Raw genomic sequence first — 286,671 nt, forward strand, 5'->3', positions numbered from 1 at the left:
CCTTCCTTCCTTCCTTCCTTCCTTCCTTCCTTCCTTCCTTCCTTCGGTGGGTGGCTGAATTTGCCCAGGCAATGAGTTTCTTTCCCCTTTCTCCTGCACTGTTGTGTTCTGGGATGTAGAAAATTGCTCTTGGCTCAGGGAGCCTGAAGGCTTGTAAATCACCCCCCTTTCATTAGACACTTTCATTTGGTAAGCAATAAAGTGCTGAGGAACAGAAAATGCTAGATAAATGAAGCTGCTAATTTACTGGGTGTCTTTTAAAGCTGGGGGGGGGACAATAAAGTTAGGTTTGTGTAAGCATTTGTTTGTGGCTCAGACTCCTGTCCTGCTTCTATCCGTAAAGCTCCACTTTCTCTCCCTCCCTCCCTCCCTCCAAATGATCCTTTCAGAAGACATGGCTCCAGGCATCTATTTGCCTTCAAGACAAAAGTATCCAGGATCCCTAACATCTTGTCCATTTCTCTCATGTAAACTTCATGGCTGAGTGGGGATTTGAACGCAGACCTCTCTCTGGTCCAAGCCCTAAGAACGTTCGGCATACTACAGGACAGCAAACCCAGGTTTACCACTAGGGGCTTAACTTTAGCTTACATTGTGTGCAAATGTGCACCAGAGCTCAAATTCCCTTTTGTTAAAAGAAGAAAAGCAGTTTGGGGAGAGTGTAATTGAGAGTCAATAAGTGGTATCTAGGGAGAGTGTAGGGGAATATTCCCCTTTTCCCACTCTAGATCTCCTCATACAGTAGGCTACAGCTATCTCTCTCTCTCTCCCCTCCTGGATTTCAAGGGCATGTTTGCCTAGTAGTAAAACAAAGGCAAAACATCAGTGAGAATTGTACCTTAAAACTGGCTTAACTATCGTGATTTCCCCCAAGGAACTCTAGGTACTGTAGTTCCATGAAGTGGTTTAGGGATTCCAAAGAGCCATTTCCCATCATGGTCCCAAAAGTACAACCCTCAGGACAGAAGCCAAGGCAGTTAACCGCATCTCAAACCAGTTCAAGTATGACATGTAGTCATGGTCTTAGTGAATTTTCATGTGGATTTTCTGTGCAACGCTGTGGCAGTAACATGTGCTGACAAATTATGAAAGCTTTCCCAATGGAAGATTTGAGAAGGGGCCGTGATGGCATACACACCATACATTTAAAGCACCCCAAAAAGAATCCTGGGAGCTGTAGCTTGTTAAGGGTACAAGGAATTATACCCTCTGTGAGGGGCAAACTAGAGTTCCCAGGATTCTTTTGCAGGGCGGAGATGCTCTTAAATGTGCTTTAAATACATGGTGTGCATGCAGCACATATTTTAAAGGCCCCATCTGCACTATACCTGGTTTTCCACTACTTTAAATGGTCATAGCTCTTCCCAAAGAACCCTGGGAACCCTAGTTTGCCCATCACAGCGCTATAATTCCCAGCACCTTTAACAAACTACAGTTTCTAAGATTATTTGGCGAGGTATGCTTTAAATTTATAGTGTGCATGGAGCACCCCCCCCGAAAATCCTGTTTTGAGTAGCCAACCAGATATTCCCGGGAAGCCCACAAACCAGTAGCATGATGGCAAGAGTCCCTCTCTCACTGTATGCCTTCAGTACCTGGTAGCCAGAAGGCACAAATTGTGTGTCTTCTTACTCCACGGTGCATGAGGAATAGCACCAGGTATCTGTGTGCCACCATTTTGTGTGAGTGAAACTCTGTGGCAACTGGGGTCTGCATGCATGTGATTATTTATTTAGTTAGTTAGTTACCCTGTTTCTCCTAAAATAAGCCATAGCCATAAAATAAGCCATAGCAGGATTTGGTATTTCAGAAAAGTTATACACTGCTTGACTGTAATAAAAAAAAAAAACCATCAAAGCAGTTTACGACAAAGTAAAACAATAAAACCGATAATAATTCACAGCAAACGTACAAAAGTTAAAAATGCTAAAACAGATTAAAATTAACTCAGCTTTCTAAGCTTCTGAGCAGACTTGTCTGAACAAGAATGTTTTTAGCAGGCGCCGAAAAGAGTACAGCAAAGCCGCCTGCTTGATCTCAATAGGCAGGGAGTTCCAAAGTTCTGCCACACTAAACAATCAAATTCTCACCACAGCTTTAATGGCTGACACAGTGAAATTATTACTGTAAGCCCACAACTAACAAAGGGGTTACGGTACATTCTCGGGATGGCGACTAAAGGCAAAATCACACCTAGTCAAGACCCACTGGGTTCAATGGTAGGCAGGATTGCCAAAGTCATTTCCCCCAGAACCCCACACCCTTTCTGCCCCTTTTAGGTTTTTTAAAATTATTTTCGCCACATACGTAAAGCTGAATGTGCACAAGTTAAATGTGTGTGAGACTTCCGGCGGCGACGCCATTACGGAGCGGTCGTGGGCTGCCTCGGCTGCGAGGCAACCCAGTCCGTCCCGGGGGTTGGAGCCCCGCTACCGCAAAGCGGGGCTCCGATGGGGTGCGGGAAGAGCGTCCCGCACCCTGGGCTCCCCGGCTATGCCCACTGTGGCTCCGAACCCTTCCCTCGCTCCCCCTGTAAAGGGGGAGTGGGGGTGAAGGGAAAACGGAGCCGGGCTTCAGGGGATATGCCCCAACCGGGACGCGGAGCGGCGGTTGCCCCCGCGATGAGCGTCAATGTTCTACCTGTCAAATCTGGAGTCTAAGAATCCCGGTGGTCGTGAGTATTGAATCAGACTTGCTTTTGCGCTTTTTTGACGACCTGGGTGATATTTGGAAAGGGAGCCTGCCTCTCTCCCTTCGGGGGATACAAAATAACCAGCTTAAGAGACTGCTATTACAGCGATGGCTACAAAGTATTTAAAGTTTGACAAGTGAGACTTTCTGGATTTCCCTTTGGGGAATAAATTGGTGGATAATATCTCTTTTTAAAATTTGTGGTTCTTGCGCCCTGGATTCAGGGAAAATGGCCGTGAAGGACTGTGACTGAATGGAAAGTTACTGGTATTAAGATGGAGAAGTCTGAAAATCGAAACTGTAATTTGACACCTATGCCCGCTTCTGCCATGCTTGGCTTTGTTTTTGACTTGGCTACGAACTGTGAAATGAGTGATGAAGAAAGGATTATGTTATTGAGACTGGAACTGCTTAACCGAAAATTGGAAATATTGAATTGTCATATGTCAGAAAAGCTATATCCCACAGAGGAGACTTCACAGGAAATGGCTGCATTGGAAGAGAACCTTGGCACGGAACTGAAGGGGTTGATTAAACAACAGGATGGAATGATATGGCGACTCCGGAGAAATGGATCGTCCTCTGGGGGTGACAGACCCAGGACGGAGAAAATTGTTATATCTAACTCTCAAGGTGAGAGCTCGGGAGCGAAGGTGAAAATTTTATGCTTATGTCTACAAATAAAAGAAGAACGTGACGATGAACTGGAGAGGCCGGAAGAAAAGGTGCATACCCGGATGTTCTGTGCAAGGATTGTTGTGGACTTAGTCTGGATCTGTGGACTTGTAAAGAAAAAGGACACTTCGAGGAGCGGCTCTGGAGCAAGACGACCAAAGAAAATGGACAGAAGGGGGATTGGGTGAGCTGTATTAAGGGTAAAAAGGAAAAAGGGATTTATTATGGTAACCTGAAACCGGTGTGTCAAGACTTTAAGTTTTAGATAAAGAAAAGAGATATTTTAATTTTTGTTATTAACAGCAGTTATAGTGAATGAAGATTTTTGTTATGATCTATATTGAAAATAATGGGTTAAGAATTAGAATCTTGTGTGGAATTAATACGAAGTTATAATATGACTCGATCTATGTTAAGATAAGAATGGGAAAATATTGTTTATTATAAAACAAGATTTGTTAAGAAGAGTGTTTTAGATTTTAATTTTTAGATTTTTGATCTACTAAGAATATGATGGTATATGATGTTATTAAAGTAATATTTAGGATTAGAACCGAAGGTGAAAAGGCAGGGGAAGTCTGTATTAAGATTCAACCAAGGAATTTTTTTTTCACAGTATAAGAAGAAGAATTATTGGCGTTTGTGTATTTGTCTATTTTTAGTTGGGTGTTGGGTCAATGTGGGTGTTATATTTGTCTGTTGTTTGTTGTAAAACCAATAAATTTTCATTAAAAAAAAAAGTTAAATGTGTGTGAGTTGTAGGTTTACTGTATTATTTTTTAATTGACCACACTGCGTATGATTCCAAGGCCGTTTCAGCACGTGTCGAAACTGCTGCCATTTTGCAGTGGATTATTTATTCATCCTGTTTGCATTCTACCTCCAACAAACTCAGGGCAGAGTATTTTTCAGCATCCCATGTTTTTCCTTTACAAAATCCTATGTGGGGGCTTAGGCTGGAAGATAGTAACTGGATCAAAACCATCCAATATGATAATCAGAGTTGAGGAAGGCTATGAACCCTTGTTTAAGGCTGTTCACCTTAACTCCACCTTCTGACACCAATGGACCAGTTGGCCACACCCCTCATTGGTCAGCATTGCGGAGGCCTGTCTGTACACAGGCCTCTTGTCAGACCAAGGCTGAATGAGTGGCTATGAGGCAGATGTGGCCTCACTGTCATCCAGTGCTGTGATTGTGGCTTGCAGCAGGTCCAATCCCCTGCCCCATATGTTTGTTGAAGGTGGGTCATCTGAAGATTTCTTCTCTCTGATCCGAATGTGAATCTTTCTCTGGGATGCATGAGACAACGTGTATGGATGACCTTGAGAAAATGGTTCCATGTGACATAAAATACAGTTCATGACACCATGTGAATGGAGTCTAGTCTGCCGCTGAGAAGGAGCAGGGACTTTTCAGTGGCAGCCTCTAAGCTCTGGGATTCCCTCCTACCCATTCTGCGGTCCTTGTTCGCACATTCCACCACCTCCTCCTTCCAGAGGACAGGAAAAAATAATATATTTCATTCTGCCTTTCCTGTTTGGTTTCATCTGATAATTATGGGATTCTGGCACCAGTGTTTCAGCAGCTGTTTCCCTTTATTCATTGTTTTAATTTTATTGTTGTTTACGTAACAATTAATTGTTTTCACACTAATATCGTTTTAAATCTTTTTATCACTATTGGACACTGCTTGGTGGTCGAAAAGCAGCATGCAGCTACTATAAATAAACACAGCAACACTCTCTACGTGTAAGACATTTTCTGCAAGCATGAAATATTGTGCATGATCTGTTATGAGTTGTGTATATGTTTGTGTGAGAGAGACTCTGTTTATGCCTGTGTGTGTGTGTGTGTGTGTGTGTGTGAGAAGGAGATTCTCCTTATGCTTATGTGTTTGTGGAATATGACGCTGAATCTGGCAGATGCTCAGCGGCGTAGCACTACTTGTATGCAAAATATCCACTCCCCTTTTGCAGCCCCCTCCGCCTCACTGCCCTGAACCCCTCCTTTAATCACTCCATCCTTTCCTGGTCCTCACCTTCTTGCTCCTGCACTCCCTACTGCTGCTGCTGCTGTTGCTGCTGCTGCTACCCAAGAGCAGGTCTCCATGGTGATAACACCCCCCTCCATCCATTCCTGCATCCTCCTCCCTTCAGCCTAAGTGACATGCCCATTGTCCAATCCACAACCCGGGTTGGATGGGAGGGCTTTGATCTCCATCAATTTCTCTGCTACCCGAAGAGCAAGGTTTCCGAAGGGGGGGGGACACCCAGCCTCCTTCCCCCCTTTTTTCTCTTCCCCTCTTTTTTTCCTCCTTCCTTCCTTCCTTCCTTCCTTCCTTCCTTCCTTCCTCCTTTCAGCTGGGATTTTAGGTTTTTCTCCTTCACCTCCTCCCCACCCCTCCCTCTTCCCCACACATCTGCTTCCTCCTGTTCCCTCCCCCTCCCCATGTGAGATCACCTATTGTTACAATGGCTTTCTTCGCCCCCCCTCCATCCTTGCCGCCACTTCTCTTCAGCCACCTTTGACTATCCTCTGCCCTCCCCTCCCTCTTTATTTATTCCATTTCCCATCTCCTCCCTTTCCTCGGGCAATGAGAGAAGATGGTGCCTGGGGATGAGATCCAGGTAGCAGCCAGCCAAGCGGTCGCACATCCTCCGAAGGATGCAGGCGACACGATCTGTTGGGTACCATTGTTCTTGGCGTCCTCTGCTCTGCTCCATCCCTTCTGATGACTGATGCCCACCGTGTCTCTGCTTTTCTGTGCATTGCTGGGTGGCGGATCTCCCTCTCTCCCTCCCTCTCTCTCCACTCCCCACCCCCCAGCCCGCACCTACGTCTTGAGACCTCTCCCCGCCTCGCCCCCCTCCTTCCTGATCCATGATCCCAGACACCCCCTAAGATGCTAAGACAAGGCCCCTTCCTTCTCCTGGCTGCGTCCATGTCGTATTTCAACCCAGAGAAAGCTTTGGCAGCGCCTTCGGAAAACGGTGAGTCTTCTTGGCAGGTTGCGAGGGCTCCCATTCATCTGTGACAGTGGCCACCCCTCCTTTGCCATTGCCTCCCTCACCTCCACCATCTGTGGCCACCTGTTTGTGCGATGGGTTACCTGCCCAAATTAGACAACCACCCCACTTTCATATGTGAGCAAAGCTGGGCACGGCGGCAGGGCTTGCGGGATTTCTCGCTTCCCAAAAAAGAGACTGGCGGTGTTTTCTGGGTTAATAAATTCCATTCCGGAGAGAAGGCTGGGATTCCTGTACAGACCAAATTAATCATTGCTGGTTTTCGTCAGATGCCTATGCCGGCGGTGTTTGCTGGTTGATTCTTGGTTTCCGACCCTGGCGAGGGAAATTGAGTAAACCTGGAGGGGCTGAAGGAGTGGCAAACAAGAATAGAAGTTATTTGGGGCATGCGAGAACAAATACGTTTTTTGTACATGGTGGGGGCCCATGATTAGAACACAGCAGCAAAGATCTGGGATTAGTGTGTGAAGAAATCAAGGAGTGTGTGTGTGTGTGTGAGAGAGAGAGAGAGAGAGAGAGAGAGAGAGGTGGGGAGGGGTGGGCGTGAGGTCTGTGGCATCTCAAATATATAGCATGAAGCCACATTTGGTCTGGCAGCCATCTGGAGAGAGCGGCGTGACTCACTATGGATGTGCCCTTGGCACAACCGTCTGGTGGTGGGAGAGTTTTGTGGGAATTGGTGTGTGCTGTGGGACTGCTAAAGTGCTGGGAGGGCCGGCATGCCTGAGATAGAGAAGGTATTTGGGGCCGGAAAATGAGCTGAAAGAGAGAGGAAGGTAGGGGTGTGTGCATAAGGGACGAAAAGGTGAAGGGAAAGGTGGGTGGATATGTACTGATGGATCGTACAGGTAAGAGTAAGTGACAGGACCTCATCCACTGGTTACCCTTCTGTAAAATGGGAGCAATAAAGATTTCCCTCATAATGTTAGCTTGTGGGGTGTTTAGTGAGAGAGAGAGAGAGAGAGAGAGAGAGAGAGGGTGGGGTGGGGGGCAGAGGTCATACCCACACCATACATTTAAAGCACATGACTCCTAACAGAGCTACAGTTCCCAGCACCTTTAACAAACTACACTTCCCATTATTCCTTTGCTCTTTAAATGTATGCTCTTTAAATGTATAGCGTGGCTGCGTTCAGAGATTAGGACAAGGGAACATTGCTTGTGGTTTTACTGGAAGTAACTGGCTGGCCTGTTGCGTTAAACAGGATGTTTGCATTGGATCAACTTTTGGTCCGATCTGATAGGGTTCTTGTTTTCTGCGAGACAGAAATAATCACAAAGATTAGTTCCTCGCAGTGAATTCTGAAACACTGTTGGATCAAAACGCCTGTCAGGAGTTTTATCTTCCTTATACCCTTAAAGGACATTCAAAACACATTCTTTTCATCAAAGAATTCTAAGCTTTGTAGTTTACCCCTCATGAGTTGCATTTCCCAGCAACCCTTAAGAAACTACACTGCCTCAAATTCCTTGAGGGGGAGGGGAATGTGCTTTTAATGTGCTTTAAAGCTATAGTGTGTACGCAGCGCATTGGACAAATTCAATGCTATTCTTCTCAAAGTAGCTAATGAGTCTTATTTCAGGATCCTGTCACCCCTACTGTTCCAACAGCTGGAAAGTTTTTTTCCTGAGTTAGAATCAAAGCGCTTTCTCTTGCAAAGTCAGTGTGTTCCCTCATGTACAATCCTTCCAATATTTTTCTCTCTCTTTCACCTCTCATTCTATACATGCTCTGGTGCCATACTGCAGGCTGGAGTGGTGGGGCTCAGGATACCATTGGCTTACTTGCCATGCAGACAAGGGCAGATAAATCCATAGGGAAACAAATGAATGTTCTAGTAACCCATTTAGGCACAGGCTAATCAAGGCCATTTGGGTGATGTCAGAAGAAGCAGTTTGGTGGGATGTCCCATGACTTCATGATGGGCTCGGGACAGAGGATGTGACATTTCTCTTTGCTTCACCAACAAAAAGTCTATGGGCTTACCACAGACTATTTGCCAGGCTTCTCTTAATGTAGGGATTCATATATTTTTCCTGGAAAATCCAGCTGGATTTCCATTCCTGGTATAACTTTTTCCATGTAACCACCCCCAAGCCTTTAGAAAAGAGACACCTCCAACTGCAGGCTTAAACTGATTCAGCGGTTATTTCCCATTCCTGCAGAACCCTGGGAAGTGTAATTATTTTGGAGGAAGGGGCTAGATGGCTCAGCATCTTCACCAAACTACAGTTTCCAGAATTCTTTTTTTGGGGAGAAGTAATGGCAGTTAGGGGATGCGGGTGGTGCTGTGGGTTAAACCACAGAGCCCAGGGCTTGCTGATCAGAAGGTCGGCGGTTCGAATCCCCGTGACAGGGTGAGCTCCCGTTGCTCGGTCCCAGCTCCTGCCAACCTAGCAGTTCGAAAGCACGTCAAAGTGCAAGTAGATAAATTGGTACCACTCCGGCGGGAAGGTGAACGCCGTTTCCGTGCGCTGCTCTGGTTTGCCAGAAGCGGCTTTGTCATGCTGGCCACATGACCCGGAAGCTGTACGCCGGCTCCCTCGGCCAGTAAAGCGAGATGAGCACCGCAACCCTAGAGTCGGACACGACTACACCTAATGGTCAGGGGTCCCTTTACCTTTAATGGCAGAGAGGTATAAAATATAGCCATGGCAGTACAGTATATTGACCGTTTTAGTTTTTTCAGTTTTAGATCTGGAAAATACACCTGCACAGTTTCAGTTTAGAGTTCTGCTTCTGAGGCACCGAATGGTCAGGCTGATGGGTGGTTGGCAGTGAATGGAAAGTGTGATGGATAAAGTAATTGACAGTGGGTTGGTAAAAAGTTTCCATTGGGGAAGACCTGGCCTCAGCACCCAGCGTGTCGGGGCAGATGTCAGGACCCTCCTGGATGGATGCCACCATCCTTTCATATAAATTTTGCCTCAGCATTTTGATAAAAAGTGCCAAGGGGAGCAGCTGCTGCCACAGCCATCTTTATCACCTAGAATGTCTCTAGGCCTCAAGTCCATGGAACCCAAAGGCATTCTGAGGGGAATGAAAGATGGGGGCATCTATAGCTGCTTTCCTCAGCTGCTGGTAACCTTCTGGGGTGTCTGAGTGAGGTTGCGGGGAGTGAGAATTGGAAGGGATGGGTGGTGGTGCTGAGCCCAACACGCAGCAGAGTAAGTGGCAAGGCGCTGGTGTCTTCATTTGTCTGGAAAGGCCCACCAGCATGGCAATGTGGAGGACTGGGGGGGAAACTTGCTGAGGACCCATTCACACTGGGCGCTGTAGGGCTAGATGTCAGGAGGTCTGCATGTGGGGAAAAGAAGAGACTGGAGTCACGTGGTTGGAAGGGTTAAGTAACAAACTACTTCTGTTACTTCTGTTAAGAGGATGAGGAGTGGAGGAATGTTTATGGTGGTGGATGGAAGGAATGGTTTCTGCCCTGGTCTAGAGAAGTGTGTAGCCAGATTTGTAGAGGAACTGGATTAAAGTCCTGAATGGATGTGTAAGGGCTGAAACCACGGAGAATTTGTTTACATTTGGGGGGTTGAAAAACACCCCCCCCTGACATCTGTCCTCCATTCTCTCTCATCAACTGCATCTCAGTCCCAAGATGTAGAATTCTGGAAGAAAATTTGAATGCTTATTTACTCTCACTCCCGGTCCTACCATTAGGCAGAGTGAGGAGGCTGCCTCAGGTGGTGGATGGTGGAGGACAGGCAATGGCAGCGAGGTGTTGGACAAAGCTGTGTGTTCCCCAGGGGCTGCTCTGCACCTCCTAAGCATATACGCTGCCCTTAAGGAAGGCGGAGGAGGCTAGCCTGTCGCCTGTCTTCAGCTCTCAGGCTGCATATGCACCATGTCTTTAAAGCACATTGAAAGTACATTGATTCCCCCAAAGAACCCTGGGAATTGTAGTTTAACCCCTCGCAGAACTATAGTTCCCAGCACCCTTAACATACTGCAGCACCCAGGATTCTACGTGGGGAAGCAATATGCTTTCAGTGTGTGATGTGTGTACAACCTAGTCTCATTTCTTCTTTACAAGTAATAGGAGGGTGCCATCTTGTATTTTGCCTCAGGCAGCGAAAAAAGTTTGAGTCAGCCCAGCTGCTTTGGCTGATTCTAATAAATGCCATATTGTGGGTTGTGGACGAACATAGCTTTTGACATTTTAAAATGTGCTTTAGAGAAAGACCCTGTCCCCTTTCTTCCTCTGTCTCTTGCCTTCCCTGCAGATGGTTTGACCCAAGGCCGGGCTCCCCTGGCCCCTCCCTATGCTGTGGTCCTGATCTCCTGCTCAGGCTTGCTGGCCTTTATCTTCCTCCTCCTCACCTGCCTGTGCTGCAAGCGGGGCGATGTGGGGTTCAAGGTGAGCCTGGTTGTGGGGATTTGAGGTGGACATGGCATGCTTTGGGGGAGGGATATTGTTGTTGTGGTGGTGGTGGTGGTTTGCAGAAAGGGATTTGTGGCTTGTATTCTGTGAAGCTGAACAGCATCATGGATTGGAGTGTACAGTTTCCTAAGCCAAGAACTCGAAACCTATGGTCCTCCCATTAGTCCAATCAGCAAGGCTAATGGTCAGGGATGATGGGCGGGTACACAAATTCCCCATCCCTCATGTTGGGGAGCAGACCTTGGTTAACTACATTGGGCCTTTCCTGTGGGCCCCAGTAATCCAAAGTGCTCCTCACCAGCCTGATCTGCTGACCACTAGCTCACCACTGGGCCCAGCTCCACCCCATAGCAGCTGGCTAGCAACCTCCATCTCCTTGCTTGGGCACTGAGAAAGGGGCCAGAGGGTCCTTCTTCTCAGATTCTGGCATTCTTGGTGAAATGGCTAGGCATTGCCTGCGCCAGTGCGGTTTGCCGTGATAGCTAAAAAGGCTTTTAAAAATCTTTAATAATAATAATAATAATAATAATAATAATAATAATAATAATAGACTTGTACAGTTGGGTCCAAGAGGGTTGTCTAGTCCAACTCTCTGCAATGCATGACTCCTTTGCCCAAAGTGGGGCTCGAACCCACAACCTTGAGATTAAGAGTCTCACACTCTATTAACTGAGCCGCAAGAGTAGAAAGGAGCGCCAGAGGTCAGCCCTCTGTGTTTAAAAAGTCTTTCGAGCCACCATGGCAAACCACAGAAGCGACGGCAGAGGCATTCTCCAGGCCACCACATCACCAAAATGCCTGTCTCTGAAAAGGATGTCTTTGGCCCTTTCTCAGAGCCCAGGTGCTGAGGGAGGTGCCAGCAAAGCTGTTATTGTAGCCGTGAAGAATGTTTTTAAACAGGATTAAGAGAGACGTCAGGGCGGAAGGGAAGAGGACGACGGCAGTGTTGTCCCACAAAGGGGAAGATCGGAAGCAGCGGGGGCAATTTTGGTGATGGTGGCCCCCATTAAACCTGGCACCGGCCCTGTTGGTGGGTTCTGATGCCTGGGGATGGCAAGGCCATGGGGAAACAGGTTGCTATTTCAGGCAACAGACTGGGAAATAATGGGAAAACCAGCAGAATTTCTTACCATCCTTACACTCACCTCTGCCCGCTTGGCAGGAATTTGAGAACCCTGATGGAGAAGAATATTCTGGAGAATACACACCACCTGCGGAAGAGACGTCCTCCTCTCAGTCTATCCCGGATGTCTACATTCTGCCTCTCTCAGAGGTCTCGCTCCCGACCTCCAACCAGCAGATGCCGAAAACAGGTAAGATGCCTTGGAGGGGGTATGCATGCGCCTGCCTGCCTCTCCATTTGCTGATTTGCTACTTGGTTAGGTTCAAAGAACTCGTGTTTATCCACAAAGTCCTAAACAACTTGGGCTCAAAGTGCCTTGGGGCCACCTGATTCCTTATGCTCCACCTTGATCACTGAGATCTTCTGATGGGGCCTGTCTGGTGGCTCCCCTTGGGCCTAAGGATCAGTTGGCCTTCTCTAGGGCCCAGGCCTTTTGTATGGCAGACCCTGCCCTGTGGAACTACCTACAAATGGAGGCTTGGCAGGAACCATCCCTCTCTTCTTTCAGACGTCTTTTGAAAACTTTTTCGTTTACAGCATTCCCCCCCTCCCCTCATAACCAGCCAGTATTTATTGATATTTATGGATGTTATTATGGATCTTGAGGTTGAATCCTGACAAGACAGAAGTACTGTTTTTGGGGGACAGGAGGCAGGCAGGTGTGCAGGACTCCCTGGTCCTGAATGGGGTAACTGTGGCCCTAAAGGAGCAAGTGTGCAGCCTGGGAGTCATTTTGGACTCACAGCTGTCCATGGAGGCGCAGGTTAGTTCTTTGTCCAGGGCAGCTTTCTACCAGCTCCATCTGGTACGCAGGCTGAGACCCTACCTGCCCGTGGACTGTCTCGCCAGAGTGGTGCATGCTCTAGTTATCTCTCGCTTGGATTACTGCAATGCGTTCTATGTGGGGCTACCTTTGAAGGTGACCCGGAAATTACAACTAATCCAGAATGCGACAGCTAGACTGGTGACTGGGAGCGGCCATCGAGACCACATAACACCAGTCTTGAAAAACCTACATTGGCTCCCAGTACGTTTGCAGGCACAATTCAAAGTGTTGGTACTGACCTTTAAAGCCCTAAACGGCCTTGGTCCAGTATACCTGAAGGAGCGTCTCCACCCCCATTATTCTGCCCGGACACTGAGATCCAGTGCTGAGGGACTTCTGGCGGTTCCCTCGCTCTGAGAAGCCAAGTTACAGGCAACCAGGCAGAGGGCCTTCTCGGTAGTGGCACCCACCCTGTGGAACACTCTCCCACCAGATATCAAAGAGAAAAACAACTACCAGACTTTTAGGAGACATCTGAAAGCAGCCCTGTTTAGGGAAGCTTTTAATGTTTAATAGATTATTGTATTTTAACATTCTTTTGGAAGCTGCCCAGAGTGGTTGGGGAAACCCAGCCAGATGGGCGGGGTATGTATGTATCTAGGTATGTATGTATAAATAAATAAATAAATAAGTAAGTAAAATTATTATTATCATCATCATCATCATCATCATCATCATCATCATCTTCTGTTGATTTTACCTTTATATGTGTACTCCGCCTTGTTCTATTTTTATGAAAGTGTGGGTTATAAATTTGTAAAAATAAACAAACAAATCGCTGACATTTCCCACACCAGCTTGGCCCCATATAGATGGCAGAAAGGCTAGAGCAGGAATGGGGAGCTTTTGGTCAACAACCTCCGCCAACCCTGGCCATTTTCTGTGTTTGCTAGAGCTGATGGGAATTGTAGTTCAGCAACATTTGGAGGGCCAAAGGTTCTCCATTCTTACCTGGAATGATAGGTGGCCTACAAAGGGAGAAGCAGCCCTCATTATATTTGCCAGGAAGGTGGTACCATCCTGCCCCATCAGCTGCTGCTGCTAATGTCCTAGCAGCTTGTCTATTAACTTTTGAACGTTTGGGGAAATAAAGATGGGAGGTTCATGCTCAAGCCATCGGGTCATGACATTGGCTTCTGTTACTGCCACGCTCTGTCCCTCTTTCAGATCTAGTTAAACACCTGGGACTCAGCAGGCAACACCTCAGTTATTTGCAGGAGATTGGAAATGGCTGGTTTGGAAAGGTGAGTAAAAGCTTCTTGTTGGGGATGGGATTTTTGTTGTGGGACCCAAGGTTCTTTCCAGCAGGCTCCAGTTTTATTCTCAGGGAATATGAAGAGCCGCTGTGAGTTTAAAAATAGGAATAATTTAAAATATTTTGCACCTTACAACAACAGCAGCAGCAGCAGCAATAACAACAACAGAATAACAGGACACATGTAATGCAGATGCACAAAATGAAACAAAAGTAAACAAAACAACAACCATGGTTACATCCACGCCATATATTTTAAAGCACATGGCTTCCGCCAAAGGATCCTGAGAAGTGTAGTTTGTTAAGGTTGAAGGGAATTGTAGCTCTGTGAGGGGTAAACTACAGTTCCCCAGATTCTTATGTCCTTTAAATGTGCGTTAAATGTTATCTAACTGTGGTGTGGGTGTGACCAGTCAATTGCACAATACAGGCAAAAACAGCAGTCAAAAATAAATCTCAATATTGGGTGGAAAGGATAAAAGAAAACCTACAGCCATTTTAGAGATAAATAACCAGGATCGAGAAGGTCCTCTCTCTCCAGTTGCCACCTGCCTAAATTCAGATTAGATGGACATAGAGAATGTCCAAAAATGAACAGAAGGTTCAGTCAGTCTTGTGTGGTAAAAGGTGATATCCGGACACAAAGCTGGGTAGGTAGGGTTTCATAGGTAATTACGAATTACCTTTGAATTGTGCCCAGAAATGAACTGGCAGTCAGTGTGGCCCTGTAAGAACTGGTGAGATGTGTTCTGTATAGTTGGTTCCAGGCTGCATACATATCCCTGGCTTAAATCGCTGCCACGTCATTCTTTTTCTGAACTCTGAAGCTAGTTTGGAAGAGGAAAAAAAAAGGATGTGCAATGTTTCATAAGAAACGACAGGATAGATATGGATTGTGGCCATTGTCGTGTAGACACCGCTTCCCTAAACCAATGGTAGGATCACACTGGATGGGAGCGTGTGTTCACAGCTCTGGTTAGTAACTGTCCTCCCCCCCCCCTGTTCCACAGGTAATCCTGGGTGAAATATTCTCAGATTTCACCCCTGCACAGGTGGTAGTGAAGGAGCTACGGGTGAATGCTGGGCCACTGGAGCAGAGGAAATTCCTGTCAGAGGCCCAACCATATCGGTAAGAAGCAGGAGAAACTGAAGTGGGAGGAAGAAACAAGGGGCAAAATATCCCCATATAAACAGCTACCTTATTTTGGGGCGGCTGCTGCAGAGCTAAAGCTGTCCATGATTCCAGTAAGTGTTATAAGTCATGCCAGTCTCCCCAGTAGCCCACCATCATGTAATAGGGAAACACTAGGCGAGACTCCAGTAACACAATTACAGTCGTACCTTGGAAGTCGGAACAGCTTAGTTCCCGAACGTTTTGGCTCCCGAACGCCGCAAACCCAGAAGTGACTGTTCCGGTTTGCGAACTATTTTTGGAAGCCGAATATCTGACGGGGCTCCTGCAGCCAATCGGAAGCTGCCCTTTGGTTTCCGAATGTTTTGGAAGTCAAACGGACTTCTGGAGTGGATTCTGTTCAGCTTCCAAGGTACGACTGTACTCCCTGCTCTAAATAAAAAAGCTTGGTGGAACATAAGAAAAGGGAAGAGCATAGGAAAGAAGGAATCTTTTTTAAAATGGATTTATACTCAACCCCCACTTTGGAATGTAGTGTCAGCTCTATTTGCTGAAATGCAGTTGGGGTACACTTTCAGCCCTCGAAAACTGAGCATAAACAGGTGCCGCCTCTTTGTGATGAATGGAGCAAAACCTTCTTTCCCCCTCCTCTTTCTGCCCTTCTCTCCATCCACCCACTTCCCCCAAGAAGCCTCCAGCATCCAAACATATTGCAATGCCTCGGCCTGTGCACAGAGACCATCCCTTTCCTGCTCATCATGGAATTCTGCCAGCTGGTAAGTATTCTTAAGCCGAGAGATGAATTTGGGTGGGAAAACACAAGAGGGATAGATTGCTCTTGCCAGGGGTCCAAACAGATCGCTGTGGGGAGCGGCTGGGAAGGTTCTCCTAACACCACTCCATCTGTTTGGCCATAGCTGCCAAGTGTCCCGGAAAAAAAGGGGACATTATGTTTTGACGTGAGGTTGGGGAATTTGCTTGGATCTGTAGGAAACTTGGTGCTAGCTTCGCTGACTTTGCTTGCCAACGCTTTTCTCGCCCTGTGTTCCTCCAGGGAGATCTGAAACGTTACCTTCGAGCTCAGCGCAAAGCAGACGGGATGACCCCTGACCTGCTGACCCGTGACCTCAGCACACTACAGCGCATGGCCTACGAGATCACTCTGGGAGTGCTACATTTGCATAAAAACAACTACATCCACAGGTAGACCAGAGACCACGATCCTTGGGTTTTTCAGGAAATATTGAGCTGTACGGAGCTGTGTATGGTTTAAGCTCTGGAACTCAAAGGGTTTTGCTGATGAATGTGAATTTTAATGATGTGAAATGTAGTGGGCTGTACTCCAGACGCGGGTGGCACTGTGGTCTAAACTACCAGGCCTCTTAGGCTTGCCAATCAGAAGGTCGACAGTCTGAATCCCTGTGACGGGATGAGCTCCTGTTGCCCTTTCCCAGCTCCTGCCAACCTAGCAGTTCAAAAGCACACCAGTGCAAGTAGATAAATAGGTACTGCTGTGGCAGGAAGGTAAATGGTGTTTCCGTGCACTCTGCCTTCCGCCATGGTGTTAGGTTGTGCCAGAAGCTGTCTGTGGACAAATGTCAGCTCCCTCGGCCTGAAAGCAAGATGAGCGCCGCAACCCCACAGTCGCCTTTGACTGGACTTAACCATCCAGGGGTTCTTTACTTTACTTTTACTTTACTTTACCTTTGAGAGGCAAATTCAATCGAGTTGAATATAACCTGAGCAGGTCAGGGGGAGAACAGATGTATGAACCTGCCTATCTGCTGAGCTCTTCTGCTGAGGCCTTTAAGATGAGGGGGGCATCTAAAACAGGACTTTTTCTCTGGTGCCACCCAAAGTTTGGAATTCTTTGTTGTCATTCAGCAAAGCAGTGGTAACTGGGGTGGGGAGTGACAGGTAAGGGCAAGTTTCATCTATCTTCATCTCAGCATATCTTGTTTTTCGTTTGTTTTTAAACCCCTCCATAGGCTGGGGGGGGAGGAGATTAACTATGCCAGCTCCAGGCTGCTGTAGCTGATTAGCTTCATTCTGGGATTTTTTTGGGGGAGATAGAGAAGCTTTGTATCCAGGGCCATTCCTGCTCTGCCCACCCCAGGCAAGAATGCATCATTTTACCCATGGAATTTCTGCTTTACACCCATGGGATTTCCCATGGGACACTGGGTTTGGCTCCCTGCACCAGAAAAACTCCTCTCCGCCCAAAGAAGGGCACTTCTGCCCCTTCCCTAGCCCCCTCCAACCAACGGATCTGGTCTTGTAATGGCGTCCATTACAAATTTTTCTACTTATTTTTCCCTCCGATTAGTTTTTTTTAACCTGATTAGTTTCTTTGGGGCCAATTGGCTGCATTAAATTAAATAAATAAAACGGGAAAGCTGGTGAAGAAAGGTGCCCTTTACTCTCTCTCTCTCTCTCTCCATCCCCTGGCCCAACCACCTCCAAGCCGCCCTTACTGGGTATTTTTCTATCCCACCCTAGTGATCTGGCCCTTCGGAACTGCTTGCTGACCTCTGACCTCACAGTGCGCGTTGGAGACTATGGCCTGTCGCACAACAACTACAAGGTGAGGGGCGGGGCCATCCATGCCACAAAGCCCCCGGCAGGTAGATTGAAATGTGTTTGCCTGTGTCTGGTGACATCAGGTTTCTTGGGGGTGGTCCTCCTGCATAATTTCCAATCAGCGCATATATAGTAACTTCCTGCTGAAATCCCTTTTGCTATCACAATGGATCTGGTTTATTTTTGTCAAGCTTTTGTTGTTCTGTAGCCCCTCTGGGCAGCAGTGAGCATGGAGGAAGCATCACTTATTATTATTATTATTATCATTAACTGTTAATAATGCAGACTAAATCCACCAGTAAATCCACCAATATTGTGTCAGGGACATTTTGTGGAATATACCTGCAGAAGGACACCTGCTTGGAAAGGCTCAACGCCCCTATTTTCATCTGTGAAACTTTGGAGAGTCTGCATCTCCAGCCCTGTTCCACCCATTCCTCATTTCTGTTCATAGGAAGACTATTACATCACTCCAGATCGGCTCTGGATCCCTTTGCGCTGGGTTGCCCCGGAACTGTTGGATGAGATGCACGGAAGCCTCATTGTGGTGGATCAAACCAAGCAGAGCAATGTCTGGTGAGTTGCAAGGAGCCACACCCCCACACACCTGCGCTTGAGGGAATTCACAGCGCAACTCTATACAGTGGTACCTTGGTTCTCGAACTTAATCCGTTCCAGGTGTCCGTTCAACTCCCCAAACCATTCAAAAACCAAGGCTGCAGGAGCTTCCCGCACTCAAGCAGAAGCTGCGGCAGACGTTTGGCTTCCAAAAAAACGTTCGCAAACCGGAACACTTACTTCCAGGTTTGTGGCATTCTGGAGCCGATTTGTTTGGCAACTAAGCCGTTTGGGAACCAAGGTTTGACTGTACAGTATGTCTATTCAGAAGCAAGCACCACCAAGTTTAACGGGGCTTACTCCCAGGTAACTGTGCGCATAGGATTGCAACCTTAGTTTGCATTTTTGCACCCCTAGATCCAATTGGTCTAGAGCTGAAACAAACTTGGTTTTAAAATCCACAAGGGAATGCTACAAATTTTGCTTACAAATATTAAAATTTATATCCACCATGTTCAGTGGTGGGGAACCACTGGCCAGTGGGCCTAATTGAGCCCAGCAGGCCTCATATGACTCATGAGTCCGTTTCTGCTGAGTCATGACCATCTGTCCTATGTCAGGTGTAAATATGTAGTAATGCAGGGTTTACAGGCACCGCACGCCAGCTGATCTGTGCTTTTGCAAAAGCTGGTCATCAGCTGATCATCAGCACTGCCTAGCTGTGTGCCTTCAAAGCACATTTACAGGCACTCTTTGGTGTCAAACCATACCTGCAAAAAAAAATTTCTCTTCATTTGCAAGTGCAGCCTGACTGCAATCCTCCCCTGTAAAGAAACTTCAAAGGGCGTTCTATGAAGACTGTACTGTCAGCCTCAAACAGCTGATTGGTGCTAACACCATGCCTTCAAAGGAGCTCACTCTCAGTACCCATCAACTTATTGGCGCTGAGAGTGAGCCTTTTCCAAGTGGTTACCTGATGTCATGACATCAGGTGATTGACAGGTGGGCACCCACTAGTTAAAAAATTGACCAGCAGGGGTTTGGGGAGATAAGGGACCCAGCTGGATCCACCTCATTTTTGACCTAGTTGATTTGAATTTTTAAAATAACATGTTTAGTTTATGGATACTCTTTTGGTTTAGGGATTTTGTGAGAGGCTGGGAGCCTTATTGCTGTTTCACGTCTGCTTTGATTTCTGGTTGTGCTATTTTGTTGGTTTGTACTGGTGTGTGATAATGTACTGTCGGCCTCTCTGTGGTCCCTCTGCGAGAAAAGGGCAGGAAACAAATACAATCTGCCACGTTAATACTTTACATTATTTCATTTAACACTCTTAGAACAATTTATTGTTAATGCCCCTCAAAAACCAACATTTGCGATCTTGAAATTTCAGACTTTTTTTTTTAATGGTTAAATTTGCATTTTCTTTTTACAGGGAACATGGTGTCTAGTGCTACCTGTACCACCATATAAGCTCTCAATATTGTTGTGTTTCTTTACATCAGGTGTGAGGAACCTCTGGACCTTCATATCTTGCTGAGCTACAGCTCCCATCACCTCTGACCATTGGCCGTGCTTGCTGGGTCTGATGGGAGTTGTAGTCCATCAGCATCAGGGAGGGAGGGCAAATATTTTTTTACCACTGCTTTTACCCCTGAGGAGTGGGAGAAAGGGGAAGGCTGTGGTGTTGCAGACATTTAGGAAACGTACTATGTGTATATGTGTATTCTCAGGGACATCTTAATCTTCAGATTGTACTTCAGTGATAGAGCCTCAGCCATAGGAACCAACTTCTAGGGGCCGAGGTCCCTTTGGCCATTCCCAAATAAATTATTTGAGGGCTCCCTCAGTTGATGGGCATTGCCATTCAAATACCAAGAACAAACTTAGTTGGTCTCTAAGGTGCTACTGGAAGGGATTTTTTTTATTTTTTATTTTGTTTTGACTATGGCAGACCAACACCTGTAACTGGAGCCATTCAAATGGTGTGTGATCAATTATGTGGGATGGGGCTTACCTGGGCCCCCAAATATGTTATTCAAGTTGGCACCCCTGGCTCTGCCTCACATGCAGAAGGTACCAGGTTTGCTCCCTGGTGTCTCCAGGTAAGCCTGGGAAAAGCTCCTCCCTGACACCCGAAGAGCTGCTGCCAATCAGACTAGAGAATACTGAGCTAGAAGGGCCAATGGTTAGACTCCGTATAAGGCAGCTCCCTGCTTTCTTGAAACAAATCCCTGGGCTGCCATTTCCTTTATTGTCTGGGCTGGGACTCTTGGTTTTGTGGGGCTAAGCAAGAAAGGGTAAAAGGGGTGAGGGTTATAAGGACTCACCTATGGCACCTGCAATGATATGGCACCTGCAATGATTTTATTTTCTGCTTGCATTTCTCTGGAATCCGTAGTTCTGGGCTTAATCTCTCTGTTCCCTTTGTTGCCAGGTCTATGGGGGTGACCATCTGGGAGCTTTTTGAGTTTGGCTCCCAGCCTTACCGCCACCTCTCTGACGAGGAAGTGCTGACCTTTGTCGTCAAGGAGCAGCAGATGAAACTGGCCAAGCCACGCCTTAAGCTTCCTTACTCTGACTATTGGTGAGTTGATTCCCCTGTTCTCCCTCCTGGAAAAAAAAAAGTATTTGTTGTCCAGGACTCTCCTCCAAAGAAAGCAAGGCCCACCAACTGGGATATCTTCTTCCTGAGTCTCCTCCATCCTTGACATCTGTTTGGTGCCTCCTGAGCAGCTAGTGACTTGGGGGTGGCTGCTGCCCTGTGCATTAAGATTGTTCTTGTCCTCCTAACGTTCTTTCATTCTTCCCTCTCTGTGTTCCTCCAACTATTCCTCCGCCTGCCTGCCCATTTCCCTCCCTGCACTGTCATTCTGCCAGGTCTCCCTCTGATTGTGATGTACCTTTTCCTTGCCTGCTCTTCCCAGACCCCTCCAGCTGCACCGGTGGTCTGTGAATCAAGTTCCCTCCTTCCAGATTTGTATTTTCAGACCATTCTTCTGGCAGCTGTTCCAGTTGGTTGTCTGTTTTTTTGGGTTGTGGATCTCCTTTTGGATGTTGTTCATATCCGTATAAGGACATATCTACACCACGGGCTTATTTGTAACTTTTATTCAATATTAAGCAAAGTTTTATATAGTGAAGAGATAGAGAGTCCCCACCATCCCAACCACAAGACGTTTGCTCGTGTGTAGGGATGGTGGGAGAAATTAGATTCAGTTCACATTTGAAGGTGAATCTATCGTGAACTGAAACGCAGGCGTCTTTTGAAGTTTGAAATTTTGCGATGCAATTCTCCAGCCAAACTATGTTTTATAAGATGCACATATTAAGAAAAGCTGTGCCTAAAAATGAATGTAATCATGAAAATAAGGCACAAAAATACATCATAACGGGGGGGGGCGGTTGGCGAAAATGTGTATATTAGGCATAAATTGCATATGAAACATGAGTGTATTAGGAGAAATTTGCACCAAAATGCTGATGAATGTTTGCGAGGATTAAAAAAAATCAAAAAAATCAAGTGATGCGGAAGTGGGGAAAACTGAAGGCTGGAAAAATGAGAAATTCCAACTGCTGCCTTTTTGTGTCTGCTTGTTCTTCTGACTGTGTCTGCTAAGGCTTCCAATTGGCTTTCTGACTGTTCTCCGCAACTCTGCCCCACAACCCATCTCCTGACAGTTTCCCCACATATCACTGCCCATTCTAGTACTCATGCCCCCTTTAGCTTCTGCCTCTTTTTTCTGTCTCCAACTCTATTCACAGTGCCTGCGACCATCTTTTCTGCAACTCTATTACTATTATTTTTTTAAAATGTTCCCATTCCCTATCCCCACCCACAACTGTTCTCTCAGGCTATCTCCCCCCCCCACACAACTGTTTCCCCCCTCCTGCTCCTATTTCTGCCTGTTTTTCCGACTGTTCCTCTATCCTTCCTCCGTCCCTGCCCCACTGCAGGTATGAGGTCATGCAGTCCTGCTGGCTCCCGGCTTCCCATCGCCCAACCATGGAAGAGCTGCACTTGCAGGTGAGCTACCTGTTGAACGAGCGCTCCAACGCTCAGGCGGAGGAGAGCTTCGAGTGGCGCTGGAGCGCCCTGAAACCCAAGCGCTCCTCTTCACCGCCCCCGGCCTCCTCTTCTTCCTCGGCATGCCACCGCCGCCCCTCGGGAGAGATCTCGGCCTACCCGTTGCTGGACGGGTTCCACGGCGGCGACATGGACGACATCCTGACGGTGACAGAGAGCAGTGGGGGGCTGAACTTTGAGTACATGTGGGAGAAGGCCCGCCTGGGGCGGTGGAAGGGCCCTGCCTCGGCACCGCCCGACTACCCCTCCAGCAACGGTGGGCTGGCTGTGCCGGGCAGCAATCCTTTCTATGAACAGGCAACGCAGCGTGGGCACAGCCTGGAGACACCCAGCGTCGTGCCCGTCATCAGTGCCCGCAGCCCCTCGGTCAGTAGCGAGTATTACATCCGCCTGGAGGACCATGGGAGCTGCGAGGAGCCCGTCTGCGCCCCCAGCCCTGGATCCCCACCCCAACCTCTCTTTCCTTCGGATTGGGACTCCCACGGCGCCCCCTACCGGCCGCAGGAGCAGCCCAGCACCAATCCCTTCTTGGCCGGGGGCGGAGGGGACAGCAACCCCTTCCGCGTTGACGGCGAGATCCAGGAGACGTCTCTGACCGAGACCCCGACGTCGGGGGGAGAGGCGTTCCTAGCAGAGTCCCTGCTCACAGTATACCGCGAGCTGGAGGACCAGCATCGCAGCTGGGATGCTGAGATGGAGGAAAGAGGGGCAGGGGAGACACTGGCCGGGGACCCCTCGGAGTTCCAGGGTTCGCCCTCGTGGGAACAGGAGCCATCGCTGATGGAGGACCAGAGCTCTGGCAGCAGCACCGACGGGGGCGGGAGTAGTATCGGGGGCGGGCGCCACAACCTCCTGCCGTGCCCGCTGTGCACCCGGGCACGTTGCACATGCGCCATCCCTCGGGGGGACATGGTAAGCGGCTGGAGCAACCACGGGCCGCCCCTGCGGCGCCCTTACCGCGACAGCTATGGCACGGAGGACGACTCCTCGCTAAAAGTGGAGCGGGGCTCCCTTTCTGACTGTCCAATGCTGCCCCCTAGGGACTGCGATGGGGATGGCGGGGAGCGCAGACAATTCTATGACCCGCTGATGGGCACGGCGGTGAAGACTTATGAGCTCCAAGACTACCCGAAGCAGAGAGGCGGGGGGAGCGTTCGCCCACCTGGGTCGCCCTTCCCGGCCCTGCCCTCTGGCTGCTGCAATGTGATTGTTCCGGTGGAGATACCACCATTGTCCACACTAGCCGAAAGCAATGACGAGGAGACCATCGCGATCCTCCCGGAAGTCATCGATGGATTCTCCACTGGCCCAGTGACCTTAAGCCTCTCCCCTGCGGTACCAGATCGGCAACGGGGAACCCTAGACTCAGTGGATTCCTTGGACATTCCTTCCAACACCAGCTCCTCGGACGTCTGCAGCCCAGCATCCCACTACTCCTCTCCGGGGCAAAAGTTTGGCGACAGCGGCTACGAAACGGAGAGCACTTTCTCACCCGAGTTCATCTTCAAAGAGGAACCGCCACCGCCACCTTCTGGAGAAGAGGAAGAAACAGAGGCAGAAGAAGATTCCGGCAAACTCCCGACAGTGTCCATTTCTCAGTCCACTAGTGATCTTACCTTGTCAGTAAGTGAAGAAGGGGCGGAGCTAGAGGAGGAAATAGGGAGGAGCCTGGGGCTAGCAACACCTCACCGGGACTCAGCCTACTTCTCTGACGGGGAGGGAGAACCGGCTGAGGCACCAGCTGCTGCTGGGCCTGAGCGCAGGAAGCCCACAGAGAAGGTGACAGTAGACAGAGGCTTTGTGGTCCAAGTGTGCAAGGAGCAGCTGTTGGTCACACTGCAAGAGAACGTCACACGCAACCTACTCTGTAGTCAGAGTAGGCTGCCGACTCTGAGGCTTTCTCCAGCGGCTCCCTTGAAGGAGCAGGCTGTTGTCCGGCTGTGGACCTTAGAGCCAGAGGAGGGGAAGGAGACGGAGGAGGAAGAGGTCAAGAAAAGCCACAATGGAGATGCTACGGACTCCCAGTGGCCAGAAGGTGTGGAAGATAAAGTGGAGGAGGAGGAGGAGGAGGAGGAGAAGCAAGAAGAGGGAAGAGGAGATTCTGAAAAGATGCCGTCAGAGCTGGAGGAGGAGGAGGAGAAAAGGAAAGAAGGGGAGATGCCAAGCCAGATGGAGATCCAAAGTGTAGCAGTGCCCATCGTGGTCGAAACACGGGATGCTGCCCAGGAAGACAGATATGTAGCAGCTGAGCAGCCCAAAAAGGATCAGGAACCTGGCGTCCCTGCAAACCAAGCCAGTGAGGATATCAAAGGTGAGGGTTCCATCTGTGATTGGTGTGGAAGTAAGAACAAAGGGTTGGGATGTTCATAGAACAAACAGGGGAAGGAGAAGCCAGCTGGGAGATGGTGGCTTAACCTATAGTCTAATTGCTGATTGGCAGTTACACTGAGTGTCTTCAACCCCATCAGCCGATCGGTGGCACTTGCAAAGCCCTGTTGTGCCTTTGTACACGCCAACAATCAGCTGATCCATGGGCCCTTGCAAGTGGTGCCCACAAGCACTGCCTTGCTATGTCTTTCCCTGCCCCACTCCTGGCACCATACTCCTTCTCAGGAGTAGAGCAGGTGGGTGTGGCTTAACAAAAAATGTCCCCATTGGCCAAATGGGAACTAATTAGACACACAGGTCAGGTTGTGTGTTATTTTGGATGCTAAGGGTATCTTTATGTGCAAAAACAATCAGTATCATAAGGTATTCATATAAATCTGTGGTGTGGCTGCATTTGGGAATGCATTTGTGTACAGTATGGGAATGCTGACAATGAGAATACTAATAGTAACAATAACAACAACAACTTTATTTATACCCCACCCATCTGGCTGGGTTTCCCCAGCTGCTCTGAGCAGCTTCTAGCAAAATATAAAAACATAAAACATTAAACATGAAAAAGTCCTGATACAGGGTTGCCCTCAGATGTCTTCTAAAAGTCGTGTAATTCTTTATCTCCCTGACATCTGATGGGAGGGCATTACACAGGGAGGGTGCCACTGCTGAGAAGGCCCTCTGCCTGGATAGATACGTTTGGGTAGAAATTCTAGGGATGTGTTCTTAATGAAGTAACCCTCTCTTTCTGTCTCTCTCATCCAAATCCTTCCATCCTCACCTTGCTTCCATATACCATTTGCTCTTCTTGACTTCTGAATCTTGGCTCTTTGACCCAATCACTCCTCCCACCTCCTGGCCACCCTTCCATTTTGATGTCCGGCTCTTCCCTCCAGCTAAGCTCTCCCGCTTATCTCTGTCGCTTCCCCCTCTGGCCTTGCAGACGTTCCCCCCGCTTGGCGGGGGAAGGAAAGGGCCATTCTGGGAAGGAGCGGCTTTTGGGGAGGGTCCAGCGCTGGGAGGGAGAGAGGCTGCCATAGCGGCAGAGGATGAGGAGGAAGATGATGCTGAAGAGGAAGAGGAAGGAGGCCTGGCTGGAGGCGGAGGGCGGGGTGTCCCCATTGTGGTGAGCGAAAGTGATGACGCCCGTAACTTGCGTGGCCTTCTCAAGTCACCACGCTCAGCTGAGGAGGCGGCGGCTGAGCTCGACCGTAAGCGGAAGATGGTCTCCTTCTTTGACGATGTCACCGTTTACCTCTTTGATCAGGTGAGCTGTCAGGAGCACCGAGGTTGATGGTGTGAAAGTTTGGCCACAGTGAGGTGAGAAGGGCTTCTTTCAGGTCCAAGCCAGTTCCCTACTCTGTCCTCCTCCCCTCAGCCATCTTGACTTTACTTCCCTCTTTCTGTTACCACTCCTATTTTGGGGCCTGTCTTTTTACTAAGCACTCCACACTTAAGCTCCCTTGTCTACCCACAGAGCATTGGACCTGGTTTAATCCAAGCCATATTGACACTTTCCCTCACACAAACTGTTAGCCAACATTCCGTAGGCATCAGATTCCTAAATAGTTCAGCGAGTTTGTGAATATTCGGTGATATCGAGCAATTGCTGAAAATATATTATGCACAGGTAGCAGGCAGCAGCCCATATTTAATTGTGGTAAGAATGTCAGAAACAAATTGAAAGTGGGAGGAGCCAGAAGTGACAGGATTGCAGTTCTACCACAATCTCTTGTCTTCTTCTGTATGCAGGAGACACCAACCAATGAGCTGAGTTCCCAGGGAGCTCCAGATGGTGATTCCCCCTCCCCTGGTTCAATGGCAGAACCAGGACTTGATGCCTTCCCTTCTGCTGATGGCTTCAGTGAGTATTGGGGTCAAGGAGGAGAGAGTAAGTGGGAAATAGTCGCCACCCCATCAGGAATCTGAAATGCAGAATGAGCCAGTCCAGATGTATAGCCAAAGAAACAGTAACCTGGTCACTTCAGTCAGTGTTTGGTGTGAAAATATGAAATGAGTTTCAGGAAAATGTCCTGGCTTCCATTGGAAAGTGGCTTCTAAGTGCGGGGGTGAGGGGTAGGTTGTGACTGGGGCATGGTCCAAAACTGACTAGTTCCAGTTCTAAAGCAAGGCCAGGATTTGAGGCATGAAGCTGAGCTCAAGAGGATGCTGGTGGAGATCAAAAGGGCCAGAACAGGGGTAGCTGGTGCAGAGGCCTTCAGAGGTGGTTGGACTCCCAACTCCCACCAACCCCAGCCAACATGGCCGATGGTCGAGGTTGGTGAGAGCCGTACTTCAACAGCATGTGGAGGGCACCACACTGGCTGTCCAACTGTGTTGTTGGGCACGCTAGTCTGCCATTGGCGGGCCGAGGGCAAGGAGGTACAGCAGAGGCAATTTGGCTGAAGGCAGGCTGGGGCCATCTTGTTATTTCGTTAATGTACTTCAGCGTTGTGGAATCTGTGGCCTTCCAGACTTTAACTCTTTTCATTGGCCATGAGGGCTGGGGCTGATGGGAATTGGAGCCTAACCCCCACATGTAGTGGGGGTTCCTCATCCTTGATGCATTTATTGTGGCATATTAGCAGCCATGTTTAGTTTTTGAATTAAGGTTTTAACAACAGCACCAAAACCACTTTGTTGTCCTTTTTAAAAATAATAATAATCAAGCGATATATAAATTTTCTGAAATAAATAAACAAAAAGAAAAGAGAAGGATTATAATTAAAATAAAAACCTACAGGATTGTGGGCTGTGGCTTTCCTCTCCCAGCCATTTCATTAGGACGTAAGTTCAACTAATGGGCTAGTATAGATTCCACCAAGTGTTTTGTAAGCAGGTGTTACCATACAGTGCAACTGCCTTGAATGATGGTGGACTTCCCTTTTTTTAGAGGCTTTTAGGCAGAAGCTGGATCAGGATGGTTGCAAAGGAGTAGTACAGTTGTGGGTTTCCCACATTGGCAGGGGGTAAAGCTAGATGGCCTTTGAGGTGCCCACCAGCTTTAGGATTCTGTTCTCTTTCCACAACCTTAAAAGTAAGCCAGCTTCAAATGTATGAGCAAAGTGTGTGCTTCCTGTACTAATTCTGATCCAGTGCAATTTGGCTAACAGATCTTTGGGAAATATTGCCAGGGTGTGTTTTGTGTTGAATTTTTTTTTAAATTGAATCCCTGAATAGTTTATTTCTGCTTGAAAGCAGTCTAAAATTGTCACACTCAAAAAGGCAGATGGTAGCACAGAGCCTTCTTGGTTATTAAAAATGGATTCAGGGCAGCTTTGTGCCGTAACACAAATGAAGTGAAGACAGAGGATGTGCAAGCGATTCCATTTATTTTTATTTTAGGACATTTCTACTCTGCTTTCTGCGGCCCCACCGCCGCTCCCTTCAAAAGGCCTCCGAGGCAGCTTCAAGACTAAAACACACATGTATATACAAACAAATAAAAACGAGGGAAAAAACAAATATAGTACATGAATCATCTCATTGAAATAGCAGAACAGGAACTTAGCAGACTGCCTTAAACCGAGTAAGGCCTTTGGTCCATCTAGCTCAGTATTGCCCTCACTGACTGGCAGCAGCTCTCCAGGGTTTCAGGCATTTCCCAGCACTGCTTGGAAGACACAGACCATAAATATTCTTAGAAGTATTGCTATGTGACCACATTTCATTGTTTCCAGGGACTGCCGGGGGCAGGGCAAAAGGGGTGTGTGTGCAGCCTCATCAAGACTGCCTTTCTGCCATGTTTTATCCCTGTGCACATCAGCACCGGAAAGCGTGTGTGTGTGAGAGAGAGATGATGCCAATCGAACCAAGGGAACAAGCTGGGAGAGGCTGTTTTCCTTATCGCTTCAATCTAGGCCTCCTTCCTACCCTCCCCATTCTTCCTTCTCCACTCAGGTGGCAGTTTTGAGTGGGATGATGACTTCCCCCTGATGGCTCAGAACCCGTCCTATGTCTCCATGGTGCCCGACCCAAACGCAGCCAAGCCCCACCCGGTTATGTCGTCACCTGTGCCCATGGCCCCTGCCTTGCTGCCAGCAACCAAGCGGGCTGAGTCTGGCCTTGTGGATGCCCTGAGGTTCTCTCGCTTCACCGTCTCTCCTGCCCTTGAACCACACCTTTCTTCATCCTGTGACACCGAATTGGGACCCACGGCTGGTAAGTGGACACATGGATGCACGTGGTTCTTATCTGTGGAGCGGGGCTAATGGGCCATGGCTGCGTATATGCCATATATCTTCTCCCAAAAGATCCTGAAAATTGTAATTTTGTAGCTGGAATTGTACCTCTGTGGTGTGGGATGTTATTGCAGTCAAACCAACAATTCATGTTTTGCCAGATAGGCACATGAAGGGGCTGAGGCTCACAGAGCTTTCCTGTAAAATTTCCTAGAGAGAACTCCGTGAGATCATTTCCTTTGTCTGCCTTGGCAGGAAGCTGTAAAGCTACACACTTCCTTCCTGCCTGGGCAGCCTGCTTTACTTCATCATGCTTCCAAGCTGGCCACACATGCATGCCTGAGCTCTGCAGCTCAGACACCATTTTTGAAGTTATATTTCGTACTTTTGTAACTTAGTAGTTATAAACCTGCCTTCATTTTGCTACTATAATTGCTGCTTCAAGACCTAGATTATGTAAGTAAATACCACTTTTATTTGTTCACAAAACAATGTGCATGTGTGATTGTTGTTGTTAAGGGGGAGAAAAGGGTATATTACCAGGGAAATCCAGTCGGCCTTAAAGCATCCTGGGTTATTGTTTCTAGGAGGTTGAATCAACCTTGTTTTAGTCTCTAAGCTTAAGCTGCAAAGGATGGCACTCATGTAAGGAAGGATAATCACAAGCATATTATCCTCTCCTAGTGTTTAAATCCATTCTTACATGTGGTGAGTAAACTACAGTCCATCCACTGGTACAGACAGTGGGTGACTTTCATATAAAACAATGTGAAAATGTAATATGAAATGCAGTAGGGTGGAGTGGGGTGACCTGGTTTTAAGTTGATAATGTGTTAAAAGAAGCTTTCCCCCCCCTTCTCCCAGATCCCATTGAGAACTGAGACCAAGTAGAAATCGGACAACTCCGCCTCTTCTTCTCTCGACATTCAGGGACGACGCCCAGTCATCCAGTTGACTTGCCCATGATGCCAAGATTTCACCCGCCAGTTCCTGTGGCGGATGGACAGACAGATGTGTTTGTGTGTGCGTGCGTTTGCGTGCATGGTGTGTTGGGGGGGGCCATTGTTGCTAACTGGAGCCTGACATCATAGGGACTGTTTTTGCCCTCCCTCTCCTGCCCAACAACTCACCCCCACTTCTGGGGAAGGGGCAGAACTTTTTGTATAAACAATCATGAGCCAATGAGTGATGAGGGGGGCATCTCCTTGATTTTAGGGGCCCCTGCCGAGCACCTGCTATTGAATGTATAACCCTTGTGCCCCCTCCTGGCTTCCCTTCAGCAATCTGATATGTCCCTTATAAGGACCCTCTGTGCCAAATTGAGAGGGTTGGGTTGGGAAACGGGGGTTTCCAGGAAGTGGCGTCTGACCTGCTCATGAGCCTTCTCCTTCAGTTCCCCGAACCTCATCAGCTGCATCTTGGAATGTGGAACATGGCTGCCAATTTAAAAGAACAACACCCTTTTTGTGCCAAATGGAACTGAATAGGGCTGGTGATCCTCCCCTTTTAACCAGCGTTATATACAAAAGAAAAGACTGTTGATTCAAACAGAGTTTTGTCGGCAAAACTTCATCACCAAGTCAGACACATGGCCTTGGAATTACCAGCGGACAATTGGACTCCACAAGGCAGGTGGATGAGATTTGGTTGGGTAGGGGCCCTTTGATCTGACACCTCTGCAAGGGCATGATCCAGAAGTATCATTTTTGAGAAGAGACGCACATTGGCTCAGCACTCATTGGGATGAACCGACATGGGAAGATGTTGACTTGGTCACAACACCTACTTAGTGGCCATATAAAGGACAGCCATGGGTTAATTTTCCCAGGCTGGTTGGTGTGTCATACATGGAAAAAAAAAAATCCATCGCTCATACTTAGCGTTGACAGAGATGGCTAGCTTTTATTGGGATTGGCCTTTTCCTGACCTTCCCAGTCCTCCACTGGTTGATATTGGGAGGTGAATAAAGGCTACTGGGCCCTACTGGGATACAGTTGAAATCACTGGAAGTTCCAGGGATTTGCGGAGCCACCATTCATTTGTGCCAAAAGCACCACGTGAAGACTGAGATTGTATTAGGAGTGGAACGGGGAGCTTGGAGGAGTAGGGAAACTTTTGGAGTTATCTATTCCGTGAGCATCTTGAGATGATGGATCTGCTCACTCCCTTCTCTGCTTGTAAGTGGCAATATTTGGATACATGAAGCATCAGTGTGGGGCAGGGATGTGGAACCTGTGGCCCTCCAGTTGTTGTTGGATTCCAGCGGCCATCCCCCCTAGGGAGCATAGTCAGAGATCATGGGGGTTGGAGTCCAGAAACATCCGGAGGGTGACACAGGTTCCTCATCTTTTGTGTGAGGCAGTATGTGGGTTGGTCTTGTGGAGTGGGCAGATATATGCATGAACCTGCCTTCCAGCTTGGGTGGGTGGGATTAGATGTCGACTTCCTCCTGAGCTCTCACAGCATTGATTTCTGAAGTAAATACTCACTGGACCACAAATGGCATATTGCTGGTTTGGGTCGGGCCTACGATAAGAGGCAGTCAGCATTTACTCGGCAGTTTGATACAAGCTAGAAGGGCAGATTTAGGGTGCTAACTCCTTCCTTCCCCCATCCTTCAGAAAGAATTTTTCTGCCCAGATAAGAGACAAGTATTTAATTCTGAACTTTGGGTGCATGTGTATGGGAGAGAGATAATAAAGGGGTGAAAGAAGGTGAACAGGAACTCAGAATTACAGATGACCAGCCAGATGCCACAGGCATGCTGGGAACATCCATTGCTGGTTTGTGGCAGAGATGCACCATCTCTGAAACCAGAGCTTGCACCTGCTGGCTTGCAAAGCTAGCAGCCACAGGGAGACCCATCCTCTACTTGCTTAACCCGAGGGGTCTGGAGAGATGGTGAAGCAAAGTCAACAAATGCACTTGACAGAGAGGAGGAGAGCCGGCATATTTCCAAGCGAGCTGGGGTGCTTATGAGCATGTGAGCTGGGAGGCAGGAAAGCAAGTAGCTGCAAAGTGGCCTTTATCCTGAAATCAAGTTGCTTTTATTTGGCCAGCCAGGCAGAAGTGTGTCCTCTGACCTGCAGTGAACTAGCAGCTGCCACAGTGCCCTCTAGCTATATCGAGTGGCTAAGGTGGCAATCCTAACGATACCTGCCTGGGAGTAAGTCCCTTTGCATTCAAGAGAGCTTACTTCTGAGCAGGCACGTATGTGTACCTAAGAGCAGGCTAGCATGTGCTTCTTTTGTCACGCTATCGCAGTGTGGCAAGGAAGGTAAGGCCCTTCAGTCTGGCTCTCATTTGAGCCTCTTGCTGCCTTAGACCAGCCAATCCCTCCCCAAAGGCATTTAAGGCACTCCGCCCTCTTGATATGTCATAGAATCCTAGAATTGACGACTTGGAAGAGACCACAAGGATCATTTAGTCCAACCTCCTGCAGTGCAGGAATCTTTTGCCTGACAATGGGTTCAAACCCATGGCCCTGAGATTAACAGTCTCATGCTCTATCAACTGAGCTACCCCATGACACCCAGCAGCGTTAAATATGTGTTAAGAAGTCCCATACCCATAGGAGGGATTGCCTGGGAGCACAAAAGCTTGCAACTCTCTTCTCTTACCTGCTCCTGCAAACCTCCAAAAGTTGCCCCAGTGATCCTCACCCCTGGCGACACTGGCGGGGCCACGCCACATCGCTTCTGGCCCTAAACTCACAAGCAGGGCTGTGTTGGTCCCCTGACTCTTTCCCCCCCCCCAGTCTTCGCACGATATATGGCCACCCTTGGTGCCCCCATCAGGAGACCTGCTTGTCCACTGTGAGAACCCCTTTGCTTAAGGCCGGGGTAGCCAACACAGCAACCTCTCTAGATGCTGTGGGGGCCCCAACTCCTATCAGCCCCAGCCATCTATGGCCAATGGTCAGGAATATGATTGGAGTTGTAGTTCAACGGCATCTGAAGGGTGCCATGGCAGCTACCCGTAGATTAAGAGATGATGCCTCTGAGCCAAGATGTTTCCCCTTCCCCCAAAATGGCCGTACCAATGGCATCGCATTCATAACCTTCAAACGTTTTCAGGCAGTGCTAGGGAGAACAGGAAGCAGAAGAATCTAGAAAAACATCCAGATTGGAAATCAGGATCCCGCTTCAGGTCTGTGTCAGGCTGGCCATCTTTGTCCTGTGTCTTGTGGGCTGATTTTGGTTTCCTCACCTGCTGAGACTAAAATGGCCACTGTGACTCAGGGTAAAAGCTCTCCCACATTAGTACCAAGTTCCCTCTTTGTATATTCTGAGGAAAGCAGGAGACGGCGGGGGCCAGATTTAAAAACAACAAGCACCACCGACCAGATTACCACATAAAGGGAGGATAACTCGTTGCCAATTCTTCTGATCTGCCAAAATGAAAGAGATGTATAAACTAAAAAGGAAGAGTAGGCGGGGGGGGGATGATCTTAAAAACGAAAACCCACCACTGCACCCAACTCTCCGTCTATGTGGATGAGTGATTCTTAGGGTGGGGGTTGAAAGTAAGCAAATAGCGGGTGGGTAGATGGATGAAAGGATAGGGAATGTGACTTCAAGGAATGGGGGTGGGAAGGGTGGCAATAGGCTGTGTAAGGATGCATTGGGGAGGATGGACTGAGGTGTCATGGACTGGGGGGGGAGTGGCTGGTCAGAGATGTTACTGTGGGCTGACTGTAAGAGGTGATACTTTAATGGAAGGGTTGTGGGAAGGAGTATGTAAAGATGGGGAGAGCATTTAAATATCAGAACTTAAAAAAAAAATATCTCCAAAATTCTGCAATGGTAATAAATTGTGCATATTTGCATACATTGAATTAATTTGCCTGATTTTGCCACTGGGTTCCTCCAGAGTCCGAAAATGGATGTGGAGAAGAGGAGAGCTGTATGAGCAACAGTAACATTGGAGTGTGGCCCAAATGGGTGTGACGGGACAACCGTCTGAAGGGAATAAAGGGGGGAATTCAATGTAGTGCTAGCCCCTTTGCAGCACACTAGTTGCACCAGCGTTATGGCTTGCGCAAGAGAGGGCACACAAAGTGAGCATGGTGCTCATGGCTAGTTGCATAAGGGATTGCTGTAGCACCGCTGCTTTTTGTTGCGCAGCAAGCACTAGAGCAACACGGTTGCATCGGAATTTGTACTGCATATCCTTAATACTTGCGCAACATGCGCTGTGAGCCAGAGAAAGGCTGAATCTGAGCTACACTTCCTCTCTGACTTTTGGCAAAGAAAGGCTATGTTGGCTGGCCATTTCAAAAGTCACATTAGTCCTAGGCACACATTGAAAGACTCTGCATGCTGCAGGGAGCTGGGGCCTATCGCAACGCTCTCTTGCTGCCTTTTCCCCCTGGTATGCACACAGCGGATGAAAGGCATGCTTCCACTTTGGACGTTGTGGGGTGGCTTGGTGGCTGTGCCCATGCTTTGATTGTAGACGGTATCGGGTTCATCTCCAGGTAAAACGATTGGATGGTAGGGAATGTGGAAGGACTTTCCTTGCCCGAGACCCTGGAGAGCTACTGCCAGATGGAACAGATATAAGCACAACTTCCTAAGTGAATAAATGCAAAATTATTTTCTTCATTTATGCATTGCATTTAGCACATGCCTGCTAGAAACGGAACAATCTAAAATTCCCATTAATGAATTCTGCTTTTCACAATTTCCCACTGCTACCCATGGATATGGAACAACTGATTGGTTCAAAATTGGGAAAGGAGTACGACAAGGCTGTATATTGTCCCCCTGCTTATTTCACTTATATGCAGAATTCATCATGCGAAAGGCTGGACTGGATGAATCCCAAACCGGAATTAAGATTGCCGGAAGAAATATCAACAACCTCAGATATGCTGATGACACAACCTTGATGGCAGAAAGTGAGGAGGAATTAAAGAACCTGACAGCCTGCTTCTTGGGAGGAAAGCAATTACAAACCTAGTTGTTGTTCAGTCGTTCAGTCGTGTCCGACTCTTCGTGACCCCATGGACCAGAGTACGCCAGGCACGCCTATCCTTCACTGCCTCTCGCAGTTTGGCCAAACTCATGTTAGTAGCTTCAAGAACACTGTCCAACCATCTCATCCTCTGTCGTCCCCTTCTCCTTGTGCCCTCCATCTTTCCCAACATCAGGGTCTTTTCTAGGGATTCTTCTCTTCTCATGAGGTGGCCAAAGTACTGGAGCCTCAACTTCAGGATCTGTCCTTCTAGTGAGTACTCAGGGCTGATTTCTTTGAGAATGGATAGGTTTGATCTTCTTGCAGTCCATGGGACTCTCAAGAGTCTCCTCCAGCACCATAATTCAAAAGCATCAATTCTACGGCGATCAGCCTTCTTTATGGTCCAGCTCTCACTTCCGTACATTACTACTGGGAAAACCATAGCTTTAACTATACGGACTTTGGTCGGCAAGGTGATGTCTTTGCTTTTTAAGATGCTGTCTAGGTTTGTCATTGCTTTTCTCCCAAGAAGCAGGCGTCTTCTGATTTCGTGACTGCTGTCACCATCTGCAGTGATCATGGAACCCAAGAAAGTGAAATCTCTCAATGCCTCCATTTCTTCCCCTTCTATTTGCCAGGAGGTGATGGGACCAGTGGCCATGATCTTAGTTTTTTTGATGTTGAGCTTCAGACCATATTTTGCGCTCTCTTCTTTCACCCTCATTAAAAGGTTCTTCAATTCTTCCTCACTTTCTGCCATCAAGGTAGTATCATCAGCATATCTGAGGTTGTTGATATTTTTTCCGGCAATCTTAATTCCGGTTGGGGATTCATCCAGTCCAGCCTTTCGCATGATGTATTCTGCATATAAGTTAAATAAGCAGGGAGACAATATACAGCCTTGTCGTACTCCTTTCCCAATTTTGAACCAATCAGTTGTTCCATATCCAGTTCTAACTGTAGCTTCTTGTCCCACATAGAGATTTCTCAGGAGGCAAATGAGGTGATCCGGCACTCCCATTTCTTTAAGAACTTGCCATAGTTTGCTGTGGTCGACACAGTCAAATGCTTTTGCATAATCAATGAAGCAGAAGTAGATGTTTTTCTGGAACTCTCTGGCTTTCTCCATAATCCAGCGCATGTTTGCAATTTGGTCTCTGGTTCCTCTACCCCTTCGAAATCCAGCTTGCACTTCTGGGAGTTCTCGGTCCACATACTGCTTAAGCCTGCCTTGTAGAATTTTAAGCATAACCTTGCTAGCGTGTGAAATGAGTGCAATTGTGCGGTAGTTGGAGCATTCTTTGGCACTGCCCTTCTTTGGGATTGGGATGTAGACTGATCTTCTCCAATCCTCTGGCCACTGCTGAGTTTTCCAAACTTGCTGGCATATTGAGTGCAGCACCTTAACAGCATCCTCTTTTAAAATTTTAAATAGTTCAGCTGGAATATCATCACTTCCACTGGCCTTGTTGTTAGCAAGGCTTTCTAAGGCCCATTTGACTTCACTCTCCAGGATGTCTGGCTCAAGGTCAGCAACCACATTTTCTGGGGTGTATGAGACCTCCATATCTTTCTGGTATAATTCCTCTGTGTATTCTTGCCACCTCTTCTTGATGTCTTCTGCTTCTGTTAGGTCCTTTCCACTTTTGTCCTTAATTGTGGTAACCTTTGTACGAAATGTTCCTTTCATATCTCCAATTTTCTTGAATAAATCTCTGGTTTTTCCCATTCTGTTATTTTCCTCTATTTCTTTGCATTGCTCGTTTAGAAAGGCCCTCTTGTCTCTCCTTGCTATTCTTTGGAAATCTGCATTCAATTTCCTGTATCTTTCACGATCTCCTTCACATTTTGCTTGTCTTCTCTCCCCCGCTATTTGTAAGGCCTCATTGGTCAGCCACTTTGCTTTCTTGCATTTCTTTTTCATTGGGATGGTTTTCGTTGCTGTCTCCTGTATAATGTTACGAGCCTCCATCCACAGTTCTTCAGGTACTCTATCCACCAAATCTAAATCCTTGAACCTGTTCTGCACTTCAACTGTGTATTCATAAGGAATTTGATTTAGATTGAATCTTACTGGCCCAGTGGTTTTTCCTACTTTCTTCAGTTTAAGCTGGAATTTTGCTATAAGAAGCTGATGATCTGAGCCACAGTCAGCTCCAGGTCTTGTTTTTGCTGAGTGTATAGAGCTTCTCCATCTTTGGCTGCAGAGAATATAATCAATCTGATTTCGATGTTGCCCATCTGGTGATGTCCATGTGTAGAGTCGTCTCTTGTGTTGTTGGAAAAGAGTGTTTGTGATGACCAGCTTGTTCTCTTGACAGAACTCTATTAGCCTTTGCCCTGCTTCATTTTGAACTCCAAGGCCAAACTTGCCAGTTGTTCCTTTTATCTCTTGACTCCCTACTTTAGCATTCCAATCCCCTATAATGAGAAGAACATCCTTCTTTGGTGTCATTTCTATAAGGTGTTGTAAGTCTTCATAGAATTGGTCAATTTCGGTTTCTTCAGCACTGGTAGTTGGTGCATAAACTTGGATTACTGTGATGTTAAAAGGACTGCCTTGGATTCGTATCGAGATCATTCTATCATTTTTGAAGTTGCATCCCAGTATAGCTTTCGCCACTCTTTTGTTGACTATGAGGGCCACTCCATTTCTTTTACGGGATTCCTGCCCACAGTAGTAGATATGATAGTCATCCGAACTGAATTCGCCCATTCCTGTCCATTTTAGTTCACTGATGCCTAGGATGTCAATGTTTATTCTTGCCATCTCATTTTTTACCACATCCAGCTTACCAAGGTTCATGGTTCTTACATTCCAGGTTCCTATGCAATACTTTTCTTTGCAGCATTGGACTTTCCTTTCGCTTCCAGGCATATCCGCAACTGAGCGTCCTTTCGGCTTTGGCCCAGCCGCTTCATCAGCTCTGGATCTACTTGTACTTGTCCTCCGCTCTTCCCCAGTAGCAAGTTGGACGCCTTCCGACCTGAGGGGCTCATCTTCCAGCGTCACATCTTTTATATGCCTGTTGTCTTTGTCCATGGAGTTTTCTTGGCAGGGATACTGGAGCGGCTTGCCAGTTCCTTCTCCAGGTGGATCACGTTTGGTCCAAACTCTCCGCTATGACCTGTCCATCTTGACCTGTCCATAGCTTGCCTGAGTAATTCAAGCCCCTTCGCCACGACAAGGCAGTGATCCATGAAGGGGCAGTGGGAAACCTAGACAGCACCTTAAAAAGCAGAGACATCACCTTGCCGACAAAGGTCCGTATAGTTAAAACTATGGTTTTCCCAGTAGTAATGTATGGAAGTGAGAGCTGGACCATAAAGAAGACTGATCGCCGAAGAATTGATGCTTTTGAATTATGGTGCTGGAGGAGACTCTTGAGAGTCCCATGGACTGCAAAAAGATCAATCTTATCCACCCTTAAAGAAATCAGCCCTGAGTGCTCACTGGAAGGACAGATCCTGAAGTTGAGACTCCAGTACTTTGGCCACCTAATGAGAAGAGAAGACTCCCTAGAAAAGACCCTGATGCTGGGAAAGATGGAGGGCACAAGGAAAAGGGAACGACAGAGGATGAGATGGTTGGACAGTATTCCCGAAGCTACTAGCTTGAGTTTGGCCAAACTGCGGTAGGCAGTGAAAGATGGGCGTGCCTGGCGTGCTCTGGTCCACGGGGTCACGAAGAGTCGGACACGACTGAACGACTGAACGACCCATGCATACCTTGACCGGCCCACTGTGAGATTTGGTTTCCAGAGAATGAGAAAACCAGAGCAGGAGTAGGTTTATATTAAACTTTATTAATATTAGAATTAGGAAGTATCGACATGGAGATATATACATAGCTAGTGAGAGACTCCCCCACACGGCCACGAATAGCTGCACACCTCATGTGTCCCTATGCAATGATGCTTCTTACACACACACACATACAAGCCAAATACCCTCAAATGAAACACATCATATCCTTTCCACACTTTGTTCAGAGCCACATCAAGCACCCAGCTATGTACACATGTACATATTTAGAGTGCATGTGTGCGCACACAAACATACTCATTAAATAAAAAGAGAAAGCTATTTATTGATGGGTAACTTGCTGTGAGGTGCACTTGCTGAACTAATGGCCTTGTATTTTCCTACCGAGAAGGGAGGAGAATTTTACTACCCAATGCTTCCCTAGATTTCTGATCTGATGCAGATGCAGCAATAAGACTCCCTCTTTTCCCACCACTCAGAAGGACAAAAAAAAATAATAATCCAGTTTACTCAGCTGTTACACGCACATCAAGGTAAGTCACCACCTTGTAACTAGTCATCAGCACTGACCCATTTTTGCCCTTGGAAATATGTCAACCGAACAAAGCAGTGGGACAGGATGGATTCTTTCCACTTGGGGGCCACAGAGCACACAAGCTGGAATGGAATTCAATTTGCTTTCCCCTCTAAAAGCAAACACCAGAACTCTGATTTTGTTTGAGTGTGTTACAATGAGTGTTCCTGCAAATCAAACGCTGCCATCTCTGCCATTCCATCAAAGCAGAATGTCCCCAAATAAAAACTGTCACATCATTTCCATGCTCAGAATTTGAAAACTTTGATCTCAGGTATGAAATCCTGCAATTTGAATTCACACTACAGGCTTTCCAAGTAGAAATATCCAGAATGCAAAATCCCCCTAGAACTGACTCTACAGAAACATGCAAAATAAGAAGCACGCATACATAAAACCAACGTGGGGATTGGGGTCATTTCTCTCTAGTGGAGGGGGTTCTGCCCCCCAACATGAAGCCTGCCACCCCTAACATAAATCCTGGCTAAGCCCATGGCTGTGAGTATGGTGAAATTAGGCATTTGCTGTTAATAAGGCACACTTCCCAGCTGCATAGGTTTTAGATAATATATCACATTCTGCGATCAACAATCTGCTACAGAAAATTCTGCAGCTGGTTATTTCATAAAGGACATTTGCAATCACATAGCCACACCAAAATGTCACATTTGATTCCTCTTCCCCCCACACCCCAAAAAAGCATTCTATATTTGGTTGTCCATAGTACAAGAAGTAGTTGTCCTGGCAAACTGGTGACAGCTATCCTACTGGGAATCTCTGTGAAGGAGAGCAGCTTCAGACATTACATGGAAATTGAGGGCAGAGGGGACACACATTCACTTTTCACACTTCTGGTGCCATGTCCCAAGGAGGAACTGCAGCACCCCCGCTTGCCTTGCACATGTGGACTTCCCCAGCATCTGGCACACACACATCTCATCTCATAGCAGAGGAGATGAGCAAGTTTCAGCTTTGGATGATACACCAGAAACATAAAAAGAGGGCACAAAACCAGTTAGCCTTCTTCACACCCTTCTGTTCAGCACCTGAAGCCACGTTCTCGTGGATACAATTTGGCCTTATCCAATGCATATGCAATTTCCCTAACCCTATCCAAGCCAAGCACTGGTCTTATATGCCAACTTTTGAAAATGTATCACACAGACGGGTAGCTACTTCTCTGTAGCTCATTTTGCTGACCTTGCCATTTTAACCACCCACTGTAAGTTTTAATGCTGCCAATTGCACCCACCCTGAATGTAAATCAACACCCGAGGACAACCAATATTGCAAAGTAAAGAAAACAAGGGGATGCGACAGAATGGCTGAGGAGGAGTCCTTGCCACCCCACACGGAACCCATTTACACAGCTGAAACATTTTATCTCCTGCGTTGACAAGCTCTGACCACATGTCCAAAGGCCCGTGGTTCTTTCAACCCTTCCTGGCCCCTGTGGCAAAGGCCATTGTTTTGCTACGGAGCTGTGAACATCGACAGAGGTAGCTACCCTGCGTATTGCTTTCGTGATTGCTCATCCCGGGTCTGAAAGAGGGATGGACCATGGACATTTCCAGAAACGGAGGAAGATGGAGGCAAGGTCAAGGACTAGGACAAAGTAACCAGGACAAGGAGTCTGCAATGGCACATCTTTCCCCACAGGGGGCAGCATGCCAGTCCTTAAAACGAGTGCCTTGCTAGTGTGGGGGGCACCGCACAGGAAATGGGACAACATGCCCTTTTCTCAAAAGAGAAATAACTGCTGCGACAAAATGTTTGCAGCTGAATTAGTCAGCTTGGGCTTTGACCAATATGCCTGCATTTTGGTTCCCCAAGACATGTATAATGCTGCAGATTGTTTTCTTCTCCCAGCAACTGAAGTTAAGAAACATCCTCAATTATTTTAACATTTCCCAGCTGCCTTTCTCTAATTGGCTACCTCTCCCAAAAAAAGTAAGGAGTCCTGACTCCTGAGTTTTCTATCTACGTCTCATTACATTACTGGTTCCCCCAAAATGTTGGGACAACGACAAAATCTATTCTCGCAGATGGCCATATATCCTAGCATGGTGAAGTTATGGTTAAATCTGCTACACAAATCAATATAAATTACACAGTGAACACGTGAGGAAAATTGGTAGCCCATGTTTCATGAAAGGGGTATTGGGGAGATGGCCGGCGTTGTTTTTCTGTGAAAGTGTTGCAACTTCTGGTTGAAGAGCAGTCAAAGCTCGCTAGCCGCGTGAACCACTTCGTTGAGGTCTGTGGACTACCCAGCCGCCCACGGAGAATAGCTCAGCAACCACTGCACTTCCAGAAAACCCAGGAAACCTAAATCCCAGTTTCTCTTTAACACACCTTGTTGCCCTGCACAAATTATAATGATGGACTAGTTGTCACATGCATACAATCACTCCGTAATGGCAAGTCTCAAGCAGCCACTGTAGATCAAATGCCAACAGTTTTCATATGCCCTGCAGTTATTGACTTGTCAGTGGAGACTGCTCATATATTCACCCTCAAGTAGCCAAGGGCTGCCAAAAGTGGGTACGTTTACCGCTTGATGAAGGCAATTACGAAGTGAGGAATTCATATGTATTAGTAGGCCAACACACACTTAATATATTGCAGAAACAACTTCCATATCTCTTCCAATTCAATGCTTTTCAATGGAGTCAGTTCACACATTCAGCTGCCAAGTGATGTATAACCACATGTTGCGTAACTGACTGGTGTACGTTGTATGTTGAAAGTGAGAATCAGCCTTGAATTCAGCCTTTCCCAAATTCCGTTTGCAACGATACCCATTTCTTCTCTCTCCCAAACTATTCTCCCCTTCTCAGTCCTGAAATCTCTGAATTCTATACTGCAGGGGTAGACCCGGGAGACTTCCTGTTAGTGGTCCCTCTGTGGGATGATCTCACCATAGGCAGCCTTTTTAACCACAAGGGATACCGGTATATCCCTTACATGATGTTTATTGCCATTAAGGGGCTAACATTTCGAAGGACCAGGCTATCACAACTGCAGCCATCAAGGGTGCCACCTGGACAGTTGAACCCATGCTCTGTACACACGAATTCCAGAGAAAGTGAGGCAAATTTAAGGCTCAAGGAAGTCAGGAATTCTTAAATCCCACTGCTTCTAATGAGATTTAACCATGCCTCACTTTCAATCTGGTCTCAAACACCTTACTTAGGAATACATGCCACTGAAATGATGGGGCCTTACTTCAAAGCATGGGGGTGCAACTTGGATACAATTTTTTAAAAAGGGGAAACTTTGCCACTGAGTTCCAAGGAACATTAATTGCATCCACATGCCCAGATCTAGTGATGTGCCTTCCTTAAATAAATTTTGCAATGTGAGAAGTGGCTCCGAGTCCCCCTCTATCCACCCTAGTCTTCTTCTCCTTCCATCTGACCTCCAGTCCCACATCCTCAATCTTTCTTCTGCCTCTGTTCCTCCAGCTATTACACCTGTGCTTGCAAACTAGTGCCTTCTTCTGTCCTGTTCTCTGTCCTTCTGCTGTTGGCTTGTGTCCCCTGCAGGAAATCGCTGCCATCGAGCGCAACATGCAACAGTCCGTGCCCAATACTCTCAATGGCAACTAGAGGGGGTGATGAGGAGGCAGGCCTGGCCTGGCCTGTGGCGCCGACTCCAAGCCAGGAATGCTTTGTTAGGTAGGAAAGGCCACACGGTGGGGTCAAAAGAGGAAGTGGGTGCAGCAATCTGGGTCCACCAATCACCACACCTCTCACTGGATGAGCGGAGCTGAGCGGTCGTTGGTCACCGTACGCTTCAGCTTGATGTGAGCAAATGGGTTGGTCCTGCAGTGGGAAAGGGTAAGTCAGAGAAGGATAAGTGTCACCGTGGCAGGAAGGAAGCACCAGATCATGAAGGATGCTTTCTGAAGCTCTGGGTAGGGAGTTGTTACTCTCAGAACCATAGAAGCACAGAATTGTAGAGCTGGAAGTGACCATGAGGGCTACCTCAATGCAGAAATCTTTCACTCAGCGTGGGGCTCAAACCCACAACCCTGAGATTAAGCATCTCGTAGGGGTTAGCTCAATGTGGCAGCAAATGAGGTGACAATGCAGAATGCAGAGAGCAGACAATGGGTGGGGAAACAACACCCTTTAATGCTCTTCCATTTTAAAACAAAGAAGCCCACTTGCAAATATAAGACTCACATTTCAGGGACAAAGGCTCTAGCCTGGCCTTTTGCCCACAGTGCTAGTTTCCTGTCTGCATGATTTATTTATTTTTAAATGTATAGGAGCATTGAAAAGTTGCAGTTTTCCCACCTGTAACCTGAAGGGCAATCCATTCTACCACTTCACTCTCCTGAATGCGTCAACTAGGCCTGAATCACAAGGCACCCCAGAAGCTTTGGGTCATGGTGCCTTGTGCCCTCTGTGACTCTTAAAGCACTATATGCAAAATTATATCAGAATTGGGGCACTGGAGGTCTCACAGGAAGAAAGACAGCTGTGGAAGCCACAGGAGGGTTTCTTACCTTGATGGGGAGCCACTTGGACTGCCAAATTCATTTGCTAGCTGGGAAGCAAAACGAGAAAGAATTGCATTCAGAGAATCCTTTCAGTTTAGGCAAAAGGCCCATAGACCCAGAGATCCAAACCCCAGAGCAGCAGATGAAGCCACAAAACTGTAAAAACTTTGCACCGCAGAATTTGCAACTTGAATTTTGAATTGTTTCTGCTAAGGAATGTTGCTTAGTGGTCTTTGACCACTGGGTGGCAGCACACGAATGTTAAGAGGACAGCCGTGGCTAGGGCCCCTCTAGCGCTCTTCAGCTCCTTCTCCACACACAGCCACCCCGCAGACTCACCTGCGACAGGTCTGGGTTCAGCATGCTGTAAGGGCGCTGGCGGGATGCAGTGGCACGCGGTGAAGGCCCGAAGCGTGGGCCGTCGCCACCGTCGGAGCCAATGGGTGGAGACCCGGCTCGGTCCAAATTTCCTGTGCTGCTACTGTTCATCTTGCTAAGTGGGAAGCTGCTCAGGAAAGGGAAAGGAGGAAGTTTTAAGGCAATTCATGCCAAACGACTTTTGCTTCCTACATCTGATCCAGGATTTCTCCCTCTCTTCTGTGCTTTTGAGGAAACCCTATATATAGCCTGGGCACCCAGCCCACCCTGCTTGATCCATCTATATCTTTACCTATATATATATAGATATTTCTGGCAGTGGGAGAGGCAGGTGAGCACAAAGCCCAGTGCAGTACAAGGATGGGAAACCCTATTCCTACATAATCCCTTGCCGACTGGCAAGTATTAAAACATGAGCAGCTCCTGCAAAGGTCAGCCGCTGGAGACCCTTAAGGCAATCAGTCTCAAAGGTTCAAATTGACCTGTCCCTCCACCATCAGCCAAATCTCCTTCTGAGGCACTGGGGCCCCCATCTCCCACCTTACCTGCTGAACGGTTTGTCAGACCCTTCGGCTAGGGGGAAGGGCCGGGTGTAGGAGAAAGGAAACCAGCCTTTCCTGTAAAAGGGGAAATGGGGAGGGAGAAGCATGGGAAGCAGACATTTAAGACCAGAAAAGAAAAGGGCCAACAACTGCTTCCTATTCTTTCTGTGTTTGAGGTTGGGGTTAAGAAGGGTCAGTGCTAAGGACAAGAAGCGGCAGAAGCAGGCATAGCCAAGGCAGAGAGGTTTGGGGAGATCACCTAGTGGGCTAAGAAATAGCAGGGGCTAGCAGCCCAGATGATCGGGGTTCTCAAGAAAGGGGAATGAGCTTGGTTTAGTCACGAAACCAAGAGGCTGATAGCCGGTGTTCTTTGCAACGGCCTCACCATCAGAGGCAGTATCCCTCGGAATGTCACTTGCTAGGAACTGCAAGTGGGGAGAGGGCTGTGAGGTCCTGCTTTCCGAATTCCCAAAGGCTCCTGGATGGCTGTTGTGAGAACAGGTTGCTGCACCAGATGGGCCACGCAATGTTCTTGAAGGACAGTGCCTCCTAGCTGGGGTTGCATCCAACCAAGAGTAGACCCACTAAAATTAATGAACCTAAATTGGTCATGTCAACGAGTCTACTCTGAGTGGGACTCCCAGACCCTTATGCAAGGGTACATAGGAAGCTAATTAACACTGAGTCAGGCCATTGGTCCATCTAGCTCAGTATTGTCTACACTGACTGGCAGCAGCTGCTCATGGTTTCAGGCAGAGGTCTCTTCCAGCCCCACGTAAAGATGAACCTGGGACCTTCTGCATGCAAAGCAGATGCTCTGCCACTGAGCAACAGCCCTTCACCTCAAGGGAGCTGAGTCGAGCGGTTGCTGGCTGTAAGGTCCATGGAGGTCTACTTAGTTCAGTATCCCTTGCTGTGGCTGGAAGTAGCTCCCCAAGGTCTCAGACCGAGGTCTTTCACATCACCTGCTCCATAAAATGTCAGAGACTGAACCTGGGACCTTCGGCTACTATTGCACTACAGCTCTTATTCAAGCTGAACAGGCCTCCCTCTCTCCCTCCCCCTGCAGAGGTTGCAAGAGGATCCTCATACCTGGTCCCTGCAAACTGCACACATAACCTGGACCCACACAGGTAAGGGTAAATTCCCACCCATCCAACAGGGAAAGCCTACCAGTTGGGTTTGTGTGGGGCAGAAGGGGGAGGATCTTGCTTACATTTTGGTTGCCTCGTTTTCCCCATAATGCCAGCCGTCCCGTGCCTCGGTCACTAATAAGAGAATGATGTCTCCCTCTTGGAAGTTGAGCAAGGTGCTGTTCTCTCCTGCCGCGTGTGAGAATATCGCCTGGACCCTCCGCCGTTCAGAACGTGGAGGCAGGACCGACAGAGGATTGATGCGGGGCAGGGTTTTGTTCTCCACTGTGGGGAGGTGGGAACAGAATTGGGATAGGGAAAAGGTGATATTGTTAGTGTATCTCTCTGTACATATGTATATTTACTTCTAAGACCAGAAGAGCTGTATATAGTTTAGCGTCTGCAGACAATAAACACTTAGAACTGTATGAGAGAGGAGTTTTCCTCTTAACTGGAGACTCTGGAAGAAGCTGTCTGATGGGAGCAGGAAATCTCTGAAGACTCTACTAGGGCTCCACATCCTCCGCTGATACATCACACAGGTGGAGGTGTGGCAAGCTACCAACTGACTTCTACAAGTCACCAACAGTTCTTACAATCAGTGCTCAAAAGGTTTTATGGCTTCTCTTTAAGTTCTGCATCTCACCCTCCATCCTGCCTAGTTCCCAAATGGTGCAATGGTGAAAAGGGGCATCGTGCAACTCCAATGTTGTTGTTTTAGGGGAATGGGCAGAATTTGTTCTGTCCTGACGCTGCACCATCTGGAGTTCTGATGAGAATTCAATATAACCATGACGGATCAGATGGCATAAATTACAGAGTGGAAGTCCCATTCCATTCATCCCGGTTTTTAACTGGTGCTGTGGCTGAACAAGGAAGATGGGCTGCAGGTCAAAACCAACCTGGGGCACTTACCCAGCGTTGCCAGGCGGGTCTCCATTGACATTTTGCGTGGCATTGGCAGGGTGCAGGAATAGCTGTCGGTGGTCTTGGTTTGTGGAGGGGCCTGAGTGGTTTGTGTGGGTGGCAGACCTGATGTGATGGTGAGGGGTTCGGTGACTGGCGGGTGCCCCAAGTCCCGTGATCCCCGCCCACGATGTGAGTCACCATTTGGTAACGGCATCACCTCCTGGACTGAGGCACGCTGTGGTGGATTGGTGGAGGGAGAAAGCAAAGAACGGATAGGGCATTATACAGGTGAACCCCAATGCATCCTATTGCCCTACCTCCCCTCCGCACAGAGAACTTACAACCTTTGGGCGAGTGTGGTTCTTCTTCACAGTTGGCTAAATGTCACATTAGTAGTTTGGGAGCTGCCATTTGAATCCTGGCAGTAAAGAGGGAGGTTGGGGCCCCCAGGATGAGCGGCCTGTTCACCAGTCCACCCCATGGACTCACGTGGTTTGGCCCCAGCTCCGAGAGCTCTTCCAGGACCTTGGAGACAGGGAGGGCATCAGTGGCTGGTATGGGAGTCCCACCAGAGAGGTTATTGGCCGTGAGCTTGACCAGGGCCAGGGCCCGCTCTGGCAAGCGGGTGGGTTGAGTGCACGATGTGTGCCAGATGGGCAACTTGGCTGCCAGCAGCTCCCGTACCTGCAAAGGGATGAAAAGAAGAACAAGGTCCATGTTGCTTGTTTTTGCTTTCTTTTAGCCAACTGGCTTCCACCCTGTCCCTCTTAAGCTACTCGCGGTTGTCTTTTAGCTCCAGACTGCAGGAGGTTGTGCTGAGTTCTCTTCCCCACCCCTAATTCTCAGATTTCACCTAGACTTGGCTGTACAGGAGCAGACAGCATGGTGGGGGGGGGGGAGACACACTTACCTGACCTTCCAACAGCTGTGTGGCTGCCGTTTACTGGAAGGGAGAGGGACAAGTTGGCAGGGAGGCTGGCACAGTCCAAAGCACTGGCAGTTCTATTATCCTAATATTCTCTAACCACAACATCACCCTGGCTCAGTGTCTCAGAATGATAAATTCCGCGCCCGTGCCAAATTCTGCTGTGCAGTCGCGGAATTGCAGAATGCAAATGGCCCTTCCTGATTCGCTCTCCTGAAGCCTACATTGGGGAGAGGGAAAGTGAAACAGGGGCTTCTAATCCCTCCTTCTGTAGTGGAGAGGGTGCAGCTCACCTTAGTGTGATAGTTGCTGAAGTGTTTGGAGACTGCACACTGGCGGTCCACCAGAAAAGAGTACCGGCGCCTCTCCTCCGTCAGGGCTGCCTTGTAGCCTTCAGCCACGAATCGATCCAGTTCGCTCTGTTTGGTGCTCATGATCTCTACATACTAAGGCAAAAACCACCATGAGAAGGGAAGGAACCATCATGTTGTAATCTGAGGCCCAACTGCTTCACAGCCAGGCCTCCATAGCAGCGCTGTACACCATTTAGTCTCTCCTATATTATGTAGCACACGTTTGTTTAATTTCATAAATGTATATCCCACCACGGAGTTTTCTTGGCAGGGATACTGGAGTGGCTTGCCAGTTCCTGCTCCAGGTGGATCACATTTAGTCTAAACTCTCCACTATGACCTGTCCATCTTGGGTGGCCTTGCACGGCATAGCTCAGTTTCTCTGAGTTATTCAAGCCCCTTCACCACGGCAAGGCAGTGATCCATGAAGGAGTCCCATGGACTGCAAGAAAATCAAACCTATCTATCCTTAAGGAAATCAGCCCTGAGTGTTCACTGGAAGGACAGATCCTGAAGCTGAGGCTCCAATACTTTGGCCACCTCATGAGAAGAGAGGACTCCCTGGAAAAGACCCTGATGTTGGGAAAGATGGAGGGCACAAGGAGAAGGGGACGACAGAGGACAAGATGGTTGGACAGTGTTCTCGAAGCTACCAACATGAGTCTGACCAAGCTGCGGGAGGCAGTGGAAGACAGGAGTGCCTGGCGTGCTCTGGTCCATGGGGTCACGAAGAGTCGGACACAACTAAACGACTAAACAACAACAACAAATCCCAACACCCTTTGACAGAAATCATTCAAGCGGCTTACAATAAAAAAGGATGTTTAAAACTGGGGTGAATTCTTTAGGAAGCCAAAAGGTGGAGAAGGGAAGGAGGTGAAATGTGCAAAATCATACTTGAAGCAAAATCGTTTTCTTATTATACTGTGTGGAAACATGTTTTGACATGTCACCTTCTTCAGGAGCAAGTGCGAGAGATGTCAACAATGATTATTGAACTGACGATAATGACCTTGCATAAAAAAATACCCTTTGCCTCAAAATCATACCAAACCAGGTATATTTAACTTCCATTCTCTCTCAAAAAAAAAAAGTGAAAAGGAACTGCTGTAGAGGAGAATTCTGAATACATTCTGTATATGTCTTCTAGTCTCTAAACTCTTTGGTTAGATTGAGTAATAAAACAGAGAAACTTAACCAGCAACAGTAAGGGCCAAATCAGGCAGGACACCACTCACGCAATTAGCAATTTCATTATTTCTTTTTTTAAAATAAAATAAAATAAAATAGCAGCAAAGGAGTCTCATTTCCAATTGAGGCCACAGCAGAAGAGGCTCCCCGCACCCATCTCTCTTGCTTCCTCTCCCTCTAAGCAGCCAGCACTAATACAGATCACCCCCCCCCACATGCCCACTATTTACTTTTTAAAAACAGAACGAAATGTGTGATTGTTCATTGGATGCGCAAACACTTCAAGTATTTTACTCAGTACTCTTTTAACACATTGCTGTTATCATCTCTCCTAGAGCCCTTGAAGAATGCAACAAGTCAAAACATGTTTGGGGAGTATCACATCATATAATAAAAATTCTTTTCACTTCAAGCATCATTTTGTGGTTTCATCCCCGCCTTCCTCCTGCCTCTTTCTTGTTGGCTTTTTGACCTTTTGATGCTCTGGGCTGTTCCCTCCCCTCTCCCCTGTTCAAGGTAATTTCTGCCCTACTCTTTGAAATGTTGCCTGTGGGGTGAGATAAAACACCCTGTTGTTTTATATTCTATATCAGACATTTGCCCAATGCAGTTTCTCCCTGGCTCACGGCTGGAACTGCTGTTCAGCGCTTAGAAAGCTGCACGGCTCACAGAGAGATATTATTACAACCAACAGATACATTAGCGTTCAAATGTACTCCTGTTCGCATGCACTAGGGAAAAACATTGGGCACCGTTTTGTTTGCGACTCTCACTCTCCTAGCAAAGGACACCTCCATTGCCTCAGGGCAGTTTCTAGAATCCTTTGGCACATTGTTCTGGATTAATTAATGCGGAGTAATTGCCACTGCCTAATTCCACACTCGCACAATTAGGATCTGAGCTCTATCCATAAGCAAGCATAGAGAGACAATTGTGGAGAGAAGTCAGTGCTTCTTTCCAATTTCAGCCCAATTTTGAGTACAAAAGGATGGCAAAGGTGCTCTGAAACAACTAATCTAAGAAACATAGGGCTTGTGCTGATTTTATATCCTGGGAAGCTAGGGGCAGGGGGCAGCCTTATAAGACCCAGGAGCTGAAGGGTTATCTCCATACCCCATTCCCTACCAGCCCCCTCCTTGCGGCCTCTAGCCTGAGCAGGCCTTGATCCTGAAGTAATGGTTGCCGCAGCAACAAGGCTGACAAAAGGGGCCTTTCCCAGAGCCAAACGCTGCTGCTAGGATTCACAGGATGGGGGTAGGTGGCGGATGGTAGATAGGGGAGACAGGGCACCAGACCAAATTGAGTCAGAGAGCGAGGAAGACGGGTGACATCTGAATCAAGGCGGGTGCACCGTTTCTGCAGCACTCCCCATGCACAGGACTCCATCCCCTCGCAGAGAAGCTTTGCCCGACCTTTCAGGTTTGTTGTGTAAGTGTGTACCGACTGTGCGTGTGAAGGCAGGTGTGCAAAAGCAGCACACTGCACTTGCGCATGCATTCTGAACAAGCAGGGTGTTTGTGTAAGGCTCTGGGTACAGGGTGTGCATGCATAAAGCACATGGCATGTATGATGTGCACACGTATGCACTTGCCTGTACGTGCGCTTACGGGCGTGCACACAATGAAGTATATACACGGGTCTGGCAGACAGACTGTGTACATTTCTCTTTGTATTACTGTCAACAACCCAGGTACCCCCTCTGTAGAGATTACCTCTCCAGGCACTAAACAGCCAAAGAATGTTAAACCCTTTTAAAGACATAAACTTCTTAGTGACCCCAATCCCAGCACCCAGATGGCATCTGTATGGAGTAGCCAGGTCCTGAGTGTAACCTGCTCCACTGAAAAACTTTAGAAAGCTGAACTTACAAACAACAATATTCCTACACCTTTTTGCATTCAGATCTGTATTTTTTCATTTACACAAACAGAACTTCCCAATATTATACACTTTCAAAATTTTGAAACACAACACATACCAGCAAGGTTGTTCTGTTGTGTGCCATTTTTTTTGTAACCTATCTGTTGCTGCTGCTGCTGTTGTTATTATTATTAATATTATTATTATTAAATAAATGTAGCTGGAATTTTAATTTTTTTTTATCTTATCCCGTTTGTGAGAATTGACCATTTTGGCCTTGCAGGACTACGCAAACACCTTAAAAGCTCAGCCCAGAATTGAGATAAGTCAAAACTAAAAACACCATTCTCTTCAGAACTTCATGGGCTTTAATATGATATGTCACGAGATGGACCGATTTTAAACTTTAAAGTTACAAGATTGATTTTTTTTTTTTAAGTGAGTGATGTGCAAGGTTGTGGGTTCAATCCCAGGCATCCTAGACTGCAGAACAGGGGAAAAGACCACTGCTTGAACAGCTGCTTCCAGCCAAGGTAGATGGTAGATGGGCTAGAGAGGTCATTTGTCTACCTCAGCATAAGGTAGCTTCACTTGTTATCTTATATCTTCTAAATAAGCTCACTGAACTTGAGGAAAAAGAGAGAGACATGAGGCTGTTCTGTCTCCTGCCCAGATAGCCTGACCTGGAATTCCACATATCCGCTCCTGGCAGGATGTGACACTGTTCCCTGAGGGAACGAGCAACATTTCCATTGTTCTCTTAAGCACTTCCCTTTATGGAATCCCTCCCTCCTCCGCTGCCAATCTTACCTGCACCTCGCGATCCCCATATTTCTGTGGGTTTTTGCTATTCTGGCACTTCTTGCGCAGTTTTTTCAGCTCCGTCTGACACTTTTCAATTGACTCTGCTTTGGCACGGTGCTCGCCTTGGTATTTCTTCAGGGTAGCCTAGGAGGTGGAGAGGGAGGGAGAGAGGGCACCAGACAGTACATAGCCAGGTCAGCCTTGAAGGAACAGGATCCTTCCTGGGTTCTCTGAGCCTCATTCCAAATATAAATACAAAGAGCAGCTCAACAAATGGGCTGTTGAGCTTTTATTCCTTTCGGATGAACAAGTAGATCAGGGGTGGGGAATCTTTTTTCAGTCTGAGGGCCACCTTTCTGCATCAGGGGGCCGCGTGCCAGAGGTGGGCAGGGCCAGAGGCAAAAATGGGGAGAGCATTGGATGTCTTGTCTCTTATCTATATAAGGTAGGCTACAGTTTCAGCTACACAAAGCTTTTACACACACTCACACCTTTCTATCCAGGCAAGCAAGAGGCATTATCTCAGTTACTGAAGGAGGAGATGGAGCAGGGTCAGAGTTCAGAGATCTGGGGAGAAGTTGTGGCATAGGGAGAATCCCAGGGGCCAAACAAAGAGCCCCAGAGGGCCGCATTCAACCTGAGCCAGAGGTTCCCCACCCCTCGACAGATGCATGTTGACAGAATGACAAGCTGGAAAACACCTCAGGTCACACCCTTCTCAGATCAATACAACACACTGAATGGATTATTGGTTTCCTTGAGTCAAACTGGGTCAGTCTTGAGAGAAATCTTGGACCTGGCAGAAACAATACTGACTGTGGACCCTTATTTCTTCACAGTCAGTCTGAGAGCTGAGCTGCACATCTTCACCTTGGGCAAGAGTAGGGAACTTGTGGCCGTCCACAAGTTCCCTGACTGAGGGCCACGCTAGATGAGGCTGATGGGAGTTGTAGTTCAACCACATCTGGAGGGCTACAAGTTCCCAGTCCTCAACCTAGAGGGCTCTCAAGAGAGTGCCCAGCCCTCAAGCTTTTCCTCACGAATAGCAAGGCCTCGTTTTGGCCTTGTCGCTGGCTAGCAAGAAGCTCTCCAGAGAAGTGAAGGCCTGTGAAGAATTGCTGACCACAGTCTCCTTTGCTTTCTCATAGACTCTGACTGTCCCTCAGTCTCATCTTCCTTGGGGAATTATTGTGAGATAAAGACAAGATGAAAGAAACATCACACCCCATGCTTAGCTGAATAAATTCCTGCCTCAATGGCACTCTCTTCTGTGGGTAAATTAGATACCTCCCTAAATGGCCAGCTGTAAGAAATGGAAATGAATATAAACAGAGATGGAACCAGTGTTCAATTTATTAAAAAAAACAAATGCAAGGCACATGCCTTTCTGGAAGCCATACACTATTTGACCTGGAGATTCTAGGAATGTTGTGACAGGCTCTGTGGTGAGGGAAAGTAATTCTGCACGAGCTCAGGGGTACTTTCCTTCATCATTATTTCAGACATCCGGGGCATAGATAGATTCTGATACTGAGCCCTAGCAAAGATTAAGCTTCGGATAGAATATTGCACAAGAAGTGATGGGCGGATGAATACCCACATGACAACAGGCCGACAAACTTGAAATGGCAGAAGAGGAGGGTTCAGGTATTAATCTTTCTCTCACCATCAGATACTTGATATCCAGTTCCAGTTTGTGTTCTAGCTGGGATAACAGCTCCGAGTGGAAAAGCTTCAGCTGGGATCAGGTGACAGAGAAGCAGGAAAGGAGAGGGTGAGAGTCAGGAAGACGAAGGTCAGTGCTACCCCCTCCTGCCCATAGATTGGAGGTCCCAAGAATGACTTTTGGACATGACAGGATACCAGGATAGGTGGGCCTGCAGTCCTGATTGGAGGCAGCAAAGGAGAGGAAGGGGAAGAGGGCAGAGGTCTAAATAGGCCCATCAGTCTGATCCAGGCAGGCCTGATGCCAGGCCAAATGGGCCCATCACATACAGATACTCACCGTTTCTTCCAGCTGCACTTGGATCTGACGGTGAACCTCAGCCATTTGGAACAACGTGTCACCTGTAGGTCAAGGTGATTGGAGGCTTAATATACCCCAGACATTCCCTGGTCTATGAAAAGGTCCTTTGTCCCCTGGACTCTGCCTGTCCCTGGATAATCTCCTTTCGGGTTAATTCCTTTCCTAGGAGTTGACCAAGGAACTCCAACCAGCTTTTAATTGGAACCAAAATGTTGATGGCAGGCATTCGTGGAAGGAGGTCTTCAACTCGGTACATACACACAAACTTGAGCACCGCTCTGCAGCTTCTGCATTGGGGGTGCATTGTGCAATTGTGCACACACCTGGCACAGAGATTAGATCAATGTGACGCAGCACACACTAGAGGACATCTAGATGGGCGCATCCCCTCCAAAAGAAAGTGTGATCTAGCACAGGAGCAGTTCATAGCCCTATTGCCTAAGTAGCTAGAAGTGATAAAAAGATGTTAAAAAGAAAAGAAAAGCAAATATGTATCCTGCCTATTGGCTACAGGAGCTCTCAAAGTCAGCTTAAAGCATTGTCAATCACAAATATCTTCCCGTATACATAATAAGCTAAGGTTGTTGTCATGCTCTGTGGTTGGGGAAGCCATGTTAGCTCCAGCATGATGAACAAAAGGCAGGAGAGTGAGGAAACGGTGATGGTGACAGGCGCTTAACCGAGGGGGGAGAGGTGCTTCACATAAGAGTTTAGCAAACTGTTTTGCGAAGCCACCCATCCCCACCCCCCGCTAAATGTCGTTGAATGGATGAAGGCAAGGCACCCCATCTTTTAAATGAGGGTGAAGGTTGGGACGAGCTGTGAGGGGATAGGTGAAAGGGTGGGCGGGGTACAAAGGGAGGTGGCCAGGGAAGCAAGCAGGTATACAACAAAATCACAAGATACAGAAGACATGAGGTGGCGGGGGGGACTGTTTTGGACTCCAGCTCCCATGAGCCCCAGCCAGCCTCCCAAAGAAGACCATTCCACAGCACAACCTGGCCCCAAACCATTTAGACAGGAAAAAAAATATGTCTGAACTATATCTGAGATTGTACATTTTTAAAAACCCATCTAAAGGTGGCATTACAGTTAGGGCTACAAGACAGGAGGAACCGTCAACAGATTTATAACTGGGATACACATGCAGCAGAATGTGGGCTGTTCCATTTCAGGCTGCAGGTATGGATGGCATGTTTGAATGCTCAGCTACATGAAAACTGCCCAATAAATAGTAACCAGGATGAAAGGGAATGGGCAGGACTCTAGAATCTCTTATACCATACTGCACCTTATGTGCAATTTGTAACTTGCAGGGAGTTGTGTTTACATGGGTCAGTGTTCAAAACTGGCATCCCTACCTCTTCTGTGAAGTGGTACAGCCCACCCTAACACCACAGTTTTCTCGCTACCTCCCTCTGCTGCATGGTGGAGTTGATTAATGGTGGGGGCCGATTTTAATCAATCGGGCCATGACTTAAGGGCGCCCTTGTTTATGCTGGAGTCTATTTTGGTTCTGGTGTTGCAACAGGGAATTGAAAAGAGGAAATATTAAAGATTGTCTTTGCTTCTAACAATGAGCAGCAGCTTTTGTTTGTGAAATCGTACCTTATCTCGTATTTCCTTCAACATCTCAAGAAAAGGCCTGCCGCACTTTTATTTACATGTAATTGATGGATCGTTTGACAGAACCACTAAAAAAATCTTTAGCCGCTTGGCAGCCCTATCTACAGTGGAGACTAGTACAAAACAGCTACTGCTAAAAACCACAAGGCCCCACAGCCGACGAGCTTTAAGACTAGTTTACACCGTCAGCAGAGCCAAGCAGCAACAATCTCCTTAGGCATGTGCAGTTTTAGGCTATGAGAAGCAATGCTGAAAAAATCACCTGGATGGCTTTGAAAGAGAATTAGACAAATTCATGGGAGATAAGGCTCTATTGGCCACAGTGGCTATGTTCTGCATCCACTGTCAGGGGCAGTGTGCTGATGGACACTCTCAGTGTGCTGAGAGTGTTGCTGTTGCCCTCAGGTCTGGCTTGTGGGCTTCCCAATGGGGCATCTGCTTGGCCATCGTGAGACTAGATGGGCCACAGGCCCGATCGAGAAGACTCTTCTTATGGGTGGATATTGAATGCTTGCTAGTGAAACAAAACAAAAACAAAACCCTTCATGCAGAAAAATAGGATGGCAGGGAGAAACTGAGGCCACACACTCCTCCCTGCCATGCCATTCAAACATTCAGTGGTACCTCGGGTTAAGAACTTAATTTGTTCTGGAAGTCCGTTCTTAACCTGAAACTGTTCTTAACCTGAGGTACCACTTTAGCTAATGGGGCCTGCCGCTGCTGCCGCACCACCACCACGCGATTTCTGTGCTCATCCTGAAGCAAAATTCTTAACCCGAGGCACTATTTCTGGGTTAGCAGAGTCTGTAACCTGAAGCGTCTGTAACCTGAAGCGTCTGTAACCCGAGGTACCACTGTACAAGGTTGGTTTTTTTAAAAAAAAATTAAGTAAGGATTCAAGCATGCAAACACAACCAACACCCTCGCCTTCAGCCTGAAACAGCACAGCACAAATGAAATTTTACCAACTGGTTTTCCTGAATGTGCAAACCGGCTCAACGTCTCGGTTCGCACAGAAGCAGAGATGTGGGGTCTCTGCTGCCTTGAGGCGCCATCCCTTGATGATTCCATGATGCTTGAAGGGCATAATTCCATGGAGTCACCAGGAACACATGGAATGCTGTCCTATTCGCCACCAATAGTCCAGATATGGGGTATGTACATGATGAGACAAGTGCAAGTGGTATCCTCATTGGAAGCGGCACGGCAGGTGGAGCAGAGTTGCAACTCAAGCCTCCCAGAAGATATTCCGCAGCCAATTACGGGAAGCGGAAGGGGTGCAGGAGTGGCTCTGCTGGTGCCCCTGCACTACACTGACCTCCTTGCAGCTTCACCCCTCCCTTCTTCCTCCTTGTAAGTGGCAGTGACTTATTTGCTGGTACTCCAGTGTTGCTGCTCTGCTCCGCCCAACAAACCACTTGCGAGCAACATGAGTGACCAAAACTACATGGTTCCAAACAGAGACTAGATGCTGTGGGTTTGCTAGGTTATGCCGACTCCAGATTTGCCTGCCTGCCCTCTTACAATGATGCTCGTCAAGTCATAATTTGCTAACACCTTTTTGCAAGCACAAAATTAGTGCGCGAGAATGCTCTAGAGAGAGTTCAGTAGTAGGAAATAAGTCTCTTCCCTCCTGAGGGGGCCGTAGGTCAAATAAAAAACCTACCTAACTCCTTGGATCCTTGGCTGTCGCTGGCCAACTCGCCGAGTTTCACTAAGGCATCAAAATAACCCTTGGCGGCCACTGTAACTCCTGCAAGGGGTGGAGGGATGGACCATTGAATCATAAACTCTCAACACAAAAGCTGCAGAGACCTTTCCCCTTTAAGGAACACCAACTCTGACCTGGCCTGAGGTCAAGGGCTGGACTGGGCATTCCATTACCTGAGAGTGCTTTCTGATAGTTCTTTCCCATAGTAACAAAATTCCTTAGACTGGGGTTGAATTGGTCCAGAATCGCCTGGTTACAAGGGAGCAGAAAACAAACAAATGATGCAAATCCTTCTGGCATGATTCAGACAAAGTTTAGGCACTTTAACTTCCCACAGAGAGGCTGAGGCGTGTGCTTCATTTCCTCGCTGAAATCCACAGTAATTAGAAGGACATAAGTGATTGGTTCGTCCCCTTAGCATCACGATTCTCTCCGTATTATCAGGAGAGAGGACGTCCTTGCAAAACAAGATAAATCACGAGAGCTTAGAAGAGACACACACTATTATTATTATTATTTATTAAATTTGTAATAAATGTAATTGATAGAGAAACTGATGGGCAACTTGGTGCAGGAGATAAGAGTCTGAATTCTGTATGGTCTGATTTTAAATTGTATTTGATGTTAACCTGTATTTTTCTTATGGTTGGAAAACTACTTTGTATAGCTTAGTGAAACTTTGGACTTTGGGGATGAAAGGGAGAGAGAAATGAGCTAAGAGGAAGACACATTTGGCAACTCCCACCTGCAAGCTTATGTCCCCACTGTGGAAGGACATATGGATCCAGAATTGGCCTCCACAGTCACATACAAACACACTGTTAAGACCATATTCATGGAAGACAATCTTACTCAGCTACGAGTGATCGCCAAAGAAGAAGAAAAGTGGTCTAAAAATCTTACAAATGAAAAAAATAAAACAAAATAACATACTCTGGGAGCAGATATATAATCTGGCACAAAGAAGGGGAGTAGTATACGCGGTGGCATGCAGGGAGTTGAATATGACAGAGGCTACCTGGGTTTACTGACCTGGTTTACATGTCACGCTAAAACAAAACAAACCATGGTTTAGTGTGAACCTGCAGCACTCTGGGAAAGTAGCTTGGGGTTGTTTTGTTTGCTCCCCAGGCATTCTGAAGCTGCACTGACCCAAGCCATCATTAAGCTTAGTGTATTGTCTGGAACTGGTCTTGTAATTTCGATCTCCCCCAGACCAATCACAAGCTGTAACTAAGGTTTGTCCTTTGTGGCTTGTTGTTTGTCCAGGAGAGCTTAGCCATAACCCCTGATGCAGAGGACAGACTAAGATAAACTGCAACTTAACTCGGCATAACACTCAGTAACCAGAGAGGAGCAATGTGGCCATGGCATCCTCTCCAGGAGCACTCATGCTAAACCACGGCTTGACTTAGTATGACATGTGAAACAGGCCACAGATAGATGAGAATTCTAGGAATGGATAAACGAAGTAGCTAGGTCAAATAGTTTAGTTATCCATGTTTTCCTCTAAGGCAGGCATGTCCAACAGGTAGAAGAAGAAGAGTTTGGATTTGATATCCCGCTTTCCACTACCCGAAGGAGTCTCAAAGCGGCTAACATTCTCCTTTCCCTTCCTCCCCCACAACAAACACTCTGTGAGGTGAGTGGGGCTGAGAGACTTCAGAGAAGTGTGACTAGCCCAAGGTCACCCAGCGGCTGCATATGGAGGAGTGGAGACACGAACCTGGTTCCCCAGTTTACGAGTCTACCGCTCTTAACCACTACACCACACTGGCTCTCCAGTGGTAGATCGCTGGACGTCTGAGGTAGATCACTGGTAGATCATTGACTCCCCCCAAAGAAGCTGAACAACTGTGGCTCCCCTTAAAAAAAGCTCAACATTTTACCTCCTCCATGAAAAAACTCAACAACTTTGACCTGAACCCCAAAAAAGGGGGTAGATCGCTGCCAGTTTTTAACTCTGTGAGTAGATCACAGTCTCTTGGGAGTTGGCCACCCCCTGCTCTAAGGAGTTCAGCTGAGCAGATATATATCCCTATATTTCTCAAAGCAACCCTATGAGGTGGGTTCAGAAGTGCTGACTGACCCATGGCAACCCAACAGTAGTCTAGCATGCTAACCCCCACAATGGCATGATCAAGAGTGAGCAGAAACCCTAAACTTTACTAAAACATTGTCCACATCTATAAAATAAAATTAACATAATTTCTGCATGAAAAATAAAACAAAACTCTACAGATTTTCTTATGACCTATATTTTGTATGTTATATTCATATGCAAAAAGTCAATTCATATATTTGGGAATCGAGAAATAATGGTTGATAAGGACTGTGACATTTTATTCATTTCATTTTAATGAAGGAATTGGTTTTAATATTATTATTTTTTACAGGTATGCATTAGCGAAATTTAGAGTTCTCCATGACTCATGTGTGCTGCTCGGTAGCTACTAGTCAGGAAGCTATTTATCTTGTTTTGACTCTGATCAAGAGTGCCCAAGGGGGGGGGAACCGGAGAGAGGGAGGGAGGATTATTTGGACAGACAGGAATGTGTGGGAGGATGGAAAGACAGACTGGAATGGGATGAAGGGAGCAGACAGAACGATGGACAGAGGGAGAGGAGAAGGGATGTCTTGTGAATGGGACAAAACAAAATAAAAAATAGTTGGCCTGGCCTAAACATTCACCAGAAATAAGTGGTGAGAAAGGGCCAGCCTTGGTCACAGAGTGTCTACACCTCTCCCTACCCCCTATCATTTGGGGCTGTGGTAATGGTAAAGGGACCCCTGACCATTAGGTCCAGTCGTGGATGACTCTAGGGTTGCAGCGCTCATCTCACTTTACTGGCCGAGGGAGCCGGTGTACAGCTTCCGGGTCATGTGGCCAGCATGACTAAGCTGCTTCTGGCAAACCAGAGCAGCGCACGGAAACGCCGTTTACCTTCCCGCTGGAGCGGTACCTATTTATCTACTTACACTTTGACGTGCTTTCGAACTGCTAGGTGGGCAGGAGCAGGGACCGAGCAACAGGAGCTCACCCTGTTGTGGGGATTTGAACCGCCGACCTTCGGATCAGCAAGCCCTAGGCTCTGTGGTTTAACCCACAGCGCCACCCGTGTCCTGATAGAGGCTGTGATAGAGGGCGCCAAACCTGAGAGAGCTGCCCTGGAAATAGGAAATCAGGTCTGCATCTAGGGTTAGTGGTTGGACCCAAGCTTGCCTGTGGACCTTGGGAAGATGCTCAGTCCCACTGATCCTTGACACTAGACCTGTGGTAGAATTGGGCATTATAATCATTTAAAACTGCACGTGTCTCACCTGGCCCTCATATGAAAGTTCCCTGCAAGTAAAAATCTAGCACAGTGAGGAGGATGTTAGCCAGCCCACTTCTTTTGATGGTATTTTTCTACTTCCAGATTAAAAATCCCTTTCCTGTAGTCAGATGCTGAATGGTCTCTTCTTCCACCTTATTCTCACCTGGTTCTTTTGCTGTTGCTTCATCACAAAAAGGCATTTTCACGCATGATGTGAAAAGGGGTATTTTGCTTTCCTGTAATAATGTGCAGGTGAACACCGCAATCACATCCTGCCCTTTCTTCCATTTTCTGTTCTAAATTTACAATATTCATATGTCCCCCTCATTAGCATGATAAGCTAATGATATGATCTTTTAGCCTGGCAGACACAAAAAATGGATCAACGACTTATTGAAAAGTAATGGTTAGAGTAATCAACTGGGCAGATCCAGACTCAAACCCCTACTCAGCCATGAAGCCCATGGGCCAAGTCCCTATCTTTCATTCTAACCTCATTTCAACAAGTCGTTGTGATGATGATCAAATGAAGGAGAGAGTCATCCTGAGCTCCTCTGAGGAAATGTGAACTAAAAATGTAATAAAAAATTAGAATAAGTGGGCACTGCAACAAAATCTTAGGAATATGCAGTCCATTTCATTCTCCCTTACCACTTGGGTTTTCCATTCCACAACAGTGAATTCTGCCTTGACTGAGCATGCTCCAGTCCTCATTTGGTGTTTTTTTTTTTTGGGAAGGAGCTCCTCATTTTCAGGTCTCTACCCTAAATATTATTTTATGCTCCTGCAAACCTTGGGATTCTCCTAAGCCTGCTGATACCTCTATCTCCGATGTCTGGGCTGTGATAACAGCACTGGCGAGTATAACGTTGCCCACACACCCAAAGAAAACTGCTCTGAAGACCCAGATTTCAGGCAATACGAGCCCCACTGCTGCCCCCACCTTCCCAACCCCCAAGGAGACAATGGCCCCTTCTCGGCATCTGCTTTAACAGCTGTCAGATGTGTCTCTGCTGAGCGAAGACAGCAAAGAAAGCACAGGAACCCCGGCTTATGTGCGTGCTTCCTTCCCGGATAAGAAGAGAATATCCCACCCAGTTGGAGTCAAGATGTTTAGGCAACACGTCTCAGGGAGAGAGGATGGGGAGCGGAAAGGGTTAAGTTTTCCCTCCTCCTGGCCAAGTACATTGAGGCTGGGATTTGGCATGGGATTTGCTTCATTTCCATATGGGAGAAGAAAACACACAGAAAGAGCAAAAGCTTCCAGCTCCATCTGAACTTAACCAGAAAAGCGGATAACCGCAGATTTCATTGAAAGAAGGGAGCCCAGATCAGAATCTGGCCCCACACATCCTTAGCAAAGTGTCTCTTTCCAAGGAAGTGAGCAAAACAAAAACACTTTATTAGCGGTAGTATTTCTATCACCATTGACGAACTACCCCCCCCAAGTTTTTTTCCATCCACATGTCCAAACGCACAGCTGAGTTTCTAATAAAGCAGTGGGACCTGATGATGATAATAATTAATAATAATAAAGTTGTCTGTAGCCACATTTCTCCTGCAAATAACAGAACAAGTCCGTTATCTGAGCAAAACTTTTTTTTTAAAAGTTCACACAACTTCTCCATCTTAATTAGGGTTTGTCTGGCTCCCCCCCTTTTTTATTTACTAGAGGGAAGGGGGAACTTCCTAGACTTGGACGTTATTATTAATGTTGCGCTACCTTCGAATCCTTTTCTCTGCATTCAAAAGGTGGGGGGCGGCGGGGGTGGGTTGGGCACAAAGTGTGTGTGTTTGTGGAAATGTGGGGTTGGGAGGGGGCCTTGCTGGAACAACTCTGCCCCACTGGCCTCTCCTCCCTTTTCACTGTCCCTTCCTTTTCCGAGGCTCTGTTTTTTCCAAAAGATTTTGGGAGGTGAACAAAAGGCTGGTTAAGAACAGCCAGAAAGCCAAAAAAGAATGGGGGGGAAGGGGGGTTGTGTGTGTGGCGGTGCTGGAAAGGGCTAGTGTGCGATGGGGTGTGGATGGAAGGACTGGGGCGGAGGAAAAGAAGGACGGAAACACAAATCAGGGAGGGAGGTGGCACGGGGGGGGGGGAGAGAGATGAAGGGGAGCCAAAGAGAGGGGCGGAGGGGGTGGGAAGAAAGGAAGAACAGGAGGAATAAACAGGGGAGATGGCTGGCTGAGGAACGGACGGGGGGGGATCTGGGAAGAGAGGAAGGGGTCAAGGGAAAGAATGGAGAGAGAGAGAGAAAGAGGGAATGGGGAAGGGATGATGAAAAGGATAGAAAGTGTCCCGCTCACTCACCCTATAGACGTTCTCCGTGAGCCGGTTTACCTCCTCCGAGCGGGACATGATGCCGGGGCAGTGAGCGCCGTGGGGTCTGGACGGGGCGTGTTAGAAAGGGGGTGGGGTTGTGTGTGTGTTCCCCCCCCCGTGGGGGCCTGAGGGGTGGGTCTTAAAATGGGGGGAAGCAGGAGGGGATTGGGAGCCGGATCAGCTGGGAAGGAAAAGGCTGGGAGAGCAGCGCCAGAAATCAAACGGGATCCTTAGCAGGCGCACCACACAGACAGACAGACAGACAGACAGACAGACAGACAGATAGATCGCGGTAGTGAGATGGGTAAAAGCGTGTCAGGTTCATATGCACTGCCATTTTTATCTTATTTTTAATAGTACACAGGGTGCTGGAGGTATATAGGCTACATACTGTTCCCAAATGTTGGAGAATTGGATCCCCAGCATCTGAAAGGCGCCGTTTGTTTTGGGTGGAGGGAGGTTTATGTTGAAATCCCTAGTCGGGAATTTTTTTATCTCCCCGTCTGGAGTTATTTTCAGTGTTTCCTGTTTAGGGAATGCTGCTGGATTTTAAGGTTATCAGGAAATAAACGCCCAGGTGTAAAAATAAATAAAAGTTAGTCAAGGTGATCGTCGTCGTCTTAAATTTTTAAGATTTTGTAAGCTTTTCTCAAGGCTATAAAAGCAAAATTCAGTGTTTGAAACCCACACACGATGTCCGAAGTCTGAAAAGTTAATTTTAGCTGTGTTCAGGATGAGGAGGCTAAACGATATTTATTAGGAAGATCAAATGAAGAAGTTGGTTATTTTATCTGCATAAATTTAAAGAGGAGGAAAAAATTGTCCCAAAAGCAGGGAAAAACTTCCTTAGATTAATATGATTGTGTATGTAGAATTGCAACAGGGATCATCTTCCTTGTTTTGATTATTCCTTGTTTTTTCTCACACAGGACTCAAGGCTGCTGAAGTTTTCGAAAGAGCTTCTGTTAAAAATAATAATTGAAAATGTTGAAATCTGCTGGCTTGATTAATCAGGAACCCTTTTTTTCAATCAGTCCAAACATTGTGAATATATTAATCTTCCTGTCTAAACCGGGGGTGTGGGGAATCTTTTCCAGCCAAAGGCTGTGTTGCCTCCTCACAGGCAAGCATGCAAAGGACACATTCCAGCGATGGGTGGGGCCTTACATATAAAGTGACTAATAAATTTAATCATCGTAGTACGATAGTAGTAAAAAAAAATATCCTATGTGGTTAGAGATGTGCCTCCCTTCACGCGCAAGTGCTAAAACTTGCATACAGGAAAATCTGCTGTGCAGTGTAAACAAACTTTCGAAGTCTGCAAAGCAGCATTTGAACTCTGATCTTGAAGGTTCAAGTCTAGGAAATAGATATCATTGACCAGTATAGGTTGGCTGGAGAATATATGAGATGTAACACAGAGGGAGACTCCAAAAATGGTTTCCAACAGCAATGGATCTGGAAGTTGGGCTATAAGCAGCCCTGGCAGAGCTCAGTGGGAGGTTTGGCTATGCCTGCTATTGTTGCTTTCCAGGGCTGGCAGGATTCCCAGCCACGCAATGCCAGTTCTGGGCGACTCGTTTTTTCCCATGAGACACTGTCCAGGCCCCCTGTAGTGAAAGTCCAAGACCTAGGACTTGCCTGCCAACCCTGCTTCTCTACAGCAGTGTGTCCTGATAAGATGGGTGCATCTTGGTTTCACGCTGCCCCCTGCTGGCTGTCTCTGGCACTTGGAGCTGGCAAGGGAAAGCAAAAGGGTTAGGAAAACAGGCTAGGCCTATTGCAGAACTTGAGGTCTTTTAATTTTTATTTTATTTTATTTTAAAATAAGCCTTTATTAAATTTGTGTTTTTTAAGAAAAAAAATTTCAAACATAAAACAAAACAAAACATTAAATCTTACACCACACAGATAATAACAGACATAAATTTACAATAGTCTCTTTCAAATTATAAATCAAATTTAAAATATGACTTCATATTGCTTCTACAACGGTTTTCTTAGTATAATACTCATTTCATTACTCTAATAATTTAATTACTCTCATTCTTAAAAACAAAAACAAAAAACAAAAACAAAATTATATATAGTTTAAATCTCCCACGTGCGTATCTTAAATCTAAGCAAATCATTAGTTCCGTTTTCAAACCTTCTTTTCTTAAATATTCTTCCACATATTTCCATTCTGCTTTTGTTTTCTGCTTTTGTATATCTCTTATTGCCGCTGTCATCCTCGCTAAATTCATATATTCTATTAGCTTAATTTGCCATTCTTGGACTGTTGGTATTTTTTTTCTCCTTTCCAGGTTTTAGCTATAAGTATCCTAGCTGCGGCACAAGCGTACAAAAGAACTTGAGGTCTTGATCTGGGCCCGGTAGGGTGAGCCATGGAACATGCTCATAGCACCCCAATTCCAATACCAGGGATCACTGCCTGAGCTGCCCCTGCCACCAGTGCTGTCAAGTATCCCGTTTTCCCCGGGATTCTCCCTTATTTTAAGCAGTTTCCTGCTGCTCTCCCTTATTTTTTATTTCCCTTAAATTTCCCGTTTTTAATGGAAGCAGCTCCTCCCCTGCTGGCCAGGGACTGGGTGGGAAGACCTCGCCTACTTGGAGAGGAAAGCCTCAGCCCTCAAAGCAAGTGGGAGCTGTTTCCCGTGCTTACAGGGGGGTGTATTCCTCCCCCTGCATCAGCCCCTATCTGTTGCCGCCGAGCCCCTCAGCCTGTCAATAGGGTTAGCTGGCGGGCGGAGCCTGGCTGCCTTTGAGCAGTTGCTGCTTCCTGTCCTGTTTTGATGGGATCAGACAAGAAGACGATGGGGCTCCATTGCGCGGAGCACATGGCTGCCCTCCTCTTTGCTCCGCTCCGAGCCCGAGCCCGTTTGGAGTTTACATTGCTGCTCCGCCCACTTTTGCTTCTGGCTCCGCCCACCACTGACATGTGACTGTCCCCGGGATAGGTGAGACTGCTGATCCCTTATTTTCAAATCCGAAACTTGACAGCTATGCCCTGCCACACCTTGCTGAGGGCTGCTGCAGTCTGCTTGCTATAATCCTGCCTGCACAGTGGTGCCCTTGGGGCAGACGTCCAAGGCCTCACTTAGCAGGAGAAGGAAGCCCCCCCCCACCAATGCAGCAGGGCCAGGTAACCATGTTTTGAAGTAAGTGAAGAAATGCACATTACCATCTAAAGAATCCAACCACATGACCGTAAGCCCAGAGTCATGAAATCATCACGGGTGGCGACAGCGCAGGGGTGGTTCCCTCGGGTGCAAAATTGTTAGGGGCGCACAATTTCAACACCTGGTGCTGCTCAATACAGCTGCACACTTCTGTTGCTGGGCTCAGTTGAAATTCCAGGGCTGTCTCTGGAAAATCAGGACACTTGGAGGGTATGGTGGTTTCCAGCACTTGGTGTTCAGAACCTTACTGTCCCACAGAGCAGAGCTTCCCAGACTTTTACGTTGGTGACACACTTTTTAGACATGCATCGTTGTGCGACACAGCAATTCAGTTTTACTAGCAAAGCAGAGGTTAAACTAACCCCTTTCCAGTCCCGGGAGGAGCACGGGGGGTGGGGGGGGGAGTGTTCGCACGACACACCTATACACTGCAGCTGACACACTATTGTGTCGCACAACATAGTTTGGAAAGACAGAGAAACCAGTAGGAGAACACTTCAGTCTCCCAGGACATTCTATACAAGATCTCAAAGTAGCTGTCTTACTACAAAGGAATTTCAAAAAAATAGACTGCAAAGAGAAGTTGCTGAATTGCAACTAATTACCAAACTTAAAACCATGGAGAGACCTGGTCTGAACAAAGACATTGGATTCTTATCTCATTATACATGACACCCCTTGCCTTTTCCTGTAAGACCAATTGCAGTCGTTAACAGGTTTTCCACACCTATCAGCCAATCACCCATTCCCACCACCCTTCTGAGTAATACCCCTCCCCACTCTCTCACTATATATAAGGGTCTGGTGACTTCTGTTTCAGTGTATCTGAAGAAGTGTGCATGCACACGAAAGCTCATACCAAGAACAAACTTAGTTGGTCTCTTAAGGTGCTACTGGAAGGAATTTTTATTATTTTGACTATAGTTTGGAAAGCTTTGCCATAGAGCGTAGGAAGAACGTGCGCATTGTGGCTAGTAGCCACTGACAGCCTGAGCCTGCACGAATTTGTCTAATTCTCCTTTTAAAGCTCACCCATGGGGAGAAAGAGAGAGAGAAAGTATCCCAGGGTTGCTCCACCTCTTCCTCTTTTCGTGTTGCACCTCCTTTTGTCGAGAAGTTTCAGTTCCCAACTGGCACACCCAGGGAGCGCGGGGGCACACATGGCTGACCACAGGATGAGGAAATAAGCTGCACTTTGACTCGAACCTCACGTACCATGGGAGAAGGGGGAAGCACACTTGAGCAGCTTCTTCAGCAGATGAGAGAAAGACCCAAGACAAAGACCCAATGCTAAAGGTGGGTCTGCCCATGGCAGGATCTTCGGGGTTTGGTGGGGGAGGTTTGCCATCAGTCACAGAGGCAGCTTGCAAAACGGAAAGAATGTAAGGGCATAGAGGAAATGATGGGGCTGGAAAAAATGGGTATTTTCCCATGCCTGTCTCGTTGCTTGTGCAATAATATGCCCATGGCAGCACTCTTGCGTTCGCCTCAAGGAGTTTCCCCGACAGGCAAAAGCCCAAGAGGGCAAGCTTTCCCCCTCTGCTGAAACTGCCTTTTAGCAGTCGGTGTTTTAAAAAGAGCGACTTGCAGACCTTACAGTATGAGGCTCTGTGAACTCTGGATTTTGGAAATGATTGCTTTCTTGCGGTTTCAGATTCCTTTCAGTCATACCGCCTTGAGCTTCCTCCCAAGTGGCATTTACAAATCGCTGACAACTTGAGGTTGCTCAAGGTCTGAAGCGGTCCTTTGTTTAGCTGCGGAGGTTTGCTGAGGCTTCTTTTGTCTCCTCGCATATTGTTATGCTGCACCTCACTTTCCTGAGATGAGAAAAGTGTGGTTTTGTGTGGTGTGTTTTGTTTCCTTTGGATGAGAGGGCACCCAGGGATGGGGGCAGGTGCTGGCAATAGGGGTTGATGTTCTGCTGGGCCAGAGCAGAAGACCCACTGCCAATCTGCGCAGCCTGCTTGCTGGTCCTCTTCCTTGTTGCCCATCCACCTGGTGTCTCTGAGGGCACAGAAACAGAGGAAGATGCCCTCTACTCTGTCAGGCCATTTCCTCCATCTGGCTCAGGACTGTCAACACTGACTGGCAGCAGTTCACCCGCGGCTCAGACAAGGAAATGTTTTCCCACCAAGAAATGGGACGCAAAGCCACTTTCCTAAATAAAATTACAGGTGTGTAAAAGCAGCAGCGGGTGGCGCTGTGGACTAAACCACTGAGCCTAGAGCTTGCCGACCGGAAGGTTGGCGGTTCGAATCCCCGCAACAGGGTGAGCTCCCGTTGCTCGGTCCCTGCTCCTGCCCACCTAGCAGTTCGAAAGCACGTCAAAGTGCAAGTAGATAAATAGGTGCCGCTCCGGCGGGAAGGTAAACGGCGTTTCCGTGCACTGCTCTGGTTTGCCAGAAGCGGCTTAGTCATGCTGGCCACATGACCCGGAAGCTGTACGCCGGCTCCCTCGGCCAGTAAAGCAAGATGAGCGCCGCAACCCCAGAGTCGTCCGCGACTGGACCTAATGGTCAGGGGTCCCTTTACCTTTAAAAGCAATTAGCCTGCCGTAACAAGCATCTGAGCAGCCTCCCCATGGGGATAGGGGCAGCAGGGGTGGGGAACCATCACCCCATTGTGATCATGATCAAAATGACACACCCCAGTTTGCTGTTAGCCGCAGCAGGAACCCATGGGAGTTTCTTTCCTTTTTTATTATTAAAATTTTTAGGGTTGGAAGGGGCCACAAGGGTAATCCAGTCCAACCCCCTGCAATGCAGGAATCTTTCACCCAATGTAGAGTTTCTTTCCTGATACAAATCAGTTTGTGTGTATGTGTGTAACCAGGATGGTGGCAGGAAGACAAGGGTTAAATTCCCTCCTCTCTGCTCACCACGATCCGGATTCTGCTTAGCTTCACATGGTGCCTGTTTATTTAATTATTCTAAAAAGTGTATACCAGTTTTTTCCAGACATCTACCTTGGCCCTGGCCCCTTGGTGAGTAAGTGGTGACAGGATGAAGGAGAAGGAACAGCTGACCTCCATTCATCTCACCTTCTTCCTCTGTGGGCAGCTGTGGGGCTGGTTTCAGAGGAAGAAGCCAAGTGCATGGTCAGGTTTGACAGTGGCAAGGAAAGAGAAAGAGAGAGAGTATGTGAGTGTCCATGCTGGCTGGGGCTGATGGGAGTTGTAGTCCAAATTATCAGGAGAGCACCAGGCTGGGGAAAGTTGACTTATACCTACAGCTCTCTTTTCTCCTGCTTCCATTTCCCCTTTGTTGCATTTTAGATGCTATTCTCCTTCATTCTAGACTAACATGTTTTGGGGAAGTCGGTAAAGGCTTGCCTGTGCAGTGTGAAAGGGACACTTTTCACCTCTTCCCAGGATCCCCTTCAGTACCATTGAGAAGATGCCCCTCCTCCTATGGCAGGCAGCTCCTTTCAATATAATATGTGGGGCATGAGCAATGGCCCCTTGCTGTGCATTAGGAATAAGGAGAGAACTCTCCTGTAGCCCCATATTGCATCCCTGAGCCTTTGAAGGGGCAGGGAACTAGTGAATTCATATCAGCACTCCTCCTCAGTAAACCTTGCAGTTTCCAGCTGCCTTCATGTCAATGCAGTGTACTAGATTGCAGCACCCTGAGTTTAACTCACTGGAAGCATGTTCATATTCTTGTTTTAGGAGCTGAACGTCTTCTGTATGAAGCTGCTGCATGACGGTTCTCTCAACCCAAATGGAGAAGAAACAACTGCCTTTGGTCCTGTGAAACCCACAGTATGACATACAGGAAGCACAAAGAGCTCACGATGCCCAATTTTAGACCTGTCTCCATGATGCTCTGCATGCTGCTAGTCTTCTTTGTGTGGCCGCATAGGGGCGTTCATTCTTTCGGGCTCGCTCACTGTATCCTTTCCCCGAACAGACCGGGCCTTGCTGCCTGCAGTGGCCAGGCCATCTCCAACTTGACTTCTGCTACCCTCCAGCTGCCCAACTCCACTCGCTGGCTCAACGCCTCCAACAACAAAGTGACACACCTGACCTCAACGACCTTTTCCCATCTTCCGCACTTGTTGGAACTTTACCTGGACCATAACAACATATCGGGCATAGAGTCTAATGTCTTCCAAAGCTTGGGGGACCTGGAGGTGCTTGATCTGAGCTGGAACCAGCTGGTGTCTGTGGAGTCCTCCATTTTGTCCAGCCTCAGGAATCTGCGTGAGCTGTTTTTGGGTCACAACAGTATTGCCACATTGCATCCCAGCTCCCTCATATCCCAGGTGGCCCTCCAGGAACTGCACCTTCCCAACAATAATCTCTCTAGTCTCCAAGAAGTGGCAACAGCTACGCAAGGCTTGGCCAACCTTACCTTCCTTGACTTGGGTTCCAATCAGATCTCTACTCCGTGTATGGGCCCCAGTTGGATTGTCTTTCCTTCCCTGAGGAACCTCAGCCTCAACAGCAATGGGATTTCCAGGCTGGACTTGTCTAACTGCTCCTTCCCTAACTTGCAACAACTCAACCTAACCCATAACAACATGTCGCAAGTGGAGGCTGGATCCTTTCGGGCCACCCCTGTTTTGGTGGAGTTGTCCTTCAACATGAACCCCCTGGATATCTCCCAGCTTATCAATGCAAGTCTCCCTAACCTAACCATGTTGCATTTCTCCAGTATGAATCCACCATTAAATGAGACCATGCCAGCAGCTTGCTCCTTTTTCAAAAGCTGCCCCTCTTTGACCTCTTTGGACATCCAACATTCTCAAATGAATGACACTCAACTGAGGCAGCTGGGTTCCTGCACTAATCTCACCTGGCTGGATCTGTCCACCACAGGGTACAAGTATCTGAAAAATGGGGTCTTCGAAACATTTCAAGGCCTGGAATTCCTCTCTTTGGAGAAGTGCAAGGTCCTGAGGCTCAGCTCTAGTGCCTGGGGGAAGCAGATGCAGATACGTACCCTGATCCTGAGGAGAAATTCTATCTCCCAGCTGGAGGATTCTGTCTTCCGTCCTTTGAACCATTTGAGCTATTTGGATCTATCGAAGAACCACCTGACCAACCTTCAGCAGAGATCCTTTTTTGGCATGGAGGCATTGCGGACCCTCATCCTGCAGGGCTGCCAGATCACAGCTGTGACCCGCAACACCTTCCATTATGCCCGTAAGATGGAATTCTTGGACTTGAGGGATAACAGCATCAAATTAATCAAGGCCCGTGCCTTTTTGCTCAAGCACGTGGGGACTCTGCTGTTGTCAGGAAACAAAATCCTCACTGTCAAAAGGAATGGCTTTTACCAGCTGAACTCCCTGAGATATCTCTACCTAGACCACAACTTGCTTTACAAGCTATCTCGGGGAATCTTTACACACCTCAAAAAACTAGAAATCTTGGACATCAGTCACAACCACCTCTTTACTTACAACAAATATGATTACCCGAGTCCTTTTGTTGGTCTCCACTCCCTTCGCAAGCTGGATCTTAGTTTTCAGAGTCCTAGACTACCCATTTGTCCCCCAGACAAACTCCTCCAAGGCCTGGGGAACCTACAGTACCTCTCTTTGAAGGGCAACCCCAGTCTCTTGTTCCTTAACATCTCGTTTGTTAACCTGACTAGCCTCAAGTCCTTAGATGTCTCTGAAATCAGTCCAGTCAATGACTCTTGGAAACCCTCATTAAATTTCTTCCAAGGCCTGGGTAACTTAAGCCAACTCTGGATAGATGACAGTGCCATCAGGGACTTGCCTGAACAAATATTTTCTGGTTTGACATCTCTAGAGCAACTCTCCCTGAGCAAGAATGATCTGAGGAACATCAGTAAAAAAACGCTTGGTGGGCTCTCCTCCTTGAAATATCTGGATGTCTCTGGGAATCCCCTGACATGCTCCTGTGATAATGCCTGGTTTCAAAACTGGTCTGTGTCTGAACCAAATATCCAGGTGTCCTTGCTAGGCTCATATCATTGCTTTGGCCCTGGCACGACTGACCGTCTCTTTGCTTATGAAGACTTCTCCTTCTGCTTTGAGACTAGGGAAATATACTTCTTCATTGCCACCACTGTGATCACCCTTGGGTTCCTGTTTACTGTTTTAGTCTATGCCAAATTTGGTTGGACCCTCAGACATGGCTACTACCTGCTGAGGGGCTGGGGCTTCAAGCCCCTGCGCCAAAAGGGACAGGAATACCAGTATGATGCCTACATTTCTTGTTGTAGTCAGGACCACGAATGGGTGGTGAACAATGTTCTGGAAAAGCTGGAAGTGCAAGGAGAACCCAGCTTGCGGCTGTGCTTCGGGCCTAGAGATTTCGCCCCTGGAGAATATTACATAGACAATGTTCAGAATGGAATAAGCCAGAGCCGCAAGACCTTGTGTGTGGTGAGCGAAAATTACTTGGAAAGTGAGTGGTGTTCACTGGAAATCCAACTTGCTTGTTCCAAGATATACTACCACAGGGAGGACCCTCTGGTTGTGGTCTTTATGGAGGAAATCCCTAACTACAGGTGAGTGAGGATAGCTCTTCAGCTGCAAAGATGAGACAGGAATATTGGGTGCCAAGGCAGGAGATCTTATTTCATTCATTCCTTCTCTTTTGAACATTTATTATCCTTTGTTTAAAATAAACCCAGGGGAGGGCACAATTCCAAAAAATCATAATAAAACCACAATTTAATATTAATCCCCATGTTCAGAAAAGCTGGTGAAGGCTACTGCTTTTGGGCCCTTGCTTGTGGGCCACCCATATGCGGCTGGAGTGAGAATGTTGTAGGTACTAGGAGAGGATATATTAATTTAACAGTATCCTTCCTAACTTACGCTTGTGAGTCAGCAGCAGAGCGACATTCCCCAATATATAGCAGGAAGCTAGTTGGTAGGTTCGTTTGAATCTCTTACCTAAGCAATCCAATCTGGCTTTGTTCAGATTGGATTTTGTTCCTGGTAAGTCCTCTTTTTATTCCTTGTAAAAAATAAAATAAAGACACAAGAAGCTTCTTTTAAAAGTAACAAGAATTTTACTCACATTCAGTTCACAGTTGGATTCCTGAAGGCAGACTTTAGCTTAGAGTTACAGAAGAGGGTTTGAGTTCATCCCATATGGGAATGAGCCCATGTCCTGGTGGCTGAGAGCCAGCAGACAGCAAAATACATCAGTATCAAGAGAGCATGGCATCAAGAGAAAGAAGATGGGAGATGGCTGCATGACCAGCCCCTTTTATGGGGTCTCCCAGGGTCACGCCCACCTACTTGGTCACATGCTGGAGGAGGAAGCTCCAGACCAGGTGTGACAGGAAGTCCTCCTAGCTGTGGAGTAACACCCCCACCCCCGCATGTCCACTCTGGGCAAACAAGAAGTGTTGTACTTGACTGCTTATGTTACACCCCACAGTTGGTTGACCACCAAGGGGAGCACAAGGTTGGCCACCAAGGGAATCAGGATGTTTTGCTTAGATTCAGCCTTTGTCTGCTCCAGTGGGCCACTTCTCGAGGACCCTGTTGAGTACGTTTGGGTGTGGAGTATGCTCAGTGTGCTAAGGAATGGGAAACCTCAGCCCTGCTTTCCTTCCTTCCTAGGTTGTCTCCCTATCATCGCCTAAGGAAACTGATGAAACAAGAAAGCTACCTCACATGGCCTGAGGACCCTGAGGCTGAGAATGTGTTCTGGACCAAACTGCACGAGGCCTTGAGCTGTGGAGAGCCAGAGCAAAACACTACGCAATTTAGCGTGACTTGTTAGGTGACGGCCGCAAAGCAAAACACTGTGACTAGCCTTCCTGGTATCAGTTAACCTACAACAGTGCTTCTCAACTGTGCGGCCTTTTAGCTAACATAAAAATCACACACACACACACCCGCCTTCAAACCTGGCTCCTCTTATAAGTTTATTTGAATTTCCCAAAATAAATTGAAATGTTGTCACTTTTAATTGTAAATAGCATTTGGCGTTTAATAATAGAAATGAACTTTTATAGATAAATAATTTTGTGTTTTTTTTTACTTAGTTTGGAATATATTTTTTAGAAATACACCCCCTCCCTTGAGATCTTTATACAAGCCTTTGGGGTGGCGGAGCCCCACTGGCTAAGAAACACTGAGAGACCCAGTGTGGTGTAGTGGTTAAGAGTGGTAGACTCGTAATCTGGGGAACCGGGTTCACGTCTCCACTTCTCCACATGCAGCTGCTGGGTGACCTTGGGCTAGTCACACTTTTCTGAAGTCTCTCAGCCCCACTCACCTCACAGAGTGCTTGTTGTGGGGGAGGAAGGAAAAGGAGAATGTTAGCCGCTTTGAGACTCCTTCGGGTAGTGATAAAGCGGGGTATCAAATCCAATCTCCTCTTCTTCTTCTTCTTCTTCTTCTTCTTCTTCTTCTTCTTCTTCTTCTTCTTCTTCTTCTCTGAGGTCTCTCAGCCCCACTCACCTCACAGAGTGTTTGTTGTGGGGGAGGAAGGGAAAGGAGAATGTTAGCCGCTTTGAGACTCCTTCGGGTAGTGAAAAGCGGGATATCAAATCCAAACTCTTCTTCTTCTTCTGACCTACAATGACATGAAGCAGAAGGAAGAACATGTACTGCGATTGCCGCCACCAACAAAGGATGCCATGGCACTTTCCATCTCTGGATGACAGAATGTTTTATAAATGATGTTGCCTGAAATGGGACAGGGTCTTGTGGGGCTCACATCAACTATCGGGGGGGGGGGAGTATAAAAATATTGAATCTAGTAAGCTGATACCTAACAGTATTGCCTTAAAATTCATTAAAAGAAAATAATTAAATTGAGTTGTTTTTTTTTTTAATCAGTTGGGGATTAATCAATTTTTTAGGGCGGTAATACATTCTGAGCATGCGTTCCAGGTTTATTGCTGCTGTACGATGACTGGGTGTTGAAGAGCTTTAGAAACATTGTTAATATCAATAACTGTGGTTATTAGGATTGTTGTCTAAAAGGCTCAAAATTCCAATGGCGAAATTATACAATTCCCTCAGGTTTGTTCGAAATGTTGTCTGTATCCTGAACGATACGCTTTTATGGGTTGCTAGTAGAAATAGCTCTTCTTGACACCTGTCTGTATGTAATTATAGATGGTTAGTACAATGACTTCGATCCCAAAAGAGTAACTGGGCTGAATCCATCGCAGACACGTAAATTAATTGCACTTAACCCCACTGAAATCAATGGGGAAAGTAAATCCTATTGATTTCAGTGTGAACTGAGTGCAACAAGCTTAGCCTTGTTAGCACAACCCAATGTGCTAAAATGCCAAATGCCTGCTACAATGAATCCAAAGTTCCCAGTTATAAATGCTGTTAGATTTGGGTGCTGTAAGGCAGTGTTTTTCAACCACTGTTCCGCGGCACACTAGTGTGCCGCGAGATGTTGCCTGGTGTGCCGTGGGAAAATTACTTTATATATAGTCAATATAGGCACAGAGTTAAATTTTTTAACATTTTCTAATGGTGGTGTGCCTCGTGATTTTTTTCATGAAACAAGTGTGCCTTTGCCCAAAAAAGGTTGAAAAACACTGCTGTAAGGGGAAAACCCAACCATGTAAAAGAAGTGTTCTGGCAAGTTCAGTTTCCCGTGTCAGATATGTGAAATCAAGACTTGTTAGAACCAACCTGTCGTGCTCTGAGGCTAGGGATGGAGGAGATGCTATTGAGATCACATTCAGGACCAAATCTATCGTATGCACATTTTTCAAAAACAACATGAGAATCAAAAGCACACCCATCCTCAAAATTGCTTGGGGGAGGGGAGGGAATGTGTTTAGGAGAAAGTTGCATGAATTTTCATGAGGATTTAATCCCCGCCCCTGCAAACTGCTGCAGAACTCAGTTTAAGACTGGGGAAAAAATGAGAAACAGAAACCCCAAATGGACATGTGTTTCCATCCCTATCTGAGCTCTGGGCCACCATTCGCTCTGCCCTTGTTTGAAGCTTACCATAATCTCAATCTGATTTTTACTTTTTAAAAAAATGCAAATCTAATAGAAAGAAAGAAGATACTACTACTACTACTACTACTACTACTACTACAGTACTACTACTAATAATAACAACAACACCATTGCCAGCTGACATTAACAATAAGACTATTCCATAATTTAAACATATAAATTAAATATAGGCAGTCCAAATATCCAAAGAGATATCTAAATGAAATGGATGATTATAAGCCATGAGTTCGAATACAGGGGGGGGGGGATACTGATTGTGCTTTTGGAATATATGTCTAATATTCCCCCCCCCCAAGTGCACTAGAAGTACTTTCACTTCTGGGAGGGGTGGGAAACATATTGAGGCTGTTCTGAAATTTCCAGTGCTTAGGGAATTGGGATCAAACGGTTAAAATGATAATTGACCCTGCCTGGTGTTTTTAATGTGGTTGTTTCGTCTCAATATTTATGCATTGCATTGCACTGAATTGTATTGTGTTTTCCCTCTCTGTTTTTGATCACTCCACTACGCCCTTGTGTGGAAAGGTAGGATGTATTGATATATCTTTCACAGATATTCCCACTGTCTTGCTATCCATCCACCCGCCATGGCCTGCTTGACACCCTGGCTCCCCCTATGTCCTCTTATTCTACCTGCGAATAATGGGCCCCATGTATGTACTTTTCATTAGATGAGAAACCAGTGAATTAGTTCAAAGCTCAGACTTAGCTTCTGTGCTTCTCACTGGTAACTTAATTCTTCTGAGTGGAGTTTTAGCTTTGCAAGTCTCTTATCTGCTTGGGGGGGGGTGTAGAGGAGGAGGAGGAGGGCAGTGGCACGAGGAGGGGCTCTATAACGGCTTCCAGGCAGGGGCCTTAGCAACAGGGGTGGGAGGAGGATGGGCAAGGGTGAAGGAAGAAGCTCTGCCGTGACACCTTAAGCCCATTAATTTCTCGGTCGCCAGGGGAGACGATGCTTCTCTACGCATCACGAACGGATTTGGCAAATTGAAAAGGAAGGAGAGGCAGGAAAAGCACAAATCCTGCCTGCCTACAGTGTTGGGATACCTGCTGGCAGCTCGGTTCTGCTGGGTAGTTAAGTGCAGGTGCCGGCAAAGGAGAAAAGGCTCTGACGGCTGAGGCAACGCTACCAGATTTCTGGGGAGGGCAAGACCAGATTCGTGTTTGGTGACTTGGCGGGCTCAACTTGACTCCCTCCATTGTACTAGCCGGTTGGAATTAACGTCCGCTTTTCCATCAAGACCTTCGGATCGCCTTCCTAACAGAGGCCTATGAGGTGGCCCCTTGGGATTTTTGGTGGCCTCCTAAAAGAGGGCCTAGATGATCGAGGTTGCATCTAAATCTGTTGCGCGGCAACGTCCATAATATCTAGACCACCACCGGCCTCTATCTAGGATCACCTCCATTCTCCTTCGTTGGCTGCAAAACCCATTCCGGACTGCTCTCCCTACCCCCCATCCCTTTCCCATCTGCCAGAGCCATCGCGGCTGTGGAGATGGCCTTGCATTGGGTGTTCCTCTGCCTCATCTTCTCCCCACTGACGCCGGCCACTGAATACGGCTTGCCCAAATTCATCTGCAGCCCTATGCCGCTGGATATGGACAACGGCTGCCAGTCAGCCAGCCAGCAGCGACACGGAGCAGGGGCGAACAGCGGGGGGAATGGGCACTGGGTAGGGACTCTTGAGGAAGCCAAGGAAACCATCCTGCACCTGCGGGAGACCGTGGTGCACCAGAAGGAGACGATCTTGGACCAGAGGGAGACGGTGCGGGAGTTGACAGCCAAGCTGAGCCGCTGTGAATCCCATTCCCGGAGACATGTTGGGGAGCACCATGGTGGTCACCATGAAGAAAACCACAGCCATGGGCATGGGCATCATGATGGAGCCCACAGAGGCCACCACGAGGGTGGGCATCGGACCCACCATGAGGATGGTCACAGGGGGCATCATGAGAATGCACACCAAGGCCATCGCGAGGATGGGCATCAGGGCCACCATGAAGAAAGTCCTAGGGGACACCTTGAGGCTGGGCACCGAGATCCCCATGAAGGCATCCATGCCCGGGAGAACGAGTACCACCATTTTGGGCAACGGGAGCACCATGAACTACAGGTGGGGCACAACAACCACGATGCCTTTCGCAAGGGGGCTGCCGCTGCCAACACCATGGAGGACCCACCCAAGGAGACTTCTGGGGTGCACCAGATGGAGAGGATGCTGGAATCCCTCAAGGAGAGACTGGAGCATATTCAGGTACCAAGTCTTGTGCATCAGCCACCTCTTCTCCAGAAAACTATCCCTTATCTTTCCCAGTTATGCTTTCTTCTCAGATTTGTCCACCTGTTCCTTGTCTACCCAAATATTCACCACCCAAGTTTGCCTCCCATCCCTCCCTCCTTTAATGTGATCACAATAAACAATGGCAGGCAATGCTCTTTATCCCTGGTTAAAAAACAACAACCCCACCTTATTTAACCTCTATAAAAACAATGTCCAAAAATATTTCCCGTCCTGCCACATACACTTTCTCGCATCAGGCTTTCCTGCTTCCTCTTCACATCTGTGAAATGCACGAATGGATTCACACGGCTAAGTTGTCTTAGCCATAAGGATGATTTTTTTTGGACATTGCATGTGAGAAGCAAAATTTAATATTTTGACAGTTTATTTTAAACACATTATTTCGCTCAAAGAATTCTAGGCACTGTAGTTTACCCCTCACAGAGCTATTCTAGACTGCCTCAACAGAGGTATAGTGTCCAGTTCAAGAGAAGTAATAGTACTTCTGCCTTGGTCAGACACCCCCCCCCCCCCTTAGAGTGCTGTGTCCAGTTCTGGGGGCCACAATTTAAGAAGGATGTTGACAAGCTGGAACATGTGCAGAGGAGGACGACCAAGATGGTTAAGGGTCTGGAAACCAAGCCTTATGAGGATGGTTGAGGGAGTTGGGTATCTTTGGCTTGGAAAAGAGGAGATTGAGAGGAGATAGGATAGCCATCTTAAAATATCTAAAGGGCTGTCACACATGGAAGATGGAGCAAGCTTGTTTTGTCCTGCTCTGGAGGGTAGGACTCAAATCAATGGCTTCAGGTTTTCTGACAGTAAGAGGTGTTCAACAGTGGAATGGACTCCCTTGGAAGGTGGTGGACTTTCCTTCCTTGGAGGTTTTTAAGCACAGGTTGAATGGCTATCTTTCATGGTTGCTTCAGTTGATACCTTACACAGAAGGGGGTTGGATTAGATGAAGCTCAAGGTCCCTTCCAACTCTACAATTCTATGATTCTATGAAATATTTTGGATCTCGTTTCTTAAGGACGCCATTGCAGACTGATCAACCTACCTACATGTCTATTCATCCATCTTCTGTAACAGAGTCCTTCATCAGGCAAGATGCTACTCAAAGCAGTGGATAAAGGAGGATATTCTCTGTCTTAAGGCAGTATATCTCCTGCTTAAGCCATATCGATCAGGTCCTGATTCTTCCCACTCTGTAAAATCTCTAGAGCTGGATCATCTGTAGCTTGGTTCTCACCACAGCTTCTATACACCTTTACGTCTGGCAGAAAAATATCTGAATTGATTCCATTGAAAAAAATTACGTTGAAAGTCATTTTTGTAGTTAAGAAAATTCTCTAGGTGGATTTATATCTCAGTCATCACTTCTTGTTGCAGCCATCAAGTGAAGAGCATGCGTTTCTGGCTTTATCACATACAGCTGGCCACCATTCTTTCAGTTAGAGAGTGATCCACCCCACACCCCATGTTCCTATCCCTTGAGGGAGCCAACATCTGGCCATTATCCCTGACCATTGGGCCGTGCTGGCTGGGGCTGATGGGAGCTCCTCTAAAACTATATGGTGTAAACCCATTGTCCCTGTCCCAGTCTCTGTTGCAAGAGAGAAAAGATTGCCTTCTGCCACCTTTGTATTAAACTCTCTAAAAATAGGCAGAGATTGCAACTGAGTCCCCTTTTAATCTTCTTTTCCCTAGTCTAAACATACACAGTTTCCTTTACCTTTCTTCATACTGACTAACACACTTTCTAAACATTTGGGTGTCGTGTTGCTTTTCTGCTCACAGGTCCACCTCCCACTTTCTCCTTCCACCCCACTTTCCACAAACACCCTGTATTCCTTTTCTCTCCCATCGACATATCTACCTCAGCTGCCGATGTATCTATCTCCTTCAGTAAGGAAGATAGTTCACATGGTTTCTTGGAACTCCCGCGACCTTTTTCCTAACTGCAGGGATAAATGTAGGTGAAATCTTTGTTAGGACTCCATAATGGTTTGGTGTCAGTGGTCTCTCTGCCCTTTGCCTCCTGAACTTAAGGTATCACAAATGACCACTCACTCACATGTACTGTACTCTTGTCTGTCTGTCTATTTCCCTCCCTCCCTATGGCCATATGTAGCCAGAGACAGAAGACCATTTTGTTTTGCTTTTACAAAAGTAAGGTTGGTGTAACAGAACCAACAGCTTGCACATGATACAGCACAAACAATAATTCCTGTTTTAGTGAGAGCCACCATCCAACGCCGCCCCCCCCCCCATTTTCTGGTTCCAGTTGAAGTCAATTCATTTCTTTTTACAAGCTCTGTCTATCCATACAGGATAGCACCCAGCTATCTCGGTACCTGCAAATGAGCAGGTCCTTTTAGAGGCATTTTGGTCTCAGAGGGAAAACGGTCTTCATGAGCCTTTATTCTCCCACACCCCAACACACAAACCTTGATTTCCCAAAGTGCATATCACACCAGCCTCCACCCCGAGGCCTACCACATCTCCCAAGAAAGGAATAACATATTGACCAAACTCCAAAATCGACAGCTGGGTGAAACCTTTATTAGGGACTTACCACAAGCCTTTAAGTTTTCCACACGTTGTAGAAAGAGAGGAGTGGAGGCATGGGAAATAGGAACTTTCTTTTTTCAGCATTTTGAAAATTGAAGACCTTGGGTGGAATTCAATGTTGCGCCATGACAAGCATGGCACCTTGCAAGGTGGAACGACCCCCTGTCCCCCATGCACTGTTCTAGGGGTTCCTTCAATCACCTTAAAACAATATTATGGGGTGTATAGGAGGAGGAGAGGGGAGAAAGTCCCATTGCACAAGCTGATGCCCTTGCACAGGGCTTCTGCTGACAGGGTTCATTAGGTGAATCCCGCTCCTAGTAACCAAATTGTGACACGGGATGAGGTTGTGTTTATTTTAAGGATAGAAATTGGCTGGATGTTGTAGCCATGAAGCCCACTTGTACCTTCATCCCAAATGCCCCCCCCCAATACTCTTTACCCTCACTCTTGCAACATGTTGCCTGCCTGATGATTTTGTAGTGTCCCCCCCCCCTTTATGGATCACCATAAGTTTTTAATGAAGATCAAATGTTTCCTTTCCCTCCCCATCCCCCCTTCTTCTGAAAAAAGCCAAAACTACTGCCAGGTGGCGACACCATTCATCTATTATTATTTTTTCAATTAATATTTATTGTATTTTCCAAAAACATCAACAAATTAAACAAACAACAACAACAAACTAAAAAAGAAAAACCAAATACAAAACAGTTAAAAGAAAAAACATCCAAAAATAACAACAAAAAACAATATGTCATTATACTAAAAAAAAAATCATTTTCTTATCATCTTTTTCTGACTTCCTCCTGTTTCCCCTAATTTACGTCCCTCGAGAATATTTCACGTAACTTCCGAATTTAACCCTTATCACATCTTTTATAAATACCATTCAATCTTTGAAATTAAAACATTTAAAATCTAAAATCATTTATATCTAAAAAATTTCTCAATCAAATTCTAAATTCTATAATCTCCTGAAATTTTCATTTGCTTCAAATTATACATGTGACAGCCTATCCTTCTTCTAGAATCAAAATTTCAAATATTACAATACTTTTTAAAATACAATTTAAAATTTCCCCATTCTTTTTCCACCGCGTCGTCTCTCAGATTACGGATTCTCCCGGTCATTTCCGCAGGCTCCATATACTTCAACATCTTCATCTGCCATTGTTCAATAGTAGGTAGCTCTTCCAGTTTCCAGTTCTTTGCTATTACAACTCTTGCTGCTGAATGGCGAAACCACTCATCTAGGCCTTAGGAATTCTTTCTGATCGTCCATTCCTCTCAAAGGCTATCCCTCACCTCACCTTCCTCGCAAGGTTGTTGAGATGAACAATAATACGTGATAAAGCTAAAGCCTGTACCGACCATGTTAAATCTCTCTCACCTCGGTCCACGTTGCACGTCCCGTACCTTAAAATTACGTCCCCTCACGTGAAGCAACTGCAAGATCTCCCAAAACGGCTGTTGGATGAGGGATAACAAATAGGAGAGAGGAAGCATGCAAATGGATTTGTGGAACGCAGAGGTGGATTGATGGATTATTAGATGCATAGGAAGGTTGGAAGGAAAGCAGGATAGGCGAGACAAAGGAGGATGGGAGAAAAGATGAGGTGGAATGAAGGACTGGCAGATGTAACACTCAGGACCCCACTGCAAAAAAGGAACTCAGTAGGTCATTTGGTGCCACAACATTTTTAGGGGCACATAAATAATAACGTTTATACAATCTGAGAGAGCACCCTCCTCCTCTTCAGGGACAGGTCAGGAGTCATTTAAGATGGCAGAATGGGTCTTGAGAACACCACAGAATGGCACTTCCATTGAAGACTATGTGCTGCCTGTTCTCTGAGTGTGCCCCTCCCTGCTTGCCTATCTGACCATCTGACCTGCCTCTCATGCTGTGCTCCACATTTTTCCAGGCCTCCTTTCTTCACCTTCATAGCTTTCCCCTCACACACCACCTGTTAATTACCCTTCGCAGGCCATTCCTGTACAGGCCATGCCTCTTTTTTCTCCTGTGCATATCCAGATTCCCACAATATGGTTCTCATTCTGTCTCGGGTTATATGTGGACACATACACACCATACATTTAAAGGACATTCCCCTCCACCCACCCAAAGAATCCCGGGAATTGTACTTTACTTATCACAGAATCTACAATTCCCAGCGCCCTTAACAAAACTATAGTTCCCAGGATTCTTTGGGGGAAGTAGTTGGCTTTAGATGTGTTTTAAATGTATGGTGTGTTTGCAGCCTAAGTGGGAAACAGGATTAATTAAGCCTTCAAGGGGAGGTGGGGGAATTGACTGGTAGGAAGTAAAATCATATGGGGGTAATTTTGATGGCAGGATTCCTTCATTTCCAGGACAGAGAGGTTTAATCAGAAAATAATACTAACAATGGAAAGTGCTAAATCTGATGAGTTTTTGGCATTTATGATCTATGTGCTGGCTCAGGCATTTGATAGTGACTAATACCAAGCTTTTGCAGATATTGTTGTATTTCACTGCATTGATTTTAATGGAGAAATGTTTTTTTTTTTAACTACCCTGAAAGAAAATTATACAAAGCCGTGTACAAAAATAGTAAAAACACAGAACAATAACAATACAGTGAGCCGCCCTGAGACCTCTGGGTATAGGGAGGTATATAAATTCAATTAATAATAATAATAATAATAACAATAATTCCACCACAATTTTTTTCTGTACAGCTGAATCTGATACGTGGTAAAAACTCTCCCTGGGACATAGCAGGATAATATAGACTATGGGTGGGGAGCCTATGGCCCTCCAGATGTTGTTCCTGGAGGATGTTGTTCCTGTCATTCCTGATCATTGGCCATGCTAGCAGGGGCTGATGGGAGTTGGAGTCCAACAATATCTATGGGCTATGGGATTCCCACCCCTGAAATAGACAATCAAGCTACTCTAGGGCCACACAGATTACACTGGGTGGGGTGGGGGTGAAGGTGGAGATAGTTTGTCTGTTATTTATCTGGACTCAGTAGGGTACAGGTGGGAGAGTCATACAAGAACTAGGGAGACAGATTGAAGTCCCTACACAGCCACAAAGCTCACTAGGTTACAGGCCAAAGGAACCGTGCCTCACCTGCAACATCAAATCCATCATGGAGGGAAAGACCAAAACTATCCCACCCTAGTTGCCCAGTAGCGTCAACTGGGTTGGGTGTCTAGGCTTACCCTGGGAGCTGAGTAGAAGTGGGCACCAAGCTTAGCTCGGTGGCTCTGTTTCTGGAGTGTATTGTCTGCTCTGCAGGGAACTAAGGTAGGAAAAAAGCAACGTGTCTCCAGTCTCTCTCTCCCCCCCCCCCCGGCCACCCCGACAAATTATGCAGGTTTCGCACAAGCTACAAAATGATTGCACAAAATGATTTGCTCTAGATAGAACAAAGCTGTACTTTGAGGTGACACTACCAAGTGGGTGAAGTGCTACAAATATTATGAACACAATAAGTATTATTATTATTATTATTATTATTATTATTATTATTATTACTGTAAGAAGTCCATTTCAAAACAGGATGATGTTTTTGTTTGGTTAGAACTTTTCTTTCTTGTTTTCAAATAAGAAAAGTACGTCCAGAATCTTTTTCCAGAACTCAAGTAGGACAGGACTGACAGGTTTGGCAGCAAGGCAGCAAATAACTGAGAGGTCGCTCCGGGCGTTTTTCATGGGCACTGCCAGCTTTGGCAACCCTTTACAACCTGAAGCTCAGTAGCAGCAGAGCACCTGCTTTGCATGGAGATGGCCCCATGCTCAATTCTTGGGCATCTGCAGGTAGGGCTAGGAATGAGGTACACACGATTACCTCTGAAGCACGTCCCATGCACATTATTTTCCCCAAAGAATTCTGGCCACTGAAGTCTACTCCTTAAAGAGTTGCCGATTCCCAGCAACGTTTAGCAAACTACAGTGCCCAGAATTATTTTTTGGGGGGGGGGCGGGGCGGGGAAATGTGCTTCTAATATGCTTTAAAAGTATAGTGTGTACACAGCCTAAGGCTTCTTTAAGTGGATGACAGCTCTAATTGCTAGTGTTGTTGTGATTATTTAAAAGATCTTTATCCTGACTTTCCAGTGTAACAAACCTCAAAGTGACTTGTCGCTCCCATTGAAACAGTGTAAAACACCCACCAGACATACATTGACAAGGGCTAACAGGACATGGGACATTTGTTTAGGGAGGTAATACTATAGGAGAGGCTTTTCCACAGTGAAGGCCCTAACCTCCAAAGGGCAGGGCTATTGGGAAGAGGGCCTCAGGTGAACGTCCAATTGATGGGCAGCTACAAATGGTAGAAAGTGGTATTTTAGATATCCTGAGCCTAGGCTGCTAGGCCAGAACTGCACTTGCAAATCGGGATACAGGCCAAAGTCCCTGAGGTATGAAAGTAGCTTCTGTTGTGTTGCTATTTGTTGCTATCAAAGTGTTGCTATCAAAGTGTTGGTGCTGACCTTTAAAGCCCTAAACAGCCTCGGTCCAGTATACCTGAAGGAGTGTCTCCACCCCCATTGTTCTGCCTGGACACTGAGGTCCAGTGCCAAGTGCCTTTTGGCAGTTCTCTTGCTGCGAAAAGCCAAGTTACAGGGAACCAGGCAGAGGGCCTTCTCGGTAGTGGCACCCGCCCTGTGGAACACCTTCCCACCAGATGTCAAAGAGAAAAACTACTACCAGACTTTTAGAAGACATCTGAAGGCAGCCCTGTTTAGGGAAGCTTTTAATGTTTGACAGACTACTGTATTTTAATATTTTGTCGGAAGCCGCCCAGAGTGGCTGGGGAAACCCAGCCAGATGGGCGGGGTATAAATAATAATAATAATAATAATAATAATAATAATAATAATAATAATAATAATATATTATTATTATTATTATTATTATTATTATTATTATTATTAGTTTTATATTTATATAAAAAAACATTTACAACTCATATTTCCAAGACCCATAATCTGGGAAACAGCTATCATAAAACCATAATAATAATAATAATAATAATAATAATAATAATAATAATAATATGGCACTCTACAAAAAAAAACACACCAAATTGCTTGATAACTAATACAAAACATGTAAGAATTTCCTACTGAAATGCATGTCAGAACAACATTGTTTTCAACTGATACTTCAGGCATAGAGAGATCTCTGTCCTGAGGCAGGTAATTTCATAGACTAAGCCTGTGCTTCTCAAACTTTTTTCTCTGGGACACATTTTCAGAATAAAAAAAAATTGCTCATTGACACACTGATTTTTTTTTAATTGATAAGAAATACACTGGAATACAAAAAGAAACAACTCCTAGCGGTGCTTGATTTATAACATAGAGAACAAAATGCAGTAGATTCTAATACGATCACGGGGCGTCCAGAAAGTATAAAACAATGCAAATATTCTGCAAATTTAAAAGTATATATTTATACTATACTATACTATACTATACTATACTATACTATACTACACTGAAATGTTTAAGCATTTCTTAGATTGCCCTTGAATCTTCCTGCCACGCTTGCCACCCTTTCCTGCCACACTCTTTGAGAACCACTGGCCTGAGCCCATTTTCTTCAACTTGGGGGCTCTACCCTGTTTCTCCTAAAATAAGACATAGCCATAAAATAAGCCATAGCAAGATTTCTATGCATTTGCGAAATATAAGCCATTCCCCAAAAATAAGCCATACCCCGAAAATAAGCCATAGTGATGTGGTACCTCCCATTAAAACAGCCTGGAGAGGCGTGGCTATGCAGCGTACCGATGCGACGCGGTTAAAATAAGACATCCCCTGAAAATAAGCCATACTGTGTTTTGTTGAGCGAAAAAAAATATAAGACGGTGTCTTATTTTAGGAGAAACACGGTAGGTGTCCTTGGACTATAGCTGACCATTGGCTAAGCTGGCTGGGGATGATGAGAGTTGTGGTCCCAACTGATCTGGGAACCCAAGGTTGAGAAACATTGATCATGGGGCCACCACTGAGGAGGCCCCTTCCCACGCATCCATCTATTGGGCAGTTTTTTTTGTGGAGTGAAGGGAGGAATGCGAAACAGGATTCCTGTGTTTTCTCTTAAAATGTTAGGTTTTTCTTGTGGAGCTGGAGTTCCCAGAAGCTACGAAATCCAAGATATTTTGTTTCTCAAAAAGAGCAGAGGCCTTCAAAATATGTTATGAATAGCACCTTTGTATGTGGTTTTATGATTCTGCTTCGTACGTGATGGCTTTTACAGAAGAAGCCTTGAAAGGAGGGACAGGACACTGCTGCCGCCATCACTGTGGGTGGGAATAGAGATTACTAGAGCATCTGAGGTGTTAACCTGAGTGCAGTGACTAAAAATAATTCTGCTGCCCTTTCCCCTCGCTTTCCCCCTTCTTAATACGCAAGCAAGAATTAGATATCCAGGAACACACCAAACTGGAAGTGGGGGTGCAGTATCAAAGTTGGTGGGTCTCCCAGTTCGGGCCTGTGGTCAGGGAAGGGACTCTGGAAATTGGCAGTAGTGGCTCAAGGTATTTTGCTTCCAGAAACAGAACCCAAATGTCCCCCTCCCGGCCCCTGGCCCCACTAGAGAAAACACTTGAGAAAGTCTTGCTGCATCAGTCAGACACCACTTCTTGTGGTGTCTTGGTGTCACCTGAAGCAGTTTGTCACACTTGCTGTGTGGCAGGGCTAGCTGCGGGTAGCCAGTGCCACAGATCTGTTGACCCGTACCTGGGAATAAGTTCCATTGAACTCAATAAGGCTTACTTTTGAGTAGATACATGCAGGATTGTACAGTCAACCACTGTTTGTTTTATATGTAGGCTGCGTCCTAGACAAGACCTACATTATTATTATTATTATTATTATTATTATTATTATGCCACTAGAGTGTATGGTTGCGTACACAACATACATTTAAAGCACAAATGTACACAAGAATCCTGGGAACTGTATTTTACCCCCTACAGAGCTGTAAGTCCCAACACCCTTAACCAACTACAGTTCCCAGAATCTTTTTTGGGGAAAGAATGTTATTTAAGTGTGCTTTAAAATTTAAAGCTTAAATGTACCATGTGTATGCAGCCAAAGTCATTTAAAGAACAATGAACAAGCAACACAGGTTCCTTCTCTGTGGCACTTAACAATCTAAAATTCAGCACAAAGAAGATGGAGGCGAAAGTCACAGGAAGGCCATGTGTTAATTTGGTTATACGTTCAGCAGGGGATGAGAACTAATAGATTGTGAAGAAGGTGTCACACAAAAAGTAGCTTTCAGGAGAAGAAAGGTGAGTGAGGCAAACGGAAGTGTCCTGGTAGGAAGTTCTGGGGTTCTGAGGCAGCAAGAGAGAAGCGGCAGAGTTATAGAATTAATGGTTGACATGTGTGCCCGTCTTGCCTTCACCAGCACAATCGGAACAGCTCTGTCTTCTCCACGTCCCTGCGCGATGCTCTCCAGAAAAAGATAAGCATCTTGGAGCATCAGATCCACGAGAAATCAAACACCTCTGAGCATCACACGGCGGGTGTGCCAACAGCAGCAGGGCTCAGGCACAAGCACGTCTCTCATGGGCACAGTGCTGAGAAAGGTGAGTGGCAGTCACACACCAGGTGTTGCCAGGGTCAGGTGAGGAGAGGTAGTTTGGTCTTGAGACAATGGGGTGGAGATGGATGGATGGAAGGAAGTCATCTTCAAGTATCTGAAAGGTTGTCATAGAATAAATTTGTTTTCTGTTGCTCCAGAGAAAGGGTAGTCAATGTGGTGCCCTCCTGACTGGGAACTGGAATCTAAAAACGTGGAGTCACCACTGCACTGGCTAACCCTGCTGGCTCTGAATCAAGTGTGTGTGAGCGGGCAACCTTTGGCCCTCCAGATGTTGCTGAACTTCAACTCCCCATCATCATCTTTGCTCACTGACCATGTTTGCTGGGGGGAGGGGTGATGGGAGGTGTAGTTCAGCGACATCTGGAGGGCCAAATGTTCCTGCTCTAAAATTAATTTCTTAGGCAAATAAATTTATCAGCATGTGGACAGTGGAATAAGTGGATGTCATTATTTAGTGGGATGAATCATGATCCAGTCAGAAAAGAGATGGGGGGGAAGGATGTGTGGAAGGAATGACGACACAGTGGATTTGCAGATCGATAGATCCACAGGAAGGCAGAATGAAAGATGTGGGGATGGATGGCTCAGTGACAGAACATTGAAAACATGGCTTGGTAGATAAAAGCAGTCATGTGTGGCTCATTGTTTGGTTTATTGGTTGTGGGATAGAAGGAAACCTTATTTAAAAAACAACAACAACATAACTTGCAAATACAACAAAAAGAAACAGATTTTTTTTTAAATGCCAGCTGACATTGTCAATAATATAGTCCATTAATCCTAAATTAAATGTGTGGATCAATATAAGTAGTCCATATGTACAGATAGATACCTAAAATGAGACTGACGATTATAAGCCATTCTTTCAAACATAGAAATGACAATAAGATCTTCAAACCACCGAGTAATATCTGCTGGAGGCTTGTCCTTTGAACCTTATAGTATAAGGCTGTGCCCATAGCATGCATTTAAGGCACACCCCCCCGCAAAGAATCCTGGGATCTGTAGTTTTAGCCTTGCAGAGCTACAATTCTCAGCACTCTTAAGAAATGACAGCTTCTCAGGAGAGGGGTTGTGTGCTTTAAATGTTTGGTGTGTATGCCCATTTTAAGGACTCTCATATTCCACTTGCTGTCCATCTGCTGTATAGGTGGAAACTTTAGCAGCCGTGTGAACAGATATGACTGGATAGACCATGATGAATGGAGATGGACAGCTAAGCAGACAGACAGCAGAGTGTGATGGATGAAAGCTGTTGTTGTCCATTAATATTATTTCAGTTGTAGCATCAGTGTGCATGGGGCTTTACAAAGAAGGGGTACCTGCCCCTAGGAGTGTACAGTGTAAAAACACAGTACAAGGAAGTCCACAGAGAAAGTGGAGGGAGGAGTCAACTAGGAAAATGTGCACGATATTTTAACGACTGGTGATCAGGCTTAGTTACAGTGGGTGGGGGGGGGGAGATGGGAATGGATAAAAAGAGGGCAGCATTTGGAGGGGGCGGGTGCTTGGTAGATAAACAGGGCAGTTGGCAGCAGATGGATGGACAAACCCAATTCCCCTCCATTTCTCTGTGTTGGCAGCTCAGTCCCACATCTCTGATCCCCTCTGTCCTCCAGGAAACAAGGTGGAGAAGCATTCTGAGGACTTCCGGGTGGGCTTCCCTCTCCGCACTAACTACATGTACGTCAAGGTGAAGCGTACGCTCCATCACGAGATCTTTGCCTTCTCCATCTGCCTCTGGCTCAAATCCAGTTCAGCACCGGGAATGGGCACCCCTTTCTCGTACTCTGTGCCAGGCCAGGCCAACGAAGTGGTGCTCATTGAGTGGGGAAATAACCCCATGGAACTGCTGATCAATGACAAGGTACGAGAGCAAGGCCAATCTGGTAGCCTCTTGAACTTGATGGAGGTGGTCAGATATGTTGTGAGACTCACTGTGAGACTTTTGTGGGTGAGCTAAGAGTTTGGACCCTGGAGGCAGAGAGGGAGGATGTGTCAGAAGGAAAATGAACTGCTATTGAGTTACATATATTAGTAGCTTTGTATTAATGTAACATTTTTATAGGTAACGGTGTATTTTTGTAATATTTTGTCTAAGCTTTCTTTTGTTGTTTCAGTTTTCTGTACAGTGTGGTGCAGTGGTTAAGAGTGGTAGACTCGTAATCTGGGGAACCGGGTTCGTGTCTCCGCTCCTCCACATGCAGCTGCTGGGTGACCTTGGGCTAGTCACACTTCTCTGAAGCCTCTCAGCCCCACTCGCCTCACAGAGTGATTGTTGTGGGGGAGGAAGGGAAAGGAGAATGTTAGCCGCTTTGAGACTCCTTCGGGTAGTGATAAAGCGGGATATCAAATCCAAACTTTTCTTCTTCTCCAACACCGCTTAGAGATATTTTATAAATATATGAAGCGGTCTTGAAATCAAATAATCAATTATGTTTGAAGAATGGTCACCATGTTCATGTTTTTCTCTGTCTCGTCTGCCTTTTGGGTTACAATAAATAAAAAACAACAGTTTTTTATGATCACTTGGGCTGGAACAATTCAGTGATGTCCTGCCAAATCTGAAGAGGTCCCAACAATAAATTAAAGAGACAGAAGCCCGCCTTGTTTGCCATTTAAAGCCCCCTGGACTGGGGTTCTGGGATATCTAGCATCTGAAGAAGTGTGCATGCACACGAAAGCTCATACCAAGAACAAACTTAGTTGGTCTCTAAGTTGCTACTGGAAGGAATTTTTTATTTTATTTTGTTTTGACTATGGCAGACCAACACGGCTACCTACCTGTAACAAAATGAATTGTTCACAAGGTAGTCAAGAGGGGACACAGACAGGGAATTAAGAAATCTTGACCAAAGGTTTGCTGTAAATGAGAGAGATGGAGCCATAGATATCTTGACTTTTGCATTAGAACATTCTGTGAGCTACATCCTCCCATACCCAATTCTGGTTTTGGAATAAATTGTGTCAATTGAACAAACCTTGATCAACAAACTTCCATTCATTCACAACTCTAAAGTCCACAGCTGCATCATGTCTTTATTGGGACCAGCCAAAAGGCCCCAGACATTTGGCAATGTTTTGAGTTTCTCCATAGCTCTTCACCAGATGGGATATCACACAAAGAGACAGACAAGGAAAAGTTTGAAAGAAAAAGTACACAACTGGATGTTGTAGCCACGAGGTTGCCATTTCCAAGATGCAGATTGCAAGCTACACAGCTAGCTTAGTTTTTGTACTTAAAAATAAAAATCTTCACCCCACCATCCTACATTGCCTGATGAAGTGTTCTGGAGAACTCAGAAGTTGCCACATTGCTGTGACTTTTTGGTTGGCTCTATTAAGAGTATTACCCCATTATGGACTTGGTTTCTTTCTGACAACCTTTGCCTTTTACGTGTCTTGAAGTTCAGCTTGCCCTTTGGCCACAGCCTTCAGCAAAGACCTCAAAAGGGATATTGAGGCATGCCTCAGGATTCCGTTGAAGCTGGATCGGCAAAATATAATGTGCTCCATTCTGCCTATCCTCTCCCAGTGTATTGATCTGCCTCCCAGAAACGTTGGAAGTGAGGCACAGAGAGATATTCCCAAGGCTTTATAGCTATAACCTGCTTCTTCTCAGTCCAAGGTTCAACATAGCTGGTGCCATTCAGATCATAATATACTTATTGCAGTAATATACTTAGGGCTCCCTGATGTTGGGAAAGATGGAGGGCACAAGGAGAAGGGGACGACAGAGGATGAGATGGTTGGACAGTGTTCTCGAAGCTACTAACATGAGTTTGGCCAAACTGCGGGAGGCAGTGAAGGATAGGCGTGCCTGGCGTGCTCTGGTCCATGGGGTCACGAAGAGTCGGACACGACTGAACGACTGAACAACAACAACAAAATACTTAGGGCTCAGCGTGCTTGCTCACCCCACCTTAACCTTTTTCTCTGCAGGCCGCCACATTACCACTGGCCATTAATGATGCTAAGTGGCACCACATCTGTGTGACATGGTCAACCCGGGATGGCATTTGGGAGTCTTACCAGGATGGAGTCCGGAGAGGGAGCGGAGAGAACCTGGCTCCCTGGCATCCGGTGAAACCTGGGGGTGTTTTCATACTGGGCCAGGAGCAGGTAAATACCCCTCAATTATTGCTTATAGAGAGCCATTTCTGGTTCCTCTAAATCTGGGATGGGGAACACGTAGCCCTCTAAGTGTTGCTGAATTACACGGTGCCCCAAAGTATGCATTTTGGGGTTCTGTGCAAGCATGGTTCAGAAAAAAGTGTCTATTCTGGGTTGTCTGATCTCACACGAGTCATGTGATCTCGCGCAGGTCATGTGACTCATGCAGGAGCACAAGCAGAAAGACGTGCATCCTGGTTTGGGGTCTCGAGATGTGGGAAGGTTTGTTGTCATCCTTGACTGATGGCCATGCTGGCTGGGGCTAAGCAGGCTCTACTTATGGAGTCCAGCATCACATGGAGGGCCACAGATTCTCTTGCCCTGCTGTGTGTTCACTCTCTTTCCCCACTCCTCTTCCTACAGGACACTCTGGGTGGCCGCTTTGATGCCACTCAAGCCTTCATTGGGGAAATCTCGGATTTCAACATGTGGGGCCACATCCTGACACCAGGCGAGGTTTACAAGATGGCTACCTGCACCAGCTATGCTGGTGGTGACCTCATCAACTGGGCCGAAGCCTCCATGGAGCTTCACGGAGGAGTAGTCAAGCTACCATTTAATGCCTGCCACTGAGAGGCTACGAAGGAAGAGGGACTTCTGGGTTCTCTGAGAGGAGAGTGAAATCTAGAGGGTGGGGCTGGGCACAAGCACCCCATGATTTTCTGGAGAGACAAAGATACCTAGTGGGTTTTTTTGTTTTTGTGTTTTTTAAAAGAGGGTAGGGTTTGGAAAATAATGGGGATCTTTCCATTTGGGACAAGGGTATTCCTGGATCTCTTAGGAGAGGGTGGGATGTATGTAGCCAAGTTTTGTGCAGGGAGATCTTCGGATCTGGAATCTAGCATGCCTGGATTTTCAACAAGGGTGCCTGATCAAAATTTTAACTTTAAAAAGTAAGCAAACATTTGGAGCATTGATGTCTGTTCTGTCAAGGTGAGGGACTTCTGTCCCAACTGTAAAATGGCGACGTTATGTTTTGGAATGGAGCACTTCCTTAATAGGTGAGGTAAATGGAAACGGCATTCTCATGGTGGAACATAAAGGAGGATGCATGTAAAATAGAGGAGAGTGCTTATATAGGTCTTTTGTAAGGCCTTAATAGCACAGCATTGGTTCATTGGGAAGGTGATTGGAAATGGTCAGATTATCCAATCTCTGGCAAACGGAGTTTCCCAACCATCTCTAAATCTGTTTTTAAATAGTAGCTTTCTTCTGTTGCCTTTGTGAAATATGCTTGGCAGGAATTGGAGGGAAAGTTAGGTACTTTCCCCTCCTTGGAGATCTCTAACACTCCCTCCTCAGTTCAGAAGACAAGATCCTGTGTTGTTTTTTTACTAAAGTAAATAGCCATTTGTGAACTCAAACCTCAGCTTATCTGCTTCCTCTAAACAGGAAGACCTCCGTCCTTCATCCCAAACATACTGACCAATTAAATACACCCTACACATCCTATTAGGAGAGTTAAAGTTCTATGTGTCAATCTTAGCCCTTCCAGCAGTTATCCCAAAACTTGGTGGAGCCCGCTTCTGGAACCATTGTTGATTTTAACATCTCCTTTCCGCTCCTTGGGAACAACTTGCAGGATCTAGGCCTTCCTATAAGATTTGGGGAGGACCTGTAGGAATATTTTGCTCTCTTTTGTCAATATGTATAAAACGTGTGCCTCTACACTGATGCTTCTCTCCTTAGGTGGATTCACATGACCATTTTTCTAAAGGTTTTTAACCCAGTTCCACTAGTTTGCGTATGTTAGGCTAATTTGTAAATATTTCAAGATATGTTCACCAATATCAAGAAAATCAACTGTTTGGGGGAAATTATTCCAAATGTGCAACGTCGACATGGGCTGAATGAAACACAAAAACCATGGGCCAAAGTCTAGAAGCAAGCTGATATGTGGGTTGATGGGATTCGGTCAGATTCTGGAAACACCATAAATCCATAATGCACATCACCATAAAAGCATATTTTGTTTTGGGTGGCAGCTCAGATTTTGATGTGCTGCGACAACGGGAATGCCTGGTTGCTACATTTGCTCATATATACAAACCCCAGTTCAGTGCTTCACATTCTCAACCCTCATTACAGTTGACATTCGCAACATGCACATTAGAACACAGGATGATGGAAGACACAGACCAGGTAGAAAGTAAGTGCTTGGTCACACGGAGAATGCCACAAACTAGTCTCATACACACATTCGACGCAGATTAACTGCAAAAACACAGTATGTGCTGGAGAAAAACAATGGCAAAATGGTTGTACGGATCTGCATTGATTGTCATTTTAGTAAATGTAGGGCAATATATTGGACCCCTCCATTATAAATAGAAAGAGGAATACAAATACGTTGTGGGTAAGAGTATAAAAGTGAGGTCCAGTGCAAGAGAGCAGGTGTGCCTAGAAGCAAGGATGTCCAAACTCTCTGGAGGAGACATTGGGTGACTGCCTACACCAGGGGTGGGGGGCCTTTGGCTGCCCACCCCAATATTGGTGAACTACGACTCCCATCACCCCTGGCCATTGACCATGCTTGCTGGGGCTGATGGGAGTTGTAGTTCAGTAGAATCAGGAGCGGCAAAGATTCCCAACACCTGATTGGGACTGCATGGGAGAAAGGGCTGAAACAGATGGGATGCTGGAGCTAAATCATTTTGAAGCAGCTAGCAGCTATGGAGCCAGGGGAGGGGTAGTATGATTTTGATCAGGCTAGTAGCAATACTCTTGAATGCTTCCCCATCCCATGCTTCCCCAGCCTGCTGTAAGACCTATATACTGGGAAAAAGACAGGCGTGATACAAGTCCCTTTCTTTTATCCATTGCAGATCTAATAGCAGATCAGAGATCTCTCACATCACATCTGTTTTGGCTTTCAAAGCCAGAAATCCTAGGTTTGTTGGAATCAGTGAAGGATGCAGACCAGAGTTTTAATGTTTGCTCCAAATAAACACCAAATGTCTTCTCTTGTGTATGTGTGTACATATATATATAAACTTCTTAGCATAGGTTTTTCTATCACACACACTCTCTCTTTGTAAATACTGTTTTTTTTCCTGGGCTTTGATAGCGTTCATTTGTGGAATGGGTGTAGCTACATGATGTTAATTGTCTTGAATTTTCATACTTCAAACTGAAAGCAATAAACCTGCCAAAGAAACTGCAACCCTTTCCCACATGCTTTTTGGTCTTTGCTTTTAAGACTCCAAATGTTTCTTTCATAACACACATTGCATCTAGATAGCACTTGTCCAAGACCCCAGCATGTTTTGGAGATATTAGCTCATGATCAAACTAGAACTTGACTTTCCTCCACATTTCTTTTAAGTACAGTGGTACTTTGGTTCTCAAACTTAATCTGTTCCGGAAGTCCGTTCCAAAACCAAGGCGCGCTTTCCCATAGAAAGCAATGCAAAATGGATTAATCCATTCCAGACTTTTAAAAACAACCCCTGAAACAGCAATTTAACATGAATTTTTCTATCTAATGAGACCATTGATCCATGAAATGAAAGCAATAAACAATGTACTGCAGTCACACAATCAATCAATCAGTCAATCAGTAGCTGAACTGGGTTCCACAGTCACAAAAACAAAACAAAAAAGCCACAAAAACAAAAACGCAAAATAAATAGCAGAAACAGACAGACCTCAGCGTAACACTCAAAGCGGAAGCGTAACACTCAAAACGGAGCACGTTCGGCTTCTGAAAAAAGTTCACAAACCGGAACACATACTTCTGGGTTTGCGGTGTTTGGGTTCCAAGTTGTTTGAGTACTAAGGCGTTTGAGAACCAAGGTATCACTGTACAAGCAGTTTTAGCAGGGCTGCTAGGCTGAGTGGAAGAAGGGTGAGGTGGGGGAGACGCTGCGTTTTTTTTTTCTCCAGGAATTATTTTCCAACCTCAAAATACCCCTCCCCAATATGGTGCTCTTAAAATAGTTCTTAAGAGTGAAGGGAAACCTCTGGTTTTTATCTTGTTAATGGAAAATCAGGTGGAGTAGGTGGGCAGGGATTGACCAGAAAACCAGCTTGGAAAGGGTTAAGCAACCCCCCCCCCAATTCTGCTGTTCTGTTGCAGTCTCTGAGGCTTCTTCTTTTACTTTTCAACTTTTGCTGCCTCCAAGGCTTATTTTTAAGTTTTTTTAAATGACAAAATCATTTGGGGGAATATGTTATCCCTATATTGTGGGTATGGAGGCTGCAAAGTAAGAACTGGAAACGGACACACAAGTAAGATTATGACCAAGGGGAGATTTGAGCTCCCACCCAGATTTACAGCTCATGCTTTTAACTACTGAATGTCATTTATGGAGTTTGACAGTTGACTACCTTTCAGGGAGAGAGGAGTGTATGCAGCCCTACCTAATTGCATTTCAGCTATCAAATACTGAATACCATCCCTAATATACCTGTACCATCAGCTAAGATGTATTGAACAGAGATATGAAATATTCAGTCGTTTGGCAACGCAATGCAGAGAGCCTAGCAGTTTTTGACCTCGTCAGCTGAGCAGATGGGAGATGTTCCAGGAACATGTGTGAATTGCTATGGAGGGAAGAATAAGGGTATTATAAGCAATTGCTAATAATGTTCAGAGAATATCCAGTGGATATCTTGCACCAAAATTCTCAATGGGAGAACCTGATAATTTCATTTGGAGCAAAGTGATTTCAGCATTGCTTTGGCTCATGTCCAGGCAGGTCACTCACTCGTTCTTGAGCTCATTAGCAGTGGCTCAGGCCAGATCTGGCCCCTCAGCTGTGGGATGGACATGCAAGGTCAGCAGAGCAGCAAAGTATTAATAGCCTCAGGAAGGATGCATTAGTGACCCCGAGGCCAATAGAGAGATCTAGTCTGGCTCCAGGAAGCAGGGCAGGGGGTTGGGGAGAAAGGCAGTATCTTGCTTCCGCTTCTCCACAGCAGGCTGGTCTCAGGAGCTGTAGTTGATGCCCACCCCTGATATTATCTGACATTTCCCCCTTTTGCTTTCCCCAAAAAATACAATGCCTGGACCCCAAAGGCTCAGCTCAAATACAAAGTGAGCAGTACACATGGTTCTTCTCCGGCCCAGATTTTCATCTGAGCTGGAGAAAATTCAATCTGATCCCGAGAGGCATCCCTGTCCCCCCTCATGGGCCACACCCTTGAACCATATTGCACAGAGCTGCTGCTCTGTGAAAGTCCCCCATCCTTTTGCCTGATGCGTTGCTATGCAGAGGGCCAGCACCTGGCTGAAAGTACAGCCTGGAATGGCTGTTTCTCAGAGGCTGCTTCACAGCAGGGAGGTAGGAGAGATCTTCTTCCTTTCTCCCTGTTTGCTGCTACTGGAGTACTTTGAAGCACTAGTCTTCATAAGAGAGGATGGAGGGAAGAGATCAGTGGATGGGTGCGATGGAAATAAGATGAGCTATTCCCCATTTTTTTTTGGAATGGGGAAGAGAGTGGAGCTCACCCATCACTACGTCAGAGAGGGGGTGAGGTTGTACATTTGCTGGGCCCCCAAAACCAGCTTACTTTCTCGGTTAGATCCCAATGGAAGAGCTTGTTCTCTCAACCTTTGATTCAAGGGTGGGAAGCCTTGATGTTGCTGGACTTCCAACCCCCGTCATCTCCACACCACTGGGAATGCTGGCAGAGGCTGATGAGAGGGCGAAAGGTCTCCCAGTCCAGCCCACGTTTAGCTGCACTCACTGTTCCCCAGATTGGGAAAAATGATTCAGTTTTCCCCCCAACTGTGTGCAATTGCTCCATCTTGGCTCTTTCAGGTTCAATTAATATTTATAATAAAGACTCCTATAACACATAGACAAGTCTGCAGTGTTTACATATCATCCAACGATGCATACATTAAAATTTAAATAATAATTAACATTTTTTTTCTTTTTTAAAAAAGAGACATCGTCATCATAAAAGGAAATGGATTTAAAAACAAGAAAAAAAAATGCCCACTTTTCTTTCTTTCTTGTTCTGGAACAGGTGGGGGCTGTTATAATGCCCCCACTCCAGCAACACAGGTATACAAATCCACAATGAGAAGTTTTCCATGGGAGGGGTGGTAAGAGTAAAATTTTACCATTGATATTGCTGTAGAACTTAGTCCTCATTTTTTCAATTGCACCAATTCTGGGCGTTGCCAGAGCTACCATGTGAATAGCTTCTTGTAAAAGTCAAAAAATGAGATGATTTGGAGGCAGGATGAAAGTGGGGAAGAGAGAGAAGCTGTTTGCACGGGATGCTAGAGAGAAAACTAGTCACAAATGGCCAGAGAGAAAAACTGGGACTCGGAGCCAAACTATCAGTGACATTAAATGCACCTTTATAATTAATATGCACACTTAAAAAAATGCAAACAGCCATGGTGATTGTGGTGAATAATTATTAAGATCGCAGTAGGGCAGGAGGAGGAATTGATTGCCATCCCAATGCAAACAGCAGCTTGGGAGGCACAATTTTTTGCCAGGTGATGTGTCAAACTCCCCCTCCCTGCCTGCTGCAATCCTGATTATCAGCACCCCACTCCAGAGTAGCTGATATTTGCATTTAGAAAAATGTGCCTGTTCAATGCAGGCACATTTAAAGTCAGGAGTTTTCCTCAGAACTAAAAGGGGACTATGGCAAAGGCAGTGAGATCTAACAGGAAAAGGGCTGTAAACTTGGAATTTCCTAGAACTGGGTCTAGTAGTACAGAATACAGGTTTCTAGGATTTCGGGGAAGAGTGGGTGAGTGATGACAGCTGCTAGGATCAAAATTTCCAGGCACTTCGGGAGCAATGAAATAATTTAATTGGGCAAGGGGAATGGCCTGTTCAGTAGAATAATTGTAAATATATACTTCCCATAAATTTGGAAAAGTTGAATTGAGAGAATAAAGACGGCTGGTTTGCCATCTTTAATATCAAGTGACCCTATTCAGACAGTCAATGACACATATTTTCTATAAGTTCTAATTAAACTTGGCCCTTACCATGTCAGTTACACCCAAACGGAATAGCTCTCTCTCTCACACCCATATTAAATGAAAATTAATACCAAACTGTTTTCTTTTCCTTGTCCTGCCTCAAATCCTTTTGCCTTTCTTCCATATGGAAGGAGTGGCTCTCACTGAGACTGAGACCAAACTACACCCCTTTTAAATCCAGGATGCCTCAAACCAGATCTACCTATGTTTCAAGTTTCAACTAGACAGGATTTAAAATGGCCGCTGTCCTAAAAAAAAATGCACTTCATCCCTGGCTTGTGGGTAATGGAAAGTTTAAAATGCTCACAGCAGAAAAAGACAAGGCCACACTCCTGTTGCAGCCAAAGACCATTGCAGGCTCACAAGCACTTTGCAGCAAATCTCACCAGGTCTTCGCAAAGGAGTTTATAAACTCTTGTTGAAAAGCGCTTCACGTGGCTCTAGCAATCGCACCTCAGGACCGTAAAAACTCCTGCAGGACCCCAGTTGCCATACCGAAGGGTTTGCCTGAGGCAAGCTAAGTGGCGGAAGACGAGATTTCCAGTTAGAGAGCTGTGGGACATGGAGGTACAATGTCCCACCCAATCATTTAGAGCTTTATCTGGTTGGAAGCTGTAGAAGCTAGATCTTCAGCACATTCAAAAGCTCGCTCTCTTTTACTCTGGGTTAATTTATATGGAAACATCACATCCTGGCCTCTGGCCTCATCAACCACTTATTTGGGTTTGACTTCCTGCTGCAGGCATCGGGGAAGGTGGGGGAATATCCAACCTTGAACCATCCCGGTTTTTCAGCCATGAGGTCAAAGTGTGTTCAGGGAATGCTCATCTGTTTTGCGTTATGGAAGAGCCTTTTGGTTTTAGACAGGAGTCCTAACCTCAAAGTAAACTGTTTGGGAAGGGATGGGAGATGGGGAGAGAGAGAGAGAGAGAGAGAGAGAGAGAGAGAGAGAGAGAGAGAGAGAGAAGGGTGTTGCTTCAAATTTCAGTTCATTCCAGGCAGAACTTTGGCATCAACCACTTCCACCGTGTTGTCTCAGCACAGGAGATGCCTTCTTACAGAGATCGCTGGTCCGAAGCCAAAGTTCCCTATCAGATTCCTCTTTCAAAGTTATGGAGACATTTGGGACAAAACTCCAGAGGGAAGCCCCAGATCTCTTGATGGTAGTCTCTGAGCAGAACTGATTTAGCAGATAATGGTCCGGTTGCATCTGCAAAGGTTTGTTGAGTAGCAGCTCAATGGCAGTGACGGCAGTAAAGAGGGACTGGAGGTTTCTTCCGACCCCGCCCCCTGGCTGTGAAGAATCAAGAGCTGTCAAGTTACACAAATGTGCTGGCTATTCCTGCTGTAGAGGAACTGGGTAGTGTTTCGAAATTGTGTCAGTGTGCGCATTGCTTTGTCTGGCTCTCTGCTTCCCCCTCCTGGCTGTCAGTTATGCTCACTTCCTTTCGCAGAGCAAATGCCAACTTAACCGGGTGTAGCAGTACAGCCCTTGGTACTTAACTAGAGGCTCAGAGCCGGAATACTGGGAGACACAGTGTAGCTGGTTTGGCAACAGACTCTAAAGGGGTGGCCTACACCTTCAAGGAAATGGGTGTGGAACAGCTCTCCCGGGACTGTACCAGCACTAGAATGCAGGTGGGGGAAATCAGGGGACTGAATATTTCCCTGCAGTAAAAACAAAAACGAACCCCCCCCCCCCCAGAGAAAACTAGCATATCAGAGAGACACACTAGCTTACTCTTGCACAGGCTTTGCTTAGGTGTGCAGGGTGCCGTTTTTATGCAGTTGGCCAGGGGAAATGTGCAATTTCCCGCCTGCATTCTGAAGTGGTGCAGTCCTGAGATAGCTTTCCCATCTCCTTTTTCTTCTGAGCATGTAGACTGGCTCTAAATTGGGGAAGCATAAACAGGTATAATCGGAAGGCGGGGAACCTTCCCTTAATGTAGTCCCAGCGTGTCGCCCTCTCAGTCCAGGTGGGGTCAAGCGGCTGAGGGGGCTTCAAAGGCATCTGCCAGAGTCTGCTGGGGGCCTAAGACAAGAAACCGCTCAGAGAGGGAGAAGCTGCCCCCAAAACAGGAAGGCCCTCTTCAGACTCTTGCTGTCCCCGGCGCAGACAGTTCCAAAGTTCATGCCTCTCCCGCAGGCAAATCCCAGAAGGCCAAGTGGAAGCTCTGGAGACGTGAACTAGGGGGAGGCGGGCAGAGGGCGTCGGGTGTGCTGGCATGCCATCAGGCTGGCGGATTTTGCGTGGTGGTCCAACGATCCAAAGGAAAAGGGGGCAGGGGGTTGGCTGGTTGGTTTCATGGAGCTCAACGCAGGTGGGTTTGTCGGCAGGTCCTAGAGGGGATGCAGGAAGGTACAGCGAAGGGAGGGAGGAGGAGGGGCGGGAGGATCCTCGCTTCATGCCTGCTCCTGCTTCTGCTTCACCGAGATCCGTTTCTTGCGGGCGGCCAGCATCTCGTAAAATGGATCCACGCTCACAGCAGCCCTGGGAGGGGCAAAGGGAGGAACGGGGACAGGTAAGCCACCAATCAGGGAGTTGCCAGGTCATGCGTGGGGGAAAAGCCTCTGGCATTGCACAGCACTCCGCTCTGTCCCAGCTTGAAGCTGGTGTGGCACAGCACACCCGTGCTTTGGATGGGTCAAGGAGTGATGGGATTGGCGGAGTCTGGTCCGTCAGGAAGAACAGAGCACTGGCCCAACCTTGGTCTGCTGCCAGCAACCTGTCTGTCTCCCTGCTTGCATTCCATGCAGCCCATAAGGAACAAAATTAGGTAGCATATGGATCTTTGACAAAGTAAGCATGAATAACACTGGGGGGTGGGGCAGACCGCCTGCTCCCGATGATAGGAATGCTCCCTGCCACAGCTAGAAAGCAAGACTTCTGGTCTATTCCCTTCTTGGGAGAGGACTGTGATTCAACAGAGGAAATAAGGAAGTCCGGGGAGCCAGGATTCCTGGATTCTCTAGGCTAGGCCTGACAAACCTTTGACTCTCTAGATGTTGCTGAAATTGCAACTCCATCAACGCCGGCCACTTGCCCTGCTTGCTGTGGCTGATGGGAACTGCAGTTCAGCAACTTCTGGAGGGCCAGAGTCACTGTATCTGCTCCAGGTCAGTGGTCTGTAACTAGTAGCATGGGATTGACCCAAGTTACGTAGTAAGAGTAGTATAGAAATATTTGCTTGAAAGGGAGTAGAAAGCTGGGGCGGGGGAAGGAAAAAAAAAAGAGAGAGGGTGCAATTATGTTTGTTGTGGTCAGAGCAAAAGAGGAACATTTTGAGAAATCTGCTGCGTACCTCTGATTTTAGTGTAATGAGAAAGGGAGTCTGTGAAGTTGGGGGTTTTCCAAGTAAGGGTTAGAATGGGTGACTCACAATCTGTGTCGCTATTTCCAAAACAGCAAATGCATCACACCTAAGCTCCGCAGCAGCATCACGCTCTGACCGCAGCTGTTACACCACCCACCCTCTTAAGAAAGGAGGTGTCATGGCTACACTCTTAACACAACCCTTCTCAAATTGACACATTCTACTTAATTCTCATCTGATCAACCCCAAGTTTTCCTGCAATGCTGCTGCAGGTCAGATTTCTGAGGGAAATGCTTTAATTTCATTTTCATCTGAGAAAAAAAAATTAAGTTTAACCATCATTTAAAAGCTTTGTCCGATTCCTGATCTTAATGGCTGGGGGGAAATGAGCAAAGGGAATTTAAATGAATGTGCCAGCCTAGGGAGCAGGTCTCGGTTTGTAGCCCTAGGGTCTCTATGGCTATGTACCAGTTCTAACTTGCTCAGCTGCGATGGCTTTCTCCCTCCCTGCCCATCAACTCCTAGGAATCCTTGTAGAAGGACCACAGCTCGGTGGCAGAGCCTCTGCTTTGCATGCAGAAGGTGCGGAGTTCCATTCCTGGCAACTTCAGACAGGGCTGGGAGAGACTCCCTGCCTGAAACCCTGGAGAGTCGCTGCCAGTCAGTGTAGGCAGTACAGAGCTAGATAGGGCAATGGTCTGGTTCTGTATAAGGCAGCTTCCTACGCTCCCTGGGAATGTTAGATCTCCAGCAGCTTTGCCTCCCCTGAACACCATATCCCAAGCATTCTTTGGGAAAAGGCATCTCGTAAACCAGCATGTCCGCGATGCCAGATGTGCCCTGAAAAAGCTGGAGAGAGAAAACCAAAAACTGAATGAGGAAGACATGTATTGAAATGCTGGTCTTTTAATAAGTGGCTTGGGACCCACGTTGCAGCCTGGTCTAAGGTGGGCTGCGGCAGCATATAAATACCAGGGAGATTCGCCCGGCACCTTCATTATATATCTTTAGGCACTCGGCGAAAACGTTCCTCTTCAACCAGGCCTTTGGCCGATTCATATTTACAGCCTTTTAAATTTGTTTATTTGTGTGTGTGTGTGTGGGGGGGTATTCTTGGGTTGTTTCTGTTTCAATTATTTATGCTTTTAACTTATATTTTTACCATGTGAACCGCCCTGAGATCTTATGATGAAGGGAGAGAGATGAGTCTAATAAAGAAATAAATAAAAACAAATAATTTAAAAAAAAAGAAATTTTGGGGGGGAAATGGTCCCCGAATGCATTTTAAAATTAAAGCAGCTCCCCAAAAGGCTGAATTTAAAAAATCAAGGTATATTTCAGGTTGAGGTTAAGGGTGGGCCTGGGGAGCCTAAAGAGAGATGCCCTAGGGTAAGTGAGGTCTAGAAATCTGAATGAGGTGTGTCAAATTCTCCGGAAGTGAGTGTGGTATCTAAGGTTTTAAGAAGGGCTGCAGAACCGATGGCCCCCTCCAGGTATCTCTGGATGCTCAGCTCTCATCAGCCCCAGCCAGCACAGCCAATGACCAGGAGTGACGGCAGTTGCATGTCCAGCAACCTCCAGAGGACCACAGGTTCTCCATTCCCTGGCTAGAGATGCAGGAAGAAAATGCTGTTGATGGGGGTAGGATTCCCAGGACTCCCCCCCCCCCCCGAATGGAATGGTGCCTTATCCTCACTTGATGGATTTGATCCATTCATCCTTCTCCTCCTGTGTTGGCGCCGAAATGCGATAGACCATGTGGTTCCCCTCGACCACGCGCCCGTCTGCCTCCGTCTTGCAGGCTTTGATAAGCTGGCCCTTGTTGTTGGGAATGTAGAGCTCAAAGCAATTCTAAGAACAAAGAAAAGGGAGGAGAGAGAGAGAGAGAAGTCCCTGAGAATGGCAGGTGTCTGTGAGCAGCCTCACCCCCCGCGCCTCTCCAGCGGTTCAGAAAGGGGGCTGGGCAGGACACAGGAGGAAGGCGGCAGGTGGGGAGGCTGACCGCACGGGATCTCGCAACCCAGCAAGTGGACAGGAAAACACCATGGGATTAACGTTTTGTGTTTTCAAAAACTGCTGCTGTTACTATTAAGAGCTCCTCGCCGTTTTCTGTGACAGCAGAAAGGCGGAATGGAAGTTCCTCCCCCACCAAACAAAGGAAAAGTTAAAGCAGCAATTTGGTAACATCGTTAAATTGACGAGAGAGTTAAAATAATAATAACGAAAATAGGATTCTTAAATAACTGGAACTTGAGTGTCATATAAAAGGAGCTTTGGGAATTTCTACGAATGTATTTGGCTATATCTTAGTGTAGTTCCTGGGGAAATTCCTAACGTAGCTTAAATGCATGAAATTTAAAGGAATCTTTTGGATTTTTTTTTAAAAAAAGACAGAAGAGGAACGAGTAACAATTGCAATGCTGCAACCCAGTACAGTGGTGCCCCGCAAGACGAATGCCTCGCTAGACGAAAAACTCGCTAGACAAAGGCATTCGTCTAGCGGAAGGCTGCCCCGCAAGACGAATTTGTCTATGGGGCTGCCTCGCAAGACGAATTTTCTTTTCGTCTAGCGAAAACCGCGGTTTGCATTGGTGCTTCGCTAGATGAAAAAATCGCTAGATGAAAATACTCGCAGAACGAATTATTTTCGTCTAGCGAGGCACCACTGTAGTTATGCTGATTTTCATGGGGCATCAAATAAAAAAAACCACAGCCAAGATGCAAAAACAGCATACGGCAGTGCTAACTCACTGGTTTCCGAGGGTCTTCCACTTCCCGAATGCTCAAGTTCTCCAGAGGGATAATTCCTCTTGGTTCCTTGTCCTGTCAGCAGATTAAAGAGAGAGAGAGAGAGAGAGAGAGAGAGAGAGAGAGAGAGAGAGAGAGATGGAGCTGAAATGGAAGGTGTCTGAAACCTGAGCTGGGAAGGGAATGGAGGAGGAGGACAAGGGCCTGATCCAAGAAGATTTGGGGGAAGGGTGCAGCTCAGACCTCGGGGCTCCTCCAGCTTCAGCCCTCTGCCACTGCTGCAAACAAGCAGTTCTGGCACCTTCTTCAAGCATTGTAGCACTTAGTCTTGGCATGCCAGATGGCACTCCCGTTCTTTTATTTGTGGCTGAGCTTTTTTTTTGGGGGGGGTGGTGGGGGATGTGAAGGGTGGTGTGTTTGTTGCTAGTTCTGCTGACCCAGACAGGGCTGAACTTGCAAGAACAGGCTTCCTCAAACTCGGCCCTCCAGATGTTTTTGGCCTACAACTCCCATGATCCCTAGCTAGCAGGACCAGTGGTCAGGGGTGATGGGAATTGCAGTCTCAAAACACCTGGAGGGCCGAGTTTGAGGAAGCTTGTGCAAGACTATTCCCCGTGTCCTGCCCTCTCTCTGCCCGCATCTGTCCCAAGCAAAGAACTCTGGAGGAGCTGCTGTGCTCCAGGTTTGGGAATGGCCAAAGTTCAGCCGCAGAGCATTATCTGCTTTGCAGGCAGAAGGTCTCAGGTTCATTCCCTGGTTATCTCCAGGGCAGGGCTGGGAATGAGACCCCAGAGAGCCCCTGCCAGTCACTGTAGACAACAGTGAACTAGGTGGACCCACAAGGTCCGATTCAGTATAAGGCAGCTTCCTCCAGTGCCCTCGGTCGCTGTTCCTCCCGACCCAGGCCATTTGGCACTCTTGGGCTGGGGCTCTTGGGTGTCAGGTTGCTGGTTAAGGGTGGGAGCATGGGATGGGAGCAGGCGGGGAGAGAAACCATACTAACTGTTGTGTATTCAAAGTAATAGAGGCAGTTGTCAGTCAAGATGAACCAGCGTCTCTTCCACGTCTTCACTCGCCCTCCTGAAAGCAAAAGAGGGAGGGAGGGGGGAGGGATTTGTGCTCGCATTGATGCCTTTTCTTTCCGCCGCGAACCCTTCCCCACCCGTGGAGCCTCGGGGGCAGGAAGCCATGCTTACGGACAGAGCCAACGCAACGAAAAAGATTCAGCAGAAGTGTGAAAAGAGAAGGAAGCAAAACAAACAAACAAACAAACAAACCAAAAGCTGACAAGGGGAGGCAAACGACAAAGGGGAATCTGAAAATGGTACCCCAGCAAACACTCAAAGTAACCACAAAGCACAACTGCAAGTGTGGGGGGAAGTTCCTGTAGATTAGGAGTCTGTGGGATATATTCTTTCTTTCGTTCTTGTGTGGGCTTTGCTTTGCAAGCACTGGGTATCCCAGCAGGCGACTTTTGAGACGAAAGTGAGCAGTGGAGGGCTTGTGCCTCATTTAGCATCCTCTAAGGCAGCCTCCCAGCAAGTTATGTCCTGCTGTTTTGCAACTGGGGCAGGGGGCAGGGCTAGCCTTGTGGTGAGCCCTCCCACCCCCACCCCCTTTAAAAAGAAAACAGAGCTGCAATTTGAAATAGGCATTTCTGCCTCTAGGCAAGGTTCTTCCGGAAGAGGTGGGGGAAGACCTGCCGGCTTAGGATGCTTCCAATGCGTTTTCAACCTCTACAGGAGGCAGATTTTGCTGATGAACTGGGTTTTCCTGAATAAACACTTTGCATATCCAGTAAAAGGACTCCCGATGATATGGAGCTCCAGGGAACCGCCACCAGTTTCAGCATGCAAGGCAAGCGGTTGCTACAGGCTTGAAGGCCAACTACTTCTACAAAGCTCAGACATATCCCCAAATTCTTACTCCCAGATGCTTCCACAAAGCCAACAGACATTCCTGGCTTCAGGCAAGGTGTGTGAACGTCTAGCTGGAGGTGTCTCATATATGCCACTGGGAAAATGTTTCAGCACTTGGGGGATGCTGATTTTGGAAAAAATGCAGTTCATCCTGGACACCCCCCCTCTCTTTTAAGCTCCCCATTTCGATCCAAAACAAACACACACTTCCCTTCATTCAGCTCCTCCCACCTTACCCATTAAGATAGTAGACCTCTGTCTTTTGGATTCAGGGCCCCCCATTAACATGGGCCCCACTCTCCATTGTTTTCTTCTTTTTCTTTTTAATAAACACCTCCCACTTTCCTGCTTCTCTCTAGGGTGACCAGATGCAAGAGTGGGGAGGGCTCCTCTGCTTTTAAGAGTTACGAAGAGGGTATTTCAGCTAGGGATGCGAAGGCCTGTAAAAAAAACCTGGGAAAATTGCCCTTCCATTTCCCCACCCCTATTTGTTTCTGAAAAAAACTGTGCGTGAAATTTCTCAGTTTCCCTTGCTTTCTCCCATGCCTTCGCGGGTTAGGCTATGGGTTGCAGATATTCCTTCCCTCTTAGGGACCCCCAGAAGAGTGCTGTTGGAGCCCATTCACCATGGCCAATCAGATGCCTCTGGGGAGCCCTAAAGCAGGGCTTGAAAGCCACAGCCCTCTCTTGCTCTTGCTGTGGGCAGGTTGCACATAGTCATTTTCTGCAACAAGTAAGTACATAACAAGAGTTCTGCTGTTATCAGGCCTTTGGGATAGCCCAGCATTCTGCTTCCACAGGTAGGACATGAGCACAATAGTTCTTGAAAATTAGAGCTGCCCTTTCTCAGCACCATAATATACTTTCTGAGGTGCAGCGACTTGAATTACACCCAGCCTTCCAAGGGCAGTCGATTTATATGAAGGCTTTATGATATTGGCAGCTTTATTTCCAGTTTATTACCTAAGATCCTCAGCTAACGGTGTTTCTCAGACTTAAGTCCCCGGCTGTTGTTGGACTACAACTTCCGCCATCCCTAGCTAGCAGGACCAGTAGCCAGGGATGATGGGTGTTGTAGTCCATCAATAGCCGGAAACCCAAGTTTGAGAAACTCTGTATTAAAAGGTATGGTATACCTGTCCTCCAATGCATCTGGTCACCCTCTCTCAGATTTTCTCTCTGTCAGGATGCCACTACTGAATCCCGCTGAATTCCAACCCCCTCCCCCCCGCCTCCCCTCCAAAGAGCACCAGGCAAACCAGCTCTCGGCGGCAAAGCAAACATGCCCCCCTCTTCTCACCTACCTCCTGGGTTGGGGGGCAGAATTCAGACAGTGGAACAAATGTAGTCCGCGCCGTGGGACGGTGGAGGAGAGAGGGGGGTCAGGGCAGCAGTGGTGGGGAAAGAGGGGAGAAAGAGAGGTGGGGGGCCGGGGAGTCAGGATAGAGAGAATGGGGGTGAGAAAGAGAGTGAGAGAAAGAGAGAGAGAGAGAGAAAGAGAGAGGAAGAGAAGGAGAGAGAAAGAGAGAAAGGAGAACAAGTTACATCAACATAAGGTAGAAGTACATGGTCAAATCAAAAATCCTCCGACACAGACACAGGCATTTGGGGGCATCAGGAGTGGGGTGGGAGGGGCAGGCACAGGGGGGAAGGGCTTAAAATTTTATTGGGGTGGATGTAAGGTGATGGGCATCACTTGCCTAAATAACGTAGACCCCTAAACTCCAGCACGTCACAAGAAAACCTATTGCTAAAAGTGTAGATGAGGTTGGCATTAGTGATTGTAGGAATGGTTTTCCAAAACATCAGCCTCCGCAGGGAGCTGTGGTGGATCTTGACATCTTAACCAGGCCAGGGATCAGGGTTCCAAGTCCACTTCCTCCTCCTCCTTTTTTTTTTTTTTTTAAAAAAAGGTGTGTACATTATGCTCCCCACTTTTGTGTGGGGAGAAAGGGGGTTCCAAAAAATAACACTGCTTTCTTCAGACGCCTCCATCTTGAAGCCGTGCTGATTCGGCCTCCTAACACTTCCCCTCTTTGCTCTTGATTGGCTGGTCTCTAAGCCAAGGGCAGCCAATGGGCAACTGTGCTGTACTGGGGACCCCTCCCCATCAAGGGCGGAATACAGGAAAGGAGGATGTGGAGGTAATGAAACTTAAGGGCTTCCATGTTGCCCTCTGCTCTGAACAGGAGGCGTCTGAGGTGGAAGGCCTGCCCTCACTGAAGTGCTCTAAGTTTAGAAGAGCAGGGTCAAGCACGGCCACCCTCACGCCAATCCCCCTGTGGAGGACAGTGGATGGAGGTCTTGAATAGGGGCTCCCACAAGTCAGGACCCAGTAACTCACCTCCTATGCCTTGCCACCGCAAAGCTGCCACATTCTGCTTCTGGACAGCAGCAGCAGCCTATTTTGCACACCTAAATCGCCTCAAGGACAAATTGCAGCCCCGCCAGGCCGTATAAGGCCCTGGGCCTTGGAGTCTTCCATCTGAGTTACTTGTTTCTGGTGGGAGGATATGGCGTACGTTCCTCCCCCCCTCCCTTAGATAAAGAACCCCATTTCTGACCCATCTGGCCACCGCCTGCTGCTCTGAAACACAATCCTTGCCCACTTGTGGCTGTGTATCTATTACAGGGCTGCTTGGACAGCGGCACCCATGTTCTACAATTCAAGCTCGGCAGTGGCATCGCCGTTTTGGACGCACCTCACCCACAGACAGCTCAGTACTTGGGAAGCTGCCCGAGGCAACAGATCCAGCAAACAGTGTGTCTTGGGACTACAGAGATGTGAATGTTTTCTGGCAGAAGTTATTCGGGTGGGAATTTTACCAGTAACCCCTAACTCAATTCTGGGAACTTATTATGATTAAGGAGCAGATGAACGTCAGACACTGAACATGGGACCAGATTTAGGCTTCAGCATTCTGTAAATTCCATAGTGGCGGTGTTGGTGGTTTTTTCTTTTCTTTAAGAAGGCCACTTTCAAGCGCTTCAGGTTGGCTTGAAAACTTATCCACAGCCGCTGGTGAAATATTAAGGTGCCAGAGAGGAGGTTTAAGAGACATCTCAGACGCTGACTTCTCCCTACTTTTAGAGGGATTCCGAAATCCCAGCAGACCCCTCTCATCATCCTTCAGAGGAGATCCACCTCAATGAGGAGCTGGGGAGGGGGAAGGGAAGAGGAGGGAGGATCCCGGTTTCTGCCCGATCCTTGCAATCCGATGAGCAGTGGGTCCAAACGGGTCGTTATGTATTTGCTGGTGGGTGGGGGAGGGCTATTGGGGTGGGTTTCAGGAGGATCCCTTTGATCTGATGAAGAGAGAGGTCATGCTTTAAATGACACAACAGGCGGGTGGGGGGGAAGAGAGGAGAGCGCAGAGACGTGCAAAGATCGCGGGGGGAGCGGGTAGCGGTGGTGGTAGGGGGAGGGCAAGGGGAAGGGTAGCGGGGAACGGAAGGGGGGAGGAAAGAGACCACAGTATTTAAAGGGAGGTGTGGTGGTGGGGGGCACCTCTCACCCAGCTTGAGGAGCCAGCCCTCGCGGTCAGGGTTAAAGAACGTGTGGGTCAGGTCGTTCCCATCGTCCTCGGGGATCTTGAAGGGCTCGTTGCGGATGCTGTCGTACAGATTCTGGGGGGCGGGAGGGGAGGAAGGGGAGGAGTTACAGGCAGGATACAGCCCTTCCCAAGGCAGAGAGAAAGGGTGTGTGTGTTCGTGTGTGTTTTCAGTACAGCACCAAGACCACCAAAGATACAGCAGAGAAGACAAAATACCAGGTAGAAAAAGTGCTCATGACGAAGGGCATTTTTTTTGAAATCAAGAAGGTCAATGCGTCTCACGAGCAGGTGGAGGATTCCTGAGTAGTGAAGACGGTGGCGGCGGCCTCCCCCTCTCCCAGAAAAACACCCGAAGAACAAAACAGCAGGTCCATTGAGCCTCACCCCCCTCAGGCCTCCCCTCCCCCTCCGGCAGGCCTCTCACCCGCAGCAGCTCCTCAGGCAGGTCCCCTCCGTCGTTGATGCCGCGGTTCATGGTGATGAACCTCTCAACGGTGGGCTTGTCGCGGACGTTGGGATTGTGGAGGCTTGTGTTGAGCATGATCACTGCGAAGGAGAGGACGTAGCAGGTATCTGCGGCAGGGAGGGGAAAGAACAGAGGAAAAGAACTCAGTATCTGCCTCGGCACATCCATCTTGTGCAGCTAATTCTGCTTTGTGGCGGGGGGGGGGGGGCCCTAGCAGCCAGGCTGTCTTGCTCCCCCGCCAAGGCCCTGCTGATTTAGGTTGAAGCGGCAAAATATACAGATAAATAAAACGGCGCAAGCAACTATTTGTACTGATTTTTAATTGTACTGTATGTTTGTTGCTTCCTTCATTTCTTGTATACCGCATTTCATCAATCTGAGCAAAATAGAAGATGATAGAACAGAACACGAAATAAATGAAGCAGTAAGAATTAAGAATTAAAAACTGTGCAGCATCTAGGACATCTCATTACAATTGCTACCACAGGCAGAAAAAATCTTTTAGGTGGTCTGCCAAGACTCTCTCGATTTTTGCAGTGGTGCCTAGCATAATAAAACCTTTAATTCTATGAAATATTTGTGAGCGGTGTCAATTAAAGCCGATTGTTCTGCAGCTCTAACAGTTTTCTGACTGATTTCTGTGCTGATCCTACATAATACAGAGGAAGCAGTGCAACTGTGAATGGTTCTACTTCCGTCCTCAGCCAGAGTTTCCTTTGTTTGGCTTGTTTCCCAGCTTGTGCAAAGAGAGCACAAAGCAGCAGCAGGCAGATAGGTGAAGGAGGCTCGTTCCTCTCTTGCCTTATTAAGCCAATATAGGATTGCCTGAATGTGATCAATGGAACTGAATTTATCTTCCATCCCGGAGAACATAGGAGCCCCACAGCTCCTAGCACCAGATAAAGTCGCATCCCCTTTCCCAGAGAACCCAGTACCTGTGGACTGAAAGACTCCCGGGTTGCACAGGCAATACCGCTGGGCAAAGGCCTCCATCATACGGTCAATTTTCTGGGCTTCTCCTGGCAGTCGGAAACTCCACAGGAACTGCCTGGATTGGGTTTGGGGGGGGGGGAAGACGATGAACAGACAAAAGAATGATTTCAAGGTTGTGGGTTTGAGCTCCATGTTGAGCAAAAAAGATTCCAGCATTGCAGGAGGTCGGACTCGACGACCCTCGTGGTCCCTTCCAACTCTACAATTCTAAGCTTCTATGCCTACTCTGTAAATACTGTGCCTATACAGTGGTGCCTCGCAAGACGAAATTAATTCGTTCCGCGAGTCGTTTCGTATTGCGAAAAATTCGTTTTGCGAAGCACGACCATAGGAATGCATAGGAATTTAATTCCCATAGGAATGCATTGAAATTTTCGTCTTGCGAAGCACGACCATAGAAAAATTTGTCTTGCGAGTCACCTAAAAATTGCAAAACCCTTTCGTCTAGTGAGTTTTTCGTTGTGCGAGGCATTTGTCTTGCGAGGTACCATTGTACTTATTCTCAGTATGTAATACTCTGCAATCTTGTTTATGCAAGTTAATGCAAATACAGTGGTACCTCGGGTTACAAACACTTCGGGTTACAGACTCCGCTAACCCGGAAGTAGTGCCTTGGGTTAAGAACTTTGCCCCAGGATGAGAACAGAAATCGCGCACTGGTGGCGCGGCGGCAGCAGGAGGCCCCATTAGCTAAAGCGATACCTCAGGTTAAGAACTGTTTCAGGTTCAGAACAGACCTCCAGAATGAATTAAGTTCGTAACCAGAGGTGCCACTGTATAACAGAATGGACCTCCAGGACACTGTTGTAATTGATGACTTTCTAGCCCCCTTTTTAGCTCTACTACTCTGATTTTTTTTTTTGCGTGTGGAAGGAAACATTGCTGTTGAAAAGAAATGCCCGAAAGCCTCATTACGGTGCCATTCATTGCTGCTTTCCTGTGGTGAAGCAGCTTTCCAATGAAGGTGCCCGATATAGTCACATTTACAAAAGAACTATGCACGTGCAGCTAACAGAATTCTGTGTACCGGGTATAAAAAAAGCTGCGCTCAAGGAGAACGGGAGGGACACGTGACTGCACAGGAGGTTTCTCTCTCTCATAGATAAGGCTGCACACCCAGCATGCATTTAAAGCACATGACTTCCCTCAAGGGATGCTGGGAACTGTAGTTTGTTAAGGGTGCCTGGAATCGTAGCTCTGTGAGGGGTAAGCTGCAGTCCCCAAGAATTCTTGAGGGAAGTCGTGTGCTTTAAATGTATGGTGTGTACAAAGCCTGAGCGTACAAGGACGCCGCCATGTCTTCTTTGCTTGTGGCCACGTGGTGTGTCTGTGGGAAGGCAACTGCTACACTTCAAGACTGGGATTTATTTTTGAGGCAGAGGAACAGAGGGTTGAGGAAAACGCCACTTTGCTGGTCCCATTCCCGCCTCCTCCCCTCCCCCCCCCCCAGCACAGGAAGGGGGAAGGCGAGAGCCTGCAGCTAAAAGGCTGGGAAAACCTACTCCAGCAGGCCAGGGCTCCCTACTCTAGAGGAGGGCTGAGGATTCCCACTCACCTGAGCGCCTGCACAAGGTTGAGGTCAGTAAATTCATGCAAATCGACAAAGGCGTGGAGTACTGCGATGTTAAACTCCTCCCTGAATAAAAGGTGGAGAGAGCTACAGTTAAGACCTCCCCTTTCACCTGTATTCAAAAGTAGCAAAAGCCGCACCTCCACCCTTCTCCTCCTGACTCTCCCTTTGAACCCACCTCACTCGGCAAGGCCCACACCCTTGTTTCTCTCCTGCTGACTACACTCCCTCTGCTAGGTGAAGCTACTTCTCATCCCATCCCTATGATCCTTTCCCAGGTCCGGGAGACTCCAAAGCTCCACCACCACGGGGGGTTATTAAATGGTCACTTCTTTGAGGCTATTCCTCCCACATTCCCCGTCCCTTCTCACCGCTCGCCCAGGTAGTCGCCAATGGCCGTCTTGTTGAGTCCTTCCCCTTTGTAGAGGAAGCGGGCAATGTCCTCGGGGGTGGAGCGCAGCAGTTCATTTTCCACCAGGAACTGGATTCCCTGCAAAAACAAAACAAAACAGAGAAGCTTAGAAATGTAGGACTCGGAACTCAAGCATGCCCCCAACCTAACAAAACATTTAAGTCATAGAGATACTTCCCAGAGAGTACTTGGGAGGACTGGCTCCCTAACCCACTATATTGCAATTCTGAGGCAATAGCAGAGAACTCAGGATTCACAATTCTCCTGTCCAGCAAAAAAGAAACGAAGTTTTTGCTACCTTTGCACAGGGGTGGGAACAGCGGGCCTTTCAGATGCTGTTGGACTCCAACTCCCATCAGTCCCTGCAAGCATGGCCAATGGCCAGGGATGATGAGAACTGTAGTTTAGCAACATACAAAGGGCCACCATGTTTCCTATGCTACAAACCCCAGAACAGAAGCAGACAACCTGCACCCCTTGGCCTAATTTCAAAAGCGGTCATTTCTGACCTCTGTCAAGTGTCCATTTCCTGTCAATCCACTGAGGGAGGGAGGAAAAGCCAGGAGAGGGGGAAAGAAAGGGAGGGGGCAGAAAGATAGCCGAGGTGGCGGCAGAGAGCGGGGGGAGGGACTCCATCCCACTTGTGACTCTAGCCCTGCCCTCACTTATCATGCAGTTCTTGAGAGATTAGCCCCCACCCAACCACCTGCCAATCACATGCCATTTATGATTCATCATTTCCTGAGGCGACTCTACGAGGCATTTCCGAACACAATTCAAAGTGTTAGTGCTGACCTTTAAAGCCCTAAATGGCCTTGGTCCAGTATACCTGAAGAAGCATCTCCACCCCCATCGTTCAGCCCGGACACTGAGGTCCAGCTCTGAGGGCCTTCTGGCGGTTCCCTCCCTGTGAGAAGTGAGGTTACAGGGAACCAGGCAGAGGGCCTTCTCAGTAGTGGCGCCCGCCCTGTGGAATGCCCTCCCACCACATGCCAAAGAGAAAAACAATTACCAGACTTTTAGAAGACATCTGAAGGCATCTGAAGTTTAGGAAAGCTTTTAATGTTTGACAGACTACTGTATTTTAATATTCTGTTGGAAGCCGCCCAGAGTGGCTGGGGAAACCCAGCCAGATGGGCGGGGTATGTATAAGTAAGCAAGTAAGTAAGTAAATATGCCTGATCGATGTCAGAATCCAGCTGCTGCATGAGAACAATAACCATCACCACAGCCGGGGGACGGCGACTGTGTTCTGCCTGTTCCAGGTGGATGGCTGAAGGTGATACATATATTTGGGACCAGAAACAGTCACTGCATGCACCCCCCCACCCCCAGCCACCTACTTTTTTGGGATCCATGTTGAATTTCTTGCGGCCCATCCCCATCTTCCGGTTTCTCTGGAGTGTTTTACTGTACAAGACAAGGAAGTGCACCCATCATTCCTTTGGCCCTTGAAAGAACAAAGGGGCTGCAAACCTCTAGAATCAAATGGAAACTCTGGGGAAGTGTACATGCTACACGTCCTTCTGAGACTCTGCACCATCGCGGACTGCAGGTGTACGGTGGGCTTGCAGGTCTGAATGTTTCCCCTGGAGAGCAATGTTTCAGGGAGACAGCTGGGCCAGAACCTTATTCTGTCCTGGTGGAATTGTCCAAACATGCCACTTCCCACCTGCACTCCAAAAGTGGTACTGCCAGTCTCAGAAGGACTGTGTCACATGCTTACCCTAAGCGTCCAACCTGGCTCTAAACGATGGATTATCAGAGGTGACACTCTGTCAGGGGACCACCAGGGGTCAGCAGAGAGCACAATGAGGGGGTGAGAGGGGTCTCGGATGCTGAGGTTTCCGAGCAACACCTGGAGAGTTTGAGCACATTATGCAACAGGGAACAGGGTGGAGTGGTGGAGGGGCTGTCAGATTCTAGAGAGCCTGAATGCCACCTGAGCAGCTCGGGAACAGAGGGGGAGGTGGCAGGCCTGTCGCCTCAACAAGGTAGGGTAATCAAACGGAAGGAAAAGAGGAGATTTGGGGTTCCCCAACTACTGTGTTGGAGGTGTTCCCGGTGAGCGCCATTTCCGGAATCTGAAAGTGACTGAATGGACGTGAGAACTTTAGCTCTGACTTGTACATATTTGTATAATAAAGCAATGTAAATATACAGAACAGGGAGTCGAGAGCCGTTACTCGTGGGAAGCACCACTAAGCCCTGACACGCTCTTTACCGTGACAGGCACAGTAGCAGACACTGAACCATCTCTCGAAAAATGAAATAAGGTGGTAAGAACTGCCTTGTGCCACAGCCAACCAAAGAGCCATTATGGCCGGTGCCTGGTTTCCAACACTGCCTGCCTGGCAGTTCACAAGCCCTTGTAAAAGTGGTGAAGTTCACAAGCACTTGTAAACGGCAAAATGGAGCCAGAGAACTCATTTGCTTACCCTCTGTTACTCATTAAGCAGGTAAGGGAAGTTCTAACTTGAGGCTGGCATTGAATCAGGATGTGTTCACAGCATGGTCACCATGAGGTTCTATGGGACCCTCTACAAGGAGGTACATTTTCCCCAGCATGTACCTTGCATAGAAAGGGTACTGTAGCCTAAGGTTTCTGGGATATTTCTCTGATAGTTTAACATGGTCTCTAGCAGCTGTTGGAAGAGAGGAAACCTCCTACACAAACAAGTATTTTTATTGAGGCTAGTGTTTTGAATGAATAGCAACCCCTTTTCAATATAATATAAACATGCATTTATGTTTGTGGAGCTCAGTAAGTGTATTTCCGCACACCTGGAGGCATCTCCACTCCTGGCTTCAATTAGGGCTGCAACCTAATCAAAGTCATTTTAATCCATTAATCACCTGAGTTTTAGCTGATTAATTGACTAAGCTTTTAATTACATTTGCATATGGGGGAAACAATTATTTCTGAGGCAAAGACGTACGTGTGAGCAGAGGAAAGCTTTCTTTAAAGATGGTTGCTTGCCATTTGCAGTTTTTTTTTAAAAAACCTCTTGTATTCACACACACAAACACACACATTTAAATATATGCTGCCCGATTCCTAAGGGACATCCTTTTGGTCAACTGACAGTTTGTTTCCCCCCCCCCCAACATGGAGTAATCTAACTGATTAATGGATTAAATGTTGCAAGAAAATCCCAGGCAATCAAAGAATGGCAGGCAAGGAGGTACTGGGATTAGCACATTCTGAGCTTGAATGCAGATGCTGCAGGAATGAGGTTAGTTGCTGCCAGAAAGGCTTGTCCTGGCACCATGATATAAACAACATTCTGGAAGCGGCCACTCTCTTTACTGCAGCCCTCCAGATGTTATTGCACTCCAACTCCCATCAGCTTCGGTCAGTGTTGCCGATGGTCAGGGATGATGCAAGTTGTAGTCCTGCAGGATCTGGAGTGCCGCAGGTTCCCCACGCATATTGTTAAGGAACCTCTGACCAGTGGCCAAGGCAGGGCCATGTCCAAGTACACAGGAGACTGTTTCATACACCCAGACCATTGATCCATCTTGCTCAGTACTGTCTACACTGACTGGCAGCAGCTCTCCAGGGCTTCAGGCAGCAAGTCTTTCTCAGCCCTATCTGGAGACACTGGGGACGGAGCAAGCAAGGGACCTTTAGCACAAAAGTGAGATGCTCTACCAGCAAGCTGCTGCCTGTAAAAGGAGGGAATCTCTCACCTTCCCTCGTTGGCTTCCAGCCCCTCCACCTCATTCATGGCTTCGCTGAGCTCATCTCGCAGCCGCTGGATTTCCACCAGGAGCTCCTGCTTCCGCCGGCGGATGTTGTCCAACTCTAGCCTCTCCTCCGGCGTCAGGTCTGGAGGCACTGGGGCAGGGGGGGAGAAGATGGGAAGAAGTGTAATATTCTAGCCATTTTGATCACACACCCTGCTGGTGGCAATGGAAGCTGCAGCATGGAGGTGGGCACCAAGTCAGAGGATACAGTGGGCACGGAGTCAGCTTTGCACCCTGGAAGACCAGTGTTATAAGTCAAGCAAGGAGCCTATGCTAGTCGAGAAAGGCTCCCCACTCCTCTCTCCAACTCACAGAGGGTGATGGGGTGCAGAGCCAGTGTATTCCTCCCCCACCGCTATCCCTCATTGTGGGAGGGATCAGAATGCCTAGATAGGGTCGGAGGCAGATAAGCATGGTAAAGAAATAGAAAAAGCATAGAAAGGGGGTTCCATATGGCAGGTTAGGGGTAACTAATACTTTAGATGGTTCATGGGATTGGCGAAGAAGGAAGAACTGCTCCAGAACCGGGTGGGAATTCCATTTCTATGTCTGCTGTACAATCCCATCCTACAGAAACCACTTTGACATATAAGCAGCACATAAATAAATAAACCTTACTTGGAAGTGCCAGTGAGTTCACTGGTAAATTAACTTCCAGATAGAACTGCAGCCTTCCAGATAGGACTCCCAGTCCAAAGGATGGCTTTTCCCCATTTGAACCTGCCCAGATCCTTCTTTGCATGCCACTTCCAGGGGAGGTCTAGAGGATGGTGACAAGAAAATGGGCCTTTTCTGCAGCAGCCCCCCCCCCCATTTATGAAATGCTTTCCCCAGGGAGACCTGCCTGGAGCCAACCTTGTTATTGTTTCAGCACCAGGCAGCGGACAGCACCAACGAGATGATATTTTACTGTTACATCTTTTAAAAATAACGCTGATGCAATTTTATCATTGTATTTTTTACTTTGGCTGTAAAATTCTTTGGGATTTCTTCAGTAAGAAGAGATGTATGGATTTAATAATCCCAAACCTCCAAGTTTATTCTCTGGATCGGATAAAGCTTGTACACTGGAGAACACACATTCAATTAACTTATTACCACCCCAATCACATTAATAATCATCCCCATTCAGTGAGGACTGAGGAGCAAAGTGTGATCTGAGTTAGTGGCCGCAAACGTCTGGATGTGGAAGGTGATAGTGCTTCCAGTTTCATAATGTGGTGTAGCAATCAAGAGATGGACTTGTGAATCTCCCGCAGCCTCCAGTCTTCAATATAAGGACAGCAATACTAGACCACATACCACACAAGACAGTTGCATGGCCTGTTGCTGCCTGTAGGCCCAAAGTATCAAACCACAAAAGGAGCTGGCCATTGCATGATTCATCTCTCTGGGCCTGTCTCCTTCCTAATCAGCCTCTGGTGGTAATCAGGGAAAGAAGTTAGTAATTCTTCCCATTCTCGGAGCTGGGTGTGACTGGATCATCCAAACACTCCCAATACCCAGATGTGACAAAATTACCTGTCCTCAGATGAGACAGCGTGGTGTTGCAGTTAACGCGCCACACTAGGACTAAGAGATCTAGGTCACCCCCTGGGTGACTTTGGGCCACTTACTATCTCTCAGTGAAAATAGGTGCATGTGAAAAAGAACTAGGTAGGCTGCCTCAAGCCCCTTGACGGGAAGATAGGATATTAAACAAATAAATAAATGAGCTTTGCATGAGCTGCTTCCTCCAAGATGGCTTCCTTTGAAACATTTACTTATTTATCTTATTTATACTGGCTGCCCAATAACGTAGTTCTCTGGGTATCTCACAAATATAAAAATGAAACTATCATAAAAAAAACTGCTGCAGCGTAAACATTTCCAGCAGAGAAAGACCTAAAAGCAAAGCTGCGGCATGACACACCGTGAAAGCAGTGGGATAAAGCAAGACCGCAGGTTCAAAAAGCCTGGTTTTAAAAGTCCTTCACCTAGTTCTGAAGAAACCATAAGGAAGGTGCCAGGCGGGCTTCTCTCTAGAGGCTACCCCACAACCAGGGCGCCATCACCAGGGAGACGGGCTCTCCTGAGTAGCCTCACTTAACCTGAGTCACATTCACACCACTCATGTAAAGTAAAGCAATGTGATGCTACTTTAACCTGCCATGGCCTCCCACAAACAACCCTGGGAAGTGTAGTTTATTAAGGGTTGCTGAGAGTTGTCCAGAGATCTCCATATTCTCCTTGCTGAGTGACAATGACCAGAGTTCCCTGTGAAGAGGGAATGAGTTGCTGGGAACTGTTGCTTTGTGAGGGGATTATGGGAGATTTCCTAACAACTCCCAGCGCCATCAGCAAACTACACTTCCCAAGATTCCTTGCAGGAGGCCATGACTGTTTAAAGTGGCATCACAGCGCTCTAAATGTGTGGTGGGGATGTGGGCCCTGGTGAGGACCTTCAGAGCAAGGGAGCTACACTTGGCACAGTAGCTCTTGCAGAATAACGGTGTATATGCCACAGATAGCCTTTTGAGATAGGGTTGTTCTTATTCTTAAATGCAGTAAAACTAAGCTGCTTTTTTTACCTCTGTGTTTGTAATGCAAATTATGTCTTGATTTTTAAATTAAATTCATTTCAATTAAAAGCAGTGGGGGGAGGAGGAGGAGGGAGGAATATGTTCCTTATCTCTCAGGAGCTGCTGGGGGCAGGGGAAGAAATGCACTGTAAGGGAACCTGAGGTGACACAAGTTCAGAAGCACTTACATAAACTCCCGAGCGCAATTAATCAGCGGCACTAATAATTAATTGTGCTCACACTGAGCTTTCATCCAACACTGGGTTCACAAAAGAACTTCAAAATAATAAAATAATATATATATATATATAAAGAATCAATTTATTGTTCTTGGTAATAATGATGGCTGACCTTCCTGTGGACTGCAAATAAAAGGCAGCCCCTCCAAGAGATAAGATCCTCTCTGACTCATTTTGCAAATATTCCTCCACCCCCGCAGAATGTTTAGCCCCGGGACACAGACACCCCTCCCCCCCAAAGAGAAATGGTACAGACCATTATTTAAATTATTGTAACTTTTCTTTTTTTTAAGTCTTCCCTCCTCCTCCAACTGAAATGGCTCTGCCGGTTAACGCCACCCCCCCACTCAGCTAAGTGGTACGACCCACACGCCCCCTCCTTTCATTGTAATAGGCACTCCCAGCTGCTCACGGCAATGGTACATCCCAATTTCCCCCCACCACTACAATGGTACAGCCTTAAAAAAACAAAAAACCACCGCCCTGACAATCGAATACTGCACATCGGGTATGGGTCACGTCACCAGATCCATACAATTTTCATGTCTCCCCCTTAAATAAAATGAGACGGCCCACTCGCACATCTCCCCCTGTCACTGGAATGGTTCAGCCCAGCCCCACCCCTCTTTGTAAGGGATCGGCCCCGCCCCCTAGTCTTCTTGCTCAGAATGGCTCGGCCCGCCTACCCGCTTTTCCCATTGTAGTTACTGGACGGGTCTCACAATGCTACCTTCCGCCTGCCTCGCCCTTGTTTAAGCTTCCCCGTGGCCGGGTCTCAGGGGTCCCTACCATAGATGCCGTCCTCCATGGTGACCAGAGTGCCCCTAAAGGGGAGAAATGAGAGCTCCTCACTTTCTCCGTGTCTCCTTTCTTCGGGGCTCTCAACGGCTGCGCCTTCCTCCCGCAGCAGCCTGCTCCTGCACTGAAAGGAACGTTCCGCCCCGTGCGAAGGGCGTAGCCAATAGGAAAACAGAGATCCCGCGGAACGCCAGTTGACAGCTCGGAGAGGGAGCCAATAGAAATGGCGTGCTTTTTCTCAGAATTGGGATGTACGTCCATTTCAACCAATGGGTACCCCCATGATGATATTGACAGGGGAGTTATTCAATGAAATCTGGGACTTCTCCTAACAGCCCGCCCGATATCCTTCTGTGGATATGCAGTCGACGCTATAGACTTTCAGCTGTCCCACCCTGTACACTACCTAGAAAGCAGAGTGATAACTCAAAATGTGTGAGAGGGCGCTTCTTGGTTCCTTTCCACGCTATTTCCTTCCGTGGGAAACAACGAAGAACGTGAGCCTTTTCGTGGACCATTGATTATGCAGTAGGACAGCCAAACAAAAGGCAGCGCCAGATAGAGGAGTCCGTCATGTCCTTTATATCTCAGGCCTTATTTCACGCGATAAAGATAACTCGTGTGTAGCTTTTAAACGTTTTGAAACACAAAATCCACACTGGCAGCAGCGCAAATGCAGCCCATTCCCACATCGCTGGTTGGTTTGATTAAGTATAGGTGGCCGCGGGGTGGGGAGCGGTTTACTACAGCCCAGCAATATAGCCTGCTGTATTAGTTATAGGCCGGGGTGGTTTGCATTTGCAGCCCCAAATTCCCCATGCAAAACGCTTGATCGTCGAATTTCCCCTTAAGCCTTCGTGCCAAAATCCAGTTCTCGGTTGCATAACTGCAACGACGCCCCACTGGCTTCCATGCAGCACTGCTACGGCTTTATGTAAAAATCCCTACCCACACCCACCCTGCCAACGATCAGGGTTAAAAAAAAGAAAGCACGACATTCTTCTCTCGTGGGAGGACACGCCCAGTCTCAGGTATGCTAGTATCCTCGATTTCTCCGTTTGTTTCTTCTTGGCAGCTCTCACTTCTGCCCGAGGGTAGGAAGAATATTATTCCAGTTTTAAACCCGGAAATCCGATATCCGTTTGAGAATCTATACGGCACAAGTCTATGCACTCCAAAAGATACCCTTGGTGTCCCGCCCTCGTTGCTTTATTGTCAGTCATGGCGAGTGATGTGCAAAGAAGCCAATAAGAGAGTGATAGAAGGCTCTGCCTTGACGCATGGCCAACGGAGCGGACTAGAAAGGAAACACGCTGTTGCTAAGAGGGGCCTAGACCTCAGCATGCTGCCTTACCTAGTAATTCAGTTGGATAAAGCCTCTTTATGAATATTAAAAATACAAAAAAGTCGTGCTGTACCTTAAAGACCAACACACATATTTAGGCATGAGCTTTTGTGGACCACAAAGTCCACTGCATCAGAGTCAAGAAGTCAATATCCTCAGTTGCTGGTGATGTGGGAAAACTCTTGAGGCCCATTGTACAGCCAAATCCCTTTTATTCACCAGCAATGACAAGTGACACCTGAAAATTCTCCAAGAAGCAACGTTTTATTTCTTACTTGTGTAGAAAAGGTTACAGCAAACAATCAAGAAACCTATCAAAGGCTACAACCTCAGTCTTTTTTACACACAGTTTATATAGCAATACAGGCTAGACACCCTAACCACACATACAGGTGTTTCCACACTTGAACTATCTAGGCATTTTCATGTTTATACATCTAAAGGTCAAGCCTTTGCACATGTCTATAGCTTTCATTTACACACTTCTCTGTTCTTTCTTGGTTCCTCTCTTAAAACTTGCATGATGGCAACAAAAAAATAAAAATAAAAAAATCTACTGGTAAATCAAAACGGTGTCTGCCTGGTTCAAGATGGCATTAATCTGGCTTTCAGTTACAACATGTTCACTGTATATTAAAGTGTCACAGATTTAATAGGTGCCAGTCTTCATAAGATTTACAGTTAAAGACAAATTTTCCATCACCTCTTACAAGAAAATTACTCTCTCCAGACAGACTCTTATAATATCTCATAAAGCTGGGCACTGAGAGAGAAATTTTGTTTGCAAATATTTGTGGAAGCAACATTCTCTCCCAAACAACAATTTGGAAAATGATTTCACCACTAGCACTGTTGTAACATGGGGATCGTGATTCAGCAAATGATTTCAGCTCTGACAGAGCAGGCAGGAGACAGCTTCTTCATGTATCACTCTTTATTCAGACAAACAAGACTGGGGAACTCAGGAGAGGGAGATACATTTATAGGGACAGTAGAGGATACATTTTGGAGGGAACAATCTCAAGCAATCACAAAGCTGCCTTTTGGTGGGACCCAATAAGACTGAGGATCCAAATGCAGCAACTTGAATGAACCAATAGTAACTGTTCCTTCTGGAACAGGAAGGCAGTTACTTTCCCCTAATGTGAATACAGACAATAGTAATCAGATATGATAACGCTTGAATCAATATACAACAAGCACCGTTACTATGATCTCATAACTCTAATGGCTTATCATGTTCATTTTTGTACGAGGGCATACACTCTCCCATCTAAGAACCCCTGTTTACCGTGGACAAATGTATTTCTGTTATGCTCTCTCCCAGATTTGTGAATACCTTCAAAAATATTGTTAGGATTGTAGGCAAGTGTGCTAGAGTTGTCTTTCTTCATATTCCAGCTTCCTTTCTCCTGGCTCTCAAAACTTAATGGGTGTGGCGGCGGAGACACACACACACACACACACACGGTGTGATTCTAAACTACCGGTAGCACACATATTACTAATATGTGAATGTGTAAAAATATGCACACAGTTGTCACCCCTATTTTCATACCAAGGATCTCTGAGTCCTGCCTCAACACTCCTATTATTCCGCATAGGAACATAGGAAGCTGCCTTTTACTGAGTCAGATTGTTGGTCCACCTAGCTAAGCATTATCTAAACTGATTGACTGAGACACTCCAGAGTTTCAAACAGAAGACATTCCTAATCCTACTTGGAGATGGTGAGGATTAAAGCTGGGACTTTCTGCATGCAAGCAGGTGCCCTACCACTGAGCAAAGTTGAACACTTTGCTCTGCCAAGTGTATAGATTTGTTCTCCAATAGTCCTGTTCTATCCTGCTTGAAAATAACTAATGGAATCTCATACAGGTTCAGAAGTAAATTCCCTTACGTTCAGTGGGACTTACTGCTAAGTAAGTGAGCATAGGAATGTGCAGCCTTATGTAGTGTTTGCTGCTTTGGTTAAATATATGTTGGAGAAACACAGTTGCCCTAAAATCTGTTATCAGTGGTTCAAAATGTGATTTCCCTGTGTGGGGAATGGCACTCTCTGTACCCAATATGGTGCCTTATTGCCCATGCACATGCAGAAACCTGAAGAATGGACAGATCTAGCGACTCCAATTAACAATGTTTTAACAAGGCACCCTCAAAGGGTAAAAAGTAGGAACAATGCAGGGACCATGATTTATCGGGGCAGACATCGTCCAGAAAATAGGGGTATGTATCCTTAATAATGTAGTCCATGCATTGGTGACCTTCAGCCTGCATTTCTGCAATGTGCTCTATGTGTGACTGCCCTTAGGCCTGATCTGGAAGTTTAGCCAGTGCAAATTGCAGCAGCTGGACTGCTGATGGGAGTGGACAGCTGACAGCATGTGGTGTCTCTGCTAAAATATCTGCATGGGCTCCTGATGTGCTCCTGGGCTATGTTCAGGGTTCTCATATTAACATACAAAGCCCTTAAAGGCTGCCTGAGCACTTATATCCCGGCTTGATTACTATCACCTGGAGGAGTGCTATTAGTTGTCCTCCATGTCTTAGGAGACCAAGTAGACTAACCAGAATTCAGTTAATGAATTTCAGATTCAGGAAACACAAGAAGTATCTTTGTAAAAGTACTGCCCACTCACACCACGCAGTACCACACACACATACCGTATATAATATTCTTTCTAGTAGCACCTTAGAGACCAACTGAGTTTGTTCCTGGTATGAGCTTTCGTGTGCATGCGAAAGCTCATACCAGGAACAAACTCAGTTGGTCTCTAAGGTGCTACTAGAAAGAATTTTCGATTTTGTTTTGACTATGGCAGACCAACACGGCTACCCACCTGTAACTCGTATATAATATGATCTTGCTATTCTGCAGATCTTGCTATTCCAGCTGTGGACACCAGAGGGGGTGCTAAGATAATCTATTCTAAACCCTACACTTCTGGCATGTTTGAGCCCCCAAACAGAGGGATGGAGAATAAATGCAGGTGATCAGCAGCAGGCTGCTATGGGTTACTCTCATGGGGGTGCTGACAGGTTTGAAGGGGAACTGACTGACTGAGATATCCTGTGTGTGAGTCTTGACTCTTTGAGGCTGAGGCTCAAGTGTCATAGGGGCAGCTGGCAGGTCAGGACGAAGAGTCATTTGTGAGCCATCTGTCTTTAATAAGTTGCTCGGTGGATGCTGATTAGTTGGATGGGGGCCAAGCAAGTTTACCAGCAATGGATTTAGTGCTAACACAGGGTGGAGATGGAGCAAATCCACACCCTTCCCCCCCAGGCCTTAATTTTCTTCCTTGCCTCACATGTATCTCCATATCCTCCAAAAGCAATTCTTTAGGGCGGGGATACAGTTTGCTGTGCCTGTTCTTGAGCATCTGTATTTCTGATCCTCCTTCCACAAGTACTCTTAACCTTCAGGCTGAGTTGGAATGAGAGAATTAAAGAGGGGGGGGCTCTTAAGCTTTGCTTCTCTGTGGCATCCAGGACTGAATTTAGGTTTTGGAAGGGCCTTGGATAGAGGGCCTGAGCCGTTCTCCACCTTGCGACTCTTCCTTTGCAAGACAGAGGTGGTTCAGCTGCCCATTAATGTGACACAACACCAACGTGCTTAGGCTGGGGAGGAGAATAAAGGAGCTTGGCATCACCAAAGCTATTGGAGTTGATGGAGGAGCAGGGATGCTGAAAAACTAACTACTCACAAGCCGCTCTATGGCTAAAGTTACCAGGTCTCAGGGTTTGACTTGTTCCAGTGCTTTTTCTAAGGGTCTCCAGAGTATGTGAAGGTCCTGAACACAGGGAAGAAGTTATTTTCTGCTTGGCTTGAGAGGTTTTGCCATCTCCCCTCTTCGTGATGCAGGCATTTTGCCTGGTGGCTAGGTACCCCCAGGTGCCTCAAGGCTCCACCCCTTTGCTCCTAGACTCCACCCCTTCCTCTCGATTCTGATGAGCGTCAGGAGACCTGGCAACCCTCTGCCCAGTTACGTGTCCCGTCTCTTCAACAGTTGAGCTGACTTTGCATCTGTGCTTGTTTTCACACATGTGACCTCCAGGGGTGAAGTCAAAACCGCTGTGTTAGCAGCGTCCAAGTGCCCTCCCTGCAGCACAAGGCTGGGTGGTGTGTATGGAGGTCCTGGGCTGCACAGATGACAAGACACCCCGCCCCCCCCCCTCGGCCTTGCTGATGTGGTCCAAAGGAAAGCAGAGCAACACATTTGGTGCCAGCTTGGTTGCAGGAGTTGCCAAAAGTTGGTGTACAACAAGCACCACCCAACTGTCACAAGGACTCCGCTCTGAGTTTGTGTTGGTTTTACTCCTTAGGCTTTTCTTTTCCTGCGGGTATTCCTCAAGGCAGTGGAGGTTAGGACCAGAGTTTTCCTTCTCCTAGATGGGCTTTCTTCCCAGGTCGAGGAGCCCCATCTGCCCCTCACTTCACTCTACAGCGCATGTAGAAACTGCCTTCTTGATTGTTGGAGTCAAACTGGCCTAACGTGGATGTAAAGTGTGCATTGGCTGCAGAGCAGGATTGGGGAGGGTGGCAGCAGCTTGAGCAAGAGACGGTTGAGGCATCTCCTTTTCCCAGCTGGGGGCAGAGGTAACTAGAACATTCCCTTGTCACACCACTCCCTACCCTGCATCTCCATACTGGGGAATGCTTTAACTGTTGAATTTCTGCCCATTTGGCAGCTGTTAAAGGCACTGGAGCCATGTCAAGAAAACAAAAGATGTGGTCAAATTCTGCGATTCACCTGCTGAAATTGGTTCGTTGCTCTTCACTCAGGTTCCCTTTTTATGAAACGAAGTTATAAAGGCCTCCCTTGAAATATTATTGGGCGTGTGTGGGGTTGAAATAAGGATCTGAAAACTTCATATACTAGAATTAGTTCAGACTAGGACCCAGGAGACCCATTTTCAATTCCCCACACTCGGTCATGAAGCTTACTGAGTTTAACCCGCCTCACAAGGTTGTTGTGATGATAAGGGAGAGCGAAGGGCGTTTGGTAATATAGGGGTGGCCCCGCATGGGTGTCAGGTCACCCACTGGCTGCCCTGAGGTAAGAGCTTGCGGTTGACCTCTGTCCCAACCTCTGGCGACTTTCACATCCCAGTCTGATAGATGCCCTAGGCTTGGAGATTAGGGACTCATGTGAGGTTATTTTTGGCTCAAGGAGAATGCCTTTCCACTTGATCTTGTCACCTGCTCCACGGTGACCGGCGAGGAGTTCCTGACATCCCATCACCTCTGCAGTGCCAGTGTGAAGAGTGGGTGCCAGCACCTAAGAGGCACGGGGTGATGGGACAGGGCAGAGGAGCAGAAAGTGGCAGGCGTGCAGAGGGAGCACACCCCAAAGCGCCCGCCCCCCTCCACCAGTGCTGGCGCAAAGCAGTCAGGATTAGCGATGGAACTGTGTCATATTAATCTGGGCTCCCAGCTGCGAGTCCAATCTGAGCTCTCACCGATCTGACCTTCAGCCTACGCTGCTGTCACCCAACCGGCTTGGACAGCAGCTGTTTATAGTGGGATCACTCGTACGGCTCTGAGATGTCTCCTGCCTCCGGGTTGGAAGCAGAGGTTAAGACAGGGATCTTTTATCTGGTGCTGGGATTATTTCCCTACTCCCCCCCCCCCCTCCAAAAAGCGGCCAGCAAGGTGGGAGACAGACGGATCTGACCCCTGGGCCCGCAGTCCTCAGTCAGGTTCTCTTGTGCTTCATTGGAATGAATGAAAGTATATCAATGGGAAGGGGGCAGCACTTCGGGAAGGGGTCATAGGTCAGTGGGAGAGCACATGCACTGTATACAGAAGATCCCGTTAAGATAATCGGGTAGCATATAACAGGAAGGCTTCTCCCCTACGATCCTGGAGAACTGCTGCCTGTCAGAGTAGACATTACTAAGCAAGTAGTATGACCTGATAAAAGGCAGCTTCGCCTTCAGTCATAGCTATCACTAGCATGGAGTGTGGTGGTATGGTCAGGGTGCAGCAGTCGTGGCTCCCCATCTCCACTGGTGTTTCTTCCTTTCCTCCCTTCTTTTTTGTTTATAGAGTAAGGTAAATTCCATACATTTGACTTTAAAGCAAGTGTGTGTGTGTGTGTGTGTGTGAGAGAGAGAGAGAGAGAGAGAGAGAGACAGAGCGAGACAGAGAGACAGAGAAACCTGGGGTATAACAGTGACACCCATATTTTGGCCTTTTCCCAAATATTTAATGGGGGTGGTGGTGATGACCATACATTATTTGTTTTAAGGGGCATTTCTTTCCCTTGTTTCTGCTACAGGACTTAAAACAACAACAACACAGGGGACCATCAGAGGTTGGATTTCAGTTTTTCTTTTTAATGACAACCCTTGTTTTTGTGGTGTGATTACATTTTATACGCCTTAACTGTCTCCTAAAGAAAAACTTATTTGAAATATTGCCAGCCCATAATATACTTGCCAGTTACTCTTTTTTTTTTTTTTTTTAAACACACACACATGAAAACTTCCAGTTACTTCCGCTGGAATTTTAGACGGGGCTTACTGATTTGGGCTTGGCAAACCAGTTTTAGGGGTGCTAAGACCACGTGCGTGTAGTTTTGCACCCTGTAGGTGTGTAATTCCTGGCCATTAGATCTGAAAAGAAACACACATTTCTGAAACAAGCCGCCCTCCTGCCTTTTCATAGATCCTATAAGGCCAGATCCCTTCCAGCAGATCCCCTGAAAAGTCGCCTCCAGAGCTCAATGAACCTCTTCTTCCCTCTATATATCATAGAGCCTGATAGATTAGACACCCACGGCTCAAATCCACAAGGGGCAGGTCTTCATTTGAGCAACATTAAGTATCCCCCTTATAAGTCCTTGGAACTCAGTACAATAAACACTTTTAGCTAGCTCCCACAAGCCACATCCATAATGTTATGAACATGAGGTGAGTATTTCTCCTCCTGTCAGAAGTTTACCAGCTGTGTTTAACTTTGCTTTCTCCCCCTTCCCTTTTTAGCATCAGTAACCTTTTTAACCTCCTTCAGCAGTTCCAACTATCACGGGGAAACTCTCAGTTTGTCCAAGGGCTAAAATGTCAGAAAAATGGCCTTTCTTTCTCCCAACAGTTAGAGACACAGACACCACAGCCTGTTCTAGAAAGCCAAGACCTTGCTAGATGTGGTTTTTTTTTGGGGGGGGGGTCAGGAACGGTGAAGCATGAAAGTGTTATCCTTTTGCTGTGTGAAGAGGCGGTGTTGGTGCTACAGCAGATGCTTTTTCTCCCCACCTCCCCTCGGCCCTCCTCAGTCTAAGGACACTGGTGGTGTCACGTGGTGGCGGCGGCTGCCTCATTCTCCAGGCTCACCCTCCGGCTTCCCTGCCTTTCCTCTTCCTCCTCTTCCTCACGGCAGCAGCTGAGCGCCACCTCGTTCTCGTAGCAGAAGGAGGCGCGAGCCGCGGTGGCTCCTGCGGGGGGCGCCCTGTATTTGCGATGGCTCAGCTCCTTGGCGCTGCAGGTCGGGGTTCCAGGCACCTCATAGGTACGGTGGAAGTGCTGGTAGTCAACCTCATAGTGGCCGCGCCGCTCAAAGAGCACAGGCTCAAAGCGGTGTCCCCAGCGCAGCTCGCCGGGCAGGTAGGAACTGCGGCACTGGGTGGTCATTGCCGTGGCTTCCACCATGCCTTCTAGGATGACCACCAGCTCAAAGTCAGCCTCGGCCAGGTCTGCGGGGCCGTACTCATAGAGGGGGCTCTCGGCGTCGATCTCGTGCACAATCGTCACAGGCGACACCAGGAAAATGCGGTCGGTGCCGCTGTCGAAACCCACATTGACATCGTTGTGGTCCAGAGGGATGTACTCGCCTTCGGGGGTCACACGAGGCTGTGGGGGAGAGAAGGCAAAGGACGGAGGGCATTATGTACGGAACAGGACTCGATGAATGTGTATTCGGGGTATGACTCACAGTGCCCGGCAGCAAAGGGGGCCAAATGGAATAAAATTAAGGGGGCGGGGCTCCAGGTAAGCCCCGCCCTGCATAACTGATCACATGATACGGCACACACACACACCATCTGAATGGCAATGCCCATCAATTTTGGGAGGCCCCCCCCAAATATTAGGGGCTGAAGACTCCTCGGCCCCTAGGAGTTGGCTCCTATGACCAGCAACCATTTCCAAAGTTGATTGGGAAAACTGCCACTGCAATTGCCGAAATGGCTGCTGGCCGCTGAAGACCACCCTTTTCTAAAACACAATTCCTACGGAGGATTCTGCTACAGGATGTGGAGGAAATAAGCAGCCGACTTGCATATGTCAGCTGGCCTCCTGTCCCTTCGAGAAGCACCACCCTCATGTCTATCTTTCCTTCCAGTCCCTTCACAGTTCCCCCTCTCTTACCTCAGACTCATTCATCTATTTATCAGTCTTGCCTTCTATCCCTTAATACCAATGAGCTAAGTACTTGTTTTTCAAAAGCCAAGCCATGGACATTTTGATATCTCTATGGTATGCGAATGGTGCCCTGGACCCCCTTGGTGGGTGGCCACCAACTAGGAGTTGCTGCAGTGGCACCTTGGTTCTCGAACCTAATCTGTTCCGGGAGTCTGTTCGACTCCTGAAACGGTTCAAAAACCAAGGCGCAGTTTCCAATTGGCTCCAGGAGCTTCCTGCACTCAATCGGAAGCCGTGGAAGCTGCGTCGGATGTTTGGCTTCCAAACAGTCACTTCCGGGTTTACGGTGTCTGGGAGCCTGTTTGTTTGGGAGCCAAGCTCTTTGAGTACCAAGATACCACTGTACTTCTCATAATAAAGAGCAGCTACAACATCCTCTTTCTAGCAACAGTCCGAAGAATATTCTCCACATCTGTTCACCTGCCTCCCACAAACTTCTTTCCTTCTCTATCTAAAGTTCTTCATATAGCTTTGCTGCCTTTTATCTACTCATCCATTTCCCACCTTCTGATTCAATCACCCCAGAAGAATCATTCAAAGGACTTCCAAAAACCATCTTGCCGCCGCCCAACTCCTGCCTTGCTCCTATACCGCCGTCCTTACCTGCAGCAGCTGTGCCCGAACGTGGGCCTCCACCAGGTGGCTCTTGCGCAAGTTGGCCACACGCCACATGAGGCAGAGCTTCCCATCGCGCATGGCCACCACGGCTGTCTCGCTGAAGACCAAGGTCTCGTTGCGCTTCTTGGGTTTGGCGATCTTGACCATGATGGCCCCAATGATGAAGGCGTCAATGATGCAACCCAGGATGCACTGCAGCACCACAGCCAGGACGGCGCATGGGCACTCCTCCGTCACGCTGCGGAAGCCGTACCCGATGGAAGTCTGGGTCTCCAGGGAGAAGAGGAAGGCGGCCATGAAGCTGGTGACCTCGGAGAAACAGGGCTTTGAGTTGGGAGGCTGCTCGGGCGCAAGGTCCCCGTTCAAGGCGGCGATGAGCCAGAAGGTGAAGCCAAAGACCAGCCAGGAGAGCACAAACGAGAGGCAGAAGATGAGGAACATCCAGCGCCAGCGGATGTCCACGCAAGTGGTGAAGATGTCGGTCAGGTACCGCTGGCCCTTCTCGCTCATGTTGACGAACTGCACGTTGCAGTGGCCGTCCTTCCTCACGAAGCGGCTGCGCTGCCGGACGGGGGCGGGCCTGCCATTGTGGCAGCTGGTGGGGGACTCCACTGACTCCTCTTCCCGCAGCTCCCCCACCCCGCCACCCCCGCTGAAACGACGGATGGCTTTGGCCACCCCCATGTCGGAGGGATTGGCCTTTGTCCCGGCCAAGGCTAGGCCGGGCTTGGGGGATTGGTGGCCCAGCCTGTGTGTTGTGCAGGGAAAAAAAGCTGGTTTCAGGGAGGTGTTAGCAGGTGACAGTGTGGCGCTGCGCTGAATTGCCACTTCCGAGTAACCTGAAAGAGGAAAGAGGAGAGAGTTGGCAAAGACCGCCATTGACTCACGTCCATTAGCACATCCCCTTAACTCACTCTAAACTCCTATTTCCCCCCCGCAAAAGGATGATAAGAAGCCAAAGGGAATTTAAAACAAGGATTTGCGATTCGCTTCTGCTTCATTTTACGCCTGTTTCCTACCTTCTGATGTCACTTCACAACCAAGATGCACATGGAGCCCGTTCTTGTGAATGTGTGGGCCACCCATTCTGCTAACAGGGCATCTTGTGCCTTAGAGGGTTTAAAAGCCATCTTAACTGGTGTGCACCACATTCCTCTCAAGTCATATTTACTTTATCCTACAGAGCAGAAGGTTGGCGGTTCGAATCCCCACGATGGGGTGAGCTTCCGTTGCTCGGTCCCTGCTCCTGCCAACTTAGCAGTTCGAAAGCACGTCAAAGTGCAAGTAGATAAATAGGTACCCCTCCAGCGGGAAGGTAAACGGCATTTACATGCACTGCTCTGGTTCGCCAGAAGCGGCTTAGTCATGCTGGCCACATGACCCGGAAGCTGTATGCCTGCTCCCTCGGCCAATTAAGTGAGATGAGCACCGCAACTCCAGAGTCGTCCGCGACTGGACCTAATGGTCAGGGATCCCTTTACCTTTACCTTTACAAAGTAGCTCAGGTCTTGCAAGGTGCTCTCCTTCCAGCTAGGTTCTTGTGAAAGTTGTTGAAACACCTCAACATTTGCAAAGCTTTATTATTGTTTATCTTTGCAATATGGTTTTTGCTTGTCAATTCATTTTTTTTTAAAGGAGGGGTTGGAATTGAGATTTATATGGAAATCCGGAAGCTGTTATCTGGGGTGTGTGTGGATATGGTTCTTAGGCATTGAGAACAATACACATTATACTTTTTACATGTTTCAGATTTGAGCAGCGGCATTGAAAAGAGATTGCAGGCTGAGACCTGGCTCGAACTAAGCCACTGTTTAATTTGATCCAATAATAATAATAATAATAATAATATTTCTTAAACGTGTATTCTTATTGGCAATAATTGTGCACCTCCTTCACTCCATCTTAAGGCTATTACTAACTTTCAGGCTTTATTGCGCCCAACAACTCTCTTCCTGATTTGCTTTCTTGTTTCTTTGCTTAACATCCACCTGCTGAAGAGTTTTGTTGAACCTGAAGGCTTGCTTGCCAGTAATTTCTAACTGCTACTCTTCCAACATCTTTTGTAAAAATAATAATTAAAAAGTTGAAAATTCACCATCGCTGACACAATAGTGTCTTCTGATTGAGAAACCAATCAGAAGGAAAAGCTGGCAATCTTAACAGTAGCATTCTGGCTTATAACATTTAAAGAAGAAGAAGAAGGAGGAGGAGGAGGAGGAGGAGGAGGAGGAGAAGAAGAGTTTGGATTCATGCCTTTTCTCTACTCCTCACCATCTTGCTTGGTTGATCTCCCTTCCCAGAGAAAGTGGGATTGCCAACTTTTGTTCCTGTTAAGGTTTCTCCATCTTTAGCTTCTGTTTCAGTGTATCTGAAGTAGTGTGCATGCACACGGAAGCTTATACCCAGAACAAACTTACCGTAGTTGGTCTCTAAGGTGCTACTGGACAATTTTTAAAACAATTTTAAAATTTATTTTGACTCCATCTTTAACAGTTACATGACAGAGAGAAATTCAGGGACTTATGCTTTTTTCTGCCATGCAGGGATACAAAGAGTTTGCCTTGCAGAAATTGCTACAATTCTTAAGTGCAGAGGTGTGTGTATATCTCCTACCATACAGCACAATTTACTCCAATAGACCTTTCGTTTCTTCCAGAGGTCCAAGCTAATCTGAAGCTCTATATTGCCACAGGGAAAGTTCAGTGGAAGAGCCCACACTCTGCATGCAAAAGTTCCCAAGGTTCAGTCACTGGCATCTCCAGGTAAGAAAGACCCCTGTCTGAAACCTGGGACAGCAACTGCCAGTCAACAGGTAATACTGAGGCAGCTTTTAATGTGACCCCCCTTCCCAGAACTGTCCTGATTCCTCGCTTCGTCCCATGCAAAGGCAGACAGTTGTACAGAGAGTATTGTGGCAGGAGTACCTTTCCCTGACCCTACAGCACCATGGTGCATCCTGCAATTCTCTGTTGTGCACAGAAGCCTTGTTCTCTGCTGCAGCTGGCCATCCTAGAAAACCCCACTCACCTTCAAGCGGATCTTGCTTCACCTGCACAAAGCTCTCAAGCCAATGGAGGGACTTTGATCTGGCTCCTGTGGAAGCCTTGCCTTTTGCCTGGCGTGCCTAGAAAGCGTGGTGTCTAAGGGGAAATCTTGCCTATTTATCTGGAAGCAAAGGGTGTGTGGCATGACACGCCAGGAGGCCGGGCCTCTTCCTCAAGAGTGAGGCCCCCTCAGGCCCTCTTCCAAGATGGCTTGCAAAAGGCAACTCCAGCCCTCCGGGGCAAAGGAACCAGGCAAGTCGTCATCCAGGATCCGTAAGGGGGAAGAAAGGATACAGAAGGAAGAAGCGAAGGCCAAAACTATTTCCGTCAGAAGAAGAGAAGATTTATGGATAGGGGATCAGGGAAAGCCCAGGTCCTTTTCGAAGCACCTGCTTCGTCATCCACACGTCATTCCACTTCTGAGGTGAGTCATTGCCAGAGTTCCAGCGTTTAGGTTATGAATTGTTTAGGTTAATCAGTGCAAAATCTTTTGATGGATTCAAAAGACATCTCCCAACAAAATGGAAATTGTAGACATACAGTATCTTAATTCAATAAGTTTTAACCTTCTGCCTGAGGTAAATTATGCTACATTTTCAAGCACGAGATTTGATGTAGTGGCAAAGAAACAGAGGAGAATATGTAAGCTCATTCGCCATCAGCTGTCAAAAGGAATATACTGTACCTCTATGTACATATGATCTTGCTTGTGTTTGCTTGTGTTTAATTTGGGTGCAGTATTATAATTTATTCTTGATTTTATTGCCCCGTGGTCAAGTTAATATTATGTTATTCACTCAAACTGGTTGAACTATACATCTTTTGACTACAACAACGTATTGGGTGGCCAGCCCAATATTAGAAAAAGCACTCCCACTTCCCCCACCCACAAGCCTCTCCCAAGAGATGCAACATACATGCATCATTTAAAAACAAGGAAAGTAGGTAGGTTTAATTCATTAGGGCTGCAATCCTATACCTGATATCTTGGGAATAAGTCTCACTGAATGCAGGAGAACTTACTTCTGAGTAGACACACACACACACACACAATTTTTTAAAAATATCTGTATATACCGCCTTGTTAAAATAATACCAAGAAACTGTACAATAAAACAATTAAGCATGATCCAATTCAATTTACGTATTGCTTCATACTGCAAGAAGGGGTCATGAAGCGATTGACAGGTGCAGAAGCATCCAAAACATGCAATAAAAAAAATCCATTGCAACAAAACAAATATACTAAAAGTGTTCATCCACAAAAATGAACCGACAACAGAAAATGACCACTGCAGCCCCATAAAGCACGGACACCAAAAAGAACAATCCGAAACGAGACCACGAGCACTGTCTACATGCACCAGGCAAACCTCCTCGACGAGAGCCTTCCACAACTGAGGGGCCACCACAGAAAAGGCCCCTTGAATTGAATTAAAAAACAATTCAATATACCGTAAAACAATCAAATGAAAAGAATTTGTCATAATTACAGTAATCAGATATCATTCAACTGGTATCAAAGGTCAGGGGAAATGTGAGTGAGCAAATGCTTTAAATAGCTGCTGGAAGCTCACCACATATCTCAATGGGGAGCTCATTCCACTGGCTAGGGGCCACCTTCCTTCAAGTTGTTGTGATATGAAATTCTCTAAAATGGGGCATAATTATTAGAGCCGACTCACCAATTCTTACTGAATAGGAAGGTCTATTTGGCAGAAGGCATTCTTTCAGCCATCTCCGTCCTAAGTTGCTCAAATTTGGTTTGCTACTGCAGATACTATAATGGCACAGTGTTCCATTATCAGTCTGGTCATAACATTTTGCTACAGTTTCCGCACCGGCCTTGAGGGCAGCCCCACATAGAGTGCATTTGCAATAGACCAGACCTGAGGCTACAGATGCTTGGATCACTGTGGCTTTGCAATCATGGTCCAGGAAGGGTTGTAACTGGTGCACCAGCCAAAGCAAGAAAAAAAGATGCCACTGTTCACCCACCCAGGTCTCAGTAATACACACTGAGTTAGCTACATCATCCATGATGAGATTGTGTATAAATGAGATCTTATTATGAACTGATCTGGCATTAAATACCAGCACCACCACACTGGAAGGCCCAGCAACCCAGTAGCCTGCCTGAGACATGGAGAAAGTGTCAGAACAGATGGCCTGAGCACGTTTCTATTCCCTTCTGATTGATGACTTCCTCCCCACCCCACCTTCTTCCCTGGCCATAACCACAGTGATTAGGGCATCTTGCCATTCTTCCCTCTGCCAAGCACATTCTTCATGAGCCAACATATTTCAACCAGCACACCATCCACACTTATGGAGTTGTTCAGCCAACAACATAGAACACCACCAGGCACACACATCAACACCCATCCACCTTCACCCTGACCTCTACTAACCAACTCCAAGCTCATCACAACACATACAGATATTAGGATCCCATCTACCACTTTGCCAGTGGCCACAACAACACACTGAGCAGGACAATGTACAGGGTTCTGTCAACACCCAAGGCCCACAAAAACATATACCCCTTGTCTACTCATCACTTGCTCCATGATTCACAGTCTACAGAGTCACTAGCCAGGGGACACAGCCAAATATCCCAGTTCCTACCCAAGGCATTAGTGTAGTTCTCATTCCAACAACTGTGGGGCGCTCTCTACTTTCACCAAGGAGCAACTAGCATAGCACTCAAGTCAACTCAAACCTACACGCAAGTAACCACAAAAACTAAAAGGGGTGGCAGTGACAACACCCCCACACCCCCAGCCTTATCCTCCCTTGCCCCTGAGTCAAGAAGCTCATGGGATCGTAGAGACAGAGGGTATCAATGAAGTGGCCAGTTTTTCTGAATGCTCCTTCCTTAGCAGCACAGTAGACCATTTACTGTACAAGAAAGCAGTGTCTCCTATGGGGAAAATGGGGCCTGGTGTTTTGAGCCACCTCTCCTTACTCCTGACGGTCTGGCTGCAGTCACCCACATGCAACTGTATAGGTTTGCACGGTAAGCAATGGATTAACTACAACTCATGTGATCGGTGGAGGCTTCTTTAGTTCAGTTATGATGACATGAGATTATAAAACACCAACCCTGTTGCTAGCTTTGCCCCCGTTTTGGGCTCACAACAAGGTGGTGGTGGTGAATAGAGCAGGTTCCTCCCACCCAGACTTACACTTGATGCTTGTAGCAGGAATGTTGTTCTACTACAGATGGATCATGACTGTATGTGTGGAACTCGGGACTGCTTTATCTCATGGAAGGGGAACCTGTTGCCCTCTATCAGTGGCTCTCCATTATTCTTGGCCACTGCTCATACTGCCTGAGTCTGATGGGCGTTGGAGTCCAACAACATTCAAAGGGCCATAGGTTCCCTACCCCTGCTTTAGATTAAGGAATTTTTTAAAAAAATTGGTTGATTTTCATTCTTGTAGATGCATCTTTAGACGCTCAGCGTTTCCTGGTGTCTAGCTCTTCCCTTGTATTTATCTGCCATTATATATGGATACATACCTGCCTGTGTGACTTTTGCTTCTCCAGCTCTATCCTTTCCTACAAAGGACTTCTGTTGCACCATTCCTTCCCACTGTGCATGGAACTACAGTACCTCACAAACAATCTACACTTTCTTCGGCCTTTGCCACAACCAACCTAGTCCTCTCCTGAAACCATAGCTGTCAACTTTCCCTTTTTTGCAATGGGAAACAGAGCTGGAATAAGGGGATTTCCCGCAAAAAAGGGAAAGTTGACAGCTATGCCTGAAACTAAGCTTGCATATGTATTACAGCATGGCTCTAACCTGTCTCACAGAGTTGTGATAGTGAAAAGATGGAGACACCATGTACAGTGGTTCCTCGACTTACGAATTTAATCCGTTCCGAATGCACATTCGTAGGTCAAAAAATTCGTAAGTTGAAAAGAGCGATTTCCCCATAGGAATGCATTGGAAACGAAAAATTCGAAAAAATTCGTAAGTCGAGTAAACCGCATCTACAATTCATAAGTCGAGTAAACACCATCTAAAACCGCCAACGGATGTCCTTCGGATGTCGAAAAATTTGCAGGCGTGCGGGCACTTTTTTCATTCGTAAGTCGAAAAATTCGTATGTCGAGTAATTCGTAAGTTGAGGTACCACTGTATACAGTCCTGGACTCCGCAGAGGAATCTGTAAATTTAATTAGCAGCAACTCAGCTGAAAGCATATTCCTTCTCTGTTTATCCTTGCTTTCATCTCCCACCCTTCCTTCTGCTGCATTCCCTGCTTCAAGTTGCAGATTGTAGCTCCTTGAGGCAGGCACCTGCCTTCTTCCTTTTTATAAAATGCAATGCAGGTTGACAGCGCTATGCATATACAAATAAAAATGCCTACTTCCCAAGGAAAAGCAACATTATATGCTCCGCCTTCCTTTGGGAGAGCTCTGGAGACTTGAGGCACCTGTGTTATATTTGCTTTATTTACCCATATAAAAGCAGAACATAATTGAAGGCAAGGAGGCCAGGCGAAAGGTCCCCAGATGAGCAACTTGCCCCAAGACTGCCTTTGCTAGTTTCGACTAGCTCCAGCTAGAAACTCTATCTGTCTCTGTCTTAAAAGCTGCCAACTGCTGTTTCTCACACATGCACCCCCCCCCGGCACTTAGACATGGCCCCAGGGTGTGGTTTGAAGACATACAGAGCAGCAACCTTGCTGAACTTGGAGGGTCCAGTCACAGCCTCAGTGGGAAACAAATTGGAAATCCTAAGCACATCGCCTATATATATATATATATATATATATATATATATATATATATATATATATATATATATGAGGTAGGCTATTATCATGGATCTGGGGTACCAAGGTCTGCTATTGAATGGCAGAAATTAATAAATGGTAGTACTGAGATGATATTCGGGATATGAAGGGAAAATACAAGCTGCAGAACTTGTGCCGGACAAGAAATTCCTGGGTTAGCTTATGCAAACCAGCCTGACTGCTCTAGCTAAGTGCAAAGCCATTGAGAAATAATGGGATGCTGGGTATTGGGCCTTTAAAGGCCATTGGCAATGCGAAAAGCTATCTTTCCCCCCTGCTCAGAGGTGTGGACAGAGCCAGGAGATTTGGCAGGCTGCCAAGGTGATTGGGGGGGAGGGACATGATGTCACAGAAAAATGTGCCCTCTTTGAAATCTGAAGGTGTTCTGAGAACAAAAAGGAGGAAGTAGTCAGAACCCACCTTGGCACTGGCTGGAGGAGGCTGCACCGAGAGACCAGAAGCTATGACTGACTGCTGTTATGGGCGCAAGCTTGCTAAAGCTATGAGAGGGGCAATGAGAGACATCCTTGCACCCCCTCTGTTGAAGACTTAGGTGTAAACGTGTAAAATAAACCATATTTCTTAAAGACACCAGTCTCCACTGTGCCTCGATTTTCCCAACAGAAACACAACCCTGGGTGAGTGCCTGGAACCCCCTGGAATCTTGCTACTGCTTGGCAGAGATGAGAAGTGGCACACAACCTCCGTAACAATATAAACGTAAGGGGGCAGGGGGAACCCTCCCTGTCCTCAGGTGGGGAAGTGCCAGCTTCTCTAAACTCTGCTGGGTGCAGAAACACAGGGAGTATCAGAAAACCGCCTGCTAACTATATACCTCCGTTGGTAAAGTGTCAACCAACAAACCTGGACTGTTATTAGGCTGCGAAAACACCATGCATTTAACAAACACCCCCATCCCCAATCATCATTGGAACGATAGAATACCCATGTCACAACGACAATTTCCAGCACCCTTAACAAACTATAGTTCCCAGAATTCTTGGGGTAGGGTGTGGGGGCACGCAGTTTAACTTATATGGCGAGCATGCAGCCTTACAGCAATCCAGCTAATGCAGGAATAGCCTGCCAGAAGGGTATAGCGATACCCTTGAGAGCCAGTATGGTGTAGTGGTTAAGAGCGGTAGAGACTCGTAATCTGGTGAACCGGGTTCGCGTCTCCGCTCCTTCACAAGCAGCTGCTGGGTGACCTTGGGCTAGTCACACTTCTCTGAAGCCTCTCAGCCCCACTCACCCCACAGAGTGTTTGTTGTGGGGGAGGAAGGGGAAGGAGAATGTTAGCCATTTTGAGACTCCTTCGGGTAGTGATAAAGCGGGATATCAAATCCAAACTCCTCCTCCTCCTTTCAGGGTTTGAATAATGCTGTGTCTGAGCGTACGAGCCTCGTAATACACATTGAGCCTCGAGAAATACATATCGCTAGGTGGCAACTGCTTTATCAGAGAGTGAGCTTATCTTGCAAAATACGCTTCTGTCAATACAGTGCCCACCACTGTTTGGAGAAAGGGAACGGGGTCCCTGAAGCTGATTTTCCTGGGACCTGCCAAGGAACCAGGATTCCTGAATTCTGCTCTGTTGTAGCAGCTCTAAGCCTTTGCTCAGCAGAGCACCCAGTCCCTGTGCTTGCAGTGACACGCGCATGGGAAGCTTATGCTTCCAAATAAAGCCGGCGCTGGGCTTAGCGCTTGGATAAGTGGAATTTCATGACAAATCAGTACCTAATCTCAGACAAGATTTCTGGCCCAAAACACACTTCTCCCTCCCTCCCTCCCTCCCTCCCTCCCTCCCTCCCTCCGCTGTTCACTGGCTGGACATAAACAGGAACCTGCCAGAAGAAAAGGCTTCCTATGCAAGGCTGCATTTTATTTTATTTTTGCAAGTTTGGAGAAAGTGCAGGATTTGGGAGCAGGGTCAGAAATCAGCACTCTGAGATCTCACCTTTCATTTGCGGGGGGGGGGAGAGAAAGACAAATGAGTTTCAAGTGTTCCCCCCAAGACAATCGTGGCCTTTTGGCCTGAAACTCGGGGAATTACTTAATGGGGCAAATTTCACCTTTTGATCTGGACACGTAAAGCTAGACCTGTGTTACAAGAGGCGGTAAAAATATCTAGCAGGAACTGAAGAACCTGCCTGGTTGTGTTAATGACGATAGCTGAGATACACCACTGAAGATTAAGAGATATATGCAGCTATCTAGTGGGGCCATATTTCACTGTAGCACTGACAAGCACTCATTTGGTTTTAGCACAATTCTAACCTTGAAATGAAAAGCTATTTTTAAGTGCTGGTGGAACCCGAATTAATTCCTGAAGACCTCCAATGCACTAATTTAAAAAAAACAACAATAATAGTAAAAAAAAAAAGTTATTGAAACAGGCATGCAATTTATAGCACAATTCAGAAGGAAAGCTTCTCTTGCAGAGTAGCACTGTTCAGACGCTTTCTGAATGTGTGCACAGGTGGGGAGTGGGATTGTGACAACTCATGGTCACTAGCCTTGCTTCCATCCTGTACACACACATTGTCCTCAGCAGGAAAGAGCATGCATGTGCACCGGTTGCATAGAAATATGCTATGGGAACCTCTCAATGATCAGTATATTGCAGGAGGGAATCCAGCACACACCGGAACTTCATTATTAAAGGGATTAAAGGGCTATGTCACTCTAGTGCAACAAATCCACTTGGATTTTTTCGAGGTTTGGAAAGTGACGAGGATCAGCGCTGAAAAGTGTGGGGGGTGAACAAATGACTAGCAGGAAGATGTGTATACAAATCGGGATGGATTCAGAATGAAAGCTTGTTCCTGTCTAATTGCCCTGCAAACAAATGAGAATGGATGCTCATATACCCTCCAACATAGAGGCATTTTCATCAGGGGAATGTTGGAGGTAACCAACTCCCCTCTTTCCCCTCTCCCCTTGGCTCAGCGGCCTGTGTCGTGTTGCTGATGTCATGGCTGGTGTTGCTGCCCTGTGAGTAGTTCTTCAGCTTCCTGCCGGTCAGGCTGAGGACACCACTGGCTGCCTCCAACTCCCGCTCCTGTTCTGTTCCAAGGATTGCGTTCAAGACCTGCCCAAGAGGCAGTGCCACTGCCACCAGGGCGTCTGCTTCCTCCTCCTGCTCTTCCTCCTCTGCCACTGCCAGCACTTCGGTCGCCATTTTCCCCACCTCCCATTCTTTCCTCCCTCAGGAGCCCTGCCGTGCTGTGCATGCTCCATGGCAGCCAGCAGCAGGGGAAATGGGATGGGAGCCTGTGCCAGTCGGGGGGGGGGGCAGAAGTGTCCAGGGCAACACGGAGGAGGAAACGGAAGTTCCTTTCTTGCCAGCCTTCCCTTCCACTCTAGGAATGGCAGCTCTGTTGCTGCTGTTAAGCACTGTGGAGCCAAGCTCTCAGCTGCTCTGGGGGTATTGTTGGGAGCTTTCCATGAGAGCGTGAGAAGCCATGATGGCTAGTGGGTTCTGGGGACAGTCCTGGCAAAATCGGGGCAGTTGGAGGATATGTGCTCAATAAAGACAGGATATATAATCTCACTTCTATGTAGAAGAAGAAGAGTTTGGATTTGATATCCCGCTTTTCACTACCCGAAGGAGTCTCAAAGCGGCTCACATTCTCCTTTCCCTTCCTCCCCCACAACAAACACTCTGTGAGGTGAGTGGGGCTGAGACTTCAAAGAAGTGTGACTGGCCCAAGGTCACCCAGCAGCTGCATGTGGAGGAGCGGAGACGCGAACCCGGTTCCCCAGATTACGAGTCCACAGCTCTTAACCACTACACCACACTGGCTCTATGTAAGCTTTGTGCAAGCAATCTGGGATGAAGGCTCAATGAACAGGTTGTCTGGAGAGGTCCTCTGTCTGTGTGATCACATCTTGGTGTGTATCTGAAGAAGTGTGCATGCACACGAAAGCTCATACCAAGAACAAACTCAGTTGGTCTCTAAGGTGCTACTGGAAAGAATTTTCTATTTTGTTTCGACTATGGCAGACCAACACGGCTACCCACCTGTAACCACATCTTGGATAGACAGGGCTTATGATCACATGTTGTGTGAGATTTTGCTTCTGCATCTGTGGGAAGGAGTAAGCTGCATAACAACGGACCGTTCAAAGAGCCAAAGTAGCCATCACAAAATTAGCAATCAGGCCATGTGGGTTTTGTTTTTTTAATTATTTAAAAATAGGCATTCCCTCTGTTGTTATGACGAGGTTATCCAATGAAAATCCTTCTCCCTGCATGACAGTTAGGATTGGTATAATGCAGCTCCCCACTTCTCATGCAGTGGCCCTGATAAAAACTGGCCTTCTCTATACTTTGTATTTTTTAAAGATTCCGTGCCATCATTAAAGTAAAATATAGCTGGCCTTATGGAGCAACATTTGGAAAGATTGCTTGTGTGCGTCGGTATCTTTACCATCAGCTAGAATGTCAGCTCCAGCTGCGGCTCAATCTACTTCTTTCCTAGGGAGACAAAAGCCTGTAACAAGGACCCCCAGGGCCCAGAAGGAATTGCCATATAAACTACTCCCCACCCCCCACCTGTCCCATTCCCACTACCTGTAACATTCTGTAATTGTGGGTGGGTTTTAATGGTAAGCTGCTTTGGGTGCCAGCCTTGGTTGAAAAGAGAAGTATAATAAATTTTTTTACAAACTAACGAACCAAATGCGTAAATAGAGACACGCTATAATCTTTTCATGGAGTGGAGAGGCAGTCTCCTTGGAGAACAGCTCCAAGGTTGTCCTGGCTTTGGGCAGTTATTTGTGAAATACATTCCCTGTGTCCAGTTTGGAGTGGGCCAGAGCATGCCAGGAGGAGCCATTAAAACAGGGAAAGACCTGTGGTTTTCCAGATGTTGCACCCATCTTCCCAGACGGCTGCCCATCCCAGGGGTTGGAGTCCAATAACATCTGGGAGGGTGCACAGGTATCCCAATCCTGCATGAAAAGAGAGCAGGGGCTACCTGTAGGCCAAGTTTGCCCTCAGTAGCACTTTCGCACCACCTTTCACAGGATTCACCCCAAGGCCTTAAATCAGGTCACCTTCCATTTCAGCCCCTTTGTTGCCTGAAATCTTCCTTTTTCTCTTGATTCCAGTTTACTGCCCTGCTCTCAGATCTGACCAGCAGGCTGGGATTGGCTAATGTTCAGAGCCTTAGGGCAGAATAAAGGAACTCCTACATTTTTTCTTCATTGTTCGGTCTGAAGGAGATAAGAAGCACATCTATTTCTGTCAGGGAGTTCTGATGGAGCCCTGAGCTGGCTACTATTTTGCCTCAGGTGTACCTACGTGCAAAACTGTGAGAGAAAAAGCTGAAGAGATGCCCTTATCTCGGCCTCTTTGGCTGCAGATGGCAAGAGTTCTTCCCCAGATATGTTGGGTATTTGAGGCTGTCTGAGGTAATTTTTTTACCGTGACCATCTAGTGTCTCTGCAAGGAGAATCTCCGTACACCCCAGGAGATATACAGTACACACACACACACACACACACACACACACCATCCCATATTGTTTCATTAGCATATCTAAATGTTTGGATACTGCAGAAATGCCTGAAATGGTGGCAAATTATTGTGCCAACAAGGAAACGAATTAAGAGCACCTGAAGAATTTCTGGATTGCTGGGACTATCCATATATGCCTTGTCATACAATTGCATAATCTCTGAGTGTGTGGCATCATTTTGGGGACACACACACACACATGAAAAGAGATGGCACACGGCCTTTGTAAGATATCATTATTCCTGGAATTCCTCTGGGCAAAAGAAGGATAAAAGGTCCTTCTAATGGTGTGTTGCGAAAGCCTAAGACTCAAATCTACAAAGAACTGGTTGGATCCAGCTGACCAACTCATTCTTCAAAGCACCCAAAACCTTGCCCCTCTCCCCCCTGCCTTCCTGCTATTCTGCCATTTATGTTGTTTTATGGCTGTGGTGGAGGAGGAATGTAGTAACGATATTCCATTTACAATACCTACCGCTATAGATAGATAGCAGAATTAGATTTATTTATCTTTTAAAAAAAATGAAACCTAAGTTCATCTGCCACCCGCCTGGAAAAGCTGAACATTGCTGTGTTTTAACATATTCTGGGGACTTGCCCTATGCCCAGTATCCACGGGAAATAGATTATTTAGTGGTGAGGAGAAGAGCCCTCTCTGGGGTGATACCAGAATTGTGGAAAAGCTTTCCACATGCTGTCAAACCTTTTCTATCACATCCATTTTTGTGTGTGTATGTGTGGAAAGCGCTTATTCCTGGATTTTTGCCTCTAAGATTCTAAGCCAGGGGTCAGCAAACTTTTTCAGCAGGGTGAACTTTTTCAGCCCACTGTCCCTCAGACCTTGTGGGGGGGGGACTATATTTTTGGGGAAAAAATGAACGAATTCCTATGCCCCACAAATAATCCAGAGATGCAATTTAAATAAAAGCACACATTCTACTCATGTAAAAACACGCTGATTCCTGGACCGTCCGCAGGCCGCATTTAGAAGGCGATTGGGCCAGATCTGGCCCCCGGGCCTTAGTTTGCCTACCCATTTTCTAAGCCATGAGTTTTCTGGCATTGCTCTCCTCCGGTTTGTGGCTTTGGCCTTGTCGATAGAGACCTTTAAGGTTCTCTTTGCTCCTGAGATTGCTTGTACAGGCCGCATACACTTTGAGATCCAGGCAAACTGAGGCACATTTAAGTCATTGATTCCAGTTGTTGGTGGGGAGATTTAAGGATAAAAGGTTCAGGGTTTGGCAGGATGGTTGGTGCCTTTTGTTTTTGTGGATGTTATTGTTTAACTCGGGTTCTTTGAGGCAATTGAAACAGAAAACTGTTTAGGTACGCAACTGTTGCAGCAAGAGTTTTACTTGCACAGAGATGGAAACAACAAGACTTACCAACGATCCAGGACTGGCAGACAAAGATGGTGGAATATGCTGAGTTGGCGAAATTGACTGGGAAAATCCGAAACCAGTGGGACCAAATGTTTTGTAAAGACTGGAATAAGTTTATAGAGTATTTGAAAGATAATTGTAAACATTTAACAACACTGACAGGACTGATTTAAAGCTTGATAGTTTATAGAAAGCACCGATTTACAATTAGCATAATTCTGTGATGGTCAGAATTGAATAGAGAGTAAAGAGGGGAAATATGAAATGCAATTTAAAAAGATATAATTTAAGGTAATCACGGGCTGGGAGGGAGGGGAGTCGAGTGCTCGCGAGAGCGGAATATGATGTGAAAAAATTGAGTATGTTATATTTATATAAAATGGAAACTTAATAAAATGATTTTAAAAAATGAAACAGAAAGTTTTAGAAACTAATGGCATATAGATACTTATAAGTATATAAGTTTTTATTGTAATATTTCTGTGTTTTCAACAGATTTTATATATGTATACAGTTTTAATTCTATTAATGTTTAAATGTTTTTAATTATTGTTTTTTCTACTTTTTTAGCAATTTTTGTTTTTATCTGTAAGCTGCCTCGAGTCCCATCAGAGGAAAATGCAGGGTATAAATAAATAAATGACAGTGATAATAATATAACTCTCCCTTTATTGTCCCTTTTGTCACCCTTCTCCAGCTGTTTTGAGTGCCACCTCTAACTGAGGTATCAATTGCAGCACTGAGAAGCAGGGCCTTTACATTGGTTGCCCCAAAGTGGTATAATAGATGGAGTTTCATCTTTCCTACTCTCACTATTTGCATTCTGGAGGCTGCAAAAACCCACTCACCCCCCCTTTTTGGGTCTTTCATTTGGTACTTTTTAAATAATTGTGTGCCCCCCCCCCCGTAATACACTCTTGAGCATACGGAGAGATGGTTATCAAGGGATTTTAATAAATAAATCATAATAAATCCACACATCTCTCTGTACACATTGCTCTCGTTTTCATAAAGGGATTCCAGTTATAAAATCTGGGGACAGGGGAGGTGTTACAAACTATGGGATTTCTCCAGCTATATAATACAAGCGGATGGAATTGCATCTGTCTGCTTGGTGTGTGTGTGTGTGTGTCCCCATCTCCTAAAGCCATGCTCCTGGTCTGATTAATTATCAGGGCCGGAAAGCCAGAGTAAAACCTTGTTGCTGGTGCCAGAAGTCAGCTGCCCTTGATCGGCTACCCAGAGGACACCACATGCTAAACTGTTCTGGTCCCTGCCGGATTTAGGATTCGGGCAGAGAAGGAGAATGTGGGCCCCAGACAAGATGCAAGGGAGACCATCTTAGGCACCGGGAGGCTCAGCATGAGTTACAGCCAGCACATGAATAACACAAGGCTGTTCCTCCCTCACATATTCTATCCAATTGCTCACTAAGAACTAATGTTAAAAGAAATACATTTTAATAAATGAGGCCATCTGTATTTTATGTTCTGGCTGCCCTGCGGAGATCTCCTACCCCCACTGCAAAAATTATGCTGACAAAACTGGAACAGAGTCCAAGGGAGCATTAGGAACGAAAATTCGTATCCCTGGGTTCTCCTTCGTTCCACGTCGAACACACACACACGCACGCACACACACACCCTGTTCAAGCGGGTATATATCTCTGCCATCCCCATTTAACGGAAGTTACATTTAATAATTCCATTTCTAAATGTAGTAAGTTAGACCAAGGAAGGGAAATCGGGGATTCCTGGGTTATCATAGAATTTAGTGGATTAGATTGTGAGGGGGAGGTTTACTTAATTAATGCATGGATTTATTTTTTTATTTTTTAAAAATTTGTGCCAGGGCAGATTAATAAACACAGGTGGAATGATCCCAAGTATCCTAATGAGTCCATCGGTGCTTACTTCCTAGGAATTGTGCTTAGGGTTGAAGCCTTTAAAAGTACCGCAACTTTAAAAGAGCATTGCTCTGATTTAGGAGTGGTTTCCGCATTCAGATATATCACTTTATTCCTCTCAGCAACCTCTTTGTTAAGAGGTTCTGAGCTATTCCACAGCAGGGCTGGGCTGATTTCAGGCTTGACGAGGTTGCTTTCTTTTTTTGTTATACCAGAACCACAAGATCTACCCAAGGTAACCAGGTGCAAAGGACATACAGTTAGAACGAAACAACTGGGTGCCTCCCTGAGCACATTTTCTGAACATAGGGACTTGTTTTTAGTACCGGGACTGAGCTCGCAGTCCTTTCACACAGAAACCCACTCCTTGTTAGCACTCTTCATTTCAACAGCCTGATTTTGATGGGAAATGTTGTTTCATTGCTGGTATTTTCTTTGGGGGGAAACAAACGGAGTCAAAACCCCTTCCCGATCTACTGCAACTCATCAAGAGATGTACTAGTAGATCCTTATCTACCTTCTGCCTACCTCTTATAGCAGCACGAAAGCAGACCTGTAGTATTTGATCCACAATTCCGGTCACAGGATGCAAATTATTGCTTTAGGTCGCAGCAATCAAATGGAACATAGCAGACCTAATACCTTCTGCTGTCTTCCAGTTAAAGAAATCTTACTTGAATGAGTGCTCCTTGATTGACTGATACAGATTGACTCAGTATGAGGGTAAAGTGTTGGATTGTGACCGGAAAGGCCCCAGAATCAAAAGCTTGCCCAGCTATGAATTCTTCCCCAGCACAGCCTACATCACACGGAAGTCGTGAGGATTAAAGCGGGGGAAAGACTCTAGGGCAGGGGTCCGCAAACTTTTTCAGCAGGGGGCTGGTCCACTGTCCCTCAGACCTTGTGGGGGGCCCCGGACTATATTTTGAGAAAAAAATAAATAAATGAACGAATTCCTATGGCCCACAAATAACCCAGAGATGCATTTTAAATAAAAGGACACATTCTACTCATGTAAAAACACGCTGATTCCCAGACCATCCGCGGGCCGGATTTAGAAGGCGATTGGGCCGGATCTGGCCCCCGGGCCTTAGTTTGCCTACCCATGCTCTAGGGTCTAACCTGAACCTTTGGGAGCACTGGCAGGATACAAATGAGGTAAACAAAGTAAGCAAGGCAGGGCTGCGATCTTATACCTCGGAGTAAGCGCCATTGAACTCATGTTTTTCAGTGGAATCAGCTCATGCACTCAACTACAAATCTGTACCATAAGCCATTGCAGAAGGTTGATATGCATGCCAGTGTGAACTGACAGAAATCAAAGACTTGACTGGCATGGGGGGCCTGCGACTTAATCAGGAATGTGTCTCCTGCCCCTCTACGAACAAGTGGCACAAACAAGCCACAGAATAGCGTGTTGTACTGAGATAATGGTTTGTTTGTTTCACGAGCTTGCATGAGGCAACAAGTCATATTATGATCTGGTTGCGTTGTTGTGGCAGCCACAAGAATGGGGGGAAGAGACATAGGAGTGGGAGGCACATTCTCAACTCAGCCAAGCTTTGAAAGAAATGATGGTTTAGCATGATGTGCAAACCAGCTCACCATCTTCCTTTCCTTGAAGCTATTCAAGGCAGCATAACAGCACTTGAATCCAAAGGATCTTTTGTGGGTGGGTGGGTGTGTGCACGCGCACGTGGTAGCACACATAATTTTACAATTTCAATGTAAGTATGGGGTTTAGTCCCTACCACAAATCCTCACCCAAATTAATACAGATTAAGCTCACTTCCCCATGTAGACAAACCCTGAGTTGAACTTTAAAGCCACTTTTTAATCTGTAATTAATCCAGGGGAGCGGAAAGCAAACACACAACCCTGTTTTGCTGAAAGTTTTAAGTTGCCTCTGGATACATTATTAATGCTTTGGGAAGCCGCTCATTTCAAGGTCAGAATAGGATGAAGGAGCCGTCTTCCGGCAACTAGAAAAAGATTTGGGCTGTGGTGGCTTCTCCTCTATAGGGTAAACCTAGAAGGGAGCCAATTTCACACTCCCGTGCAGGATCGGGACCCCTACACTGCAATTTAGAGAAAAATACTGAGGACTAGAAAAGAAAAATCACAATGGACTACACCCACATTTGGGAATGGGAGAAAGGGCTTCAGTTTAGAGGGCATGGGTTCTGGATTGAAGGGGGAGATTTAAACCAGAATGCATGGCTTCCAGATCAGAAGGAGGGTCTTCAGGACAGAGGGCAAGGTTTCTAGATTAGGAGGCAGAGCTTTAAACTAGAGGACCCACTTTACAAATTAGGCAAGCGTATTTAGGACAGAAGTTATGGCACCCACATTAGGAGGCAGGCCTTGAAACTGGAGGCAGGGCCATCTTACCCATAGGCGCTAAGGGCGCGGGGCACTTGGGCGCCAGGCTCTCAGGGGTGCCAGGCCGAGAGTCCGGGGAAGAGCCTGCCCATTGGTCAGAGTGCTGCGGTGGCTGCTTCTGCTGTGGGTGGCTCTGCACTGCGTGAATTCGGGGGCGACTGAGCCAACGAGACGCTGAGGCGGCCGGCCGGCCGGCTCTGCCCTCCTGCACGCCTGGGACTGGGCAAACGGGGAGGGGGGCGGGGGCAGCGCTGGGCAGATCTTTGCACCCCCGCGCCACATATGCTTAAGAGACAGCCCTGACTGGAGGCAGTTTCTTGCAGATGAGGCGGCAGGGCTTCTTGACATATTTGACACCCAACGCCTCTCTTTTTCAGAATCAAATCACTACTTTTGAGACGGGGTGCCAACTTGAATAAAATATTGGGGGGGGGCAGGGAAGCCCCGCTCCACATACTAAATCACATGGCACGGCACCTCCCCCCTCCCGCTTTGAATGGCAATGCTCATCAACTTTGGTGGGGCCTGGCAGGGCCGTTTTAAGCATATCCGGCGCCGTGGTGCAAAGATCCCCCCGGTGCCCTACCCCCCATTTCCCAGAGTTGTCGACCTTTTCCCAACCCTCTGCAGGGATCGCTCTCCTGCGGGGGCTTGGGAAGGAAGCTGCACGTCTGCCGGCCATATAGTTGGCTGGGTGCAGCTGGTGGGCATGCAGGGAAAGGGGAGGCCACCGGCAAAGCCATGCAGCTCCCCCAATTGCTGGGGCGCCCCTGAGAGGCTGGCGCCCTGGCGCAACGAGCCAGTAAACCCAAAGGGAAAGACGGCTCTGGGGCCTGGCCCCCTCAAATATTTTTTGGGGGAGCCAAAGACATCTCAACCCCAAGGAGTTGGCTCCTATGCTTTGAGATATGGTCCTTGGGCAGTTTAAGAAAGTGAATAAAAAGCTGGTGGTAGCTGTTTTTACAGAGTGGCTTGGGAGACGACACATGTCTTCTTGTATTGTAGTGCGCAACATACACATATTTCATATGTCCTACTACTGGGTCCAGTCAGACTGTCATGCTATACAAATCTGCAAAACCAGTGAACAGACAGGGATGACAGCAGAATAAATGAACACAACCATTTGCAACAATACCTTACCATATTTAACCATGTGAAGGTTAAGTTTCTCATGGAGGGAGTTTCTCAGGTGAGTATACCACTGGGGAACTAAAGAATCCACATATAACAAATACGCTGAAGACACACCTACTCTTTCTGTTCCCCAAAGGACAGACATTTTCTTAATGGGAAAAAAACATTGATTGACATTGAGGGTGTTGGGTGGCCCTTGAGCCTGCCCTTTGCTTCACACACCATCTGAGAGACCCATCAAGTGTTGAGCCTCGTGCTGAACTGCTGATATCCATGGAGCTGCCAGTCAGCTAAGAGTTTCTCATGCGCTGTGATTGTCAGTCACTAGTCACAGCAAGGAAACCAGAAGCTCTCTGCTTCCGGCAAAGGAGTTGCTCAGAACTGAACTGGTTCTCTCCCCCCCTTACCCTCCAAAATTTTACAGGGCACACTTGTAACACCCCGATTCTTAACTACCCTCTGCTCCTCTGCATTCTCTCCCTTGCCCAATCACACTTTGCTGAAGCAAGAGGGTGCTTGTCCTGGTTAAAGATATGCCAGGAAAACACACAACTGATTTGCAGTGTGTTACCAGGGATGCGGGTGGCACTGTGGGTTTAAACCTCAGAGCCTAGAGCTTGCTGATCAGAAGGTTGGCGGTTCGAATCCCCGCGACGGGGTGAGCTCCCGTTGCTCGGTCCCAGCTCCTGCCCACTGTATACAAGTAAAAATAATCCTTCTGGTACAGAAAGGATACTTGCTTTGATTTTTGATCGCATTGCATGGCGTATAGATTGTGTAAAAGGCATCTTCTTAGATTCTTGAAGATTAGAAGATGCGATATGCAAGTGGGGGTGTGTGTGCTTCTTTTTACAATAGTGTTTGCCATCTATAATTTCGATAACGACTTGGTTTTAAAATAGTACATACTTTAAAAACTGCAGCCTGGTGAATTGGGCAACTTTTTAGTCAATTAAAATTGTAACTTCATGTAACTCCATTACATGTTGCGGGTGCTAATTATTACCTTTCAGGGCAGCAGGGTCAGGAGCTGTAGAAACTGGATATACACCTGCATGTGTTTTATTTTAAGGACTTGCGCCTTGCACAATTTTCAAACGAAATGCACAGCAGCCGATGAATCAAACGCAATCCGCGACAAGACCCACAGACACGAAACTATAAATGCACTTCAAATAATGAACATTAAAAAAAAATCCTTAGCTAACAAATCAAAACGTCACGACAATATTTAAAATGTACGGCACAGTCCCTGCTCCTAACATAAAACCAGAGCACCACTTTAATAAACTGATGACAAGCTGGGTTTTTGTGTTTCTGTTGTTTTCAGCAACGGCATGACTTTGTTGGGTCTTATTGGTTTGAAAGATATCTCAGCTGGTAAGGTAACATTTTGTTAAGTCAGTCAATAAAACGTTGCTCCACGTGGTGCCCTGATGTAAGTCCAACCGCTCTTGCGTAGACACAGGTAATGTGAGCTGGACAATAACATATGCAGACAACAGGAATTTCCAGGATTGTGGCAGCAATTTGCAAATTTCTGGCTGTAGAATCCACTATTGGTCAATGGTCACTGGTGGTGTTTTTTTTAAAAACAATATTATGTTTTTAAATGTTTAAAAATCTTCTGGAAAGCGTAGGCTAAAGAATAAATATATAACAATGCCAATGCATTTATGGAACTGGTTCAGTTCAAAACTTGCCTCATGACTTGCCTCATTACAGATGAGTGGGGTACAGGGCCAGATTTAGGTATGATGAGGCCCTAAGCTACTGAAGGTAATGGGGTCCTTTATATGTCTAGCTGTCCATTGTCAACAACAAATTTTCGCTTTTTGTGTGTGTTGAATATATGCTATATGGTAATTTATGGACCCATTACTTACATCATCTGCATGAGTGACCACAGCACTAGAAAACATAATTTCTCTTAAGGAGAGGGACAACATTGTACTCCCTTTAAGAACCAAAAAGGTTGCAACTAACCGAAAAGGTGGAGAACTTCACGCCTTTTAAAAATTACATGAAGGAACCAAGCAGTGATTGTTACTTTTAGGTCCCGTGCTATTTATTAGTCTGTTCTGAGTTATATTTATTTAACACCTGATTGGAAATAATAAATCATATAATTATATTTGTATTTTTTGCAAGCTTCACTTTCCTTTTGTTAAAACCAGTGATCAATACAAATAAATATGTACAGTGTATTATTGCAATCTAATAACACCCTTCTGTCGCGGTCACTCTCTCAGACCTGAGCAGCACCCCCAGACGTTTAACGGTCTATTGGTAACTGCCCCAACGACATATGGTATATCCACTGCCACCAGCCAGTATTCACTCTGGCAATGAATAACTCACTTCAGATTCGGATTGTGGTAAAAATAAACATAAGTTTCTATATTGTTTGTACAAAGCGTAACGGTTTCAAGTGACTTGGTAAAACGTTTAATATAACTGTATGGTTATTCAGATAAGTATATTTCAACTCTCTACCTAGTATTCCAATAACTATCCCTTTTGCCTCCTGTTAATTATTCAATCTGCTCTAGCTCTGCTCATTGGCTCTATCTCCCTCTCTCTATCCCTCTATCCCTCTTTAACTCAACTCAACTGCCTCACTTCCAACCTCTAACTGCCTTTTCTATCCTCTCTAACTGCCATCCTTCCACACTCTAATTGCCTGGAGAACTCCCATTGGTCAATCTCCTCCCTGCCAAGTTAACCCTTGGAGAACCTTTAGGGGTGAAACGCCACACCTTCCACCAAGGAGCTTAGCGTGGCATATATGGCTTTACTGGTGAGAATATAAAATGAGCCAAGGATTGCTCTAGTCCAGCACTTGGTTTCTCACTGTGACCAATCAGATGCTTCCAGGAAAGCCACAAGCAGGATATAATTCCAATAGACCCTCCCCCTGAAGTTGTCACCCAGAAATTGGTATTCTTTGAACCTTGAGTTTCCATATATCTGTCATGATTCTCACTTTATGATCGCAGTAACCCTGTGAGGGGTATGTTGAGCAATTGTCCCAGTGATCATTCCTTTTTATTTGTGTGAGTGTCTGGAGGTGGATGGAGGATGGATGGCGGCTAACAGATTGAGGTTGAATCCTGACAAGACAGACGTACGGTTTTCGGGGGACAGGGGGCGGGCAGGTGTGGAGGACTCCCTGGTCCTGAATGGGGTAATTGTGCCCCTGAAGGACCAGATGCGCAGCCTGGGAGCGTCTCCACCCCCATTGTTCTGCCTGGACACTGAGGTCCAGTGCCGAGGGCCTTCTGGCGGTTCCCTTACTGCGAGAAGCCAAGTGACAGGGAACCAGGCAGAGGGCCTTCTCGGTAGTGGCACCCACCCTGTGGAATGCCCTCCCACCAGATGTCAAAGAGAAAAACAACTACCAGACTTTTAGAAGACATCTGAAGGCAGCCCTGTTTAGGGAAGCTGTTAATGTTTGACAGACTACTGTATTTTAATCTTCTGTTGGAAGCCACCCAGAGTGGCTGGGGAAACCCAGCCAGATGGGCAGGGTATAAACAATAAATTATTATTATTATTATTATTATTATTATTATTATTATTATTATTATTACTCAGGTCACTCTGGTCCTAGTCCAATACACCTAGCAACTAAACCACACTGGTATTGGGGTTTTGTATGTCTATTGTCTGTGACTACTTCTGTGTAGACAAAATATATATTGGGTGACGAAGATCATAAGAATCAGATGGTTGGAAGCAGACACCAACCTCTTGAATTCTGCTGAATAATCTACCCATTGGTTTCCAACTGTGAAGTCTGACTTCTGTTGAAACACCAAGAAGTCTTATGGATTGCCATACTGTCCAACTTTTTCACATCCAAAACGGGGGCATCTTCCAGGATGTGCTCCTGGGCGAGTCACTTGACCCATGCTACGATGTCACCCCCCAAAAATGCCTTTTTTTTGGGGGGGGTGAGATTGTGACATGCGAGCTTGCAAGATCACAGCACCCAAAATGGCTGCCATGATCTTGTGCAAAAATAAAATAAAATTAGGATGTCCTGTTTCTTCCAGGACACTTGGTGGGTATGGATTCCTAATGAATCAATTGATTACCGGGAAGCCAGGCAGGCCCAAGACATTTTGCTGCCTGTGGTGAAGTACAAGATGGTGGTTCACATTCCATACACAGAAGCCAGCTGGATTAGCTCTTGAATCTTACTTCAACACTGGTAACAGGAGAGCACACCTGAGGGCAGTAAGCTCACCTAGAGGATGTAGGGCAGGCTACACGGCGTGCACAGTTCTAGCCACCAATACCTTGCTGCCGCTTTCCAGCATCTGCTACCTGAAGCAGCTGCTTCACTCTGCCTAATGGTAGTGGAAGGGGTTAATTAGCTAACCCAGGGGTCTGCAACCTTTAAGACCAAAAGAGCCACTTGGACCCGTTTCCGAAGGGGAAAAAAAATCTGGGAGCCGCAAAACCATTGCGACATTTAAAACAAATATAACACTGCATTTTATTTTTAAAAATCCGATTTAAATTTTAAAAAATCCGATTTAAATAAAAAAAAATCCGATTTAAATTTTAAAAATCCAATTAAAAAAAAATCATTCATTTTTATCCACCCTGGGGACCACTACCAGGTCACAGCCTGATCCAAGGTGGGTTGCAACAGCATACAAATATTTGATTCGTTGTTTTTTTTTAAAAAAATGAGTCCTCAACTGCACACTTGTGTTAAATGTTTGTCCCATGTCTTATTGAAGACTGCTGGCTTTTACGATAATCTTAGTGTCTTTTACCCTTAATATTCCAGACCAGAGGCTATGTTCACCTCTTCCAACCTCCTCTCTTGCTAAATAAAGCACAGAATTGCACCAGAGAAGCCTGTGATGTTTGTGCTGACTTGCATACAGGTGGCTGTAGTAGGTCGTAGTGTTCAAACCTTTTTAGGGGAGTTCCCTGCCCCCTTAATGACAATGGCGATAGATTTTGCACATGAACACAGATCCAAGTTAGGACTCCTCTCTTCCACACCAACAGGTGCTTTGTCAAGGCTCCCCTAACACACACTCAGGACAGAGGAAAAACTGCAAAACGTCCCGGCCTAGCTCCGGGGCGGAGAGAGACGCGCGCCCGCAAGAGCGCGGTCTGAGGCTGCGAGCGGAACCAGGAGCGAAGGAGGCAGCGGCAGGGAAACAGGCGCCGCTTCCTCGACCATTTTTAAAAAGAGGGCTTCCCCCCTCGCCCGCACCCTCCGCCCCTGGCCCAGCCCGCAGCTGCCTACCTCGTCGTCGCCTCGACGCAGCAGCCAGCAGCCTTCCGAGAGGAACCGCGGCCAGCCCTCCCCCGCGGTCCCACGACCCAGCCGAGGAGTCCTGGCCTCCAGTGCCCGTGCGGGGACGCGTCTGAAGGCCCCCTTCCTGCCCCCATGCCGTCCCGCCTCCCAGCTGCCTCTGGATGCCGCGGGGTCCCACATACCCGCCGACCCCGGAGCTCCCCTGTCCACCCCAAGGCCGCCTCCCACGCTAGGAAGACTCCCGGAGCTGGGCAGGGTTGGTCCCGCCAGGCAGGCTCGGGGGGGGGGGCGGCCTCTCCCATGGGCGCCTGCTTCGGAGGTGGAGGCGGGGTCTTCAAAGTTCCCCCTCCCGCTAGCCCAGCTCCATCTCTTCCCGAAGGAGCGTGCGCGCCTCAGGCGTGCTCCCCACCAGAGACCTCGGCTGAGCTGCGCCACCTCTACTGCGTCCCCACCGCCTCCGAGCCCCGCTGCCCCGCTGTTCAAGGCCAGGTGATCCTGGGTACGCCCCTGAGCAGCGCCCTCAGCCTCCGGAGGGCGGGCCGCCGGCCAGCTGGAGGGCGGTTGCTGCCAGCTGGAGAAGTGGGCGGGCGTATCCGCCCCGGAGCTCCGGAGCCGCGGCAGCCGTGTAAAAGAGCCGCATGCGGCTCCGGAGCCGCAGGTTGCTGACCCCCGAGCTAACCTATATATATTCACCTAAATGTATTGTTAGTCCAGTGAATGTATTAAGTATAAAAGAACTTCTTAAGCTTTTCTGTATGAAATTGCTCTGTAAAGCTGTGAACTCTGATCTACATTGCACTGGCAAATGATGACTAAAGTGTCTGGAGATAACAGTAGACCTTACACAGAGAGTAGAACTGTCCTTGCAGAGAGGAACTGTTGCCTAGGTCAAGAGATAGGGTGGCCTTGCTGGAGTGCGCATGAACCAACTCTGGCTAAATGTCATTTGCCTTATATGTACAACAGGAAATATATATGGACAAGAGGAAGTTTTCTGGGGTAGGAAGAGAGCCAAAGAACTGTCTATAAGAACTGTCTGAAAATTGGCTAGTTTTGTACTTGCTTGGATGTCTGAACACCGCAAGTACCTCTGCATGCAGAATAATAAATCTTTCTCTCTCTGAAGCCAGAAGCCTCAGGTGTTTTCTGCTTCCATGTTTTCTCACCGGGCGCAACAATGGGAACCCGTAGGGGCAAATAAGGCTCCAGTAGGGCTGGGCCCGAGGGAAGCAATGCAGTCCCCAAACCTATCCTCAGAGGGTCTGGGATGAAGGCCTATTTTATAAACTTTAGGCTGAGCAATCATAGGCTCAAATGTTCCTCTTTCTGTGGCATCCCTTGGAGAACCTCATTGGAAGCACCAAAATGTCACTCAGTACAGGGCAATCCAATCTCTTAACCAAAGGAATTAATATCTACCTTCCAGCACTTCACAGACCAAACCTTCACAACCAAACCAAAGTGTACAAGAAAAGAAAACACGCTTGAGCAGGCATTTAGCATGCAAATAAATTCAGAGGAATAAACAAGTAAACCAAACCACTTGGAGAGGGAAGGTTCAAAAAACCCCTCCAACCCTCCAGGAGCTCCATCCCATTCGATTTTGGGGAATAAATTCCCCTTGACTTCTGATATGACAATCAAACCTCCCACAGGAGCTAAATTCCTCCGCCCCACGTCTTCCTTCCATAGCTGGGTTGCAGACCAATATCGTATGGATTCACCAGAAACTGTTGACCTGAAGCAGTGACAAACCCAATTAAAATTGAAGTCCACCATCTAAAAGCCACATAGCAGCCACGTAACATTTTACCTCTATTAGCCCGACAGGGAAGTGGCTGTCCTGCCCCTAGCCCCTAGCCACAGGAATAAATCCAGCACGATTTCCCCTCAGATCTCAGCCCTTTTCTCTGTACTCATAGACAGAGGTCAGAATCAAGGTCATTGGTCTGCGTCTGAATAAGGTAGAGATAAGGTCAGGGTATAAATGCTGACTCCCAGTGTCCATTTAAACTTTGATTTATTGCAATCGTCTGTTACTCCACTCAGATAACATCATAAATATGTTTTACAACTGGAGCCCCAGAATCATCTCAATAAACACAGATTTTTTTTTAAAAAAAAAACAAAAACTAACAGGTAACTAAATAAGAGTTCAGTTCACAGAAGAAGAAAAACAGATGCCAGTGTCATAGTGAGAACATTTCATAGCTGGGGTATCACAACAGAAAAAGCCCTTTCTATGAGCATCACCTCAGAAATTGTGGGAATTTGGCCAAGGGTGTCTGTGGATGGTCTTAATAGTCAGACAGGTTCCTGAAGAAGGCAGTATTTTGGATACCAAGGCTAAGCTGGTGAGGACCTTGAAGGAAAGAAGCAAGACTCAGAAACAGACCAGTAGGCAGACTGGCAAGGAGTCAAGTCTGGCAAAATGCCATCCATTTGTTTGCTAGATTTTGTACTAATTGAAATTCCCAAGCAGTCTAGTCTGTAAGAGCATCTCCAAGAGGGCATTTCAATAGTCCTTTTTAATAAGATTCTGTATCTCTCTCATTCGTCAACGGAAGAGACGATTATTCCCATTTTACAGAGCAAAATGCTGAGCTGGCAGGTTGTCAACTGTCCTGACTGAGTAGGTATTTGCAATCTGGATTTGACCGCAGCATATTGTCTTTTAAACAGCACTGTCTACGTATAGCCGTTGGCCACCTTGTCTGCCTTCTCTTTGTACCACCTCTGTCAATCTATATCCAGACACTGATCCATCCCTCCACATCCCTCCAAGCCACCCATCTCTAAACTTCATTTCCCCATTCTGCCTCCTTCTTTCCCCCATGCATCTCTCTAGCCTCCCGTGTTCTCTGTCTTCCGGGGTTGAAACCAGAATATTATACTGATACCAGAAGTATGGTAGCAAATCTGAGGCGGTTGTTTTTCCTGCTTGTACATATCGATTCACTCCCTTTCTGTTCCTTCTATCCACTTTGATTGGCGCTGTCTCTCCATTTCTCTCACATTCTATTGACAAACTGTTTTATAACTTATTTTCTTCTGAAGGTGACTGGGCATCTGTAGGGTCCATTAGGGCAAAGGACGACTGACTGCAACCTGCTGTAAACCCTTTTGTAATCACCCATTGCCTTTGAGTTCCCACCCTGGGCATCTGTTGAAAAGAAACCACTTACCCCATGACATTTGGACATCCCTGCATCTTTTCTCAGAAGTGTTGTTCCAGGTCACTCTTTCTCTTCTTGAGTCATGTTGTATCTTCTCTCTCTCTCTCTTCCTTCTCTCTCATCACCTCTTTTCTCTTCCTTAATTCTCGTCTCCTGGCCGTCAAGGATGCCTCTCACTCACTTTTACTCTCCTCTGCTCCCTCAGACCAACTGTTGGGAACGTAGATCCCAGCTAATCCCTGGAGCATCTGTAATTTGCCTTGAGTTGAAAGGGAGGCAAGCACAAGCCCCTCCCCCTGGCCCTTTGGGATTGGCTGCTTTTGGGTGTCCCTCTCCAGCTGTTTATGGACAGCTGGATAGAGAGAGAGCCAGAATGGGAAAGGGGAAGGACTGAAAAATGAGGAGGGATAGGGTCCAGGCCTGCCTTTCAACTTCTTATATCTTTATGTTTTCCTTTCTTTTGTATTTATCGGTTCATTCATTTTATTTTATTTTTCATTCTCTCTTTGTTAAGCTCCCTCCAACCACTCTATTTTCTCTCTCTACACTCAGCGATAAAGTGCAGAGGCCTGCAAATCAATGCATGGAAAATGCTCCCAGGGGATCAGAAACGTCCTGGTGGAAACCATTAATGGTTTAAGCTTTGGACAGTCAGGACTCATAAACTGCAGAACGTGCCTTTCTTTTCCATATCTACCCTACCTGGGGACACTCACTCACACACACACACACACACACACACACACACACACACACACACACAGAGGCATAATTTAAAAAGAGTAATTAAAATGCCTCCTTCATGGCTTCCTTCATTTTCACAATTTACTGTCAGGTGTCATAATTTGCCAAATTATGTTAGAAAATATCTGAAGCAAACGTGATGTTTGGAGTTCTGACATTTTCTGGTAATAGCCAAAATCCAGTTTCAGCAACTCACAGAAATTGCATCATTTTCTCAAGATATGGCCACTTAACAAAGAAATCCTGAAAATGTGTATAAGGGGATAGGCAGAATTCAGCTTCATCTGAGCACTTAGCAACTTGCCTTGGAAAATGTCGACATTTACCAATAGACAATAAAAATGTGGATGAGAATTGACTATCAGTCAATTTGTTTTCCTGAACTTTGCTGTCAAATGTCAGTGATTTCTCATGGGTTTTCTAAAACGTTAAAGAAGTATTGTATATTAAGATGGTTGGCATCTCTCTGTCTTGGGAGACATAGGAAGTGTGGGTTTTCAGTGGTGAAGTCAAGCCGTTGGAGAGTTACAGAGATCAATACAGCTGGGGCAGCTGAAGGCGTCCGATTGTGCTGATGCAGGTATACCATGGCTTTTCTTCTTTCTGCGTATTAATAATATTCACAGAGCTTTGGCATTTACTGTCGCTTAAGGGTGAGCTGAAATAACTTGCTGTTCTTTTGTATATTTGTTCAGCAGGGCAAAAAACTTTTAAAAATATTTTTTTCTGACATTTTTTGAACATTCACAGAGCTTTGGCATCTACTGTCGCTAAGGGTGAGCTAAAATAACTTGCTGTTCTTTTGTATATTTGTTCAGCAGGGCAAAAAACTTTTTTAAAAATATTTTTTTCTGACATTTTTTGAGGCACTGTGTAGAAGAACTGACTTCGTCCTCAGTGGTGTCTTTCAGTTGCCCTCAGTGATTTCATCACACAGCCAAATCTGATTGGTTGTGTAGCATCACACAACCAATTTAATAAGTGATGCCAAATTGAGTGGAATTACCTGTGTGACTAATCCAGGAAGAAGATTCAGTGTGTTGGGGGGGGGGGACAGGACGGGACATAAGTAGCAGCAGCACTGTAAACAGTGGCACCTTACAAAGTAAAGAAGAAGAAGAAGAAGAGTTTGGATTTGATATCCCGCTTTTCACTACCCGAAGGAGTCTCAAAGCGGCTAACATTCTCCTTTCCCTTCCTCCCCCACAACAAGGACTCTGTGAGGTGAGTGGGGCTGAGAGACTTCAGAGAAGTGTGACTAGCCCAAGGTCACCCAGCAGCTGCATGTGGAGGAGTGGAGACAAGAACCCGGTTCCCCAGATAACGAGTCTACCGCTCTTAACCACTACACCGAGCGACTTTTTAGTTTTACAGGAGATATTTCTGCGCCACCAAAATGGTAAATTTTGTCTTGAAAGCAGAGAATCTTCATCGCAACACTGATCAGAGATATATTCCGCTCATATGTAATAGCTTGTTTAAAAGGCACTGGGGCTATTTATATTTTACACAGGACAATAAAAAAGGCCTTTGAACCTTTCTCGCTCTGCTTTTGCCCTGCCTGAGTGTTATTTGTTAATGCAGGACAGGCTGTGCAGGAAGAGAAAGCAAATGTCAAGCATTTTAAAAGTCTTACACGATAGTCCTATTTAATCACAAATCGATGTAAGTCTCCCACTTGTGCAACCAGTGAATTATGCAGCACAGCTATATTTCAGTGAGGGAACAGTGCTTTCTTTACATCAAACCCCTTTCTTAACAAAAGGTTGCATTCTTAAAGCAGCAGCACACTTAACGCAGAGGCTACATCTGTGCTCTTGCACTTTTCCTTTCGTAAGGAGCACTTACCTAGCAAAATGAATGGGGATATTGAGAGTTCACCTCTATATTGAAAAGGAAATTGCCTTTTAAGAGCAGTAGTCTCGTTTCTAGGCCAACATCTCCACCTTGTGGAGAGATTGGAGGCTTCCACCAGCTTACTGTAGTTACCATTTTCGGAAATATGAGTTGGGAATTCTATTTCATTCCTGCTGAGCACCCAGCCTTCAAATCTATATCTAACTTTATGGGAACACTTTGACCTCTGTCTAACTTTATGGAACACCACAACCACTTTGACCTGCCTGCCGTGGAACAGCTGCAAAACGTATGATATTTTAGTAAATGTTCCAGGAGGACACAGATTTGGTCCATTGCAGGGAATGGGCCAGCTTTGGGGTTATCCACACTTGTTCTTGTCCCACAGTCCACTTTCTCCTCCTCCTCTGAAGTGAATTTGAGTATACCGTGGAATTTCTAAAGGCCCATAAGAACACAGAACAATATTGTACTGTACATCCCTGGCATGTTTCCTTTTTATGTGAATCAATACCTAACCACCAAAGATCTTTTCTGCCAATTGAGAGCCTCAGAGAGTCTCTGACTTCTTGGGCCCACTGGAGGTGATGTTATCATCCATTTCCTGTAGCTTCAGATGCAACTGTGGGCCCACAGAAAACATCAACATCTTGAGGGTTGAGGACGGCGGAGGTGAAATGAGATATTATGGGCACTAATAGCGATCTGCTACAATGCTTGCATTTATTCGTTCTCTTCTATTGGTGAGAATCAGAGAGGCCAAAACAGTTGACTCAAGGGAGTTAGAAACAAGGGCATTTACCAACACAACTGTGTGGGTATGTGTGTGTGAGAGGCAGGGTTATTATCTGAAATGAAGGGTTGTGGCTATAAATTATGCCATTTGCCCTGTTGTTGTTGTTGTTCAGTCGTTCAGTCGTGTCTGACTCTTCGTGACCCCATGGATCAGAGCACGCCAGGCACGCCTATCCTCCACTGCCTCCCGCAGTTTGGCCAAACTCATGCCAGTCGCTTCGAGAACACTGTCCAACCATCTCATCCTCTGTCGTCCCCTTCTCCTTGTGCCCGCCATCTTCCCCAACATCAGGGTCTTTTCTAGGGAGTCTTCTCTTCTCATGAGGTGGCCAAAGTACTGGAGCCTCAACTTCAGGATCTGTCCTTCTAGTGAGCACTCAGGGCTGATTTCTTTGAGAATGGATAGGTTTGATCTTCTTGCAGTCCATGGAACGCTCAAGAGTCTCCTCCAGCACCATAATTCAAAAGCATCAATTCTTTGGCGATCAGCCATTTACCCTGCAAATCCTCAACTCTATATTAATCCAATTTGGATGGACTATATAGGCTATTGCTTATTGATGAAGAGAACAGGACTGCGGACTCTGCACATGCATCAAATGTTCGGCTTCCAAAAAAGTGTTCAAGACCGGAACACTCACTTCTGGGTTTCAATAATCCGGGAGCCAAAATGTATGAGTACCAAGGTGTTCGACAACCAAGGTACAACTGTATTGAGGTCTCACTGGGTGGCAGATACAGACAGAAAGTAATTATGTTGGGGATCAGACTTGTGTCCATCATGCATCTGGCATGATGCAACCATTTGTCAGGGATTGTCCCAGTAACAAATGCTGTGCTGGCCTTTTTAAAACATAGGATAACTGCTTTTGCAAGCCACATCATTACATATATTTTTAATTCAGCTTTTCAGCCAAAGTTCAGAGTGAACCGGGTGGTGGCAGGACAGCAGGCAATGTAAGGTTGGCAGCAATTTCTTTGGAAGAAGAGATTCAAGATCAGGCTGCGTATGTGAACTTACCCACTGATACTGATTATCAAAATGATATGCAGCATATCCACATCTGCAGCAGGACAAAGACCAGCTGTTACAAGAAATCAAGCAAGCAAGCAAGCAAGCAAGCAAGCAAGCAAGCAAGCAAGCGTGTCTCTTGGGAAAAGATCCTCTCAACAATTGCACACCCCAGGAAATCAACCACAGATGACATCAAGTCAGAGGTGACACTGCCTTCCTTGCCAGTTCATGAGTAAGTTCATTGCCCTCGGTCCATATAAATTGGTTTCAAGATGGAATGGAAATGCTGGAATTTGATAAAAAAAGAAAAGAAAACTCATTAGAATATTATCTGACCCTCAGTAACGTGTCTCTGACTTTTTGGGCACACACTGGGCTATCTCTATTAGTTTCCTTCCCAGAACTTAGCTGTGCATCCAATTCCAGCAGAAAATAATAAAAAAGTTAGTTTTTGGGTTTGTTTGTTTTTAATACTGTAAAGATTTTTGTTTAAATGTTTAACCCACTTGGGTCTTTCCCCTGCAAATTTCATCCACTTATGTGAAATGGAAACAAGTTGTCATTTTTAGATTCCTCATTATTATCAACGAGGGGGGGGGGAGTTTTAAATTTAGTAGATCAGATTTGAGCTCAAATAACAAATTGAATCAGAATGAGAAAGAGCATATCCAAAACAGACCAGCCAGTTTTCTAAGCACTGCCTGCTACCATTTTATTTTCCTACAGTGCTTGCAGAATGATGTTGTGTGGGTGGAATAGTGGAAAATCAAAGTAGCAGCTAGAGAGAGATTCTGATAGCTGCTTGGTGCACCAAACCTGAATTTTGAAAAGGGTGTTCCTAGGGTAGGTATTCTAAAGGGACGCTGTGAGTGCCTCTTCCAATATGTGCCTATTTGTGCCCTATGATCATTTCCTGAGGTCGTTTATCGAAGGCCTTCCTCCTGGTACTGCTTCCTTATGAAGGACAAATGGTGCCGAGGAGAGAGAGAGCCTTTTGGTGGTGGCCCCCATTTTTGGAATTTCCTCTTCAAAGAGGTTCACCAATCACCTGCTTTTAATGTCTTTATTGTGTCTTTTAATTATTCACGGCATCTTCTAACATTTTAATTCTATGCAATATTATGTATGCTTGTTTCTGTTTATGTCTGATGAGGATAGCTTTTTTTTTGCTATCACAGGATAGGTTCTGTAGCTATGATACAATTGCACTGGGGTTAAAGCATTCTTGTTACTGTTTGCTTTGTTATGTCCATTAATCGTATGTATTGGTTGTGCTGGATATCTTAATTTGTTGGATGAAGCTTCTAGATGAGGTGACAAACGTGTGAATCAAGAAATGAATGAATCTTTGTGGCACACGAGGCATTTTGAGAGATCAACCTTTCAGCAGGCTTGGCCCCCTGATAATTGACCAGAAGACAGGCTGGTTATACCCAGTGCCAAGCCAAACCTCACTTACATCTGTAATCAATAAGGATGTGGCCTAACTGAACCCAGTAATCTTGTCTGTGCTCCTTTAATTGTTTGTTTGCATTGCATTCTAAGGGTGGTGGGTCACATCATCTGGGCACATAACTGGAAAATTTGGCCTTGTGGTGATATGTCCTCTCTACTTGTTTATAAGCTTCCCCAGAGCAGAAAGACAGGATTGGGCAGGGGAGTTGAGGGAAACCTTTCCCCCCTTTTCTTCTTCTTCTTCTTCTTCTTCTTCTTCTTCTTCTTCTTCTTCTTCTTCTTCTTCTTCTTCTTCTTCTTCTTCTTCTTCTTCTTCCTCCTCCTCTTTTTGACTAGAGCACAAACACATAGAAAAATACACAAAGCATAATGAAAGGGGGGGCAGGCCTTGACATGTGGAATCAAGTAGATTTGCTTTGACCTGAAGCAGGAAACAAACTGGAACATTGGCAGGAAGGGAAGGGTGAAATTATCAGCTGAAGCTTTAGTGTTTTCTTCCTTCGAGCTGCAGGGGGAGCTGCTAAACCTGCTTGGAGGCCTCTTAATCTGGGAGAGAAACCTCAGTTCAAACTCTTAGAAGAGAGGTAGGTAGCCGTGTTGGTCTGCCATAGTCAAAACAAAACAAAATAAAAAATTCAATAAAAAATTCAATTTAAAAAGTGTGCATGCACACGAAAGCTCATACCAAGAACTAACTTAGTTGGTCTCTAAGGTGCTTGAGTTTGGCCAAACTGCGAGAGGCAGTGAAGGATAGGCGTGCCTGGCGTGCTCTGGTCCATGGGGTCACGAAGAGTCGGACACGACTGAACGACTGAACAACAACAACAAAAGGTGCTACTAGAAGGAATTTTTTATTTTATTTTCTTAGAAGAGAGAGAGAATTGCTTTTTTAAAAAAAGTGTGAATAATTATGTGGAAAAATAAATGGACATGATTTCCCCCGATGAAATGGGAAATAAACAGTATTTCCCATAAGATATACACCACCAATATTCCCTAAGGGCTAGGGTTTTTTTTTTTTTTTTAAAGAAAACACTGAAACTACTGTGATGGGAAAAAAATATTCTAAGCACGTGTTTTTTTAAAGTCAGTTTCCAGCTCTTAAGGTTGGGGACATGCTTAACTGATACGAACAATGTCAACTCATGTCTCAGAAGCAAGAGTGGTTGGGGGCGGGGGGGCCTGCATTTCGATTGTCCAAAATTTCAGCGCCATGAACACCAGTTTCTCCCACCTCATTACAAAGAGAAACAGGATAAATTATGCACAGCAAGCAAATATATACTAATTTGCAAATATATATCGGTTTGCAATTGTGGGCATCCCTTAGTCACTGTTGTCAGGCATGGTTTGCTGCCTGGGGGTGGGGTGGGGTGGAGGAAGCCCTTTGGTCTGACAAATACATTGGGGTGAATGTTGGCCAACAGGGACACTGTGTGCCTGTCAGACTCCTACAACCAAAGTCCATGCAGTGAGGAGGGAGGAATCTTAGCAAACCCTGCGGTGTGCGGCTGTTAACTTGCCCAGGTGATGTGGATAGAAATTACCTTCCTCTATTAATGAACATCTGCCCAGACCTAATTTGATTTGGTTACATTGGTTGAATCTGACTAGTCACTTTGTTTTGCAGATCCACATTTGGTAGCCTTGACTCTTCTTCCTGGTGTGCTGGCAAATGGAAACACACCTCTTTAAATGAAAATAGGTGACAAAACGAATTGGAAGTTATTTCCCTCCACTCCCTTTGTGATTTATTTTTGCAACCGATAAAAATCCCTTTGATTCCCGCAGCTACGCTGTAACCCAGGAATATGTATTTGAAACTGTGTTGGTAAAGAAATGGAAAAGAATCACAAATGTAACTTACAGTGTCTTTTAGTTTTAAAAGTAACAGATGCAAATCACAGGTGTAACTTTATTTGCCAAGCTGATAGGCACTGTAAACCCTTCTGGGAAACATTGAAACATTTCTTTCTCTTGCTCGACCTCTGGAATCATGAACTGCCGGACTCCTAATCTGCCTTCAGAAAACTTGTATTTCACTTGTGAAATCTTCCCTGAGACCCGTGAATGTTACAAAGCTCAATGTCAACAGATTCTGGACAATGCATTGTATTTGACTGTCATGCTCTCTGCATCCCCATGTAATCTCTCTGAGTACAGTTACCAAGGTATTGCTCCAACCATCAAGCTACCACCTCAAATAGATTTGTCAAAAATAAATGTATTTGCACCTATCACCAAAGTGTCCGTTTATATTCCTATATCTATCTGTCCCCACCCCCAGTGTACCTGAGCTGCCCACTTCCATTTCAGTGGTCGGGTGATTTTGGGGTGGAAACCTTACCAAGGAATCACACAAAACCAAGGTTATATAATGTCATACATGCTTTCGTTTGGGGTTCTCTACTGGGTGGGGACCTGGTTGCCACTGAATCTTAATAAATAGATCCAAGCTCATCCAGCAGCAATTGCTCTGATATACCTGGCTGCATCATCTTCTTTTCTCTGACTGTCCAGTGATCTCTCTTGTGGGTCCTGCTTCCTCAAAAATGGGTGCGGATCCTCCAAAGGCCCTCTCCGTGGGTTTTTCATTGCCTGCCTAGGTGTTGCCTGAAATTTGTGGACTTATTAGTAGGCAGGGCTTTTAACTTCCTTCAGAAGTACCCAAGTTCTATTGGCTTGCTGTGGTGCCTGGCTCCCTCCTCCACTCCTGGCCAGCCTCCACGTTTGAAATATACTCGGAGTCGAGTGTGAATTTCATGCTCTTTATTCAGCTCATAGTAGTGAGGAATGTAGTTCCCCCAAAACGTTTGCTTTATGTACACTATTTACACAATGGGCCCCACGTGATTGGCTAATTCTGGGATACTCCTGTATGCCAATTGGAGTGCAGATTCACTTCCACCTGGAGCTGGATTGGGTGGCTCCTGCGAACCAGTCAGACTGCTGCAATCTCAATCCTATTGTTCTAGGACCAATCAGACTGCTGCAGTTTGGATCCTATTCAACTCAGTACATAACACCGTTGCTCGATATTACTGCATAATACTCTGTTTATTTAAAAACAATAAACAACAAATCCAAAGAAAGTGAACTTAAACTAAAGGAACTACTTTGCCCCTGACGTATGAATTCAAAATGACTAAACTGTAGTTAGGGAACATTCCAAAACACTCAGATTCCAAGAAGAAATTATATATATTCCATAATTGATCCATAATCGGAAGCCCCATAGAGCTGAGTGAGATTTACTTCAGAGTAGTCAATAAGGGAGCAGTCTGTTTCTGGTCTATGTAAGTTTCAGATATGTTCATTCGAGAGAGAAAAATAGAGAAGTGCTTCGGTGCTTTGAAGACTTTCCCCCGGATAATGCTTTACTAAGGTTTTCTTTTTAATCTGATGTGAGTATTCCCTTAGTATGTGAAGCAGTATTTGACCACCAGAGAGCTTTTCAGCGGATTGAGAGCCTCTGAGATGTACAGGATCCGGGGCGGGTCAGAGACGATGCTGTTGTCAGCTTCCTGTAGCTTCAGATGTAATCTGGCGGTTGACAGCAAACATCACCATCACGGGGGCTGAGGACCATAGAGCTGGAATTGGATCTTGTGGGTTCTTATTGTGGTCTCTCGTGATGCCCGCGCTCTCCATTCTCTTATTTTGGTGAGAATCACAAGGGCCAAACTGTTGGCTCCGGGGAGTTAGAAACAACAACATTTGCCAGTATGTGTGTTTGGTATGTGGGTGAATGTTACTATCCGAAATGAAGGACTGTTTGCCATGTGATTCCTCAACTCTACTGTAATCCAATATGGATGCACTATACAGGAGATTCTTGATTGATGAAGAGAATGGGACTGTAGACTCAGCATATACTCAGTGGCTCCTGGATTTTACTTCACGTGAATGCATGAGAGAGGTGTAAGAAGAACACAGACAATGAAAAGATCTTCCACAGTCCGTTCTCAGAGTCTAGCCCTGATTGTTTGCATATCTGAGGCATATTTTTTGGGGGGGGGGGGGGGACAAGTGGGAGCTGTGCTCCAGCATGAATCTTCTTGTTGTTAGTCCTGTTTTCTAACAGTCTCTTAATTTTTTTCAGGCTGCTTCCTGCTTCAGGAGGAAATGGATATTTAAAAGACAGCGAAAGGTAAGAATATGTCAAGAGGGACAGTGCCTGTCTAATATTTAATGGGAGTGCCTCACCAGTAAAAACCCAAACCTTTATTTTGTGGAAGAGACCACCCAATAGGTTGGTACCTGCAGGAAGCTTTCTCCTGCAGAGCGCAGTGATCACTTTAGAATATAAGAGGTGAGATGATACTTCAATGCATTTTTGAATTTTATTTTCATTAATATGGGTGTTAGGAGAGGGGTACATGTGTGGGGCATATTGTTCTCCTTATGGGGTAGTTGGTCCACATTTTGTCCCCCACCCTGCACTCAGCTCTCACCTGCAGCTCCCAGAAGCTTTCAGCATGTGACAGCAGCCACACTCCAGGAATAGCTTCGACTGGCTGGCTAAACCAGGTGCCAGGTAGCCAGTGGATCTCAAACCCTCAGTGAGTTAGGAACTTCCCCTGCGTGCAAAGACAGGCTCTTATGGATGGAGCGGATGAGAGCAATAGTGGGTCCCATGGTCAAGAAGGTGGCTTCTGCACATGCCGTCTCCTCCTCCTAAAGATGTCCTGCAAAGCAGCAGAAGTTTAGAACCAGAGTTTTCCTTCTCCTAGATGGGCTACCTTCCCAGGTTGATGAGCCCCACCTGCCTCTCACTTCCCTCCTGACCATTGGAAGCACTATTGGTCTTGTCCACTCCATCTGCTGGAGTCTTTCTCTGCATACAGAGGAAGTCCCTAACTTACCAAGGGTTTGAGACCCATTGGTTATCCCCACCTGGTTTAGCTGGCCAGTCAAAGATGCACCAGAGGGGGTAGCCCCTGTCACATCCTGTGACAGCTTCTAGGAGCCACAGGTGATTTCTGAGTGCAGGGTGGGGACCGAATGTGGATAAGCTATCCCAGGAAGAGTGTACCGGTAGATACTACCCCTCGACTAATATCTTTTCATTTCAATAAATTTCTAATCTGTTTACATCTCAACAAAAAGCGATAAAACATAAAGATATGAATTCCACACTCCATGCAACTGCTAGCAATAATAAAATTCCACATTTTAAATAATATAGGTAAGCAATAAATGCCTCTTCACAACATACATAGGGACATAAATAAAATAAAAAAGAATCACATTTTGAAAAAGCAAAATTAATCAAGATGCAACTTCAGAATACAATGTAGTTACAATATGTGTCTTTTCTAAAAAAAACACCATCATAAATATTACAAAACAAAAAAAGAGTCCTTGCATGTAATAATAAAGATCAGGAATGCAGCAGCTAAACTGTTGTAGCAAGTCAGTCAGCAATCACACTCTCCATGCACCCAAAATATCACCCCATCCACTCAGTCCTCACTAAACATTCACAGGCAATACCAGGCATCTCCAAACTCAGCCCTCCAGATGTTTTGGGACTATAATTGCCATCATCCCTGACCACTGGTCCTGTTAGCTAGGGATGATGGGAGTTGTAGTCCCAGAACATCTGGAGGGCCTGGGTAATACTCACTTAAAAATCGCACAGTAGAGGAAGAGCCTGAAACAACAGAACTCTCCTAATCCTTTCCATTCCATCTCTCACGTAAAGAGATTAAGCCCTCCTCCACCTTTGCCTCTCATCCTTCCATGCCACCAATGCACCCGATACTCATTATTTCACAGGGTGCATCCAAATCAATAAAGGAAAATAGGACAAATATCCCTTAAAGAACAGATTGAAAAAGGATAAATCCTAGCAGTACTTATCTGCTGCCCATTTGGCTTGTCATTAGATGCCAGCAACAGTGATATCTCGTGCAATGTCTTTCTCCGCTTGTCTACACATGATTTTCTTCTTGTTTCTTTGTTAATCCACTGTGATCCATCCTGATTCCTTACAGCTCTGCGTATTCTACGTACGTAACCTCATTTGGAGAAAATGTCGCCATCACATGCAACATACATCATTTGGCAACATATGTCTTTTTGGAGAAAGATGGAAGGGTCATACAATCCTCCACAGGTCGTTTTGGACATGTTATTTTCCACATCACTATTTGGAACAGAATGGATGGAGGGATCTACAAATGCTTGTACCATTCTGATGGGATCAGGAGACTCGCAGATTCAGTAGAGCTGCTGATAAGAGGTAAGAGACTCTGTTCAAAATCTCAGAAGAGCATCCTGAGGCCGTTCACTAGTTCCTGACCCTGCTTTGATGGGTTCCACAAAGGGGACAATGGATTATATAGCATTAGGTTCAGGTGTTACTGTACCATTACAACATCTCAAATTGTGGTGTTGCAAAAGTGCATCCATCCCGCTCCTGCTCCAATAATGATGATCCTGTATAGATGAGAACAACCAAACCCAATAATGCAGGATTGAATGACATGGGAGCTTCACCATGAATAGTGTTCAGATGAGTGATGTCTATTTTTTAGACTTCTTGAGTTCACCCAATGGAATAGGTATGAATAATTTTATTATTTTTAATAAGAATAGCAGGCAAGTTACCTGTACATCACTGGTTTTCATCTTATGGATTTTGTTCCAAAAATTGATCATGGCAACTATTATCTGTAGAAGCTGGATATGGGACATTCTATGCTAAAGAAAAGCAGAAGGGGTACTGAATGAGTAGCTGTGATTTTGCCTCAACATAAATTATTATTATTATTAATCTATTCAATTTATATCCCACCAATCTTCCCAAAGGAACCCAGGGCAAATTCTGAATGTGTCTGGAAGCAATACCATTATGGTTGCAAACCTTCCTTCTTAAGAACCTTCAGTGTACCTTTCCTTCCTTTGCTCAGATCCCAGCTTCTCCAAACCAGTCCTCTCTCTGGAACCTATGGAAGAAATCACCATCGGACAGAGAGTCACTATGTATTGTGAAACTCAAGGAGAAGTGAAAAGGTTTTATCTGCAAAAGGATGACTCTCAGGATTGGTCAATACACAGTGACATGAACGTGTTCACCATCAGTTATGTGAGCAAGAAGGATGCAGGGAGATACAGCTGCAGTTACACCTCAGTGAGGCAACCATATCTCCTGTCTGAGCCAAGTAACCCTGTGGAGTTGTTGTTAACAGGTAAAGGGACTAACTCCACATGGACTCATCTCAACCACAAGCCTTAAGTTTTGGAGTTTAGCTGGAGAGTCTGCTTGGTTTTTAGAATATAACTAAGAACCTCTTTGGAGAGGACAACTGTAGGGAGCGATCAGTAGGTGGTGTCTCTTTGAGGAACCAGTTCCTACATTGGAGGAAATGGGGAATAATGAAAAATTTCCCGGCTTGTTATTTGTGAGAGAGGGGTAAGGGTGGAGAGGAAGAGAGAGAGTGGAACCTCATGAGCTTCAACAGGGTCAGGTTGCATAACCTGAGTGTTCTGGGGTCGAAGTACAGTAGGAAAAGGGTGGGAAATGAAAAGCTTCCACCCAAAGATGGGCAGTTGGAGACTATGTATCTGGAGGGCCTCTGAGATGTGTATGAGGACAAGACCCATTCCTGAAGTGGTTAGCATCTCACCTTTTGTGTTGGGAGAGATGTCACGATCGTGTGTGAAATTGCAGAGGGACCTGCCATAGTCTATCTCCATAAGGCTGGAGAGTTTAAAAAAAGGGCCCGGGATTCTTATGCACGTGTGACTGCATTTTACCTTAGGAAAATTACCATGGAGGACAAAGGGAACTATAGTTGCAGCTGGGCAAAATTAATAAGCCCATTTCTGGTGTCAAATCACAGCCATCACTTGGAGCTTTTGGTATCAGGTGCAGTATCTGTTTTATTTTTCTTCCCCCACCCCCACAATCCCACTGCTTTGTTTACTTGTTTTTTTGGTTGTTGTTTTTTAAACAAATAGAGGTCACGGTCTGCACTATGTCTTGGCCCAGTTATGAGTTAAGGCAGCCCCATGCCGCCAGAGGCCTTCCAATCAACCTTCCCCAACTAAAATTCTTATCACCCCTGACAATTGGTTATGGCAATGCAGGCCAACAAACTTTCCTCTCTGGACTTCCTGTTTTGCAGTGAACCTGGCAAGTCACCCTCTTGGCTGCTCCGGTGCCCAGGAGGGGTTCCAGATTAATGGGGGGGGGGGTAAGGGGCATGCTTCCCCATATCTTTCAAGGGTGTTGAAAGGGCACAACCTGTGGTTGTCTGTTGCTGCCTTTTTTGTTTGTTTGTTTGTGGGAGGGGGTGGAAATCCCCTTGGCACCTGCTGAGGCCCACACCCCTGCAGAGGACCCATTGACAACCCCTGAAGCCTCTTGTCCTGGCTGCTCTTTCTTGTCACTGTATGGTTCACCTTCCTTCTCTGAGCATGCAAGAAGTGGCAAGAGTGGTTAGAGGGAGCGGCAGCTTCAACCTGCCTCTGGGTGTCTGTGTCAACTGGGTCAAGAGTGTAAGGGTATGTGAATGGACAGAGGGGCTGCAAGCAAGGAGAAGGTCAATCCCTTCTGCAAGTGATCTCACTGATAGAATCTTGTTCAAGGGTTCTCCAAAAGCCCATAACAATTACTGAATTTGGTGGTGGTGATGGCTTGAGTGGGAGGTTCTCAAGGGAGCAGCCTCTTCCCTCTCCTCTAACTGCTCCCCCCCCCTTTCTTCAGATGATGCTTCAATGAAACAAATAAGCGATTATGCTCAAATCAATCAAAGTCTTGTTGTAGCCTCAGGAATACTTGTGGTTCTGGTCTTCCTTCTTCTGTCAGCTGGGGCCTTTATTTGGTTCAAGGGAAAAAGCAACTGTACGTATGTCCTCCTGGTGAGAAGGTTCATAAGGCTTGTGTGGGAGGTCAAGGGGGTCTTAGTAAAATCTCTCATGGATTTGTTTCCCTTGCAGCAGGCGTACTGAAGCCTACGGTCCCAAATTCTAGCACACTGTCCTAATTTCCTGCAGGTGGCCAGGAGGGAGGAAAACAGGGGCGGGGGGTGGAAAAAAGAGAAGGGAAAGGGAGTGACTTCACCAAAAACTTCTGGCTCTGGACCCACTCACTGATGGTATGTGGTTCTCATAGATTATTCCTGAGGCAATGTGGCCCTTAAGTAGGAAATTGTGGGGGAATGGAGGGAAAGCTAATACAGTGGTACCTCGGGTTACAAATGCTTCGGGTTACAAACACTTCAGGTTACAGACTCCGCTAACCCGGAAGTAGTACCTCGGGTTACGAACTTTACCTCAGGATGAGAACAGAAATTGTGTGGCGGCAGCAGGAGCCCCCATTAGCTAAAGTGGTACCTCAGGTTAAGAACAGTTTCAGGTTAAGAACGAATTAAGTTCTTAATATGAAGCACCACTGTAGGTGAGAAGGTTTGTCATGGGAGGAGAGGTCCCCAGAACGGGATTTTTCCCAAGTCAAATCTGTACCCCGTGAATTTTGCAAAAGCAAAACACCCCTATATTCTGAACTGAGAGAAGTTGGTTTTGCTCATCACTTGTACATTTATGGGCTTGGGAGAGGCCTTTCTTCCGACTGATTCTCATTTTGGTTGTTTTTTTTAAAAGCAATACGACAAGCAACACAAAGCAGGTAAGAGATCCCAGCTCTTCACTTCACACTGCACTTGAAGCTGAAGAAATGATACTGACCTTGAAGTGAAGAAGGTTTTTCTGTAGATTAGGCCAGGTTGCAGAGCAACCAAGGATTGGTGAATCTGTCCTTTTTTGTTTCTCTCCTTTTTCCAATTCAATTCTTCACATTTCCACATTGGCTTGTGATTGTCCTCACAAAAATTCACTAGCATTTAACCTGCCTGTGTTTGTCTGCAATTTTGCCTAATAACAAAGTTTATGCAAACCGTCCCCCCCCCCCAACACAATTCATTATTTGCTTATATTTATTTAGTTAATTCATACCCACCCTTCCTCCCAAAGGAGCCCAGGGCGGTAGATACAAAAGCAATTAAAACAGGAAACCTCTCCTGCAGAGTGCAGTGATAAATTTAGAATATAAGAGGTGAGAAGATACCATAATGCATTTTTGTATGCTATTTTCATTAATATATACATTTTAATGCATAGTTCATCGTAGCACATGCATTTTTAAGTACATTACTCTCCTGGAGCACTGTATTGCAGAATTTGGGGAAAACTGTGAATCTAGAAGAATAGTTGTGTTTCTGTTCTTGCATTGTTTTGGCAAATGGATTAGGGAAGTTCACCTTTACATGCAAACGGAATGAAATTTATTTCTTGTCTCTAAGAGCAACCTTTCAGAGGAAGAATAGTCAGAAGTGAGGTGCAGTGCCAGGGAGCAGAATTTTCATCCTAAGGTCTTGGTAGAGACTGGCTGGAGAGCCCAGGGCACCTAAGTTCCTTTACAACTGCATCTCATTCTAAGTATGGTTTGTGACATCTGAGCAAAGGACTCTTGTATTCTCTGGGAGAAAAGTGATGTGAAGTGGTTTTTTTAAAAGTCACACAAAGAACTCTTTATTTTCACAGTCTTTTTAAATTTTAGATGATTTGTGTGTGCATGAAATTTTGTCCAGTTTGGCTTTTTAATTGTTTGTAACAACAACAACAACAACAACAACAACAACAATTTATTTCTACCTCGCCTATCTGGCTGTGTTTCCCCAGCCACTCAAGTTTGGCTTTATAGTTGACTCTCTTCTTATTGTGTTGACAGTGTATGCTGAGAGCAAGCATTACTGACTTTTCTTGGAAAAGGGACAATGGCTTTTGACCTTCAGTGTAGGGCAGATTTAGTGGGAAAAGACTGTAGGGGCTGGGGATTTAAACAATATTTCATAGTAAGTTTTTTTCTTTCCTCCCTTCGTTAGTGATGAACCATCCTTCAGAGTAATGAAGAAGCGCTGGGTAGCAACTCCTGCCAGTAAGTAACTGTATAGAAAATTCTTTCCAGTAGCACCTTAGAGACCAACTGAGTTTGTTCTTGGCATGAGCTTTCGTGTGCATGCACACTTCTTCAGATACCAAAAATGTCGTGTGCATGCACACTTCTTCCGGTAAGTAACTGTGTGTGAGTCGCCTGAAAAAAGGGGGGGGGTTGCTGTGGGTAGTAGATACAATCTGGTAAGCAAATGACATTTTTGGAGCATGGGTTTTATTTAGAAGTGAAGTATCTTCCATTTCACACTGTCAGTGCAAAATATACCGCTCCCTGTGTGTTTGAATGTTACATTTGTTCACAGCCTTGAGTTTTTATGAAAGGGGGCATAAGCACATTTTAAGTTAAGCCAGCCATTCAGTCCAGATGTTTCAACCTCCTCACACTTATTAATATGGGATGCACATCACTACAGTATTGAAGGGTTTAATTTGCTTTCCCCAGCAATTATGATGTTTAAGTTCAAAGGCTCAAAGAGTAAAAAATCACATGTAAAAGAATGAACTTGAAATGAACTAGAAAAGTTTTCAAAGTTCTAGTCTAAAATGAACTTAGTTCACATTCAATTTACCTGGCTATTACGGGGAACTACTTTCAGGTGAGGAGGGACGCAGGTGGCGCTGTGGTCTAAACCACTGAGCCTCTTGGGCTTGCCGATCAGAAGGTCGGTGGTTCGAATCCCTGTGACGGGGTGAGCTGCAATTGCTCAGTCCCAGTTCCTGCCAACCTGGCAGTTTGAAAGCATGCCAAAAATGCAAGTAGATAAATATGTACCACTCCAGCGGCAAGATAAATGGCATTTCCGTGCAATGCTCTGGCACCCTGTCAGTGCTGCTTTACAGACGGGGCAGCCCCACAAGCCGCCGCTTGTGCATGCACACGCTTGTGCATGCACACGAAAGCTCATACCAATAACAAACTTAGTTGGTCTCTAAGGTGCTACTGGAAGGAATTTTTTATTTTATTTTGTTCATTTCAAGCTGTGGACTGGGCTAGCTTAATGTTTTGAAAACTCACACTGAATATCTTTCATCCTCAGGCACCTTAGCAGTTGGACGAACCCAGATACATAAGCCAGTGAGTTTTTTTTTACTGAAGATTAGTGATTTTAAAAGTCCTAATGCATGTGCTATCAAACTAGAGTTGCCAATGCAGTTCAAGCAGGAGCTGAACATATGAACTTCTCAGCTCAAAAAGGAGCGAACTCCTCTGCCACACTTGAATTGGGGCTTGACTCAGACCCAGTTGAATCTGGACACACAGCTAAAAATGGAAATTGCTCACTAGCAGCCCAATCTGTTGCTAACCCTCCCTTCCCCCCTTCACATGTAAGAAACACAACACAACCCTTCAAATGTGGAGGCAGAATGAATAAACAATAACAAGCAGGGCTCAACGTGGCTGCCCAAGTCCAGAACTTGACATAATGTGTCATTTCCCACTGGAATCATGGGAGTTGTAGTGTTCCGTAATCAGAGAAACTACAAAGTACAAATCTCACAATAATCTCAGGAAATGATGCTCCCAAATTAAACAAACCCCAATGGAACCAAGAACCAACCTTCTCCGTTGGTAACACTGAGGCTCTGGAATTGCTTCCTGAAGGAAACGCATCACACCCATTTAGTGCTGGCTTTCCAGAGGACAACAGATACTATTTTATCTCAGAGAGCTTGCAGGGGGTGGGGAGGGAGGGGGCTTTCTGAGCTGCTGTATCGAGAATTCGTCACTCCTCACCGTTGATTGTATTGTGGTTTAACTTTTTAAGAATTGTGTATGTTTCTGGTTTGTATGTTATGAGACACATTGCAGTAGTTAGGTTTGGTGCTAAACAAATTCTGTTATAAAGATGGGATATGAGTGTTTTATAAATATGAAGTAGACTTAAATAATTGCAATTATAAATAAATAAATAAATAAATAAATAAATAAATAAATAAATGTAAGTATGTGTGAGTGCATGCATGTGTGTATAATTAAGTTGTCAAGCCAGGGATATTCATGAAAAAATGGACGCATTTGAGATGGTTTGGCTCCCAAACAAATCAGCTCCCAAACACCACAAACCCGGAAGTAAGTGTTCCGGTTTGTGAGTGTTTTTCGGAAGCTGAACGTCTGACATGGCTTCCGGTGCTTCCCATTAAGTGCAGGAAGCTCCTGCAGCCAATCGGAAGACACGCCTTGGTTTTTGAACCATTTTGGGAGTTGAACGGACTCCCGGAACTGATTAAATTCGAGAACCAAGGTGCCACTGTACTACTCTGCCACCGTGATGAATGCTTTTCATTTCCCTACAGCTTCCAAAGCACAATGCCCCAAGTGAGACTGAAGACATCATCTATGCTGATCTGAAGAGGGTAGCCCAACATACTGAAGAGGAAGCCCAATCTTATGATGGCTCTGATGACTTAGTCTATACTGCAGTTTTCCAGCATAACTCAAAGGGAGTCCAGGCTCAGATGGAAGATGAATAACATGGATTTTGAATAATAAGGAGGATTATTTGAAGGCTGAGAGCTAGATTTCCAGGACTCCCTTGATTGGATTGGCCAGTGAATGTCCCTGCATTCATTTCTAGCTTTGCTGGCTTTGGAATATGGGTATAGTCAGCCTACATGTCTAAATGCTTTTTTCGGAGGAGCCATTATGCCATACTAAAAGAGAATGCCCTACAGGTTTCTCAGTGTGGTGCAAGAGTGACTTTATATTGGAGTGAGATTTTAAATTACAAACAAGGAATACAAGCAAATTTGGTAAAAGGTACATTTTTTTTATACCTTTACTAGCAAATTTAGTGCTGGTTCAGCTGTCAGATCTGCCCTTACCTATTTTTTTCTTTTTAAGGATTGTATCATATAATTTAGCGATTTAAACTTGCATTTACTGCTGCTTCCTTCTTTAAAAGAAGCCGCTGGTTGTTCCAAAACTGTTCTGGGATTGAGAAATGAGGCAGCTTTGTGACATCATGGGTACCAGCCAACAACACCATTCATAGCTGGTATTGGCTGAAATTGTGCTTAGATGTTTTTGTTGTTGTTCTTCTCTTCTGCTGAATGGAAATCTACATCTTTATTAAAAAAAAATATTACAGCCATGACAGAAAGTTCCCTTTGCGTTCTTCCTTGATACATTACCCTCTTGATGGAGGCTACAAAAATAACAGACCAGCTATTTCACTTTCAGGAACGGCACATGCTTATGCTTCGTTCAACACATACAACAGGAACAGAAGAAACGGAGCTTGAAAACTTCCACTTCTGTTATGTACTGAGTTGAATAGGATCCAAAATGCAGCAGTCTGACTGGTCCCAGAACAATAGGATTGAGATTGCAGCAGTCTGATTGGTCCCAGAACAATAGGATTGAGATTGCAGCAGTCTGATTGGTCTGCAGGAGCCACCCAATCCAGCTCCAGGTGGAAGTGAATCCGCATTCCGATTGGCATACAGGAGTATCCCGGAATTAGCCAATCACGTCGGGCCCATTGTGTAAATAGTGTATATAATGCAAACGTTTTGGGGGAACTGCATTCCTCACTACTATGAGCTGAATAAAGAGCATGAAAGTCACACTGGACTCTGAGTATATTTCAACTTCCTTAATAAATACCATGACCTTCTTGTCATGGTATACAGCTGGCAGCTGCTTCTTTCTTTCTTTCTTTCTTTCTTTCTTTCTTTCTTTCTTTCTTTCTGTAATTCTATCACTGCCTGGTACGGTACAGCCTCTAAGCTGGATAAGAAGAGGCTCCAACGAGCAGTAAGAATGGCAGAGAGGGTAATTGGTGTCAGTTTGCCTCCAATAGAGACACTTTATGCTGCTCGAGCCAGGAAGACAGCAGAGAGAATTGTCGCAGACTCTTCGCATCCTGGTCATTACCTGTTTGATTTACTCCCATCCGGACGTCGTTACAGGACTCTATACACAAAAACATCTAGGCACAGAAATAGCTTTTTTCCTTGTGCCACCAAACTGTTGAAAACCCAGGTTCAGGTCCAGATTCATCTGGACTAACTTTAGAAATGAGAACCCTACTTAAAACTCAGGAGAGTTACTGCAGGCAATACAGAACTAGATTGCCCGAAGGTCCGCCATATATTTTAATTTGTATACCATTTAATCATGGTCATCTCTAAGTGTTCTATAAAGCAGATTCCTGTGTTTCTAACCCAGCTTTGTTAGCTAGGACTTACTATGGGGGAAGAAATCTGATTCACTTCTCATATATAGGCAAACCTTCCAGATTCATGCTTTCCAAAACGATATGTAAACCAAATCACAGCCATTTTTTGAAATTCACACTTCTCAAGCTATTTCAATGCAGTGCAATGGGTACAAGAATAATTTTGCAAGGGTAAAGTTTGCATAACATTAAAAAAATTATATACAAAAAATTGCATTGCAGAAAATATGCCTGTTAAGCAAAATTGCCTACAAAGATAAAAATGAGGAATTTGTACAAACTGATGAATTTTCAAGAGGACTTGTTTTTGAAAAAAGTTCTCCGACTGATGTGGGACCCTGGAGAGCTGTTACAAATGGGAAAATGAGAAAGAGGGACTAGCCAAAGCTGACAGAGTCACTGATTGCTAGCTAAGACAGCCTTCCTGGCTTCCTACATTATTGGTGAACATTCTGTAAGCAGTTCTGGTCTCTTCTTGGTACAATAATCAGCATGAAAGTAAGGGGTGCAGTGGCTAAAAATATGTGGTATCAGATAATATGCGGTATGCAGATTGAGAGGCTTAAGGCAAAGGATGGTGTGGGTGATAAAATGATATTGCACATTTCCCATGCCCTGCAAAAGTTATCTGCAAACTTACTGAGAACATCAGTCTAAATAGACTTGGAGACTGTGACATTGGAATCAAGACTTAAAGGCTTCTGCTTTGCTTCATCATGAGACTTGTCCTCTTCATCCTCTTTTTTGGTGAGCAAAAAAGCCAAGGATTTGCACCAACTGGGAAGTGTGTGTGTGTGCGTGAGAGAGAGAGAGAGAGAGGATTTCAGCATGACAATAGTTGTCCGATCTCAAGCTTTGGCCTTCTTTCTCTTCAGGGCCTTCATCTCAAAGCTAGCCAACTAACATTCCTGCACATTTTGAATTCCTCTTGAGCCCATCTTTCCAGCAGGAGATTGGGGAAGATGCATCACCATGCATTGCAGATGCACTTGTTTTTTAAGGGGGAGGAGAGGAGGCAACAGTGGCAAAGCATGTACCACTTTTCATATTGGGCCAGCTCTGCCCATGGTGCTGCTGAGCATATGGTGGTGGCAGGAACAGCTCATCCTGGCCAGTGCTGCTGAATGGAGAGGAAGAGACAGACTGAGCCACAATCACAGGAGCAGTATAGTTGGAAACAGGCTTGGGACTCTTTTGTTTGTGGCCAAAACAGAAGAGAGATTGGAATTGGAGTTCCTGCTGCTGAAGTTATTTATTTAGAAAAGCACTTCTTCTCTTTAATTTGTTTCTCCAATCTAAACCTCTCTACCGGTTGCTAGATGTCCCACTCAGGAAGCTGGGCATTTGCAAGCCTGAGTGGTCCCACTCCAACTGCTTTTATCTAAAAAATGAAATGTTGTGCAATCCATTGGACCTCTTTCACCTTCTCTATTTTAGCATCAAGTATGGGATGAAAGGGATTGGAGGGGAGAGGATGGTTGAAGTGTGAGATTATGCAACAGGGGAATACGTACGTATGCATGTGGTATATGCATGTAAGAAAGAGCTAGATTTCTCCTTTCTTTGCATGAGCATTGAGTTCACTGTTGTGGGCTCACAATCTGAAACCTGTAGTTAGGGGACTGAGGAAACCTTTGGCCTACAGGCTATTTTCTCCAAGCTCCACCCACCTACACTACACCTGATGTCATATGTGAGACAGGTACAAATATGACAACAGTAGAACAATCAGAAGCCTACAGGAGCTCCTGCTTGTTCCCTTGTGAGCAGGGCTGCCTTAAAGTGCTGAGAAGTTGACTAGACAGGGAGACCTACAAGAATTAACTGCACCATTTTGAAGTAGTTTGCATTGAAAGCACTTCCGAAAACAGAGCTTTTTTTCCTCTGCAAGAAAGAAAACCCTCCATTTCAGCAAGCAGCTCATTGCAAACCATTGTCTATATAGCTCTTAAATAAAGCACTGCCTATATGTGTTTACTATTGGGGATGGAAGGATATGGTGATAATCATACTGCTGTTATTCATTTATTCTTTCCAGGCTACCCTATAACTAAAGAGGAAAACGTTCCAGAAGGTAAGGACCTGACAAGGCTGGAAGGAGTGGGGAAATGACTCCAGTAGCCTCAAACCTTTTAGATATCACATGCCTTCAGCATCTTTGACTTTCATTCTTTGGGGTTCTTCCAGTCTTCAAGGTCCTGATCGAGCATTGCATGCAGATGCCTGTCATTCAGTCCTGTTGGCCACTCATGAAGTTTTGGGATTTCGAATGGGGAGGGCATGTTCTTCAAAGGCACTCTACATAGGGCATGCTATGTGATTTCTAGAATCACATAATCGATAGCATAATCACTGTCATTTTAAACTAAAAAATGGAAGAGCACACACACCATTCTCAGCTGGTTTTTTAAAATATATAAGAAGGCAATCTTGGCCACTACAGCCACATCCAGGGGCAGTGTCAGATCCTAAAGCCTATCCAAGCTTCAAACTTGATTCCTCAGGGTGAGTGCAAGCCCACCTAAAACTATACATCTACCCTAGACTCCGTAAGCATGTTCATCTTGTTTTAATATCAAAATTTTCATTCAGTTCATGCCACCCCCACCCCACCTAGATACCCTCTAAGAACTTCCACTACTTCTCTAGGAGCAGATGGAAGAGTGAGAGGATGAGGTGGGTGTCATCCACACCCTGGCAACACTTGAGGCCAAATATCTGGACAATCTCACTCACACAGAAAGTAATAAGCACAGGAAGCAAGAAAGAACCTTGCCAATATACTCTGAGAACCACCTTCTGGGACTTGTTCTCCAGGAAGGACCAGAACCACTGCAATACATATTGTATTGTTTTTATGAAGTTTTTTTTTTAAAAAAAAGATTTTTTATTATTTTACAATATAACAAAACAGAAACAACATTAAACATACATTAACACAATGAAAACATAATACACAATCAACAATATCAAACACAACAATAACATACAAAAAAGAAAACTTATACAAACCTTACCAAATACCTATCTTTGTTTCTCAACTTGTTTTTTACTTTTTAGGGGGACTTCCCCTGGTCCCTCCACTGTCTTCAAAAACATATATACTCTTTAGATAGCTTCATTTCTTTTCCCATTAACTTATACTCAATTTCCTAATGCTCTTTAAGTTTACTTTAACCAATATACATCTTAACTTATACTCTATATCTTAAAACCTTCTTGCACAAGTAAATCTATCACATCAAAAATTTCTTCTAAACCATTATAACTAACCTTAAACTTCTAAAGCCGGTTCTTCTATATATTTCTGCTCAAATATTCAAACATTCAGTTTAACATACTTAACTAAATAATCCTTAAATTTCTTCCAATCTTGCGACACCTTCTCCTCCTTCTGGTCTCGGATTCTAGCGGTCAGGTCTGCGAGCTCCATATACTCCATCAGCTTCATCTGCCATTCTTCAATTGTCGGTGTCTCTTCACCCTTCCAAGTTCTTGCCAATAAAATTCTAGCCGCTGTCGTGGCATACATAAAAAATACTCTATCCTGACTGGGTATCTCTTCATTGGTCATGCTCAAAAGAAATGCCTCTGGTTTCTTACAAAAGGTAATTTTCATTACCTTTTTAAGCTCATTATAAATCTTATCCCAGAAGGCCTTTACCCCTGAACACGACCACCACATATGATAAAAGGTACCTTTCAACGATTTACATTTCCAACACACATCCGACATTTTAGAATTCATTCTAGCTATCTTAACTGGTGTCAGATACCATCTATATATCATTTTCATTACATTTTCTCTTAAACTATTGCATGCAGTAAAATTGATACCTTTCTGCCACAATCTCTCCCAGTCATCCATCATAATATTATGACCCACATCTTTTGCCCAATCTATCATTGTTGATTTAACCAGTTCATCTTTCGTATGCCACTCTAGCAACAGATTATACATCTTGGAAAGGTTTTTAGAGTTCGATTCGATCAGTTCTGTTTCCAGTTTTGATTTTTCCACTTGAAAACCAATTTTTTTGTCTAATTTAAATGTTTCATATACCTGGTGGTATTGCAGCCAGTCGGGGACTTGGCTTTTGACTTGATCATAGCTTTTCAGCTTAAATGAGTCCCCTTCCTGCTGCAATATGTCCATATATCGTAACCATCTTGCAGACATATTCGGTCTCTTATAGGCCTTAGCCTCCACTGGTGAAATCCATCTAGGAGTCTTTCTCTCCAGTAAGTCTTTATACCTAATCCAGACCTGATACAAAGATTTCCTAACTATGTGACTCTTAAAAGTTCTGTGGATTTTAACTTTGTCATACCAAAGGTATGCATGCCAACCAAACATGTTATCGTGTCCTTCCAAGTCCAACACATCTACATTCTCTAATTTGAACCAGTCTTTCAACCAGCAAAAGGCCGCTGCTTCAAAATAAAGTCTTAAATCCGGCAGGGCAAAGCCTCCTCTCTCTTTGGAGTCTGTCAGAATCTTAAACTTAATTCTAGGCTTTTTGCCCTGCCATATAAACTTCGATAGGTCCTTTTGCCATGTCTTAAAACAGTCCATTTTATCCAAAATTGGTATGGCTTGGAATAAAAACAGCATCCTTGGTAGGACATTCATTTTAATCACTGCTATTCTTCCCATTAACGACAATTTCAATCTTGTCCATATCTCCAGATCTTTCTTTATCTCTGTCCACAATTTTTCGTAGTTGTCTTTGTACAGGTTCACGTTTTTTGCTGTGAGATTGATACCTAGATATTTTACAGATTTAACAAAGTTGAGGCCTGTGCCATCTTGTAGTCTTCGTATCTGTTCTGCACTCATATTTTTACTTAAAACTTTGGTTTTCTGTTTATTTAATTTGAAGCCAGCTACACGTCCAAATTGTTCAATTAGTTCCAAGGCTTTGGGGACACTGCTTTTGTTTTTATGAAGTTTTATCACACTTATATTGCTATACACTGCCTCAATACTTCACATGAGATACAATTTATAAGTGCACTATATGTGTGTGTGTGTGTGTCTGTGTTATACGTGATGCAAGAGAACCAATAAAGACACATTCTCACTTCCAATGCTTGGCATAGGTTGGAACTGTTGGATTGTGTTCGCTTTCTTCATACAGCAATTTGCTTGGCTCCTAGGAATGAAATACCCCCAGAGATAGGTTATCTCTTGCAGAATCTCTCCCCACCATCCAGCATACTTTTTTCCCTTTTTGTCGTCATTCCAGAGAGAATTTTCCATCCTCCCCATATCCACATGAGCCCTAGCTGGATAGTCTCGCTGGGAGAAAATGTCACCATCTCTTGCTGGGTTCATTTAGACTGCTGGCTGGATTTCTTTCTGCATAAAGATGGTGTGAAAATAAACACCACCAGTGGTGGATATAAAAGAAAGGCACTGTTTCACATCAGTGATGTCACAAGAAAGGATGGAGGGACATACAGCTGTCACTACAGAATGCCACTCAAAATATACTGGTCAGAACACAGCAACTCTGTGGAGTTGTTTGTATTAGGTAAGAAGTTCAGCAATTGGCTAAGGGTGGTGGGGATTGTAACTTTGTGAGGGGTAAACTACACTTCCTAGGATCCTCTGAGGGAAGCCATGACTGTTAACGTGGTATAAATATGATTTAGATGTGTGGAGTGAATGTGACCAAAGTCCTGCTCAACTTTATAGAAGATAATCCTGCTTTGTTAGTTCTAAACCTGATTCTACAGAATAGTGTTCCTTCTTTTCTGGGGCAACCCAGTCAGATGGACAGCATATAAATAATAAAATTATTATTATTATTTTCTCCTACCAAGAAACCTGTGTATTTTGCCTAAGGGCGGAGACAGACCTAAGTAACATCTGGATTATGAGCCCTTCAGACTGGCAATTTATTGCAGGTGTATTTGTGACACTATAGTAACATTCTAGTGATGGTTTTATTCTCTTTTATTCTGCGATGCATCTCAAATACTACTGGACATTATTGCTGTCCAGACTGGCTATAGTGCCATGAAAGCAGGACAAAAGACAAAAAAACAAACAAACCCAGAACATTTGTAGTGTTTTCTGTGTTAACTGTGGTCAGAATGCTACCAGGGTCATAGATGATCTTGCTTTCAATACTGTTTGTGCCTGCAGAAGTTTTGAGACAGTCAAACTGTTCTGCCCTCAGAAGGGTCAGTTAAGTTGCAGAAAGACATTCTGGAGACTGATATTGTAACACTCCTTGAGGATATCTATCACCAAAGGACATCTTACACAGATCGCCTCACCACCATTACAGTGATACCTCTGGTTAAGAACTTAATTCATTCTGGAGGTCCGTTCTTAACCTGAAACTGTTCTTAACCTGAGGTACCACTTTAGCTAATGGGGCCTCCCACTGCAGATGTGCCGCCGCTGTGGAATTTCTGTTCTCATCCTGAAGTAAAGTTCTTAACCCGAGGTACTACTTCCGGGTAAGCAGAGTCTGTAACCTGAAGTGTCTGTAACCTGAAGCATCTGTAACCTGAGGTACTACTGTACTGCGTAACCAAGATTAATAACTGACCCTTGTGGGGGCAGAACACACACTGCTTCATTTTCCAGTCAGTGCATATCCTGTAACTGCCTGCTGAAATCCCTGGTTTATTTTTGTCCCACTTTGGTTGTGCTATAGCCCCTCTGGACAGCAATCATTCAGTGGAATTGGGGAAGCATCACAGAACAAACAATAAAGCAGACTAAATTCACAATTAAAGCAGAATTTTGGGTCATGAACGTGTCACAAAATATAGCTGCAAAGAAACATCAGTTTGGAGAGCCCCCCCCCCCCAAGCAAAATTTCAGCAAGTTACAGAACATGCACTGATTGGAAATGAAGCAGTATGGCCACCCTAAAACTTTTGCAGCTGCAAACAGTATTGAAAATGGGCTCACGTATTACCAACCCAATAACACCATGAACGCAAATGATCATGGCTATTCAAGAAAGAAAAGGATGTCTGGAGGGGCCTAAGGAGTGAATGAACATGGAAATGGCCTAAGATTAGATCCAGGAGAAACTGACTCCTGAATTATTGGATTTGGGGAGTAGAGAATCCAGGAAAGGTCTCTGTGTGAGATTATCAAAGATTAAAAGGTCAAAAATTATATGCCCTTCTTCCCAGAGGCATTTGGTGGTACAAACTGAAATCTGCATAGCATATGAATGTCTGCTACCTCCTCCCATATTCTATGTGACCTAGAGAAGATTCCATCTACCAGCCAACTTTTCTTCTCTGCCCCCATATCCTCGCCATTGCTTTGGTTACTGGATGTGTCCCCCCCTCCACTTTATGGACCAACATATAGGCGTTTCTATTTTGGCAGCCTATGTTCGTTTGCTTCCTGGACTTCAAAACTATTTTAAACCAGCAGATCCTTGCGTCCGCTTGGGTGGATACCTGTGAAACTCAGGGACATTAAAATGGTGTTGCCCTCTTTTTCACTCCAATGACAGAAAGTGCAGAATCGGGAGGGGGATGACCACAGCCCTGTCTCTTCCTTTCCACAGATCCTAGCCTACCCAAACCCACAATAAGCCCCATTGGGATGAGCACCATTGGAGAAAATGCAACTATCCAATGCCAGTCCCAAAGTCCAATTGCAGGTTTCTATCTCCAAAAGGATGAAGACCAGTTGGATCATAAGCACATGGAGACCAATGGGATTTGGGGCAGCTACACAATCAGTAACATTAGCCGGGCAAATGGAGGAAGTTACAGGTGCCGTTACAGCTCTGAATCAGAACCTTTTGTTATCTCAGAGCCTAGTGATCCTGTGAAGTTGCTGCTAGAAGGTAAGGACTCTCTCTCTCTCTCTCTCTCTCTCTCTCTCTCTCTCTCTCTCTCTCTCTCCTTCTCACCATATGGATCCATTTCAATTTTTTTATTTAACATTGGCAGAATGTCTAGTAGCCAAGCACTGGGAGGCTATCCATTCAGGACAGCTGGGAGGATAAACCAGCAGTAGCATTTCTCGAGGGTCTAGTTATTTCATCAGAAAAAGCAAGAAAGAAGTTTCTCAAAATATTTCCATTACGATGAAGTTGAAACTACAGTACTTTGGCAAAGTTCTAGGCTACACCCTGACACTCCAAGTGTCACTTTTAAAAAAACATTTGGGCCTTGATAGTTTGGGAGTCCTGAGAGTGGAATGTGCTGGGCAAACGGATGGGAAAGGAGGGATAGCAATTAATTAGATTTATTTGGTTGGAGCTGTGGGTTTGTGCAGTGACAGGTGATTTTGGCTAAAGTGCATCATTGGAAATGTTGTTGAAACACATTTTATTCCCCAATATTTCCAACGCAAAACCAGCATTTCAGGGTCTAGTGATGCCTCTAACTTACCCAATTAAGATTAATTGAAGAAGATGACAAGGAGTTGTTGAAACCAAATGCTTACACTTTCAAAAAAGGCAAATTTCTACCCATTACAGCAGGGATGTGAAATCTTTTGTTTTAAATGTTTTCTTTCTTTTCTTTCTTTCTTTCTTTCTTTCCTTTCTTTCTTTCTTTCTTTCTTTCTTTCTTTCTTTCTTTCTGCATGCCCTTGATAGTTTGGGCTAAAATTAATATGAATTAATGATTCCTGTATGTTTTCTGAGCAAAGTTATAACTGTACAACAGAGGGAAGTGCAGTGTCACAAATGCACCTCTCTGGCCTGCAACTGAGGACAGGAACCATCTTAAGATGGTTGTGATCTCATTTCTGCTTTCCTTCTGTACACAGATCCCAATTTACCCATACCTGTCATCTCCATCTACCCCAGTTCGTTTGTTTCCCTGGGCCACTCAGTCACCATCCAGTGTAAAACTGAAGAAGGGTCTGAAAAGTTTCTTCTCCATAAAGCTGGGGACCCCAAACCAAGGTTTCTCACAAGCCCAAAGTCAAACGAGGGAGAGCTTGCCCTGAACATCAGCTGGGAGGACAAAGGGAGCTACAGGTGCAGCTATAGACCTCAATCAAATCTTTTCTTGCACTCACGCCACAGTTCCCCCTTGCAACTTCCAGCAACAGGTGTGTAATATCTAACTTGCCATTTTCTGGCTCCCTGTAGCTTCTCGTTGTCCTTGATTTGTCAGTTAATTAATTAATTAATTAATTAATTACTTGAAGTCAGGTATAAGCAGCTGGAAGGGGGAGGAGAGGACAGAGAGTGAATAAAGGGCTGTGAATGGATGGGGGCACTCTATTTCCATCCTTTGGACCCCCTGGGAAAACTCAACAAACCTGCCGTACCTGGAACTGGGTGAAGAAAGTGCAGCTGAGTGGGACACAGCTGTGGGCAGCCTGAGGAAGTACCTGCCCATAAAAAAGCAAGTCTAGAGTGAGGAACTAGGGCGATGCCCTCTGTTTCCAGCAACTCTTCTCATTGTGAGATCTTTGTGGGTGAGCTGAGAGTTTCTTGGACCCTGGATGAGAACCCAGAGCCTGAGAGGGAGGTTGTTTTAGAAGGAAAACTAATTGATATTGATTTATATATATTGGTAACTTTGTATTAATCGAACACTTTTACATGTAACTGTATTTTTGTAATGTTTTGTTTTGTTTGTTGTTGCTTCAGTTTTCTGTGCACCGTTTACAGATATTTTAAATGTATTAATTGGTCATTCTACAAACCACATTTCTGTGCCGCCAAATCCAAATTGTGCCTAGTCCAGGATGGTGAAGGAAATACTCCACACCCAGGCACACTTGCATGGGCCAAGCCATCCTCCCCTGAGAACCCACATACTCCCCCCCCCGCATGCATTCTGCCTGGTACCCCTGACCATTAGGTCCAGTCGCGAACTACTCTGTGGTTCCGGTGCTCACCTCACTCTATAGGCCGAGGGAGCCAGTGTTTGTCCGCAGACAGCTTCCGAGTCACGTGGCCAGCATGACTAAGCCACTTCTGGTGAACCAGAGCAGTACACGGAAATGCCGTTTACCTTCCCGCCAGAGCGGTACCTATTTATCTACTTGCACTTTGACGTGCTTTCGAATGCCAAAGTCAGGTTTGGGGAATCTCTTTGTCTCCAAAAGTTGTTGGACTCCAACTCACATCAGCATGGCCAAAGGTCAGGGATGATGGGAAGTAGAGTCCAGTAGCATCTGAAGGGCCGCAGGTCCCCAAGCTTCCACTTTAAAGCAGAGGCGTAGCATGAGGGGCTATTGGGGTGGGTGATCGTCCTGGGTGCAAATCTTTTTAGGGGTGTACCTCTATAGCTGCTGCTCCGACTAAAGGCTCTCCCCATCCTGCTCGCCTGCCTCACCTGACCAGTATGCCAAGCAGGAGCTGGGAGAGGATGGGCCCTTGGTCATCCCTCAGCTGCACAGTGTCCCTGGCAGGGGAGGTCGGTGGATGGCAAGACTCGCAATGGTGGTGGTGACGGCACCCCAGCCTGAGGAGGAGCGCAGGCGTATCTGGCTGTTGCTCCACAGCTTTGTCCAGCAGCAGCAGCAGCAGCACCGCATGGTTAGGGAGCGCAATACTTTCCTTTCCCTGGGTGCTGGCAACCCACGCTATGCCACTGCTTTAAAGGCTGACTGAAGCCCATGTTATCTATCGATTCGCTGCTTGCCAGTGCAGAGAGGAACAGTCACCCATGTTTTCCTGGGTGGGTACATTTGTAGATGGCTGCTTAGTTAAGACTCAATGCACCACTGACTGCCAAAACCTCTCACAGCGTTAAGGATGGAAGAATTGACTTTTTTTCTTGAAAGATGAGTGCACTCCTTTGTGGATCCTTGGCCAGATGGGCGGGGTATTAATAATAATAATAATAATAATAATAATAATAATAATAATAGTTGTTGTTGTTGTTATTTATTTGGGTGAAGCTGGGTGGATGCCTCTGTGGGCTAAGCAGTAAGCACAATTTCCCTGTACTTATTAATCCCTGTGACTGAGAAAAGGACAAAACATTGACAGTCCTGCCAATGCAGAAGTATGTGTGTGTGGGGGGGACTCCAACATCTCATCTCTTCACTTACCTAGATCACAGCTTACCCAAACCCAACATCACCCTGAGCCATGACACAGAGGTCATCCTAGGAAGTAATGTGACAATCAATTGCAGAAGCAATGTCACTGCTGTGAGGTTCTATTTCCAAAAGTATGGAGTCGCAAAGCCTGTTCAGCTCATCCAAAACAATGGAACTCTTGCCAAGTTCTCCATCAGCAACGCAAGCAGGGAGCACTTGGGAAGTTACAGCTGCACATACAGCACCCTGCCAGATTGGTTTGCCATCTCAGAATCCAGCAATAAGGTGGAGTTGCAGCTAACAGGTAAAAAAATATATCTGGTTTTGCATGCATCTGCTTCCCAACCCAAGGTCCCATTCATCTTTGGTTGGTTTCTTTTTGTAAAGATGGTGTGTCCCCTTCACAGTAACACTCTGGCACAATCAACGTGATATTTACAGTCTTTATTACATATATACAAGAACAGCTACAGTTCAGAATTACGCGTCCGAACCCATTGAGTTAGATTCAGGGAGTGGCTTCCTACGATTCCCGCGCCAACAAAATAGGCGTGGGAATTCTGCGAGACGTCTTTGATCCATATGTTTCATTTCCCTCCTTGTCTGTGCTGATTTGAAAGCCCCCTCCCCTCCAGAGTCTGAGCTCCCTTCCCGAACCTCTGGGCAGTTGAAGGGCTCTGCAGCATCCCTGAGCCCCTGCTCTCCCTGACTGCTCTCCGCCCCCTGTTCTGCCTCTTCTGTCCATGGCTCCTCCGAATCCTCCCTGACACTTAAAAAAAAAAAAATTAATTGAAGTTTAGCTGCAGCTTTGACTGCTGGGTGTTAGTTGTGGCAAACCATGAGGAGGCTATTTGTACAGGGCAGCTATAGAACCATGGGAATCCTTTACTTCAGGGTATATGAGAACATTAGAAATTGTTGTTGTTGTTGTTACTTATTTTATTACCACCACCACTACTACTTCTTTGTCGCTTGTTACCTGAAGGTCTCCAGGCAACTTACAACACACCTAAAACAGTAATATAAATATAACATAAGATACAACAGGAAGTTGGCAACACAACAGATTGAAAAGCTGAAAAGGCCTGCTGGATCAGGCCAGTGGCCCATCTAGTGCAGCATCCTGTTTTCATAATTGCCACCAGATGACTGTGGGAAGCCCAAAAGAAGGAGCTGAGTGCAGCAGCAGCAGCTTTCACCACTGGTTCTCCAAGATATACTGTCTCTAATAGTGGAGGTTCTCCAGTGGGGAAAGCATTTAGGAACACAATGAGGTATTCATTTTAAAACAAAAAACCCTCATTGTTCACACACACACACACACACACACACACACACATGTAATTTTGTTGTAACTTGCCCTGGATCTTAAAATGAAGTGTGGGTCAGCAATTATTATTATTATTATTATTATTATTATTATTATTATTATTATTAAGATTTCCAACCTGCTGAACTTGAGGCATCTTTGGCAAAACCCTAGGCTAAGTTCCAGTGTACACACAGGTAATTTAGGGGTCCTGAGGCTGGTGTATACAAAGAAATGGGGGCAAAAAAGCAATCTCAGTAGAGTTAAGGTGAATCAGATGGGAAAAAACTTGATATATGTTAATGGTGGATTATTTGAGATGATGTGTGAACTGTTTGCTACTTCACAAACTAACATCTGTTTGGAAAAAAGGCTAGTTGCAGCTCCAGCATCCCACTCATAACCTTTTCTCATTTGCAGATCCAGGCCTAGCCAAACCCACCATCTCCCTGAATCCTAGATGGCCACTTCCTCTGGGGGGAAATGTGACCCTCAATTGTCAAGGCCGAGGTGTCCAATTCAAATTTTATAAGCATATAGAGAATTTTGTACCACAGTTGTTGGAGAACAATTTGGATGCTGCCCACCTTGTCATCAGCAACTTGAGCAAAGATGATGCAAGAGGATACAGCTGTAAATACAGTAGTATATCAGAAGTCTTTTCAGTCTCTAGTGAAATAGTGAAACTGCTGATCTTAGGTAACACAAAGAGTATTCTCATGTTATGCTATCTCTGGGGGGAAGTCAACTGTACCTGGGTTTAGTTACCTGTGTTAAACAGTCTACTGGGGGAGAATGTAAAAGCCAACATGTGTAACTATGTATCTTCTGAATAACCCGGAGTTCTATTCACATGCTCATACATTCTCTCTACGTGGTTTTGAATGTGTGTGGTTTTCTGTCTCGAACATTTTCCTCCCTGAGCACAGTCCTTTTAAAGAGCTTTCCTTCCTCTTCCAGGGACTGCTATCAACTGGAAGTGAGGTTAATGGGAAGTGTAAGAGGAGGCAGGGAAGTTGTGTGGAGGAAAGGGACAGGAGGGAAACTGAGTCTGAGTGAAGCTGGTGTGTGCTAGCACCACAGAGGAGAACAAGAGGCAGGAGGCGAGAAAATGAGCTGAGAGAATACGAAGAAGGAAGGGGAAAGGGAAGTAGAAAGTGAGCTGTTAAGCAGAAGGCATGGAGAGGGTGAGAAAGGGCTGAAACAGCAGAGGAGTACCAGCAACAACCACCTCAAAGTCTGCCAGTACAAGCCCATGCACATTTACTGAGAAGTAAGTCCTATTTTTGCTGACAGGCAGACCTCATAGGAACTAACCTTACACTGAAAAATAGTTTTGTCTGTTAAACATATTGTATTTTCCTGTGTATAACACGACTCCATGTACAAGATGACCCCTGTATTTGGAAGCCCTCAACAGTTGCTGAGCTTCTTTTGCCGAGCTGTTGAGCAGCTTTTCGGCAATCCCCCGCTCTGGCTGACGGAACTGGTGCCATAATACGCCGCATACTGGCACTCACCAAATACTCTTCCTAAGCCGGGAAGAGCGGGTAAGCAGCCTCCTCTCTGACATTTCCCTGCTACTGCCGCAGCACCAGCCCTTGCTTACTTAGCATATTAACTCGTGTATAAGACGACCCTCAATTTATTCAGAAAAAAAGCTTGTCTTATACATGGAAAAATACGTTATGTCTTTCCAGTCATGTTTCCAAAGGACTAGATCATGCTGCCACTCAATAACAACTTAATCATATGTGCACATGAAGTTGTGGTCCTGTATTTTAGATTGGATTGGATGCCCAGTTGGCATTAGTGGAACCTGTGGTGTCAAACATAATAATAATAATAATATTTATTATTTGTACCCCGCCCATCTGGCTGGATTTCCCCAACCACTCTGGGCGGCTTCCAACAAAATCAAATACAAAAATGTCACACATTAAAAGCTTCCCTAAACAGGGCTGCCTTCCGATGTCCTCTAAATGTCTGGTAGTTGTTTTTCTCTTTGACATCTGAAGGGAGGGAGTTCCACAGGGCGGGCGCCACTACCGAGAAGGCCCTCTGCCTGGTTCCCTGTAGCTTTGCTTCTCGCAGTGAGGGAACCGCCAGAAGGCCCTTGGCGCTGGATCTCAGTGTGGAACATATGGAATTCTCACTTCAGAATTGCTTGCCTGTGGCCCATCTTGCTGTATTTTTTTAGCACCAAACAAAGACCTCTTTATTCTCCCTGGCTCTTCATTTAAATCTATACTCTGTGATGAAAACATGCTGCTGTTACACACACACACACACACACACACACACTTATATTGAAGCATACAAACGTATTATATGAATATGAAGAGGACAATGCCTCCTGATGGCTGAGAAGTGGACCTAATCGTTTGGTGGTTGACATCTCACTTCCTGTTTCCTTTTATGCACAGATTCCCCAATGTTTGCACCTGTCATTTCCACCCAACATGGAGGATGTGTTGCACTTGGAGGGCAGGTCAAGATCAAGTGTGAATCTCAATCTGAAGGTGTGAACTTCTCTCTTCACAAGACTGGAGACACAAAAGAAGAGTGGCTCATGAATGGTCACTTTTATGTGGGTGAATTTACCATCAGCAATTTTACACGGGAGCATGAAGGCAACTATAGCTGCATCTATGAATGTACGGAAGAGCCTTTTATGATTTCAGCACCCAGTGATTCCCTGGAGATTCTGATATCAGGTATCGTATCAGGCTTCGGTTTAGGAGGTCTTTGAAGCTTAATTGAAAATGCCAGTAAGCTTCAAAACATGCAAGTCTCAGTCACATTAGGCCAGGCGTCGGCAAGGTTATCCAGTCATGGGCCGGATCAAGCCCACGAAAAGCATCCGTGGGCCAGACATCTACAGCACGATGCCGGAAATCGCTTCTGCGCATGCTCAGATGCCGAAAACCACGCCTGCACAGAAGTGATTTTCAGTGTCTGGACATGCGCAGATGCGATTTTCGGCATCTGGACATGCGCAGACGTGGTTTCCAGTATGTGCATGCACAGACGCTATTTCTGGTGCCACTCGGCAAGTCCCCACGCTGCGCCAGTTTAGCATAGTGCGCGGGAGGTTTGCCGAGCGGCCTGCTTGGTTGGCGGGTGGCTCATGGGCTGGTAAAACAGCCTTTGTGGGCCACATCTGGCCCACGGGCCAGAGGTTGCTGACCTCTGCATTAGGTTTAGTATGGTGGAGCGAGGCATTTCTATGTGCATTTAACATCAGGCTGACATGTGTTCATTTAGCAGATAAAGGTTTTTCTAACAGGAAGATAGATTGTTGAGGAAAACAGCACCTATTGGGGGATTGTGCACATTGGCCAGAGAATATACAAATTCAGTTGACAGATGCAGATTCCCCAAGGTCTTTTGGAGACTTACCATAATGACCAGAGAGTGTACAAAATTCAGACACTATATGCACATTCCCCAAGGACTGTTGGAGATATATTGATTGGGAAATGTGCTCAATTCCCTCTTCATGGACAGATTACATGCACATTCTTCATGAAGCCTGGTAAATATATTTGGTTGTTATGCACATTAAACTGCTCAACTTACCGTAGATTATATTTGTTAACCAATTAGAAAGTTTGGGGTTATTTTTTTTTTTTGCAATCAAGCGGTATACAAATTCTGCTAAATAAAATAAAATAACAATGTACCCTCAACATACCATCTCATAATCCAGACCTTGATTTCTCATCTCGTTCCAGATACCTATGACTGCACCCAAGTCAACATTATCCGCTTTGCCATAGGAGTTCTGGTTCTTCTTTTGCTTACATGTATCATTCTCAGTAATCAGCACTTCAGAGGGAACATGATAAATATCTCCTGATATGTTTCCGTTACCTTTACCAACAATTGCATCCCAAAAGACAAGAGGAGTGCAATTCAGTGGCACAGCATACGGATTGCTTGTACAATATCCTAGGTCTCCATTATCCTCAACTCCATCTGGTATGCATCATTCTTTGTTTTGGGCAAAAGGATGTTGTCAAACTTCTGGTTCATAATCCATTAGGTTCAAACTGACCAGCCCTGCATCTTAATGCTAAGAGTACCTTTGTGTTCTTTTCATTCAGTTAAGCAGCCACATTGCCAGGTTTCACTGTTTATGGAAATGTGTTTATTTTTGTGTTTCTTGTTCTGTTGCTTTTAGCAGTTTTCTGTCATTTTAATGGAAAAATGTGCATGAAGATTATAATAAAGATAAGCTTTCCTTTTACCAGTGGGTAGTATAGCCTCTTTGTTGAATTGTGGGTTATTTTTGGTGATATGAAATGGCCACCAGTAGGGCCTTTTCCACACAACCTCCCTCAGAGTGATGCTACATCATGACATAACAACATTGCAGAGCATTGTGGGGATTTCAAAATGGTGGCTGACTGGTTGGAAGCACTGTGGGGGATGTTGGTAAGTTTCATGCTCCTGTCCATGAAATCCTCCCCGTGGGGTAGTGTATTGCTGGAGGCAGGGGCTATTCTACCTCCACATTTCCAGGAAGAGTGTGATTTTCCAGTTCTATCATCACATTGCGTGCCCAGGCGGAGACTCCCGACCCCAAGAGCCACCTGGAAGAAATGAATGACTCATGACAACGTGTTATGGGATTAAACTGGCCACAACTTTATTTAAACTTTCAGATGTAGGGAGACCTTGGCTTAGGCATTGGGCGGTTTAGTCATGCTGGTCACATGAGCTGGAAAGCTGTCTGTGGACAACCGTCGGTTCCCTCAGCCTGAAAGCAAGATGAGCGCCACAACCCCATAGTCACCTTTGACTGGACTTAACTGTCCAAGGGTCCTTTACCTTTACCTATACAACTTTAACAGTCACAGAGAGTCCTGGGAGCTGTCATTTGTTAATGGTGCAGGGATTTGTAAGTTTGTGAGGACAATACCCTTAAAAAATGGCAGTTCTTGGCATTCTTTGGGGGAACCCATGACTGCTAAAAGTATTATAAGAGTGCTTTAAATGTACAGATGCAGAAGAGACCTGCCAACATGTCTGCTCAACCCAATGGCAACACATACATGTTCTTCATATCCTGAGCACAATCACCAGGACATGTTATCAACCTTCCTCACCACACCATCCTGTTATGCAACCAGTGTTCCCCGAATCTGCTATCGGTATCTCTTACGGCAGGAACCAAGATTACTTTCAGTGTTTTGCCATGGTAGGCTGTTTGCTTTCTATTTATAGGTGGGAAAGAATCTGCTTCTAAACATTCTCTGCAAAGCTTTTCACTTTGGCATTGAACACTCCTCGGATTATTTCCCATGTGCCCAAATACTTACTGCCCATTCGCCATCTTTATTTATTTGATAACTAACAGAACAATATCGCAACGGCAAGAATACCCTCATACTTTCTATTTGCCCACATGAGCAGGAGATACCAACGCATTTCTGAAGCATGTGACTTCCATGGTAAAATGGTCACATTTTAGATACAAAATTTCGTATTCAAAACTGGAAAAAAATCAGCCAGATTTTATGGAACGATACATTTGATCTATAATGCTTTAAGGTATTTTTTTATTGTGCAGAGGCCTAGAAAAGGGGTGGGTGTTTTTTCTTTTTTTAATCCAAAGGTCTACATTCCCATAGTCTCCACTAGGAGAAGTAGAAAGTTGCAAATGATATCATGCTTCCCTGCCTCTGGAGCTGTAAATAGAAGATGATGGGGTAAGCAGATGTGATGCCTTGTCTCCAGGGATAGGCAAATCTGCGATAGAATCATCGTTGGAGGGAGACCCAAGGGTCATGTTTTCCAACCCCCTGCAATGCAGGAATCACAACCAGAGCATTGCTGGCAGATGGTTATCAACCTCTGTTTAAAACCTCCAGTGAGGATATTCTACCAGCTTCCAAGGTAGCCAGTCCAGAAATGTGCATTTTATTATGTATATTTTCCATAAGAGCAGTTCTATGGCAATTCAAAACCCTGCTTGTGCTTGATTTATTTGCATGCAATCTGATATAGGGCTGCAGGAGATTGTTCAGATTGAAGGAGACTCTGAGAAGCTCAAGGTCTAGGGTGGGGTAGTAAATGTGGCCACTGTCAGCTTCCTGCAATTCAGATGCAATCTGGGGCCTCACGGAAAACATCACGCTAAACAGAGCTGGGGACAGCAGCTCTGGAACTGGCTGAAAGACCCTGACATCATGATACCTGCTCTCCCATGGTGTTCTTTTGGTGAGATTTTTATACGGCAAAACAAAAACCAACTTCACAGTTGTTGACTGGGGGGTGGGGGTGGGGAGGGAGGCAGAGGTTAGAGTGGTTTGTAAGGGAGGAGGCAAAAATCAGCAAAAGATTCATGGTCATAGGGTTTAGCCTTGCCAGTAGGCCTTTCCCCTGTTTTCAAAGCTGTGCTACTACAGGGAAGGGGCAAAGCCCATCTCAGCAGACACTGAGTGGCGGCCACCATTTTCTTCCCCAGGGCACTGGAGTAAAATTGTGATTATTTAGCATGTACTCTTCACATGGTCAGATGTATTCTGTGTGGGGTTTTTAAAAAGAAAAAAAAAAGTTAATTGTGTGTTTGATAGGTGAAAGCCTTGTAACATGGGGCATGTTGTTGTTCAGTCGTTCAGTCGTGTCCGACTCTTCGTGACCCCATGGACCAGAGCACGCCAGGCACGCCTATCCTTCACTGCCTCTCGCAGTTTGGCCAAACTCATGTTAGTAGCTTCGAGAACACTGTCCAACATCTCATCCTCTGTCGTCCCCTTCTCCTTGTGCCCTCCATCTTTCCCAACATCAGGGTCTTTTCCAGGGAGTCTTCTCTTCTCATGAGGTGGCCAAAGTACTGGAGCCTCAACTTCAGGATCTGTCCTTCTAGTGAGCACTCAGGGCTGATTTCTTGAGAATGGATAGGTTTGATCTTCTTGCAGTCCATGGGACTCTCAAGAGTCTCCTCCAGCACATAATTCAAAAGCATCAATTCTACGGCGATCAGCCTTCTTTATGGTCCAGCTCTCACTTCCGTACATTACTACTGGAAAACCATAGCTTTAACTATACGGACCTTTGTCGGCAAGGTGATGTCTTTGCTTTTTAAGATGCTGTCTAGTTTGTCATTGCTTTTTCTCCCAAGAAGCAGGCGTCTTCTAATTTCGTGACTGCTGTCACCATCTGCAGTGATCGTGGAACCCAAAAAGTGAAATCTCTCACTGCCTCCATTTCTTCCCCTTCTATTTGCCAGGAGATGATGGGACCAGTGGCCATGATCTTAGTTTTTTTGATGTTGAGCTTCAGACCATATTTTGCGCTCTCCTCTTTCACCTCATTAAAAGGTTCTTTAATTCCTCCTCACTTCTGCCATCAAGGTAGTGTCATCAGCATATCTGAGGTTGTTGATATTTTTTCCGGCAATCTTATTCCGGTCTGGGATTCATCCAGTCCAGCCTTTCGCATGATGAATTCTGCATATAAGTTAAATAAGCAGGGAGACAATATACAGCCTTGTCGTACACCTTTCCCAATTTGAACCAATCAGTTGCTCCCATATCCAGTTCTAACTGTAGCTTCTTGTCCCACATAGAGATTTCTCAGGAGGCAAATGAGGTGATCCGGCACTCCCATTTCTTTAAGAACTTGCCATAGTTTGTTGTGGTCGACACAGTCAAATGCATGGGGGCATGGGGCATGGGGCAAGGTAAAAATTAGGCATGAAATAACATAATTGAAATGACATAAACATGAAATAAACATGGGGCCATGGGGCAAGGTAAATGACATAAACATGGGGCATGGGGCAAGGTAAAAATTTAGGCATGAAATGACATAATTTCTGGATTATTGGCACCACTGGTGGCTTCCATCTGTGAATAATTAGCAGCTTGCTGGGGATGAAGGAAGTTGTCTTATGCCGAGTCAGAACTTTGGCCCATCTAGTTTAGCATTGTTGACACTGACTGGCCGTTTCAGGCAAGAGTCTTTCCAGAGCTGGGGACTGAACCTGGGAGCTCCTGCATCCAAAACAGATGCTCTATCTCTTTTCTAAAGGAGGGAGGGGGCTAATTTGTGTTGGTGAAGGGGGAGAAGAATTAAACTATCTCCACCCACTAAATGTATGGTTCTTTCCTCTTCCCAGGCTCCTTTCTGGCATAAGAGGAGGTGTTCAAAGGTAAGACTACATTGAAGCTGAATGTGGCAGGAATGTAAGTTGTTCCAGTAACTCTGATCTGTGGGGAGCTTTTAAATGGGCTCTCTGTATCTGTGTGTGAGAAAGTGAATGAGTGAGTGATAGAGAGTCTCCTCAGGGCGAACAAGAGCTGTAGTGGTTGGGGGGCTTAGGAACTGTTTCTGTTTCTGCAGCAGGGTCCTAGTGTCTTGGAGCCATTCAATCAGCATGAAAGGGGAGCTTTTTAGCCACTGAGAAGGATACTTCACACTCTTTGTTCTGACTGGAGCCCATCAGAGAGAAAGGAGGTAAATCAGCCAATGAGGATTGGCTCCTAGGGTCACTCTGGAGAGGCATACAGGAAGAACACCAAGGCATGGCTATTCTGTATGCTCCAAAACTACGCATTCGGGAGCACTGAAAACACAAAGTGCTTCCGTTTCAAGAAAATGGTGTGCAAAGTTCTGTTACAGGCAATGGAAAAATAAAGCTGAGTCACTCTTAGAGGGATGTTTCCTACTATATAAATGAGAGGGTTGCCAAATCAATGCAGATGAGGAGAAATTTTCTGCTGCCTTCTAAATTTGAAATTGCTGCAGAAATGTGGAGAGTTGAATTCAGGATTGGAAAAAATGAGAAACTTAGAGAAGCATAATTGACAGGTATTTCCATCCCTACCCACAATGCACTGGAAGAAGAAGAAGAAGAAGAAGAGAAGAAAAGAGAAGAAGAAGAAGAAGAAGAAGTTTGGATTTGATATCCCGCTGTATTACTACCCTAAGGAGTCTCAAAGCGACTAACATTCTCCTTTCCTTTCCTTTCCTCCCCCCACAATAAACACTCTGTGAGGTGAGTAGGGCAGAGAGACTTCAGAGAAGTGTGACTAGTCCAAGTTCACCCAGCAGCTGCATGTGGAGGAGCGGAGACGCGAACCCGGTTCACCAGATTACAAGACTACCGCTCTTAACCACTACACCACACTGGCTCTGATGTAGGATCACTGAGGATCATTGTGGATAATTAAAATGGTGGCTATACTCAGCTCCTTCATTGCTCAGAGTCCTTTGCCTGCCACTCTCTGGTAGGCCCAAGGGGGTTCCATGACAGAGAAGGATGCCTCTGAGTCACTTTTCCTGGGGCTACCACAAACTTGAAGGCAACCATATAGGCCTCCCCTCTCACTTCCACTTCCACTTCTGCTTCTACTTATTATTATTATATATTATATTATTATTATTATTATTATTTATTTTATTATCATTTTCTTTCCTTCTTAACCCAGTGAGATCCTTTGTGCTCCCAATATCACGTTGGAACCTAGCCTGGGAATCTTAGAGAGAGGAAATGCCACCATCAAATGCTGGAGTCCTTTGAACTTATTCATGAATTTTTCTCTGGAGATGCACAACCACGACATAAGCCACGACATAACCATTGCCACCCAAATAGCCAGAGGAATGGCTGCATTTTACATCACTAACGTAAGCCGTCAACATGGAGGATTATACAGCTGTTACTATTACAGCAACCTATTTCGGTCAAACCACAGTGAACAAGTCAAGCTAATGATAATAGGTAAGACATCCACAGCAAAATCCTTCTCAGCATCCCAGCGAGGCCAGGTAAGGTAAAAGCCACGTAGTTCATTGGTCCAGGCTAGATGTTTTGGTCTGCTAACATGCTTAGGATGCTCCTTCAGAGATTCACACTGAATGCTTTAAGCCCCCTTTAAGCCCCCACACACTTGCCCAAAATGCCTGATTGAAGACTTGGAACTTGTAATATTTGGGCTGCAATCCTAATGCTGCTAACCTCAGAGTAAGCCCAGCTGAACTAAACAGAAGTTACTTTTTAGGATTGTGAAGTTAGCCATAGGAGGTGTGCCTGATTTTAATCCTAAATAACACCCAGGAAATGTCCTTTAACTGGGAACAGTGTCCACAATGCTATGGTGTTCAGCACTGGCTTCCTTATTTATTTTATTTTATTTTATTTTATTTTATTTTATTTATTTTATTTTATTTTATTTATCAGATTAGATTAGATTGGATTAGATTTATTACTCACCCTTCACTAGTAGGTCCCAGGCAGGTTACAATAATTAAAATTCAGAATGAAAAACAGTTAAAACAGATACCTTCATAAGAGTAGGTATCCTGTTGTTGTTCAGTCGTTCAGTCGTGTCCGACTCTTCGTGACCCCATGGACCAGAGTCCACACTCTTGCATGAGTCAGCTGGCTGGGAAACCCAGCCAGATGGGCAGGGTATTATTATTATTATTATTATTATTTATTATTATTATTAATTAATAATAATATTAACTCCTGCAAGAGCTTGGAAGCCAAATTGGTTTTGCACCCAAACCATTTTTTTAAAAAAGGATTCTGGGCATGTGCGGGGGGTTGGGGGAACCAGGAGGTGTGTCTGCACTGTCTTTTGCAAAGACTGAATTCCTCAAGCATCTTTGTCTTTGCACAGATCAAATGTTAGGAAAGCCTAATATCTCCTTCAGTTCTGTGGATCAGATCACACTGGGAAGTAATTTCACCATCCGTTGCCAAAGCCCACATGAGGACGTGGAGTTCTATTTCCAAAATGCTAATACCCAGGTGATGCATCAGACCACGGCAAACCATTTCATTATCGGCCGTGCAGATCCGAGGCATGGAGGGAACTACCAGTGCAGCTACCACACGTCATTCAGAACCCTTTATCAGCTCAGAGCCCAGCAACTCTCTGTTGCTGCTGCTGACGGGTAAGTAGTTCAGCATCTTGCATCAAGCATCATTCTTACAAATATTGTAATAGGTTAAGATCTGGTAAAGTACAATAACACCCTTGTAAAGTATACACTTTTGGTTTTTCCTCCCCCCTTTATTTTCTTCTTCTACACAGGTTCTGTTTCTCTTTCTCTCTTTCTCTTATTTACATCTCACAACGTTTAGTGCACATAAAAATTATGTACTTTTGAACTTTCAATAAAGATGTTTAAAAAAAGAAAAGAAAAGAAAAAGAAAGCATATTTGCATGCACATCCCTAACCTCATCTCTGGATTTTTTCATTTTAGCTTATTCTAGCTATGGCATATTCCAAATATTTAGTAGCAAAATATCAGGAGGCTGTATATACAATGAGAGATCTCTCCGGGGGGGGGGGTTGTCCAATGGAGGTTTTTAATGTTTGATGTTTTATTGTGCTTTTAAATCTGTTGGGAGCCGCCCAGAGTGGCTGGGGAAACCCAGGCAGATGGGCGGTGTATAAATAATAAATTATTATTATTATTATTATTATTATTATTATTATTATTATTAGTGAAGGCAGCAAAGAAATTCACTTAGCCATTAGCTGAGAGCTGACAAATATGAGTTTCACATACAGCACCAGCAACATGTTCATTTGGGAGGCACGAGGCTGGAGTATGCTAAGGGTTCAGGGGAAGGAAGTTGAGGAACTGCAGCAAGTCTCAGAAGATGCTGCAAAACCCAGAGTTTCCTCTGAAGAGGAAATGGTTGCTAAACTACTCTGTTGAAGCTGAGGTTTAAAGGCAATATTGTGGAAGGAGGAAAGGATGTAATCAGCTCCACTTACAGGCAGCAAATGGGATATATCAGGCATGTCCAACAGGTAGGTCGTGATCTACTGGTAGATCACTGGATGTCTGTGGTAGATCACTAGTAGATCAGTGGCTCCCCCCCCCCCAGGAAGCTAAAAAACTTTGGTTCCCCTAAAAAAAAACTCAACATCTTTGCTCTCCACCCCTAAAATGACCCGACCCACCAAAAACAGGGCTTTCCTTCCTGACACAAGCTCATTGTTGCTTTCCTCCTCCCTAAAGAAGCTCAACAACTTTGACCTGAACCCCCCAAAAGGGGGTAGATCACTGCCAGTTTTAACTCTGTGAGTAGATCGCAGTCTCTTGGAAGTTGGTCACCCCTGGGATATAGATTTGTGAGTTTATGGCAAAAGGTTGAAGCTCACTGAAAAAGCAGAAGGTTCGAATCACTGGCACCTTCAGGTAGGGCTGGGAGAGAAACCTTGGAGAACCACGCCCAGCCAATGTAGACAATGGTCTGACTTTGTGTAAGGCAGTTTCCTATGTTCCTGTGCCCACACACAATGCTGTTGAATGCTAAGGTGGAGACACCTGCCTCTTTCCACTCTTTACAAGCATGCCATGGCAGCCCACTTCACATCTCTCTTTCTTCTGCATGCAGATCTCAGCTTAAGCAGACCCAACATCTCCCGAAGACCCAGTGATTCAATTGCCCTGGGGGGACATGTGAAGATACAGTGTGAACCTAAAGATGGAGCCACCTCGTTTTATTTTTACAAGGCTGGAGGCTCAAAAGTGGAAGGGCCCGTGCCTTTTCCCTCAGGCGAACTTTCCATTAGTAATGTCAGCTTGGAACACAAAGGGAATTTTAGCTGCATCTATGCACGGAAACCTTTCCTCGTCTCAAAACTGAGTACATCCCTGGAGCTTCTAGTATCAGGTATAGTATCTCATTTGGTGTGTCCTGAACTTACCACATCATTTAATTTGCAGTGCCTTTGAAACTTAAATCACTCATTGCTTTTAGCCTCTTTCCATATGAGCCTACCCGGACCCTGAGATCATCTTCTGAGGTCTTTCTTCATGTGCCTCCACCTCGAGAGGTCCAAATGGTGGCAACACGAGAAGAGCCTTTTCTGCAGTAGCTTCCTGTCTGTGGCATGCTCTCCCCAGGGAAGTTCACCTGGCGCCTTCATTATACACCTTTAGGCGCCAGGCAAAAACTTTCCTTTTTAACCAGGCCTTTGGTTGACGTGTTTGATATCCTATACCCTTTTAAAATGTGGGGATTTTGGGGGGGGGCATTGGGTTGTTGTCTTTATTTTGATGATATTATGTGGTTTTATATTCTGGTTTTGTTTTGTGATCTGCCCTGAGAACTCCGGGTATAGGGTGGTATATAAATTCAATTAATATTAATACTAATACTAATATAAGACATGACAGTCTCACAGGGTGATGTCCAACTAAGCTTGAGTATCAATGGCCTTTGTTTATTTTTATGTTAATATTTCATTATAAACATACAAACAAACAAACAAACATAGTATTATTACTACTATCAAACATTCACTCATTTACCATTTATTTCTAAAGCATTCTACATTAAAATGGTGTCTTTAATGTTCTATAGTACACATATAATATTGTAGGGTTTTCTAAAATTTCAAGCATTTACATTTCTATTGTGTGTGTGTGTGTGTGTGTGTGTGAATTTTAACTTTGTTTGCTTGCTCTTTTGGATACATAGACAAAAATACCGTGATAGATTTTTAAATGTTTTATTTTGATTATTTGAGACGTTAAGGGAGAAATACAATCTGCAGAGGAACTCTTGGGCTAGCCTATGCAAAATGACCTGGCCAAGCTAGGGCCATTAAGAAACAATACAGGGTCATTGAGATCCATTTACAATGCAAGAGAACTGTCCTCCCCTTGCCCTGAGGTGTGAACAGAGACTGGGACTGGAATGTTTGCAAGGGTAACTGGGTGAGGTGACAGGAAAAGAAGGATTTTTTGAGCAAGGGTTGCTGGGAAAAAATAAGAAGGAAGAAAGTCTGGGACCCATCTTGGGAACGCTGGCTGGGAGATGCACTGCTATGGGGATCAGCCCCTCTTGAAATGACCAGGCTGTAAGATCTGGACTACCTGCATACAGACTGAAGGTGTAAATAGGTGAATAAACCATATTTCTTAAAGCTATGACAGTCTCCAAAGGACCACAGACCCTGGGTGAGTGCCTGGAACCCCATGGACTTCTTGCACAGAGGGGGAGACACCCAACTTCTGTAGCCATGCAGTCACAAAATAAAAATAATCCACAAACCAAGAAAACAATAATTTCATAAAACAGAAGCAGCCACTAGCACCATTTACACAGAGGACAGCTATAAACCTTAGCGTCCTCAATTTTAAAAACAGTCAAAATAGGCATTTTAAAACTTATTTATTTAACCCAGAGGCCCTTGTGTCCTCCGTAACAGGGTGTGCCTAAATAAATAAATATTATTTATACTCAGCCAACCCGGCTGGGTTTTCCCCAGCCACTCTGGGCAGCTCCAATATTAAATATTAAAAGCACAATAAAGAGTCAAACATTAAAATCTTTTCTTAAACAGGGCTGCCTTCAGGTGTCTTCTAAAAGTCAGATAGTTGTTTATTTCCTTGACATCTGATGGGAGGGCGTTCCACAGGGCAGGCAGCACTACTGAGAAGGCCTTCTGACTTGTTCAACTGGTTCGCCAGCTATAGCCATTCCTGAACAGAGATAGCCTGATCACTGTAGCCCATTCATTTCATAACCTCAAGGCTGGATTACTGCCAGTGCCACATACTGTACTCTAGGAGCGGCTGTCCTTGGTGCTGATTGGGAAGCTCCAGCTGGTGAGCAATGCAATGGCCAGGCTGCTTATGGGGGCACATAGCTGGCAACATATAACACCCTTCAAGGTCCTTGTGTTAATCCCCAAAATCCTGGGTAGCTTAAGGACCACCTGAACCTTTATATCCAGCTTCATCACTGAGGTCATCTGCTTGAGCACCACTGCTAGTCCCCAAAATTAGCAAGCTCGCCTGACAGCAATATGAAGCTGAGCATTTAGTGGCCATCAGCCGAGTCCTGTGAAATGCCAATAGAGATTCAGTGGGTGCCTTTAAATGCCGGCCAAAAGTATGCAGGCAGGTAAGAAAATGTATTCTGTAACAGCTAATTGATGATCTCTGGTTTAAAAATTTACCCAGTTCTTGTTCCATATGGGTATTATTGTTGTGAAGTGCTATAATTTTTTAATAAATAATTTTTAAATAAATAAATAAATAAATTGCTTTTTAACAAATAAATGCTCCCTCCTGAATTTTCTTTTGCCCAAGCTGAGTTGTTAGGTGGATGTCTATGATCAAAACAGCAAGTGGTTGTCACCAGCCCCTCATTCATCACTATGGCAGAGAAAAGTTCAGTATGTTAACAGGACTTGGCAACTGGGGAGGAATCCCCCCCCTTTATATTTCTTTTGCACAGATCCCAAATTATCCAGACCCAGGATCTTCCTGACACCCACTGAGCCTGTTTACCCAGGAACAAAAGTCACTATCCATTGCCAAAGCCAAGACATTGCAGCAGCATTCTATTTTAAAAAGGATACAGACCAAATGGTCCCCTACGGCCATCAATACAACGGGGCCACGGCAATTTTCGACTCGGTAATATAAAGCTGACACATGCTGGAACTATATCTGCACTTATCGCCCCAAGCTAGAACTTTTTGTCACCTCACCATCCAGTGATCCTGTGGAGCTGCTTTTCAGAGGTATGTTCTGAGCGTGTAGGTGGAACCAGAAATAATTCAAGAGTGAAGTTAAGTAAGCTGACGGTAGTATAAGGGTAAGCCTCGATTCCTAGAGTCTGATTGGACCCCTTAGAGCAGGGGTCCCCAAACTAAGGCCCACGGGCCACATACAGCCCATGCGAGCCAATTATCCGGCCCCTGCCATCCCCCGCCGCCCGCTCTTACCGTGCAGGGCGTGGCTGCCCATCTCCAGGTCGGCGCAGCACCAGAAATAGCTTGTGCACATGTGCAAAGCGTCATTTCTGGTGCACTTCCGGGTCTGCGGAGGCCCGGGTGCCATGCACACAAGCTATTTCCGGTTGCTGCGCCATGCCAGAAAAACCAAGTGCGTGTGCGTATGGGCGCGTGCTCCCCCGCTCTACGGCCCGCTGCGCAATCAGTGCCAGAGGAACCGGCCCCAAGGCCAGGTAAATTTGGTGACTCCCTGCCTTAGAGCATGGGTAGGCAAACTAAGGCCTGGGGTCCGGATCCGGCCCCAATCACCTTCAAAATCTGGCCCACATGTTTTTACATGAGTAGAATGTGTGCTTTTATTTAAAAAAGCATCTCTGGCTTATTTGTGGGGCATAGGAATTCGTTTATTTCCCCTCCCAAAAAATATATTCTGGCCCACCACATGGTCTGAGGGACGGTGGACCGGGCTCCCCCGCTGAAAAAGTTTGTGACCCCTGCCTAAGAGTTTGATTGATAATATCACATGATACCCCATGCCATAAGTCCCCGCCATGTACGTCCACCATGACATGTATTTCAGGATCATGCGACCCCTCTACAATGAAGGCAGGCCTTTGTGGACTAATAGGCAGAGGTTTTAAAACCCCTTGAGTCACAATAGGGTATCTGATTGGCTTGACGGGGCTATGTGACCCCTTACAATGATGTCACATCACTGTGGACTAATCAGAGGTTTTAAGTCCCCAACCAATCTGCTACTTAATCTGCTAGAACTTCTAGAAGTGCTGGGGCAGAACGCAGTGTGTTCACTCTTAAGAATGTGTCTGGGCATGTAAAGGAGGCCATCCTACATCAAGCCCCAAGTCCCCCTTCCCCTGATTGTATGGGGTTGAATATCTCTGCCTATTGCCCACATACCGTGACATCATTGTGGAGAGGTCACATGACCTCTCCAAAGGCATGGCATGGTGGTCTTCAAGGGTGGTACTCCTGAGGCAGGGCTTCTGGGATGGCAATGTCATGTGATCAATCAAGCTGGGGGGGGGACAACGACGACTATGGGGTGAGGCTTAAGCATTTGACAGGCAGTAGGACTTTGGCCACTTCATGAGAAGAGAAGACTGCCTAGAAAAGACCCTGATGTTGGGAAAGATGGAGAGCACAAGGAAAGGGGATGACAGAGGATGAGATGGGTGGACATGTGTTCTCGAAGCGACTAGCATGAGTTTTGGCCAAACTGTGGGAGGCAGTGGAGGATAGGGGTGCCTGGCGTGCTCTGCTCCATGGGGTCACGAAGAGTCGGACACGACTGAACAACTGAACAAAACAAGGACTTTTCTACTACTGCCAGCAACCAGAAATAGCTGTGGATATATGAGTGGGAAAGGTATTCTGTTTTATAGTACACTGGTCACCTCCATTATTGTTTTGCTAAATATCAATGCTAGGGAAAGTTCTTGATCACCCTCATTGACACATCCCAAAACCATATGAGAAACCAAAACAGAGCCCTCCATTGAAACCCACAATTTGATCAATTTTGCTGTGCAGTTTTGCAATCACAATGTGCACAAAAAATGCACATATTAGGGTAAATGTGCCTTAAAGTGCATATATTATTGAAAACAACATACAAAATGCATGATTGTAGGGGAAATCGCTTTGCAAAAATGTGCATATTAGGTAAGATTTGTGTTCAGTGCTGATAAATTTTCATGACGGTTTTTTAAAAAACACACACAGCAGATACAAAAATTGTAATGTAATGAACTTAAGAATGGAAAATGAGAAAAGAGGAAACCAAAATCGACAAAATCTCCCAGCCCCAGACATGCCCCTGTCACATGGTGAAAGTCAGCATCTAAATTCCTTTTTCCTTCTGTGCATAGATGACAGCTTAATAAAACCTTCAATCTCCATCAACACCAGTAAGGTTAGTTGCCCTTGGAGGAGAAGTCAATATTGTGTGCAAAATTGCATATGGATCTGCACAGTTCTATCTCCATAAGACTGGAGTTCCAACACCAAAGTATTCCAGGATGGGTAATTCAAGCACCCCACTTTTCCATTACCAATATCAGCTTGGAGGACAAAGGGCATTATAGTTGCAGCTACATATGTTTAGGAAATTCCTTTTTCATCTCAAAACACAGTGACCTCCCTGGAGCTTCTGGTAACAGGTAAGGCTGGTCCTCCAGCAATCTGCAATATTTGTTTTAGAATGGCCTTTGAAGCTTATTCATTTATTTATCTAGCACTTCTGGTTGTTTATGTCATAAATGCTTAATGGGTATTTGCTCAGGTGAGCTTGAGAGGTAGCAGTGTTCTCCTGCTCCTGTGTTTTTAACATCACCATGATATGAGGAAATTAAGCAAGGTGAATCTTTCCTCCTAGCTATGGGATGACACAATGGCGAGGGAAGGAACAAACTACAACTGTTTGTTTTCCAGGCTGCTGGTCAGGTCACTGGGTTGAAGCCAGTAAGAATAGTTGGCTGGCAACTCAACAGAAATGCAGGATTCTTCTCCCATGCCCTTCTAGAGTATTTGGCTAAGTTGGATTTGCCTGGGATAAGTTCATCACAAAGAGGTCTAAATGTTCTTTCACGTTGAAGACTTGCTAGACTTAGGTCCATTTAAATAGTATCAAACCACTTTCAGCAACCATGTCTTTCACCAAAGACTCAAAAGGAAGTGTAGTTTGTTAAGGGGGGCTGACCGTTGCTAAGAGAACCCTTATTCCCACCACAAAGGTACAATTTCCAGAGTGGTTTAACAACCAATGCCTTAGAAATCAATGTATCTTCACAGAGAACTCTGGAAATTGTAGTTCTGTTAGGAGAATAGGTGTCTCCTAACAACTCTCAGGAATCATAGCTGTCAACTTTCCCTTTTTTGCAGGAAATCCCTATTCCGGCGCCGTTTCCCATTGCAAAAAAAGGGAAAGTTGACAACTCTGCTCAGGATCCTTAACAAACTACACTTCCCGAGATTCCCAAGCTGCAACTATTTAAAGTGGTGCATACTCCTTTAAACGTATAGTGCACGTGAGCCCTTAATATGTCTGCACAAAAAATTGCAGCAAGGCATACCTGGTCAAAGAAGCAATGGATGTCCTTTCTCTGGAAATAATATAAACCAGCAGTTATAAATCAGATCTCTCCGTAGTGCTGAAGGGACAACAAGAGATCAAGAAATATGCAGGGTGATGATAAATGGAGTGGGAATCCTCACCATCCAATCTCTCCCTTTCCACAGATCCCAGTTTACCAAGACCCAGTCTTTCCCTGAGTTCTGTCGTTGTCAGTGTGGGAGAAACTGTCTCCCTCCAGTGCCAAGCCAAGACAGGGCCGTGACATTCTATCTCCAAAAGTCTGGAGAAACAAAGCCTCTGCAGTTCCTTGCGACCAACAAGAACACAGCCAGCTTCACCATCACTGCAGAGCAGGACCACAATCAAAGCTTTGCCTGTAGTTACTGCCCTTCGTCGGATCTTTTTTGTCATCTCAGAGCCCAGTACACCTGTGGAGTTTCTAGTTATAGGTAGGGAGTTGTCATGGCAAGCACCTTCTCTATCCCCTTGCTTCAGCTTTCATTTCTGGTTTGAGCTTGAGCATCAAGCTGGGTGTTTACTAGCACGACACCAGAAGGCTATCTGGAGAAAGCACATAACATGGATTTAAACCAGGGGTCAGCAAGGTTTACCTCACCGGAGCATGCGATTTTACTATCAGAAATGTGTACTGTTGCTCAGGAGAGGGTTTCCCAGAAAATGAAAGGGCTTTAAGTTATCTGCTTTTCTATGCTTCACGCTTTATATGCTTGTCTAACAAATACAACTTGTTTAAAGTTCATTCTGAGTGTTCCTTTTATTGCCAGCCTGCATCCAAAAGAATATTTGATAAAACGCCATTCACTTATTACTGGTATATTCCACCAGCAAGTGAAAGTTTATCTGTTTGACAAGTATTTGGCTGGCTTTCTCTTTTATGATTTATTTCATTTTACTTTTTTTTAAGTATTCTCTGCTTTGTCTTATGATAGTTTTGATCTGCTGTCGTTTAGCTTGTTTTGAAATATCGCATGGCTTTCCATTAAAGAGAAAAGCATAATCCCTAATGTAGCTTCCTATCCTGTGGCTGAAGACAGAGCCCTGGCTCATGGTTGTCAACATCTCAATTCCTGTTTCCTCTGTGCACAGATCGCAGGTTACACACACCAACCATCTCCATTGTTACCAGTCAGCTGATTGCCCCCGGAGCACAAGTCAACATCACGTGTACAACGAATGGTGGACCTGCAAATTTCTATCTCCACAAGGCTGGAGATCCAGTGCCAAAACAGTTGATGAAGGCTCACAATCATGTGGGTATTTTTTCCATTGGCAATATCAGCAGGGAGGATGAAGGGAACTACAGTTGTAGCTATGCATGTTTAGATCGTCTGCTGTTAGTCTCACAACCAAGTAACTTCCTGGAGCTTCTTATATCAGGTATGTTGTTGTTGTTTTAAAAAGTGGGGGGACAGACGACAACTATCAGTGCACAATACATAAAATGTTCAGCAAACAACATCTTTGGAAGTCTGACTCAATCCATTAGAATAGTGGTTCGCAAATAGGGGTCCGGGGACCCCTGGGGATCCGCAGAACACACCCAGGGGGTCCACGGAACCAATCCCCTGCCAGGGACTCACTTATCTTGTTAATGGCACAGTGAACTCTGTCTGTATGTTTCCTTGTTCCTTCAGCTCCGTGACTTACCATACATTTTGGTTTCGGAGGTTATTTAACTTTAATTAAGTCATTATCTCCAGTTGGGTACAAAAACATGAACGTCTCATTTCGGCTGAATCTGGAACAGCAAAGCTTTCCTGCTCTCGTGTGCCTTTTATATTTATTTCTTTCAGACACTTCTAAAAGCCCAGCCAGCACTGTTCTTTGAATGGTTCACAATTTAAAACCAATTCAATACAAATACAACCTACAGCTATATTTATATCTATCTATATCTATCTATGGTGTGCCTGGCGTGCTCTGGTCCATGGGGTCACGAAGAGTCGGACACGACTGAACGACTGAACAACAACAAATATCTATCTATCTATTATCTATCTATCTTTATATGCACCACCAAGCACAAATTTTTATAAAACATAGCATTAAAATTGTACAAATCATTAAGCAGCATGTTCAAATCAGCAAGAGGAAGATAAATACAGTAGTTCTAAGTACTAACATAATAGTATTTCAAAAGCACTTAAAAACATATTGACATGAAAAATTAAGAAGGTGAACCCTTTATTTGCTTGAGTATAATTGATAGAATAAAAATTTACCTTTTAAATTTCTGGATAGCTGTCAAGGGGCACAGAGGAGAGCCAGTAGGAAGTTTGGCCGCTCTACCTAAAAGAGGTGCAGGCAGATCACACATACTGTTATCTGATCCCCTCTCTTTCCATGTGTGCGCATGTGTGTTTGTGCTTACAACTGACACTTAACATTCCCTGGCTACACTCAGTCCTCAGAGCTGTAGTTTGTTGATGATGCTGGGAGGGAATTATAGTGCTCTGAGAAGTGAACTACGGGTCCCAGAATTCTTTGGAGTAAGCCATGTGCTTTAAATGCATATTCGAAATGCTTTCAATGTGTGGTGTGGATGTAAACATTTAAGTATTGCATCTGGGAGTGGGTAATGGGAAGCAGCTCCCAAACTTCCCACTACCAAAGCAGTGTAGACGTTCTTCCCTTTCCCTGATAATGTATGGACCTTTTGGCTCAGTTTTAACAAATATACGCCTTTCTGCATCCCCTTTGGGTTGCGTTGTGGTTTTGGACTGTTATGAGTGCGAATACTAAGAGTCTTCTTGTGCATATTCTCTGAGTCAGCTGAGCATAGCTGGAATTCAATAATATACAGCTGGAAATCAGGGCCACAGAATCACTGGACATGCTGCTGACTATGGCCTTGTGGGGATTGTTGCAACCGACGCCCCTCGTCTATCTGTACACGGGGCACCGGTTGTTTGGGCAGCCTGCGGACGGGACGGCCAGTAATCCTGGAGCCTGCTCCCACCACGCCGTGAACAAACGGATGCGCTGGCTTCAATCTGAGGGTTGAGTTCTGTGAGTCCGTGAAGATTTTGCTTCGTAAATGGTTGCAAGCGTCTGTCTGGTCCAAAAAGCTCTGAAGAGGAAAAGAAAGCTAAAGGTGGCCAAAACTAAACGGCCAAATAAAAGGTTTTTAAAGCAAAAGTGAAAATAAAACAACTGAGACTGCAGTCTGGAGGAAAATGGCTTTGGCTGCCCTGCGTGGATGGTTTCGCTTTCGCTTTGCCTAGGCTTGTCACGCAACGTTCTTCTCACAGGGCTTCTCCACGCATTCTCCACACCACAAAGAGGGAGTGGCAACTATTTATTGAGGTGAATAACCAACGTCATAATCAATACATGAACCAATCACAACTCTGTTGCTGCCCTAAATTGGGCGGGAAGCAGACTAACTGACCGTTGCCTAATTCAAAGTTTGGAGCCACTAATTGCCCCGTGGAGGGATCCCAGCAGTGAATCGCCTGCCGTATCCTGCTGCTACCTTTCCTTCCAGCTGGAAGGATACAGTAAAATTAAGCACAAATAATAACAAATAAACACAAATAACCACTATTTGATTTAAATTTATTTTCCACCACAAACAGTGATGAAGGTATGTCACATGGGACTTCCGGTTAGGTGCCGGTCAATGGCGGACGGGAGTCCGACGGCTCCGTCCTCCGCCAGGCTTTAGGGACTTCTGTGCCTGCGCCACGGGTCCCTTAAAGCCACGGGAAGAGCGTCCCGTGGACCTGAGCTTCGTGGGTCCCAGACGTGCCGTCTCCGTTCCCGATTGACCCTCGTAAGGGGGAAAAATCGGGCGAGCGGAGCGCCGGCACGGGACTGAAGAAGCGTCTGCCTGCGGAGGATCAAAGCAGCGATCCCGCCAGACTCGAGCACCCGGCACTTCCTGCATAGAAATCTCCAAAGAAACTCTGTAAGTTAAAGAATTGGATTATTTTTACAAGATTTAAGAGCACTGCTTACAGAGGAACTGCAAAAGGAAGCCTGTTCCCTTTAAACTGTTTGCGCGAGCTTGGTAGCGCTAAAAGATCAAAGCCGCGACTAACGGAAAAGTTTTGCGAACTTTTTAAAAGTTGATTAAAAGTTGTTTAAAGGATGTTTAAAGACTTAAAAACAGTTGATATGGCAAAAGAAGACGCCCCTCACCCTCTGGATTAGGATTCCGGGTCAGTAGCGGGCTGTGATATATTGTTGCCATTTTTTTCCTTTGTTGGTGTTTCAGTGACTGTTTACCAGTGGAGACATTCTGACTTCTTTGTAACCAGATACAAGTTATTTTGTGGACTTTGGTGGTAACACTGCAAGTTAGGAACTGTGACTGACTTGGGCTACCTGAAAATGGGCCCTTCTTGGCTTTAAGGAACTTATATTTTGGAAAATTAAAACCCTTTGCCTAAAAGTTGGATTTTCGGGACTGGTGTGGGCTCCTGGCTCAGCAGCCTCTTTGTTCTCAGGACTGAGCTGCTGGCCACCTGGTGTTTACTTTTGGGACTGTTGGCCTTCTGCTGTGAATGTCTGAGATTGTTACTACAGAAACTGGAGTGACCTTGAGATTACAGTTACAGAGCCCACAAGGAATGGAACTTAGATCAAAAGGAACTGGCTCTGAAAAAAGAAAAGGCTCTGTTTCCCTAACTCTACAGGAACAAATGGAGAAATTAGTTGTTAGTGTTGCAGAAATTGCAGCAGGACTGAAAAGCGTGACTGACGGGTTGAAGCAACACAAGATCAAGTTTCATCAGGAAATACAGCAGTGAATTCAGCAATAGAAAAATTACAAGCTGATATAAAAGCTGACATTAAAATTCTACGCAGACCCTAGAAAAATCCATTGGACAAATTGAGGAGAACGTAAGGAAGAACAGAGAAGAGATTAATAGGATTGGGCAAGAGGTGACCACCTTGAAAAAGGACTCAGAGGAAATTAAAGTGGTCAAGGAAAAAATAAAAAAGGTAGAGGAAAAATTGGATAATTTAGATTTGGAACAGATAGAGAGTATTGGATCACGACAGAGGTCTGTTGAAGAGTCCCTCGCGTTTCTGCAACTACATCAAAGAGAGGGCAACATCCGCCTAAGAAATCTTCCAGAACTGGAAGGGGAAGACCTAAAAGACTACATAGTGAAGTTATTCTCAGGATTTTGGGAGATAGAAGAAATCAACGTCTCAGCACGCATAGTGAAGGCCTTCAGATTTGGTCCAAGAGGCTCCAGAGGAAAGAAAAGCAGTAAAACAGTCAGTGACTGTTTGATTGTGCTACACGATCGACACGACAGAGACTACTTTCTGGACTTGCATTATAGAAACAACCTGGTGGTTGAGCAGAATAAAGTAATTTTTATAAGGACATCCCCAGATTTTTCCTTGACAAAAGAGTTCCCTACAACGATTTGGCAACTGAGCTTAGAAAAAGGAAAATCCCCTTCAGTTGGGAATTTCCAGAAGGCCTGGCATTTACGTTTGAAGGAAAAAAGATAAGAATAAGGTCCCTGGCGGAGAAGCAGAAGTTTTTGGACAAGCACCTGGAACAATTTAAAGGCACACCACTCGACCCAGCACAATTCTACAGGTTTCCAGAGGTATTTCCACCACCGCCGGGACCACCACCAAGCCTACCCAGCCCAGGCAAGGACCCAGAGGAAGACAAGATAGGAGAAGCAACTGGAGGAGAAGACTAGAGAAAGGAAAATGGCGCTCAAGTTAATGACATGGAATGTCCGGGGATTGAATCAGAGACCAAAGAGACGCAGAGTGTTTTATAGCATAGAAAAGAAGAATTTGGATATAATATGCTTACAGGAAACCCACATAGCCCGACGCCATAGAAGATTACTACAGAACAAAAAATTAGGCCAAGAGTTTATATCATCGGATAAGGCCAAGAAGAGAGGAGTAGTGATATACGCAAAGGAGAAATATAGCCCAAGACAGCTTTTTAAAGATGAGGAAGGGAGATACATCGCAATTGAAATTAACATACAAGGCGAAAAATTCTTGATTCTGGGACTTTATGCACCAAATGATGGAAAGTCAATTTTTTATAAGAAAATACATGATCTGCTGTTGGACTATTTGGATTACAAATTAGTTTGCCTTGGAGACTTTAATGGTGCAGTTTCCACACTAATGGATAGATCTCAAAGAACCAAATTAACGAATGATGGGAAACTCCCAAAGACTTTTTTCGAAATGGTGGATAATTTGAATTTGGTGGACTCTTGGAGATTAAAAAATCCCACAGATACAGAGGCAACATATTTCAGCGAACCTCAGCAGTCATGGTCGAGGATAGACTATATTTGGATTTCGAATGAATTGGCTCCAAAAATACAAAAGGCAGAAATTGGCCCTAAAACTCTTTCAGACCATAACCCTGTACAGTTAAATTTAAAAATGATCTCCAAGGACTCTTTTAGATGGAGAATGGATGACGCTTTGATGAGAGACACCAAGCTAGTGGAAAGAGCGGCGAAAAAGATGAAAGAATATTTTCAGATAAATTGGAGCTCCGAAGTGGAGAAAAGAATTGCTTGGGATGCAAGTAAAGCTGTAATGAGAGGATTTCTCATTAGTGAAAAAGCAAAAAAGAAGAGACAACAAAATGCAGAGATGGAGAGATTGTTGAAATTAATCAAAGAAAAGGAAAAAGAATTAAGAGGACATCCCAGATGTGTCAAAATCCAAAAAGAAATTAAATACTTGCAATCCCAATATGCCAACATAATGAATCAGGACATCGAATGGAAAGTGAAAATGATGAAGCAAAGAACATTTGAATCGGCTAATAAATGTGGAAAATTACTAGCTTGGCAATTGAAGAAAAGACAAAAGGCAAATGTCATCAATACCTTGGTAGTAAACGGAAAAAACGTGGAGAAACCTGAGGAAATCAGATGGTGTTTTCAAAGATTTTACAAGCAACTGTACAAGGAGGAGAAGATAGATGAAGCAGAAATTGACCGATTTCTGGAAAAGAATGGATTGCAAAAGGTCCCAGAGGAAAAACTAGTTACTCTCAACCACCCAATAACGACACAGGAGATAGAAGATGCGATAAATAACATGCAATTGGGGAAGGCTCCAGGACCGGACGGTTTAACAGCAAAATATTATAAGACATTGAAAGACTGGCTATCGCAGCCACTAAGAGAAGTATGCAACAAGATACTAGAAGGAGATAGGGCACCAGAGACGTGGAAGGAAGCCTTTATCACACTGATTCCAAAACCAGATACTGATAAGACTCAAATGAAAAACTATCGCCCAATATCCCTTTTGAATGTGGATTACAAAATTTTTGCAAATATATTGGCTACAAGATTGAAAAGAGTGTTGAAAGATTATATACATAGAGACCAAGCAGGTTTCTTGCCAGGAAGACAAATTAGTAATAACACGAGAATTATTGTGGACATTTTAGAAAAACTGGAGAGAAACATAAACACAGATGCGGCACTATTGTTTGTTGATGCAGAGAAAGCATTTGATAAAGTCTCTTGGACATTTATGAAAAAGAATTTGGAAAGGATGGGAGTTGGAGAAAAATTTTTGAATGGCATTAATGCCATCTATACAGAGCAAAGAGCTAAAGTAATAGTAAACAGTGTGATATCGGAGGAGTTTGAAGTTGAAAAGGGAACAAGACAAGGGTGCCCTATCTCCCCTTTACTTTTCATTACGGTCCTGGAAGTCCTCCTAAATATGATACGAAAGGACAAACAGATAAAAGGAATTCGTGTGGGAGAGAAGGAATACAAACTACGCGCCTTCGCAGACGATTTGATGTTATCCCTGCAAGAACCGGAAAGCAGTGTCCCCAGAGCTTTGGGAATAATCGAACAATTTGGACTTGTAGCTGGTTTCAAGTTAAACAAGCAGAAAACCAAAGTTTTAGGAAAAAATATGAGTGCAGAACAAATTCAAAGAATACAGGAAGGCACTGGCCTCAATTTTGTTAAAACAGTAAAATATCTAGGTATCAATCTCACAACCAAGAATTTGAACCTGTATAAGGACAACTACGAAAAACTGTGGATGGAAATAAAGAAAGACATGGAAATATGGACAAGATTGAAACTGTCGTTAATGGGAAGAATTGCAGTGATAAAAATGAATGTCCTACCAAGGATGCTGTTTTTATTCCAAGCCATACCAATTTTGGACAAACTGGATTGTTTTAAGAAATGGCAAAAGGACTTATCAAAGTTTATATGGCAGGGCAAAAAGCCAAGAATTAAGTTTAAGATTTTAACAGACTCTAAAGAGAGAGGAGGCTTTGCCCTGCCGGACTTAAGACTCTACTTCGAAGCAGCGGCCTTTTGCTGGTTAAAGGACTGGTTCAAACTAGAAAATGTTGATGTATTGGACTTGGAAGGGTATGATAATATGTTCGGTTGGCATGCATACCTTTGGTATGACAAGGCTAAGATCCACAGAACTTTTAAGTCTCATATAGTTAGAAAATCCTTATACCAGGTTTGGTCTAGATATAAAGACTTGTTAGAGAGAAAGACCCCTAGATGGATCTCTCCAGTGGAGGCCAAGGCCTACAAGAGACCGAACATGTCTGCAAATTGGTTAAGATATATGGACATACTGCAGCAGGAAGGGGACTCTTTTAAGCTAAAAAGCTACGATCAAGTGAAAAGTCAGGTCCCCGACTGGCTGCATTATCATCAGGTATATGAAACATTCAAAATGGACAAAAAAGTTGGTTTTCAAGTAGAAAAATCAAAACTGGAAACAGAACTGATAGAATCGAACTTTAAAAACCTTTCCAAAATGTATAATCTTTTGCTAGAGTGGCATACGAAAGATGAATTGGTTAAATCGTCAATGATAAATTGGGCGAAAGATATAGGACACAATATTATGATGGATGACTGGGAGGGATTGTGGCAAAAAGGTATTAAATTTACTGCTTGTCATAGTTTAAGAGAAAACATAATGAAAATGGTTTATAGATGGTATTTGACACCAGTTAAGATAGCCAGGATGAATACCAAAATGTCAGATGTATGTTGGAAATGTAAACATGCGAAAGGTACCTTTTTTCATATGTGGTGGTTGTGCCCAGCGGTAAATGCTTTCTGGGATAAGATTTATAACGAACTCAAGAAGGTAATGAAGGTTACCTTTTGTAAGAAACCAGAGGCATTTCTCCTGAGCATAACCAATGAAGAGATACCCAGTCAGGATAGAGTGTTTTTTATGTATGCCACAACAGCAGCTAGAATCTTACTGGCAAGAACATGGAAAGGCGAAGAGATACCAACGGTGGAAGAATGGCAGATGAAGATGATGGAATATATGGAACTCGCAGAGCTGACCGCCAGAATCCGGGACCAGAGGGAGGAGAAGGTGTCAAGGGAATGGAAGAAATTTAAGGATTATTTAGTCAAAACAGTAAAATTGAATATCTGAGCAGAATTAAATAGAATAGCGGCTTTAATAGATATATGTTAGATAAAATTGTTGGTAAGATATCTTTGTGTGAAAAATTTAATTGTTAGGAATTGTGTTAAGATTTGGTGTTAAAGTTAAGATATGATTAAGCAAAGTAAAGTGTATTAGAAATTGAGTTAATGTGAATAGAACAAGATACAAAGCTACCTTGAAGATATATATGATTTTGAAGACAGTGGAGGGAATGGGGGAAGTCCCTCAAAATAGAGAAGTTAGTAACAAGAAAAGTAAGAGGATAAATGTTAGTTTAAAGGTTTGTATATGTTTCTTTTTATTGTGATTGTTTGATTATGTTTTTGTGTTGTGTTTATGTATTGTATTTTGTATTTTTATATTGTGAATGTTGTTGTTTATGCTATGTTTTCCCTTTGTCTTAATAGAAAATAATAAAATCTTATAAAAAAAAAAAAAAGAAGGTATGTCACATACTGTATAATCCCAGTTAATGTATTTCAGAGGACAGTCAGGAAGTCTGGGTTGCATGGATGTAAAAGCTATTGCACAAACTAACTCTGTATGCAGATGTATTTGCCTCTGCATTCACATCCAAAGCAATGCACCCTGAACATCGTGGTCTGTTGGAAGAGGCAGTTGGTGGGATCAGTGGTTTAAAGTCTCCCTGTTCATTGTGCACAGGTCCTCACACCCCCAATCTGGGGATTTCTGAGCCTCCAGATTATACCCTGATCAACATAATTAGATTTGCCATAGGAAGTCTGATCCTCTTCCTCCTCACATATGTCATAATCAGAGACCAGCAGCTCCAAAGGAAACATGGCCTTAAGGTGAGATGACTCCCGTTCTGGAGGAAAAGTGGATTTAAGGTGAGATTACTCTTCTACTTCCTGGTTCCACACTGGTTCCTTTGGTTTTCCAAACTCGGTCTGAACCTAATCTCAGACCCTCCAAGTGTCCCTATTTTCCAGGGAAAGTAATGTATTTACAGAAACCATCTCGGTTTCCGATTTGATCATGGAATATCCTGCTTTTCCTTAGCATGTCCCTATTTTCATCGGGGAAATGTTGGAGGATATGGAGTTAGGCAACCCCCGAATCAAGGAGATAAGTAACTATACAACCTTTAGAAGACACCTGAAGGAAGTTTTATTTAATGTTTAATGTTTTATTATGTTTTATTATGTTTTTATCTGTTGAAAGTCACTCAGAGGGGCTGGGGCAACCCAGTCAGGTGGGCAGGGTGCAAATAATAAAATTATTATTATTATGGAATAGGGCGTCCCTGTTTTCATCAATGTTACAGGGTATGTAATCTTCAAGGGACTTTTTGCATTTGCCCACTGTTCATTTTGAAAGAAAGATCCAGGTTTAGTCACATCTCTTAGCTTCTCTGCTGAAATGATCACTGGTGAAAATCTCTCAGGATCTGAATCATAGGTGCAAATCAGAGAAGATAATTGAGAAGAGGGAGGTAGATCAAAGGTCTGATATAGCAGAAGGCTGATCCTTATTTTGGTTGGTATACGTTCAAAGAAACATACAAATAATTCCATGCATTCAATAATTCCATGCATTCAAGGGAGCTGTGGGCTAGCTTGTGTTTTTCGTATCACATCGGCCGCCGCTCAATACCGCGACCATGTGACAATCACCCTCCAAAGCCAAAGGACTTTCAAACACAATTTTTGATATTACATTGGCATCACATGTTCAAAGAAAGAAAAACACCAACCTGTTGACTTCCAGAGGCCCATGGACACTACTTACAAGCCTCTTTGTATCCCATCTATTATGGGATGCCTCTAGCCCTTTCTGTGCTCAGGAAGTCCCCAGGTGTGGATGGGGTAGGGATAACAATGATACCACCTGTGCAGTGTTGATTTTAGGCAAACTTCCCAATAAACAGCAGCTAAGCCCCCTCTCGTGCCCCCTCAAGTTATGTACACAGCTCAGCCTCTAATGCCAGTGTCTAGTTAATCCAGATTGCAAACCCCCCCCCAATGTATTGTTATTATTGGGACGCAAGTGGCGCTGTGGTCTGAACCACTGAGCCTCTTGGACTTGCCAATCAGAAGGTTGGTGGTTCGAATCCGCTTGATGGGGTGAGCTCCCATTGCTCTGTCCCAGCTCCTGCCAACCTAGCAGTTTGAAAGCACACCAGTGCAAGTAGATAAATAGGTACCGCTGCGGCAGGAAGGCAAACAGTGTTTCCATGTGCTTCGGTTTCCGTTACAGTCTTCTGCTGCTCCAGACTTAACCGTCCAGGGGTCCTTTACCTTTACCTTTACCTATTGTTATCTCATGCCTTTTCCACTATATTTACAGGATACTTACTGTATATTGCCCTTAGATTTTGATGTGCAAAAGTACAAGAGATGTTGAAACCATTGGCCAAGAAACCAAGCAGAGATAGCTCCGCGAGTCCACCATGATGACAAGATAATTTTCTCAAGACATACAGCAATATGAGATAATTATTTTTTCAACACTCAGGCATCCCAGATGCATCACTGATAAGCAAGCTACTTTTTATCACTGGCTACAAACTATGAATTGGAGGGTTTTCCCCAATTCTTTCTTATTTCCTTGCAAAAACATGCCAGGTAATTTTTGGTGCATCCATTTTTAAACAAGTCTTTAACTGATCTATTACAAGAAGCACGTTTAAATTACTGGGGCTGCTCTTCAAGGCACCATGTGTTTATTCTCTTTGGTTTAATTTATATTTTGTAAAGTTTTTTCTTTTTACCGGTATTTGATGTTATTGTGTTTTAGATGTGTTACTCTTAAACTGTATTTAAAAATAATAATAAAGATGGGGGTTTTCTTTTCAGTTTGTGTTCTTTTGTCCATTACATTGTATAATATTTTACATTGTTTCAGAATCTCAAAAAAGTAGATAGTCTGAGAAACTGTGGCTTCGGGACTGTTGTAGGCCTTAGTTTTGTCATATATATGGCTGGAATCTTTTGATTTCTTTGTTGCTGCCTGCATGCCCAATACAGGGCAGCTAATATTTCAGTTTACAAGGCTACATGTCCTTTTGAATCAAGCTAGAATGAATAAGACACTGAGGAGCTCACTTGGTTAGAGTCTCACATAATCCTCTAGGACCACTCTTTCTAACTTTCTATGGGTGAGAGTTACCTATGGAAAATAACTGAGAAATACCTGGTTGGGGAACAGGTATTCACGCCACGCCCCCCCCTCCCACCAAGCAGGACAACAGCAGGATCTTGAGATAATACTCTTCGTAACTCAGTTTTTGTTTCACATGAGAAATGTTGGTTTTTTAATGTTTCTAAACATTTAACAGCATGAAGCATTTATAGGGAGCCCAAGCCATCTGCATGTCACCGAGTGCTGCCTTTAGACTGGATGGAGCAATTTAAGCAGCCTAGACTTTCCTATGACATGGGAGGTGTTTCTGTGCTTTACAATCGCAGTTTCCAGGCCTCCAGCCCTCAAGTGAAGCTGCCACAGTTTGAAAGGGCACAGTGCTCTGATTTGGAGTCATCATAACCTCAATGGCCTCAAGGGATTCCCACCTTCTTTGTTGGGGACCTATGCAAGCATTGGCAAGTAGAGGGGTCGCTGTGTTAATTCAGACAACTCACCCAAAAGATCTGGTGCTACTGGGTTTAGAGTCTAGTAGTTCCTGCTCAGAGAACTTTGTGGGAGTTTGCATTGCAACTATATGCTCGGATTTAGGGGATGTGAGACCCTATGACAAGTGATCCTGACTCAAGGACATTCTTTAAGAGGTCACTATGAGAAAGACCTGTAGGTTTGGGGTAATCCAGGTGTTACCAGCTGGGGACTGCAATGCTGAAAGGAAAACAATAATCAAAATGGCAACTTGGATGGGGGACTGTTTGTGAGCAATTGAATCTCCTACCAATGAAAGTGAGAACTGTGATGTCCCTGCTGCCTATTAAAACTATAACCAGTCACTGCTAGCTGACCATAAAACAATGTCTCAAATTCATTCATTTTCCTTTTCACACAAACAGTCATAGAATCATAGAGTTGGAAGAGACCACAAGGGCCATCCAGTCCAACCCCCTGCCAAGCAGGAAACACCATCAAAGCATTCCTGACAGATGGCTGTCAAGCCTCTGCTTAAAGACCTCCAAAGAAGGAGACTCCACCACACTCCTTGGCAGCAAATTCCAAAAGTGGTTCCCTAATTAGAATAATTCATAATAAATGTCAGCCATGAAGTAATGCCTCTGGTGTATGTTTCAGTTTTCTGATCTCCACGACACATTTCAAGGATATAGTTATCAAATTGTAATTTTTTGTTTGTTTCGGCAAGTCTGGGCAGAATTGATGTAGTTAATCAGTTAAAAGTAGAAGAGGAAGTTGAAGGGTGAAGCAGCTGTTCTTGCTCCTGTATCTCTCAAATCTGTTGCCATTGCTTAGCAGCCTTCTCAGGTCACTAGCTAGCTGATCATAAAACAATGTTTGCACACTAACACCTGGGAGAGTCTGCCTGGTTAAATGGGAAATGAGCCTTTAAATTTGAATGTTACAAAGCAGTAAAATCCAACTGCTGTTCCCAGTTTATCAGTAGGGATGGGCAAATATGGAAATTTTGGGTTCTCACATTTCCAGTCTTAGTTTGGTTCTCCAAATGTCTGTATGTGGTTTTTTGTTGTTGTTTTTTTAAAGGCAACAGGCAGATGGCTTGTGATACAAAGGGCTGTTCAAGATGGTGAGATGAGAGTAAGTGGCAATGGAAAAAAGGCTGAGAAAGCAGAAGGAGGAAGTAAGGATGAAGGACAAAAGAATTGCAGGAAGGGGGTTGGAGAAAAAAGCTCCAGCAGGTGACAAAGATAGAAAGGAGGTGCTGAAAAATTATGGAAAGTGAGAAAATGACAGAAAGACATTTTTAGATAAGAAATGCAAACCTAATGGTGATAGTCACTTGCCCTCACCAAAGAAATGGTCCCAGAAATCAAAGAGAGGATGCTACCATCGAAAGGGTTCAAAAGTTTGACCAATAATACATGAAATATTGGTTCACTTGTATTGAAAAAAAAATGCCAATATCCCTGTGTGTGATATGAGGTACATCCTAGTGGTATTAATTTTAAATTAAAAGTGAAAATGTAGAAGTGAGTCCCTTGTTCGGGGTCTGGACTGGTTGAAGACCACTATTCTAGAGACTATCGTCTCTTTGACAACCCCTCAAGTAGAGTTGTGTGCCTGGTGGTGGTGGTGGTTTTATCTTATAACTTGCTGCTACCGTGTTTCTCCTAAAATAAGACACCGTTTCTCCTAAAATAAGACACCTGGACCCAGGTGGCGCTGTGGGTTAAACCACAGAGTCTAGGACTTGCTGATCAGAAGGTCGGCGGTTCGAATCCCTGCCACGGGGTGAGCTCCCGTTGCTCGGTCCCAGCTCCTGCCCACCTAGCAGTTCGAAAGCACATTAAAGTGCAAGTAGATAAATAGGGACCGCTCCAGCGGGAAGGTAAACGGCGTTTCCGTGCGCTGCTCTGGTTCGCCAGAAGCGGCTTTGTCATGCTGGCCACATGACCCGGAAGCTGTCTGCGGACAAACGCCGGCTCCCTTGGCCTATAGAGCGAGATGAGCGCCGCAACCCCAGAGTCGGACACGACTGGACCTGATGGTCAGGGGTCCCTTTACCTTTACCTTTACCTTATATTTTTTTTCGCTCAACAAAACACAGTATGGCTTATTTTCAAGGGATGTCTTATTTTAACTGTGTCGCATCGGTACGCTGCATAGCCACGCCTCTCCAGGCTGTTTTAATGGGAGGTACCACGTCACTATGGCTTATTTTCGGGGTATGGCTTATTTTTGGGGAACGGCTTATATTTCACAAATGCATAGAAATCCTGCTATGGCTTATTTTATGGCTATGTCTTATTTTAGGAGAAACAGGGTACTTCTTCATAATAAAACTCTGAATTTTAATATAATTTTAAAAGGGCTTGCATAACTTCCCGTGGAACTCTTCAGCAGGGCTGGATTTAGGTTTGATGAGGCCCTAAGCTACTGAAGGTAAAGGGGCCCTTTATATGTCCAGCTGTCCTTTGTCAACAACAAATTGTTGCTGTTTTTTGTGTTGAATATATGGTATATGGTAATTTATGGACCTAATAGGTATCTAAAGCCATTTGCACATAACAAATAGGAGCCTACACAATACAAACTGTTGCCGTATGTAGGTTTTATTTTATTTGTATTTTATCTTATATTTTGGAAATGTACCTCCAGGTTTTTTTTCAAATTTTTTGGGAGGGGGGGCAAGAGAGTGGGGTCTTAAGCTATAGCTTGTGTAGCTTATACGTAAATCCAGCACTGCTCTTCAGTATTCGCCTACAGTATTTGGCCAAATGCCTGAACACAGAATATCTAATTAGACATGAATCAGCAGCTATCTGCTCAAGCTTCTGGCTTCTGGACTTGGGAAGTTTTCTTGGACAGCAGAGGGGACAGGTCTGCTGGAATCCCAATCCAATTGGGCAAAAACACTGCTGAGGGCTTGAAGCGCTTGCGGACGGGAGAGTCTGGGAGGGTGTAGTTGGCCAAGTAGACGGTCTCCCCACCAGCCAGGTAGCTGGCCCAGAGTCCAAAAGTGCCTATCGTCATTATTGTGTGGTTGCAATGAGCAAGGAGAGCAAAATCCCTCCCTGGAGAGGACTCCCGCCCATCCCCAGAAAAATAAACATCCCCTCTGGAGGCATTAATGTTTTTCTTACACCACTCCATCCCATTGCTGGTCACCACAAAGATGGGATTGCGGTACTTCTCTCTGAAATAGTTCATGGCTTTCTCCAAATATCCTCTGTCAGCCACCACACCTTTCCAGCTGGGCATCACATAGACATAATCCCCTCTGCGGACATGCACTCCAACATATGTCACCACCTGGCGCTGCCCCCTTAGCTCCTGAAGATATTGATTGGCTTCTTCCTTGATGTGGTCATGGAAGGAGAACTGCTGAAGTATCTCTTGGCGGATATGCTGATAAAAGGTGTAAGACCATGGGTAGCCCGTCAGCCGGACGTACTTGCCTTCGATGTGTTTATAATCCTCTGACATCCAATTATGCAGAGGAAAGTTCCTCCAGCGGATCTTTTTGGCCACTTCAGCATTGATCACTGGTAAAGTGATTCGGAACATTGGTGACAGGTACTGGTGCATGGCGGGATAAATATAGGCTCGATGTCCATTCATCTTGGCTAAGGCATAGAGGGTGGCATATTGCCCCATCTGGTTCCCAAAACGGCCAGCAGAGTTCACTGTCCACATGCCACTGTCTATGATCTTAGAGGAAGAGCTGGAAGAATTACAGGTGGTGTTAGAGGATGGCCTGGACGAAGTGGTAGTAATGAGATAAGCAGGATGCCCCATCCCTGGGAAATTGGATACATTCTTGAAGCTGATCCTCCACCGCTGATATGGCATCTTGTCATACAGGTGCAAGAATGAAGAGAGGGACAGGAGGCCGAAAATACAGAGGAAGAATGAGAGGGCAGGTTGGCTGAAGGAACATCTTTGTGGGAGATCCATAGCTGCACAATAGGAACACCTAAAGGAAGTGCAAGTTGGAGTGAAAAGACAGGTAGGATCTACACAGAGATCACAACCACTGATATATGTCAGTGGTGACTGGGACTGTGCTGTCACATTTCATATGATCCATGTTTATGTGGAAGCTGTGGGAATGTTCAGGGATGCAGGAGAGGATATATTGTTTGATTAAATCCTTTCCAACTTGTGTTAACAAGTTCTACAATTTAGCAGAGTAACATTCCCCCTTTTAAACTTACACAGAGGATGCATTTGCTCAGGCTTCTAAAGCCTCTAAAATAAGTTACCTCTAAAATAATTTCACCTTTAGTCCCTCATAAAAAGATAGACACGACACAGTCGTCTATAAAAGTAAAAAAAGAGTTTACTCACACATTCTGTTCACAAATGGACCCCAGAAGGCAGACTTAAGTTACAAAAGTAATATACACCTGGAAACTGTCCCATAAGGAGATAGATCCTTTGTCTTCTCTTGGCTGGAAGCATGCTGGAAGCCAAGAGAGCATCTTAGGCTAAGCAGATGTTGCTTCTTCGACGAATGTGGTCAGAGAGAGGGGGGTATTTTGTTACCTGCACAGGTGAGGCCATGCCCACCTCTGGCACATGTAGAGGAAGTCTGTCCCAGCCTAGGAGGAAACAGGAAGTACTGACTGGCTGGTCCAGACATCCCCTTCTATGTCCACTCTAGGGATGTTGTACTTGACTGCTCTGTGTTTCACATCCCACAGAAGGAAATCTTATTGACTTCAATGAAGCTTACATCTTTGTTCTATTTGAAGACAAAGTTTCTTTATAGGGAAAGTGATAACAATACCCTTTCTGGCAACTACACCATTTTACTCACCTGACCCCCTCTGCATCTATTAGAGGCAGGACAGGGGCGCCGACTTGTCCCCCCCCAAGGAGGGCGCCACCATTCCCCGCCGCCCCCAGGTGAGCGCTGGCATGCTGGGTGGGGGTGGGACATGCAGAGGGTGATTTTCATCCTCTGTGCTCCCTGTTACTGATAGGCGAGCACTGGCCCACTGGGTCGGAGGCGTGGAGGGTGAAGATTACCCCCCACCCTCACCAGCCCCCCACCACCGCAGGGAGAGCATTGGCATGCCAGGGTGGGTCAGGTGATGCCGGGCCTCCTCAATGCGGGGATAAGTCGGCACCCCTGTCTTGCCTCTAACAGATGCAGAGAAGGTCAGATCAGTAAAATGGTGTAGTCATCATGGCATGCATGTACCAGAGAACAAGTAGTAAAATAATTTAGACTGAGATCTGCACATTCCCTTTTTCTTCCTAGTCATTTAGCCATCCTACTCACAGAGCACCTGAAGAACTGTGGATGGAGGCTCGTAACATTATACAGGAGACAGCAACGAAAACCATCCCAATGAAAAAGAAATGCAAGAAAGCAAAGTGGCTGACCAATGAGGCCTTACAAATAGCGGGGGAGAGAAGACAAGCAAAATGTGAAGGAGATCGTGAAAGATACAGGAAATTGAATGCAGATTTCCAAAGAATAGCAAGGAGAGACAAGAGGGCCTTTCTAAACGAGCAATGCAAAGAAATAGAGGAAAATAACAGAATGGGAAAAACCAGAGATTTATTCAAGAAAATTGGAGATATGAAAGGAACATTTCGTACAAAGGTAACCACAATTAAGGACAAAAGTGGAAAGGACCTAACAGAAGCAGAAGACATCAAGAAGAGGTGGCAAGAATACACAGAGGAATTATACCAGAAAGATATGGAGGTCTCATACACCCCAGAAAATGTGGTTGCTGACCTTGAGCCAGACATCCTGGAGAGTGAAGTCAAATGGGCCTTAGAAAGCCTTGCTAACAACAAGGCCAGTGGAAGTGATGATATTCCAGCTGAACTATTTAAAATTTTAAAAGAGGATGCTGTTAAGGTGCTGCACTCAATATGCCAGCAAGTTTGGAAAACTCAGCAGTGGCCAGAGGATTGGAGAAGATCAGTCTACATCCCAATCCCAAAGAAGGGCAGTGCCAAAGAATGCTCCAACTACCGCACAATTGCACTCATTTCACACGCTAGCAAGGTTATGCTTAAAATTCTACAAGGCAGGCTTAAGCAGTATGTGGACCGAGAACTCCCAGAAGTGCAAGCTGGATTTCGAAGGGGTAGAGGAACCAGAGACCAAATTGCAAACATGCGCTGGATTATGGAGAAAGCCAGAGAGTTCCAGAAAAACATCTACTTCTGCTTCATTGATTATGCAAAAGCATTTGACTGTGTCGACCACAGCAAACTATGGCAAGTTCTTAAAGAAATGGGAGTGCCGGATCACCTCATTTGCCTCCTGAGAAATCTCTATGTGGGACAAGAAGCTACAGTTAGAACTGGATATGGAACAACTGATTGGTTCAAAATTGGGAAAGGAGTACGACAAGGCTGTATATTGTCTCCCTGCTTATTTAACTTATATGCAGAATACATCATGCGAAAGGCTGGACTGGATGAATCCCCAACCGGAATTAAGATTGCCGGAAAAAATATCAACAACCTCAGATATGCTGATGATACTACCTTGATGGCAGAAAGTGAGGAAGAATTGAAGAACCTTTTAATGAGGGTGAAAGAAGAGAGCGCAAAATATGGTCTGAAGCTCAACATCAAAAAAACTAAGATCATGGCCACTGGTCCCATCACCTCCTGGCAAATAGAAGGGGAAGAAATGGAGGCAGTGAGAGATTTCACTTTCTTGGGTTCCATGATCACTGCAGATGGTGACAGCAGCCACGAAATCAGAAGACGCCTGCTTCTTGGGAGAAAAGCAATGACAAACCTAGACAGCATCTTAAAAAGCAAAGACATCACCTTGCCGACCAAAGTCCGTATAGTTAAAGCTATGGTTTTCCCAGTAGTAATGTACGGAAGTGAGAGCTGGACCATAAAGAAGGCTGATCGCCGTAGAATTGATGCTTTTGAATTATGGTGCTGGAGGAGACTCTTGAGAGTCCCTTGGACTGCAAGAAGATCAAACCTATCCATTCTCAAAGAAATCAGCCCTGAGTACTCACTAGAAGGACAGATCCTGAAGTTGAGGCTCCAGTACTTTGGCCACCTCATGAGAAGAGAAGAATCCCTAGAAAAGACCCTGATGTTGGGAAAGATGGAGGGCACAAGGAGAAGGGGACGACAGAGGATGAGATGGTTGGACAGTGTTCTTGAAGCTACTAACATGAGTTTGGCCAAACTGCGAGAGGCAGTGAAGGATAGGCGTGCCTGGCGTACTCTGGTCCATGGGGTCACGAAGAGTCGGACACGACTGAACGACTGAACAACAACAACAACTCACAGAGCAGTTGTTGTTGTTGTTGTTGTTGTTGTTGTATTTTTAAAAAAATTACAGAGAAAGCATGAATTAAACATTGCATCCAAATAAAGGTAAAGGTAAAGGGACCCCTGACCGTTAGGTCCAGTTGTGGACGACTCTGGGTTTGCGGTGCTCATCTCGCTTTACTGGCTGAGGAAGCCGGCGTACAGCTTGCACTTTGACGTGCTTTCAAACTGCTAGGTTGGCAGGATCAGAGACTGAGCAACGGGAGCTCACCCCATCATGGGGATTCGAACTGCCAACCTTCTGATCGGCAAGACCTAGGCTCTGTGGTTTAGACCACAGTGCCACCCACGTCCCTTGTATCCAAATATTCAAAAAGAAAAGAAAAAAATACAAAAATGTAAAAATGTAAAAAGAAAATAAAAATAAAACAAAGAAAATAAAAATGATAAATAATAAAAGAACGAAAAAGAATTAGTCAAGTACACAAATTTGTTCAAAGGATACAAACAGTAAATTGAATATTCTATACGCCAGGTTCTCAGAAAGAAATTACATTTGTAATCCTTCTTTTCTTTCTTTCTTTCTTTCTTTCTTTCTTTCTTTCTTTCTTTCTTTCTTTCTTTCTTTCTCTCTTTCCTTCCTTCCAGTCACATTCTTTCTGTTCTGGAAAACTACAGTGGCACCTACGGTTACAAACGCTTCAGGTTACAAATGCTTCAGGTTACAAACTCTACTAACCCGGAAGTAGTTGCTCCGGGTTGTGAACATTGCCCCAGGATGAGAACAGAAATTGAGCAGCGGCAGCAGGAGGCCCCATTAGCGAAAGCACGCCTCAGGTTAAGAACGGTTTTGGGTTAAGAACGGACCTCTGGAACGAATTAAGTTCGTAACCCAAGGTACCACTGTAGTTTGAATCCCTGCAATTTTAATTGACTTCCCTCTATCTCTTTGCAGTTTCAACACTTCTCTTAAGTGAGAAATATTCTGTATTCATTTGTTAAAATCAGTTTTTTCCATTATTATATCTGTGAGATTAAACTAAGCACAACCAAGTATTGTTTTTGGAACCATATTTTGTCAGGTAGTTTTTAAAGCAATCCCATTCCTTCTATATCTTGTCACCTGAGTGATCTCTTATTAGTTTTGTCATTTTGGCTAGTTCGAGGTACTCACACAACTTTAATTACCACTCGTCTTTTGTTGGTATTAACTCACTTTCCCAGTATTTTGCAATTAGCATTCTAGCCACTGTTGTTGCATAAAGAAACACTCTTTTATTTTCATGTGGGAGGCTTCTTGTTAGAATGCCAAATAGGAAAGCTTCGGGTTCTTTAAAAATGTATGTTTTAGCATTCTTTTTAGTTCCTCGTAGATCATGTCCCTATTTTTATTTATTTATTTGGGGACATGTATACCACATGTGGAATAAGGTTCCTTCATTTTGTTTACATCTCCAACACATATTGCTGTTATTTTTATTTATTTTTGCTAATTTGGATGGGGTCAGGTACTATCTGTAAATCATTTTCATAAAGTTTTCTTTTATCAGATAGCGTGCGGTGAATTTTAAGTCTTTTTTCAATATTTTTTCCCATCTCAATTGGATGGTCAAAATCAGGTGCCCACTTCACCATCACTTCCTTCACCTCCTTGTTCTTAAGGTTCCAATCCAATAATAATCAGTATGTTTTTGATAATATCATTTTATTATTTAATAATAGTTCTTTTTCTAAATCCATTATTTTTGTGTCCAATCCAATTATTTTTTTGTCTGATTTAAATTTTTTATTTAACTGGTAATATTGTAGCCAGTTCACATGTGCTTGCTTTAGTGCTTCATATTTTTTAATTTTTAATTGGTTATTTTCTTCTTCTAATATTTCCTTGTATGTTAGCCATTTAATGTCCATGTTTTTCTTTTTCACTGCACCAAGGGGTTTTGGGTTCCAGTAATTTTTTATTTCTTTCCCATACAGTAAATAGAGATTTCCTTATTATGTAATTGAGGAATCCTCTATGGATTTTATGGATTTTAACTTTATTATACTCCAGAAAACTGTGCCACCCAAACCTATTGTCCCAGCTTTCGATGTCTAATATATATGCAGTACATATATTATATATCTAGCCAAGTTTTCTTGAAACTTTTGTTTTGATCCATCTCTCTGCCATTCCTTAAAGCAATTTAGTCCGCTTATTATTGGGATTGTTTGAAAAAGAAATAATATTTTCGGTAGCACAGTCATCTTTATTGTAGCTATCCTTCCCCATACTGACAAATTTAGCCTACACCAAATTTCCAGGTCTTTTTTTATTTCTTTCCATATTTGGGTATAGTTATCATTAGATAAATATATGCTTTTTTGCCGTAATCCATATTCCAAAATATTTAACTTTGTATGTAATTGTTAGCCGCATCTTATTTACTAGCTCTATTCCTTCTTGTTTTTTCATATTTTTCACTAATAATACTGTTTTATTTTTATTTAATTTAAAACCCAAAACCTGTACAAATTTATTCATTTTTGCCATTGCTTCAGTTATACTTTCTGTTGGGTTTTCTGTCATAATGATGAGGCCGTCGGCAAATGCTTTTAATTTGTAAGATCTATTTCTCAATTTGATGCCTTTTATTCTTGGTTCTTCCCTAATTTCCTTTAATAATGTTTCCAATATTGTTATAAATAAAAGTGGTGATAGCAGACAGCCTTGTCTGGTGCCTTTAGAAATATTAATTTGGCTTTTTGATTTTTATATATCGCTGTTATACCGCATGCAATTTTCTCTCTTATTCCATTACATCGATAATTTTCTCCATAAATTCTCAAGACACATTATCAAAAGCCTTTTCGGCATCCACCAGCATCAATGCAGATTTTTTTTATCAGGCCTCATGTCCAAATATTCTAATAAATTAATCACCATTCTTGTGTTGTTATACATTTTCCTCCCTGGAAAGAAGCCCGCTTGATTGCTGTTGAGAATTCTCTTCAAAATCATTTTTTATCTATTAGCCAATATCCCTGCAAATAATTTATAAATTGAATTTAGTAAAGAAATTGGTCTTACAAAGTGATTTCAATTCATATCTTTTTAATATGTAGACCCCTAGAATGATACGTTTTTAGAGGAGGCTAGGAGGAACAACTGCCGTACCTGATGTTTGGGGGTGCAATTTATTGGTTGGAAATGTGATGACTCTGTCTCTCAGCTTAACCTGCCAAACAACACTCCATTCTCTCCACCATTCAACTTCTCTCGCACCTAGACTTTCCTTTGTTTTGTTCCTCTTTCTCTCTCACACACACAGACATGCAGACACAGATGCACACACATACAGCAAAGAGATTACCTAGCACTATCCCTCAGCTGCTGACATCAAAGGATTAAATTGGAGAACTAACCTTGCAGTGACTCTCCAAAGATGTTCTATCTGGTCAGTATTCAGGAAAAGTCAAGCTTTGATTCTCTGCCTGTATGTGGGATTGGGAGTAGCGCTCCCCGGATACTGCAATAGCATAAGGAAGGGTCGTGGGTAACTGCTTTACACTGACTGATGTTAACACAATTTTTACAAGTGAGTTTGACTTCTGTACAGACCCATCATGAAACCTATGCAGGTCATAATGTGACATAAAAAAGGATTGGACTTCAGACCTCCTTATGACTCACTGCTCAGGTTTTTTTCTGTATGCACTTTAAGCAAAAAAGGAGAAAGAAGTCCATATATTCACTCATCTATACACACACACAAACAAACAAACACACACACACAGAGAGAGAGAGAGACACACACCTACACTATCCTGCTTCAATACACCGTAGCACAGTTTAAAGCATAGAACATAATAAACAATATATGTCAACATATAATAGTCATTCAATTCAAAAAATTAAGAGAGTTACAGAAATATAATTTATAATAAATGCATAGTGCATAGTGCATAATAGTACATAATCCATACTAAACAGCAATGTTGAATTATATACTATGTCATCCCAGCAACTAATTCTTTAACTCATGCAAATATTATTTATTATTTATTAAATGTATTCATAACTTTTTCTTGCCAGAACAACTCAAAGGGCTTACAAAGAAAACAAAAACCCAAGACAGCTCAGGTGCAATTATAAAACATGGTTAATAACAGCGTCCGGAAAAATTAATGGGAGGGAAACCTGCAGCAGCATATCTAAAGTGCAGAAACAATGTACAAGTCTCTTTATCCAAAACTAGCTTTCTGCTTCTTCTGAAGATTTTATTGAAACTTTTTTCATAATACAATAAGATAAAAGAAATTAATCTAGATAAAAACAAAAACGGGGAAAAGAAAAGGAAACGCAGAGTCCTCTCTCAAAGGTAGCTTTTAACCCTTGTCACACACAGAAAGTGGTGGGCTCTCCTAGCTCTCAGCTGAGAGTTTTCCCTTCTTTTCCCAGTCTCTCATCCTGGGAGATTTCCCTTCCCTACCTCTCCCTCAAGGTCCTTCCACCAACCATGTGTGTCTAATACTTGGACCCCAATAATGGCCCAGAGCAGAGGACACCAAGGGGGCGGGGAGAGAAAGAGAAGAAAAGGGGAAAGGCAAGAAAAGGAGAAGAAAGGGGGATATCTGATTTTCCGTCTGTCAGTTACATAAAAGAAATTATTCAAAACATTTCTGCTAGGGTGATATCCAACTGCTCTGCTTTTTGTTAAGTAATGTTTTCCCAATCTTCAGACACAGAGGTCTCAAATCTTCCTTTTCCTTTTCACACAAACAGTCCAAAAGGGGTTCCCTAATTAGAATAATTCATAATAAATGTCAGCCCTGAAGTAATGCCTCTGGTGTATGTTTCAGTTTTCTGATCTGCAAGACACAGCTGAAAATTTCAAGGATATAGTTATCAAATTGTAATTTTTTGTTTGTTTCGGCAAGTCTGGGCAGAATTGATGTACCGGTAGTTAATCAGTTAAATGTAGAAGAGGAAGTTGAAGGGTGAAGCAGCTGTTCTTGCTCCTGTATCTCCCAAATCTGTTGCCCTTGCTTAACAGCCTTATCAGGGCACTCACTTATCATGTTCACATTGCACTATGGTCTAAACCACTGAGCCTCTTGGGCTTGCTGATCAGAAGGTCAGCGGTTCGAATCTGCTTGATGGGGTGAGCTCCTGTTGCTCTGTCCCAGCTCCTGCCAACCTAGCAGTTCGAAAGCATACCAGTGCAAGTAGATAAATGGGTACTGCTGTGGCGGGAAGGTAAATGGTGTTTCCATGCGCTCTGGTTTCCATCACTGTGTCCCGTTGTGACAAAAGCGGTTTAGTCATTCTGGCCACATGACCTGGAAAGCTGTCTGTGGACAAACACCGTCTTCCTTGGCCTGAAATCGAGATGAGTGCCGGAAACCCATAGTCGCCTTTGACTGGACTTAATTGTCCAGGGTTCCTTTACCTTTACCTGCTAAGTCAAGTTTGGGCTTGGCATGTTCTTCTCCTCCTTCCAAGACCTGGGGACAGGGGCGTTTCTAGCCCCTTGGCTGCCCGGGGCGGGAAGCCAAGAGGCACCCCTGGGGGCGGGTCATGACGTCATGACACATGTGACACCCAGCCCCCGGGGGTGCCGGGTGGCGGCTTTGGGACATTCCCGAAGCCACCACCCGGCGGCGGCACCCCTTCGTGCGCTCTATGTGGGGCTACCTTTGAAGGTGACCCGGAAACTGCAATTAATCCAGAATGCGGCAGCTAGACTGGTGACTGGGAGGGGCCGCCGGGACCACATAACACCGGTCCTGAGAGATCTACATTGGCTCCCAGTACGTTTCCGAGCACAATTCAAAGTGTTGGTGCTGACCTTTAAAGCCCTAAACGGCCTCGGTCCTGTATACCTGAAGGAGCGTCTCCAGCCCCATCATTCAGCCCGGACACTGAGATCCAGCGCCGAGGGCCTTCTGTCGGTTCCCTCACTGCGAGAAGCAAAACTACAGGGAACCAGGCAGAGGGCCTTCTCGGTAGTGGCGCCCGCCCTGTGGAACGCCCTCCCATCAGAAGTCAAGGGAATAAACAACTACCTGACATTCAGAAAATTCCTGAAGGCAGCCCTGTTTAGGGAAGTTTTTAAACTGTGATATTTTAAATGTATTTTAATGTTTGGTGGAAGCCGCCCAGAGTGACTGGGGAGATCCAGCCAGATGGGCGGGGTACAAATAATAAATTATTATTATTATTATTATTCGTGCCACGGATGCTCGTGCCTGCATGAGCAGCCGCCACACGAAGGGGTGCCGGGTGGTGGATTCGGGAGTCTCTGCAGCCTGCAGAGACACCCTAAGCCGCCGCCCAGGCTCCCTTGGTGTCACCCCTCCTCACTGGCCCGCCCCTCTCCATGCCCCGGCTCCGCAAGCCAGCCAGCGGCACGGCAAGGAGCGGGGCAGCGAGGAGGGGGTGGCACCCCTCCTCCCTGGCCCGCCCCTTGCTTCCATGCCACGGAGAAAAAAGCTGCTGGAAGGGGGGGGACTATTTTCGGCGCTGCCGGGGCGGAGTCGTAGGGGCGGCCAGCGAGGGGGGGGTTGCTCTGTTTCTTGTTAGTTAGGATGAAGCCTCAAACTAACTAATTTGGTTCTGGCAATTCATTAATTGTTTGTATCTTAATTGATATTTGTTATGAATATGTGTTCAAAGGAATGTGGCAAAAAAAAACCTTGGTGTTTTTTTTAAAAAAAGGTCTCTAACAAAAGCTTGCTGGAAGCAGAGAAAAAGGGGAAGTTGAAGGAAAACGAGGGGGAGCGGGAGAACAGAAAAGCCTCATTTTAAAGAGCACAGAAATTTCCCCCCCTTCGGAGCAGCCTTTCCCCTTTCTCTACCTTGGAAAGGGGGGGGGGGGAAGAGCTGGAACTGTGTCAGGCTCTTGGGCGTTCCACCCAGCTGGGGAAAAGGTGCTATGTCTTTCAAGCCAGCTGGTAAGTGACTGCATTCAATTTCCTGGTTTTCATCCAATAATTGGTTTTAAATTGAAATTTTACTGTTTTAAAGAAACTTGTTTTTTTTAAAGACATGTTTAGGCCTGCAGTGGCTATTGTTGTTTGCTTGCTTTTGCTTTTCCCTCCAATAGGCCATAGTTGTCATTCATTGCCAGTTTGTTAACAAAGCAGCATCAAAGAAAAAGGGAGGATTGGGTAATGATCCTCTGGACTGAGTTTATCTGAAAATAAATATGTCTTGCTGTATGGCACTTTGAGTTGAGGATGGTGGATGCCAGAATGGGACGAAAATTTAGGTACTCTGTATGGTGCAATTGCATATCAAGTCATTTCTATTATATAATTCCATTCACCTATCTTCTGTCCCCTGTATGGAAGTATAGAAGTTTTAGTGTTATGTGTTGTTCAATATGTTTATGAAAAATGATGTCAGAAGAGGGAGATTGCCTCCCAGCACCACATCATTGAATGAGTGATTGAGTATAGAAAATTGGGTGTATTGCTTTCCCCCCCCTGTCCACTAGGATACCCAATAATGGTCACTGATTACATTAATTAGGCATTCCTTTGATGCAAAATGCTTGGCTCTTGAATCCAGGTCACAGGCTTGTCTCATTCATACATATACCCCTAAAATGGGATTTGTGAACGAAGGAATAATGGAGAGAGCAATGGAAAGTGTTATCTGAGGCTATATCTGTTGTAGCTGCACAGCCTTTTGAGTTACAAGTGTCTGCACATTAGGAGGTGGCTGCTTGGAGTTTGTGGCAACAGGGAAAAGAGTGCCTCTGCAATTTTGATTCACTGATGGGTCTGCCCGATACTAAAGAAATGAAAGGGTGTGGCAGGCAGTAGCCACCAAATCCAAAGACTCTGGCTCGAGCTAGAAAGGATAAGTCTAGCCAGTGTGCAAGCTAGCAGCAGCATTTATTGAACATGCTGTGAAACAGAAATCAGATGCTGTGTACACATACACTGATTCTCAGGCAGTGCGTACGGGTTTGGTGGTGTGGCTTTCCCAATGGAAGTGAAATGACTTTTGTATACAACCGCCCTCTGTGGGGGCAGGAGGTACCAACAGTGGCTGCCAATTGTGAATTGTGCTAGCAGCCCAAGCATTTGCCCCTATCTAAGAATCCCATGGGCAACTGCACACACAGGAACAGGACCCGGGGAAGTATGGCAGATAGACTATGTGAGTCCTCTGCTTCAGTTTGGAAGGTGCCAATGTGTGCCACCTGTTGAAGGTTAACACCTTTGTAACGTACAACAGGAATGAAAGCACCCGAAACCTTAAAGGTATGGAAAGCTCAGCCATATGGTAAAACACCGAACAGTGCAGGAGTTGACCCCCTAGCACCAGAGGAGGTGTTGCTGCCTGCTGAAGGGCGGGTGACAAAACCTCTGGGTGTGGGAGTTGCAGTTCCTCATTGCACATATAGGCGGATTGTACCAAGATCCAGCCTGGGCATAGGAACCATAGATGCTTATTTCCAGGGTGAAATAAAGGTGCTAATGCGTAACAGCAGTGCAGAAGATGTTATGCTTCCAGCTGGCTGCTGCATAATCTATCTGATTTGTGAACAACTGGGTATACCTGTTATCCAAGAAGCGGAAGAGGTTTGTGTCCTCAGACTGTAAGTTAATTATTGGACAAAAGGGTTTTGTTCCTTTATACAAGCCATCATGACAGGCCTGGTGAGGTGGTGAGTAGAGAACCAGGTACCGGGCATTAATAGCTGACACAGACTCTCCGGTCTGTCTGGGTGCAGGCAAACTACAAAGGAAAGGAACTAATCTATGATATTGCTATTGGATTTGATATAACATATCTCTTGTCTGTTCTGTTTCATGTCAGCCTAAGGAAGGGGGAAACATGCTGATGTTATTGTTACTGCAGATGATGGTGTTATGGATGCCCTGCCAACCAGCTGTTGACGAACACAACACGACAACCCAGTCTCTATGTGAATAGGAAGTTCTGTCTCAAAACAGTGGCTCCCAGGTCTGATGGGGGGAGTGCAGGGCAGTTGTGTAATCCATCAAGACTGGAACATGAGATTCAAGTTCAGAGTGCTGAAGACACTAGCAGTCGGATACTATTATAAATCAGAAATGGCTCAAAGTATATGGTATTGTGCATTTACTTATATTTATGTGTATTGCATGTTAGGGTTAAATGTTGTATGGAAAGGGTTTTTATTACTCAGAGTGGGAAGGTTAACCAAATTATTGCCTAGGCCGAAGAGCAGACCCTGTGAGATCGGGGGGTGGAGTGTATGGGGTAATCATTGCAGAAGATTTTTGTACTTCGAGGAGACAGTGATCGGGCATGGTCAGCTTTCCCGTCTCTGGTTATCTCTTCCTGACCAGTTCCTCTTTTTTTGGTTTCAAAATCCTTGGTGAAGGGGCCCTTGATGGGTTGATGATTCATGGGTATACTGATTGTTATTATTTTCCTTGTTATAGCATGTTTGCTGCCATGCCTTATCCAGATGGTACGCCTCATGATCACTCGCTCGGTGGGTGCTGCAACAAGAACCCATGTACTAGCTCTGTATGAAGAAAGATTAGTGGGTCAATCTGAGGAGGAGCAGAACAAGCTACTCCTCTCGATTGAAAGGGGGGGATGAGGCAGCCTAGCCATGTGTGGACAGAATGGACAGGGTATGACCAGAAGATAGGATTAAAAGGAACCAGGCAAAGGCCATTTTAGATGCAGCTTCGCTTCTCTAGCTAGAGAGCAATATTATAGGCCTTTTTAGTCAGATACAGGAAACTAGCAGCTAGCAAGCTCAGCAAGACATCTAACCACAAACGCCTGTTGGGACAACTGTCAAGAACATTTCTTCACACCTAGAGCAGCTAAGCGACATAGTTAACCACAGACTTGCAAGAGGAAACGGCTAGCTCACCGCATGTCTGTTATATCCTGTCAGAGCGAGTGATTACTAAGAATTGGCCTACCACAGAGGGAAATTGTGTCATATATGGAAAGTACCAAGGGATAGTTAGATAATAGCTATGCAGCACCCACTAGCGGCTAGTAAAACATTTCTAATTAGAAGCCAAAGGCTGCGTGTATGGTTGATTGATCTAATAAATTGGACATTATGCTATGTACTGCTGCTTGTGGGGTGGAGGGTACTGTGCATATGTATGGATTAACACCATTGATTGCATTCCCCCCCCCCCCTTGGTTGTGTGGCTAGGATGAACTCCTGCATTTCAGGACCAAACTGGGCTTTGCCCAATTCTGATTCGCTAAGGGAATACTGCAAGAAGGTTGGGCTTAGCGATGACGTCAAGTGTCTGTAAAGAGTATAAAACACCCCAGCATGTGCTTGAGGGTGTGCAGATTTTGGGCACTAGCCAGCTGCACCAATTGCTTTGTCATGACAAATCAATAAAAGAATCTTTTATCTGAAAAGGTGCTTGGAGTCTTTCCTTTTGGTCAATAATAGTCATGGGTGCAACAGTATCTTTAGAGATTTGCCCAATAAAAGGTTCCAAATCAAAGGTATCGAGACCTGAACCCACCCACCATTTGGATTTGGTCAAGGCATCCCAGTTGGCAGCAGTTTGCGTGTTAAAGTCCCCTCCGATTAATGATTGAGCCGTGGGATACTTAGCTCGACATGATATTAAATGGTCTTCAAGGATTTCCCATCTAGATCGAAGTTCAAGGGATGTACCACCTGGTGGGAGGTATACATTTGAGATAAGCAGGGATACCCTTTCACCAGAAACCAAACCAGAAAGAACAAAAGGGGGGAGAAGTTTGAACTAATGTAAGTTTGGCATGTAAATCCAGAGAGATACCTATTACAAGGCCGCCTTTAGGACGGCCACCCTTCGTAGAAGAGCAGGCAGGTAGAGTTATTAATTCAAACCCACTTATAGCAATATCCCCAACCTCCCAGGTTTCCTGTAATAAGATAATATGGAACGCACTAATATACTACTGGAATTCTTGGTCAAGTTTTTTCTTCCACCAGCCTGCTATATTCCAACATAGGACTGACAGGGGAGGATTTCTGCAACGACCATTTAACTGTCACTTAGCCGGTTGAGCATTGCACTTAGGGGCATGAGAGAACCAAGAAAAACATTCAGTTAATTTACTTTGTTGAAGTGGCATATTCGAAGTCCGCAGAGACTTGGCGTTCTGAGATAAATGGCCGGATGGCATCGAAGGATGCCCTTCAGTACACCTGAGGTTTTCAGGCAAAGCCGGCACACTCACCTCCCTGATGCTAGAGGTTAGTGATAAAACGGTCTCCTGATGATTAGATGGATTCAATGATACAAACACCCGCCACCTACCTTCGGCCAGGGCTGTGGAGGCACTCACAAAACCAGAAGGGGCTACCCCCTTTGGGGGCTTGGTGGATAAGGTTGATATAATTTGGTTTATATGACCAGCTAGATCCTCGATCAAATCTGGACAGACTCTTCGCACTGAGGCTTCCTTCTCAAGTACTGGTTGACAAGAGGAAATTTTCGGTGTATGAAATTCAGACATAATAGCATGGGAGACAGAAGGTAGCTGATCAGCGCTATGAGAAGACTCCAAGTCTGGCATGGAAAAGTAAGACAGCGAGAGCTTATTGGAACAGGTAGTATTTTTCACATCGCTCTTTGGAGTAGTAATCAGAATAGAAGACTGCAGATCTATTAAAGGCAAAAAAGAGGTTCTGTCGCGCAGAGGAGAGCTGGAAATTCTTTCCTGGGAATCGTCCCTGTTGTCTGATGTTTGAGCTTCTCTAGGGGGCAAGGAAGTTTTTTGGGGGGGCAACACCTTCAAGTCCATGAACCTTGAACTGGGGAGATTACCGTGATCAGTTGCCAAAGGAACTCTTTTACGCCGTGCGGATGCCAGTCGTTGTTTAAGTGCGTCAAGCCTATCTATTATTTCCTGTTGTTCGGATGATGGTAACCCGCTGAATGAAGAGATGAGATTCCTCTCCTCCTCAGATCCCGAGAAGCAGTCCATATAATCCCACAGTTCAGTTGTTGGAGTGGGTAAGCTGTGAATCATAGCCTGGGGAGGAGTATGTTCATCCAAGGGAGATGAATTGGTGTTCAGGACAGTGTCAAACCTGGCTGTTATGGGAGACGGAGGGGCGGAAAAAAGGCGGCTGCGCGCAGGCACCATGTTTTAGTTTTTGGTTGGTTTTGCACTTGGCAATGTAGTTGGGATGTATCTGGCCCAGAACTATGATGTTCCGAACATTTCGAAGAAGATTCAAGACATCAAGAGAGACGTGGAAGCTAGAAAGAAGCCTCCAAACGACAAATGAGGTTTACCTAGCCATCTCTGTATTAAATGCAGATCATGTAGTTTTGCCACTAGGAGGCGGATGACAAACCTTCATGTGGCTTTTTTGGATTTCCTCCAGATGTGTAGTCTTGAAAAACCAAGCTGTCCTCAGGCTGAAGTGTCACCACATCCAAGGGACCTTCTAGCACTTTCTGGATATTTGACTTATTTTTCTTTCTTTTTTTCTTTCTTTTTACCCCATATGTAATGAGAAAAACCATGCAGGGAGAGACTAAGAAATTGGACTATTGTTCTCAGTGTTTGTTTTCAATAATATTTTCTATTCAGTATTAATTTGATTTCGGAGTACAGTAATGAAATTAATTATTCCAGTGTGACAATCAGTAATGGTCTGGGTGTAGCAGTGACTCATGAAAGAAATTAAAATGCATCAGGAATTAGCATCCAAAAAAAACAAAACAAAACCTGGCTGTTATACAGTCTGTTGGGCTTTTGGTTTTAACTGGAAAAGCCTCAAAACCAGTTTAGCACTTGGAGTGGTGTCCAGCTACGCTTCCTTCTGCGTTTCCCTGCTTCTCCAGTGCTTTAGCAGAGTTGTTCAAACTTCTTACTTCTTCTTGCGCAACGGTATGTGTGCCTTGTGCCAGCAATAAATTCCACAAAGTCTGGCTTGTTTAAAGCAAAGCAAGCTTTAATTTACAGGCAGATAAATCACGGACACTCCCGGGCTTACGGGAGACATGTCCGCTCCGGTTCGCTCAAAAGAGAAAGTAGGACTGACAATAAACAGTGCGTCACAAATCACATAGACATCACATACAGCAGATGCCCTGGATGTTGTGACACATCCTCCCTATGGGAGGGGTGTACTGTTGAGCTTATTTAACCTTGAAAGCTCCAAACCTCACACAGTCGCCTTTGGGTGATCTGCTGGTTAAAAGGGGTTTAATCATGGTGTTGATAAAGACTCTTGTTGGAATAATACCCCATCTAGCCAGGAGTGTTTTCCTCCTGACAAGAGTAGAGGGGATTTTTGGAGACTGGAAGGCAAGCAGTACTTTTGGGGACCTGTAAGAGAGGTTTAAAGTATGCACTGCACTGAGGTCAATTTGTGGAACCCACATATGAAGGAGCTCACTTAAGTATTCTTTGACAACTCTCATGCTATTCCACTTTGGATGCCAGCCACATATGGATAAGTAAATTTTGTTTGGTTGCAGGATCAGGGATTGGTAGTTCAACCGGGGTTTTGAAAAATAGTTCTAAGTATCACTTCTTTGCCTGTTAGAAGAGATGATCCACAGACTCTTCAATTCGCTCACTGTCTCAGCGTACTTTGCCTGCATCTTGGGGATAACGAGATTTTGCTGAAACTTGTTCCGCTGACTCTTTAATCCACTCACTGCCACATTATGAGCTGATTGCAGCTCTGGAGTAATGAGCTTTTGTTGGATCTTGTCCAACTGCGAGGTCAACTCCTTTATGCTTTTAAAAATACAGTGTAGGGTTCTAATTATTAGGTGCAGTTGTTCAAGACCCATATCATCACCCGAGTCAACCCCGGGCACCTTCATCAAGGTGGGTCCTCCCTCTGAATCATTGTCAATAACGATGTCATAAGCATTTCTCTTCCTGGACGAGTTCGTCCCCTCCGTTTCTAATGCGGTTGCCAAATCAGCCAGTGATTTAAAACGATTGTCAGTTCCGACCATATACCTGGCATCCTCTTGACAACTACCACAATTAAGAAGGTACAAATCAGGCTTAGATTGTTTAGCCCTTGGGGAAGGTATTGCCTCATCTGGCTCTCTTGGCCGTTTGCCATGGCCCAAGGCCAGAGTTTAGCTAAATTTAAACAGATTGCTTAAAAACCAATTAGAGTCCAGATAAAACTTAATGTACCGTATTTTTTGCTCCATAAGACACACTTTTTTCCTCCTAAAAATTAAGGGGAAATATCTGTGCATCTTATGGAGCGAATGGTGTTCCCTGGAGCCGAATTGCCCAGGGGCCAAAAGCAGATAGTGCTTTTTATTTTACAAAGAGAAAAGGGGGTGTTGAAAGGACCCCGCTCAGCAGCTGATCAGCAAGAGATAGGGAGAGAGATAAAAGTCCCAGGCTCCCTTTCAGCCCCGCCATCCATTGTTGAATGTGCTGCAGAGGGAGGCTGTTTGTTTCCCCAGCGACATGTGACTGGCTGATTAGATTATCTGTCTGGAAACTGTAGAAATGGCTCCCTTTCCTTCAGAAGCTGCAGAAATGTGAGTTGAACCCCATAAAAATGGGGCTTTTCCTCTTTGCTTTTCCCCCTTTGCAAAAGGAGCTTTGCTTTTCTCCCTTTGCAAAAAAGCTGCAAAACTTTTAGCTGATCCTCAAAAAACCCAGGGCTTTTCCCTTTGCCAAAAAAGCTGCAAAACTTTTAGCTGATCCTCAAAAAAAAAAAAAAAAAACCCAGGGCTTTTCCCTTTGCAAAAAAGCTGCAAAACTTTTAGCTGAAACTCAAAAAAACAGGGCTTTTAGAGGAGGAAAACCAGAAAAATATGAGGTGTGCCCTATGGAGCGAAAAATACGGTGCTCTGAGGGGGGCACAGTAGTAGAGAATATGAATAAAATGAGTAAAAACAGTGAAAAATTAAGACTTTTATCTTATCTTAACACTGAGAGTATTTGGCGCTTCCTCCTTCCTCCGCCATCTTGAACTCTTGAAGCCTCATCACAACGTTGTTGGGACCAAGATCCAGTAGGGGGCTTAGACCTTTGAGATCACTGAAGTTAGGATCAGATTCTTGGTTTATTACTAGCATCTTAAAAGTGCATATTTTAAGTCTGGGGACACTAAGGGGGGGGGGGTTATTGTTTTGTTTCTTATTCTCTTGTCTATTTTTGTGTGTTTATACTATAAACCACCCTCTGATCCTTGGATGAAAGGTGGCATGGAAATTCAATAAATAATGCATACATAAATGCAAACTGATGGTCTATTCCATTCCTCAGCAGGAAAACCATGCTGTGCGCAAGATTCCCATGGAGGGCCCTGGGGACACCATTCTTTCTTCCTCCTGCTCCATGTTAAGTTGCTGGGTAGGAGGCGGGGCGAGCACAGGAAAGTGCCTTAGACAGGTTGAGACCAGTGGGCCATCTAGCTCAGTAGCATCTACACTAACTGGCCATACTGTAGCTCTTCAAGATTTCGCGAAAGGTTCTCTCCCCCATTTTACCTGCAGAGGCCAGGGATTTAACCTGTGAGCTTCTGCATGCAAAGCAGATGCTCTACCCCTAAGCTATGTCCCTTCCCCCAAACAAGGGGAGCCATGGAAGCAGTTAACAGGATCAGGGTAAACAGAGCCAAGCAAGTCCCACTGAGAGCAGGGCTGTGTTTCCTTGGGACATGACTAGTTAGGAAAGCAAGGCTGTGCACCAGGTTAACTCAAATTCTGCAATAAACACCTTCCAAGACAACAATGCCCATGTACACCACAAAGAACTCATAACCCATCTACTCTCAGCAGCCAGAAACATCATAACCAGACACTGGAAAGACCTGTCGGGAATAAGCATGGACCAATGGTACCAAGTAGTATGGGAAACAGCCCTACTAGAAAAACTAACCAGTAAGCTAAAACTGACAAGGGGACAAACGGAAGAAGACACTTTCACCCTGGTACGGTCCCCCTTCATCACACACACAGCCCAACAAGACAATGACAAAAATCTACCAACAGCATACAAATCAATATGGCTAACCTGACCAAAAACACCCACCCACCCCACTCACACAGGAGACCAAAGAACACCACAGCCAACCGCAAAAGAACAATCACGCCCCATGCCAACCCCGACCTCTCTCACCACTAAAGGAGCACAAGCGAGCAACAGAGAACCTGCACAGACAGCGCTGACACCAAACCCTACACATATTAAGTAAAACAGAAACATCGTCACCCTACCCCACCCATCCCACCCACCTCTCTCCCTAATGTCTCAACAACAACAACCGATTTGTAAAAATGTTATATGGAAAAATACGAGAGAGACATTGCATTACTGCTGTAAATCAAGAAAATCTTTAATAAAAAAAATATTTAAAAAAAATAGTTATCCCAAACTGCACCTGCAATTCTCTGCTAAGTGGCAAGGCCAAATAGGTCCTCCTGGGTGTACTGTATTGGCCCGAATATAAGCCACACCTGAATATAAGCAGCACCTTTAAAATTCAAAGGGGGGGGGAGAGAAAAGACAATATCCGCATATAAGCCACCACCTTAAAATTCCGCAGGCACTTAACCCGTTCCGTTTTACCCTATGTCTGTTTCAGCAGCGATATCGTAAAAGTCAATTTTTTGCAAGGTCGCAAATTTAAGCCACACTTAAATTAAATTTTCAGAGTCAGAATTTTTTTTGGGGGGTGAGGCTTATATTCAGGCCAATATGGTATATTCCAGAGAGAAATAACCAAGAACATGTTCACTCTTCACTAGAAAAGCAAAGTTCTGCATTTACCATAAACAGGATAAGCGCTTTCATCCCCAGGGAGCAGAGCTGATTGAAGTCTGTGGTGGACCCTAGTCAGGTCTGCCCCACAGAATGAGACCACCATTGGCATTGCAGGCAGGCTATTTCAAATTATCCCTTTGAAAAGAGCAAGTCCCAGGTGCTCGGGACATGTTTCTTTACCGTGTAGCTTGTGAAATGCCCAGTGTTTTACAAAATTTGTGCCCGCTAGTTCTTGTAATTAATACCTTATGGGAAATACTGCCTACAAATATAATGTCTCTCTATTGTTCACTTCATTCATAATTATTGATGTGGTATTTATAAAGCAATTTATTTATTTTTTTGAGTTTGAACTGAGATCTTCATCAGAGGCAGACTAATAATGGCACCCCACGTGAGACAAAAATTTGGCACCCCAAAATGGATTTTCTCAATTATGGATCTTCTCCATTTTACACCCCCCTTGGCTCAGCACCCTGTGAAGGGGGAGCTGCCCACATCGCCCTAAAACTGGTGCTGTCTCCCCAAATCTCTGACATTTGCATACCCCACTCCCTGCAGAATCTTGGATAAGTAGAAAGGGGTGGAGACTTCCGGCGGCGACGCCATTGCGGGTGGTCGTGGGCTGCTTCGGCTGCGAAGCGCCCAGTCCATCCCGGGGGTTTGGAGCCCCGCTACCGCAAAGCGGGGCTCCGGTGGGGTGCGGGAAGAGCGTCCCGCACCCTGGGCTCCCCGGCTGTGCCCGTTGTGGCTCCGAACCCTTCCCTCGCTCCCCCTGTAAAGGGGGAGTGGGGGTGAAGGGACGACGGAGCCGGGCTATAGGGGACATGCCCCAACCGGGATGTAAATGCGGCGGCAAAGCCTGTGAAGAGCGTCTAAGTTCTACCTGTCTTTAGCGAATTGAAAGAACCCGGTGGTTGTGAGTATTTGACTGACTTTGATTGACTCTTATATTTTTGAAACGATCCGGGGGGAAGAGGAAAGGGAGCCTGCCTCCCTCCCTTCGGGAGAGAAAGAAAATAACCAGTTTGAGTGACTGCTGCTACAATAATGGATACAAAGTGTTTGGAATTTGAAAACTGAGACTGCTGAGATTTCCCCTTGGGGATTAAGTGGGCAGAAAATATCTCCTTTTAAAGTTTTGATCTTTACACTCTGGCTTCAGAAAAAATGGCGATGGGAAATTTGGACTGATGTGGGAAACAATTGAAACAAAGGAAGGAAGAGACAGGAACTGAAATTTGACACTCACCCTCTCCTCCAAAATGCTGGACTTCGTGTTTGAACTTGTTTTGAACTCTGGTCTAAAGGAGGAAGAAATGTTTGCTGTCTTGAAGCTGGAATTGCTTAATCGGAAATTGCAAGTCTTGAGTGGGATTATAAATAAAAAGAACTTACTTCCCACAGAGGAGGCTTTTCAAAAGTTTTACACAATGGAAGCAAATCTTGGCAAAGAGTTAGAAGGGGTACTTGAAGGATGGTCTGAAATGGCTGGGCGACCCCGGGAAAAGGAACCGTTTTCTGGGGGTGGCAGCCCCGGAACGGGAAAATTTACAATATCCAGACCCCGAGGTGGGAGCTCGGGGGCAAGGGACATGGAATTAAGATATCTACAAGAAGAAGAAGTATGGTATAAAGAAACGGAGGAGCCTAGAAAAGATGGGATGTGTACCCTGAAACTCGATGCAAGGTCTGCTGTGAATACTGCCTGGATCTGTGGACACTTGGTAAAAGAAGACATCTTGAGGATTGGTTCCGGCGAAAGACAGAGAAAGACAATGGATAGAGGGGGGGTGGGATGAACTACTAAATGTAAAACCCAAATGGTTTGTTATGGTATCTGAAACCGGAGAGTGAAGCTTGTTAATTATAAGTTTATTTTGAATAAGTAAGGGGATATTGGATTTTAAGTTAAAGCAGCATGATAATGGACAGAAGAAATAAGTTTAGTTTTTATAAGAATATTCTGTTAAGATTTATGACACAATAGGACGATGAAGATAATTGTGTTATCTCTAATTTAAGTTAAAAAAATTTTTATAGAGAAAAGGTGTTAAGAAAGTAAAATATGGATTTAAAACCGAAGGTGAAAAGGCAGGGGGAGTCAAACGTCAAGATTCGGAAATAGAAATTTTTTTTTGTTAGGTATATAAACAAGAAGAAGAATCCTGGCATTATATGTATTTGTAATTGTTTTGTATTTGTAGGTGTGGGTCTGGGTTTGTGTTGTATTATGAAAATGCTAATAAATTCTTCTAAAAAAAAAAGTAGAAAGGGGTGTTCTGGGTCCATTGATTAGGTTATTTCAGAAGATTATGTAGGTTCAAAACTGCACTATCCAGGACAAGCCAGGTGTGCGTTCTCTCTCAGGCTACCAGAGGGAGCAGCACAGTTAACTGTGCACTATTTTAAGTAAACATATGAAGATGGAATAAAGAAGTTATTGTTACCAAGACAAGATGGTGTTGGTGTGCTTGTAAAAGAAAGGGGATATAACAAGGCACAAGAAGCTGAAGAGGCCACCACAAAAAGACTGGTGTGACTTCCTGCACCAGTTTGTGGGCATATTAGAGGAAAACAAAATAATGCAAGAGTGACATGTGAGCAGTTTGCAGGAGCCTCATCTTTTTATTTGCAATGAATAAGTGACAGAGTCTTCCTTCTCCAGCTTTTACAGGGGATGCATCTGTCGAGGGCAACATCCGCCTGGGAGTGTCTGGCTTGGTTTTGCTTGTCTTGGTGCTGATTGTGGCTGAGGCTGTGTACAGCTGGAGGAGAGGGCAGCTTTAAGTAGCCCTGACTGAACCATTTCAATGGCCAAGACCCTAACCTGATGCACGCAAGGACGCTCCAAGCAAAATCAGAAGAACCAGCTCTGTTTGCATAGAATGCCAAGGCTTTCTGTTTTTGCTCACCTCTTCTCAATTTTATTCCATGTGAGAAACTGGTAATCTTTGTGTGGAGAGAAATGTCTTCATGTGACGGCTCCCTGCCTAACCCTTCAGATCTGCAACTGGAAGAAAATGCAAATAGTCAAAGACATCCTGGTTGTAGGTTCTCCTAATTGTCTCATTTGACACCTGCTCAGTGCCGGATTTACGTATAAACCTGAAGAAGTGTGCATGCACACGAAAGCTCATACCAAGAACAAACTTAGTTGGTCTCTAAGGTGCTACTGGAAGGATTTTTTTTATTTTTTATTTTGCTTTGCATATAGCATATATTCAACTCAAAAAAACAGTGACAATTTGTTGTTGACAAACGACAGCTGGACATATAAAGGGCCCCATTACCTTCAGTAGCTTAAGGCCTCATCAAACCTAAATCCGGCCCTGCTCCTGCTGGTTTCTATGTTTTTCCATCATGTCATCCTGGCCTTCATCCTGTCTAGCCACGTGGCGTGGTGAAACATTTTATTCATGTGTATTAAATGCCTTTTCTTTTGCCTGCTGTTTACACACCAGAGACTTCTCTCCTGATTGTCCCTTTGATTTCTGGAAGTCACGTCACCTGAGTCCTCTGTTCTTAATATTCTTGATAACACTGATTGTCTCGTGTTCATATTTAGTACTCTACCATTTATGAAAGCTGCTTGGTATTATTCTATATGGTTAAAATGACTTTATTTGGTAAGAATAGATGTTAATATTTTATAATATACAGTCAATAATGAGCTTACTTCTGTATTTTTCCTTTGCTTTTTTGAGCATTAAAATTTCTTTCCCAACTGCCCATTCATTTAGGTGCTTTGTTAGTGGTTCACCCAGCTTGTCTGCACAAGTTTCATAATATTCAGTAATCACATAATATTTAGATCAAGGTGCTCTTGGAGAAAACAGTTTTTTCTGGAGAAGTTGACCTTGGAGGTTTAAGGTGAGGCAAGAACCAGACACTCCCTGGCTCTATGCATCTAATATTTATAATGAGACTCAATCTCATTCACCCAAACAGTGCTCCTAAGGATCCAACTTCCATTCACAAAATGTATGCCAACATAGTCCAGGCTAAATAGTCACATCATTAAAAATATGCTCCTTTGTGGGCTCCAATTGTATGCTGATGTGGAATCAGTGCCCAGACAAGTCCTTCCAGCAGTATCTAATTTGACCTGAATCAGCAACTATCTGCTCAAGCTTCTGGCTTCTGGACTTGGACAGGTTTCTTGGCCATTTTCCACACCAGATACATGCATCAGATGTCAGAACTGCCCTAGGCTTTCTGTCCACTTGTTTTCCAGCTGCACTTGAAGCAACACTAACAATAAAAGCCCACCTGCTAAAGCAGTGTATCTTACTAACTGAATGCAGGATTTCTGTAATTGCTTAGAATCGTCCCTTAAGGTGTCCATGGCCTTAATACAGCGCTTTGAGTCTTCTGCAATTCCATGCAAGCTTAGAATGTGGTAACGGCTGAAGAATTCTGGGAAACTCCCATTTTGTTTTGAAAAATAGCTCAAGTCTTAAGCTCGTGGTTTGGGAGAATGAAAATTTACAATGCATGGAATATATCTAGTGACATCTCCAGAAGCCAGAGACAGGGACCTGACGAAAGGGAGCATCCATCTCCTCTGCAGAGGGTAGATCATGACCCACCTGTTTGGCAAGATGTAAGTGAGGGCCCTGATAAGGCTGCTAAGCAGCGGCAATGCGATATAGGAGGAAATGCATGGCGTTACTCAGAAAGAACAACGACTGCACCACTGCACCAGTTCACTTCCTCTTTTGCTTTTAACTAATTAACTAAATTCAAATGACTCGATTGCATTTCTGGCTAGACTTGTTGAAATAAACAAAGAATTACTGTGTAACCAAGACAACAAGATTATCTTCTGAAACACGGGTCAGTGGCATCACTTCATTTTATGTGATGTGCATATCAGGAGGGTCATCTGCTGATTGTGAAACATGGTGTGCAAAACATAGTACAACTTGTAAGGACATGTTTGCATTAGTTGAAGCTCAACAAGCACACAGATTACTTCCTCAAATATACTGAAAAATTCCAAGAAGAGTTCTGCAGGTTTCTAAAATTCAGTTTGCCCTTTTATAATCAATTTGTCTAGCACTTGTTTTGCTTACTGGCAGCTTGTGGTTATGTGCCAAAAAATAAAATAAAATAAATGCCAGTCTGCAGCATGTCCAAATTTCCCCTCCACTGACTGGCTAGGGCTTTCTAAACCTCATGCTCTTGATCCATGATGACCTTCTGTCTATTGGCAGAGGAAGAGGAGTACGGGAGGAACACACCGCCCCCGGCAGCACAATCCTGGTGGGGTGCCATCATGGCAGCCACCATGCCCGCACTGGGCGCCACGCACCCAGGACATGCACCACACCACCGGGACGCACACCAGCCCCAGCCCTGACTACTCTCCACCCCCCAGTGCCAGAGCATGAAGCTCTGCTACTGCTTCTGTCATCATAGAGCGGTTGCATCGGATATCCCATTTTGACTCATGTAGTTTCCTCTTTCGCTGATGTGCTAGGTAGTTAAATACCTCTGCCTATTGGTCCATGGTGGCCTACAATCATCATAGGAGGGTCACATGATCCCCAGTGTCATGGCAATCCACCAGATTGAGACTCCCAAGGCATGATATTATGTGATGTCTTCAATCAAACTCGGAGGTGGGGGTTAAGAATTTGACAGGAGGTAGTACCTTATACTACTCTGTATTTCCCAAAGTGGGGAAGCAATGGGTTTACATAGGGGGCACTAAGAAGCAAGGCAGCAGTCGGGGGTGCTGGAGGTAGGCCTCTCCAAGAGCATTATTTATGATTGACCAGCCTAGAGACCAAAGCAAAACACCATCCTTGCTTTGTATTGAAAGTTTTGCTGCTCTTATTTCTTCCAAAGCCTATTATTAGAGAGCAAATTATTAGTAATAGATATTGGTTTTCTTATAACTTAGTGCAGGGGTCAGCAACCTTTTTCAGCTGTGGGCCGGTCCACCGTCCCTCAGACCATGTGGTGGGCCAGACTATATTTTTTTGGGGGGGGGGTGAACGAATTCCTATGCCCCACAAATAACCCAGAGATGCATTTTAAATAAAAGCACACATTCTACTCATGTAAAAACACGCTGATTCCCAGACCGTCCGTGGGCTGGATTGAGAAGGCGATTAGGCTGCATCCGGCCCATGGGCCTTAGGTTGCCTACCCCTGACTTAGTGGCCATACACCTGTGGTAGGTAAAGGTTTGGGCAAGCAGGGCAGCTGGCCCAAGACATTTTGGCACCTGAGATGAACCACAAAATGGTGCCTGGTAAGAAAGGCTGAGTGCAGATCTACATCTGGAATAGGGGGGCAAGAAAAAGTTCTGCAATGGAACCAGGGAGGGGGGAAATAATGCCTGTGTACATATTGCTGCAAATGCTTGGTGGTTGAAGGGCTTAGAAATGGTTATGTCCCAACCTCTTCACCTTACTGCAAAGTGAGGTCTAAAAAAGGAATGAATGAGTTTGGCCAGCTAGGTCTTTGAGCCTCTGTCAGGAGTACTGGTGACCACTCTCACATACATGCTTTGTGGAATCAGTGCCCAGACAAGTCCTTGCAACAGTAACATTAGACATGATTCAACAAGTGTCTGCTCACGTTTCTGGCTCCTGGACTTGGCTTGTTTCTGGTAACCACTCCCACATACATGCTTTGTGGAATCAGTGCCCTTGCAACAGTAACCTTGGACATGATTCAACAAATGTCTGCTCAATTTTCTGGCTTCTGGACTTGGCTGGTTTCTTGGACAGCAGATTGGTAAGGTCCGCTGGGATTCCAATCCATTCGGGCAAAAACGCTGCCGAGGGCTTGAAGACCTCAAGGAAGGGAGAGTCTGGGAGGGTGTAGTTGGCCAAGTAGACGGTCTCCCCACCAGCCAGGTAGCCGGCCCAGAAGCCAAAAGTGCCAATTGTCATTATTGTGTGGTTGCAATGAGCAAGGAGAGCAAAATCCCTCCCTGGAGAGGACTCCCGCCCATCCCCAGAAAAATAAACATCCCCGCTGGAGGAATTGATGTTTTTCTTGCACCACTCCATCCCATTGCTGGTCACCACAAAGATGGGGTTGCGGTACTTCTCTCTGAAATAGTTCATGGCTTTCTCCAAATAGCCTCTGTCAGCCACCACACCTTTCCAGATCTTGGGCATCACATGGACATAATCCCCTCTGCGGACATGCACTCCAACATATGTCACCTCCTGGCGCTGCCCCCTTAGCTCCTGAAGATATTGATTGGCTTCTTCCTTGATGTGGTCAAGGAAGGAGAACTGCTGGAGTATCTCTTGACGGATATGGTGATAAAAAGTGTAAGAACATCGGTAGCCGGACGTACTTGCCTTTGATATGTTTATAGTTCTCTGACATCCAGTCGTGCAGACCAAAGTTCTTCCAGCGGATTTCTTCGGCCAAATCAGCATTGATCACAGTGCATGGCGGGATAGATGTAGGCTTGATGTCCATTCATCTTGGCTAAGGCATATAGAGTGCGCAAAAAACAACAGACAATCACGGTAGTAATACCCCAATATAAAATACACAAAACCGTGAACGACTCTGAAATATGAATTATGAAGATATATTATACCAACAAAAAGGGTATCTGGCTCCTTACAAATCTCACATTGATTCAGTGACCAAAGAAGAGGACTTTAACTTAGATGGTCACCTAGGAAATTTTGACTCCTGGGAATTGAACTGTGTTGCCATATGCCTGAATGTGTTCAAAAGTGGCAGAATACTACCTTAAGAACAAAGAAGTGAGAAGACAGATCTGGTTTCCCAAACGGCCAGCTAAGTTCACCGTCCATATACCACTATCCTTTATCTTAGAGGATGACCGAGAAGAAGTAGCGCTGGCGGTGAGGGAATCAGGATGCCCCATCCCTGGGAAACTAGATACATTATTGAAGTTGACCCCCCACCACTGGTATGGCATCTTGTCACACAAGTACAAGAATGTAGAGAGGGACAGGAGGCCAAAGAAGTACAGGAAAAATAAGAGGGCAGGTTGGCTGAAGAAACATCTTTGTGGGAGATCCAAAGCTGCACAATAGAAACACCTAAAGGAAGAGCAAAGTGGGGTGAAAAGACAGGTAAGATCAACATGCAGAACACAACCACTGTCGTACATAAGTCGTGACTTAGATGGCACTGTGACCCTTTATGCTATACATGTCCATAATTAAAATAAATTTAAATGACTTGATTACATTTCTGCCTAGTCTTGTTGAAGTAAACAAAGAATTGCTGTGTAACCAGACAACAACATTATCTTCTGAAACACAGGTCATCGGCATCACTTCATTTTATGTGATATGCATATCAGGAGAGTCATCCTGCTCACCCGTAGGGTGTGTGAAACATGGTACAACTAGTAAGGACATTTATACATTAGTTGAAGCACAATAAGCACACAGATCACTTCCTCAAATATAGTGGGAAATTACAAAAGTTTCAAGGAGAGTTCTGCAGCTTTCTAAAATCAGTTTGCCCTTTTAAAATCAACTTGTCTAGCACTTCTTTTGCTTACTGGCAGCTTGTGGTTACACACATTAGAACATTTCTACCCAATTTGTTCTTGCAGCTAGAGCAAATCATGAACCAAACATATGCCAGACTCACCTTCCCATCCTTTGTTTTGTACACACCTTGACTGTGGACCAGAGCAAAACGCATACATGTTTGTTTCGCTGAAAGTTGCTCCAAGTTGCCTTGGACAAGAAAAAGAAACGAATAAAATTTATTCATCAAATCCCATGTGTGGCTGTCTCCTGGGACAAGCTTGCTGGAACAGAGTTTGCAGGCAGAGGGCGATCTATGCTCCTTTATGACATATAGTCTCTACACACTGACTTCTATCAGAACTATCCGTTAAACCATCCTACTTTGTGTAATAACTTTTCAGATTTGTCAGAGTGTTTTATACTATTAAATATTCAAAGGCACCCTGATGTGATGGGAACGCCCTCCCATCAGATGTCAACGAAATAAACACCTGTCTGACTTATAGAAGACATCTGAAGGCAGCCCTGTTTCGGGAAGTTACAGGTGGGTAGCCGTGTTGGTCTGCCATAGTCAAAACAAAATAAAAAATAAAATAAATTCCTTCCAGTAGCACCTTAGAGAACAAACTCAGTTGGTCTCCAAGGTGCTACTGGAAGGAATTTTTTATTTTTTATTTTGTTTTGACTACTTAGGGGAGTTTTAAATGTTTGATGTTTTATCGTATTTTTAATATTCTGTTGTGAGCCGCACAGAGAAGACTCAAAGCGCTGTATTAAGGCATGGACACCTTAAGGGACAATTCTAAGCAATTACAGAAATCCTGCATTCAGTTAGTAAGACACACTGCTTTAGCAGATGGACCATTATTGTTAGTGTTGCTTCAAGTGCAGGCAGGAAACAAACGGCCAGAAAGCCTCGGGCAGTTCTGACATCTGATGCATGTATCTGGTGTGGAAATTAGCCATTTATGATTGCCGTGTTATTATCTGAAAATGATTCTGCATGGGTTTTATGACCGGTCTGCAGAAAAGCAGTAACTTCCTTGTAAAAAATATGGTTAGCATGTCAGCCTTTTGGTATCTATGGCTCTTCTTTATTCTATTATTATTATTATTATTATTATTATTATTATTATTATTATTAATAAACATTTTATTGCTTTTACAAGATTTTATACATTTTAACTTTGACCATTTCTTGAAAGACTGGAGAAAATTCTTAATTTATTTAGAAGATCATTGTAAACAGTAAAAATCATTGGCAGGAATGTAATGACACTTTTAATGTGCAATTAAGTACGGTAACTATAGATATTTAATAGATGGATAAAGGCTGTTCCTTATTCTTACTCAGGCAGGGCAAGTCCCACAGGAGGGATGCAATGCTACTGGGAGGCAGATAAAACGAGGTGTACTTTTTCTGGAGTCCTGCCCACATTTCTCAGACCACCCCTGGAGACTGGCTGCAACATAGAGCTCCAGCTTAATTCTTCCCTGAAACCAGGATTACCTTCAGACAGCTGAGTGGTCAGATAACTCCATACGCTCCAACATTTCTCCAGTGAAAATAGAGACGTCCAGCAGGAGGGGTGCAATGCTACAGGGAGGCAGATAAAACGAGGTGTACTTTTTCTGGAGTCCTGCCTACATTTCTCATAAAACCTCTGGAGACTGACTGAAACTTCAAGCACCAAGTTAATTTTTTCCTATGACCAGGTGAGAAACAATGCCGGGGGAACTCTTTGCTGACTCTGTGTGTGTGTGCATGAGAGGAAGGGGGCAAAACACATGCAAGAAGGAAGACTAGGTGGTGGAGAGATGGAACAGTGGAGGGAATGGAGAAGCAAAGGTCACTCACCTCTCCCCACCATGGGCAACAGAAGATGGGAAAGGTGGATTCTTTGCTGGGAACTGGATGGACAGATAGAATAGAACCTGATATCAAGGTGCTATGAAACATATAAACTTTTGCGGATTAGTCAGCAGTTCCTACAGAAACAGAGAGGATCTCTTCATTTATTTCTAGGAACTGCCAACATCACAAAAGTTGAAATGACCATTATGGAGAAAGAAACAGGGGAAATGATTGCTCACAGAACAATGGCAGTGTTACATCCTGGGATAATCATAAAGGGTATCTGGCTCCTTATAAATCTCACATTGATTCAGTGACCAAAGAAGAGGACTGTAACTTATATGGACAACTAGGAAATTGTGACTCCTGGGGATTGAACTGTGTTGCCATATGCCTGAATGTGTTCAAAAGTGGCAGAATACTACCTTAAGAAGAAAGAAGTGAGAAGACAGGAGGCCTCCCATCTTGGCATTTCAGTTAATTATGTATTTCGTTATGCAAATACATTAGAAATCTTAGGCAGAAATTTAATTTCAATGCTAATTGAAATGCTAATTTCAAGTAATTAATTTAGAGATTGAGTTGATATAAAAATGCACACAATTCCAAAAACAAGGTTAGATTACATATGTAAGGAAATGGGAGAAGGATTTGCATAGTGCAAAAGGTAGGTTTACTTTAGGTATTCTTCTAGGCGAGGCTTCCTCAAACGTGGCCCTCCAGGTGTTTTGAGACTACAGTTCCCATCATCCCTGACCACTGGTCCTGCTAGCTAGGGATCATGGGAGTTGTAGGCCAAAAACATCTGGAGGGCCGAGGTTGAGAAAGCCTGTTCTAGGCATTTGCGTAGTGCCTTTCAGGCTTGTTAATTTAATCTGGAACTTGATACACACTTACCTGGGAGTAAGTTCCACTGAAGTTATGGACATGTATAGCATAAAGGGTCACAGTGCCATCTAAGTCACGACTGACGTACAACAGTGGTTGTGTTCTGCATGTTGATCTTACCTGTCTTTTCACCCCACTTTGCTCTTCCTTTAGGTGTTTCTATTGTGCAGCTATGGATCTCCCACAAAGATGTTCCTTCAGCCAACCTGCCCTCTTATTCTACCTCTACTTCTTTGGCCTCCTGTCCCTCTCTACATTCTTGTACTTGTGTGAAAAAATGCCATATCAGCAGTGGAGGATCAGCTTCAAGAATGAATCCAAGGATAGTGGTATATGGACGGTGAACTCTGCTGGCCGTTTGGGAAACCAGATGGGGGAATATGCCACCCTCTATGCCTTAGCCAAGATGAATGGACATCAAGCCTACATCTATCCCGACATGCACCAGTACCTCTCACCAATATTCCAGATCACCTTGCCTGTGATCAATGCTGATTTGGACGAAGAAATCCGCTGGAAGAACTTTGGTCTGCACGATTGGATGTCAGAGGATTATAAACACATCAAAGGCAAGTACGTCCGGCTGACGGGCTTCCCATGTTCTTACACTTTTTATCACCATATCCGTCAAGAGATACTTCAGCAGTTCTCCTTCCATGACCACATCAAGGAAGAAGCCAATCAATATCTTCAGGAGCTAAGAGGGCAGCGCCAGGAGGTGACATATGTTGGCGTGCATGTCCGCAGAGGGGATTATGTCCATTTCATGCCTGAGGAATTGAAAGGTGTGGTGGCTGACAGAGGCTATTTGGAGAAAGCCATGAACTATTTCAGAGAGAAGTACCGCAACCCCATCTTTGTGGTGACCAGCAATGGGATGGAGTGGTGCAAGAAAAACATCAATGCCTCCAGCGGGGATGTTTATTTTTCTGGGGATGGGCAGGAGTCCTCTCCAGGGAGGGATTTTGCTCTCCTTGCTCATTGCAACCACACAATAATGACAATTGGCACTTTTGGCTTCTGGGCCGGCTACCTGGCTGGTGGGGAGACCGTCTACTTGGCCAACTACACCCTCCCAGACTCTCCCTTCCTTAAGGTCTTCAAGCCCTCGGCAGCATTTTTGCCTGAATGGATTGGGATTGCAGCGGACCTTTCCCCTCTGCCGTCCAAGAAACCTTCCCAAGGGTGGCGCTTCTGGTTTACACAGGGTTAACAGTCCACCGGATATGCGTTCTGACACTGGGTGCTCCACCCACCTTTGGGTGTTACTTTGTCTGTATAGTTTCTGTATTTTTTGCTGGCCGGAGAGAAAGCAGCCATGGAAGGGCTTGCCTTGCTTCTGAAATAAACTGCTAGTTGTTAGAAGCAGCTGTGTCCAGCAGATTAATTGAGACTGTATCTACTCACTTCAGACATAAATCACACTGCGCATTTTCTCTGTTAATTAGCCGATTGGAGCAAAGACTGGGAAGCATGCCATGCTGGAAAATTTATGACTTTTGTCTGCAGTCTTGGCAGGGGAGAAGACGTTACGACCCTCTGAGCCTTTAAAACTTTCTCAGACTATGGCGACCCCCGCTTTGATGTTCTGAAGTGATTAATGGGCAGGATGGAAGGTCAGTGTTTGCTGCAGCCAGCAGCAACAAGTCCAGCTGGAGCCCTGCATTGTGCACAGAGCAGCGAAACTCGCCGGTGAAAGCCATTTTTCTGGAGCTGAGGGCTGAGAGTTGGGAGCTGGAAGCAACAGCCATGTAAGTAAACATAACAGCCCCAGGGGGGACAGGAAAAAATGGCGGAGGCACAGGCACAGGAAAGCTTCCAAGTGCCTTTCCCAAGGCTCAATGGGCGAAATTGGGCTGATTGGGCGAAGCGGGTGCAAGTTTGGCTTGCTGCAAAAGGCCTTTGGACTTGCATACATAATCCCCTGGTACCAGCTGCTGCCAGAGCAGCTGATGCGGCTATTGCAGCTGCTGCAGCAGAGCTGAGGAGAGACCAGAGGGCAGTTGATGAAGCACATATGGCGCATGTAGACATCACCCAGAACACCCACAACATTTTGGAGCCCCTTAAACACTTGATTGATGAACAGAATCGCAAGCTCAGAGAGAAAGGACATGTTGCGAAGGGGGACTGTCCTATGCCCAGGAGTGGGGTTGCAGGCATTGAGAGCATCATGAATGCCTTTGCAGCCAGGTGCTGTTTTCACTGTGGGTCTGAGCAGCATCTACACAGAGAGTGTCCACAGGAAGCTTCCAAGGTCATCTCCCATGGCACCCAGCAGATAAGGGCCAGAGGACAGTGTGGAGGAAGAGGCCCTCCTCAGGGGGGCAGAGGAGGCGAGGCGAGAACTCACCACTTGGCAGCTGCATTTGCTCTGGTGGGAAAGACAACAGCCAAAGGTAAACAGCGCTGGGTCATGGACAGTGGAGCCAGCCACCATCTTACAGCTCCATCTGGTGTCTAGTTGTGGAACTGCTGGGAGATTCAAGATGGAAAGACTGTGACAATGGCTGATTCAAGCAAGAGGACAATAACAACAGCTGGTGTTGCTTTTATGCCCTGTTTAAATGCTGAGATTGATGTGTATTTGTTGTCTGGCATGAAAAGTGGTTTACTTTCTGTTTCTGCCCTTGACAAAGCAGGTTTTAAGGTCGGTTTTGAAAACCAGGTTTGCACCATTTCTAAAGGTGGGAAGCAGTTGGTCCAGGTACCGGGCCAGGATGAGCTGTACATGCTGGAAACAGGTAATGACACCTCTGAGGAGGCACAGGTTCCTGAAACAGGTAATGTTGCTTCTGAAGAAGCACGGGCACAGTGTGCTAATGTTCCCACTCATGAGCAGTGCCTACACTTATGGCACAGAAGGTTGTCACATGCCTACTGGAGATACATTCGCAAACAGGTTGAGTGTGCTGAAGGGTGCAAAATGAAAGAATGTTCTAAGTTCCTAGACTGCAATGCTTGTAAGAAGGCCAAGGTACACACATGCAGTTACCCACGGTCCAAGAGAGTGACCAAACAAGCCTTTGAGCTGATTCATGTGGATCTCTGTGGTCCGATGCCGATCACAAGCATGGGTGGCTCGCGTTGGGCTCTTTGTCTCATTGATGATTTCATGAGAATGGGGTGGTGTTTCATGCTCAAAGATAAGGGGCAGACAGCTGATGTGATTAAAGAATGGGTGGTGGCAGTTGAGCTTGAATTTGCCACCAGGGTAAAAGCCTTTCAGACTGACAGAGGGGCTGAGTTTTTAGTTTGCAGAGCTTCTTTCATGCAAAAGGTATAAAGCACAGATGCAGCGCTCCTTATTCTCCATAATGTAATGGGGTCGCAGAGCGCAGGAATGGCACCCTGCAAGAGGCAGTGGAGGCTCTTCTTTTTGACTCAGGCTTGCCCCGGTACTATTGGGCTGAAGCATGGCGTTGTTGTAACTTCACCCAGAACAGGATGTTCAGTTCTGTAGTAGGGAATACACCCTATTTCCTGCTGTATGGCAAAAAGCCCAAAGTGCATTATTTTCACTTTTGGATCGCAGACTTGGGTCTCGATCCCAAAGCAGAAATGCAGGAAAGGTGGTCCCAGATCCCAGAAGATGATTTTCTGTGGGTATGAGCCAGGATCCAAGGCGTGGAGGTTTGCTTACCCACAAGGCAACAGGTCACGTGTAGTGGTAAGAAGTGCTGAGTTTTGTGAGCAGGAGGGATGGAAAAGGATCCTTGGAAACACTGAAGTGCTTACAGAGAGGTTTTAGTGAACTGGATGCAGATGAACAGCCAGTTGCACCAGGAGATGCTGTTGGTGGTGCACCTGCTGGTGGTCAGGGCCAAGCTCCCGACCACGACCAGGATGCAGCTTCAGAGGGGGCAACTCCAAGGAGAGCGGTGAAGCTAGAGACCAGGAGTACACCCTCACCATCTATAATGTCTCTGGGAAAACCCTGGACCTTGGCAATGAGGAAACAACGCTGCCAAAGCAGTCCTTACTAAGCTGCAGCCATAGTTGATTAAAGAATCATACACAGCGACGATAACTGCCCCCCCCCCCCCGCAAGGAGGGAGGAAAACAACTGAATGAATGAATGGGAGGGGAACAGATTACAACTAAAATACCTGTATCCGAGCTAATAGGATTCAGGTGTACACAATGAGATTCCACACTTAAAGACACATACATCACACCACCAAAGGCCAGGCCTAGTTGGCAGCACAAGCGCAGTAAGTTGCTTGGTGGTTCTCCAGGTGCCAGGGACTCACAGGCAGAGTCCAGCACGTCTGGGTCAGAGGCAGAGTCTGGCATGGTGCCACGACGTTCCAAGCGCACCACGAAAGGCAAACCTCCTAACAGGTTCACAGACTCAAACGTGTGGGCTGGTTTTGCTCAGTGCAAACCAGAGAGTTTTGCTGAGGTTCAGCAGTTACCTGAGGCAGAGGCTAACAAATGGAAGCATGCTATGAAGAAGGAGTTAGATGCTATGAAGTCTCTAGGAGTCTTCACACCCACAACTCTGCCAGCTGACCAGCAGGCAGTGAGTTGTCACTGGGTTTACAGGCTGAAGCCCACTGCTAGCGGAGAGCCGCAGTACAAGGCTAGGTTAGTAGCTAGAGGTTTCGCACAGAGGCCAGGGGTGCATTACTCACAGGTGTATTCACCTACTGCCAGGTGTGGAACTCTGCACATGTTGTTAGCTATTACTGCACAGAGAGGTCTTGAGGTGAACCATTTTGATATCGATGTTGCTTATTTGAACGCGTTGTTGCAGGAAGAGATTTACATGGCCCCTTCTCCAGGATTTGAGGGCAATTGGCCAGGTCTGGTATGGAGGTTGCATAGATCCATTTATGGCTTGAAACAGTCAGCCAAAAACTGGAATTCGTGTCTTGATGCAGCTTTCGGGAAGCTAGGGTTCAAGAGAAATTATGCTGATAGCTGCCTGTACATGAAGGGGTCAGGTGTGCATCAGGAATTGGCCCTGATTTTCATCAATGACATCATTATGGCAGCTAAGACAGGTGAACAGGTGCAAAAGTTTGCCAAGGAGCTAGGTCAGTATTTTAAGCTTAAGGATCTAGGCTCTAGAAGGATGTTATAGTCAATGGTGTCAAAGGCCGCTGAGAGATCCAGCAGAACTAGGAAACAGCTCTCACCTCTGTCCCTAGCCCACCAAAGATCATCGACCAGCACAAATGGGAGGCCGCAGTACAGTCACCATGGGGGGCAGCTGCTGAAGAGGCTACAAATCCGGCCTCCAAGGAGGGTGCCAAAGCCGTTCCTGTCTCTGTGATGGCAGCAGCAGGAGGTGATGCATTTCTTGTAGGCTGGATCTGCTGCCCCCTGTGTATCCTGCCACACAAGGTGGCCACCTCTCCTTGCCTCATGGGTGGTTCAGCTCTGTGCGCATGTTTCATAAGTAGATATATAGAAATGTATATGAATTTCCTTCACCCTTATTGTTTCATTAATATGAATGCATAAAAGTACTTTTCATGCAATATCTGGTTTCAGTTAATGAAATCCACCAGTTTTATTGAATTAATTAAACTAAAGAGTTTCCATTTGATTGTGAGTAAATTTTGTTTTGAAAAATATTTACTCACAATCAAATAGAAACTCTTTAGTTTATTTTTTTTAAGAATTTATTGGATTTTAATAATAAACATACACAAAATGCAAACACTACAAAAACTACAAAACAAAATACACACAAACAAAAACACGTATTTATCCATCCTTATCCTCTTTATAATCCTTAGTTTGGGACTTCCTCACGTCCTCTCTTCTGCGTTCATTTCTAATCTTCTTTAGTAACTTTGTAACATTATAAAATCTTATTTCTCAAACCTAATCTTAATCTTACAGCCATAAACCTCATATCTCAAATCTTATTCTTATCAAACTAAACATTACATTACATAACTCAACCTCTTATATCCTCTCTTAACTTAACTTCTAATACTGTAGCCTATATATCAACTTATTCCAATTTCACCGATTAATAAATCACATCTTTAACAAAACCTAAGTATTTCTTCCAGTTCTCATACACCGTTTCCCCTCTGGTTTCGGAGTTCCGTGGTCAGCCTTTTTTCCATATCCCCTTTAAAAAGTTCATCCTTTATCCCACACCCCTCCTGTCCATCTCAACCCTTGCCTTTTCCCTTCCCCTCCCCCACAAGTTCCCCCCCCAAAATCAATCCTTCCCAGCTTCTTCTTGTAATTCTGTTATTTCCATCATGTCGAGCTTTGAACTTAATATTCTTCATTGTAACTTCTTCTTTTCCAGATTGTAACTTTCTTCTTGGTAAATAGCTACACTAGCAACATCCTCTTCGTTCTCGGCAACATATTGCATTTTCCTTAGTTGTTGATCTTGAGCACTAGGGCTCCCACCCCTAGGGAGCACTCTCTATTCTGTCCAGTCTGTAGGCTCCCAGCCTCTCACGCCTAGGGAGCTTTCCTTGTTTTTCAGCTTGCAAGTCCTCTTCTTCAAGGGTTTCCTCTGAATCTTCATTTTTCCATCTTTACCATCCAATGGGTTCAAAAAACAGCTAAAACAGTTCCAATCTGGGAAAACTTGTCTATAACTCTCTGCTGAAGTAGTTGAAGCTCTAACAATAGTCTTTGCTGGAGTGATGTTGTGTCTTCCATTCTTTAAGTTTCAAGGACACCGTGGGATTTAAGTAAACAGGAAGTGATGGGGTCTCAGTAATTTTCCAACTGCGCAATCCAGTCCATCCCAGTATCCGCCATTTCCAGCCTGACCCAGACTCCTTGGGCAGGGGGTTAACAGAGTTGTAAATCCACAGGAAAGCTATAAAATGTCTCAGTCTTACCCCAAACCGGGGTTTCAGCAATCTCTAAAATCAACTCTAAACTTTAAAGCAAGTCTTAAGCGGCTCCAGCTCCTTTGACGTTACTTTGATTTTGCCGCTGTCAGAGAGAGAAGGACTTCCTCATTTTAAATCTCTCTCCGCAAGCCAAATTTCCACACTTTAAGTTCAAATTAGGCTCCGTACTTACAGAGTCCTTGTTTTAGATCCAAATTGAAGAAAAGCAGAGCGCTCAAAATCCGGCAGTACCCGCTGCTTCGGGACTTCGGTTAGCGATGGCTCTTCAGCCCCGTACAGGAGCCCCGCTCGCTCAAGCCTCCCTTTTACAAGGGTTGCTCGAGAGCAAGGTCGGCACGTCTGGCGCCCGCTAGAACCCAAGCCCTCGGGACGCCCCTCCCAAGGTTTAACGGAACCCGCAGCACGGTTGCGGTCACTCGAATCCCCAAAAACACTGGAGCTGTCTCGGAACCGAAACAGCTCCCGACTGCACAGAATGGTGCTCCACTGGAAGTCCGGAAACTCTTTAGTTTAATCCACAAATGTTTATTTGCTTCATAGCACCTTGGTATCAGGTTCTATTCTACTGGTCCATTCAGTTCCCAGCAAAGAATCCACCTTTCCCATGTTCTGTTGCCCATGGTGGGGAGAGGTAAGTGACCTTTGCTTCTCCATTCCCTCCACTGTTCCATCTCTCCACCACCTAATCTTGCTTCTTGCATGTGTTTTGCCCCCTCCCCCCCTCTCTCTCTCTCTCTCACACACACACACACACACACACACAGAGTCAGCAAAGAGATCCTCCAGCACTGCTTCTCACCTGGTCACAGGGAAGAATTAATCTGGAGTTCTAAGTTGCAGCCAGTCTCCAGGAGTGTTCTGAAAAATGAGAGCAGAACTCCAGAAAAAAAAGAGTATGGTTTAATCTGTTTCCATGTAGCATTGCACCCCTCCTGTGGGACTTGCCCTGCCTGAGTAAGAATTAGGAAGAGTCTTTTGTTGTTGTTGTTATTGTTGTTCAGTCGTTCAGTCGTGTCCGACTCTTCGTGACCCCATGGACCAGAGCATGCCAGGCACGCCTATCCTTCACTGCCTCTCGCAGTTTGGCCAAACTCATGTTAGTAGCTTCGAGAACACTGTCCAACCATCTCATCCTCTGTCGTCCCCTTCTCCTTGTGCCCTCCATCTTTCCCAACATCAGGGTCTTTTCTAGGGAGTCTTCTCTTCTCATGAGGTTGCCAAAGTACTGGAGCCTCAACTTCAGGATGTGTCCTTCTAGTGAGCACTCAGGGCTGATTTCTTTGAGAATGGATAGGTTTGATCTTCTTGCAGTCCATGGGACTCTCAAGAGTCTCCTCCAGCACCATAATTGAAAAGCATCAATTCTTCGGCGATCAGCCTTCTTTATGGTCCAGCTCTCACTTCCGTACATTACTACTGGGAAAACGTGGCGAAGGGGCTTGAATTACTCAGGGAAGCTATGGACAGGTCAAGATGGACAGGTCATAGTGGAGAGTTTGGACCAAATGTGATCCACCTGGAGTAGGAACTGGCAAGCCACTCCAGTATCCCTGCCAAGAAAACTCCATGGACAAAGACAACAGGAAGAGTCTTTACCCCTCTATTAAATACTTATAGTTACCATACTTAATTCCACATTACAAGTGTCATTACATCCCTGCCAATGATTTTGACTGTTTACAATGATGTTTTAAATAAATTAAGAATTTTCTCCAGTCTTTTAAGAAATGGTTAAAGTTAAAATGTATAAAATCTTGTAAAACCAATAAAATGTTTAATAATGATGATAATAATAGTAATAATAATAATAATAATAATAATAGATACCAAAAGGCTGACATGCTAACCATATTTTTTACAAGGAAGTTACTGCTTTTCTGCAGACCGGTCATAAAACCCATGCAGAAACACTTTCAGATCCTAATACGGCAATCATAAATGGCCAATTTCCACACCATATACATGTGTCAGATGTCAGTACTGCCCGAGGCGTTCTGGCCACTTGTTTTCCACCTGCACTTGAAGCAACACTAACAATAAAAGTCCACCTGCTAAAGCAGTGTATCTTACTAACTGAATGCAGGATTTCTGTAATTGCTTAGAATCGTCCTGTCAGGGAAAGAGGGGCTACTCAGGAGGAACAGGGAGAGAGAGAGGAGCAGGATAGTGCTTCCTCCAGAGAAGGGGGGTCACTGGGTTACAGAGAGCAGCCACCGATAATTTCCACTGATTCGTCTTCCAGCTCAAGCCCCCGTCAGAAATTGTCACCGGAAGAGGGAGAGGTGCCAGGCTATAGGAGGGCAGGGCAAAGACCAAGAGCAGTCAGTCTCAGACAGGAGGAGGAGACAATGGGGGGGGGGAGACGACGCAGACGCCGTTTCAAAGTTCCCAGCCGTTGGCTGTGTTGGCGGGCAAGACAGAGCCCGCCACTCCGAGAAACTGAAAAGTAACTGACCAGACATATTTCAGAGATTCTGTAACTACATTATGAAAATAAATAGTTTTAGCTTACCGGAGAGCCTGTCGTTTCTCATGAGCAACATCTAAAGGGGGGAGTAAATTACAAAAGTTGCAAGGAGAGCTCTGCAGGTTTCTAAAATCAGTTTGCCCTTTTAAAATCAACTTGTCTAGCACTTCTTTTGCTTACTGGCAGCTTGTGGTTACACACATTAGAACATTTCTACACAACTTTGTTCTTGCAGCTACAGCAGATCATGAACCAACCATATGCCAGACTCACCTTCCCATCCTTTGTTTCATACACACCTTGACTGTGGACCAGAGCAAAACTCATACATGTTTGTTTCGCTGAAAGTTGCTCCAAGTTGCCTTGGACAAGAAAATGAAACGAATAAAATTTATTCATCAAATCCCATGTGTGGCTGTCTCCTGGGACAAGCTTGCTGGAACAGAGTTTGCAGGCAGAGGGCGATCTATGCTCCTTTATGACATATAGTCTCTACACACTGACTTCTATCAGAACTATCCGTTAAACCATCCTACTTTGTGTAATAACTTTTCAGATTTGTCAAAGTGTTTTATACTATTTCATATTCAAAGGCACCCTGATGTGATGGGAACGCCCTCCCATCAGATGTCAACGAAATAAACACCTTATAGAAGACATCTGAAGGCAGCCCTATTTAGGGAAGTTTTTAATGTTTGATGTTTTATCGGATATTTAATAGTCTGTTGTGAGCCACTCAGAGTGGCTGGGGAAACCCAGCCAGATGAGTGGGGTATAATGTATACTAATGTATAAATGTCCTTACTAGTTGTAGCTCCTTGCAACTTTTGTAATTTCCCACTATATTTGAGGAAGCGATCTGTGTGCTTATTGTGCTTCAACTAATGTATAAATGTCCTTACTGGTTGTACCATTTTTCGCACACCACGATCTGCACAGGTGAGCAGGATGACTCTCATGATATGCACATCACATAAAATGAAGTGATGCAACTGACCCGTGTTTCAGAAGATAATCTTGTTGTCTGGTTACACAGCAGTTTCTTTGTTTATTTCAACAAGGCTAGCAAGAAATGTGATTGAGTCATTTGAATTTAGTTAATTAGTTAAAAGCAGAAGAGGAAGTGGACTGGTGCAGTGGTGCAGTAGTTGTTCTTTCTGAGTAACGCCATGCATTTCCTCCTGTATCGCATTGCCGCTGCTTAGCAGCCTTATCAGGGCCCTCACTTACATCTTGCCAAACAGGTGGGTCATGATCTACCCTCTGTAGAGGAGATGGATGCTCCCTTTCGTCAGGTCCCTGTCTCTGGCTTCTGGAGATGTCACTAGATATATTCCATGCACTGTAAAGCTTCGTTCTCCCAAACCACGAACTTAAGACTTGAGCTATTTTTCAAAACAAAATGGGTGTTTCCCAGAATTCTTCAGGCGTTTTTGTTGTTGTTCAGTCGTTCAGTCGTGTCCGACTCTTCATGACCCCATGGACCACAGCAGGCCAGGCACGCCTCTCCTTCACTGCCTCCCGCAGTTTGGCCAAACTCATGTTAGTAGCTTCGAGAACACTGTGCAACCATCACATCCTCTGTCGTCCCCTTCTCCTTGTGCCCTCCATCTTTCCCAACATCAGGGTCTTTTCCAGGGAGTCTTCTCTTCTCATGAGGTGGCCAAAGTACTGGAGCCTCAACTTCAGGATCTGTCCTTCTAGTCTTTAGGCGTTACCACATTCTAAGCTTGCATGGAATTGCAGAAGACTCAAAGCGCTGTATTAAGGCCATGGACACCTTAAGGGACAATTCTAAGAAATTACAGAAATCCTGCATTCAGTTAGTAAGATACAATGCTTTAGCAGATGGACCATTATTGTTAGTGTTGCTTCAAGTGCAGGCAGGAAACAAATGGCCAGAAAGCCTCGGGCAGTTCTGACATCTGATGCATGTATTTGGTGTGGAAATTAGCCATTTATGATTGCCGTGTTATTATCTGAAAATGATTCTGCATGGGTTTTATGACCGGTCTGCAGAAAAGCAGTAACTTCCTTGTAAAAAATATGGTTAGCATGTCAGCCTTTTGGTATCTATGGCTCTTCTTTATTCTATTATTATTATTATTATTATTATTATTATTATTATTATTATTATTATTATTATTAAAAAACATTTTATTGGTTTTACAAGATTTTATACATTTTAACTTTAAACATTTCTTAAAAGACTGGAGAAAATAATTAATTTATTTTAAAAAATAATTGTAAACTGTTAAAATCATTGGCAGGGATGTAATGACACTTGTAATGTGGAATTAAGTACGGTAACTATAGATATTTAATAGATGGATAAAGGCTGTTCCTTATTCTTACTCAGGCAGGGCAAGTCCCACAGGAGAGATACAATGCTACTGGGAGGCAGATAAAACGAGGTGTACTTTTTCTGGAGTCCTGCCCACATTTCTCAGACCACCCCTGGAGACTGGCTGCAACATAGAGCTCCAGCTTAATTCTTCCCTGAAACCAGGATTGCCTTCAGAACGCTCGGTGGTCAGATAACTCCATACGTTCCAACATTTCTCCAATGAAAATAGAGACGTCCTACCAGGAGGGGTGCAATGCTACAGGGAGGCAGATAAAACAAGGTGTGATTTTTCTGGAGTCCTGCCTACATTTCTCATAAAACCTCTGGAGACTGACTGAAACTTCAAGCACCAAGTTAATTTTTTCCTATGACCAGGTGAGAAACAATGCCGGGGGAACTCTTTGCTGACTCTGTGTGTGTGTGCATGAGAGGAAGGGGGCAAAACACATGCAAGAAGGAAGACTAGGTGGTGGAGAGATGGAACAGTGGAGGGAATGGAGAAGCAAAGGTCACTCACCTCTCCCCACCATGGGCAACAGAACATGGGAAAGGTGGATTCTTTGCTGGGAACTGGATGGACAGATAGAATAGAACCTGATATCAAGGTGCTATGAGCATATAAACTTTTGTGGATTGATTAGTCAGCACAGAGAGGATCTCTTCGTTTATTTCCAGGAGCTGCCAACATCACAAAAGTAGAAATGACCATTATGGAGAAAGAAACAGGGGAAATGATTGCTCACAGAACAATGGCAGTGTTACATCCTGGGATAATCATAAAGGGTATCTGGCTCCTTATAAATCTCCCGTTGATTCAGTGACCCTAGAAGAGGACTTTAAATTAGATGGACACCTAGGAAATTTTGACTCCTGGGAATTAAACTGTGTTGCCATATGCCTGAATGTGGTCAAAAGTTGCAGAATACTACCTTAAGAACAAAGAAGTGAGAAGACAGGAGGCCTCCCTTTTTGCCATTTACATTTAAGAATGTCTTTGGTTATGCAAATACATTAGAAATCTTAGGCAGAAATTTAATTTCAATGCTAATTTCAAATAATTAATTTAGAGATTGAGTTGATATAAAAATGCACACCTTTCCAAAAACAAGGTTAGATTACATATGTAAGGAAATGGGAGAAGGATTCGCATAGTGCAAATGGTGGGTTTACTTTAGGGATCCTTCTAGGCAAGGCTTCCTCAAACGTGGCCCTCCAGATGTTTTGAGACTACAATTCCCATCATCCCTGACCACTGCTCATGCTAGCTAGGGATCATGGGAGTTGTAAGCCAAAAACATCTGGAGGGCAGAGGTTGAGAAAGCCTGTTCTAGGCATTTGCGTAGTGGCTTTCAGGCTTGTTAATTCAGTCTGGAACTTGATACACATTTACCTGGGAGTAAGTTCCACTGAAGTTATGGACATGTATAGCATAAAGGGTCACAGTGCCATCTAAGTCACGACTGACGTACAACAGTGGTTGTCTTCTGCTTGTTGATCTTACCTGTCTTTTCACCCCACTTTGCTCTTCCTTTAGGTGTTTCTATTGTGCAGCTATGGATCTCCCACAAAGATGTTCCTTCAGCCAACCTGCCCTCTTATTCTACCTCTACTTCTTTGGCCTCCTGTCCCTCTCTACATTCTTGTATTTGTGTGAAAAAATGCCATATCAGCAGTGGAGGATCAGCTTCAATAATGAATCCAGTTTCCCAGGGATGGGACATCCTGCTTCCCTCACCGCCACCACCTCTTCTTCTCGGTCATACTATAACATAACCACGACTTCTTCCAGCTCTTCCTCTAAGATCATGGATAGTGGTATATGGACAGTGAACTCAATTGGCCGTTTGGGAAACCAGATGGGGGAATATGCCACCCTCTATGCCTTAGCCAAGATGAATGGACATCAAGCCTACATCTATCCCGACATGCACCAGTACCTCTCACCAATATTCCGGATCACTTTGCCTGTGATCAATGCTGAAGTGGAGAAAAAGATCTCCTGGAAGAACTTTGGTCTGCAGGATTGGATGTCAGAGGACTATAAACACATCAAAGGCAAGTACGTCCGGCTGACGGGCTACCCATGTTCTTACACTTTTTATCACCATATCCGCCAAGAGATACTTCAGCAGTTCTCCTTCCATGACCACATCAAGGAAGAAGCTAATCAATATCTTCAGGAGCTAAGGGGGCAGCGCCAGGAGGTGACATATGTTGGAGTACATGTCCGCAGAGGGGATTATGTGTATGTAATGTCCAAGATCTGGAAAGGTGTGGTGGCTGACAGAGGCTATTTGGAGAAAGCCATGAACTATTTCAGAGAGAAGTACCGCAACCCCATCTTTGTGGTGACCAGCAATGGGTTGGAGTGGTGCAAGAAAAACATCAATTCCTCCAGGGGGGATGTTTATTTTTCTGGGGATGGGCGGGAGTCCTCTCCAGGGAGGGATTTTGCTCTCCTTGCTCATTGCAACCACACAATAATGACAATTGGCACTTTTGGCTTCTGGGCCGGCTACCTGGCTGGTGGGGAGACCGTCTACTTGGCCAACTACACCCTCCCAGACTCTCCCTTCCTTGAGGTCTTCAAGCCCTCGGCAGCGTTTTTGCCCGAATGGATTGGGATCCCAGCGGACCTTTCCCCTCTGCTGTCCAAGAAACCTGTCAAAGTCCAGAAACCAGAAGCTTGAGCAGATAGTTGCTGATTCGGGTTCAATTAGATACTGTTGGAAGGACTTGTCTAGGCACTGATTCCACAAAGCATGTATGTGAGAGTGGTCACCAGCACTCCTGACAGGGGGCTCAAAGACCTAGCTTGGTCAAACACATTGATTCCTCCTCTTTTAGTCCTCACATTGCAGTAAGGCGATGTGGTTGGGACATAACCATATTCTAAGCCCTTCCACCACCAAGCACTTAGCAGCAACATGGACACAGGCACCATTTATTCCCTCCCTGGTTCCACTGCAGAACTTTATCTCGCCCCTTATTGGCTCTCTATTTATAGGCTTTGGGAGTAGTAAGAGCAGAAAAACATTCAATACAAAGCAAGGAAGATGCTTTCCTTTGGTTCCCCCAAATTCTTAACCCCCTGCCTTCGAGTTTGATTTAAGACATCACACAATATCATGCCTTGGGAGTCTCCATCTGGTGGATTGCCATGACCCTGGGGGTCATGTGATCCTCCTATTATGATTGTAGGCCACCATGGGCCAATAGGCAGAGGAAACTGGACATGAGTCAAAATGGGATATCCGATGCGGCCGCTCTATGAGACAGTAGGTCATCATGGATCAAGAGCATGAGGTTTCGAAAGCCCTAGCCAGTCAGGGGAGGGGGAATCTGCACATGTTGCAGACTGGCTTTTTTTGGCATGCATGCATGCATAGTCATGCTATGAGGACTGGAGGTGGCAGCAAAACCAGTCATGCTTCCCGTGGGTTTTACCTACTTTCCTCCCGATAGGAAAAAAGCTTCAGTATTGTAGCAAGAAAGTCATCAATACTAAGGAGCTTATCCCATGAAAATTAAGCCTAAAGGGGGAGAGTCAGGGAAGTTTTAGACCATCTGTTAAAAGCTTAACAAAACAAGTATTTCTGATTACTTAAGACTCCTCATTTGGTCCCATGGAGCAGTTCTGGCCAAGACTACCTGTCTTCCACTTGACTGTCAGGTGCAGGAGCGGTAAAGCTGCAGCACAGCCAAATTCAAAAGGAGGAATCTGGGGCGTGCTCTTAACTGTGCATGCACACTATGCCTTGGAAGGACGTTGGAAATACTTTCCCCACTTGAGGCCATCATTCTTGTTGCCTTCTTGGTGTACCGGGTAGAGCTTAGAAATCAGTTCATCAGCTTTAACTCCAGAATTTTCAGCCAGGGCTCAGAATATGGCTTCAAACACCTCAGCATATTTTTGGATGTCATACGGATCAGGACCTCGCCAAGTCTAAAGAGAGATTTGAATTGTTTTTAAGTTGCGTTGTATGGAAACCTAAATTGAGTGAAGCAGGGGTGCCAACTTGAATAAAATATTGTGGGGGCCCAGGTAAGTCCTGCCCCACACAATTGATCACATGATGAAGTGAACACACTCCGTTTGAATGGCAATGCCCACCAACTTTGTGGGGGCTCAACAACCTCAAGTATTTCATTGTGGGGGCCAAAGCTCCTGGGAGTTGGCTCCTGTGTAATGGAGCCAGGAAGTTTGCAGCTAACCTTGGCATATGAAGTGATCTGCTTAGCCAACTCTCTCTGTTGCACCACCACAAGAAAATCTGGAGGCAATTGAAAGCTCTTCCTCTCCGCTCATTGTATCGTATTGGGTACATTATCTTTGTTACATTTTCAGTGAATGATACCAATCTTGACATAATAATAAAAATAATTTATTATTTATACCCCGCCCATCTGGCTGGGTTTCCCCAGCCGCCCTGGGCGGCTCACAACAGAATATTAAAAAGACGGTAAAACACCAAACGTTAAAAACTTCCCTAAACAGGGCTGCCTTCAGATGTCTTCTAAAAGTCAGACAGGTGTTTATTTCCTTGACATCCGATGGGAGGGCGTTCCCATCACATCAGGGTGCCTGTGGATATGAAATAGTGTAAAACACGTTGGCAAATCTGAAAAGTTATTACACAAAGTAGGATGGTGTAACAGATAGTTCTGATAGAAGTCAGTGTGTAGAGACAATATGTCATAAAGGAGCAGATATCGCCCTCTGCCTGCAAACCCTGTTCCAGCAAGCTTGTCCCAGGAGACAGCCACACGTGGGATTTGAAGATGAGCTGCATGTGAAGTCCAATGATCTGGACATCCTGGTGGCTCCACAGATTCTTTCTTCTTTGGTTTTTAGACCAGGCTCCCTTCCCTCCACGATTCCAAACACATGCTTTCCGAAATTCAAAATCAGGTTCAGGCTATCTGAGATAGCCTTTTGTTACTAATATTCTTGATCAGTAACCAGACCAGCCAAAGACATTTTCGCACTTCAGGCAAACCACAAAACGGCATCTCCCCTGCCAGGGGGGAAAGGAATGATCAAAGATCTACATTGGGAACAAGGGAGGAGTGAATATCTATTATCAGAAACAAGGTGATGGATCAAATCAACTTTATGCAATGGTTGAAATGGAAATCAAAATCAAGGTGTGTGGGGGGGATGGCATACCCTCCAACATTTCTCTGAGGAAAACAGGGCTGTCCCATTCCACAATGATAATGTTACTATTTATACCCCACACATCTTACTGGGTTGCCCCAGCCACTCTGGGCAGCTTCCAACATACGTAAAAACAGAATAAAACGTTTAAAAACTTCCCTATACAGGATTGCCTTCAGACGACTCAGGGGTTGGATAACTCCATACCCTCCAATGTTTACCCAGTGAAAACAGGGACATCCTAAGGAAAAGTGGGACATTCCGGGATCAAATCAGAAACCGGGATGGCTTCTCTAAATTAGGGGTGTCCCTGGAAAATAGGGACACTTGGAGGGTTTGGGGTGGGCTACTCTGAATCATGTCAGGGAGGTGCAGACTCCAGAAGACCCCAGAGAACAGCTTTGCTGATAATAATAATAATAATAATAATAATAATAATAATAATAATAATAATAATAATAATAATTTATTATTTGTACCCCAGCCACCCCGGGCGGCTTCCAACAAATGTTAAAATACATTAAAATATCACAAATTAAAAACTTCCCTAAACAGGGCTGCCTTCAGGTATTTTCTAAATGTCAGGTAGTTGTTTATCTCTTTGACCTCTGATGGGAGGGCGTTCCACAGGGCAGGCACTACTACCGAGAAGGCCCTCTGCCTGATTCCCTGTAGCTTTGCTTCTCGCAGTGAGGGAACTGCCAGAAGGCCCTCAGCATTGGATCTCAGTGTCCGGGCTGAATGATGGGGGTGGAGACGCTCCTTCAGGTATACAGGACCAAGGCCGTTTAGGGCTTTAAAGGTCAGCACCAACACTTTGAATTGTGCTCTGAAACGTACTGGGAGCCAATGTAGATCTCTGAGGACCGGTGTTATGTGGTCCCGGCGGCCACTCCCAGTCACCAGTCTAGCTGCCGCATTCTGGATTACTTGCAGTTTCTTGGTCACCTTCAAAGGTAGCCCCACGTAGAGTGCATTGCAGTAGTAGTCCAAGCTGGAGATAACTAGAGCATGCACCACACCACTCTGGCGAGACAGTCCGCGGGCAGGTAGGGTCTCAGCTTGCGTACCAGATGGAGCTGGTAGACAGCCGCCCTGGACACAGAATTAACCTGTGCCTCCATGGACAGCTGTGAGTCCAAAATGACTCCCAGGCTGTGCACCTGGTCCTTCAGGGGCACAGTTATCCCATTCAGGACCAGGAAGTCCCCCACACCCACCCGCCCCGTCCCCCAAAAACAGTACTTCTGTCTTGTCAGAATTCAACCTCAATCTGTTAGCCGCCATCCATCCTCCAAGCGCCTCCAGGCACACACACAAAACATTCACCGCCAAACCCCCTGATGATCTCTCCCAGCGGCTTCATATAGATATTAAAAAGCATGGGGGAGAGGACGGAACCCTGAGGCACCCCACAAGTGAGAGCCCAGGGGTCTGAACACTCATCCCCCAACACCACTTTCTGGACACGGCCCAGGAGAAAGGAGCGGAACCACTGTATAACAGTGCCCCCAGCTCCCAACCCCTCTAGCCGGTCCAGAAGGATGTTATGGTCGATGGTGTCAAAGGCCGCTGAGAGATCCAGCAGAACTAGGAAACAGCTCTCACCTTTGTCCCTAGCCCGCCAAAGATCATCGACCAGCACAAATGGGAGGCCGCAGTACAGTCGCCATGGGGGGCGGCTGCTGAAGAGGCTACAAATCCGGCCTCCAAGGAGGGTGCCAAAGCCGTTCCTGTCTCTGCGATGGCAGCAGCAGGAGGTGATGCATTTCTTGTAGGCCGGATCTGCTGCCCCCTGTGTATCCTGCCACACAAGGTGGCCACCTCTCCTTGCCCCGTGGGTGGTTCAGCTCTGAGCGCATGTTTCGTAAGTAGATATATAGAAATGTATCGTGCTATGAATTTCCTTCACCCTTATTGTTTCATTAATATGAATGCATAAAAGTACTTTTCATGCAATGTCTGGTTTCAGTGAATGAAATCCACCAGTTTTATTGAATTAATTAAACTGAATAGTTTGCATTTGATTGTGAGTAAATGTGCAATTACTGCTTCTTTAAAAGTTTTATTGTGTTGTTATCTTCCTGGGGAAACCCAGCCAGATAGGCAGGGTATAAATAAATTATTATTATTATTATTATTATTATTATTATTATTATTATTATTATTATTCCTTTGCAGGTTGTGCAAACCACTATTCTAAATCATGATTTTTCAAGGACAGGGTGGGGGGCACTGGGGGTGAGAGGTGGGGCATGTGGGGCCTGAAAGATTTGGGAAACATTGATATATACCAGGGGTACCCAGACTAAGGCCCGCGGGCTGGATGTGACCCGAGGGGCTCATTTATCCGCCCCCCCGAAACCCCCGTCGCCCACTGCCGCCGCATCATTTCCAGCGCAAGCATCATTTCCAGCGCACTTTCGGGTCAGCGGAGCAATGGAAATAGCTTGTGCACATGCGCAAGAGTCATTTCCGGCACACTTCTGGGTCTGCGGAGGCCCCTGCACATGCGCACAAGCTACTTCCGATGTTGCACCGACCCGAAAGTGTGCCGGAAATTACGCATGCGCACAAGCTATTTTTGGCACTCCGCTGACCCGAAAGTACGCCGGAAATAGCGTGTGGACACGCACTCCCCCACCCTCCAGCCCGCCGCGTGATCGGCGCTGGAGGAAGCGGCCTGAAGTCCGGTAAGTCTGGGGACACCTGATATATACTATGGCTCAATTGCATTAAAAAAAAAAAACAGTGGGGAGGAGCAACATGCACAACCAAGTCAGTTGGGCAGCAGCTCCGGGAAAATACAAATATATGTATCAAAAGGTATTTTTGTCAGGAGAGAGTTGGGAGGGAACACCTGCCCATAGTGATATATTTGGATTGAGTGTGAGTGGTGCTAAATGACAATACACCCTTTAAAAAATAAATAAATGGGGAAAGTGGTTCTGTGCCTTTAACAACTAAGGACATGCTGCTTTTTAAGGGACCAAGTGGCAGTGAGTTGAAGATGGTGAAAGCAGCTGAAGGTGGGATGCAGGAATGTCTAGAGCAGGGGTTGCCAACATTCCAACTCCCATCAGCTCTGACCAGCGTAGCCAATGGCCAAGGATGATGGGACTTGCAGTCCGAGAACATCTGGAAGCCAACATATTGGCTAGCCCTGTTCTGTACCTTGGGGTATCATGGTGAGAGGAAAGAGTTCACATGGGGGGAGGCGGGACCCGAGCTACACTTGTGTTTCCCACCCTGCCTTTTCCACAGAGCCCCATCCCTGTCCATCATCCTCAATACTAGAGCAAATATATTGCATGAAGAAATTCCAACATTCAATCCATTGCATTCCAGTTAAAACACATCTGGGATTAAGGCTAAGGCAGACTTTTCTCTGACCTGAAACGTTGCAGACCCACTGGCAGTCAGAGTAGATGCTCCAGGGCTCAATATGCCCACTTACAGAGTTATAAAGTTCCCACTGTTCTTCACTAAGAGAGGAAGCCTCTTGAAAGTGCAGTTATGTCCATTGTGCCTGTGTACATATTGCTAATAAGCAGTGGACGGTGGAAGGGCTTAGGATATGGTTATGTCCCAACCTCTTCACCTTACCGCAAAGTGAGGTTTAAAAGAGGAGGGATCGATGTGTTTGACAAAGCTAGGTCTTTGAGCCCCCTGTCAGGAGTGCTGGTGACCACTCTCACAGCTTCTGGCTTCTGGACTTGGGGAGGTTCCTTGGGCAGCAGAGGGGAAAGGTCCGCTGCGATCCCAATCCATTCGGGCAAAAACGCTGCCGAGGGCTTGAAGACCTTAAGGAAGGGAGAGTCTGGGAGGGTGTAGTTGGCCAAGTAGACGGTCTCCCCACCAGCCAGGTAACCGGCCCAGATGCCAAAAGTGCCTATGGTCATTATTGTGTGGTTGCAATGAGCAAGGAGAGCAAAATCCCTCCCTGGAGAGGACTCCCGCCCATCCCCAGAAAAATAAACATCCCCCCTGGAGGCATTGATGTTTTTCTTGCACCACTCCATCCCATTGCTGGTCACCACAAAGATGGGATTGTGGTACTTCTCTCTGAAATAGTTCATGGCTTTCTCCAAATATCCTCTGTCAGCCACCACACCTTTCCAGATCTTGGGCATCACATGGACATAATCCCCTCTGCGGACATGCACTCCAACATATGTCACCTCCTGGCGCTGCCCCCTTAGCTCCTGAAGATATTGATTGGCTTCTTCCTTGATGTGGTCATGGAAGGAGAACTGCTGAAGTATCTCTTGACGGATATGGTGATAAAAAGTGTAAGAACATGGGTAGCCCGTCAGCCGGACGTACTTGCCTTTGATGTGTTTATAGTCCTCTGACATCCAATCATGAAGACCAAAGTTCCTCCAGCGGATCTTTTTCTCCACTTCAGCATTGATCACAGGCAAAGTGATCCGGAATATTGGTGAAAGGTACTGGTGCATGGCTGGATAGATGTAGGCTTGATGTCCATTCATCTTGGCTAAGGCATAGAGGGTGGCATATTCCCCCATCTGGTTTCCCAAACGGCCAATGGAGTTCACTGTCCATATACCACTATCCATGATCTTAGAGGAAGAGCTGGAAGAAGTCGTGGTTATATTATAGTATGACTGAGAAGAAGAGGTGGTGGCATTGAGGGAAGCAGGATGTCCCATCCCTGGGAAATTGAATTCATTCTCGAAGCTGATCCTCCACCGCTGATATGGCATCTTGTCATATAGGTGCAAGAATGTAGAGAGGGACAGGAGGCCAAATATGTAGAGGAATATTAAGAGGGCAGGTTGGCTGAAGGAACATCTTTGTGGGAGATCCATAGCTGCACAATAGAAACACCTAAAGGAAGAGCAAAGTGGGGTGAAAAGACAGGTAAGATCAACATGCAGAACACAACCACTGTTGTATTGTACGTCAGTCGTGACTTAGATGGCACTGTGACCCTTTATGCTATACACGTCCATAACTTCAGTGGATCTTACTCCCAGGTAAATGTGTATCAAGTTCCGGACTGAATTAACAAGCCTGAAAGCCACTACACAAATGCCTACAAGGATACTTAAAGTAAACCCACCCTTTGCACTATGCAAATACTTCTCCCATTTCTTCACATATGTAGTCTAACCTTGTTTTTGGAAATTTTGCATTTTTACATCAACTTAGTCTCTAAATTAATTGCATGGCAATGTCCCTCCCTCCCCGAAGGAAATAATGACGCTTGAGACGTGATATAGGTTTAATGGGCGTAAAGGCCACAACTTTATTGGTTACGGATGTTGAGCGGTACTGGCTTAGGCATTGGACCCTGACCGACTATATCTGACCCCAACCTGTGTGTTGGAAGTCTGGGAAGAGTTAACCACCAGGAGGAGCCCCAATGATGCGTATCTAGTGGAAACCCCCCCCCCTGTGATCACCGTTAGGGGCGTGCCTTGGGCCCTAACCTCCCTAGGCCTGGACAGGGCCATGCCCCTGAAACCTTTAATGGAATACCCTTCAGATGAGGGGCAGGTGATGGCGCTACCTCCCCTTCTCACCTCTATTGATGTTTTCCAATGCCTAACCGCCAATCGAGCCTAAAGGGCTCACCGCCAATACCCTCACACCCACAACCAATACTTAATGCCCCTAATTATGTCAGCCAACCAAATATCGTTCCCTGCATTTGATAGATGCACGCCATCGTCGCGGTAAAGGGACGCCTCGCAGCGTTTTATGTCGGAGTGCCGGATAACCTGACCCTTCAGGGTTATCACCCTACGCGCAACCGAACTGTCCAATAGTCTCCTAGCTTTGTTTAAGGCGAGGGGGCAATGCCCATCGCGCCAATGTCGTCTCTGGAGCAGTGATGACCATAGCAGCATAAGGTTTGGGAAAACGGCAAGCAGATCATCCAAGTCACTGAACACTGTCCACTTTAAATGGACAGATTTTTGGTAGGCTAGATCATTCTCCCCGAGCTGAATGAGCAAAACATCAGGGGAACCCTGCAAAGCGGCCCTGGATTTAACTATTGGCAAGAGTTCATCCCAATGCATTCCCCTCCTTGCAATCCAGGACACACTGACTTTTCCTGGAAGGCCAAGACCACTGCCGAGACCAGAATTGATCGCCCTCTCATGGGCCCAGTGGACTATGCTGTGGCCACATTGGTCGGCCTTCGGGCGATGCAGCGGGAATCCAGGCAATCACACAGGGGCTGAGCTCACAGCCCCTGTACGCGTGATCGGGTCGTGACGCCCGCAACACCACCTCCTGCGGATGCGCGGAAGTGGTTTTGTTGCTAATTACTTGAAATTAGTCTTTCTCTCTAATTTTTTTTAAATGTATTTGCATAACCAAAGACATTATTAACTGCAAATGCCAAAAAGGGAGGCCTCCTGTCTTCTCACTTCTTTGTTCTTAAGGTAGTATTCTGCCACTTTTGACCACATTCAGGTATATGGCAATACAGTTCCATTATCAGGAGTCAAAATTTCCTAGGTGTCCATCTAAGTTACAGTCCTCTTCTTTGGTCACTGAATCAATGTGAGATTTATAAGGAGCCAGATACCCTTTATGATTATCCCAGGATGTAACACTGTCATTGTTCTGTGAGCAATCATTTCCCCTGTTTCTTTTTCTTTTTTTACCAAGAATTTTTATTTCGTTTTTAAAACAATACAAACACCAACCTTCAAACAATAACAAAAAAATACAAAAACACAATACGAAAAAACAGAGAAAAAATACAAAGATGATATTAAACATCAAATTTCCTTAACATCATTTGTTGACTTCCTCACATCCTCACCTTCTGCGTTCACTGAATATCATCCTTAGTAAGTTCTTAACATTTTAAGCTCATCTTCACTAACTAATCTATATCTAACTCTATTTTCCTTATCACAACTTCTATCTGCTTCTATACCTTATCTTAATTTCAAATCTGTACCCTATCTAGTCTGCCTGCTCTCTTCTTAAATGCTGATCTTAACATGAATTTTTAAATATTCTTTAAATTTCTTCCAGTCTTTCTCCACCGCGTCGTCCCTCTGGTCTCGGAGCTTGCCGGTCAGTTCTGCGAGCTCGATATAGTCCATCATTTTCATCTGCCATTCTTCTACTGTCGGTATCATTTCAGTTTTCCAGTTCTTTGCTAATACAATCCTTGCAGCTGTTGTGGCATACATAAAGATTATCCTGTCCTTTAAAGGGATTTCATGATTTACAATGCCCAGTAAGAAGGCCTCTGGTTTCTTAGTAAATGTGTTTTTCAACACCTTTTTTAGTTCATTATATATTTTATCCCAGAATTCTCTTACTTTCGGGGATGTCCACCACATATGGAAAAAGGTTCCTTCTGTTTGCTTACATTTCCAACATTTATTGCATGTACCATGATACTTTTTTGCTAACTTTACCGGAGTTAAATACCATCTATACATCATTTTCATAATATTCTCTCTCAACGTATTACATGCTGAGAAGAAGAGAAGAAGAAGAGTTTGGATTTGATATCCCGCTTTTCACTACCCGAAGGAGTCTCAAAGCGGCTAACATTCTCCTTTCCCTTCCTCCCCCACAACAAACACTCTGTGAGGTGAGTGGGGCTGAGAGACTTCAGAGAAGTGTGACTAGCCCAAGGTCACCCAGCAGCTGCATGTGGAGGAGTGCAGACACGAACCCGGTTCCCCAGATTACGAGTCTGCTGCTCTTAACCACTACACCAAACTGGCTCTGAGAATTTTATACGTATTTTCCACAGCTTCTCCCAATCTTCTAACATAATATTATGTCCAATATCTTTAGCCCAATCAATCATTGTCGATTTTACCATTTCATCTTTTGTATGCCACTCTAGCAATAGCTTGTACATTCTGGAAAGATTATTAGTTGTTGATTCTATCAATTCCGTTTCTAGCTTGGATTTCTCTGACTGAAAGCCATATTTCTTATCGAGCTTATACAGTTCATTTATCTGATGATATTGCAACCAGTCTGATACTTTCCCTTTCAGTTGTTCATAACTTTTCAATCTGTAAGTATCTCCTTCTTGAACTAAAATGTCCTCGTATTTTAGCCAGTTATTTTCCATATTTATCCTTTTGTGGGCTTTCGCTTCTAGAGGTGACAACCACCTAGGGGTTTTCCTTTCTAGCAAATCTTTATTTCTCATCCAGACCTGAAACAAGGCATTCCTCACAATATGGGATTAAAAACCTTTATGGGCCTTAATCTTGTCGTACCAAAGATAAGCATGCCAGCTGAATACATTATCATGTCCTTCCAAGTCTAACACATCTGTGTCTTTTAACATAAACCAATCTTTCAACCAGCAAAAAGCTGCAGCTTCAAAGTAAATCTTTAAATCTGGTAGGGAAAATCCCCCTCTGTCTTTAGAATCCGTCAAAATCTTATATTTAATCCTGGGTTTTCTCCCCTGCCAGATAAATTTCGACAAATCTTTTTGCCATCTCTTAAAACAATCCATTCTATCGATAATCAGTAAGACTTGGAATAAAA

The 286,671-nt window shown here is 45.4% G+C and overlaps 12 protein-coding genes and 2 pseudogenes across 16 annotated transcripts; 8 read left to right on the forward strand and 6 right to left on the reverse strand.

Moving 5' to 3' along the window:
* The first annotated feature begins 6,177 nt into the window (after positions 1–6,177).
* LMTK3 (lemur tyrosine kinase 3) lies at positions 6,178–30,898 on the forward strand. Its single transcript, XM_033169292.1, has 15 exons — positions 6,178–6,359; positions 10,626–10,759; positions 11,946–12,096; positions 13,900–13,976; positions 14,998–15,116; positions 15,808–15,895; positions 16,174–16,322; positions 17,619–17,703; positions 18,154–18,275; positions 20,695–20,844; positions 22,215–24,655; positions 25,623–25,993; positions 26,479–26,590; positions 28,627–28,887; positions 29,772–30,898. The coding sequence occupies exons 1-15, from the start codon at positions 6,272–6,274 to the stop codon at positions 29,786–29,788; spliced, it is 4,365 nt and encodes a 1,454-aa protein (XP_033025183.1). The 5' UTR covers positions 6,178–6,271; the 3' UTR covers positions 29,789–30,898.
* Positions 30,899–38,654: 7,756 nt separating this feature from the next.
* LOC117058217 (brain-specific angiogenesis inhibitor 1-associated protein 2-like) lies at positions 38,655–62,906 on the reverse strand. Of its 2 annotated transcripts, XM_033169234.1 has the most exons (14): positions 62,801–62,906; positions 57,349–57,424; positions 57,131–57,217; positions 53,818–53,879; positions 53,479–53,550; positions 51,819–51,956; positions 47,898–48,050; positions 47,169–47,363; positions 46,686–46,914; positions 45,854–46,055; positions 44,641–44,712; positions 44,057–44,222; positions 43,724–43,764; positions 38,655–43,034 (listed from the first exon to the last, which is right to left on the reverse strand). In XM_033169234.1, the coding sequence occupies exons 1-14, from the start codon at positions 62,846–62,848 to the stop codon at positions 42,962–42,964; spliced, it is 1,614 nt and encodes a 537-aa protein (XP_033025125.1). In that variant the 5' UTR covers positions 62,849–62,906; the 3' UTR covers positions 38,655–42,961. The 2 variants fall into 2 exon arrangements, with proteins under 2 accessions (XP_033025125.1, XP_033025126.1); XM_033169235.1 differs by lacking the exons at positions 57,131–57,217; positions 57,349–57,424 and having other exon boundaries at positions 62,801–62,846.
* A 4,251-nt stretch (positions 62,907–67,157) lies between these two features.
* Positions 67,158–73,813, forward strand: LOC117059089 (toll-like receptor 13). Its single transcript, XM_033170599.1, has 3 exons — positions 67,158–67,290; positions 69,665–72,482; positions 73,552–73,813. Exons 2-3 carry the CDS (start codon positions 69,760–69,762, stop codon positions 73,712–73,714), a joined length of 2,886 nt encoding a protein of 961 aa, XP_033026490.1. The 5' UTR covers positions 67,158–67,290; positions 69,665–69,759; the 3' UTR covers positions 73,715–73,813.
* Positions 73,814–76,815: 3,002 nt separating this feature from the next.
* Positions 76,816–93,275, forward strand: LOC117059151 (neuronal pentraxin-1-like). The gene is made up of 5 exons (XM_033170698.1): positions 76,816–78,190; positions 88,210–88,390; positions 90,027–90,274; positions 92,350–92,529; positions 92,944–93,275. Exons 1-5 carry the CDS (start codon positions 77,432–77,434, stop codon positions 93,151–93,153), a joined length of 1,578 nt encoding a protein of 525 aa, XP_033026589.1. The 5' UTR covers positions 76,816–77,431; the 3' UTR covers positions 93,154–93,275.
* An 8,378-nt stretch (positions 93,276–101,653) lies between these two features.
* Positions 101,654–122,096, reverse strand: CYTH2 (cytohesin 2). Of its 4 annotated transcripts, none has more exons than XM_033169640.1 (12): positions 121,917–122,096; positions 118,208–118,355; positions 115,858–115,924; positions 114,474–114,592; positions 114,088–114,168; positions 112,475–112,587; positions 111,498–111,646; positions 111,034–111,146; positions 106,604–106,682; positions 105,604–105,675; positions 104,549–104,703; positions 101,654–102,029 (listed from the first exon to the last, which is right to left on the reverse strand). In XM_033169640.1, coding segments are annotated over exons 1-12 (1,185 nt in total). In that variant the 5' UTR covers positions 121,918–122,096; the 3' UTR covers positions 101,654–101,941. The 4 variants fall into 4 exon arrangements, with proteins under 4 accessions (XP_033025531.1, XP_033025532.1, XP_033025530.1 ...); XM_033169639.1 differs by lacking the exon at positions 121,917–122,096 and adding an exon at positions 121,751–121,778 and having other exon boundaries at positions 101,656–102,029; XM_033169638.1 differs by having other exon boundaries at positions 101,657–102,029; positions 106,604–106,680; positions 111,035–111,146; positions 121,854–122,011.
* An 8,275-nt stretch (positions 122,097–130,371) lies between these two features.
* KCNJ14 (potassium inwardly rectifying channel subfamily J member 14) lies at positions 130,372–133,067 on the reverse strand. Its single transcript, XM_033170629.1, has 2 exons — positions 132,235–133,067; positions 130,372–131,061 (listed from the first exon to the last, which is right to left on the reverse strand). The coding sequence occupies exons 1-2, from the start codon at positions 132,931–132,933 to the stop codon at positions 130,507–130,509; spliced, it is 1,254 nt and encodes a 417-aa protein (XP_033026520.1). The 5' UTR covers positions 132,934–133,067; the 3' UTR covers positions 130,372–130,506.
* A 39,863-nt stretch (positions 133,068–172,930) lies between these two features.
* Positions 172,931–195,205, forward strand: LOC117057533 (immunoglobulin superfamily member 1-like). Its single transcript, XM_033168384.1, has 10 exons — positions 172,931–173,012; positions 173,683–174,001; positions 177,658–177,710; positions 183,902–183,982; positions 187,158–187,445; positions 189,459–189,743; positions 190,676–190,963; positions 192,927–193,217; positions 194,643–194,855; positions 195,183–195,205. The coding sequence occupies exons 1-10, from the start codon at positions 172,931–172,933 to the stop codon at positions 195,203–195,205; spliced, it is 1,923 nt and encodes a 640-aa protein (XP_033024275.1).
* An 8,578-nt stretch (positions 195,206–203,783) lies between these two features.
* Positions 203,784–225,301, forward strand: LOC117057534 (leukocyte immunoglobulin-like receptor subfamily A member 2). Its single transcript, XM_033168385.1, is given in 8 exon segments — positions 203,784–203,958; positions 204,863–205,074; positions 205,076–205,139; positions 213,216–213,309; positions 213,373–213,500; positions 214,159–214,449; positions 223,171–223,358; positions 224,843–225,301. Coding segments are annotated over 7 exon segments (1,122 nt in total). The 3' UTR covers positions 223,329–223,358; positions 224,843–225,301.
* Positions 225,302–228,909: 3,608 nt separating this feature from the next.
* LOC117057535 (galactoside 2-alpha-L-fucosyltransferase 2-like) lies at positions 228,910–230,040 on the reverse strand. Its single transcript, XM_033168386.1, has one exon. The coding sequence runs from the start codon at positions 230,038–230,040 to the stop codon at positions 228,910–228,912; it is 1,131 nt and encodes a 376-aa protein (XP_033024277.1).
* A 15,395-nt stretch (positions 230,041–245,435) lies between these two features.
* Positions 245,436–246,042, forward strand: LOC117058413 (annotated as a pseudogene).
* A 10,707-nt stretch (positions 246,043–256,749) lies between these two features.
* LOC117057536 lies at positions 256,750–257,969 on the reverse strand (annotated as a pseudogene).
* A 3,537-nt stretch (positions 257,970–261,506) lies between these two features.
* LOC117057538 (galactoside 2-alpha-L-fucosyltransferase 2-like) lies at positions 261,507–262,547 on the forward strand. The gene has a single exon (XM_033168387.1). The coding sequence runs from the start codon at positions 261,507–261,509 to the stop codon at positions 262,545–262,547; it is 1,041 nt and encodes a 346-aa protein (XP_033024278.1).
* Positions 262,548–274,546: 11,999 nt separating this feature from the next.
* LOC117057539 (galactoside 2-alpha-L-fucosyltransferase 2-like) lies at positions 274,547–275,683 on the forward strand. Its single transcript, XM_033168388.1, has one exon. The coding sequence runs from the start codon at positions 274,547–274,549 to the stop codon at positions 275,681–275,683; it is 1,137 nt and encodes a 378-aa protein (XP_033024279.1).
* A 6,073-nt stretch (positions 275,684–281,756) lies between these two features.
* LOC117057540 (galactoside 2-alpha-L-fucosyltransferase 2-like) lies at positions 281,757–282,986 on the reverse strand. The gene is made up of 2 exons (XM_033168389.1): positions 282,784–282,986; positions 281,757–282,750 (listed from the first exon to the last, which is right to left on the reverse strand). Exons 1-2 carry the CDS (start codon positions 282,984–282,986, stop codon positions 281,757–281,759), a joined length of 1,197 nt encoding a protein of 398 aa, XP_033024280.1.
* Between the last annotated feature and the right edge of the window lie 3,685 nt (positions 282,987–286,671).

This window comes from Lacerta agilis, chromosome 14 (assembly GCF_009819535.1).
Source record: "Lacerta agilis isolate rLacAgi1 chromosome 14, rLacAgi1.pri, whole genome shotgun sequence".
In the NCBI taxonomy this organism is placed as follows: domain Eukaryota; kingdom Metazoa; phylum Chordata; class Lepidosauria; order Squamata; family Lacertidae; genus Lacerta; species Lacerta agilis.

Coding starts and splice junctions, on each gene's coding strand:
- LMTK3 (XM_033169292.1), top strand. CDS start 6,272: ATGCTAAGACAAGGCCCCTTCCTTCTCCTGGCTGCGTCCATGTCGTAT. Junction 15,117..15,807: donor TCAGAGGCCCAACCATATCG/GTAAGAAGCAGG, acceptor ACTTCCCCCAAG/AAGCCTCCAGCATCCAAACA. Junction 18,276..20,694: donor ACCAAGCAGAGCAATGTCTG/GTGAGTTGCAAG, acceptor CTTTGTTGCCAG/GTCTATGGGGGTGACCATCT.
- LOC117058217 (XM_033169234.1), bottom strand. CDS start 62,848: ATGTCCCGCTCGGAGGAGGTAAACCGGCTCACGGAGAACGTCTATAGG. Junction 57,218..57,348: donor CTATCAGAAAGCACTCTCAG/GTAATGGAATGC, acceptor CACCCCTTGCAG/GAGTTACAGTGGCCGCCAAG. Junction 44,713..45,853: donor GAAAACGAGGCAACCAAAAT/GTAAGCAAGATC, acceptor CCCCTTTTACAG/GAAAGGCTGGTTTCCTTTCT.
- LOC117059089 (XM_033170599.1), top strand. CDS start 69,760: ATGACATACAGGAAGCACAAAGAGCTCACGATGCCCAATTTTAGACCT. Junction 72,483..73,551: donor GAGGAAATCCCTAACTACAG/GTGAGTGAGGAT, acceptor CTTCCTTCCTAG/GTTGTCTCCCTATCATCGCC.
- LOC117059151 (XM_033170698.1), top strand. CDS start 77,432: ATGGCCTTGCATTGGGTGTTCCTCTGCCTCATCTTCTCCCCACTGACG. Junction 88,391..90,026: donor TGGGCACAGTGCTGAGAAAG/GTGAGTGGCAGT, acceptor TCTGTCCTCCAG/GAAACAAGGTGGAGAAGCAT. Junction 90,275..92,349: donor AACTGCTGATCAATGACAAG/GTACGAGAGCAA, acceptor TTTTCTCTGCAG/GCCGCCACATTACCACTGGC.
- CYTH2 (XM_033169638.1), bottom strand. Junction 115,925..118,207: donor CTGGAAGCCAACGAGGGAAG/GTGAGAGATTCC, acceptor TGTCTTGTACAG/TAAAACACTCCAGAGAAACC. Junction 106,681..111,034: donor GGGCTGGCTCCTCAAGCTGG/GTGAGAGGTGCC, acceptor TTTTGCTTTCAG/GAGGGCGAGTGAAGACGTGG.
- KCNJ14 (XM_033170629.1), bottom strand. CDS start 132,933: ATGGGGGTGGCCAAAGCCATCCGTCGTTTCAGCGGGGGTGGCGGGGTG. Junction 131,062..132,234: donor TTCGGGCACAGCTGCTGCAG/GTAAGGACGGCG, acceptor TCTCCCCCACAG/CCTCGTGTGACCCCCGAAGG.
- LOC117057533 (XM_033168384.1), top strand. CDS start 172,931: ATGGATGGAGGGATCTACAAATGCTTGTACCATTCTGATGGGATCAGG. Junction 183,983..187,157: donor AGAGGAAAACGTTCCAGAAG/GTAAGGACCTGA, acceptor TCGTCATTCCAG/AGAGAATTTTCCATCCTCCC. Junction 194,856..195,182: donor TGATGCAAGAGGATACAGCT/GTAAATACAGTA, acceptor TTCCTCTTCCAG/GGACTGCTATCAACTGGAAG.
- LOC117057535 (XM_033168386.1), bottom strand. CDS start 230,040: ATGGATCTCCCACAAAGATGTTCCTTCAGCCAACCTGCCCTCTCATTC.
- LOC117057538 (XM_033168387.1), top strand. CDS start 261,507: ATGGATCTCCCACAAAGATGTTCCTTCAGCCAACCTGCCCTCTTATTC.
- LOC117057539 (XM_033168388.1), top strand. CDS start 274,547: ATGGATCTCCCACAAAGATGTTCCTTCAGCCAACCTGCCCTCTTATTC.
- LOC117057540 (XM_033168389.1), bottom strand. CDS start 282,986: ATGGATCTCCCACAAAGATGTTCCTTCAGCCAACCTGCCCTCTTAATA. Junction 282,751..282,783: donor GCCACCACCTCTTCTTCTCA/GTCATACTATAA, acceptor GACTTCTTCCAG/CTCTTCCTCTAAGATCATGG.